The 288,358-nt window shown below is 43.1% G+C and overlaps 1 protein-coding gene across 1 annotated transcript; it reads left to right on the top strand.

The window, feature by feature from the left end:
- The first annotated feature begins 76,875 nt into the window (after window positions 1-76,875).
- COCH (cochlin) lies at window positions 76,876-224,460 on the top strand. Its single transcript, XM_044271268.1, has 14 exons — window positions 76,876-76,973; window positions 77,769-77,951; window positions 78,340-78,386; window positions 78,435-79,178; window positions 162,070-162,226; window positions 163,594-163,727; window positions 168,615-168,681; window positions 174,772-174,794; window positions 175,124-175,168; window positions 197,561-197,708; window positions 197,824-197,927; window positions 213,533-213,759; window positions 219,461-219,977; window positions 224,285-224,460. Exons 1-14 carry the CDS (start codon window positions 76,876-76,878, stop codon window positions 224,458-224,460), a joined length of 2,670 nt encoding a protein of 889 aa, XP_044127203.1.
- The last annotated feature ends 63,898 nt before the right edge of the window (window positions 224,461-288,358 follow it).

Here is a 288,358-nt window from a genome sequence, read left to right as displayed (position 1 = left end):
TCTCTGTAGCCCAGGTCAGGCACTTCTGCCGCTGTTTCTGGTTCAAAAGTGGCTTGACCTGGGGAATGCGGCACCTGTAGCCCATTTCCTGCACACGCCTGTACACGGTGGCTCTGGATGTTTCTACTCCAGACTTAGTCCACTGCTTCCGCAGGTCCCCCAAGGTCTGGAATCGGTCCTTCTCCACATTCTTCCTCAGGGTCCGGTCACCTCTTCTCGTTGTGCAGCGTTTTCTGCCACACTTTTTCCTTCCCACAGACTTCCCACTGAGGTGCCTTGATACAGCACTCTGGGAACAGCCTATTCGTTCAGAAATGTCTTTCTGTGTCTTACCCTCTTGCTTGAGGGTGTCAATGATGGCCTTCTGGACAGCAGTCAGGTCGGCAGTCTTACCCATGATTGCGGTTTTGAGTAATGAACCAGGCTGGGAGTTTTTAAAAGCCTCAGGAATCTTTTGCAGGTGTTTAGAGTTAATTAGTTGATTCAGATGATTAGGTTAATAGCTCGTTTAGAGAACCTTTTCATGATATGCTAATTTTTTTAGATAGGAATTTGGGGTTTTCATGAGCTGTATGCCAAAATCATCAATATTAAAACAATAAAAGGCTTGAATTACTTCAGTTGGTGTGTAATGAATCTAAAATATATGAAAGTCTAATGTTTATCAGTACATTACAGAAAATAATGAACTTTATCACAATATGCTAATTTTTTTAGAAGGACCTGTAAATTAAAATCAATTGCTGGAGCTTAATAAACTGCACAGTGCTATCCCTCGTACATAATATCGATGAATGCATCAATATTAACTCTTAAGATCACGCTAAGTGAATAATACTATCAATAACCATTTAAAAAAAAAACAGATATAAGGTGCTAGATACATCCTAACCGAACACTAAAAATCACAATTCATGATATAAGTGCATAATAGTGACAATGATGAATAAAGTGCATATTGCAACAACGGACCACAATAAAGACCTACAAAAAATAAGAAAAGTGCATATGTGTAAAAAAAACTCATAATAATACACAAAGTGCATATATATATATATATATATATCCATAGTATCAAATACTCAACATAAATATAAACCCTAAAAGGGGGACGAAACCCCATATTTTGCTGCCTCGAATGTGCAGTTCATACATTAGTGAGTGCTCTAGATGGATGCATTCTTGACATCACACACTTCTGCCGGTAATATATTACGGACTCTCAAGGGACAAGAAACAGAAAAATAAAAAAATGTTCATGATAATTACACCTAAAAGGCCCTAAACATAAAAAATAATAACATATGAGCCTTATCTCCATCCCCTAAAAAGAAACTACTATTCAAAGGAAAGGGGCAAAACTCATTGAGCCCATTTGGTGTCAAAGTCTTCAATCGAAAAATCCACTTACTCTCTATTTGTGCCAGTATGTTTGCATAATTACTTCCTCTTATTCCCAGATGAACTCGATTGATGCCTCTAAATCTCAGCAAATTGGGGTTACGCTGATAGTAAAGTTTAAAATGTTTGGGGATAGTTTTTAGATGAATCAGCTCTTCTTCATCTTTTGCCTTTTCAATGTCTCTGACGTACTCACAAATTGTTTTCCGGAATTCTCTTGTAGTGAGACCTATATGGATTTTATCACAGGGACAGAGTGCATAATAGACAATACCAGTCGATGTACAGGAGATATAATCCCTTATTTCAAAGGACCGTATTTTGTCAGAGTCCATAAAATATATACATTTTTCCATATTTAAACATGCTTTACAGGATCCGCATGGAAAGGACCCCTTTATGGACCTTTTACACAGAGTTTCCATCATGGGCGTGTAATGGCTATGGACGAGCAGGTCTTTGAGGTTTTTGGACCGTCTCGCAGTCATTAATAATCTCTCCGGAATGCAGTCCTTTAGTCTAGTGTCAGTCTATAAAACACTCCAATGTTTATTTAAAATCTCAGACATTTTACCCCATTGCTTATTAACCTCTTAAGGACATAGGGCGTACAGGTACGCCCTTGTGCCCTGGTACTTAAGGACACAGGGCGTACATGTACGCCCTGTGCATTTTCGATCACCGCCGCACGGCGGGCGGTGATCGGAACCCCGTGCCTGCTCAAATCATTGAGCAGGCACTTGGAGCAAATGCGCCGGGGGGTCCGGTGACCCCCCCATGTATGCGATCGCAGAAAACCGCAGGTCAATTCAGACCTGCGGTTTTCTGCGTTTCCGGGTTATTTGGGTCTCTGAAGTCCCGATAACCCGGAACAGGATGGTGATGGTGGTGTGATTTCACCCCACCAATCACCATCCAGCGATCCTGAGTGGTGATGGTGACATCACCACTCAGGATCGCTTTCTGATTGGTCTGTGGGCGGTCCGGCGGCAGATTCAAAAGAGGCAGGCGCTCCTCTCCTCCTCCTTTTGTGTTCCGGAGCCGGAGGAGAGAGTAGCTGCCTGCACGTGTCTGCCACCGCTGCCTGCACCCCGATCTGTGCCCCCCAGGACCCGATCTGTGCCCCCCAGGACCCGATCTGTGCCCCCCAGGACCCCATCAGGTACATAGGGACAGCTAGGGAAAGTTTGGTTTAGGCAGGGAAAAAAAAGGGAAAGTTAGTTTTTGAACTTTGATTGCATCACCCTAAGTTAGGGTGTCTGGGGTCCACAGCACAGCTGTGTGACCCTAGACCCCCCAGGGGTGCTGCCACTTGCCCTCCCCCCCTGCCCCCCCCCCCACCTTTTTTGGGGTGCATTTTTTTTTTTTTCGTGTACGCTGACTGTGGCCGGCACTTAGTGTCCGGCCACTGTTAGCGCATCGCACACCCCACCGCTGATCAACTTCGGACGGTTGATCAGCGGTTTTGAATTTTTTCCCCCACATTTTTTGCCCTTTTTTTTAGTTAGTTTATTTTATTTTTTTTCTGTTAGTTTTAGGGTGAGTTCGTGAACACCCGTGCCCCCACACACACGCACACAAAATAAAGAGTTACACACACGCACATATACACGCAGACACACACTCCCCTATGGCCCGCCGGACGTTCTCGGCCGAGGAGGCATACGCCCAGATTGCCTCTGACTCCGAGAGTCCCAGTGAGGATGAGGATGACCCCACATTCCTGTTGTCATCTGCATCCTCCTCATCATCTAGCGATGATGATGAGCCCCCAAGGCGGCGGAGACGCCGCCAGGCGGAGCAAGGGGACCGCCATGTTAGGGACCCTGTGGCCCACACTAGTACGAGCAGCTCTGGGACTCGTACTGGTTTCCCGGCCCACCAGTTAAATCCACCGGAGCCCCCTGCCGGTGAACTTGTCTGGTGTAGCCCAGAGCGATACGAGCCTGTGATTCCTGATTTTGTAGGCCAATCAGGAATCCAGATTTCCACAGTGGGCTACACTGAATATGACTTTTTTTGTCATTTTTTTCAGTGACCCACTGGTAAATCTGATGGTGGAGCAGACGAATCTGTACGCCCAACAGTTCGTCGCTCAACACCCGGGCTCCTTTTTGGCCAGGCCCGGTGGCTGGACGCCGGTCAGTGCAGCCAAAATGAGGACATTTTGGGGCCTCGTGCTGCATATGGGCCTGGTCAAAAAACCCAGTGTCAGGCAATACTGGAGTGGGGACGTCCTATACCAGGCCCCACTTTACAGTACAGCCATGACACGCTCCCAGTTTGAGGCCATCCGGAAATGTCTGCATTATTCCGATAATGCAGCATGTCCCCCCCGAGGTGATCCTGCCCATGACCGTCTGTACAAGATACGGCCGGTCATCGATCACTTTGGGGCCAAATTCATGGAGGCCTATGTACCTGGAAGGGAGGTCGTGGTTGATGAGTCTCTCATTGCGTTCAAGGGGAGACTCATTTTCCGCCAGTATGTGCCCTCCAAGCGGGCGAGGTATGGCGTGAAGCTATACAAAATTTGTGAGAGTACCTCAGGGTACACTTACAAATTTCGTGTGTACGAGGGGCGAGATTCCTGGATTCAACCCCCAGAATGTCCCCCCACTCTGGGTGTTACCGGGAAACTTGTGTGGGACCTTATGTACCCACTGCTGGATAAGGGTTACCACCTTTACGTGGATAACTTTTATACCAGTATCCCCTTGTTCCAGTCCCTTGCCGCCAGATCCACGTCCGCTTGTGGGACCGTGCGGAAAAATCAATGCGGCCTCCCTGCCCACCCCCTCCAGGTACCTATCCCCAGGGGTGAGACCCGTGCCCTTACCACTGGAAACCTGTTGCTGGTCAGGTATAAGGACAAGAGGGATGTCATTATGCTGTCCACAATTCATGGTAACGGCATCACCCCTGTCCCTGTGCGAGGTACCGCGGCAACGGTCCTCAAGCCCGATTGTATCGTCGCTTACAATCGGTATATGGGAGGAGTTGATCTCTCTGATCAAGTCCTCAAGCCATATAACGCCATGCGCAAAACCCGGGCATGGTACAAAAAAGTTGCGGTCTACTTGGTGCAGGTTGCCATGTACAACTCTTTTGTACTATCCCGAAGCGCTGGCAGCACAGGGACATTCCTCCAGTTCTATGAGGCAGTCCTCAAGGCCCTGATCTTTTCGGACCGGGAAAGAGCAGGCCGGAGTACCTCGGGAACTGTAGGTGCCCGGATCGTCCCTGGCCAACACTTTCCAGGACGAACCCAAAAAAAGTGCAGAGTGTGTCGCAGGAGGGGGATACGGAAGGACACAACTACTCAGTGCGACACTTGCCCCGATCATCCGGGCCTCTGCATTGACGGTTGCTTCAGGGAGTATCACACTTCCATGGAGTACTACATTTATATCCCAATTTAGCACTGACATCGGATAAAAAAAACTGGTTCTCAGACTTGAGACACCCAAAAAAACTAAAATAATTTATTAAAAGTAGACATATTAGGTATCGCCGCGTCGGTAATAATCTCCTCTAGAAAACTACCCCATGACCTAACCCCCCAGATTAACACGGTCAAGGAAAAAAAAAAAAAAAGGTGCAAAAAAATGTTTTTTTTGTCACCTTACATAATAAAAAGTTTAATAGCAAGCGATCAAAAAGTCATATAGCCCCCCAAAAAGTGCCAATAAAGCCGTCCGCTCATCCCACAAAAAATGAGCCCCCACATGAGATAATTGGATGAAAAAAAAAAAAAATGACCCTTAGACTTTAGAGATACCCAAAAAAAGATTTGTATCAAAAAAGATAATATAGTCAAAAACCTAAATAATTGTAAAAAAAAAGTAGACTTATTAGGTATTGCCGCGTCCGTAAAAATCTCCTCTATAAAAATATCCCATTACCTAACCCCCCAGATTAACACAGTAAAAAAAAAAAAAAAAAAAACTGTGCCAAAACCGCTATTTTTGGCACTTTTCCATTTCAATCAGTTTTTTCCGGTAATAAAACAAGGGTTAACAACCAAACAAAACTTAATATTTATTACCCTGATACTGCAGTTCACAGAAACACCACATTTGTGGTCGTAAACTGCTGTATCAGTAAAAGGGAGGCCGCAAAAGGAAAGGACCGACATGGTTTCTGGAAGGCCGATTTTGATGGCCTTTTTTATTGACACCATGTCCCTTTTGAAGCCCCCCTGATGTACCCTAGAGTAAAAACTCCCCAAAACTGACCCCATCTAAGAAACTACACCCCTCAAGGTATTCAAAACTGATTATACAAACTTCATTAACCCTTTAGGTGTTCCTCAACAGTTAATGGCAAATGGAGATGAAATTTCAGAATTTCAATTTTTGGTAACCTTGCGTCACAAAAATGTAATATAGAGCAACCAAAAATCATATTTACCCTAAAAATAGTCCCCAAAAAAATGCCACCTTATCCCGTAGTTTCCAAAATGGGGTCACTTTTAGGGAGTTTCTACTCTAGGGGTGCATCAGGGGGCTTCAAATGGGACATGGTGTAAATAAACCAGTCCATAAAAATCAGCCCTCCAAAAACCAAACGGCGCACCTTTCCCTCTACGCCCCGCTGTGTGGCCGTACAGTAGTTTACGGCCACATATTGGGTGTTTCTGTAAACGGCAGAGTCAGGGCAATAAAGATACAGTCTTGTTTGGCTGTTAACCCTTGATTTGTTAGTGGAAAAAATGGGTTAAAATGGAAAATTAGACAAAAAAATGAAATTTGCTAATTTCATCCCCATTTGCCAATAACTCTTGCGCAACACCTAAAGGGTTAACGACGTATGTAAAATCAGTTTTGAATACCTTGAGGGGTGTAGTTTCTTAGATGGGGTCACTTTTAGGGAGTTTCTACTCTAGGGGTGCATCAGGGGTCTTCAAATGGGACATGGTGTAAATAAACCAGTCCATAAAAATCAGCCCGCCAAAAACCAAACGGCACACCTTTCCCTCTACGCCCCGCTGTGTGGCCGTACAGTAGTTTACGGCCACATATTGGGTGTTTCTGTAAACGGCAGAGTCAGGGCACTAAAGATACAGTCTTGTTTGGCTGTTAACCCTTGATTTGTTAGTGGAAAAAATGGGTTAAAATGGAAAATTAGACAAAAAAATGAAATTTGCAAATTTCATCCCCATTTGCCAATAACTCTTGCGCAACACCTAAAGGGTTAACGACGAATGTAAAATCAGTTTTGAATACCTTGAGGGGTGTAGTTTCTTAGATGGGGTCACTTTTAGGGAGTTTCTACTCTAGGGGTGCATCAGGGGTCTTCAAATGGGACATGGTGTAAATAAACCAGTCCATAAAAATCAGCCCGCCAAAAACCAAACGGCGCACCTTTCCCTCTACGCCCCGCTGTGTGGCCGTACAGTAGTTTACGGACACATATTGGGTGTTTCTGTAAACGGCAGAGTCAGGGCAATAAAGATACAGTCTTGTTTGGCTGTTAACCCTTGATTTGTTAGTGGAAAAAATGGGTTAAAATGGAAAATTAGACAGAAAAATGAAATTTGCAAATTTCATCCCCATTTGCCAATAACTCTTGCGCAACACCTAAAGGGTTAACGACGAATGTAAAATCAGTTTTGAATACCTTGAGGGGTGTAGTTTCTTAGATGGGGTCACTTTTAGGGAGTTTCTACTCTAGGGGTGCATCAGGGGTCTTCAAATGGGACATGGTGTAAATAAACCAGTCCATAAAATTAGCCCTCCAAAAACCAAACGGCGCACCTTTCCCTCTACGCCCAGCTGTGTGGCCGTACAGTAGTTTACGGCCACATATTGGGTGTTTCTGTAAACGGCAGAGTCAGGGCAATAAAGATACAGTCTTGTTTGGCTGTTAACCCTTGATTTGTTAGTGGAAAAAATGGGTTAAAATGGAAAATTAGACAAAAAAATTAAATTTGCTAATTTCATCCCCATTTGCCAATAACTCTTGTGCAACACCTAAAGGGTTAACGACGTATGTAAAATCAGTTTTGAATACCTTGAGGGGTGTATTTTCTTAGATGGGGTCACTTTTAGGGAGTTTCTACTCTAGGGGTGCATCAGGGGTCTTCAAATGGGACATGGTGTAAATAAACCAGTCCATAAAAATCAGCCCTCCAAAAACCAAACGGCGCACCTTTCACTCTATGCCCCGCTGTGTGGCCGTACAGTAGTTTACGGCCACATATTGGGTGTTTCTGTAAACGGCAGAGTCAGGGTAATAAAGATACAGTCTTGTTTGGCTGTTAACCCTTGCTTTGTTAGTGGAAAAAATGGGTTAAAATAAAAAATTTGACAAAAAAAAGAAATTCTCAAATTTCATCCCCATTTGCCAATAACTCTTGTGCAACACCTAAAGGGTTAACAACGTATGTAAAATCAGTTTTGAATACCTTGAGGGGTGTAGTTTCTTAGATGGGGTCATTTTTGGGTGGTTTCTATTATGTAAGCCTCGCAAAGTGACTTCAGACCTGAACTGGTCCCTAAAAATGTCGTTTTTGTAAATTGCTGAAAAATTTCAAGATTTGCTTCTAAACTTCTAAGCCTTATAACATCCCCAAAAAATAAAATATCATTCCCAAAACAATTCAAACATAAAGTAGACATATGGGGAATGTAAAGTCATCACAATTTTTGGGGGTATTACTATGTATTACAGAAGTAGAGAAACTGAAACTTTGAAATTTGCTAATTTTTCCAAAAATTTGTTAAATTAGGTATTTTTTGGTGCAAAAAAAAATATTTTTTTGACTTCATTTCACCAGTGTCATGAAGTACAATATGTGACGAAAAAACAATCTCAGAACGGCCTGGATAAGTCAAAGCGTTTTAAAGTTATCAGCACTTAAAGTGACACTGGTCAGATTTGCAAAAAATGGCCTGGTCCTAAGGTGTAAAAAGGCTGTGTCCTTAAGGGGTTAAAATTAGTGATGAATCTAATTTCCTGCTTTACAGGACTTTGTATTTTTTCATTTGAGCATAATAATTTTTCCCTTTTCCGTGCCTTGGCCAGTTGGACTGCTCTTTTTATTTGTCTATTACTGTAACCTCTCTCTTTAAATCTGTCTTTTAATTTTTCAGACTCCACCGCAAACGCAGTATTGGTTGAACAGATTCTTTTAAGTATTACAAACTGACCTTTAGGGATTCCATTTAATGTCGATTTAGGATGCGCTGAACTTGCATGCAGGATAGAATTAACTGCCGTCCTCTTTCTATAGATATCTGTCTGCAGTTTCCCAGGAAGTCCAATTTATGTCCAGCCTGGAAGGTATGTTTAATATTCAGCATATTGTTGTTTAATATTCGCATGAATTCATTCAAATCTTCCATTGTACCCTCCCATATAAACAGGATATCGTCGATGTAACAAATCCAGTTATGTACTTTCTCAATAGATTTAATGGTTCCATCCTGAAAAATATGCCTTTCCCATGCACCCAAAAATAAATTAGCATACGACGGGGCATATGTGGCCCTCATCGCCACGCCTTGTATTTGCAAATAATATTTGTCCTTGAAGACAAAGAAATTATGATGCAAAAGGAACTCCAACAACTGTAAAATAAAACCATTAAATGCGGGCTCTTGGTTATTACTTTTTAAGAATTCCGCTGTTGCACATAGGCCGTCTTCATGTCGCATACTCGTGTAAAGAGACTCCACATCTGCTGTAACCAGAAGCATCTCCTCTGTCATTTGTATCCCCTCCAGTCTGTAGAAATAGGGTAAATTGGTGACCTGTTGTTGTAGGTAAAAATCTGCAAATCTGCAAATATTCTCACTTAGGCTGTCATTACCCGCCACAATAGGACGACCCAGAGGATCCTGACTGTTTTTATGAATCTTGGGAATAATGTAATAAATTATCCCTTTTTTATAGTCGCTATATCCAGAATTAGATTCAGTGTCCAGGTTCCATTCACACGTCCGTTAGTGTTCTGCGGATCCGCAAATTGCTGATCCTCAAAACACGGACACTGGCAATGTACATTCCTCAATTTGCAGACCGCACATCGCCAGCACTATAATAGAAAATGCCTAATCTTGTCCGCAATTGTGGACAAGAATAGGACATGTTTTATTTTTTTGCGGAAACGGAAGCACGGATGCAGACAGCACATTCCGGCCCGATTGAAAATGAATGGGTCTGCATCCGTTCCGCAAAATTGCGGAACGGATGCGGACCCATTTTGTGGACGTGTGAATAGACCCTTATTCTGAAAACACAAGAGAGGATTATTTGGTAAAACCCTATAACATGTTTTGTCTCTCAATAATTTGACGCTTGCCATTCGTACATCTCTGTAGGACACACCACAATATTTCCACCTTTATCAGCTTGTTTGATCACTGTCCCTTTAATTCTCTTCTATAGCTTTAAATTCTGCTTTGTTAAGATTTTTCATTTTGGTGTTTCTTTCCATGTGACTCAAATCTTCACATACTAAATTAACAAAGAAATCAGATGTTAAAAGTTGGAAATATTTGTGATTTTGGAACCATCCCTTTAGGTATGTTTTCGAATCCCTTCATTTTCTTTAATCAATTCTTCTAATATTGCCAAAGCCTCTCTTTTCTCTTGTGTTTCAATCCAATCATCATTCACTTTTTTAGTATGCAGTTTTCTTGAAAGTACTGTAATTTTCTAGCAAAGAGGTGTGTATCTTTTATTGCTGTGAAAAAATGTACATTAGATGAAGGGCAAAAACTTACCTGAGGTGTATCGTCCTTCCCTTTCTTCATTACTCTATTTTCAATTTTGTTATAATTTTTACATTTACCATTTTGATTGCGAGTTAACCAATTCCCTCTTGTCCTTACCATTTTTGGGATAGATTCCTCAATATTGAGGAAACTTGCCTCCAAGACAGATCCAATTGATGAAAATGACTGTATGCGGGACCACAAAGTGAAACAGCCGGCACTCCTTTCCTAGTCATATGCAGTGCACGTGTCCAGGGTCAGTGTCCCACAATCACATAAAGAAGAAGACCGGCACTCGCTGGATTAGATGAAAAAAGCTTCTATTTTTATTGCCACATGGAGGACAAGTGACGCGTTTCGACTGTACAAATCGAGTCTTTGTCAAACCAATGTATTTGACAAAGACTCGATTTGTAGAGTCGAAATGCGTCACTTGTCTTCCATGTGGCAATAAAAATGGAAGCTTTTTTCATCTAATCCAGCGAGTGCCAGTCTTCTTCTTTATGTGTGCGGGACCAGGCTTATATTTCACCTGTTCCCTGCTACAATCTATATACTTTTTGATTATTGTGTAACATCCCAGAGTTATGTTACGAAACGCTTTTACCCCGCTACAACCTGTTAAGTGTATCAGTGCGGTCATCTAATGTGATTTATCTTATATCCTCACAACTGTGCATTGGAATCCTTGTTGAATATACATTGCTGTAATTTCCATTTACACCAGCAGGTGGCAGCAATGTGTTTAGAAGGGACTTAGTTCAGTTTAGCATTTCTAGACTGGAATAGTACAATCCAGTTTAGCTCCCCCCTCTTTGAGCAGTGTGGAATGTTCCCACATCCTGCCTCATGGGTGGGGAAGGAAGTTAGAGTTAGTGTGCCAGCCACCCCTGCTAGGGGAAGGCTGTGTGTGTAGAAGCTCCCAGTTTTAGGGATCCAAGCTAGTATCTTGTCTCGGCTGAAACAAAACATCATCATCCCTAGCCTGAGCCTTTCAGCCTCAGCTGGTAGAAAGCAAGCAGCCACCTCCAGAACTCCAGGAAGAAGCATACCCTGTGAGCACAACTGTGAGTACCGTCCAGAGACCAGGAGAAGCCAAATTCCTCCTCAGCTAGTCAGTCCACAATACAGCAGAAGACAGCGCAGAAGATATAAATTCCTGCCACATTAAAGAGCCACAAGCAGACGACTTATCCTGCAGAGAGCGCCAGGCACATGATAGAAGCAGAACATAGATTCCTGACACACATTGCCAATACCTGCTGGGACTTCAGACTATTGCTGTATCTCATATGGATTACTACTGCATCAAGTAAAGACCAGTTTGAACTATATTCCAAGTCTGGATCTCAATTATTGCTGCAAAACCCTCAATTACTCCTACTAGCAACACACTCATTTTATTGCAAGTGAGCCAGGATCCCAGAGTCCAGCCATACCCAGGTAGGAGACACCGTTGACACTATTACTATCATACAGAGACATTATACCACTCTGGCATTCCTAACCTGGTACGTGAGTTACAACATCTTAAAGGGCCCTGCAAAAGTACCCTGTGCACGCTGCAATTGGCGTCACAAACAAAAACTATAGACTTATATACCCATATCCGGACCCACTGCATAATTTGGCATCCGTGTAACCGTAACACGGTCCTGCTCATTGCAATTGCAATCCATTACATCTTGCTGAAATCTTTTAGTTTTTTGAGTTATTTCCTTTTCCCATATCGCAAAACTGGACGTCAGCTCCTCTTCAAAATGTTGGAGACTATCCCTAGTAACTTCTCCCTTAATTTGAATCTGCAAGGCTGCACTCTCTTCCTGAATATTTGTCAGCTTTCTACTATTCGCATCCATAATGATTTCCATCAGTTCACATAAATACTTATTTGTTGTCTGTTCCCATCTCCCTTTTGGGTTCTCATCCTCTAATCCAAAGTTGGGAAATTTTTGTATTCTTTTATGTTTATAATTATCTAGAGCTTTCTTATTCCACCATATTTTGATCTTTTTATGGAATAAAGTTTTATATCTTTCTTGCAATTCTTTCACTTTGACAGTAGTATCATTAAAAACCTGCTGTGTTTCCCTGCTAAATAGATTATCCACTTGCGCCAGCCAGGCTTGCTCTCTGGCTCCTACATCCATATTACTGGGACCAGAACTCTTTTACAAAAACAGAAACAATAATATTAATCACAAAATGGTCCAAAACACTTCACATGGGGAAGTACGGCGGTACACTCCTCGGCATACTACCAAAACACTACAAACATTGGAGTGCGAAAAACACCTGATTAATTAAAAATATTTTATATACATTATAAAAAGATAATAATCATGAGATTACAATAATATAACGTGATGGCAGGGGACAACAGCCGCACGCCACCTCTGTAGCTCCCTCAGAAAACAAGTTAGGAGAGATGTATAGGCCGTTCCACAGACTGAATTAGATCAGAGCATACCCTCATCAATCAATATAGTGCAACCAGCACTTGCTAATTTGCTGGTTGCTCGTCTGGTGCCGCTCTAATGTGTGACCAAACACATGCCCAATATCCTATACAAATGATCAAACTCAAATATATGGTAAACATACCTAATCATAAGATCGCGTGTGCAGAGGTGGTGGCGCTCCTCGACACGTGTTTTGTGTATGATCGCTTCCTCAGAAGGAGTGGTTAACAAGGGGAATGTGATTGCTTAAAAACTAAGGAATCATGTGATAGTGGTTGCATTACGTCATCATGCAAGCGGCGCATGACCAACACTGAACCGCCATGTCATCATGCTTCTGCGCTCACCCTGAGGCCGACCCAAGAGAGGGCAATCGATGCATGCAAACATGGATTGGGAGAAGGGCGGAAACAAGCGGGCGGGCAGAGTGGTCATGCGCACGGATGACTGCAATATGAGCATCAAATACATATTCCAGGTCGATTTCATATTTATAAAAGCAGCCTCTTTGACATCATTAACATCACATAATAATAATAATAACAGAGCATGATAGAATGGATATTCACCTACAATTAAAATAGTGATAATATGCTAATATTTCATGATCGTATATATCAAAATCAATTGCTGAAGCTAAATAAACTGCACAGTGCTATCCCTCATACATAATATCGATGAATACATCAATATTAACTCTTAAGATCACACTAAGTGAATAATACTACCAATAACCAATTTTCATATACCAGATATAAGGTGCTAGATACATCCTAACACTAAAAATCACAATTCATGATATAAGTGCATAATAGTGACAATGATGAATAAAATGCATATTGAAACAACGGACCACAATAAAGACCTACAAAAAATGTGTAAAAAAATGAATAATAATAATAATACACAAAGTGCATATATACACTCACCTAAAGAATTATTAGGAACACCATACTAATACGGTGTTGAACCCCCTTTTGCCTTCAGTACTGCCTTAATTCTACTTGGCATTGATTCAACAAGGTGCTGATAGCATTCTTTAGAAATGTTGGCCCATATTGATAGCATAGCATCTTGCAGTTGATGGAGATTTGAGGGATGCACATCCAGGGCACGAAGCTCCCGTTCCACCACATCCCAAAGATGATCTATTGGGTTGAGATCTGGTGACTGTGGGGGCCATTTTAGTACAGTGAACTCATTGTCATGTTCAAGAAACCAATTTGAAATGATTTGAGCTTTGTGACATGGTGCATTATCCTGCTGGAAGTAGCCATCAGAGGATGGGTACATGGTGGTCATGAAGAGATGGACATGGTCAGAAACAATGCTCAGGTAGCCCGTGGCATTTAAACGATGGCCAATAGGCACTAAGGGGCCTAAAGTGTGCCCAGAAAACATCCCCTACACCATTGCACCACCACCACCAGCCTGCACAGTGGTAACAAGGCATGATGGATACATGTTCTCATTCTGTTTACTCCAAATTCGGACTCTACCATTTGAATGTCTCAACAGAAATCGAGACTCATCAGACCAGGCAACATTTTTCCAGTCTTCAATAGTCCAATTTTGGTGAGTTCGTGCAAATTATAGCCTCTTTTTCCTATTTGTAGTGGAGATGAGTGGTACCCGGTGGGGTTTTCTGCTGTTGTAGCCCATCCGCCTCAAGGTTGTGCTTGTTGTGGCTTCACAAATGCTTTGCTGCATACCTCGGTTGTAACAAGTGGTTATTTTAGTCAACGTTGCTCTTCTATCAGCTTGAATCAGTCTGCCCATTCTCCTCTGACCTCTAGCATCAACAAGGCATTTTCGCCCACAAGACTGCCGTATACTGGATGTTTTTCCCTTTTCACACCATTCTTTGTAAACCCTAGAAATGGTTGTGCGTGAAAATCCCAGTAACTGAGCAGATTGTGAAATACTCAGACCGGCCCGTCTGGCACCAACAACCATGCCACGCTCTAAATTGCTTAAATCACATTTCTTTCCCATTCTGACATTAAGTTTGGAGTTCAGGAGATTGTCTGGACCAGGACCACAACCCTACATGCATTGAAGCAACTGCCATGTGATTGGTTGACTAGATAATCGCATTAATGAGAAATAGAACAGGTGTTCCTAATAATTCTTTAGGTGAGTGTATACATATATATATATATATATATATATATATATATATAATACAACAGATGATGCAGCAGCACAGTCAGACGTTGTGCGCTGGGTGCAATATTCCTCAGAGAGGCTGGCTTGTCCTCCAACATATATATTCACCAAATGAAGAGGCAGCACTTCCAGTCATGGGTGATAGGGTGACGACCCCAAACTTTATTCCCAGCAACGTTTCGGCCTTCTCTCTGAGGCCTTTGTCAAGCTACAACAATGCTAAAATGTGGGCTCTATATACCCACAACTCATTACAAAATCAGTGCAATTAATGAAAACCAGTGTAGACAATTAAGTCACATGACCATCCAACACTATACTGTCACATGACTATACAAGTGCAAATCTTATTTATATCACATAATAAAACCATCGTACAGCGTATTTCACATAATAATCAAAGTGGGTCATACATCATATGTGTCGCATATCATAAATGTGATGTATAGACATCAGTATTCAAAATATTACATCCAGTGTTCACTATCTCCTAGGTGGTCACAAGTGTACTAACCATAAAGAGTTAAAATCATCATTACATTATACAGCTGTATCTTATTAATAAAATTGGTGAGACCAACCGTCATGGCGTAGCCAAGTGTGCCTGCTTCAGCGTCTCCCCGTCTGTCAGGCGCATGCGCCGCGACGAGCGTCATCCGTCACCCTCCCCATATGGCCGCGTCATCACGCACGCTCCCTGGAACGCAACTGATTTTGTAATGAGTTGTGGGTATATAGAGCCCACATTTTAGCATTGTTGTAGCTTGACAAAGGCCTCAGAGAGAAGGCCGAAACGTTGCTGGGAATAAAGTTTGGGGTCGTCACCCTATCACCCATGACTGGAAGTGCTGCCTCTTCATTTGGTGAATATATATATATATATATATATAATACAACAGATAGTGCAGCAGCACAGTCAGACGTTGTGCGCTGGGTGCAATATTCCTCAGAGAGGCTGGCTTGTCCTCCAATATGTATATTCACCAAATGAAGAGGCAGCACTTCCAGTCATGGGTGATAGGGTGACGACCCCAAACTTTATTCCCAGCAACGTTTCGGCCTTCTCTCTTCATTTGGTGAATATATATATATATATATATCCATAGTATCAAATACTCAACATGAATATAAACCCTAAAAGGGGGACGAAACCCCATATTTTGCTGCCTTGAATGTGTAGTTCATACATTAGTGAGTGCTCTAGATGGATGCATTCTTGACATCACACGCTTCTGCCGGTAATATATTACGGACTCTGAAGGGACAAGAAACAGAAAAATTAAACAAATGTTCATGATTATTACACCTAAAAGGCCCTAAACATAAAAAATAATAACATATGAGCCTTATCTCCATCCCTACTATTCAAAGGAAAGGGGCAAAACTGATTTTCATTGAGCCCCTTTGGTGGCTCTTACGTAAATTGGACTTCCTTGATCTGAAGATCGAAGTTGATAAGGATGGGAAACTGCAGACAGATATCTATAGAAAGAGGACGGCAGTTAATTCTATCCTGCATGCAAGTTCAGCGCATCCTAAATCGACATTAAATGGAATCCCTAAAGGTCAGTTTGTGAGACTTAAAAGAATCTGTTCAACCAATACTGCGTTCGCGGTGGATTCTGAAAAATTTAAAGACAGATTTAAAGAGAGAGGTTACAGTAATAGACAGATAAAAAGAGGAGTCCAAATGGCCAAGGCACGCAAAAGGGAAAAATTATTATGCCCAAATGAAAAAATACAACGTCTTGAAAAGCAGGAAATTAGATTCATCACTAATTTTAATAAGCATAACAAAATACGGTCATTTGAGATAAGGGATTATATCTCCTGTACATCGACTGGTATCGTCTATTATGCACTCTGTCCCTGTGATAAAATCCATATAGGTCTCACTACAAGAGCATTCCGGAAAACAATTTGTGAGCACGTCAGAGACATTGAAAAGGCAAAAAATAAAGAAGAGCTGATTAATTTAAAAACTACCCCCAAACATTTTAAACTTTACTATCAGAGTAACCCCAATTTGCTGAGATTTAGAGGCATCGATCAAATTCATCTGAGAATAAGAGACGGTAATTATGCAAACATATTAGCATAAACAGAGAGTAAGTGGATTTTTCGATTGAAGACTTTGACACCAAATGGGCTCAATGAAAATCTGAGTTTTGCCCCTTTCCTTTGAATTAGTAGTATCTTTTTAGGGGATGAGGATAAGGCTCATATGTTATTATTTTTTGTTTAGGGCCTTTTAGGTGTAATAATCGTGAACATTTTTAAAAAAAATTCTGTTTCTTGACCTTTCAGAGTCCATAATATATTACCAGCAGAAGCGTGTGATGTCAAGAATGAATCCATCTAGAGCACTCACTAATGTATAAACTATACATTAGAGGCAGCAAAATATGGGTTTTCTTTTTGTAGGTCTTTATTGTGGTCCGTTGTTGCAATATGCACTTTATTCATCATTGTCACTATTATGCACTTATATCATGAATTGTAATTTCAGTGTTAGGTTAGGATGTATCTAGCACTTTATATCGGGTTTATCAAAATTGGTTATTGATAGTATTATTCACTTAGTGTGATCTTAAAGTATAACTGTTGTATATATTTTTTTTTGGAGTATTGGATTGTGGTGATTAATATCTCCTTGGTGGCCATATTTCAACTTTTCACTGTGTACTCAATTACCCCTTAATTCCACAGTTTTGTTCCCTGTACTGCCTACTTTTACCTGTGCTTAAAATCAGATTGCTAGGCATGGTCCGTCTATCTGTTGAAGGACGGAGGACGCAGAAGCACGCACCGTGCAAGGTCACATTACTGACAGCTAGGGACTGTAAGTAAATGATTAAAGCCAGGTCCTCCCCAGCAGCTGATAACAGTGCCTGGGCTGTGTGCACTTCTTCCTGTCCCTGCACTTGGCAGACGCTCCCTCACTCAGCAGACTGGGACAATGCAGAGTTGGTGCAGCGCAGACCAGGGAAGGGAGATCTGCCGCCTGCTCAGTGTATAAATGAAAGCAACATGTGGTAAGAGGACCCCTTTGTGCTGCAGGAGATTAACCCTTTAGGGGGAGGGCTCTGGTTACTGACACTTTTGGGGGGCTATTGTTACTGGCTAGTGAGGGCAGGCGGGATTAGCCTCATGGTGAGGGCAGTGGCGGCCATCTTAACTTAATAGTGAAATTGCAGTTTTATGCAGACTGGTTGCTAAGGGCTGAATCTTATTAAATATGGGGTAAGTCAGTCTAATAGTAACTGATTCTGAAATATCATGTTATTAGTAACTACTTATATGAAAATTTAAATTAGGGTCTAAGTGTGACAGTTATCCTTTAAGAGTTAATATTGATGTATTCATCGATATTCTGTATGAGGGTTAGCACGGTGCACTTTATTTAGCTTCAGCAATTGATTTTGATATATACGATCATGAAATATATTTATATATTAGCATATTATCACTATTTGAATTGTAAGTGAATATCCATTCTATCATGCTCTGTTATTATTATTATTATGTGATGTTAATGACGTTAAAGTGGCTGCTTTTATAAATATGAAATCGACCTGGAATATGTATTTGATACTCATATTGCAGTTGTCCGTGCGCATGACCGCTCTGCCCGCCCGCCTGTTTCTGCCCTTCTCCCATTTAGCTATGATGGTGGCGACGGCAATCCATGTTCGGCCTCGGAGTGAGGGCGGAAGCGTGATGATGTGGCGGTTTAGCGTTGGTCATGTGCCGCTTGCGTGATGACTAGTGATGGACGAACATCTGCCGGGACAGTTCGCAATCAAATGTTTGCGAACCTCAAGTTCGCGGCGGGTCCCATTCATTTTAATGGCAGGCGAACCTGAAAAACCGTCAGCTCATATTTGCAGTCAAGAAATAATTACTATAAGTGCACAAATAGTCCCACAACATGGACAGTGACATATCAGATGTATTATTCGAATTTGCGATCTCCATTTATTTATTTTTTCAATGCAAAATATCGGAAATATAATTTTTGCGTATGCGCATGCGCATGCGCAAATGCACCATACAGTACCCAAATGCACTATAAAGAAAGTATATTGGTATATAACACCCCTCTTCAATCAGTTTTTTGGGGGGACGACTGGTATATCACACCAGTAGAAATGATTTGTTCCAATAACGCTTGTCCCTCTATATACCTGCAGTATCTCAGCAGAACCGCACACAACTGCCGCACAATACAAATGCACTATAATATACTTTCTAACATAGAAAGTATATTATAACATTGTACAAGGAAGGCAATTCATTAGAATATACATAAAGATAAAACTTAACCTTTAATAATGTTACTATGAGGGTCCATTCACACGTCCGTAAGTTTTTTGCGGATTCGCAAAGCACGGACACTGGAAATGTGCATTCTGCAATTTGTGGACCGCACATCGCCAGCACTATAATAGAAAATGCTTAATCTTGTCTGCATTTGCGGACAAGAATTGGACATGTTCTATTTTTTTGCGGAAATGGAAGCGCGAAAGTGCGGATCCGCAAATGCGGATGTGGAGTCGCAAATGCAGATCCGAACAACACATTTCAGCCCCATTGAAAATCGCCCAAACTGACCCATTTTGGGGACGTGTGACTGGAAAAGATATCCCTCAAAATCAAAATAAATGAAATTATTAAAGTTAACCAAAAAGCATAGATGTGGTAGGCAATAACAAGTGCTCGGAGGCACCAGATGAAAGCCTTTTCTTATGAAGAAAAACATTCAAGCCAGGCTACATTTTGCAAAAACACATCTGAAGTCTCCCAAAAGCATGTGGGAAAAGGTGTTATGGTCTGATGAAACCAAGGTTGAACTTTTTGGCCATTATTCCAAAAGATATGTTTGGCGCAAAAACAACACTGCACATCACCAAAAGAACACCATACCCACAGTGAAGCATGGTGGTGGCAGCATCATGCTTTGGGGCTGTTTTTCTTCAGATGGAACTGGGGCCTTAGTTAAGCTAGAGGGAATTATGAACAGTTCCAAATACCAGTCAATATTGGCACAAAACCTTCAGGCTTCTGCTAGAAATCTTTAAGCATGACAACGACCCAAAGAATACATCCAAATCAACAAAGGAATGGCTTCACCAGAAGAAGATAAAAGCTTTGGAATGGCCCAGCCAGAGCCCAGACCTGAATCTGATTGAAAATCTGTGGGGTGATCGGAAGAGGGCTGTGCACAGGAGATGCCCTCACAATCTGACAGATTTGGAGTGTTTTTGCAAAGAAGAGTGGGCAAATCTTGCCAAGTCAAAATGTGCCATGCTGATAGACTCATACCCAAAAAGACTGAGTGCTGTAATAAAATCAAAAGGTGCTGTAATAAAATCATATTTAATTTTTATATTTTTTCTTCCCTCTACCTAAAAGATTTCAGTTTGTTTTTCAATTGAGTGGTACAGTTTACAGTTCTGAAATGATTTATCTTTGTCTAATTTTTTTACATCACAGAAACCTGACATTTTAACAGGGGTGTGTAGACTTTTTATATCCACTGTATATGCCGTGTATGTGTGTGTACTTACTATATGTGTGTGGTGTATATGCAGCAAGCCCAAGAGAGCCAGTGCAGAGGATGAGAGTGGTAGTGGCGCTGATGAGGTTTTGTGTCATGATGTACTCCGTCAGGCTATTGCTCCTTGGGGATTGGTGCTGTGGAAAGTTAGTTTGAGGAATCAGGCCAGAAGTAAATGTATAACAGTCTCTTAGTGCAAAATATAACTTGTAGAACATCCAGAAGTATAAATTACAAAGAGCAGTTTCTGGCACCATATGAGGAGTTATGGTGGCTGGTTAGATGGCAATTAGAGTTAAGCGGACACCTGGATGTTCGGGTTCGAGACGTTCGGCCGAACTTCCCGGAAATGTTCGGGTTCGGGATCCGAACCCGATCCGAACTTCGTCCCGAACCCGAACCCCATTGAAGTCACTTTTCGGCACTAAAAAGGCTGTAAAACTAGGCTAGAGGGATGCAAAAGGCAGCAACATGTAGGTAAATCCCCTGCAAACAAATGTGGATAGGGAAATGAATTAAAATAAAAATAAAATAAATAAAAATTAACCAATATCAATTGGAGAGAGGTCCCATAGCAGAGAATCAGGCTTCACGTCAGCCACCACTGCAACAGTCCATTGTCAGATATTTAGGCCCAGCACCCAGGCAGAGGAGAGAGGTCCCGTAACAGAGAATCTGTCTTCTTGTCAGCAGAGAATTAGTCTGCATGTCATAGCAGAGAATCAGGCTTCACGTCAGCCACCACTGCAACAGTCCATTGTCAAATATTTAGGCCCAGCACCCAGGCAGAGGAGAGAGGTCCAGTAACAGAGAATCTGGCTTCATGTCAGCAGAGAATCAGTCTGCATGTCATAGCAGAGAATCAGGCTTCACGTCAGCCACCACTGCAACAGTCCATTGTCAGATATTTAGGCCCAGCACCCAGGCAGAGGAGAGAGGTCCAGTAACAGAGAATCTGGCTTCATGTCAGCAGAGAATCAGTCTGCATGTCATAGCAGAGAATCAGGCTTCACGTCAGCCACCACTGCAACAGTCCATTGTCAAATATTTAGGCCCAGCACCCAGGCAGAGGAGAGAGGTCCAGTAACAGAGAATCTGGCTTCATGTCAGCAGAGAATCAGTCTGCATGTCATAGCAGAGAATCAGGCTTCACGTCAGCCACCACTGCAACAGTCCATTGTCAGATATTTAGGCCCAGCACCCAGGCAGAGGAGAGAGGTCCCGTAACAGAGAATCTGTCTTCATGTCAGCAGAGAATTAGTCTGCATGTCATAGCAGAGAATCAGGCTTCACGTCAGCCACCACTGCAACAGTCCATTGTCAGATATTTAGGCCCAGCACCCAGGCAGAGGAGAGAGGTCCAGTAACAGAGAATCTGGCTTCATGTCAGCAGAGAATTAGTCTGCATGTCATAGCAGAGAATCAGGCTTCACGTCAGCCACCACTGCAACAGTCCATTGGCATATATTTAGGCCCAGCACACAGGCAGAGGAGAGAGGTCCCGTAACAGAGAATCTGGCTTCATGTCAGCAGAGAATTAGTCTGCATGTCATAGCAGAGAATCAGGCTTCACGTCAGCCACCACTGCAACAGTCTATTGTCAGATATTTAGGCCCAGCACCCAGGCAGAGGAGAGAGGTCCAGTAACAGAGAATCTGGCTTCATGTCAGCAGAGAATCAGTCTGCATGTCATAGCAGAGAATCAGGCTTCACGTCAGCCACCACTGCAACAGTCCATTAGCATATATCTAGGCCCAGCACCCAGGCAGAGGAGAGAGGTCCCGTAACAGAGAATCTGGCTTCATGTCAGCAGAGAATCAGTCTGCATGTCATAGCAGAGAATCAGGTTTCACGTCAGCCACCACTGCAACAGTCCATTGTCAGATATTTAGGCCCAGCACCCAGGCAGAGGAGAGAGGTCCAGTAACAGAGAATCTGGCTTCATGTCAGCAGAGAATCAGTCTGCATGTCATAGCAGAGAATCAGGCTTCACGTCAGCCACCACTGCAACAGTCCATTAGCATATATCTAGGCCCAGCACCCAGGCAGAGGAGAGAGGTCCAGTAACAGAGAATCTGGCTTCATGTCAGCAGAGAATCAGTCTGCATGTCATAGCAGAGAATCAGGCTTCACGTCAGCCACCACTGCAACAGTCCATTGTCAGATATTTAGGCCCAGCACCCAGGCAGAGGAGAGAGGTCCAGTAACAGAGAATCTGGCTTCATGTCAGCAGAGAATCAGTCTGCATGTCATAGCAGAGAATCAGGCTTCACGTCAGCCACCACTGCAACAGTCCATTGTCAAATATTTAGGCCCAGCACCCAGGCAGAGGAGAGAGGTCCAGTAACAGAGAATCTGGCTTCATGTCAGCAGAGAATCAGTCTGCATGTCATAGCAGAGAATCAGGCTTCACGTGAGCCACCACTGCAACAGTCCATTGGCATATATTTAGGCCCAGCACACAGGCAGAGGAGAGAGGTCCCGTAACAGAGAATCTGTCTTCATGTCAGCAGAGAATTAGTCTGCATGTCATAGCAGAGAATCAGGCTTCACGTCAGCCACCACTGCAACAGTCCATTGTCAGATATTTAGGCCCAGCACCCAGGCAGAGGAGAGAGGTCCCGTAACAGAGAATCTGTCTTCATGTCAGCAGAGAATTAGTCTGCATGTCATAGCAGAGAATCAGGCTTCACGTCAGCCACCACTGCAACAGTCCATTGTCAGATATTTAGGCCCAGCACCCAGGCAGAGGAGAGAGGTCCAGTAACAGAGAATCTGGCTTCATGTCAGCAGAGAATTAGTCTGCATGTCATAGCAGAGAATCAGGCTTCACGTCAGCCACCACTGCAACAGTCCATTGTCAGATATTTAGGCCCAGCACCCAGGCAGAGGAGAGAGGTCCAGTAACAGAGAATCTGGCTTCATGTCAGCAGAGAATCAGTCTGCATGTCATAGCAGAGAATCAGGCTTCACGTCAGCCACCACTGCAACAGTCCATTGGCATATATTTAGGCCCAGCACACAGGCAGAGGAGAGAGGTCCCGTAACAGAGAATCTGGCTTCATGTCAGCAGAGAATTAGTCTGCATGTCATAGCAGAGAATCAGGCTTCACGTCAGCCACCACTGCAACAGTCTATTGTCAGATATTTAGGCCCAGCACCCAGGCAGAGGAGAGAGGTCCAGTAACAGAGAATCTGTCTTCATGTCAGCAGAGAATCAGTCTGCATGTCATAGCAGAGAATCAGGCTTCAAGTCAGCCACCACTGCAACAGTCCATTGGCATATATTTAGGCCCAGCACACAGGCAGAGGAGAGAGGTCCCGTAACAGAGAATCTGGCTTCATGTCAGCAGAGAATTAGTCTGCATGTCATAGCAGAGAATCAGGCTTCACGTCAGCCACCACTGCAACAGTCTATTGTCAGATATTTAGGCCCAGCACCCAGGCAGAGGAGAGAGGTCCAGTAACAGAGAATCTGGCTTCATGTCAGCAGAGAATCAGTCTGCATGTCATAGCAGAGAATCAGGCTTCACGTCAGCCACCACTGCAACAGTCCATTAGCATATATCTAGGCCCAGCACCCAGGCAGAGGAGAGAGGTCCCGTAACAGAGAATCTGGCTTCATGTCAGCAGAGAATCAGTCTGCATGTCATAGCAGAGAATCAGGTTTCACGTCAGCCACCACTGCAACAGTCCATTGTCAGATATTTAGGCCCAGCACCCAGGCAGAGGAGAGAGGTCCAGTAACAGAGAATCTGGCTTCATGTCAGCAGAGAATCAGTCTGCATGTCATAGCAGAGAATCAGGCTTCACGTCAGCCACCACTGCAACAGTCCATTAGCATATATCTAGGCCCAGCACCCAGGCAGAGGAGAGAGGTCCCGTAACAGAGAATCTGGCTTCATGTCAGCAGAGAATCAGTCTGCATGTCATAGCAGAGAATCAGGCTTCACGTCAGCCACCACTGCAACAGTCCATTTTCAGATATTTAGGCCCAGCACCCAGGCAGAGGAGAGAGGTCCAGTAACAGAGAATCTGGCTTCATGTCAGCAGAGAATCAGTCTGCATGTCATAGCAGAGAATCAGGCTTCACGTCAGCCACCACTGCAACAGTCCATTGTCAAATATTTAGGCCCAGCACCCAGGCAGAGGAGAGAGGTCCAGTAACAGAGAATCTGGCTTCATGTCAGCAGAGAATCAGTCTGCATGTCATAGCAGAGAATCAGGCTTCACGTCAGCCACCACTGCAACAGTCCATTGGCATATATTTAGGCCCAGCACACAGGCAGAGGAGAGAGGTCCCGTAACAGAGAATCTGTCTTCATGTCAGCAGAGAATTAGTCTGCATGTCATAGCAGAGAATCAGGCTTCACGTCAGCCACCACTGCAACAGTCCATTGTCAGATATTTAGGCCCAGCACCCAGGCAGAGGAGAGAGGTCCCGTAACAGAGAATCTGTCTTCATGTCAGCAGAGAATTAGTCTGCATGTCATAGCAGAGAATCAGGCTTCACGTCAGCCACCACTGCAACAGTCCATTGTCAGATATTTAGGCCCAGCACCCAGGCAGAGGAGAGAGGTCCAGTAACAGAGAATCTGGCTTCATGTCAGCAGAGAATTAGTCTGCATGTCATAGCAGAGAATCAGGCTTCACGTCAGCCACCACTGCAACAGTCCATTGTCAGATATTTAGGCCCAGCACCCAGGCAGAGGAGAGAGGTCCAGTAACAGAGAATCTGGCTTCATGTCAGCAGAGAATCAGTCTGCATGTCATAGCAGAGAATCAGGCTTCACGTCAGCCACCACTGCAACAGTCCATTGGCATATATTTAGGCCCAGCACACAGGCAGAGGAGAGAGGTCCCGTAACAGAGAATCTGGCTTCATGTCAGCAGAGAATTAGTCTGCATGTCATAGCAGAGAATCAGGCTTCACGTCAGCCACCACTGCAACAGTCTATTGTCAGATATTTAGGCCCAGCACCCAGGCAGAGGAGAGAGGTCCAGTAACAGAGAATCTGGCTTCATGTCAGCAGAGAATCAGTCTGCATGTCATAGCAGAGAATCAGGCTTCACGTCAGCCACCACTGCAACAGTCCATTAGCATATATCTAGGCCCAGCACCCAGGCAGAGGAGAGAGGTCCCGTAACAGAGAATCTGGCTTCATGTCAGCAGAGAATCAGTCTGCATGTCATAGCAGAGAATCAGGCTTCACGTCAGCCACCACTGCAACAGTCCATTGTCAGATATTTAGGCCCAGCACCCAGGCAGAGGAGAGAGGTCCAGTAACAGAGAATCTGGCTTCATGTCAGCAGAGAATCAGTCTGCATGTCATAGCAGAGAATCAGGCTTCACGTCAGCCACCACTGCAACAGTCCATTAGCATATATCTAGGCCCAGCACCCAGGCAGAGGAGAGAGGTCCCGTAACAGAGAATCTGGCTTCATGTCAGCAGAGAATCAGTCTGCATGTCATAGCAGAGAATCAGGCTTCACGTCAGCCACCACTGCAACAGTCCATTGTCATATATTTAGGCCCAGCACCCAGGCAGAGGAGAGAGGTCCCGTAACAAGGATCTGGCTTCATGTCAGCAGAGAATCAGTCTGCATGTCATAGCAGAGAATCAGGCTTCACGTCAGCCACCACTGCAACAGTCCATTGTCATATATTTAGGCCCAGCACCCAGGCAGAGGAGAGAGGTCCCGTAACAGAGAATCTGGCTTCATGTCAGCAGAGAATCAGTCTGCATGTCATAGCAGAGAATCAGGCTTCACGTCAGCCACCACTGCAACAGTCCATTGTCAGATATTTAGGCCCAGCACCCAGGCAGAGGAGAGAGGTCCCGTAACAGAGAATCTGGCTTCATGTCAGCAGAGAATCAGTCTGCATGTCATAGCAGAGAATCAGGCTTCACGTCAGCCACCACTGCAACAGTCCATTGCATATATTTAGGCCCAGCACCCAGGCAGAGGAGAGAGGTCCCGTAACAGAGAATCTGGCTTCATGTCAGCAGAGAATCAGTCTGCATGTCATAGCAGAGAATCAGGCTTCACGTCAGCCACCACTGCAACAGTCCATTGTCATATATTTAGGCCCAGCACCCAGGCAGAGGAGAGAGGTCCCGTAACAGAGAATCTGGCTTCATGTCAGCAGAGAATCAGTCTGCATGTCATAGCAGAGAATCAGGCTTCACGTCAGCCACCACTGCAACAGTCCATTGTCATATATTTAGGCCCAGCACCCAGGCAGAGGAGAGAGGTCCCGTAACAGAGAATCTGGCTTCATGTCAGCAGAGAATCAGTCTGCATGTCATAGCAGAGAATCAGGCTTCACGTCAGCCACCACTGCAACAGTCCATTGTCATATATTTAGGCCCAGCACCCAGGCAGAGGAGAGAGGTCCCGTAACAGAGAATCTGGCTTCATGTCAGCAGAGAATCAGTCTGCATGTCATAGCAGAGAATCAGGCTTCACGTCAGCCACCACTGCAACAGTCCATTGTCATATATTTAGGCCCAGCACCCAGGCAGAGGAGAGAGGTCCAGTAACAGAGAATCTGGCTTCATGTCAGCAGAGAATCAGTCTGCATGTCATAGCAGAGAATCAGGCTTCACGTCAGCCACCACTGCAACAGTCCATTGTCATATATTTAGGCCCAGCACCCAGGCAGAGGAGAGAGGTCCCGTAACAGAGAATCTGGCTTCATGTCAGCAGAGAATCAGTCTGCATGTCATAGCAGAGAATCAGGCTTCACGTCAGCCACCACTGCAACAGTCCATTGGCATATATTTAGGCCCAGCACCCAGGCAGAGGAGAGAGGTCCCGTAACAGAGAATCTGTCTTCATGTCAGCAGAGAATTAGTCTGCATGTCATAGCAGAGAATCAGGCTTCACGTCAGCCACCACTGCAACAGTCCATTGTCAGATATTTAGGCCCAGCACCCAGGCAGAGGAGAGAGGTCCCGTAACAGAGAATCTGTCTTCATGTCAGCAGAGAATTAGTCTGCATGTCATAGCAGAGAATCAGGCTTCACGTCAGCCACCACTGCAACAGTCCATTGTCAGATATTTAGGCCCAGCACCCAGGCAGAGGAGAGAGGTCCAGTAACAGAGAATCTGGCTTCATGTCAGCAGAGAATCAGTCTGCATGTCATAGCAGAGAATCAGGCTTCACGTCAGCCACCACTGCAACAGTCCATTGTCATATATTTAGGCCCAGCACCCAGGCAGAGGAGAGAGGTCCCGTAACAGAGAATCTGGCTTCATGTCAGCAGAGAATCAGTCTGCATGTCATAGCAGAGAATCAGGCTTCACGTCAGCCACCACTGCAACAGTCCATTGGCATATATTTAGGCCCAGCACACAGGCAGAGGAGAGAGGTCCCGTAACAGAGAATCTGGCTTCATGTCAGCAGAGAATCAGTCTGCATGTCATAGCAGAGAATCAGGCTTCACGTCAGCCACCACTGCAACAGTCCATTGTCATATATTTAGGCCCAGCACCCAGGCAGAGGAGAGAGGTCCCGTAACAGAGAATCTGTCTTCATGTCAGCAGAGAATCAGTCTGCATGTCATAGCAGAGAATCAGGCTTCACGTCAGCCACCACTGCAACAGTCCATTGTCATATATTTAGGCCCAGCACCCAGGCAGAGGAGAGAGGTCCCGTAACAGAGAATCTGGCTTCATGTCAGCAGAGAATCAGTCTGCATGTCATAGCAGAGAATCAGGCTTCACGTCAGCCACCACTGCAACAGTCCATTGTCATATATTTAGGCCCAGCACCCAGGCAGAGGAGAGAGGTCCCGTAACAGAGAATCTGGCTTCATGTCAGCAGAGAATCAGTCTGCATGTCATAGCAGAGAATCAGGCTTCACGTCAGCCACCACTGCAACAGTCCATTGTCATATATTTAGGCCCAGCACCCAGGCAGAGGAGAGAGGTCCCGTAACAGAGAATCTGGCTTCATGTCAGCAGAGAATCAGTCTGCATGTCATAGCAGAGAATCAGGCTTCATGTCAGCCACCACTGCAACAGTCCATTGTCAGATATTTAGGCCCTGCACCCAGGCAGAGGAGAGAGGTCCCGTAACAGAGAATCTGGCTTCATGTCAGCAGAGAATTAGTCTGCATGTCATAGCAGAGAATCAGGCTTCACGTCACCCAACATTGGAACAGTCCATTGGCATATATTTAGGCCCCGGCACCCAGACAGAGGAGAGGTTCATTCAACTTTGGGTAGCCTCGCAATATAATGGTAAAATGAAAATAAAAATAGGATTGAATGAGGAAGTGCCCTGGAGTACAATAATATATGGTTAAGGGGAGGTAGTTAATGTTTAATCTGGACAAGGGATGGACAGGTCCTGTGGGATCCATGCCTGGTTCATTTTTATGAACGTCAGCTTGTCCACATTGGCTGTAGACAGGCGGCTGCGTTTGTCTGTAATGACGCCCCCTGCCGTGCTGTATACACGTTCAGACAAAACGCTGGCCGCCGGGCAGGCCAGCATCTCCAAGGCATAAAAGGCTAGCTCTGGCCACGTGGACAATTTAGAGACCCAGAAGTTGAATGGGGCCGAACCATCAGTCAGTACGTGGAGGGGTGTGCACACGTACTGTTCCACCATGTTAGTGAAATGTTGCCTCCTGCTAACACGTTGCGTATCAGGTGGTGGTGCAGTTAGCTGTGGCGTGTTGACAAAACTTTTCCACATCTCTGCCATGCTAACCCTGCCCTCAGAGGAGCTGGCCGTGACACAGCTGCCTTGGCGACCTCTTGCTCCTCCTCTGCCTTGGCCTTGGGCTTCTACTTGTTCACCTGTGACATTTGGGAATGCTCTCAGTAGCACGTCTACCAACATGCGCTTGTACTCGCGCATCTTTCTATCACGCTCCAGTGCAGGAAGTAAGGTGGGCACATTGTCTTTGTAGCGTGGATCCAGCAGGGTGGCAACCCAGTAGTCTGCACATGTTAAAATGTGGGCAACTCTGCTGTCGTTGCGCAGGCACTGCAGCATGTAGTCGCTCATGTGTTCCAGGCTGCCCAGGGGTAAGGACAAGCTGTCCTCTGTGGGAGGCGTATCGTCATCGTCCTGCCTTTCCCCCCAGCCACGCACCAGTGATGGGCCCGAGCTGCGTTGGGTGCCACCCCGCTGTGACCATGCTTCATCCTCATCCTCCTCCACCTCCTCCTCATCCTCGTCCTCCTCGTCCTCCAGTAGTGGGCCCTGGCTGGCCACATTTGTACCTGGCCTCTGCTGTTGCAAAAAACCTCCCTCTGAGTCACTTCGAAGAGACTGGCCTGAAAGTGCTAAAAATGACCCCTCTTCCTCCTCCTCCTCCTCCTCCTGGGCCACCTCCTCTTCCATCATCGCCCTAAGTGTTTTCTCAAGGAGACATAGAAGTGGTATTGTAACGCTGATAACGGCGTCATCACCACTGGCCATGTTGGTGGAGTACTCGAAACAGCGCAACAGGGCACACAGGTCTCGCATGGAGGCCCAGTCATTGGTGGTGAAGTGGTGCTGTTCCGCAGTGCGACTGACCCGTGTGTGCTGCAGCTGAAACTCCACTATGGCCTGCTGCTGCTCGCACAGTCTGTCCAGCATGTGCAAGGTGGAGTTCCACCTGGTGGGCACGTCGCATATGAGGCGGTGAGCGGGAAGGCCGAAGTTACGCTGTAGCGCAGACAGGCGAGCAGCGGCAGGATGTGAACACCGGAAGCGCGAACAGACGGCCCGCACTTTATGCAGCAGCTCTGACATGTCGGGGTAGTTGTGAATGAACTTCTGCACCACCAAATTCAGCACATGCGCCAGGCAAGGGATGTGCGTCAAACCGGCTAGTCCCAGAGCTGCAACGAGATTTCGCCCATTATCGCACACCACCAGGCCGGGCTTGAGGCTCACCGGCAGCAACCACTCGTCGGTCTGTTGTTCTATACCACGCCACAACTCCTGTGCGGTGTGGGACCTGTCCCCCAAACATATAAGTTTCAGAATGGCCTGCTGACGTTTACCCCGGGCTGTGCTGAAGTTGGTGGTGAAGGTGTGTGGCTGACTGGATGAGCAGGTGGAAGAAGAGGAGGAGGAAGCCGAGAAGGAGGAGGTGGCAACAGGAGGCAAAGAATGTTGCCTTGCGATCCTTGGCGGCGGAAGGACGTGCGCCAAACAGCTCTCCGCCTGGGGCCCAGCTGCCACTACATTTACCCAGTGTGCAGTTAGGGAGATATAGCGTCCCTGGCCGTGCTTACTGGTCCACGTATCTGTGGTTAGGTGGACCTTGCTACAGATGGCGTTGCGCAGTGCACACTTGATTTTATCGGATACTTGGTTGTGCAGGGAAGGCACGGCTCTCTTGGAGAAGTAGTGGCGGCTGGGAACAACATACTGTGGGGTAGCAAGCGACATGAGCTGTTTGAAGCTGTCTGTGTCCACCAGCCTAAATGACAGCATTTCATAGGCCAGTAGTTTAGAAATGCTGGCATTCAGGGCCAGGGATCGAGGGTGGCTAGGTGGGAATTTACGCTTTCTCTCAAATGTTTGTGAGATGGAGAGCTGAACGCTGCCGTGTGACATGGTTGAGATGCTTGGTGACGGAGGTGGTGGTGGTGGTGGTGCTACATCCCCTGTTTGCTGGGCGGAAGGTGCCAACGTTCCTCCAGAGGCGGAGGAAGAGGCCGAGGCGGCAGCAGCAGAAGAGGCCGAGGCGGCAGTAGCAGAAGAGGTAGCAGGGGGAGACTGAGTGACTTCCTTGTTTTTAAGGTGTTTACTCCACTGCAGTTCATGCTTTGCATGCAGGTGCCTGGTCATGCAGGTTGTGCTAAGGTTCAGAACGTTAATGCCTCGCTTCAGGCTCTGATGGCACAGCGTGCAAACCACTCGGGTCTTGTCGTCAGCACATTGTTTGAAGAAGTGTCATGCCAGGGAACTCCTTGAAGCTGCCTTTGGGGTGCTCGGTCCCAGATGGCGGCGGTCAGTAGCAGGCGGAGTCTCTTGGCGGCGGGTGTTCTGCTTTTGCCCACTGCTCCCTCTTTTGCTACGCTGTTGGCTCGGTCTCACCACTGCCTCTTCCTCCGAACTGTGAAAGTCAGTGGCACGACCTTCATTCCATGTGGGGTCTAGGACCTCATCGTCCCCTGCATCATCTTCCACCCAGTCTTGATCCCTGACCTCCTGTTCAGTCTGCACACTGCAGAAAGACGCAGCAGTTGGCACCTGTGTTTCGTCATCATCAGAGACTTGCTGAGGTGGTATTCCCATGTCCTCATCATCAGGAAACATAAGTGGTTGTGCGTCAGTGCATTCTATGTCTTCCACCGCTGGGGAAGGCTAGGTGGATGCCCTTGGGAAACCCTGCCAGCAGAGTCTTCAAACAGCATAATAGACTGCTGCATAACTTGAGGCTCAGACAGTTTCCCTGATATGCATGGGGGTGATGTGACAGACTGATGGGGTTGGTTTTCAGGCACCATCTGTGCGCTTTCTGCAGAAGACTGGGTGGGAGATAATGTGAACATGCTGGATCCACTGTCGGCCACCCAATTGACTAATCCCTGTACCTGCTCAGGCCTTACCATCCTTAGAATGGCATTGGGCCCCACCATATATCGCTGTAAATTCTGGCGGCTACTGGGACCTGAGGTAGTTGGTACACTAGGACGTGTGGATGTGGCAGAACGGCCACGTCCTCTCCCAGCACCAGAGGGTCCACTAACACCACCACGACCATGTCCACGTCCGCGTCCCTTACTAGATGTTTTCCTCATTGTTATCGTTCACCACAACAACAAAAATATTATTTGGCCCAATGTATTGTATTCAAATTCAGCTGGATATAAATTTGAGGCCTAGTATTTAGGCGCTGGGTGACAGGTATAGGTTTACTGACAGAATTAGACTTGGAAATGCACAGTAGCGTGTGTGTGAAGTTATTCAGAATGACCCTATGTGCACCTTGAATCTGATATACCCTTTTAGGGATAGATTTCAAATAGCTCTGATACAGCAGAAACCAATAAATTAGGAAATTGCTAAATTGGGAATTGTATTTCAACCCAGAACAAAAAATGTGCTTTGACGGACACTAAATAACTTGCCCATCCACAACAGTACAGCGGTAACGACAGATTTAGCTGGATATAAATTTGAGGCCTAGTATTTAGGCGCTGGGTGACAGGTATAGGTTTACTGACAGAATTAGACTTGGAAATGCACAGTAGCGGGTGTGTGAAGTTATTCAGAATGACCCTATGTGCACCTTGAATCTGATATACCCTTTTAGGGATAGATTTCAAATAGCTCTGATACAGCAGAAACCACTAAATTATGAAATTGCTAAATTGGGAATTGTATTTCAACCCAGAACAAAAAATGTGCTTTGACGGACACTAAATAACTTGCCCAGCCACAACAGTACAGCAGTAACGACAGATTTAGCTGGATATAAATTTGAGGCCTAGTATTTAGGCGCTGGGTGACAGGTATAGGTTTACTGACAGAATTAGACTTGGAAATGCACAGTAGCGTGTGTGTGAAGTTATTCAGAATGACCCTATGTGCACCTTGAATCTGATATACCCTTTTAGGGATAGATTTCAAATAGCTCTGATACAGTAGAAACCAATAAATTAGGAAATTGCTAAATTGGGAATTGTATTTCAACCCAGAACAAAAAATGTGCTTTGACGGACACTAAATAACTTGCCCAGCCACAACAGTACAGCAGTAATGACAGATTTAGCAGGATATAAATTTGAGGCCTAGTATTTAGGCGCTGGGTGACATGTATACGTTTTACGGACAGAATTAGACTGGGATATGCACAGTAGCGTGTGTGTAAAGTTATTCAGAATGACCCTATGTGCACCTTGAATCTGATATACCCTTTTAGGGATAGATTTCAAATAGCTCTGATACAGCAGAAACCAATAAATTAGGAAATTGCTAAATTGGGAATTGTATTTCAACCCAGAACAAAAAATGTGCTTTGACGGACACTAAATAACTTGCCCAGCCACAACAGTACAGCAGTAACGACAGATTTAGCAGGATATAAATTTGAGGCCTAGTATTTAGGTGCTGGGTGACAGGTATACGTTTTACGGACAGAATTAGACTGGGATATGCACAGTAGCGTGTGTGTGAAGTTATTCAGAATGACCCTATGTGCACCTTGAATCTGATCTACCCTTTTAGGGATAAATTTAAAGTAGGCCTGATACAGCAGAAACCACTAAATTAGGAAATTGCTAAATTGGGAATTGTATTTCAACCCAGAACAAAAAATGTGCTTTGACGGACACTAAATAACTTGCCCAGCCACAACAGTACAGCAGTAACGACAGATTTAGCAGGATATAAATTTGAGGCCTAGTATTTAGGTGCTGGGTGACAGGTATACGTTTTACGGACAGAATTAGACTGGGATATGCACAGTAGCGTGTGTGTGAAGTTATTCAGAATGACCCTATGTGCACCTTGAATCTGATCTACCCTTTTAGGGATAAATTTAAAGTAGGCCTGATACAGCAGAAACCACTAAATTAGGAAATTGCTAAATTGGGAATTGTATTTCAACCCAGAACAAAAAATGTGCTTTGACGGACACTAAATAACTTGCCCAGCCACAACAGTACAGCAGTAACGACAGATTTAGCTGGATATAAATTTGAGGCCTAGTATTTAGGCGCTCGGTGACAGGTATAGGTTTACTGACAGAATTAGACTTGGAAATGCACAGTAGCGTGTGTGTGAAGTTATTCTGAATGACCCTATGTGCACCTTGAATATGATATACCCTTTTAGGGATAGATTTCAAATAGCTCTGATACAGCAGAAACCACTAAATTATGAAATTGCTAAATTGGGAATTGTATGTCAACCCAGAACAAAAACTGTGCTTGGACGGACACTAAATAACTTGCCCAGCCACAGCAATAACCACAGATTTAGCTGGTTATAAATTTGAGGCCTAGTATTTAGGCGCTGGGTGACAGGTATAGGTTTACTGACAGAATTAGACTTGGAAATGCACAGTAGAGGTTGTGTGAAGTTATTCTGAATGACCCTATGTGCACCTTAAATATGATATACCCTTTTAGGGATAGATTTCAAATAGCTCTGATACAGCAGAAACCACTAAATTAGGAAATTGCTAAATTGGGAATTGTATTTCAACCCAGAACAAAAAATGTGCTTTGACGGACACTAAAATACTAAAAGACGGGGGGCACACCAATAATCATTGTTAACAGAGTGCTGGCCTGGTATATGTAAAAAACATGAAAACTACCAGACAAAGAAATACCATATAATGGCCGCACATCAAAATAGAAAATATTTTATTGAAATATCAAAGTTAAAAACAGCATGCACATGGGGCAAACCCCAAGGATGGTGCAGTAAATGGTATAACAATAATTATATCAACATTACAATAATGTCCCTCAAAGATGGCAATGAATAGGCGGGATAACCATAAAATCACTGTCAAGAAATTGTATCCCTCAATCCTATGGTGAGAACATAATCAATGGTAACACACAAGGCATACAAAACCCATCCAAGAGGAATGCACAGCAGCCTAACGCATATCGCTGGTTCCTAGACCAGCTTCCTCAGAGGTCCATGTGCATTGTGATTCTAAAACTCAACTTTTATAGTCAATATCATTAGTTGAATAAATGTTACATAAATTGTAGTCATACCTGATAAGTGTCCCGGTGCATGGTCCACGCGCACCCGCGAACGCCAGCTAAGCCGGCGTGTTGACATCGCGGGTGCGCATGCGCAAAATGGCTCCCGGAAGTGACCCCAGCCCCACGATGCGCTCCAAACAGCGGAAGTACAGCGTGGAGCCCGACGTCACATCCGTGAGTCACGTCGCAAGATACTCCCCATGTGACGCAAGGCACGAGCACGCACAGCCACAGCAAAAGATGCTAATATACAATGCTTATCCGATATTCTTAACCATGATTAAATCCTCAATATGCATGATGATGAAGCAATATGTGAGAAAAATAATAATCCATTTCGGATTAATCTCCTAAAATGGATATTATATCCCACAATAAATGTACAGTCATACAGAAATATGAAAAATACAAAGTATATACGCAGTATATATTTATTTATATGTGATCCACAAACAATCTTAGCAATAGTAATATAGTTTGTAAAGCCAAATTCATAAATTTCTAGGGGATATTACATATCATGCATGATTGAAGGAAAAATGGAGAATCATCATCATAATGTGCGATCATACAAAAATATATACATCATGAACTATAATTCATATCAGTAATGACAGTCTGAGCAATATAATTTATAAAACCAGATTTTTAGAGAATATTACATATCATGCATAATTGAAGGAAAGATAAAGAATCATCATCATAATGTGCGAGCACACAAAAATATATACCTCATAGACCATGATTATATGTAGGACCATAATTCATATCAGTAATGCCCGAACAGTCAGTCCTAAAACATCATCAATAACCATAATATCTATTAGCATATTGCAATCCACCAACAATATATTTTTATGCTGAAGCAGTGATCGCACACGTACCCCACACATCCAAGGGGTTTATGGACCATGCACCGGGACAAAAGGGACCAAGCAAACACAAGCGCATATATGAGCAAAAAAGAGCAAACCTGGAGCACTCATGGAGGGATGAATAATGCATATCTGAGTTACCAGTTATCAGTTACAAATCCCACTATTATCATACCAAAATCAAATTATCAGTGGTCCATGCAACATACAATTACCAACTACAAATTATAAATCCCACCATTTTCATACCAACACCAAATTATCAGCGGTTCATACAGCATGTGGATGGAAATATATAATGTAAAAAAGCCTGGGTAATCACCAGGATGGGTTAAAATGCGGACATTATGTGTACTAAAAAGAAATATGGCCTAGGGTCATTGGAATCGCGCGAACATCCAGCGAGTCCAAAGATCCGGGGTCAGTGAAAGTATATTAGAAGTGTCCATTTGATAAGTCATCCCTCTGTTGTAGGGTCAATGTAGACAGAAGATCCAGAGGAAGAGAATATTCGTGTTGCAGTGAGTCCATATTGCAGTGAACTTTAAACCTGTGATCCTAAACATAAAGGAATAAAAATATATTTTTAATAAAGTGAAAAAGAGACAAGAGGAAAATCAAACAAAGTAATATATAGGCCCATGAATTTAAAGGATGGGTCTACATATAAAAACCAGTGAAGGTGAGTTCCTCATTAAGCCCCCCCGGCGATTGTGAACCGAGGTTATATATCCATCTTGCTTCAGATCGGAGCAAACATCTGGAGATGTGTGTACCCCTAATGTTGCCCCGGATCAGATCCAATCCAACCACCCGTAGGTCATCATACCTACCGTTGTGGTGGTCCAAAAAATGAGCTGCCACTGATGTAAGTGGTTTCTCGCCCTTGCTACTATCTCTTGCTGCCAGTCGAATATTAGATGTATGTTGTTGCACTCTTTTCCTCAATTCTTGCATTGTCTGGCCCACATAGATCTTCTCACAGGGGCACAGAAGAGCATATACTACGTTCCTAGAACGGCAATTGATATAATGTTTTAGGTATACTCTAGAGTTGTCCCCATGGGAAAAAGTATTTGAATTCAACATGAGTTGACATGTATTACAATTCCCACAGGGATATGTACCTTTGAGGGTAATACCTCTACCCGTAGAGGTTGCCGGGCGTTGAAAATGACTGGATACTAATGTATCTTTTAAATTGGTTGCCCTCCGTGCTATGATCTTGGGTTTATCATCAACATGTGCTGCCAATTTAGCATCCGATTGGAGTAGAAACCAGTGAGTGTTCAAGATTTTATAGAGGTCCGACCATTGATTATTGTATTTGGTAATTAACCGTACCTTGCCATCCCTTGGTTTGGGTCTAGGTATGAACAGATCCTCACGTATTGAACCTTTTGCATTCTCAAATGCCCGTGATATAACTTTTTTGGGTAACCCCTCTCATAAAGTCTCATAGATAAATCTTCTGATGCCATCTTAAAATCATTCATTTCCGTACAATTGCGTCGTAAGCGTAGGAACTGGCCCCCAGGTATGCCCATTTTTAGATGTTTAGGATGGAAGCTTGAGAAGTGCAATATATTATTGGTTGCTGTATGCTTTCGAAAAAGAGAGGTTACCAATCTGCCATCATTTACCTTGATTTGAAGATCCAAGAAGTCAACCTTTGATTCCGAAATATTAGATGTCAAGGTTATATTGTATTGGTTGTCATTCAGTTGGTTGATGAAATCCTCACATTCTTGTCTTGAACCCTGCCAGAAAAATAGAATATCATCTATGAAGCGATACCAGCCCACCACACGGTCCCTAAAGCCGTCCATTGGGTAGACACGCGTGGCCTCCCACCAACCTAAAAATAAGTTGGCATAGGAGGGCGCACAACGTGCCCCCATGGCCGTGCCCGAGACCTGTCTGTAAAAAACCCGGTCAAAAACAAAATAATTGTGGGTAAGAACAAATGTCAATAAACTCACCAGGAAGGTGTGGTGGGCTGGATCGCCTGTAGTGGAACAAGACAAGAAGAATTCGACGGCCATAATCCCATGGTCATGAGCAATATTGGAGTATAGCGACTCAACGTCGCATGTGACCAATAGAATATCTGATGGCAAGGTAATCTGCTTGAGTTGTTGGATAAGGTGCATAGAGTCACGGATGTAGGATTTTAATCCCAGGACGTATGGCTGCAAAAAGAAATCTAAATAAATAGATGCTTGCTCACACAATCCCCCAATTCCTGCCACAATTGGCCGACCTGGTGGGTCCTCTAGGTTTTTGTGCACCTTAGGTAACATGTAAAAGGTTGGTGTTATAGGACAACTCACCTCCAGAAATTGGAGTTCCCGTTTCGTTATAATTCTCATGTCAAAGGTCCTTTTTAGGAGTTGGTCCAGTTTCTTTTTGAAGGTGGTTGTGGGATCTGCTGGAATGGGAGTATAAAAAATCTTATTGCCTAGTTGTCGTTTGGCCTCCTTTACATATTTACCAGTATCCCACAGAACCACATTCCCACCTTTATCGGCTTCTTTGATGACAAAGGAACTATTTTGTTGCAGCTGTTTAATGATAATCGATTCTGTTGCAGCCATGTTTCGTCCCCTGATGGTATTTTTGGGGATTTTGCGGATTTCCTGGAGAACAGCCTGAAAGAACAGATTGATATTAGGGAAGAGATTCAATGATGGTGTAATCGTAGATGGTTTTGATAAGCAGAAAGTTCTCCTACCTAGGTCACTCTCACTTTCTTTTAATAAATCCATTAGATCAAGAAAAACACCACGTTCATCCTCCATTAATTCCATCAAAAGTGTGGGTTGGGCATAAAGTAACTTGAAACATAACTGTCTGCAAAATAAATAAACATCCTTCACAAACTCAAACTTGTCTAATGTATTCATAGGGGAGAAAGACAGTCCTTTTTGTAGGACAAGTGTTTCTTGTTCTGATAATACATAAGAGGAGAGATTTATGACTTGTAGTGACCTGCTAACCTGTGATGATCTAATATCTACATCCGTTTCTTGTTTGGTACTGATTGATTGTTGCCCCTGCGTAATTGAGGTCCCCTCCTTTTGGGATTTTCGTAATCCCCTCCGAGTTCGCTGTCTTCGCTGTTTTCGGATAAAAAATCGGCATCGCTCATTGTGCTAGGTGTCGCTTGTTTTGTAATTGCTTTGTTGGTTTGATAGCCCCTAGGGGGCGCCCGTGTGTTACCACCTAAACGCCTGTCCCCTTTCAAAATCACCTTTATCACGTTGAAATTTCGTTTTTTTGCCTATCATGATTTCTTTATCAAAGCCTTCCAATGTTTCTTTCAATCTCACTTGAAATAGCGCAACTTTCTCTTTATCATGCTGACTCAATTTTGATTCTAACTCCATCAATCTTAATTTGGTCTGTTGTAACAATTCCTTATCATGTGTAATCAACATCTCAATCATTATTTTAGAGCATTGCAGGAGTCCCTGTTCCCAGGTCTCTTTAAATTCAGCAGTGACCTCCCATGCAGGAAATTTTTGCACCCTCAGGCCCCTGGGAATGATGGAGCACTTGAGATATTCCTCAAGACTTTTGATGTTCCACCATACTCGTGTGTATAACTTATGGGCATCAATAATCTCAGACGTTAATACTCTGAAGTCACCCCCTGTATCAGTGACCCCATCTTCATGGAACAAGGCAGTTGCCTGCGAAGCCCATGCCGCTTCCCTCACTTCCAAATTGAATGCCATGATATGACCACAGTGGGGTGCCACAACCCCAGAAAAGGCAAGAGGGAACGTGTCCCAAGCCAAACAACCGTAACAAAAATACTAAAAGACGGGGGGCACACCAATAATCATTGTTAACAGAGTGCTGGCCTGGTATATGTAAAAAACATGAAAACTACCAGACAAAGAAATACCATATAATGGCCGCACATCAAAGTAGAAAATAGAAAATATTTTATTGAAATATCAAAGTTAAAAACAGCATGCACATGGGGCAAACCCCAAGGATGGTGCAGTAAATGGTATAACAATAATTATATCAACATTACAATAATGTCCCACAAAGATGGCAATGAATAGGCGGGATAACCATAAAATCACTGTCAAGAAATTGTATCCCTCAATCCTATGGTGAGAACATAATCAATGGTAACACACAAGGCATACAAAACCCATCCAAGAGGAATGCACAGCAGCCTAACGCGTATCGCTGGTTCCTAGACCAGCTTCCTCAGAGGTCCATGTGCATTGTGATCCTAAAACTCAACTTTTATAGTCAATATCATTAATTGAATAAATGTTACATAAATTGTAGTCATACCTGATAAGGCAATTTAGATATTCTTAGGTGGGAGGGTCGACAGGTATCACCTGTATGTGTCCCGGTGCATGGTCCACGCGCACCCGCAAACGCCAGCTAAGCCGGCGTGTTGACATCGCGGGTGCGCTTGCGCAAAATGGCTCCCGGAAGTGACCCCAGCCCCACGATGCGCTCCAAACAGCGGAAGTACAGCGTGGAGCCCGACGTCACATGGGAATTGTATTTCAACCCAGAACAAAAAATGTGCTTTGACGGACACTAAATAACTTGCCCAGCCACAACAGTACAGCAGTAACGACAGATTTAGCTGGATATAAATTTGAGGCCTAGTATTTAGGCGCTGGGTGACAGGTATAGGTTTACTGACAGAATTAGACTTGGAAATGCACAGTAGCGGGTGTGTGAAGTTATTCTGAATGACCCTATGTGCACCTTGAATATGATATACCCTTTTAGGGATAGATTTCAAATAGCTCTGATACAGCAAAAACCACTAAATTATGAAATTGCTAAATTGGGAATTGTATTTCAACCCAGAACAAAAACTGTGCTTGGACGGACACTATATAACTTGCCCAGCCACAGCAATAACCACAGATTTAGCTGGATATAAATTTGAGGCCTAGTATTTAGGCACTGGGTGACAGGTATAGGTTTACTGACAGAATTAGACTTGGAAATGCACAGTAGCGGGTGTGTGAAGTTATTCTGAATGATCCTATGTGCACCTTGAATATGATATACCCTTTTAGGGATAGATTTCAAATAGCTCTGATACAGCAGAAACCACAAAATTATGAAATTGCTAAATTGGGAATTGTATTTTAACCCAGAACAAAAACTGTGCTTTGACGGACACTAAATAACTTGCCCAGCTACAGCAGTAACGACAGATTTAGCTGGATATAAATTTGAGGCCTAGTATTTAGGCGCTGGGTGACAGGTATAGGTTTACTGACAGAATTAGACTTGGAAATGCACAGTAGCGGGTGTGTGAAGTTATTCTGAATGACCCTATGTGCACCTTGAATATGATATACCCTTTTAGGGATAGATTTCAAATAGCTCTGATACAGCAGAAACCACTAAATTAGGAAATTGCTAAATTGGAAATTGTATTTCAACCCAGAACAAAAACTGTGCTTTGACGGACACTAAATAACTTGCCCAGCCACAACAGTACAGCAGTAACGACAGATTTAGCTGGATATAAATTTGAGGCCTAGTATTTAGGCGCTGGGTGACAGGTATAGGTTTACTGACAGAATTAGACTTGAAAATGCACAGTAGCGGGTGTGTGAAGTTATTCTGAATGACCCTATGTGCACCTTGAATATGATATACCCTTTTAGGGATAGATTTCAAATAGCTCTGATACAGCAGAAACCACTAAATTATGAAATTGCTAAATTGGGAATTGTATTTCAACCCAGAACAAAAACTGTGCTTGGACGGACACTAAATAACTTGCCCAGCCACAGCAATAACCACAGATTTAGCTGGATATTAATTTGAGGCCTGATATTTAGGCGCTGGGTGACAGGTATAGGTTTACTCACAGAATTAGACTTGGAAATGCACAGTAGCGGGTGTGTGAAGTTATTGTGAATGACCCTATGTGCACCTTGAATATGATATACCCTTTTAGGGATAGATTTCAAATAGCTCTGATACAGCAGAAACCACTAAATTATGAAATTGCTAAATTGGGAATTGTATTTTAACCCAGAACAAAAACTGTGCTTTGACGGATACTAAATAACTTGCCCAGCTACAGCAGTAACGACAGATTTAGCTGGATATAAATTTGAGGCCTAGTATTTAGGCGCTGGGTGACAGGTATAGGTTTACTGACAGAATTAGACTTGGAAATGCACAGTAGCGGGTGTGTGAAGTTATTCTGAATGACCCTATGTGCACCTTGAATATGATATACCCTTTTAGGGATAGATTTCAAATAGCTCTGATACAGCAGAAACCACTAAATTATGAAATTGCTAAATTGGGAATTGTATATCAACCCAGAACAAAAAATGTGCTTTGACGGACACTAAATAACTTGACCAGCCACACAAGTAACGACAGATTTAGCTGGATATAAACTTGAGGCCTAGTATTTAGGCACTGGGTGACAGGTATACGTTTACTGACAGAATCAGACTGGGATATGGCCAAAAAATAACCACACTATTGATGGTTAAATGCACTTGGTGTGACAGCTTGACCAACCACACTACTAAGGGTTAAATGCACTTGGTGACAGGCGCAGCTTGCCCCTATTGTAGTATATGGCCAAAAAATAAACAGACTATTGCTGGTTAAATGCACTTGGTGTGACAGCTTGACCAACCACACTACTGAGGGCAAGCTGCACTTGGTGACAGGCGCAGCTTGCCCCTGATGTAGTATATGGCCAAAAAATAAACAGACTATTGCTGGTTAAATGCACTTGGTGTGACAGCTTCACCCTGATGTAGGCTTTAGCCAAAAAACAACCACACCATTGAGGGTTAAATGCACTTGGTGACAGGCGCAGCTTGCCCCTGATGTAGTATATGGCCAAAAAAAAAACAGACTATTGCTGGTTAAATGCACTTGGTGTGACAGCTTCACCCTGATGTAGGCTTTAGCCAAAAAACAACCACACCATTGAGGGTTAAATGCACTTGGTGACAGGTGCAGCTTGCCCCTGATGTAGTATATGGCCAAAAGATAAACAGACTATTGCTGGTTAAATGCACTTGGTGTGACAGCTTCACCCTGATGTAGGCTTTAGCCAAAAAACAACCACACCATTGAGGGTTAAATGCACTTGGTGACAGGCGCAGCTTGCCCCTGATGTAGTATATGGCCAAAAAATAAACAGACTATTGCTGGTTAAATGCACTTGGTGTGACAGCTTCACCCTGATGTAGGCTTTAGCCAAAAAACAACCACACCATTGAGGGTTAAATGCACTTGGTCGCAGCTTGTGCTGGCGCACCACAAGACACAAAATGGCCGCCGATCACCCCAGAAAAAAGTGACTGACAAACGGTCTGGGCAGCCTAAAAACAGTGAGCAATTGAGGATCAGCAGCTCAATGATCCACAGCTGCAGATCGATCAATTAATCAAGTCCTTTGGAGGAGTTAATCTGCCTAATCTCGCCCTACTGTCGCAGCCGCAACCTCTCCCTATGCTGATCAGAGCAGAGTGACGGGCGGCGCTATGTGACTCCAACTTAAATAGAGGCTGGGTCACATGGTGCTCTGGCCAATCACAGCCATGCCAATAGTAGGCATGGCTGTGACGGCCTCTTGGGGCAAGTAGTATGACGCTTGTTGATTGGCTGCTTTGCAGCCTTTCAAAAAGCGCCAAGAAAGCGACGAACACCGAACCCGAACCCGGACTTTTACGAAAATGTCCGGGTTCGGGTCCGTGTCACAGACACCCCAAAATTCGGTACGAACCCGAACTATACAGTTCGGGTTCGCTCATCCCTAATGGCAATTTAAAGGCATTTACAGGCATTTATGGATATAGATGTCCACTATGATACTGGCTTGATGTTAGTCTGTACTAATGGTTGCTCTAGGTGATGTGTGTCTGATCCATAGTCCCTTACCTGTAGCAGTGTCTGTAAAGTTGCAGTTTCACTGATCACTTTCATGTCTTCAAACACAGTTGTGTTTTGAAGCAATGTTTTGGATACTGATGATCTCTTTGATGTGATGGTCTGACAGAAGAATAAGATAACATTTCTAGGAGTAGGAGCTCGGACATGTGCCTGCTCTCCCTTTGCTGTCTGAACATGATACTACCATCATTTTATAGACAATCATCTTGGCTATCTCATACATAAATTGGACTTACAACTATTTAACATATTATTAGATATGCAGATTCTTGTCATGTAACTGCATTGTTACTGTTTTGCGCCTAAAATTCTACATTTAAATTTTTATTATTTTGTAAATCTACCTTTTGCTTTCAACACTGTCTGAATCCTTCTGGGTATGCTCTCGATCAGATTCAAGCATGTCTCAACCAAAATCTGCTCCCAGGTCTTTTCCACACATTCCCAATGTTGGTGCATACTGCTCGACCCACAGTACTTGGGTACAAATACAGCTTTTTATTTTTTCTTCAACTCTAGCCACAAGTGCTCGATTGGGTTGAGGCCTGGGGACTGTGGGTGTCATTCCAACACCTCTACTTCATTGTCATTGAACCATTTCTTGGCCAATCTCAACATATGCTTCAGATCATAATCCTGCTAGAACACTATGTCATCCTTTTCATACCCATAGTATATGAGTGTGTACGAAGTAACTCGTCTTGTAAGATACCCACATATAGCTCAGCACTGAGACCACCATCGATCCTGGTCAAGTATCCAATGCCTTTGGCTGTGAAACAACCCCATATCATCCGGCTTTGTCCACAGAACTTGACAGTTCCTTCAATTTCTCTATCCGTTAGCCCCCTTTTCCCTTGTTTCTTCCAGACCCATTTTCACCCATCAGAGACCAGTCTTTTGACTTTCGACTCATCACTCCAAATCACCCATTACCAATCTTCTACTGTCCACCGTTTGTACTTTTTTGCAAACTCAAGCCCACACTTCTTCTGGTGATATTTAAGTCGAGGTTTCTTCACCTTTTTTTCGTGCCACCATTCCAGCCTTGTGTAATGTGCACCGCACGGTGCTTGCACGGAAGTCTGTGATCTCACTATTACAAAGCATATGAGCCACCCCCATTGCCGGGTTTGTCACGCCAGAACTGATAGACATTGTGATAAGCTGACTTGTTGACTCCGATATTTTGCCTGGACGTCCATCTCTTGGCTTTGGAATGGATGGACAGACTTCATTTTGTATTCTTCCAACTGTCATGGCACTCACTTTCTTGGGAAATCTTCTTCTTCATGGCTGCTCCTGGATTCGAACCAGTGACTTTTCGCTTGGGAATCAACCTAATACACACTAATAGGTTGATTAGCTATTAGGGAATTTGAAAACTGTTTGTAATTTGTAGCATACAAGAAGAAAAAGATTGTTCCATTACCAGGAGCAAAACAGTAACAATACACTTACATAAAAAGAACCTGCATAACTAATCAAATGCTAAATAGTTGCAAGTCCAATTTATGTATGAGATAGCTAAGAGGATACTGTGCTGAGAGGATACAAAGAAGGCAAGTACAATTGATGAGGGCACAAATCTCCAGTGTGCAATATAAAGTATGATATATACCTGGTAAGTTCCTGCTTTATTAGATTCAATGGTGTATCCTTTTCTTTTCTTTTCCTGTAAGTGTTTTGTAGTAAGTCCGTCCTTCTGGCTCACCTGCTAGCACGGACGCTGCCGCGGCCGGAAGCAAGCGTGGTGCGAGGGAACTTGTTGTTACGGTCGTCCTGGAAACCGCTTTGGTGACGTCACCTCTGTGGATACCATAGCCTCCGTGGGACAAAAAACCTCCTACGCGTTTCGGGGCCTGTCGGGCCTTTTAGACTGGCTATTGTTTTCAGAGACAATATTTCATGCTAGTGTGTATACCACAATGAACAAGCAAAACACTTTGAGGTAGAAGTCAATTTTCCTCAATTTAGCGGAAACATTTTTTAGTTTGTAAGGCTGAAAAAACACATAAATCCATCTAGTTCAGACTATTATCCTGCAAAGTCAATCTAGGTGAAGGCAAAAAACCTTCATGAAATAAATGCCAATTTTCCTCATTTTAGGGCAATAAATTCTTCTTGACTTCAATCAGAATAACTCACTGTATCAATGACCCTTCTCAAGAATTCTATAACATGTAATATTATTGCACTCCGGAAATACATCCAGGTCCAGCTTGAACTCCTTTAGTAAACTTACCATCACCTCCACCTCAGGCAGAGAGTTCCATAGTCTCACTGCTCTTGTGTAGAAACCTTCTTTCCTCCAGACGCAGAGGATGTCCCCTCGTCACAGTCACAGTCCTTGGGATAAATAGATGATGGGATAGATCTCTGTACTGATCCCTGATATATTTATACATAGTTATTCGATTGCCCCTAAGTCGTCTTTTTTCTAAAGTGAATAACCCTAATTTTGATAATCTTACAGGGTACTGTAGTTTCCCCATTCCAGTTATTACTTTTGTCGCCCTCCTCTGATCCCTCTCCAGCTCTGCTATGTCTGTCTTTTTCACAGGAGCCCAGAATTGTACACAGTACTCCATGTATGGTCCGACTAGAGATCTGTAAAGTGGCAGGACTACGGTATGTTCTCATCATGTGCATCTTGCTCTTTTGATGCACCTCATAAAAGTATTGGCCTTGGCAGCAGCTGCCTGACACTGGTTTCTACAGTTAAGTTTGCTGTCCACTAAAATTCCTAAGTCCTTTGTCATGTCATTGTTACCTAGTGTTTTAACATTTAGTATGTACTGGTAAATTGCATTATTCCTTCCCATGTGCATAACATTACATTTGTTAGTGTTAAACCTCATCTGCCCTTTTTTTGACAGATCTATCTGTAGCAGTATACTGTCCTCTTTTGTGTTAATTACTTGACACAGTTTGGTGTTGGCTGCAAAAATTTATATTTTACTATGCAAGCCTTATACAAGATCCATTATAAATATACTGTGGTACCCCACTAGTGACAGTGACACAATCTGAGTACTTTTAATAACCACCCTCTATTTTCTATCACTGAGCCAGTTACTTACCCACATACACACAGTTTATCCTTGCCCAAGTATTCTCATTTTATGTACTAACTTTTATGTGGCACAGTATCAAATGTTTTGAAAAAGCAAAGTAATATGACAACCGTTGACTCACCCTGGTCAAGTCTAGATCTTACTTCTTCAAAGAAACTGATTAAATTTTTTTAACAGGACTGATCCCTCAAGAAGCTGTGCTGTTATGGCTATATACGCTTATTTTCATTTAGATACTCAAGGATAACATCTCTTCGAAAACCTCCAGTTTACCTACAACAGATGTTAGCTAGACTTAGTCGCCTATAGCTTCTGGGCTCTGTTTTTGACCTCTTTTTGAATATTGGCACCACAGTTGCTAAGCGCCAATCTTTTGGAATGCTCCCTGTCATTATAGAGTCCTTAAATATCAGAAATAAGGGTCTGTTTCTTAATTATCTTAGGATACAGGAGAGTATGCCATCTGGACCTAGTGATTTTTCTATTTTAATCTTTTTAAGACACCGCTGTACTTCTTCATGGGTCAGACAGGCCACATTTAATGGGGAGTTTGCTTTTACATTCCTCCTTTCATCAGATTTCATACTGAGTTCATTTTCCTTAGTGAATACAGTGGAGAAAAAAAAAATACTTAATAGATTTGCTTTCTCCTCATTGCTCTATAACTCCTCTCCCATCACTCATTAAAGAGTCAACACTTCTAAGTTCAAACTTTTTACCATTTATATAATTGAAGAATGTTTTAGGGTTAGTTTTACTCTGTTTGGCAACAAGTCTTTCTGTCTTTTTTATGTGTTTGTCAATGCTTCCTTCCTGTTGTAGTGATGTAAATGCATCTTTTTGTTATTTATTGCTCCCTTTACATTCCTATTTATCCACATAGGTTTTTTTTTATTGTTCGTCACCCCTTTATTCTCATAAGGTATGTACCTCTCACAATTAGAATTTAGGATGCTTTTAAAAATATCCCATTTTGTGGCTGCATTTTTATTTGTGAGGGCATTTTCCCAGCTAGTGAGGCTAATGGCTTCGCTTAGATGTTATTATTTTATTTCCCAGGTGTCCCCCAAAGTAATGGGCCTACTGGGTCTGCTACTTTAAATTGTACATTTTTTAATGTCTGGTCAGTAGTATCATTTGAAAAGACAGTTCCATTGATAGATACTATAGCAGAGCTGGCTCTATTTCAAGGGTAATTAGGGCCTGAATTACCCTTGAAATAGGGTAATTCAGGCCCACATGCTCCACAGACTCCTTAGAAAGATGAAAATGGAGTGAATTACAAATGTTTAGAGTTGGTTTGACAGTATGAACCCCTACATGCAAATTGTTTGCTAACAGATCAGCTAGATTTGACTAGTGAAGTAAAAGAGTTTGCTGAACTTGCCTTAGTTAAAGGGGGCAACTTCGTTCTCAAAACTTTATAGGGATACCTATAGGTATAAACACAGAAATGGTGGCAAAACTGGGGGAGCTGCTCAACCCCTAACACTGTAGCGTGTTTTTCATTGGGGGAACAGCCCCACCGCATGTGGACCGCAGCAAACGACTATCCCCAGCAAAAAATATTTTGCATACGGTGGAGGATGTCGGCGCGGTCCACATGCACCACAAAGGCATCCTACACAAAACGGAGCATTGTGCGGATGAAAATGTAATCATAAATCACAGAAAAAATGCACCACATGGATATGCCACTGACTATACTGGCTAGTCATAAATGCAGATATTAAAAGCTGAGACTTTTGCCAATATATTCCTGTCAGGAAGATATCGGAGCCCCAAGCACCACGTCACGGTTCTCAGCATGGCAAGGGGTCCTACCACTACGCTACCTATGGTGTGAACAAGGTCTGAAGGTGATGTAATCCAGCTCACAGCCAAGCTTCCACACAACCGCCTAGCAGGACAACTAGTGCAATGTGAACAAAGCCAGACTGTAAGCCACACCCATATCAGACCATGTAATGGAGGCTACCAGGTGCAAAGAGTGTTTGAATGCCAGGTGAAGGCACATACACTACATGTAAAACAAGACAAAAACACAGAAATGGTGGCAAAACTGGGGGAGCTGCTCAACCCCTAACACTGTAGCGTGTTTTTCATTGGGGGAACAGCCCCACCGCATGTGGACCGCAGCAAACGACTATCCCCAGCAAAAAATATTTTGCATACGGTGGAGGATGTCGGCGCGGTCCACATGCACCACAAAGGCATCCTACACAAAACGGAGCATTGTGCGGATGAAAATATAATCATAAATCACAGAAAAAATGCACCACATGGATATGCCACTGACTATACTGGCTAGTCATAAATGCAGATATTAAAAGCTGAGACTTTTGCCAATATATTCCTGTCAGGAAGATATCGGAGCCCCAAGCACCACGTCACGGTTCTCAGCATGGCAAGGGGTCCTACCACTACGCTACCTATGGTGTGAACAAGGTCTGAAGGTGATGTAATCCAGCTCACAGCCAAGCTTCCACACAACCGCCTAGCAGGACAACTAGTGCAATGTGAACAAAGCCAGACTGTAAGCCACACCCATATCAGACCATGTAATGGAGGCTACCAGGTGCAAAGAGTGTTTGAATGCCAGGTGAAGGCACATACACTACATGTAAAACAAGACAAAAACACAGAAATGGTGGCAAAACTGGGGGAGCTGCTCAACCCCTAACACTGTAGCGTGTTTTTCATTGGGGCTCCGATATCTTCCTGACAGGAATATATTGGCAAAAGTCTCAGCTTTTAATATCTGCATTTATGACTAGCCAGTATAGTCAGTGGCATATCCATGTGGTGCATTTTTTCTGTGATTTATGATTATATTTTCATCCGCACAATGCTCCGTTTTGTGTAGGATGCCTTTGTGGTGCATGTGGACCGCGCCGACATCCTCCACCGTATGCAAAATATTTTTTGCTGGGGATAGTCGTTTGCTGCGGTCCACATGCGGTGGGGCTGTTCCCCCAATGAAAAACACGCTACAGTGTTAGGGGTTGAGCAGCTCCCCCAGTTTTGCCACCATTTCTGTGTTTTTGTCTTGTTTTACATGTAGTGTATGTGCCTTCACCTGGCATTCAAACACTCTTTGCACCTGGTAGCCTCCATTACATGGTCTGATATGGGTGTGGCTTACAGTCTGGCTTTGTTCACATTGCACTAGTTGTCCTGCTAGGCGGTTGTGTGGAAGCTTGGCTGTGAGCTGGATTACATCACCTTCAGACCTTGTTCACACCATAGGTAGCGTAGTGGTAGGACCCCTTGCCATGCTGAGAACCGTGACGTGGTGCTTGGGGCTCCGATATCTTCCTGACAGGAATATATTGGCAAAAGTCTCAGCTTTTAATATCTGCATTTATGACTAGCCAGTATAGTCAGTGGCATATCCATGTGGTGCATTTTTTCTGTGATTTATGATTATATTTTCATCCGCACAATGCTCCGTTTTGTGTAGGATGCCTTTGTGGTGCATGTGGACCGCGCCGACATCCTCCACCGTATGCAAAATATTTTTTGCTGGGGATAGTCGTTTGCTGCGGTCCACATGCGGTGGGGCTGTTCCCCCAATGAAAAACACGCTACAGTGTTAGGGGTTGAGCAGCTCCCCCAGTTTTGCCACCATTTCTGTGTTTTTGTCTTGTTTTACATGTAGTGTATGTGCCTTCACCTGGCATTCAAACACTCTTTGCACCTGGTAGCCTCCATTACATGGTCTGATATGGGTGTGGCTTACAGTCTGGCTTTGTTCACATTGCACTAGTTGTCCTGCTAGGCGGTTGTGTGGAAGCTTGGCTGTGAGCTGGATTACATCACCTTCAGACCTTGTTCACACCATAGGTAGCGTAGTGGTAGGACCCCTTGCCATGCTGAGAACCGTGACGTGGTGCTTGGGGCTCCGATATCTTCCTGACAGGAATATATTGGCAAAAGTCTCAGCTTTTAATATCTGCATTTATGACTAGCCAGTATAGTCAGTGGCATATCCATGTGGTGCATTTTTTCTGTGATTTATGATTATATTTTCATCCGCACAATGCTCCGTTTTGTGTAGGATGCCTTTGTGGTGCATGTGGACCGCGCCGACATCCTCCACCGTATGCAAAATATTTTTTGCTGGGGATAGTCGTTTGCTGCGGTCCACATGCGGTGGGGCTGTTCCCCCAATGAAAAACACGCTACAGTGTTAGGGGTTGAGCAGCTCCCCCAGTTTTGCCACCATTTCTGTGTTTTTGTCTTGTTTTACATGTAGTGTATGTGCCTTCACCTGGCATTCAAACACTCTTTGCACCTGGTAGCCTCCATTACATGGTCTGATATGGGTGTGGCTTACAGTCTGGCTTTGTTCACATTGCACTAGTTGTCCTGCTAGGCGGTTGTGTGGAAGCTTGGCTGTGAGCTGGATTACATCACCTTCAGACCTTGTTCACACCATAGGTAGCGTAGTGGTAGGACCCCTTGCCATGCTGAGAACCGTGACGTGGTGCTTGGGGCTCCGATATCTTCCTGACAGGAATATATTGGCAAAAGTCTCAGCTTTTAATATCTGCATTTATGACTAGCCAGTATAGTCAGTGGCATATCCATGTGGTGCATTTTTTCTGTGATTTATACCTATAGGTATCCCTATAAAGTTAGGGACTTAGTTCTCAAAAACTTTATAGGGATACCTATAGGTATCCCTATAAAGTTTTTGAGAACTAAGTTGCCCCCTTTAACTAAGGCAAGTTGAGCAAACTCTTTTACTTCACTAGTCAAATCTAGCTGATCTGTTAGCAAACAATTTGCATGTAGGGGTTCATACTGTCAAACCAACTCTAAACATTTGTAATTCACTCCATTTTCATCTTTCTAAGGAGTCTGTGGAGCATGTTACAGATTCTGAATCCCAAACCACCTCAGAATGGGATTCACAGCAGCCCAGTTAAAATATGCTTTGTGAGCCAAAGAGAGAATCTGCTCAATGAGCTTTACTTATAATAGTAGGTGTTGCATTTATTTGACCAAAAACACCTTATTTTGTCCTCTCATTGTTCCTCAAACAAGATATTGAGTTTCCCAGACTGTCACAACCAGACAGCTGAGAAGCTCTGACAGAAGCCTTTCAGAACCTCCTCCTTGAGTTTTCTTTGTTTTGAATTTCAGTTCCTCATCTTGTTAGCCTCTCTCAGCTGTCATGTAGTTGGACTGATTGCATCCCTTTAAATTCCTCCCCATAATGCATTAGTGTGCGTCTTATACAACTTCCTGGAGTGTGTGTGCATGCTGATCCTATTTTCCAGCCTTCTACAAGATAAGTGCTGTACATTTATTTGTGATTTTCTGTTTGCTGGATCCCAGGTGACCCTGACTCCCTCCGTGTCTAGTGTAGGGAGCCGGTGGTCATGTCCCCTCACTATTGTAGGGTGTTCAGGTGGTATATAGTCGAGGTACGTGGATATGCGATCATACACCATTGGGATTTTCGCATAGGCTGAGCAGACAGGGAGAGTGCCAGGTCTTATGCAGGGGTCTCCCTTTTGTTCCTTAGTTTTGGATCCAGTTAGTCATATATTCATTTTACATTGTCTTGTTTCCTGTACACCTTCCGTGACACAGACGGGATAATACCTCAGAAACCGAAGGTAAATTCTCAAACTGAATTATTCCTCTACAGGGTCCTTTTTTTTCTTTTTAAATATCTGTGTCTGTGACATCCCCACAAAGTTCTCAGGGGTCCCCTAAACATCTTAGGGAAACGTCTCCATCATCCTCAGCTTCCTCAGAAGAGGAGTTACTCCTCTTCTGAGGAAGCTGAAGATGATGGAGACGGTTCCCTAAGATGTTTAGGGTACCCCTGAGAACTTTGTGGGGATGTCACAGACATTGACACTGCCACAGAGCAGGCATCTAACTCCATTCTGAGGAAGGTACTTGCTCTTGCGAGACTTTCCTGCGTAATATCAATCAAGCGCTCAAGAGCTCTCGTTCTTTTTTCAACAGCAGACAGAGGTGCCTGCCAGCACACAATAGCTTGTGCTTGGGGGCTGGCCTCCCACCGAAAAAAATTACTAACTATTATTGAACTTTGTGGCCAGTGCAAAAACGGCAGGATTTTAGTTTTTTTTTATAGATATTGATATTGAAATGGAAAATGGAAAATAACATAATAAAAAATTATTTAAAGATATGCTTAACATAAAAAATGATTTAAATAATAGTTAATTTTCTGGTAACACATTCTTTTTAAAGAGATTTAAGATGGCCACAATATAATGCTTGTTCATCTGATATCCTGGACCTCCCACACATAGGCATGCCCGGCCGAGAATGCATATGTACTGAATGCTGAGAGGGGAGAAAGCGGCTGCCAGACTCCACTGTCACCGGCTTATCTCTCCAAGAACAAAAGGATCAGGCAGTTGATATCCAACTTGCCCAATTCTTCTCTCCTACAACATCTGCTGTAGGAAAGTATTGGGAGGCCCTATACACATTGGATGGTTGGCCAAACTCACTGATATCGGTAGGTTCAGCCCACATAGATCTAATGTGCACAGACAGTTTCAGACTGATAAACAGGCATAGATGTAGTGAATCAGCTGAATGCATGAATAAATCTAACATCAGTAGGCAATCTTGCCTTTTTATTCCCTTAAAAGCATCTGTTAGAAATAGACGGAAGGCTGTCAGATAAAACATATGGAAAGGCAATATATTTATTTATAAGGCTGAGACTGCAATAATAATGGTCGGCATGCAACAGAGGGAATTTATGATCATTTTTGTATGTAAAAATGTTCAGTACACAGATTTGCAATGACAAAAAACAAGTTGCAGAAATTTGATTTCTGAAAATTACTGAAAATTCAAGCCATCTGCTGCATTTATACAGGACCATCAAAGTGAAGTGTAGGGAAAGCACTGCTTCTAGTGAAAATGTGATAATAGTATAGGTCAGTGCTTTTAGATCTTTTCAAGCTATGTACCCCCTAGTAACGATAAGGAAGCAATCAGTTATAAATTATAACAAAATTAGACTATTTGTATTGACATCAGAAGCTCCATTCTGAGGCTCAGGGTTTGATAAGAAGACCAGTTCAGCATGCAACACTATTCTTCCCATCAAATTGGCGAACACCACAAAGGAACCCTGACAGACTCCATCTTAAGGCAATGGATCCAATGTCCATAATGTTGTGGATCCAGAACTGTGTCATGGCTCTTGGCCTACACAATTCATGGCAATGTAGATTAGAAGCTGAGAAGATAGACAGACCAAATGGGGCCAGATCCTCCCCCAAAAATATCATGTAAAAAACTAAGTTAGACCAGCACCTACCAAAAAAATTTGAAAACAGGGGTTCAGATGCACATTACCATGGTAACCATGTAAAAGCATACAAGAGCTATAAGTAGCAGCACACTGCCACCAAGTGCCACTATTAACCCCATGTAAAGCTGCTCCATGTAAAATCCATTCTAAAGACAAGGGGCACTGCCATCTGGATGCCTGTCCCCATCATGGCCTTTAATTGGCTAGCCCCCGAAGTGACGCGTGAGTGAGGTAAGTACTATCTTTGTGAGGGGCTCGAGCATATGGGGGGGGGGGCATTATAGGCTTTAGATAACACCTTTAATGATCAGACATTTTTTTTGTGATTTAGCGCACATGGTGGCTTAATGGTTGTACCTTTTTTATTTGTTTAACTTAATCCAAAGGAGCCCCAGTTACAGGATAAAACAGCCTCCTGTGGGGGCACTCATATTATTGCAGAATCCAATAGAGGAAGCGGATATTCATTGAATGGCGGTAATTGAGTAACTGTGCACCAAGCACAGGAGAAGCTAGAAGCGGTAATAAACCACTTCTGTCTTCTCCTTGGGGTCCCCAACTATGGTTTAAAGTCCACAACTAAGCACCGTACATGTATGGTGCTTGGTCATAAGGGGGTTAAATAGCATTAATGCTAATTAAATTAGTAGAATTCTGGCTTTTTACTCCCCTTCCCTTAATTCACATCCCCAGCCTACCTCTGGTTGAACTTAAAGGGAACCTGTCATGTGGATATTTGATTATAATCTAACTAATTATATACAATCATTAACTACTAAAAAGTGCCTTAGATGTATTCACTTACTGGTGTCACAGATGGTTACCTCATAATATACACACAAAGATGCCGTATGCTAATGAGCTGTTTCGAGTCCGGCGTGAGGTCATCGAGTCCAGCGTATATTTAATTCAGAGCTATAGCCACTCCCCTGCCCACCTGCTGCTGATTCCTATGGCAACAAACTGTCACTCAGCAGCAGGTGGGCGGGGAGAGTCAGGAGCTCATGAATATTCATGACTCATCATTATCAGCTGGAGCTTTTCAATACAAGATGTTGGCAGATTGACTGGGTCAATTAAAGAAAGTGACCCAGCATTTTGCTAAGCGAATCAGTCACTTATTTATGTTGCCCTTAGTTAGGACACCATAAAACTGGTGACAGGTTCCCTTTAATGGACTTATGTCTTTTTTCAACTATACTGCTATGTAACTATATATTTTGGAAGTACCAATGCTTTTATGAATGTGAACGCTTTTTTTTTTCCTTAAAACATGTGCTTTTAAGGGGTGGACCGAAGCATCGACTGAACTCCGAAGCATCTACTTGGCTGCAATGACACTGCATCCATAGTAATACCTATCTTTATCTATGCCCTACTGTCCAGTTAGCGTTGGCAGTATCATACTGTGTAGGCGACATCCTGTTGCCTTGATGAAAGTTAACCAGGGGTGCACCACCAATGAGGCCAGGTGAGGAAATCGCCTCAGGCAGCATCAGGTAGGGGCAAGAGGGAAGCAGTGGAAGGGCCATGGGCAAAGAGCGCTTTCATTGTGGCAGAGGGGTTATGTTAAAAAATTGGCATTGGGAGGTGGGCGCCATTTCAGTTTTTGCCTCAGGCAGCAGAAAGGCTAGGTGCACCCCTGATGTTAACTCTCAGTTGTTAAAACTATTTTAAAATGTTGAGGAGGAATAGCAGAGGAGGTACACAATGGAGAGCTTTAAGAAAATATACTACAGAATTGATATTTTAAAGGAAATATGGCATTTACTACAACAGAGAAGTCAGAAGGGACGACAGATCCTCTGTAAACCTCCATTACACATGAACATATGCAGTAGTTTAGTTCTGTTAAAAAAAAATTTTATCTTCTCATATAAAAAAATACAATCATTTTTATATTTTGGATATGATTGACTTTCCACCAAAACAAGATATTGTACAAAATAAGTCCTATGCCAGCAGTGTGCTTTTTGTGTTTTAATGGCAAATCTGCCAATATTTTACAGGGGAGTTTCTATGGTGTGAAGAGTCTTTATTACAGCAGAATTCACGGTATTAATCAAAACATGACTTGGTGTAACTTCTAGGCTCAGATGTCTTTCATGGAAAAAATATGTTTACAGGACATGGGAAATCTTGGCATCAACATATAGAGCAGAGACATTAAAGTCGCCCACAGCCTGGCACAAATCTAAGCAGGTTACCAGCTGCGTAAACTGACATTGTGCCATTCATTTATTACATAGACATCTGAATGGTATAGCATTACATCCCCTAAATCAGACAACATATATTTAAAACTGTTCAGTCTGTGGTTTAAGATTGACATAATTCACTGACAGAATTTCTGGGAATGTCTAAGGTTGGTCAAGGGTTTATGTTGTTTAGCAGGCTACGCTATTGTTCAATCTACACTGTATATCATTGACAACATTTTTCATAATTCTCTTCTTAATATTGTATTACCAAGAATGATAGCAGAGGAGATCATATATATTACAAAAAACTGTTGAGCCTGTATCTCAGCTTGCTCATCCATAATCATATATGTTCTCAACAATTGTGTTGTTTGGTTTTTAGGAAAAAAACATGAATGGAATATTGGAATACCTGTTTAAGAATGCCTCCCACCGTGGACTCGCATGTGGTTTTTTCTTCTTGAGATTCTTCAAGAAGGCTACAATTGTTGTTTTCATCTTTTTCTTGGATTGAGCAGTTGTGTATACAGTGCTGACTATTATTATTATTTATTTTTATGTTAATTAGTGATAATCCTCAATTATTATTTTTTTTAAGTCAAAAGTGATGTTTATTCTTCTACCTCTGGCCTGGTTTTCTGACGACTACCATAACATATGCTGGCCAATTCATTACATACAATCAGGGGCACCCCAGCTACCATAAGGCAGGGCACCCAGAATCAGGGTGTGCCCAAGGGAAGGAAGGGTGTCCCCACCTTAGGTTGCATAGTCCTGGGGAGCAGTAGCCTGAGGGAGACCATAGCAACACATCATATCATTAGAGCCACTACCACTCCCACCCTCTGCTCTGCCTTCTCCTAGTGCTGCATTAGGAACAATTTATAAAGCTGATTCACAAAAAGTATTAATGACATGAACGAGGATGATAAGGCCATATCTTACGCTGGGTTCAGACCTGAGCGTTCTGAAAGGAGCACTCTGTATGCGCGATTGTACCGGCGTTTGCAATCGCGTATACAGAGACAAGCGAACGCCCATTGTCGCGCGTTCCCAAATGTCTATGTACGGGAACGCGCGACAAGACGCCCCAAAGAAGCTCATGTACTTCCTGGGGCGTCGGGCGTTTTACAGCGCGATCGTACGTGCTGTAAAACACCCAGGTTAGAACCATTCCCATAGGGAAGCATTGGTTTCTCCTTGTTGAGCATTTTACAGCGCGTAGGAATGCGCTGTAAAACGCTCAGGTGTGAACCCAGCCTTAGGAAATTGACGGCAAGCTTGCAGCATAATTTTCACTGGTGGGTTCAATATACCCCACTTTGACACTGAAGGTTTCCTCCTAAGTAATCAAATAATACTAGAAATTTGCTACATTTTCAAAAATGTAATTTCAAAGTTTAGACTGTGAGACAAAACTTTTTGCTGAAATTCAAGGAAGTTTTTGAAGAGCATGAAACTAAGTAAAACATTAGTAAAGTAATATCTGGAATGGGTGGAACATAATCTTCGTCTAGAGGAAAGGTAGTTTCTACACAACCATAGAAGAGGATTCTTTAGTGTAAGAGCAGTGAGACTATGGAACTCTCTGCCTGAGGAGGTGGTGATGGTGAGTACAATAAAATAGTTCAAAAGGGCCCTGGACGTATTTCTGGAGTGTAATATTATTACCGGTTATAGCTACTAGAGAGGGGTCGTTGATCCAGGGAGTTATTCTGATTGCCTGACTGGAGAAATTACACCCAAAATGAGAAAAATTTGCTTCTACCTCACCTCTGGATCAACTAGCAGGATAAGAGGCTCATCTGGATGGACAGATGTATTTTTTAAGTCTTACAAACTATGTGACTATGTTACTATTAGCTTCAGGCTAGTTTCACAAATTGGAGCAGATTTTCTAATACTGTAGTCTCTAAGTGAGTGCAAACTTTAGCCACCTATTGGTTGCTTATTTCATGCCAAAGTTGCACACCTTCATTTAAGCACAGAGTAAGGCACACCCCTCCACTGCTAAGAAAGAGAAAAAAAAATAACAAAAAATAAAGAGACCTTATTGTGTCATATGCCAATTTTCAGCCCAATTGGAACACTTTTGATCTGGGTAGAATTGATTCAGACCCAATTTTAATTTTTTTAGAAGATTTGCCAAATCAGACTTGAAACTAATTTCATGAAATTCGATCATCTTTAATCTCACCTCAAAGTAAATGCAAACAACAAACAATATTCTCCTTTCTCTACTGTAATCGTTGCCTTAGAGCTTCTCTGGTTCCCTCCTGCAGATTCTTCAACACTACACAGGCCATGAACTCCATTGCACTCAATGGGGACAAAGCTCCTCCCCCTTTCCCCCATACTCCCTTTTTTGTGATATCATGCTGGTGCACACAGTTGTCTCCAGCCACAGATAGGGAAAAAAGGGATCCTCTCTGCCTGCACAATTTTGGCAAAACTGCTTGCTGTTGCAACTTGCTGACAGTCTTATAGGCATAAATGCACTCCGTGTGTGGTCCCCGAAATGTTGCAGCATGTGGGCACGCCAGGCCTTTACCTCTATGGGAACTGTCTCCTTACATCGGGCTGTTAAGTATTTGCTTTTATGGACTTTGCACCTTGACTTTTCTTGTAGGTACCTAAGAGGGAACCTTTCATATTTAGAACTATAGAGCCTTAGCCTTTCCATTCAGCAACCATTAACTCCTTAAAGAGAACTTGTCAATTGAAAATGCAGTGGAATCCAGAAAAGGAGTAGCTGAACATATATACAGTTTTGTAGGACAATATTCAATATAAATTTAAATTTATTCATTCAAATGCCTACTCATTCTGGACTTTGAAGTCAAAGAGGTGGTCATATTAGTGATTGACAGCTATCTCTGCATGAACAATCATAGAGTGAAGGCTGCCAGTCAATTATAGGACTGCTTCCTTGATTTTAAAGCTCAGAATGTGAGGGAATTTAAATTAATGAAATACAATATTTTGTAATAAAACTATATAGCAAGCTTCTCAGCTCTTCCTGATCTATAACATGCTGCTTACAGTTTAAACTGCATTTTGATGAAGGCATGTTCCCTTTAATGGACTCCTCCACTTTGAAGGTCCTAGGACCTTATTTGTGGAGGCAGGGTCTTCTCTCTCTTCTGTGGCTGCACTAGACTGGCTTAAGTACCTTACATTTTCCCTGCATCCTCTTCTTCATTCAACAGTGAGGGAAAAACCTTGTTGATAACTCTAAACTCTTCATCAAACTGAATTGCCAAAGTAGTGTAGCTGCCAGGTCTGTGGAGTAAAAATCAAAGCTAGTTTTGAGTGGAGTCAGAGTTGATAGAAATATACTAACTCTGACTCCAGTTTAACCCGTAGAGGACCCTCACCATACATGAATGGCGCTGGTGGACGTGACTTAAGGATGAGCGCCGTACATGTACAGAAGGCTGATCAAGCGGGTGCAGGAGCTGCGCCTGCTCGATCAGCGGCACGGACCCGGCAGTCACTGACAGCCGGGCCCCTGCTGCATATGCTAGCATCGGTAAAAACACTGATGCCGGCATATTAACCCCTTGTAAGCAGACCGGCATGCAGAGGGTCCGTGGCATCGGGGCTTGCCTTCTACAGAAGCCTGTGAGATCCAGCCCTTAGGCTGGGTCTCACAAGCAGGCTGTCAGCATAAAAGCTGACCGCCATTGCATTACAATACAGGTTGTATTATAATGCATTGCAGAGGGGATCAGACCCCAGTCCCCAGAGTGGGACAAAAATATAAAGTAAAAAAAAGGTGTTTTTCGTAATAATAAATATAAAATTTCAAGTAAAAAAAATAAAAATTCACAAAATAAAACACATAAAAAAATTCAAAAAAGAAAAAAAAAAAAACAGACATATTAGGTCCGTATTTGTAATACCAAGCGATCAAAAAGTCATACGCACCCCAAAATAGTACCAATCAAACCGTTATCTCATCCTGAAATAAATGAGACCCCTACATAAGACAGTAACCCAAAAAATAAAAAAAATATATGGCTTTCAGAATATGGAGACACTAAAAAATATATATTTTTTTGAATGTTTTATTATGTAAAACTGAATCAAACAACCAAAAAAGTAGACATATTTGGTATTGCTCTATAAAAATACCACATTATCTAACCTGTCAGATGAACATTGCAAATAACAAAAAATATAAACTGTGCCTCACAAAAAGTGTAATATAGAGCAAACAAAAATCATATGTACCCTAAAATAGTACCAAAAAAGCTGCCATCTTATCCCGTAGTTTCCAAAATGGGGTAACTTTTTTGCAGTTTCTACTCTAGCGGTGCATCAGGGGGTCTTCAAATGTGACATGGAAACTTCAAAACCATATGGTGTTCCTTTCCTTCTGCGTCCTGCCCTGTGCCTGTACATCAGTTAACGACCACAAATGGGTGTTTCTGTAAAATACAGAATCAGGGTAATGAATATTGAGTTTTGTTTGGCTGTTAACCCAATAAAAATGTATTAAAATGGAAAATCTGCCAAAAAAGTGACCCCCACAAACTGACTTCAGACCTGAACTGCTCCTTAAAAAGTGGGTTTTGGAAATTTTCTGAAAAATTTCAAGATTTGCTTCTAAACTTCTAAGCCTTCTAACGTCCCCAAAAAATAAAATGGCATTCACAAAATGATCCAAACATAAAGTAGACATATGGGGAATATAAAGTAATAACTATTATATGAGGTATCAATATCTGTTTTCAAGGCAGAGAAATAGAAATTTGGAAAGTTGTGAATTTTACACATTTTTGGGTAAATTTGGGATTTTTAAAAAATAAAAGTGAAAAACATTGACTGAAATTTATCACTATCGTAAAGTACAATGTGTCACGAGAAAATAATCCCAGAATGGCTTGGATAAGTAAAAAAGTTATTACCACATAAAGTGACACATGTCAAATTTCCAAAAGAACGGCTTGGTCCTTAAGGTGAAAAATGGCAGGGTCCTGAAGGGGTTAAAAATATACAGTCAGGTCCATAAATATTGGGACATCAACACAATTCTAACATTTTTGGCTCTATACACCACCACAATGTATTTGAAATGAAACTAGGTGTGCCCTAACTGCAGACTGTCAGCTTTAATTTGAGGGTATTTACATCCAAACCAGGTGAGCAGTGTAGGAATTACAACAGTTTGCATATGTGCCTCCCACTTGTTAAGGGACCAAAAGTAATGGGACAGAATAATAATCATAAATCAAACTTTCACTTTTTAATACTTGGTTGCAAATCCTTTGCAGTCAATTACAGCCTAAAGTGTGGAACGCATAGACATCACCAGACGCTGGGTTTCATCCCTGGTGATGCTCTGCCAGGCCTCTACTGCAACTGTCTGGACCTTTTATCTGCTCATTGTAATTGGGATAATGAGGGAATAACACACACCTGGCCATGGAACATCGGAGAACCCAATTGTCCCATCACTTTTGGTCCCTTAACAAGTGGGAGGCACATATGCAAACTGTTGTAATTCCTACACTGTTCACTGATTTGGATGTAAATACCCTCAAATTAAAGCTGACAGTCTGCAGTTAAAGCTCATCTTGTTTGTTTCATTTCAAATCCATTGTGGTGGTGTATAGAGCCCAAAATTTTAGAATTGTGTCGATTTCCCAATATTTATGGACCTGACTGTATATGTTATTAATATTGTATTATTGATTTATTAACTTTCATGGGAATTCAGAAAATATATTTTTTTAAATCATATATATATATATATATATATATATATATATATATTATGTTCTTTAAATCTAAGACTAGTTACACACTAGTGCTTAGAATCCAGCAGGCTGTTTCGGGGTTGTCAGAAGCTGAAGCGTCGCTGTCCGGCCCCATTATCTATAATGGGGACCGGCGGAGATGCGGCTGCAACCTGGCAAATCTGCAGAGAATCAGCTGGATGAAAACCAGTGCCCAGCAGGTTAATCATGTCCACTCTTAGACTCCTCTTCTCAAGGCTAAATACATTTAATTATTTTAATCTTTCCTCATAACCAAGACCCTCTTTGTTCTATTTTGTTACACAGCACAGCAAACTGGGTCTCAATTAAAATGTTTCTGTGACTCTTCCAGTCTCTCTGCATCGCTGTTGCAACCTACTGATGACACTCTGTGACACTCTAAGCTCAGTGGCCACTTTCTTCTGAGAACATAATGCTTGAAGGCTCGCAGTGGCAAGGTACTGTTGATCAATTGTTAGGTGTCATTTTGGTCTCATGATGTCAAAATTTTAGCAACTATTGTGAATTTTGTCGTTTAGTTCCTTGTTAGAGAACAAGTTGTGCAAAAAGTACTGAAACATTGAACAATGGGTATGAAAAGGATGACATAGTGTTCCAGCAGGACAACGACCAGAAGCATACATCTAGATTGGCAAAGAAATGGTTAAACGACAATGAACTAGAGGTGTTGGATTGGCCCCCACAGTCCCCAGACCTCAACCCAATCGAATACTTGTGGGTAGAGTTGAAGAAAAAGTTGTATTCGTACCCAAGTAGGTCGAGCAGTATGCACCACTACCTTTGGGAATGTGTAGAAAAGACTAGAGAACAGATTTTGGCTGAGACATTTTTAAATCTGATCGAGAGCATGCCCAGAAGGATTCAGACAGTGTTGAAAGCCAAAGGTGTATTTACAAAATACTGAAAATTACAATTTAGAATTTTAGGAGCAAAACAGTAACAATGAAGTTACATGACAAGAATCTCCATAACTAATCATATTCTAAATAGTTGCAAGTCCAGTTTATGTATGAGATAGCCAGGATGATTGTCTTCAAAATGATAATAATCTCTGGTTCAAGCTGTAGTGGATGGTGAGATATGGAGCCTGAAAGTCAAAAGTTCAAAACATTTCTACCCTTTTGTTCATCAGTATATATACAGTTCAAAATAATAGCAGTGTGTTTAAAAAAGTTAATAAAGCTCAAAATCCTTCTAATAGCTTCTATTTCCATACACACAAATGAATTGGGAACACTACATATTCTATTCCAAATCAAAACATGAAGAATAATATATCAAAATTTTGTTGTTCCTCCTTGTGTTTAAAAAAAATTAAGAAAAGTGAATATTAGACTGTTAAAAAAAAATAACAGTGTTTGTATTCTTCTTTACAAACTCAAACATTCACTATATAAACTGAAAAATGTTTGAAGATTTTCCTTTCCTTTGAATCATCATATTTAGTTGTATAACCACTGTTTCTGAGAACTGCTGTTACATGGAGTCAACCAACTTCTGTCACCTATGAACAGGTATTCCAGCCCAGGATGATTGGACTACATTCCACAGTTCTTTATTTCTTGTTTTTTTCTTCAGAAACTGCATTTTTTATGTCACTCCACAAGTTTTCTATTGGATTAAGATCCGGGGATTGGGCTAACCACTCAATAACATCAATCTTGTTGGTCTGGAATATGTTGTATGTTTACTGGTGTGTTTGGGGTCGTTGTCTTGTTGGAACACCCATTTCAAGGGCATTTCCTCTTCAGCATAAGGCAGCATGACCTCTACAAGTATTCTCATGTATTCAAACTGATCCATGATCCCTGGTATGTGATAGATAGGCCCAACACCATAGTATGAGAAACATCTTCACAGTGTACTGTGGCTTGAATTCAGTGTTTGGGGGTCATCTGACAAACTATCTCTGGCCACTAGACCCAAAAAGAACAATCTTACTTTCATCAGTCCACAAAATGTCTATTTAGACCAGTCAATGTGCAAATTGTAACCTCTTCAGCACATGTCTTTTTTTCAACAGTGGGACTTTGCGGGGGCTTCTTGCAGATAGCTTGGCTTCACATAGGCGTCTTCTAATTGTAACAGTACTCTTGGAACTGCCTGCTCCCGGTGACTGCATTTGATGTCAGACCGTTTCCCGTCACAAGAACAGGTTAGGGCTTACCTGTGCATCGCTGGACGGGTGAGTCTACCTTACTAAAGATGGCAGCCCGCATGAGGACTAACCATCACTGCTAACAGTTAACTTTAGACCTCCTTTGATCCTCCTAGAGCTGATTGTTGGCTGAGTCCTTGCCATTTTGGCTATTCTTCTATCCATTCAAATGGTAGTTTTTCGCTTTCTTCCACGTCTTTCAGGTTTTAGTTGCCATTTCAAAGCATTTGAGATCATTTTAGCTGAGCAGCTATCATTTTCTGCACTTCATTATATGTTTTCCCCCCTCCAATCAACTTTTTAATCAAGGTACACTGCTCTTCTGAACAATGTCTGGAACAATCAATTTTCCTCAGAATTTCAGAGAGAAATGCACTGTAACCAGCATGTAGAACATTTGCTGCCTTCCTTCCTTAAATAAGGGCAATAACTGCCACTTGTTTTTCAAATAATGAATTACCTCACTCATTGAACTCAACACTGGAGTTATTTTGAACATGCTCCTTTCAATTAGTGATTCAATTGCACAGAATCAGCAGCATGCATGTCATGACTGTTGGATCTGTTGGGTTTCTATTACTCTACTACACCTGCTAGTAAATTATTTGCCATGTAGAAATATAATTTCTACCAAAAACTGTGAATGATCAGGTTAGTGATGTCTGACTGCTATTATTTTGAACACAACTGTATATAGATAGCTTAGTATTACCACTGGTGCTTTACAGCTTTGAATTCTACTAAGGACAACATCTGCATGGAGTTTCAATGTTCTCCCTGTGTTCACACACACTTCAAAGATATACTGAGAGAGATCTTACATTGTGAGAAACTCTCCTGACAAACAGGAAGCAGAACTAATAGAGATGCTGGGGAGGTGGGGTGGGGGAGGGACAGAAGAAGGATCCAGAAGAATAAACACATCAACTCCGGTCCTGCCAAAGCATGGTGAATTCAGCAGAGAGGAAAGGGAGCACCAGCCAGTGCAGCAAACCACTGGAGAATGGTGCCTCATTCTAAACATGAAACTTCTGGACCAAAAAAAATATATGTTGGGTGTGTCAGCACGGATACTCATACTAAGAGGGGGGGAGACTATTTAACTATTCTGGGTTCATCAAAATATTCTTAGGGTTTGTAGCTGATCAGGGACAATTCACTCCAAACACACACACTATCCCCCACTATTGTGCTGCTGTGTGATGCTAGGGAATTTATCATACTTGTTTCTTGTATAATCTCCATTAGTAATTATGTGCTACATGATTAACAATGCAATGTATGCAGTTACTTGCAGGGGCATATTGCTGTGCAAAATGTGAGCAAATTGAACATTTGGAAGCCTGTATGCTGGATCTGAATGAGCTAATTGCAACAATGAGATATGTACAGTTTCTTGAAAATATGGAAAAGATGTTTGTTGCTCGCTGAGCAGACACTTGTGGGGTTATATATGGGAGAGGATGGAATATGTAGGGGTAGGAAAGTGAAGTCGCTAGCTGGATATCACTTAGAAGGCAGGGTAGAGGAAAAAGTGTTATGGCACTGATTTGACACATCCCAACAAGTTTGCCAGCTTGGCGGTTGAAGGGGATGTTAGTTCAGGAGAAGTAATGCTGCAGCAAGATTCTTCCTGTGTCAGCCAGGAAATGTCAGCTCCAAGAAGGAAGGGACTAGGCGTGCAAGGCAGTCCATACAAGTGCTGGTAGTGGGATATATTATATTATTATGGGTACATATAGGGCAATCTGTCGCAAAGACTGGGTTAATTGAACACCGTCTTATCTTCCTGCCCATTCCTGAACTTTGGCACCAATAAAAAAGTTAGAGATAGGTGAAGGTCTTTCAAAATTTTTACAAAGACTTAGGCCACAAACTCAGGGCAAGGACCTCAAATGCAGTATTTTCTGAAATAATATCTATGTTATGTGCCCCAGAAAGGCAGCGGAAGATTAGGAAGGTAAACAGATGTCTCAAGAACTGGTGAAGGAAGAAGAGGTTTGGGTTCCTGAGAACTTCTCTGTTGGCTGCAGGCTCTATGGTAGAGATGGGCTGTACCTCAATAGGCAAGGTGCATGTTGCAAAATAGATGTGGATGCACTGTGTCACCTGAACAGATTTGTCTTGCGGATACTCCTAAGGGCGTTATCTATGTGCCCCGCCCCCTCCAATCTTCACCATTATTCCTGGACAGGGATCTGGACTCCATTGCAGGGGAACCATCGGGTCACTACCTTTAGGAGTAGTCTTTGTTCAAGCTGACCCACGGGGATCAAGAGACATCAATGCGGAGATGGTACAGAGGAGGTGATCTAAAGTAATAACTGGAATTGAGGGACTACAGTACCCTGAAAGATTATCAACATTAGGGTTATTCACTTTGGAATAAAGACGACTGAGGGGAGATCTACTAACTATGTATAAATATATCAGGGATCAGTACAGAGATCTCTCCCATCATCTATTTATCCCCAGGACTGTGACTGTGACGAGGGGACATCCTCTGCGTCTGGAGGAAAGAAGGTTTGTACACAAACATAGAAGAGGATTCTTTACGGTAAGAGCAGTGAGACTATGGAACTCTCTGCCTGAGGAGGTGGTGATGGTGAGTTCACTAAAAGAGTTCAAGAGGGGCCTGGATGTATTTCTGGAGTGTAATAATATTACTGGCCATAGCTACTAGAAATGGGTCGTTGATCCAGGGAGTTATTCTGATTGCTTGATTGGAGTTGGGAAGGAATCTTTTTCCCCTTCCCCTGGGGAAAATTGGCTTCTACCTCACAGTTTTTAGTTTTTTTTTTGCCTTCTTCTGGATCAACTTGCAGGATAACAGGCCGAACTGGATAGACGATTGTCTATGTTATTATGTTGCTGTACTTCTTCCTGGGTCAGACAGGCACTTTTAATGGGGAATTTACTTTTACATTCTGCATTTTATCTGACAGTTTATTTTCCTCAGTGAATAGATGTGGAGAAAAAAGTATTTAATAGCTTTGCTTTCTCCTTATCTCTCTCTGCAACTCCCCTGTCATTACGTCATTATTGTATATAATTGAAGAACATTTTAGGGTAAGTTTTGCTCTCTTTGGCAATTAATCTCTCGGTCTCTAGTTTGGCTGCTTTTATTTCTTTGTTTTATTTTTTACATATTCAATTTTTTTCCTTATAGTTTTTCAGTGCTTCCTTGCTACCCTCCTGTTTTAGTAATTTAAATGCTTTCTTTTTGGCATTTATCCATATTGTTTTTTTTCTTGTTTCTTAACCTTTTATTCACATAAGGTATGTACCTCTCACAATTAGATTTTAGGATGCTTTTAAAAATATCCCATTTTGTGGCTCTATTTTTATTTTTGAGGACTATGTCCTAGTTAGTTAGGCCTATGGCCTCTCTTAGTTGGCTAAATTTAGCTTATTTTAAGTTTGGTATTTTTTATTCCTCCCTGAAGAAACACTGTTTTTAATGACAATTGTAAGGTTATTACTTTATGGTCACTATTTCCCAGGTCTCCCCGAACCTGCACATCTGTTATGTCAGGTCTATTTGCTAATACTAAGTCCAGTATGGCTGCCCTTCTAGTCAGGTCCTGAACCAGGTGATTACCCTCCCCCCCAGTCCCTAGTTTAAACACTCCTCCAACCTTCTAGCCATCTTCTCCCGCAACACAGCCGCCCCTTCCCCATTGAGGTGCAGCCCGTCCCTACGATAGAGCCTGTAGCCGACAGAGAAGTCAGCCCAGTTCTCGAGGAACCCAAACCCTTCCTTCCTACACCAGTTCTTGAGCCACTTGTTAATCTTCCTAATCTCCCGCTGCCTTTTTTGTGTGGCTTGTGGTACAGATAGTACAAACCGAAAAACTGAATGCAATGATGTGGAGGTGCCAACTTCTAATATTTTATTCAGAATAGAACATAAATCATGGAACAAAAGTTTAAACTGAGAAAATGTACCATTTTAAGGGAAAAATATGTTGAATCAGAATTTCATGGTGTCAACAAATCCCCCAAAAGTTGGGACAAGGCCATTTTTTACCACTGTGTGGCATCTCCCCTTTTTCTTACAACACTCAACAGACGTCTGGGGACCGAGGAGACCAGTTTCTCAAGTTTAGAAATAGGAATGCTCTCCCATTCTTGTCTAATAAAGGCCTCTAACTGTTTTATCGTCTTGGGCCTTCTTTGTTGCACCTTCCTCTTTATGATGCGCCAAATGTTCTCTATAGGTGAAAGATCTGGACTGCAGACTGGCCATTTTAGTACCCGGATCCTTCTCCTACGCAGCCATGATGTTGTGATTGATGCAGAATGTGGTCTGGCATTATCTTGTTGAAAAATGCAGGGTCTTCCCTGAAAGAGATGACGTCTGGATGGGAGCATATGTTGTTCTAGAACCTGAATATATTTTTCTGCATTGATGGTGCCTTTCCAGACATGCAAGCTGCCCATGCCACATGCACTCATGCAACCCCATACAATCAGAGATGCAGGCTTCTGAACTGAGCGTTGATAACAACTTGGGTTGTCCTTGTCCTCTTTGGTCCGGATGACATGACGTCCCAGATTTCCAAAAAGAACTTCGAATCGTGACTCGTCTGACCACAGAACAGTCTTCCATTTTGCCACACTCCATTTTAAATAATCCCTGGCCCAGTGAAAACACCTGAGCTTGTGGATCTTGCTTAGAAATGGCTTCTTCTTTGCACTGTAGAGTTTCAGCTGGCAACGGCGGATGGCACGGTGGATTGTGTTCACTAACAATGGTTTCTGGAAGTATTCCTGAGCCCATTCTGTGATTTTCTTTACAGTAGCATTCCTGTTTGTGGTGCAGTGTCGTTTAAGGGTCCGGAGATCATGGGCATCCAGTATGGTTTTACGGCCTTGACCCTTACGCACAGAGATTGTTCCAGATTCTCTGAATCTTCGGATGATGTTATGCACAGTTGATGATGATAGATGCAAAGTCTTTGCAATTTTTCAATGGGTAACACCTTTCTGATATTGCTCCACTATCTTTCTGCGCAACATTGTGGGAATTGGTGATCCTCTACCCATCTTGGCTTCTGAGAGACACTGCCACTCTGAGAAGCTCTTTTTATACCCAATCATGTTGCCAATTGACCTAATTAATGTTAATTGGTCTTCCAGCTCTTCGTTATGCTCAAATTTACTTTTTCCAGCCTCTTATTGCTATTTGTCCCAACTTTTTGGGGATTTATTGACACCGTGAAAATTTGAATCAACGTATTTTTCCTTTAAAATGATACATTTACTCGGATTAAATGTTTGATCTGTCATCTACGTTCTATTACAAATAAAATATTGACATTTGCCATCTCCACATCATTGCATTCAGTTTTTATTCACAATTTGTTTAGTGTCCCAACTTTTTTGGAATCCGGTTTGTATTTCGGAAAACACTACCTTTAAGTCCTTGCCCTAAGCTTGTGACCTAAATCCCTAAAAATCATTTTTAACCCCTTAAGGACACGGCCATATTTCACCTTAAAAACCAGGCCATTTTTTGCAAATCTACCCAGTGTCACTTTATGTGTGAATAACTTTAAAACACTTTTACTTATCCAGGCCGTTCTGACATAGTTTTTTCATCACATATTTTACTTCATGACACTGGTAAAATGGAGTAAAAAAAATTTTTGTATTAATAAAAAAATACAACATTTACCAAAAATTTTGAAAAATGTTCATATTTTCAAATTTCAATTTCTCTACTTTTATGATAGATAGTAATACCTCCAATTTTTTTTATTATTTTACATTCCCCATATGTCTACTTAATGTTTGGATCATTTTGGGAATGCCATTTTATTTTTTGGGGACGTTACAAGGCTTAGAAGTTTAGAAACAAAACCCACTTTTTCAGGACCAGTTCAGGTCTGAAGTCAGTTTGTGAGGCTTACATAATAGAAACCACCCAAAAATGACCCAATTTTACAAACCACATTCCTCAAGATATTCAAAACTGATTTTACAAACTTTGTTAACCCATTAGTTGTTCAACAAGAATTAATGGAAAATAGAGATACAATTTCCAAATTTAATTTTTTGGGCAGATTTTCCATTTGAATCCATTTGTTCCAGTAACAAAGCAAGGGTTAACAGCCAAACAAAACTCAATGTTTATGGCCCTTATTCTGTAGTTTACAGAAACACCCCATAAGTGGTCATAAACTGCTGGAAAGAAATGCCATACGGTTTTTGGGAGGCAGATTTTGCTGGACTGGTTTTTTGACACCATATCCCATTTGAAGCCCCCCTGATACACCCCTAGAGTAGAAACTCCCAAAAAGTGACCGCATTTTGGAAACTACGGGAAAGGGTGGCAGTTTTGTTGGTACTATTTTAGGGTACATATGATGTTTGGTTGCTCTATATTACACTTTTTGTGAGGCAAGGTAACAAAAATAGCTGTTTTGGCAATGTTTTTATTTTTTCTTATTTACAACATTCATCTGACAGGTTAGATCATGTGGTATTTTTATAGAGCAGGTTGTCACTGACGCGACAATACCAAATATGACTACTTTTCTTTGTTATTTGTTTCAGTTTTACATAACAAAGCATTAAAAAAAAATGATTCTTTAGTGTCTTCACACATGAAAGCCATAGTTTTATTTATTTTTTGTTTGGGCGACTGTCTTGTGTAGGAGCTCATTTTTATCGGGATGAGATGACGGTTCGATTGGCACTATTTTGGGGTGCGTATGACTTTTTAATCGCTTGCTATTACACTTTTTGTGATGTAAGGTGACAAAAAATGGCTTTTTTTACACCGTTTTTATTTTAATTTTTTTACCGTATTCACCTGAGGGATTAGGTCATGTGACATTTTTATAGAGCAGGTTATTTCGGACACGGCGATACCTAATATGTCTACTTTTTATTTTATTTATGCAAGTTTTACACAATGATTTCGGTCTGCTTTCTGAGGCATCGGGCTGCCTTCTGAGACAGCTGCTGTGGCGGGGACTCGATGCGCACCCTCAAACACAAACCCCTTCTATACCGCGTTCACCGATACGGGGGGGGTCACAGGACCCACCTCGGCATTGACCCAGGGTGCCTGTTGATTGATTTCAGCAGGCACCCAGTTCTGATCACCGCCCGCTGCGTGGCGGTGATCAGAAATACACAGGACGTACAGGTACACCCTGTGTCCTTAAGTACCGGGACATCAGGGCGTACCTGTACACCCTGTGTACATAACAGGTTAAGGACGCTCCACCTACCTCTAACTTTGTCATTGGCTCCGATATGGACCATGACTGCTGGATCTTCTGCAGCCCCTCCCAGTTATCTGTCAACCCGATCCGCGATGTGTCGAACTCACGCTAGGAAGACAACACACCATTTGATGATCCTGGTCTTTGTGACAGATCGCTCTATCTGTACCACTAATAATTGAGTCTCCCACTACCACACCTGTCTGGCCTGCCCTGCTCTCCTGGCCCCCTGCCTACTGGAGCTGACATTCCCCTGACTGGCAGAGGAAGTGTCCGGCTGCAGCAGTGCTGTCCCTGAACTGACATCTCCCTCCTCATCTGTCAACCTTGCAAACTTGTTGGGGTGTCAGATCAGGGCTAGCCTCCCTGGCACTCTTCCCTCTACCCTGCTTTCTAACTGTTATCCAGCTTGTTACCTCATTTTTCTGAGCCTCCTCGCTACCACCCTCTACCCCATAGTGAGCATGAGCAACAAACTATTTTCCAAATTGTCAACGCCTCTCAGTATTGAAACTCACCCGGTTAGATACACATTGTGCGATTCCAAATGGGCAATTTGCTCACATTTTGAACAAAGATATGCACCCTCAAACGGTTGTTCCAGGACTGCTTACATTAGACAAGATGTGCACTGGACTGCGCTCTCAGTAATGGAACACATACTAAGTGGGGATCACGCAAGAAAAGAGAAAAAATACAATATAGTGCAGTGATAAGAATCAAACTTACTGAAGTCCCTGAATCTCAAGTCGCGTAATCTAAAGTCACACACTTTATACAAACACACACTTGAAGTGAAACACGTGAACGCTCACAAACTTGTGTTCTTTGCCTGCATGTATAAATGCAGCTCTCAAACCAGCCTGCTTTTCTCCTCTGGATTCAAAGGACTGAGCTGCCCTCAGTGACTCAAACCTATGGAGCCTCATGATTGGCTGTGCAAAAGGGTGGGCTGTCTGAAAGGCATTAAAAAGGATGCCCGTTGGGCCACCAGGCAAGATCACATGATCCTTTTTCTGTATCTTCCGATCTATAAAATGCCAGCCACCATTTTGAGCTATTCACATGGCATGAATCATAAACGTTTAGGATTCACTAAAATTCAAAACTTTTGGGAAATTCGTAACAAATCCAATTGCTGAATTGATTTGCTCATCGCTAATTGAGAGACATTGGCTAAGTTGGTGCCTTCTAATTTTTTCGAAGAATAACACGAGGAGTAAAAATAAGTTATATACAGTTTTTTTCTAGTAAACTATGCCTCTCTTATACATTTACATATCTGTGCAGAACTATGAAAATCTATTTATATCTCACTGCTGATACTTCTTAATGCAACACGTTCCATATAGTATGTGTGCACTGTATTTTCGCTGAACTCTTTAGTGATTGGTAAACTGCTCACTACTGCACTAGAAACACAAGGCACATTATCTGTATCAGACATCATACCAGATGTGTGGCTTACAAACCTGTAAAATACTGCATAGCATTCATTACAGTGATATCAGCACAGTGCAATGATTATTCATCATTGCCTATAACATTATATATACAGTTGTATTTTGCCTAGTAGCACAATAAATATATCCAAGCATTAGGTTTGAAATGCTATAGAACAGTATGCTGTTCTATACCATACAAAAGTGCTCTATATAGTTAAATACAATTCTGTATGATGCTTTGGGTTAAAGTTTTCAGATTTTTAGAGGGGGTGCAATACACCTTCTTCACCTCCGCCCCATTATAGTGCCTCCCCCTGCAAGCCCTCCTCACTGTGGACCTGATGTTCTTATAAGTAGCACACGTACAGCACACATAATACACATCAGAAAGGACAGCCCAGAACACAACAGACCTTACACACCCTGCTCTAAATCATCTCACAACTGCAGCAACTACCAAAGGTGGGTACAAGCACTGAGATTGGCCCTGGTATAATGTAATACACAGAGAAGCCGCAGGTAACTGGAGTTTTACTAGCCAGGTGTGATACGTATTTGCTGGCTCTGAATATTTCTATATCTTGCTAGGCTAACAATGTTTGGAAAGTATAAAGCAACTTTAATACATATCCAATTACCTCCAAGGTATCACACGGCTTGTCTACATTTTTAAGTCTGCACAAATAAATCGTCCCAATGTCTGTGTAAGATGTCTATGTTCAGTATATTTGTAGGAGAGCTATTTTCTATAGTGTGTGCTGTGTAGTAATGTGCTGTATTTTGTGTGAGGTGTACCTGATTGCCCAATGCGCTGATCAGATGTAGCAAATTTAGGGTGAGGGTTATTTGTAAAGCAATTGACATAAAGATATGTCTTTTTTTTTACATTGATTGAAATACGAAGATTATGACAAACACTATACCTTATGTCTTCTGTTTTACAACTGTCTATGACCGAACAGATTGAACTCGATCTAAGGAGGGATAATGAAGTGTGATATATTAATTGCTTACTTCTAATGCAGCAGATTTGTGATCAGTGAACATCTGTGCATCTGAATGGTGGTGCCTCTGCAGCATGTGCCTGGATTTCTGCAGGGAGAGCGTCCGGCATTTCTGCGACAAGTCTGCTGTGTGTGAGCTACGCCTTTAGCTTATATCTTGCAGAGGTCTACTGAAAATGGGTTTGCATCATTCCCATCCATTGCGTTACACAGTCGAGTTTTCAAATCTCACACACACAAGGGCTAAAACCCCATAAATATATGTTGGAATAAACAAAATGGGTTAAATTGTCATGTAGTCTATGAAGGAACTGGTGCCTTTATGGTGACAAATTACTGAAATTCACAATTCTGTTCAGGGAAAATGGATCAGTTCTGCACAAAGTGATGTTGTCATTAAAGTGGTGTTCAACTTTTTATGTAAGTTATGACATAGTGCTAGGACATGACATAACTTGCTGATTGGCGAGATCCAACCTCCGAGATTTTGTCCACCTCAGCCTTCTTTCCTGTATAGTGTTAGTCCTGGCACTGTGCAATTACTGCAAGCACCACCAGCCAATTCGTTCTAAAAACTGCAGATGGTCCTTGTGATTGAACCTCACTGACAGCTGTATAACATGACATAACTGAATAAGATGTGTTACTAGATAACTGCTAGAAAAACGGATTGTGAAGTGCAGAGATTGGGACTGTTACAAGAATATTATTTATCAAACTGGTGTAAGGTAGAACTGGCTTAGGCTACTTTCACACTCGCATTTGGTGCGGATCCGTCATGGATCTGCACAGACGGATCCGCTCAGATAATGCAACCGTCTGCCTCCATTTGTATTATCTTTAACATAGTCAAGACGGATCCGTCTTGAACACCATTGAAAGTCAATGGAGGACGGATCCATTTTCTATTGTGCCAGATTGTGTCATAGAAAACGGATTCATCCCCATTGACTTACATTGTGTGTCAGAATGGATCCGTTTTGCTCAGTTTCATCAGACAGACACCAAAACTCTGCAGGCAGTATTTTGGTGTCCGCCTCCAAAGTGGAATGGAGAATGCATTAAGGGCAAAACTGATTTGTTTTGGACCGCTTGTGACAGCCCTGAACGGATCTCACAAGCAGAAAGCCAAAACGCCAGTGTGAAAGTAACCTTAGTTCCCCATAGCAACCAATCAGATTACACCTTTCATTTTCCAAAGGAGCTGTCAAAAATGAAAGGAGGAATCTGATTGGTTACTTTGGGCAACTAAGTCAGCAATACTTTACACCAGTTTTATAAATGACCCCATTAGTCTTTTTAATCTAACAAAAACTCAAGTCAAGTTAAGTATTTTTAATCTAACAAAAACTCAAGTCAAGTCAAGTATTTTTAATCTAACAAAAACTCAAGTCAAGTCAAGTATTTTTAATCTAACAAAAACTTCACTCCCCTTCTTAAAAATGGATGTCTCCGACCACATGCATCTTTATACTAACTGCATAATGTATGATTGTTTACAGTTGGCATACAAATTAGTTTATTGTCTATGGGGGAAAGGGGATCCTGACTTTTCCTTGATGGCAGACATCAGTAGAAAAAAAGATTCCCTTACGTCCTACCAGCAGCACAGATGGACTGTTAGGACTGGCAGAATGTTTAATGAGCCCAAGAATAACAACTCAATTTAACAATTAAGTATCCCCTTAAAAGGAGGGAATAAACCCCCAGCCCACTGTGTTTTTTTTCTGTCCTCCCGGACAGGTGGTCTAGGCAGTTGATCCCCCCCCCCCCCGTCTTTGGAAAGCCCGGGGACCCTTTTTTTCATTGGGTAACGGGGTTGCCCTTTTCTTTATGTACCTTGTTAGTTTGGCCGGCAGCCTGGCTGAGGTATGTTGGTGGCGTCCTCATTACAGGTTTCTCGGTCCCTAGGTGCCGCCATCTTCCGGAAGTGATGTGGGGATTCTCAGATTTCACTCAGAAATGTTATTATTTTTTTGCGCATGCTTCCTCCTGATGGACTATTTACTGTGACCTCTGCTTCTGTAGGGATTTTTAGTTAAATCTGTAGATTTTTCCTTTTTGGGCGGGGGAGGGGGTTGGTCTGAGCCCTCCCCTTCCCCTATTTAAGGAAGCAGTGTGCACCAGTTTGGTCTCTGGCTGCACATGCTTTTTAAGCTAGCTATCAGAGTCCTGAAGTTGGTGTTGTTCCACTTGTGGTGTTTCTTTCCTCCGGTTCTTATTCACAGCTGCCTCCGGTCTGTTTTCTACCTTTCTCGCTGAGATAGGTAATTTACAAATGTCTTATTTGTCCCTCTTTTCCCGCAGTGATGTCTTCTCTGCGGGATTCGGAAGGCAGGAAAGTGAGTTTCAAGAGGAAGCATCTATCCTGCTACAATTGTAGCGCCCTGCTGGAGGACAGCTGTCCCTACTCCAGATGTGACAGCTGACGTTTGAGGGTCCAGCCCTCTAGTGAACCTATGATGCAGGAGATGTATCAATGGGTGAAGACTTATGTGGATGGCTCTATTAAGGGAGTCATAGGCCTGCTGGATGAAAGGCTTCCTATGCCTACCCAGGTTGCTATGGAGACCTCTGTCCCGGTGGAGAGACCTTCTGTGGTCTCCTTAGGTTCTTCCTCCTCGGATGAGGAGGAGGTGACGTTGTGTTTTTTCTCCCCTTAAAAGACATAGGTCGGGGGACCATGATGTTGACCCTGGGGAGCCTTCCGATCCCGCTAGTCGGGCACCTCGTGTCTTCAAAGCTGATGAGACCCTCCTCTCTGTCATGCGTACAGAGTGGAAAGGTTCGGTTTTAACAAAGAAGTTTAAATCCATGTTCCCGATGGCTAAACCCTTGGTGGATTCATGGGGGTCCATTCCCAAGGTGGACATGGCTATTGCCAAGTTGTTCAAGCGCACTCTGGTTCCTGCAGACAATGGGTCTAGCCTGCAGGATCCCCTTGACAGGAGAGCAGAGTGCACCCTAAGACGGGGTTATACGGCAGCTGCGGCTTCCGCTTCCACAGCCATAGCGGCTTCTGAGGTCTCTAGGTTCCTCTGGTCTCGCCTTCCTCTTGTCTCGCCTATATCAAATTCAAGTTGACGTGGACCAGAGGGTTTTACACAATGACATACTGGCTGCCTTCAAGACCATCAACCTGGCTACGGACCTCTTGTGCAATACCGCACAGCTCAAGTTGAAGTTAGCGGCCAAATCAATGGCCCTGGTGTCTGCAGCCCGTAGGCCTTTATGGATTAAGCCTTGGGTCGCTGACAAATCCTCAAAGTACAGCTTATGTGGCTTCCCATTTGAGCCCAACCATTTGTTCGGAGCTGGATAAGATTATGGAGGGCCTTTCAGACAAGAAGGGGAAGAGCCTTCCCCAGCAGTCCTTTTGAGGGCGGAGCAGACAAGACCACGGAAGTAGGTCTGGCCAGCAAGCAAGGTCTCGAAGGGACTGGAGAGCGCAGTGAAGAGTTTCGAGGCGCTCTCGTGGAGGAGCCAAGGATGGAAAATCCACCTCCTAACTAAGGGCCTCTCCGAGGCTCTTGGATAAGTCCCGTTACTCCTGCCGTCCTGCCTGTAAGCTTCCCCATTCTTATGCTTCATGTACCTGTCGGGGGTCATTTCTCCCACTTCAGGGAAGAGTGGATCCAAGAGATCTTGGATCCCTTGGTCCTGAACATCATTTCCGAGGGATATTTAATCAATCTCACCTCTATTCCTCTGGACAGGTTTGTCAAAACCAACCTTCTACAAGCTACCAGGCAGGCAATCCTGGAGGCCTACATTCAGGACTACATCTGCAAGCGGGCTCTGGAGGAGGTCCCGGCAGGAGAACGGGGCCTAGGGATCTATTCACCAGTTTGTTTTGTTCCCAAAGCTTCAGGAGATCTCCGGATGATTATCGATCTGAGGTATTTTAATCGGTTCATCAGGAAGGTGAAGTTTCGTATGGAAACTATCAGGTCAGTAGTTCACATCCTCAATCCTTGGGACGTGATGGCAACCCTGAACCTCAAGGATGCATATCTGCAGATCCCGATCTATCCTGCTTCTAGGAAGTATCTCAGGATCGCGGTCCAGGTTTCAGTGTCGTCAGGCATCTTCAGTTTGTTGCCCTTCCCTTTGGCATTTCTTCTGCCACTCACACTTTTACCAAGGTGGTGGTTTCTGTGGTGGCGGCTTTGAGACTTCAAGGACTGACCATCATTCCTTATCTGGACGACTGGCTTTTAAAAGCCTCTTCTCTAGCGGTCCTAACTCAACATCTTCAGGTAGCAATCTCTTTTCTGTTCCGCCTAGGTTGGATCGTCAACTGGCAGAAGTCGAACGTGAGCCTGTTGACTTCAGTAAGATATCTAGGCTTCATAATTGATATCGCTGGGATTTCTCTCCAGTTGACCCCAGAAAGAAGATCCCAGTTTCAGAACACGGCACAGTTCCTTTCCGTTCCCCGGCGAGTCCCAATCCGGACTCTTATGAAGATGCTGGGGCTCATATCAGCATCTGCGGAAGCAGTCCCTTGGGCTCTATGGCACCTCCGTCCCTTACAATCAGAGGTCCTTTCCAAATGGACTGGCAGCCCTGCCGGGCTAAACTCCCTGTGCTCCCTGTCTTGGCGAACTCAGTATTCCCTCAGATGGTGGTGCCATCTTTTAGACGGGAGGTCTATGACCCAGCCAACCATGATCATATTGACTATGGATGCGTCCGAAGTAGGCTGGGGCGCTCACCTAGACGACACTCCAGTTCATGGAACTTGGTCTCCTCAGGAGTGGTTTCTCTTATCCAATCTCCAAGAGAGTCAAGCAAACCGGTTAGCCCTCCTTCACTTCGTCCCTCAGATCCCGGGCAAAGTGGTGAAAGTCCAGTCAGACAATATGACTGCAGTACTTTACATCAACAAGCAGAGAGGCACAAGATCACTTCCCCTCCTAGCAGAGATCGGGGTGATTCTGGATTGGGCATAGTCGAACCTTTCCCACTTATCTGCGATCCACATTCGAGGCTCCCTCAATATGATAGCGAATTGGCTGAGCTGAAGAAGGAACAGTGTTGCTCGGAAACGCGTTTGGTACACAGCAAGGGCCAACAAGGAGCCATCTCATCAAAGATATACAATAAGGATTTACCGTTTACAAGTAACATTTTGGCCGTTTTCTTCTCTCTTACTAGTACTAGCATAATTTTACAGCTGATGGACTGAGTCACGTGATTCACTTTAACACACGTGGGACACCACGTAGTGCGAGCATAACATGACTCCACGCTGAAAGATCCAGCACCAACTCATCAATCCCACAGTAAAACTCCAATTGTGCAGCCACAACACCCACCGGACCGGTAATGTACACAAAAAATATCTGTGTGTATGTGTCCGCATTCTAAAAAGTTTGGGTGTGAAAAGTGAACCACGGAGTGCTGTTAATTATCAGAAAAACAGGTGCTTTCATTTGAGATCTTGAAGAGGTGTGGATCTGCTGAGCAGGAAATTTTCTTTACAGATACGCAGCTTCATATGAACAATCTATTCATTTATAACCAAGTGCAATTATTTGACATTGACCAATTATTGAATTATCATATTTATCCTGCAGATATATGACTCTTGATTTACTATTTATTCCTTATGGTATGGATTATTGACTTTTTATCTATCTATGTATAAATAGTTTTTATATATATATATATATATATATATATATTAATAAATATTTATTGTTTAGTCCACATTGCCCCAGATATTTTGTGTGACCTCCATCTATACACAATATTACCGAACTCGAACTTCAAAAACTGAAGTTCGCTCATCCATAAATGTGATGTTGGATTTCAACATGCCCAGTTCTTTGTTTTCAGGGAAGATGAGCTGCAACCACAAATGTCTGGCAGCGGCCTCCTCCCCTTTGGCCATTCTTGTGTATGATGAGAGGGGGTCAGGAGGAATAGCTGTTGGATGAATGTGTGTTCAACCGACAGCTATCTACAGTGTATGGTCAGCTTAACATCTCATTTCTTTGCTGTATACATCTGACCTGATATAGGGCACATGTGGAGTATATTATTTTTTAGAGGTTCATCTCACCTGCAGGCCCTCACCTAAATTCTTTTACAGGGTCTGCTCAACAGCAGGCCCGCACCTAAAATCTTTTACAGGGTCCGCTCACCTGAAGGCACTTGCATATAATGTTTTAGAGGGTCAGCTCACCTGCAGGCTCTCACCTACAACCTTTTAGAGGGTCAACTCACCAGCAGGCCAGCATCTAAAATCTTTTACAGGGTCAGCTCACCAGCAGGCCCTTGCATATCATTTTTTACATGGTCAGCTCACCAGCAGGCACTCGCATATAATGTTTTAAAGGGTCACTCACCAGCAGGCCCTCGGATATAATGTTTTACAGGATCAGCTCACCAGCAGGCCTTCATCTACAATATTTTACAGTGTCAGCTCATCTGAAGGCCCACGCATATAATTTTTTAGAGGGTCAGCTCACCTGCAGGCTCTCACCTACAACCTTTTAGAGGGTCAGCTCACCAGCAGACCTGCACCTAAAGTCTTGGACAGGGTCAGCTCACCAGCAGGCCCGCACCCTAAATCTTTTACAGGGTCAGCTCACCTGAAGGCACTCGCATATAATGTTTTAAAGGCTCAGCTCAACTGCAGGCGCTCACCTAAATTCTTTTACAGGGTCTGCTCAACAGCAGGCCTGCACCTAAAATCTTTTACAGGGTCCGCTCACCAGCAGGCCCTCGCATAACATTTTTGACAGGTTCAGCTCACCAGCAGGCCCTCGCATATAATGTTTTACACGGTCAGCTCACCAGCAACCCCTCGCATATAATTTTTTAGAGTGTCAGCTCACCAGCAGGCCCTCGCATATAATGTTTTACAGGATCAGCTCACCAGCAGGCCTTCATCTACAATATTTTACAGGGTCAGCTCATCTGAAGGCCCTCGCATATCATTTTTTAGAGGGTCAGCTCACCAGCAGGCCCGCACCTTAAATCTTTTACAGGGTCAGCTCACCTGAAGGCACTCGCATATAATGTTTTAGAGGTTCATCTCACCTGCAGGCCCTCACCTAAATTCTTTTACAGGGTCTGCTCAACAGCAGGCCCGCACCTAAAATCTTTTACAGGGTCCGCTCACCTGAAGGCACTTGCATATAATGTTTTAGAGGGTCAGCTCACCTGCAGGCTCTCACCTACAACCTTTTAGAGGGTCAACTCACCAGCAGGCCAGCATCTAAAATCTTTTACAGGGTCAGCTCACCAGCAGGCCCTTGCATATCATTTTTTACATGGTCAGCTCACCAGCAGGCACTCGCATATAATGTTTTAAAGGGTCACTCACCAGCAGGCCCTCGGATATATTGTTTTACAGGATCAGCTCACCAGCAGGCCTTCATCTACAATATTTTACAGGGTCAGCTCATCTGAAGGCCCACGCATATAATTTTTTAGAGGGTCAGCTCACCTGCAGGCTCTCACCTACAACCTTTTAGAGGGTCAGCTCACCAGCAGACCTGCACCTAAAGTCTTGGACAGGGTCAGCTCACCAGCAGGCCCGCACCCTAAATCTTTTACAGGGTCAGCTCACCTGAAGGCACTCGCATATAATGTTTTAAAGGCTCAGCTCAACTGCAGGCGCTCACCTAAATTCTTTTACAGGGTCTGCTCAACAGCAGGCCTGCACCTAAAATCTTTTACAGGGTCCGCTCACCAGCAGGCCCTCGCATAACATTTTTGACAGGTTCAGCTCACCAGCAGGCCCTCGCATATAATGTTTTACACGGTCAGCTCACCAGCAACCCCTCGCATATAATTTTTTAGAGTGTCAGCTCACCAGCAGGCCCTCGCATATAATGTTTTACAGGATCAGCTCACCAGCAGGCCTTCATCTACAATATTTTACAGGGTCAGCTCATCTGAAGGCCCTCGCATATCATTTTTTAGAGGGTCAGCTCACCAGCAGGCCCGCACCTTAAATCTTTTACAGGGTCAGCTCACCTGAAGGCACTCGCATATAATGTTTTAGAGGGTCAGCTCAACTGCAGGCGCTCACCTACAACCTTTTAGAGGGTCAGCTCACCAGCATGCCCGCACTTCAAATCTTTTACAGGGTCAGCTCATTAGCAGGCCCTTGCATATAATTTTTTACATGGTCAGCTCACCAGCAGGCCCTCGCATATAATATTTTACAGGATCAGCTCACCAGCAGGCCCTCGCATATTACTTTTTTACAGGGTCAGCTCACCAGCAGGCCCTCGCATATAATGTTTTACAGGATCAGCTCACCAGCAGGCCTTCATCTACAATATTTTACAGGGTCAGCTCACCTGAAGGCCCTCACATATAATATTTTACAGGATCAGCTCACCAGCAGGCCCTTGCATATAATTTTTTACAGGGTCAGCTCACCAGCAGCCCCTCGCATATAATTTTTTAGAGGGTCAGCTCACCAGCAGGCCCTCGCATATAATGTTTTACAGGATCAGCTCACCAGCAGGGCTTCATCTACAATATTTTACAGGGTCAGCTCACCTGAAGGCCCTCACATATAATATTTTACAGGATCAGCTCACCAGCAGGCCCTCGCATATTACTTTTTTACAGGGTCAGCTCACCAGCAGGCTCGCATCTAAAATCTTTTACAGGATCAACTCACCAACAGGCCCTTGCATATAATTTTTTACAGGGTCAGCTCACCAGCAGCCCCTCGCATATAATTTTTTGGAGGGTCAGCTCACCAGCAGGCCCTCGCATATAATGTTTTACAGGATCAGCTCACCAGCAGGCCTTCATCTACAATATTTTACAGGGTCAGCTCACCTGAAGGCCCTCGCATATAATGTTTTAGAGGGTCAGCTCACCTGCAGGCCCTCACCTACAACCTTTTAGAGGGTCATCTCACCAGCAGGCCCGCACCTAAAATCTTTTACAGGGTCAGCTCACCAGCAGGCTCACACCTAAAATCTATTACACAATTCTAACATTTTTGGCTCTATGCACCACCACAATCGATTTGAAATGAAACGAACAAGATGTGCTTTAACTGCAGACTGTTAGCTTTAATTTGAGGGTATTTACATCCAAATCAGGTGAACGGTGTAGGAATTACAACAGTTTGCATATGTGCCTCCCACTTGTTAACCCCTTCCTGACCTATTACGTACTACTACGTCATGGGAACCACTGCGTTCCCGCAATTTGACTTAATAGTACGTCATAGCAGTCGAGCAGGCACCGGAGTGGTGCGCGTGTGATCACTGCAGGGGCCCGGCAGTCCGTGGTAGCCGTGCCCCTGCTGTATCCGCCGGCATTGCTGTAAAAGCCGAGCCGGTGGATTAACCCCTTCTATGCCGTGGTCCGCGCTGACCGCGACATAGAAGGGGGTTGTGTCGGGTGAGTGATCGCATCGAGTCCCCGCGCTGCTGTGGTGGGGACCTGATGCAACACAAGGCAGCCCGATCCGTGCAGTGTCTGCCCAATGCCTTGCACGGCATCGGGAACTGCCTTCTACGGGTGCCGAGGAGACCCAGCCTCAGGCTGGGTCTCCTAGGCAACCTGTTAGTGTATGACTCAGTGTCATGCACTAACAGGCAATGCAATACAATACAGATGTATTGTAATGCATTGCAAAGGGGATCAGACCCCCAAAAGTGAACATCATAAGTAAAGTAAAGGAAAAAAAAAAAAGGGTTTTTAATAAAAATTAATAAAGTAATAAAATTAATAAAGTAAAAAAGAAAAAAAAACGCCCCTTTCCCCTAATTTTTTTTATAAAAAATTTAAAACAAACCCAAAACCTACACATATTAGGTATCACCGTGTCCATAATGACCGGCTCTATAAATATATCACATGATCCACCCTGTCTGCTAAACACCATAAAAATAAAAAATAAACTGTGTAAAAAAAGCAATTTTTGTCACCTTACATCACAAAAAGTGCAACACCAAGCAATCAAAAAGGCTTATGTCCCACAAAATGGTATCAATAAAACCGTCACCTCATCCCGCAAAAAATGAGCCCCTACCTAAGACAATTGCCCAAAAAATAAAAATAAACTATAGCTCTCAGAACATGGAGACACTAAAACATAATTTTTTTTGTTTCAAAACTGCTATTATTGTGCTAAAGCGAAATACATAAAAAAATATATACAGTACAGACCAAAAGTTTGGACACACCTTCTCATTCAAAGAGTTTTCTTTATTTTCATGACTATGAAAATTGTAGATTCACACTGAAGGCATCAAAACTATGAATTAACACATGTGGAATTATATACATAACAAAAAAGTGTGAAACAACTGAAAATATGTTATATTCTAGGTTCTTCAAAGTAGCCACCTTTTGCTTTGATTACTGTTTTGCACACTCTTTGCATTCTCTTGATGAGCTTCAAGAGGTAGTCACCTGAAATGGTTTTCACTTCACAGGTGTGCCCTGTCAGGTTTAATAAGTGGGATTTCTTGCCTTATAAATGGGGTTGGGACCAGTTGCGTTGTGGAGAAGTCAGGTGGATACACAGCTGATAGTCCTACTTACTAGACGTTTAGAATTTGCATTATGGCAAGAAAAAAGCAGCTAAGTAAAGAAAACGAGTGGCCATCATTACTTTAAGAAATGAAGGTCAGTCAGTCCGAAAAATTGGGAAAACTTTGAAAGTGTCCCCAAGTGCAGTCACAAAAACCATCAAGCGCTACAAAGAAACTGGCTCACATGCGGACCACCCCAGAAAAGGAAGACCAAGAGTCACCTCTGCTGCGGAGGATAAGTTCATCCGAGTCACCAGCCTCAGAAATCGCAGGTTAACAGCAGCTCAGATTAGAGACCAGGTCAATGCCACACAGAGTTCTAGCAGCAGACACATCTCTAGAACAACTGTTAAGAGGAGACTGTGTGAATCAGGCCTTGATGGTAGAATATCTGCTAGGAAACCACTGCTAAGGACAGGCAACAAGCAGAAGAGACTTGTTTGGGCTGAAGAACACAAGGAATGGACATTAGACCAGTGGAAATCTATGCTTTGGTCTGATGAGTCCAAATTTGAGATCTTTGGTTCCAACCACCGTGTCTTTGTGCGACGCAGAAAAGGTGAACGGATGGACTCTACATGCTTGGTTCCCACCGTGAAGTATGGAGGAGGAGGTGTGATGGTGTGGGGGTGCTTTGCTGGTGACACTGTTGGGGATTTATTCAAAATTGAAGGCATACTGAACCAGTATGGCTACCACAGCATCTTGCAGCAGCATGCTATTCCATCCGGTTTGCGTTTAGTTGGACCATCATTTATTTTTCAACAGGACAATGACCCCAAACACACCTCCAGGCTGTGTAAGGGTTATTTGACCATGAAGGAGAGTGATGGGGTGCTGCGCCAGATGACCTGACCTCCACAATCACCGGACCTGAACCCAATCGAGATGGTTTGGGGTGAGCTGGACCGCAGAGTGAAGGCAAAAGGGCCAACAAGTGCTAAGCATCTATGGGAACTCCTTCAAGACTGTTCAAAGACCATTTCAGGTGACTACCTCTTGAAGCTCATGAAGAGAATGCCAAGAGTGTGCAAAGCAGTAATCAAAGCAAAAGATGGCTACTTTGAAGAACCTAGAATATGACATATTTTCAGTTGTTTCACACTTTTTTGTTATGTATATAATTCCACATGTGTTAATTCATAGTTTTGATGCCTTCATTGTGAATCTACAATTTTCATAGTCATGAAAATAAAGAAAACTCTTTGAATGAGAAGGTGTGTCCAAACTTTTGGTCTGTACTGTACATATTAGGTATTGCCACGTCCGTAACAACCAGCTCTATAAAAATATCACTCAGGTGGACACAGTAAAAAAAAAAAACTGTGTAAAAAAAAAAGCCATTTTTGTCACATTACATCACAAAAAATGATCAAAAAGGAATATGCCTCCCAAAATAGTAGCATCCTGCTAAAAATGAGACCCTACCTAAGAGAATTGTTCAAAAAATATAAAAGCTATCACTCTAAAACAGTGGAGACAGTAAAATATGATAATTTTTTGCTTCAAAACTGCTATTATTGTGCTAAAGTGAATTATTTTGAAAAAGTATACATATTAGGTATCGCCTCGTCCGTAATAACCAGCTATATAAAAATATCACATGACCTAACCACTCAAGTGAACACCGTAAAAAACAAACAAACAAAAATGTTAAAAAAGCGCAATTTTTGTCACATTATATCACAAAACTTGCAACAGCAAGTGATCAAAAAGGCATATGCCCCCTAAAATAGTACCACTAATACCTTCACCTCATCCCGCAAAAAGTGAGACCCTACCTAAGAGAATCGGTCAAAAAATAAAAAAGCTATGGCTCTCAGATTATGGATACACTAAAATATCATTATTTCGGTTTCAAAAATGTTATTTTTGTGTAAAACTTAAATAAATAAGAAAAACTAGACATATTAGATATTACCACGTCAATAACAATCTGCTCTATAAAAAAAGTCACATGACCTAATCCCTCAGGTAAACACTGTAAAAATAAAAAATAAAAACGGTGACAAAACATAAATTTTTGGGTTACCTTGCCTTAAAAAAAATTTTAATATAGAGCAATTAAAAATCATATGTACCCCAAAATAGTACCAACAAAACTGACACCTTATCCCGGAGTTTTCCAAAATGTGGTCACTTTTTTGAGTTTCTACTGTAGGGGTGCATCAGGGGGGCTTCAAATGGGACATTGCATCTAAAAACCAGTTCAGCTAAATCTGCCTCCAAAAACCATATGGCGTTCCTTTCCTACTACGCTCTACCATGTGCCCGTACAGCAATTTGCGATCACATGTGGGGTGTTTCTGTAAACCACAGAATCAGGGTAATAAATATTGAGTTTTATTTGGCTGTTAACCCTTGTTTTGCTCCTGGAAAAAAATGATTAAAATGTTAAATCTGCCCAAAAAGTGAAATTCTGAAATGTCATCTCCATTTTCCATTAATTCTTGTGGAACACCTAAAGGGTTAACAAAGTTTGTAAAATCAGTTTTGTATACCTTAAGGGGTATAGTTTCTAAAATAGGGTAATTTTTGGGTGGTTTCTATTATGTAAGCCTCACAAAGGGACTTCAGACCTGAACTGGTCCTTAAAAAGTGGGTTTTGGAAATTTTCGGAAACATTTCAAGATTTGCTTCCAAACTTCTAAGGGTACTTTCACACTAGCGTTTTTCTTTTCTGGCGCTGTGTTCCGTCACAGGGGCTTTATACCGGAAAATAACTGATCAGGCATATCCCAATGCATTCTGAATGGAGAGTAATCCGTTCAGGATGCATCAGGATGTCTTCAGTTCAGTCGTTTTGACTGATTAGGCAAAAGATAAAACCGTAGCATGCTACGGTTTTATCTCCGGCGAAAAAAACTGAAGAGTTGCCTGAATGCCGGATCCGGCATTTTATTCCATAGGGATGTATTAGTGTCGGATTCGGCATTCAAATTGCCACATTGACGGATCCGGTATTCCGGTCTGCGCATGCTCAGACCTTTAAAAACGTGAAAAAAATAAATACCGGATCCGTTTTGCCTGATGACACCGGAAAAACGGATCCGGTATTGCAATGCATTTTTCTGACTGCCTGCTTGCCGGAATTAAAGTACGCAAGTGTGAAAGTACCCTAAGCCTTCTAACGACCCTAAAAAATAAAATGTCATTTTCAAAATGATCCAAACATGAAGTAGACATATGGGGAATGTAAAGCAATTACTATTTTTTGGAGGTATTACTATCTAATATAAAAGTAGAGAAATTGACATTTGTAAATTTGCTAATTTTTCCAAATTTTTAGTAAATTTGTTATTTTTTTTATGAATAAATACTGTTCCTGAAATATTCCCAAAAAATGACCTGCATTAGCTAATGCAAGCCTGCAAGTCTTTCTCTCCATATCCCAACTGCCATACACACAGTCACATGTCCCTTATCAACCAATAGAAGCTCGCAGGCCCTTAGTCTCCACATACACAGATTTACTCCAGGTTTCCATAACAACCCAGCCATTTTTCTTCACTGCTGTAGGTCAGCTTTAGGCTAGGGCTACACGATGACAATAAGTCGCACAACACATAGGGCACAACTAAATTGCTACATGTGTCACGCGACTTTGATGTCGCACTAATGTTGCGCAACTAATTTTATAATGATAGTCTATGGTGTTGCACTGCGACATGTGACATGCTGCGACTGTGACATGACAGTTGCAGAAAAATCCATTTTGGATGGAATTTTTGCAATTGTCGTGTCACAGTTGCAGCATGTCACATGTCGCAGTGCAACACCATAGCCTATCATTATAAAAATAGCTGAGACAAAATGTTGCGTGACACATGTCGTCGTGTAGCCCTAGCATTAAAGGGGAAGAGCGCTGTGGAGGTCACTGTTAAAGGGGCAGGCACTGTGGAGGTCACTGTTAAAGAGGCGTTCACTGTGGAGGTCACTGTTAAGGGGGCAGGGGCCACTATTAAAGGGGCAACTGCTGTGGAGGTCACTGTTAAGGCAGCAGGGTACTGTGATTTCACGGTTAAGGCAGTGGGGTACTGTGAAGGTCACTGTCAATGGAGTGGGGTTCTGTGAAACTCACTGTTAAAGGGGCGGGCTGCTATGAAGGTCAAAGTTAAGAGATGGGCTGCTGTGGAGGTCCCATTTCAAAGTGGTAGGGCACTGTGTGGGGGTCAGTGTTAAGGGGTGGGGAACTGTGGAGTTCACTGTTAAAGGGGTGGGTGCTGTAGAGGTCACTATTAAGGGCACTGGCCCCTGAGGAGGTCACTGTCAAGGGAGTAGGGTGCTGTAAAACTCACTGTTAAAGGGGTGGGGTGCTGTAGAGGTCACTGTTATGGGGGATACTATTGATATATTTTGACAACACATGCAAACATTAAATGAAATAGATGAAATATACCGGTGTGAAGCCGGGTCCTTCTCCTAGTAAATTAATAAAACTGATGTGAAATAAGACTCCCTGCAGTCTCCCTATTTAATATTTTTTATTAATCATTTTCAGCAATACTGTCCCTAGCACATGAGCGCTTGCCCTATGCTCAGCTCACAGGACAATGATGGAGACCGCATGGGATGAGGGTTTTATAGGTCTGTGACAGCACATTATATTGGATGGCTGCACTGCATTATGGGTGATCTCGCATTCCCGGCCTTCTTACTTTCACTCACTGCGCAGCCTAAATTTTAGGAAAACCTGATTTATGAGGGTCAATAAAAATCTGATTAATTTCAAATTGAAGTTTTCCTAAGTTTCAGATTGCATTCCGCTTTGAATACTTCACTTCTCAATACCACTTGATATACAGTACAGACCAAAAGTTTGGACACACCTTCTCATTCAAAGAGTTTTCTTTATTTTCATGACTAAGAAATTGGAGATTCACACTGAAGGCATCAAAACTATGAATTAACACATGTGGAATTATATACATAACAAAAAAGTGTGAAACAACTGAAAATATGTCATATTCTAGGTTCTTCAAAGTAGCCACCTTTTGCTTTGATTACTGCTTTGCACACTCTTGGCATTCTCTTGATGAGCTTCAAGAGGTAGTCACCTGAAATGGTTTTCACTTCATAGGTATGCCCTGTCAGGTTTAATAAGTGGGATTTCTTGCCTTATAAATGAGGTTGGGACCATCAGTTGTGTTGTGGAGAAGTCAGGTGGATACACAGCTGATGGTCCTACTAAATAGACTGTTAGAATTTGTATTATGGCAAGAAAAAAGCAGCTAAGTAAAGAAAAACGAGTGGCCATCATTACTTTAAGAAATGAAGGTCAGTCAGTCCAAAAAATTGGGAAAACTTTGAAAGTGTCTCCAAGTGCAGTCATAAAAACCATCAAGCGCTACAAAGAAACTGGCTCACATGCGGACCGCCCCAGGAAAGGAAGACCAAGAGTCACCTCTGCTGCGGAGGATAAGTTCATCCGAGTCACCAGCATCAGAAATCGCAGGTTAACAGCAGCTCAGATTAGAGACCAGGTCAATGCCACACATAGTTCTAGCAGCAGACACATCTCTAGAACAACTGTTAAGAGGAGACTGTGTGAATCAGGCCTTCTTGGTAGAATATCTGCTAGGAAACCACTGCTAAGGACAGGCAACAAGCAGAAGAGACTTGTTTGGGCTAAAGAACACAAGGAATGGACATTAGACCCGTGGAAATCTGTGCTTTGGTCTGATGAGTCCAAATTTGAGATCTTTGGTTCCAACCACTGTGTCTTTGTGTGAAGCAGAAAAGGTGAACGGATGGACTCTACATGCCTGGTTCCCACCGTGAAGCATGGAGGAGGAGGTGTGATGGTGTGGGGGTGTTTTGCTAGTGACACTGTTGGGGATTTATTCAAAATTGAAGGCATACTAAACCAGCATGACTACCACAGCATCTTGCAGCGGCATGCTATTCGATCCGGTTTGCGTTTAGTTGGCCCATCATTTATTTTTCAACAGGACAATGACCCCAAACACACCTCCAGGCTGTGTAAGGGCTATTTGACCATGAAGGAGAGTGATGGGGTGCTGCGCCAGATGACCTGGCCTCCACAGTCACAGGACCTGAACCCAATCGAGATGGTTTGGGGTGAGCTGGACGGCAGAGTGAAGGCAAAAGGGCCAACAAGTGCTAAGCATCTCTGGGAACTCCTTCAAGACTGTTGGAAGACCATTTCAGGTGACTACCTCTTGAAGCTCATCAAGAGAATGCCAAGAGTGTGCAAAGCAGTAATCAAAGCAAAAGGTGGCTACTTTGAAGAACCTAGAATATGACATATTTTCAGTTGTTTCACACTTTTTTGTTATGCATATAATTCCACATGTGTTAATTCATAGTTTTGATGCCTTCAGTGTGAATCTACAATTTTCATAGTCATGAAAACAAAGAAAACTCTTTGAATGAGAAGGTGTGTCCAAACTTTTGGTCTGTACTGTATATCTTGCCATTCATGGAATTCATGGTAATCATGAACATGCAATGCAGATGCAGCACTGCAACTACACTGTGTAATTGATCAAAAGTTAAGAGATCCTTTTTTCTACTCTTTTCCACGTTATTCAGTTGCTTAGACATGGTCCACATCTGCAATGGAGATTCCGGACGTCTCCATTGCAGATTCCAGTAAAAAAAAAAAAAAGAAGATGAAGTACTGCTATATGCAAAGGTATTTTGTCTGCCAGAATGACAGTTTTCATAGTGGAAACTCAACAGCCCTCATATTTAGTGAATGAGATCTGCTGGGTTATTGTAGTGTCCAGTATATGGTGATATTGGTAATCCCAGAACAGAATATTGAAATTCAACTGCAGATATGAACTTAGGTCAGTTTATGTCAGCAGTGTTAAATTGATAAACAATTTAACTTTCACAAAAATACACTAGTATTTTTGTGAAAGTTAAATTGTTTGTCACATCTCAACATTTATGGCACAACTGTCAGACAGGGGTGGGTCCCACCTCTGCGACCAGTTCCTATCTTCAGAACATGGCCCCTGTTGCATGTGTGGCATTATCTCCATTTACTGCTATGGGACTTCCATAAATAGCTGAGCATTAGTCTCATAGCAGTGAATTGAGGACGGATGCACATGCGTGGCTGCTCTCTCTCATCACTTCAGACATCTGTGACATATCCTAGCAATATGCCATAAACGTTGAGATGGGACAACCCCTTTAAAAAAAATATATATCAACTCTTCCCTTGTTTCTCTAATAGCAGTATAATTTGAAGGTTGTTATAAGATTTTTATTTGCAGAAGGGATAACAGAGGAACACTAGAAGAGATAAAATGCTCCAAAATTATTTCAAGGAGAATACATGTATCTACTGAAAAAGGCAAATGAGAGCTGACAGCTCCTTTTTAAATATAGTTGCAGAACTAACAATTATTTGTATATGAGATTGCATATGCATATCTGTCTATATCATATTACATAACTATATATATATATATAAATATATATATATATATATATATATATATATATTTATACCAAGAAAAATAATGATTAGTGTAACGGAACGCCTGGCACCCCGACTGGGCACCTTTCGCTGCCGGGTGCTGCTAGCACTTCCCGAGGGCTCCAAGCACTCCACCGGACACCATAACCACCACAGACCCCATGAACCGCCGCAGCTTGGTTGGGGTCTCGCCGTCCTCCACCCACGCTGGCCCCAAGACTGAGCTCCAGCTTCCAGTAGGTGAACCTCTCCTAAATCCAGAGAGCAGGAACCAGGAACAAGTTTTTACAAACGCTTATACTCAGGGGAGTATTGTGATATAGCAATCTCCAAGAGTGTAGTTATCCCATCCCCAAAACATGAGCCAAGACTTCATGAAGGGGTAAAGCAGGCCTGTTTAATGAGCACAAAGGCATTTCTTATATACAGTTTTCCCCACAAGGTTACCACCCACGTGGACCTTGTGGAGCACAGGACACAAAGTCACAACAGCCAATCAACACAGTATTGTATAGTTAGACACTCCCAGCTAATGTACACAAACCCCCCTCTGCCTGTGATGCAATTAACAAAATACAATGGGCATTGCCTGTGACGCAATCAACTAAATACAATGGGCATTGTCTGTGATGCAATCAACAAATACAATGGGCTCTGCCTGTGATACAATTGCCAAACACAATTAACTTAATCACTCAGGCAGAAAACACAAATTTTTCCCAACCACAGAAAACACCCCAAAAACACCACATATCCCCATAAAAGTCACATCCCACGATAGCCTTGATCTGGGTGAACAAACTATCCAAAAATCACCCAGATCTGTTCAGGGTTTCAGGAATTTCCTGGAAGTCTTATTGTGCACATGGTCCCATGCCCAAAATAGTACCATACACTCGACGGCAAAACACTGCTGGACAATTTAAGATATTTGGCCGCCACATGTTTGAATCTGTTCCAGTTAAAAGTCCAAGGGGGCATAAACAGTGCCTTTAAAATCCAATATGCCCAAATAGTGTCCCAGGGGCCATAGTCACAGGGCAAGAGGCAAAGGTGCTTTCGTCACAATGAGCAGCACCATAGTATTGTTAGTAAAGATGGAGTTCCAGCTGCCGTAGAAGCAATCCACCACTATGTATGCAAAAAAAAATAAAAAATTCTGCGGCACATCCAAAGTAAAATGAGCATTTATTCACCAGAAAGTGATGTTTCAGTCCTCTCAATGGAAGATTGCTTGAGAAAGGTTCCATTGAGAGGACCAAAACGTTGCTTTCTGTTGAATACGCCACGTTTTACTTTGAATGTGCCGTGGAATTTGTTATTTTTATTTATATATATTTATATATACAGTATATATATAAGAGAGAGCGAGAGAGCATTCAGAGGTCTTCAGAGCCTTTCACTTTTTTACATTTTATGTTGCAGCCTTCTGCTAAAATAAGAAAAAGTTAAAATTTCCCCCATCATTCTGCACTCAGTACCTCATAATGACAAATTGAAAACAGAACGTTTGACATTTTTTAAGGCTGGCGGTTCAGACTCCGGTCTTAATAAAGCCCTAAGCTGGCGGTGGTTCCGCCAGAATTATGAAGAGGCGCCGCCTCCTTATAACTTTGGCGGATCCTCTGCCAGTTCTAAATGTAAGAGAGCTTCCAAGCTGTCTTACATTTAGACATTTTTGTATGCCTGAAACAGGCGTAGAAAATGGTGAATGAGACGGGTCTTCCGGACCACCCTCTTCCCCGTCCACAATTTTTGACCTGGCGTGAGAGGGAAGAAGTTGCAGATTGCAATCTGAAATATGCCAAATTAGGCGTATTTCAGGTACAGATTGATGCATCTGTACCTGAAATTATCACGGCTGAGGTTGGGGAAAACCCTCAGCCGTGCGGTATCAGCAGATGGATGGTCAGAGCATGGTCAGGACAGGAATCAGGGAGCAGGTCACCTCCTAACAATCCCTAATTCTGACCCTGTCTCCTAGCCTGTATGAGCCGACCCTGATGGTAGGAGGGCTCATAATCCGGAACCTAATATTCCTGCTAGCCCTCAGGGTGGCCCTGGACTAGAAGCTGGGTAAGACTACCTGTTCCTCCTAGATACGGACGAACAGGAGTCTCACTGGCCAAGCTATAAAGACAGGGGAAACAGAAACAGACATATGGCAATGGCAGGTAAGTGAGACTAGTACCACCTACCTGCCACCGACACAGAGCCTGGAACCCATGTATAAGTGCTGCTGTCCACAACAACACAAGAGACACAGCACACAACACACATCACACAGGAAACCAGGAAACCATATGCTGCAATAAATAAAGACCAAAGAAACATCTACTTAACACCATACATAAAGCTTATGATCACAAGGGTGGCCCCCACTGGCAGATGGTATAACAGGAGGAGGTCTCCAGCAACCATGGCTGAAGAACCCCTCAGCTAACTGAAAGCAGCAGAGGCTTTATAGCGCAAAGTAGCCACACCCACACTCAGACACACCAGGTGATCACACACACAGAAGGGAGTTAACCCTTCCAACACAAGGCAAGGGAAGATGGCCACTGAAAGGGGAAGTACACACATAAACACACACTTCACCTGTTGCCGAGGGCAACGGCATGCGTGGCAACCATGTCCTGGGGATCAGCCATAGGGCTGAGACACTGCCACTACATGCACACAACACCACACGTTGCCACGGGCAACCAAGTGAAGGAAAGTGTCACAAAACACACCATAGGCCATGACACTCTCACCCCTCAAAGCCCCCTTACCAACACAAAAAGGGAAAACCAGTGTGGGACCTAAAACAGGGAAGGGAGAAGGGAAAAGGGTAGCAGAATCAGTGTCAGCGAGTCTCCCCAGGACTGCTGCCAGCCCCTGGAACAACACACAGGGACCAGGGTGCTGACTGCCAGCCTCTGGAACAACACACAGGGACCAGAGACCAGCAAAGAAACAGCCCGGAGTGACCGCACTGAACACTGCGTTCACTCTCAGTAAACGGTTCCACAAAGTCGCTGCCAGCATGCATCCTCTCCCAGCACACACTACAGCCAGTCCAACGAGGAAAGCAGACAGCCACACCGACACAGGTGGGCGAACCTCTGAGAAGTGGACGAGGAGAGACCCAACCACAAGTGCCAGTTCACACACACTGCAGCCACAGCCACAGAGAACTGCACAATATCAGGGTTCCCCTTTCACCCTCCCTCCGGAGGATAAGCATGTGTGCCAGAAAGCGGCAGGCACCACATGCTGTGCCCTCTTCTGAAGGCGGGATACTCCCACCCCTCAAAGCCCCTCCCAACAACAAAAGGGGAAAGTTGGTGAGGCATAAAAAACAATGGGGGGGGGAGGGGAATGACAAACAAGGGGACACCAACACAGACAACGGTGAGAAAGGAATGGCGGGGAATGCCACTCACCGCGCCGTAAACGGTGAAACCCACATAATGCTCTCCCTCCGGAGAACGTGCATGCACCCCATCCGCAGATGGCGGTACATGCTGCACCCTCTTGCGAGGGAATGCCATGTGAGGAGCCATTGTGGTCATACTATCACGGCTGAGGATGGGGAAAACCCTCAGCCGTGCGATGCCAGAAGATGGATGGTCAATGCAAGGCTAGGACAGGAATCAGGGAGCAGGTCACCTCCTATCAATCCCTAATTCTGACCCTGTCTCCTAGCCGTATGAGCCGACCCTGATGGTAGGAGGGCTCATACTTCGGAACCTGATATTCCTGCTAGCCCTCAGGGTGGCCCTGGACTAGGAGCTGGGTAAGACTACCTGTTTCTCCTAGTTACGGACGAACAGGAGTCTCACTGGCCAAGCTATATAAAGAAAGGGGATCCAGGCTCTGTGTCGGTGGCAGGTAGGTGTGGTACTAGTCTCACTTACCTGCCATTGCCATATGCCTGTTTCTGTTTCCCCTTTCTTCAGGGTCGGTTCATACGGCTAGAAGACAGGGTCAGAATTAGGGATTGATAGGAGGTGACCTGCTCCCTGATTCCTGTCCTAGCCTTGCATTGACCATCCATCTTCTGGCATCGCATGGCTGAGGGTTTCCCCCATCCTCAGCCGGGACAGAAATACGCCTAATTTGGCATATTTCAGATTGATACATTACCCCAATAGTTTCTAAGGCTGCTGAAAAAATGCATCTGCCCATCCATGTCAGCCGGTGTATCCTGCAAGTTGATCCAGAGGAAGACAAAATACACCCTGAGAGGTAGAAGCCAATTTTTCCCACTTTAGGGGAAAAAAATTCAGAATAACTCACGGCCCCTCTTGAACTCTTTTAGTGAACTCACCATCACCACCTCCTCAGACAGAGAGTTCCATAGTCTCACTGCTCTTACCATAGAGAATCCTCTTCTATGCATAGAAACTACCTTTCCTCTAGATGTAGATTATGTTTCACCCATTCCAGATATTACTTTAGTAATGTTTTACATAGTTTCATGCTCTTCAAAAACTTTCTTGAATTTCAGCAAAAAGTTTTGTCTCACAGTCTAAACTTTGAAATTTAATTGTAGAAAATGTAGCAAATTTCTAGTACTATTTTATTACTTAGATGGAAACCTTCAGTGAACCCACCAGTGAAAATTATGCTGCGGGCTTGCCGTCAATTTCCTAAACTATGGTCTTATCATCCTAGTTCATGTCATTAATACTTTTTGTGAATCAGCTTTATAAATAGTTCCTAATGCAGCACTAGGAGAAGGCAGAGCAGAGGGTGGGAGTGGTAGTGGCTCTAACTACCTTGTCACAGTCATAAATAAATAAAGTACCAGGTGCTGGGATAAATAAATGATGGGATAGATCTCTGTACTGACCCCTGTTATATTTATACATAATTATTAGATCTCCCCTCAGTCGTCTTTTTTCTAAACTAAATAACCCTAATTTTTATAATCTCTTAGGGTACTGTAGTTGCCCCATTCCAGTTGTTTCTATAGTTGCCCTCCTCTGAATCCTCTCCAGCTCTGCTATGTCTGCCTTGTTCACAGGAGCCAGAACTGTACACAGTACTCCATGTGTGGTCTGACCTGTGATTGTAAAGTGGTAGGACTATGTTCTCATCACGGGCATCTATGCCCCTTTTGATGCAACCCATTATCTTATTGGCCTTGGCAGCAGCTGCCTGACACTGGTTTCTACAGCTTAGTTTGCTGTTCACTAAAATGCCTAGGTCCTTTTCCATGTCAGTGTTACCCAGTGTTTTACCATTTAGTATGTACGGGTGACTTGTACTATTCCTTCTGTGCATAACCTTACATTTGTCAGTGTTAAACCTCATCTACCACTTCTCTGCCCAAGCCTCCAGTCTATTAAAAAAAAGGAAACACTAAAACCTTGCATTGACATAAATATTCAGACCCTTTACTCAGGGCTTAGTTGAAGCACCTTTGGCAGTGACTACAGCCTCCAGTCTTCTTGGTGTATGATGTTACAAGGTTTGCAAACCTGAATTTAGGGATTTTCAGCTATTCTCTGCAGATACTCTCAAGCTCTGTCAGGTTGAATGGAGACATGTTTGATTTGGTTCAGGCCAGGTCTCTTACTGAGCCACTCAAGGACATTCACAGAGTTGTCTCTAAAGGTGGAGTTACACGTACAGATAATCGGGCAGATTATTGGGAATAAACGTTCCTCCAAACGCTCGTTCCCAACAATCTCCCTGTGTAAAGGAGCAGCCAATCACCCAATGAATGAGCGAAAAGCTAGTTCATCAGGTGAAATGATTGTTATTGCAGGCACATAAATTATCATTTCTAGGCAGCAGATCAAACGTGTCACAACCAGACAGCTGAGAAGCTCTGACAGAGGCCTTTCAGAACCTCCTCCTTGAGTTCTCTTTGTTGTGCTGTTCAGTTCCTCATCTCGTTAGCCTCTCTCAGCTGTCATGGAGTTGGACTGATTGCTTCCCTTTAAATTCCTCCCCATGGTGCATTGCTGGCCGGCTTATACTTCCTCCTGGAGTGTGTGTGCATGCTGATCTTGTTTTCCTGTCTGCTACAAAGTTAAGTGCTGAACATTTATCTGTTATTTTCTGTTTGCTGGATCCCAGGTGACCCTGACTCCCTCCGTGTCTGGAGTAGGGAGCCGGTGGTAGTGTCCCCTCACTATTGTAGGGTGTTCAGGGGTTTTATAGTCGAGGTACGTGGATATGCAAACCTCCACCTTTCGGATCTTTGCATAGGCTGAGCAGCCAGGGATAGTCTCAGGTCTTGTGCAGGGGTCTCCCTTTTGGTTCCTTAGCTTTGGATCCACTCAGTCATATATGCATGTTGCTTTGTCTTGTTTCCTGTACACCGTCCGTGACAAAACGCTTCTGTCCCGACAATGGGCTTTCACGTGGCACATGTAAATGCACCTTATGCCACTCCTGTGTTGTCTTGGCTGAGTGCTTCGGGCCATTGTCTTGTTGGAATCTAAACCTTTGGCCCAGTCTGAGGTCCAGAGCACACTGAATTGCTTAGTTTGGTGGGCAAGCCAGCTCTAGGAAGAGTCTTGGTTGTTCCAAACTTCTTCCATTTAAAGGGGGTGTCTGCTTTTTTATATTGATTACCTATCCTCATGATAGGACATCAATATCAGATTGGTGGGGGGGCTGACTCCCTGCAAGTCAGTTGTTTGAAGAGAAAGCAGCACTTGTATGAGTGCTGCCTTCTCTTCACAGTTTACTTGCTCGCTGTTGCAACCCCAGCAGGTGCAATTACAACTACTCCATCCCATTCACTTCAATAGGATGTTTCCTTCCTATTCAAGTGACTACTACAGAGCCATTCCATTAAAGTGACTGCTAAGAAGCAATTACACCTGCTCACTGCTACAGTTTGTGACGTCAAGCAGGCAAACAGTGAAGAGAAGGCAGCTCTCATATGAGCACTGCTTTCTCTTCAAACAGCTGGCCAGGGGGGTGCTGGAAGTTGCCCCCCCCCCCCTTCTTATATTAATGACCTATACTTAGGATAGGTCATCAATTTAAAAAAAGCTGACAATCCCTTTAAGAATTATGGAGGCCACTGTGCTCTTGGGAACTTTCAGTGCAGTAGAAATGGTTTGTACCCTTCTCCAGATGTGAGCCTCTACACAATCCTGTCTCTGAGCTCTACAGGAAGCTCTTCCCTCATCATGGCTGGATATTTTCTCTGATATGATTTGACAGCTGAGAGACAATATAGGCAGGGGTATGTCTTTCGGACCATATCCAATCAACTGAATTTACCACAAGTGGACTCCAATCAAGTTATGGAAGCACATCAAAGATGATCAAGTGAAATGGGAGGCCCCCAGAGCTAAATTTCAAGTGTCATAGCAAGGGGCTGAATACTTATTTCCATGCAAAATTTTAGTTTTTCCTGAAAATTAAATCTTTCTCAAGATTTCGCTGAATGCAAAAATTGATTATTTTTTTGCACAAGGCCTCAACAATGTGAAAAAATGTGAAAAAAAGTGAAATGGTCTGAAGACTTTAAGAATGCACTGAATATATGATATATTTACACTCCTCAACACTGAACTTGCCAAACCAAGAAGGAAACATTGTGGAATCATGGAAACCACAGGATCACTAGACATGTTAATAATATACAAAAAAATAAAAAATGGAAACAAAATATTCAAAACATATCAATTTATTCAGTATCGAGCATGAGCACCATGTGCAGAAATACATGCCTTGTCATGCTATCAATGAGGTTATTAAAGAGGTTCTCCACTTATCTTTTGTTTATGAACTATCTTAAGGCCCCTGACAGTCAGCTGTATGAAGAGAATGCAATGTTTGTACAAGTGATGTGTTCTTCTCACTGTTTACCTGCTCTTCGTCAACATTGTAGCAGCGAGCAGTGTAATTACAGCTCCTCCATCCCATTCACTTCAATGGGACGGCTCCCTCCTATTTGCATGGTAGCAAGTTTAGGCCATGCAGACTGCTCACTGTGGCACGAGCAACCTGTGGCCTGTTGAAAAATGGCTCCTGGGACACTTTGGAGAAATAGCCCTACCACTGGTTTCACAACAAAAGCAATGTAATGCTGAGCTCTTAGTATACCTGAAATGAGGACTAGAGGGGTCTAACTACTGTAAATTATGCCACATTCACACCACAATTGATGCCAGTGTGAAGTTCCCTTGTGAAGGCTTCATCCTGGCGTTGCCCATGTGGTTTCCCGACCAATCTCTGACTATCATTGCATCTGAAATAAAAAAAGGACTCCATTCCAGCCACATTGCCATTTTGAGAGCGGTGACATGAAGTCAATGGAACACCCATAGCTGGACATCTGGCTCATAGCCCAATGTCATGCAAACACCTTCTGATGGTCATGCAAACACCTTCTGATGGTCATGCAAACACCTTCTGATGCAAGCACCATTCTTCCACCATTCCATTTAGTCATTTTCCTCCTAACCGCCGGGGCAAACAATGCTGAACAGTGCTGAGATGTTGGCCTAGGTGCAGAATGATCCGCTGGAGTGATAAACCAAGATCTCTCAGTTCAAGGATTTTGTCCCTCTCAGTTTGTGACAAGTGAAAGTAACAGGCATGATGACTAACAAGAGACATCAACCTATCATCCCACATGACTTGATCCATTCTTTTAGATTACCAGGGGCTTTATGCCACTCCCACATGCCAGAGATTGGAGCTAAGTGCTTGAAAATTTTATGATCTGCAGATCTTAGCAGCACCTGGTACTTTCTCGATTTGTATAATTGTATGGCTTGTCCTTCTTGGTGCTGCAATTTCAACATTGAGGAGTGCGTGTATATGTATATGTACACTCACCTAAAGAATTATTAGGAACACAATACTAATACGGTGTTGGACCCCCTTTTGCCTTCAGAACTGCCTTAATTCTACGTGGCATTGATTCAACAAGGTGCTGATAGCATTCTTTAGAAATGTTGGCCCATATTGATAGGATAGCATCTTGCAGTTGATGGAGATTTGAGGGATGCACATCCAGGGCACGAAGCTCCCGTTCCACCACATCCCAAAGATGCTCTATTGGGTTGACAAAACCAGAGAGGCCGGATTTGGCGACCGGGCCTGCTTAATCCCAAATTAAATAGCGTGCGTACTGATCCAGCGGAACAGAGGGATAAAACTTAACGTTTAATGTCAGTGAAATCTAAAATAAATGGGTAGACACCAGAGGATGAGCCTCTACAACAAACAATAAATAAGGACAGCCCTATGGGCATAAACATGTACAAATACATACAAAGTGTGGCCAAGGTGGTATAGGTAAAAAGTTAGGAACGTTCTCACCCGATTAACGACCAGAGTTCCTCGCAGAGATGGCTAGTAGTGGAGAGGATCCTGGAATACTTGATGGCCACACTTGAGACGAGTAGGTATAGGTACCCCTTTGACGTAGGTGGGTAACAGGGCGATCGGCCCTAGACGACCCTGAATAGGGGGCAGGGGCTAGTACGCCCTACCTACCTATACGGGGAACTTGCCCCGCAAGGAGCGTCCCCGTCCGGATACCTGGCCCTGGGGGGACAGATTCCCTAGTAATCCCTAAAAAGATTTTGCTCCCTACGTGTCACGTTTCAATTCGTGAAGAATATCGTCAGGGGAGATCAAATGGTGGTCACAGGGCTATGGATGGGGCCTGTGCAACCATTGAGAGGAGGGAAAAAAGTACAAAAAGGGGGGAAGGTAAGGTCAAGTGTCTGTTGGTGTGTGTAGCCAGTCAGGCTAAATCACACAGGACACGACCGCATCAAGGTTCTCTATCCAAAAAGATACAGCTGCATCAGTGGGTGCCAGCTATAGAGGATAAGAGGGGCCACAGGATGGTCAATCCAGGGGCAGGCTGTCAGCAGAGTGTACTCACCACTCTGTGTCTTTTTAAGTGCGCTCCCCATCCGCCGGTTTCCACTGTAAGTTCCTACTTCCGGACACGTGACTCTGTTGACAGGAAGTCACATGTCCGGTGGAACGCAGGAAGGGAGCGTGCGTTCCAGCCGGACGCGGCCCGTGGAGCGCGGCGCCTGAGAATGACGCCGCGCATCACGTGATAGTAATCTCATGACCGAAGGCCAAGGGGCGCGCCGGGCCGGAAAGACCACGCCCACCACCCGAGAACCAGTGAGGAACCATCTGTTATGTATATACAGGGGGCGGTATGGTGCACAAGGCGAAAAAATTGAACACAATGGTGAATGCAGTTCAATTAATCGCCAAGGGGACCCATGGTAAATAGGATCCATGGTAACAATATAAATAAATAAACTTAGCCAGGCTATTAGAGGCGGGTTTAAAAACGCACCGGCCACAGGAGAGGTATAACTGGCCCAGTGAGGGAAGAGAGATATACAGAGGATAAGGCAATTAAATGTAGCAGCTAAAATTAAGCTGCTCATTTAGGCCCAGAGGGGTCATTGTTTTTAGGTAGTAGATCCAGCGTAATTCTCGCTGTAGTATAGCGCGGTCCCAATCGCCTCCACGTTTGGGGGGTAGGACGCGGTCTATACCCATTACGGAGATGCGGGCTTTACCATTATGTTGGCTATGAACATGGTTGGCGACAGGAGTGTCCTTTGCTTTAGCTATGTCGCCAATATGTTCGCCAATGCGTCTTCGTAACTCGCGGATGGTTTTTCCTACATAGCCTTTCCCGCATTCACACGATAGGAGGTAAATGACGCCGCGAGTCCTACAGTTGATGAAGTGGTGTATGCGATATTTCTTTCCTGTAACCATACTGCTGAAGTCTTTACCGGATTTCAAATAGGGACAGGCAATGCACCCACTACATCTATAACACCCCTTAATGTCGGATTTGAGCCAAGTGGAGCCTGATATAATGGGTGGGGGTGTAAATTCACTCGACACGAGTGTGTCACGGAGGCTGCGTCCTCGTCGGTACGTGACGTGAGGGTAGTCCCCCACCACTTCTCTCAGGTCTGGGTCTAATTGGAGAATGCCCCAATTTTTTTGGAAGATATGTCTAATGTCACCTGCCGCCCTATCGAAGGTCATGATGGGGCGAATAATGTTTACAGGTGGCGTTGTACAGGATTTGGGAATGAGGAGGGATATTCTATCTGCGTGTAAGGCAAACTGAAACGCTCTCCTTAAGACTTTATCGGGATAGCCGCGCTGTCTAAACCTTGTGCGCAGGTCAGCAGCTTGTCTGATGAATTCCCGTTTTGAGGAGCAGTTTCTCCTAATCCTGAGGTACTGCCCTTTGGGAATACCCCGCCTAAGTGGGAGAGGATGACTGCTCTCCCACCTAAGCAGGGTATTGGTAGACGTCGGTTTGCGATAAATCGACGTCTCCAAGTCACCAGAAGATGTTTGAGATATGAGGACATCAAGGAAAGGTAACCTGCTGCCCCCAACCTCACAGGTGAAGTGCATGCCGATCTGGTTGTTATTGAACATCTCCACCAATGAACGGAACGAGGAATCGTTCCCGTTCCAGATGATGAAGATGTCATCTATGTACCGCGCCCACATGCCTACACAGTCCATAAGTGTGGAATGTTCATCCCTGAAGACCATGGTCTCCTCCCACCAGCCCAGGAACAAATTAGCATACGACGGGGCACAGGAACACCCCATCGCGGTGCCCCTGAGCTGGTGGTAGAGTCTCCCATTGAAGGAAAAAACGTTGGTGGTCAGGGTAAACTCCAGGAGGGAAAGGACGAAGAGGCTGTGGGCGCGGTACTGACATCCACGGGTACTTAGGAAGTGCTCAACCGCTTTTATTCCAAGGGTGTGAGGAATGTTGGAATAGAGGGCCTCCACGTCGATACTCGCCAGGAGGCTCGTATTATCGACGTGGATTCCCTCCAATTGTTTGAGCAGATGTGTGGTGTCCCGAGTGTATGAAGGTAGGGAAGTAACGAAAGGGGCCAGAACGCGGTCCACATAGATCCCTACATTTTGAGATAAATTGCCTACCCCTGACACAATGGGGCGTCCTTTCAGGGGACGTGTTCCCTTGTGCAGCTTGGGTAGACAATAGAATGTCGCCAGACGTGGGTGCGTGGGCAGCATAAATTTATATTCATCATCAGAGATAATAGACGCGGTTCGAGCGTCATCTAAGATGTTTTTAAGCTGTAGTTTGAGTTTGTTCAGCGGGTTCACGGATAGAACCTCGTACGTGGATGAATCCCTCAGCAGGGCCTCGCACATATCTGTATATTGACCATGGTCCATAACCACCGTGTTGCCTCCCTTATCGGAGGGCTTGATCACTATAGAGCGATCAGTCTCCAGGCTGGATATAGCGCTGGCATGGACCTGGTCAATATTGGAGAAATGCGAGGGACGTAAATTCTCGATCTCCTGCGAGACCGTGCTGAAGAAGACATCCACACACGACAGCTCGCCCAGATTAGGTGGCATCTTATTGCTTTTCAGCTTCAGGTTGGTAAATGGTCCCTGTCCTTCTTGTTTGTCTAGTTCTCCGTCTAATCCGTATAGAAGGCGGACGTCCGCCAGAATGTCAAGAGGTATACCTAGCTCACGGCACTGTCTTTTATCCTGTAGTTTGTGGAACTTGTGCCAACGGAGTTTCCGGACAAAAAGATTTAAATCCTTAAAGGTATCAAAGTGATTGAAGGAAGGGGTCGGGACAAAGGAGAGACCTAGTTGCAGGACCTCTATCTCGGTAGAATTAAGACTGCGGGATGAGAGGTTAACTATTGGGTTGACATCTGGTGACTGTGGGGGCCATTTTAGTACAGTGAACTCATTGTCATGTTCAAGAAACCAATTTGAAATTATTCGAGCTTTGTGACATGGTGCATTATAATGCTGGAAGTAGCCATAAGAGGATGTGTACATGGTGGTCATGAACGGGTGGACATGGTCAGAAACAATGCTCAGGTAGCCCGTGGCATTTAAACGATGGCCAATTGGCACTAAGGGGCCTAAAGTGTGCCCGGAAAACATCCCCCACACCATTACACCAGCACCACCAACCTGCACAGTGGTAACAAGGCATGATGGATACATGTCCTCATTCTGTTTACGCCAAATTCGGACTCTACCATTTGAATGTCTCAACAGAAATTGATACTCATCAGACCAGGCAACATTTTTCCAGTCTTCAACAGTCCAATTTTGGTGAGCTTGTGCAAATTGTAGCCTCTTTTTCCTATTTGTAGTGGAGATGAGTGGTACCCGGTGGGGTCTTCTGCTGTTGTAGCCCATCCGCCTCAAGGTTGTGCGTGTTGTGGCTTCACAAATGCTTTGCTGCCTCCCTCGGTTGTAACGAGTGGTTATTTCAGTCAACGTTGCTCTTCTATCAGCTTGAATCAGTCGGCCCATTCTCCTCTGACCTCTAGCATCCACAAGGCATTTTCGCCCACAGGACAGCCGCATACTGGATGTTTTTCCCTTTTCACACCATTCTTTGTAAACCCTAGAAATGGTTGTGTGTGAAAATCCCAGTAACTGAGCAGATTGTGAAATACTCAGACCGGCCCATCTGGCACCAACAACCATGCCACGCTCAAAATTGCTTAAATCACCTTTCTTTCCCATTCTGACATTCAGTTTGGAGTTCAGGAGATTGTCTTGACCAGGACCACAACCCTACATGCATTGAAGCAACTGTCATGTGATTGGTTGACTAGATCATCGCATTAATGAGAAATAGAACAGGTGTTCCTAATAATTCTTTAGGTGAGTGTATATTGGCTTGAAAAAGGTTCTGAGAGAGAACCAAAACATTGCTATATGACATGTGTGAATAAATAGCAAAATTTTTTCAACTTTCAAGGAGTGCTGCGGACTTTTATTATTTGTATATATATATATATATATATATATATATATATAAAAAGGAAATGTCCAGCGGGAGCACCAGCCAGAGGATGTGTAATTGTAACATAATATATATTTAGAAACTAATACACATATTTCTCTTTGCCTTTTAGAGATTTTAATTTTCAAAAAATTGGATGTGGATCCCTGAACCTCGACCTTTTGGAAGCAATGCGGCCCAATGTGGACATCAGCGTTCTTTTACTTATGCGTTACTCCAGACATATAACTGTCCTTTAATATGATACTGCTTTAGTAATGGTAGAGGGATCACCCCTCCATGACTGCTATATTACCAGCAATTGGGCTTTGAATGTCAGTGGGGATCATGGAAATGTCCTCCTCTGACATTCGCGGCTCTCTGGTTTGGTGTCCCGCCCGAAAGGTTGGGATCCCGGTCCAGACGCTGGGGCATGTAGGAGATCCCTACAGCGGTCGTATATTTCTCTCAGTAATTACTTTGTCTAGACAGCAGTTAGGCACAGAACACGAACGGAACTATAGGGCATGTTTCCCTTAAGTAAAATGGCGGTTTCGAGTTGATCTTATAGAACGCATGCGCACGACCCTTACACTATGACGCATAAGATGATGTCAGTTTGGTCATGCGCAATGAAGTGTTGGAGACGCTCAATGAACGCGATGGTATATGTGGGCCCCATGGCTACCTAAGGTCGTATTTCTATGATCCATATTCATTATATTATCATTTATGCAATTGTGAATTCAATTGAAACAAAGTACTGTATACATTTTATTTCGCACAAAGGGGATAGTATCCCGAAGTTGTAGATCGTATGACACCTGTCACTTTATGCACATGCACTTTATTTATTCACATGTATCAGATGTATGTAATTTTAATTGATTGTAACCACACCCTGATGGGTTGGACACTTTGGAAATGCCTTTATATGTGTTCATTTTCACTGTTTCCATGCTTGAGGAAGGCTCTTGTGAGCCGAAACGTTGCAAGATTTGCCATATTATGGGTGAATAAACTACTGTTTGTTTTTTAACCACCATTCCGGAGTGCAGTCCTACTTCTTCTTTTTCTCTCTCTCTCTCTCTCTCTCTCTCTCTCTCTCTCTCTATATATATATATATATATATATATATATATATACAGTTGCAAGAAAAATTATGTGAACCCTTTGGAATGATATGGATTTCTGCACAAATTGGTCATAAAATGTGATCTGATCTTCATCTAAGTCACAACAATAGACAATCACAGTCTGCTTAAACTAATAACACACAAATAATTAAATGTTACCATATTTTTATTGAACACACCATGTAAACATTCACAGTGCAGGTGGAAAAAGTATGTGAACCCCTAGACTAATGACATCTCCAAGAGCCAATTGGAGTGAGGTGTCAGCCAACTGGAGTTCAATCAATGAGATGAGATTGGAGGTGTTGGTTACAGCTGCCCTGCCCTATAAAAAACACACACCAGTTCTGGGTTTGCTTTTCACAAGAAGCATTGCCTGATGTGAATGATGCCTCACACAAAAGAGCTCTCAGAAGACCTGCGATTAAGAATTGTTGACTTGCATAAAGCTGGGAAGGGTTATAAAGGTATCTCCAAAAGCCTTGCTGTTCATCAGTCCACGGTAAGACAAAATGTCTATAAATGGAGAAAGTTCAGCACTGCTGCTACTATCCCTAGGTGTGGCCGTCCTGTAAAGATGACTGCAAGAGCACAGTCCAGACTGCTCAATGAGGTTAAGAAGAATCCTAAAGTGTCAGCTAAAGACTTACAAAAGTCTCTGGCATATGCTAACATCCCTGTTAGCGAATCCACGATACGTAAAACACTATACAAGAATGGATTTCATGGGAGGATACCACAGAGGAAGCCACTACTGTCCAAAAAATACATTGCTGCACATTTACAGTTTGCACAAGAGCACCTGGATGTCCACATTAGTATTGGCAAAATATTCTGTGGACAAATGAAGCCAAAGTTGAGTTGTTTGGAAGAAACACACAACACTATGTGTGGAGAAAAAGAGGCACAGGACACCAACATCAAAACCTCATCCAAACTGTGAAGTATCGTGGTGGGTCCATCATGGTTTGCGGCTGCTTTGCTGTGTCAGGACCTGGACGGATTACTATCATCGAAGGAAAAATGAATTCCCAAGTTTATCAAGACATTTTGCAGGAGAACTTAAGGCCAACTGTCCACCAGCTGAAGCTCAACAGAAAATGGGTGTTGCAACAGGACAACGACCCAAAGAATAGAAGTAAATCAACAACAGAATGGCTTAACCAGAAGAAAATACGCCTTTTGGAGTGGCCCAGTCAGAGTCCTGACCTCAACCTGATTGAGATGCTGTGGCATGACCTCAAGAAAGCGATTCACACCAGACATCCCAAGAGTATTGCTGAACTGAAACAGTTCTGTAAAGAGGAATGGTCAAGAATTACCCCTGACCGTTGTGCACATCTGATCTGCAACTACAGGAAACGTTTGGTTGAAGTTATTGCTGCCAAAAGAGGTTCAACCAGTTATTAAATCCAAGGGTTCACATACTTTTTCCACCTGCACTGTGAATGTTTACATGGTGTGTTCAATAAAAACATGGTAACATTTAATTATTTGTGTGTAATTAGTTTAAGCAGACCGTGATTGTCTATTGTTGTAACTTAGATGAAGATCAGATCACATTTTATGACCGATTTGTGCAGAAATCCATATCATTCCAAAGGGTTCACATACTTTTTCTTGCAACTGTATATACACACACTGTACACACCTGTGTTTTATACCTATACAACATACCCATAGTACATTAAGTAGCCTAATCCTGTCCCCTTTTCTTTCAGGATTTTCACACCCATAAACAGGATGCATTTCATCGCTACAGTGGTGATTTTTGGTAAGTTAGTTTGAAGAGATATATTTGGAAAAATATCGGGGGAGCATTGATTTTTCAGAACATACAGCTACTTCACTTCCAGTATGGAACACTATCAGCAGGGCTCTTCATACAAATATATTACAGTGTGTGTCTGTTCAAGTAACTTTTCAGTGATATTAAAGGGGTTCTCCGGGCTCTCCTATATTGATGACCTGTCCACAGAAGGTCCACCACCCGAAACCCCCACGATCAGCTGTATGAGGAGACGGTGTCCGCAGTGAGCATGTGGCTTCTCCCTTCTCTCTTCCTGCTCACTGACGGTATCAATGGCAAAACAGCGGAGACCAGCAAGAGAAAAAGGAGACAGTACATAAGCACTGCGCTCACCGTATCCTCATACAGCTGATTGGCGGGGGTGCCGGGAGTCGGACCCGCGACGATATGATATTGATGACCTCTCCTGAGGATAGGTCAATATAGGAGAGCCCGGAGCACCCCTTTAATCTAAATAATCCTGTACTAAGGAGATTTTCAAGTGCACACACATATTCCTTTTTGACTGCTTACTCACTTTTATTGTATTATTAAAATGTTGTATATACCGTAATAATGATGATTGTGCTGGTAATTTGGATTTCTGCATCCATCTCTTTAAACTACATTTAAAGAGGACCTTTCATCAGTTTAGCCCTAGTCTAATTATGGTCTTATAAGTTATCTTATAGGGCGGTCCCTACTGATGCCATGGCATTTTTTTTTTCTAAAAACCCCCCGGTTCATGCGCTGTTGGCCCCGTTGATTTCGGCGCCTTATATTATAATGAGCCAACTCGGTTATACTAGGCGATGAACAAGCATTTTCTTCAGCGAATAATCGGCAGCTCCTTTACACTGGCAGATCATAGCTATCAAGTGTTCTTACGAACGTCTATTAGCAATGATCTGCCCAATACTCGGGCAGTGTATAGGGGTCATTAGGGTCTATATTTTCAGCTTTTGTTCTTTTGATACATACAGTGTTCTATTAGGGGCCAGCTGTTCTGTTCCACAAAATACAGAATGCACACAGACATCATTAGTATTTTTTGTGGATCTGAGTTTTTCGTACCACAAAATATATACGGTCGTGCACATGAGCCCTAAACCTGACTTTGGCTGCTGCCCCACATTCAGATTTTTTGGGTACATTTTTTGAAGCCAAAGTGGATTCAAAGAGGTGTAAACTATCTGCCCTTGATACATTCTCTTCCTTTATGATCCACACCTGATTTTAGCTTCAAAAACTGCTTGTCTGGCAACACATTTCCCTTTAAGTTTCATCTCTAGTCAGCTGCAGACAGCAAGAATTTTATAATTAAAATCAGTATTCCCATGTTATATCTGATAGAGGTGGGTCAAACCTCTGGAAGCCTCCTTTATCAGTCACTTTTGGCATTCTGAATATAATGGTGGGAATACTGCGTTCAGGGTACAGCTACACGGGGCGGTGTTTCTGCATTGGAATTTCTGTAGCGGATTTTGCTTTGAATTGTTGCAGATTTTGCTGTTGATTTACTGCAGATTGCACCCTATACCAGTTGCAAACAGTAAAATCCGAGCTGGATATCTGCAGCAAACACTGACATGTCTATTTACACTACAGATTATTTTTTCATAGCATGCAAATGAGATCTCTTAAAATCACAAGCACTCTGTTGGTATTGTAAGACAAAGGATTTGCTGTGTGAATGTACCCTTAATATTACATACAGTGCCTTGAAAAAGTATTCATACCCCTTGAACTTTTCCACATTTTTTCACATTACACCCACAAACTTAGAAGAATGTCATAGGGATTTTATATAATAGACCAACCCAAAGTAGCAAGTATGTGTAAAGTGACAACAACAAAGGAATAAAAACAAAAAGGTTCTTCTTACTACTTAATGAATTGTGTGATAGGAGTCCGTTCTGGTTCGGGGACAGGATGACGAGGAACACAACCAAATGTTGATCGGATCCCCAAATTGTGTCAATGAAAGGTTCCAAATCCCACATTTTTATCCCCCTTCGGCAGAGGGTGGAGCTGAGAGGACTCTCCCCCCCATCATTGGCCCAGCCTTCTGGGAAGGCCTTCATTATGGGTGTGTGCTCCACCTCTATCCTTTGGCTGGCAAGCATAAAATATTAATAAAACATGGCTTCCCATCCACACTAATGGATATTCGGGTACCGACATGTTTTAATAATGCGTATTCCATCAGGCCGATCGTTCTGATACCAAATATGGCCGGTGTAGGGGTCCCGGAATGAGAGATTCTCATTATGTGGGAATGCTGGCTGTCAGGGGTAGAATGTTTGGACTCCTATGATGTCCACATTATATAGAATGTAATCATTACAATAATTAATATGTGAGTTGTACTAGAGATGAGTTATCGCTTATGAGATATGTTTTTCATCTTCTTGTACTCTATTTGAAAAGCACCTAGATGTCTGCTGTGCATCGGTGTCAACATGTCTGGCATTACCACGAGGCTCTAGTGTCCTGTCCAGGAAACCTCATTACCACTCATCTGTTAGCATTCAGATGCTTATTTGATTTATATCAAAGGTGAATATGTATTCTCTCCTACTGTTCCAGACTGAATGGCATTGTACAGACAATCTTACAGAATGGCATGAAAATATAAAGAATCACACGACATAGATATAAAAACATACACACGTAATAAAAGTTATGAGAAAGGTTGTCTATTTCTCACACGTGGTTTTTCAAAAAATTTTATAAATAAAAATCTGGCAAGTGTGGAGTGCATTTGTATTCAGCCCCCCTTTCCTCTGAGTCAATACTTTGTAGGGTCACCTTTCACTGCAATTACAACTGCAAGTCTTTTGGGGTAAGTCACTACCAGCTTTGCACATCTAGAGGCTGCAATTTTTGCCCTTTCTTCTTTGCGAAGTAGCTCAAGCTCAGTCAGATTAGATGGAGAGCGTCTGTGAACAGCAATTTTTAAGCCTTGCCACAGATTCTCAATGGGATTTAGGTCTGGACTGTGACTCGGCCATTCTAACACATGAATATGCTTTTATCTAAACCATTCCATTGTAGCTCTGGATGTATGTTTAGGATCGTTGTCCTGCTGGACAGTAAACCTACCCCCCAGACTCAAGTCTTTTGTAGCCTCTACCGGGTTTTCCATAATTGCCCATAATTATTTAGCTCCATCCATCTCCCCATCAGCTCTGACCAGCTTTTCTGTCTCTGGGAAACTGAAGAAAAGCATCCCCAAATCATGCTGCCACCATCATGTATTACGGTGGGGATGGTGTGTTCAGTGTGATTTTCAGTGTTAGTTTATCACCACACATAGAGTTTTGCATTTAAGTCAAAAAGTTAAACTTTGGTATCATCTGTCCACAGCACCTTCTTCCACATGTTTTCCGTGTCCCCTACATGGCTTGTGGCAAACTCTAAACAGGACTTCTTATGGCTTACTTTCAAAAATGGCTTTCATCTTGCCACTCTTCTATAAAGGCCAAATTTGTGAAGTACACAACTAATAGGGTGGACAGATTCTTCCATCTGAGGACGGGTTCACATCAGCATTATGTATTCCGTTATGTCTTTCTGTTATAACATGTTTATAATGGAAAAAATCATGAATCCATAAGACGGAAGTCAAAACAGAAGCCTTTAAGAGGCATTCCGTTTTGATCTGTCATAATAGAAGTCTATGGGAATCATAACAGATCCGTCTGGTTCCCGTTATGCAAGACGAAAAACAAAGTTCTGTTGACAAGACATTTTTGTCTGTTCTGCATAACGGGAATCTGACAGATCCGTTATGATTCCCATAGACTTATATTATGATGGAAAGCAAAATGAAATGCTTTTTAAAGGCTTCCATTTTGCATTCTGTCATAATGCAAGTCTATGGGCATCATAGCGGATCCATCCGGGTTTCCTTTATGCAGGACGGGACTCCTGCATAATGGATCCATCATGCTGCCCATAGACTTGCATTATGACAGATCAAAAAGGAATGGATTCCGTTATTTTCCGTTATAACCATGTTATGACGTAAAGCCATAACGGCTGATGTGAACCCATACTGAGCTGTCGATCTTTGCAGCTCCTGCAGACAGAATGACCATGGGCCTCTTGGCTGCTTCTCCAAATGATGTTGTCCTTGGTCACACTGGATTTTATTTAAAGAGGACCTTTCACTAGAATAAAAAAATCTAAACTAAGCATACAGACATGGAGAGCGGCGCCCAGGGATCTCCCTACACTTACTATTATCCCTGGGCGCCGCTCCGTTCTCCCGGTATAGGCTCCGATATCTTCATATGTTCGGCTCAACTGGGTGGAGCCTGCCGGCGTCTCCTTCTCCCAGGCTGTAGCGCTGGCCAATCGCAGCGCTCAGCTCATAGCCTGAGAGTTTTTTTTTCTTTTAGGCTATGAGCTGAGCGCTGCGATTTACCAGCACTACAGCCTGGGAGAAGGAGACCCCGGCAGGCTCCACCCAGTTGAGCCGAAGATATGAAGATACGGGAGCCTGTACCGGGAGAACGGAGCGGCGCCCAGGGGTAATAATAAGTGCAGGGAGATCCCTGGGCACCGCTTTCCATGTCTGTATACTTAGTTTAGATTTTTTATTCTAGTGAAAGGTCCTCTTTAAGGGTGTCAATACAGGTGACTGAATGCAATTTCAAGCCACACTTTCCAGATTTTTATTTATTGAAAAAATGTTGAAAACCATGTATCATTTTCTTTTCACTTTGCACATACCTACTACCAGGGGCGTTGCTGGGCCCCTGATGTTTTGTCCCCTGCCTGCTAGATACAACTGTATTGCCATCCTCAGGATGGCAATACAATTGAATCTAATGCCCTGCAAGAGCTGAAGGACCTGTGATGACATCACAGGTTATGTAATCAGTGCTAAATTCAGTAGCGGAAAAGGACCTGTGATGATGTCACCATCATGTGACCAGTGCAGGAGAGGATGGCTCAGCAGTGAAGAGAAGTCCTGGGAAGAAGTGGTGAGGTCTGCTAGATGAAGAGAGGTAAGTGAAGGATAGATTACTGAGTGTGAGAGGCAGAGCAATGATGAGAGTTGTAGTTATTTAACTGGGACTGTATGTTAGGGCTGAAGAGAGGGCAGTTATTTACATGGGATAGTGAGGTGGAGTGATATTTACATGGGACTGAAAGTTGAGGGAGTGATGCTATTTACATGGGAATGCATGTTGGAGGTGGCTGGGGCAGGGTAATGATATTTACATGGGACTATATGTTGTAGGCGGCTGTGGGAGGGAGTGATATTATTTACAATGGCCTGAATGTTGAGGGGTAATGTGATTTACATGGGACTGCATGTTGAAGGTGGCTGGGGAGGAAGTTATGTTATTTACATGGGACTGAATGTTGAGGGGTTGATGTTATTTACATGGGACTGTATGTTGAAGGTGGCTGGGGAGGAAGTTATGTTATTTACATGGGACTGAATGTTGAGGGGTTGATGTTATTTACATGGGACTGTATGTTGAAGGTAGCTGGGGAGGGGGTTATGTTATTTACATGGGACTGTATTTTGAGGGGGGCAGGAGAGATGGTGTGATGTTATTTACATGGGACTGTATTTTAGAGGGGGCTGTAGATAGAAAGGAATGTTATTTACATAGGACTGTATATTGGAGGGGGTTGGAGAGATGGTGTGATGGTATTTACATGGGACTGTATTTTAGAGGGGGCTGTAGATAGAAAGGAATGTTATTTACATAGGACTGTATATTGGAGGGGGTTGGAGATATGTTGTGATGGTATTTACATGGCACTCTATGGGGGAGAAGGGAAATAATGTTATTTACATGGGACTGTATGGTGGAGGGGCTGAGGAATTATAATTTTTGAGGATAGTAAATGAAGGAATATAACTACAAGGGGCACTGCAGGGGGTATTATAAATACTGGGGGCGCTTCAAGACAAGCATTATACCAGTAGGGGGAAATATAAATACTGGGAGCACTGTGTGGGCATTATAACAGTAGGGGGCATTATAAATACTGGGAGGGCTTCAGGGCAAGCATTCTAACAGTAGGGGGCGATATTAATACTGGGACACTGCAGAGTTAGCATTAAAACAGTAGGGGACATTATAAATACTGGGGGCACTGTGTGGGCATTTTAAATCCAGGAGACATTAGGTGTTCTTATTACTACTGGGGGCTCTATAGGAGGGACTTATAGAGCTGCATTATTTCTACTGAGAGCACTGTGGGGGCCTTATTACTACAGAGGGGTCAGTTGATAGCTTTGTTACCACTGGAGGAACAATAGGGGGGGGCCATATTTCTACTAGGGGCTCTGCATTATTAATACTAGAGGGCTCTTCAACTAATGAGGGCACTCTTGGGGAGCATTATCACAGTTGGGGGCACTGTAGGGGGCAGTATTATTAATGAGGGCATTCTAGAAGAGAATTACTATTGGTGGGACTATGAGGAGCACTATTACTATGGGGGGCATTTTTCATGAGGATAGTATTTGGGGTACAGAAAAATGAGGAAGCTAAGATGTCTGTGTGTCACACTCTGTAGAGACGAGGTGCGGCTGAGAGAAGTTGTCTGGACGGAATGGAGAAGATGATGACAGAGAAGATCTCTCAGAGGAGACGTCACCTGGGAGAAACTGGATGTGAGAGGTACGTGCTGCTGTATAGCTGTATAGCTATAGCGGGCTTAAGCGTCGGTTGGTTGACTTAAAGGGACACTGACAGGCCCAATAAGCATATTTAGCTATCTATATGACTGCACAGGTCTTCTATTGTGTATTAAAAACATATAAGTATACCCCCTGTCCACCTTATAAATACAGTAAACTCATGTTTTATAACATCTTCTTTCTGCCCAATGGGCGGCGTTTCAGCTTCACTTGCGCCCAGCCAGCCTCGCCCCAACTGCCGTTTTGAAGCTCCGCCCAGCTCATCAGTATTCACTTCGCTGGGCGGCTTCTGTTGTCCCCGACGTTCCGAGATCCCACGCATGCCCAGTAAAAAGCTATGGGACAGCAAAAGCCGCCCAGCGAAGTGAATATTGATGAGCTGGGCGGCGCTTCAAAACGGCAGTTGGGGCGAGGCTGGCTGGGCGCAAGTGAAGCTGAAACGCCGCCCCTTGGGCAGAAAGAAGTCGATTCTATCAGGTTATAAAGCATGAGTTTACTGTATTTATAAGGTGGACAGGGGGTATACTTATATGTTTTTAATACACATTAGAAGACCTGTGCATGCATATATATATATATATATATATATATATAGCTAAGGCTGCTTTCACACTAGCGTTCGGGTTTCCGTTCGTGAGCTCCGTTTGAAGGAGCTCACGAGCGGACCCGAACGCAGCCGTCCAGCCCTGATGCAGTCTGAATGGAGGCGGATCCGCTCAGACTGCATCAGTCTGGCGGCGTTCAGCCTCCGCTCCGCTCGCCTCCGCACGGACAGGCGGACAGCTGAACGCTGCTTGCAGCGTTCGGGTGTCCGCCTGGCCGTGCGGAGGCGTGCGGATCCGTCCAGACTTACAATGTAAGTCAATGGGGACGGATCCGTTTGAAGATGCCACAATGTGGCTCAATCTTCAAGCGGATCCGTCCCCCATTGACTTTACATTGAAAGTCTGGACGGATCCGTCCCAGGCTATTTTCACACTTAGCTTTTTTTAGCTAACATAATGCAGACGGATCCGTTCTGAACGGAGCCTCCGTCTGCATTATTATGGGCGGATCCGTTCAGAACGGATCCGCCCGAACGCTAGTGTGAAAGTAGCCTAAATATGCTTATTGGGCCTGTCAGTGTCCCTTTAAAGAATTGGCCCATATGCGTTGGGGCTTGGGCCCCAGATCTTTTGAGACCCTAGCAATGCCCCTGCTTGCTACTTTCTGTTGGTCTATCACAAAAAATCCTAATAAAATCCATTAAAGTTTGTGAGTGTAATAAGGCACTGTATATAATATTAAGGGTACATTCACACAGGATGGACTCGGTTTGGATTTGCTGCATGGCAGCAAATTCTTAACATCTTACAATACCAACAGAGTGCTTGTGATTTTACGAGATCTCATTCGCATGCTATGAAAAATAATCTGTAGTGTAAATAGACATGTCAGTGTTTGCTGCAGATATCCAGCTCGAATTTTACTCTTTGCAACTGGTATAGGGTGCAATCTGCAGTAAATCAACAGCAAAATCTGCAACAATTCAAAGCAAAATCCGCTACAGAAATTCCAATGCAGAAACACCGCCCCGTGTAGCTGTACCCTGAACGCAGTATTCCCACCATTATATTCAGAATGCCAAAAGTGACTGATAAAGGAGGCTTCCAGAGGTTGGACCCACCTCTATCAGATATATCATGGGAATACTGATTTTAATTATAAAATTCTTGCTGTCTGCAGCTGACTAGAGATGGAACTTAAAGGGAAATAAGTTGCCAGACAAGCAGGTTTTTAAATTAGTTTTTGAAGCTAAAATCAGGTGTGGATCATAAAGGAAGAGAATGTATCAAGGGCAGATAGTTTACACCTCTTTGAATCCACTTTGGCTTAAAAAATGTACCCAAAAAATCTGAATGTGGGGCAGCAGCCAAAGTCAGATTTAGGGCTCATGTGCACGACCGTATATATTTTGTGGTACGCAAAACACAGATCCACAAAAAATACTAATGATGTCTGTGTGCATTCTGTATTTTGTGGAACAGAACAGCTGGCCCCTAATAGAACAGTCCTATCCTTGTCCGTTATGCGGACAATAATAGGACATGTTCTATTTTTTTGCTGAACAGACATACGCAAACGGAATGCATATGGAGTAATTTCCGTTTTTTTTCCCTGACCCATTGAAATGCAGTCTGCAAACAGCGAAAAAAACAGAACAGACATGGAAAGAAAATATGTTCGTGTGCATGAGCCCTTAGAGGAGAAAGTGTAAAACAAATATTTTTGTAGCATTTTTTTGTTGCAGTTTTTTTTAGCCTAAACCAGAACTGTGTTGGAAGGGAATGAGACCTATGGAGGAAGGATATCTACCTTTTCTTCTTGCTGTATCCCCTTTGCTTTGGCTCAAAAAGCTGCATCAAAAACTTCTAAAAAAAAAATCTGCCATAAAAAGCTATGTGTGACAACAACCTTTGTTTATCATTTAATATTGCTGCATTTATAGAGTTTTGGAAAACAAACAAAAATAAGCCCTTACCTTTTAAAAAAATATATGAAATGAAAAAAAAAATCATAAACATAACATTTTAAGTGATGAAAATCTGAAACATTACTATTTTAGGCATTCTGGTGCAGTCAACAGCAGCGGACCCTAACCCAGGAGAATGTGAGTGTGTCTATTTTCTAGACTAATACTGGAATTAGATAAACTACAGCAGAATTACACATGACTATATGTTTATGTTTTTAGAAATACTCCTTATAGCATATAATTTATGCACATAGCACTCAACATGATCATTTTCTACACAGCAATACATGTAATGCTAAAATGTCTCCGTTGGCTACATAAACATTCCACTTCCTAATAGCATCTTCACACAACTTTATTGTTGTATGTAAAAATTCAAAGGACAACCTGCAGCAGATATCTGAGGCAGGTCCACACAAGGATTAACCCTCTCACAAACACCCCCAGGAATTCTATTAATAAATAGTACTATTGCATGCAATAACCATCACCCCAGGGCGTAGCTAAAGGCTCATGGGCTGTGGTGCAAGAGTTTAGCTTGGGCTCCCTTCCCTCAGTGCTTTGTGGCCAGGTGCCCGTTCCACCCATGCCAATTTTTTGACCCAACCTCTTCCCTCCAGCCAGAGGTGTAACTTGAAGATTCTGGGCCCCAGTGCAAATTCTGTAACAGAGCCCTCCCAACATGCACTTTCTATAATACTAAGTCTTCTTATGTGTCACAAGGGTCTTTGGGCCTCCTCAGGGTCCTGGCCCAGTAGCAACTGCTACCTCTGCACCACCTATAGCTACGCCCCTGCCATCGCCCCCTCCATTTCCTTCTACGCTATCTACAGACATATACAGTGGGATGCGAAAGTTTGGGCAACCTTGTTAATCGTCATGATTTTCCTGTATAAATCGTTGGTTGTTACGATAAAAAATGGCAGTTAAATATATCATATAGGAGACACACACAGTGATATTTGAGAAGTGAAATGAAGTTTATTGGATTTACAGAAAGTGTGCTATAATTTTTTAAACAAAATTAGGTAGGTGCATAAATTTGGGCACCACAAAAAAGAAATGAAATCAATATTTAGTAGATCCTCCTTTTGCAGAAATCACAGCCTCTAAACGCTTCCTGTAGGTTCCAATGAGAGTCTGGATTCTGGTTGAAGGTATTTTGGACCATTCCTCTTTACAAAACATCTTTAGTTCATTCAGGTTTGATGGCTTCCGAGCATGGACAGCTCTCTCTAAGTCACACCACAGATTTACAATTATATTCAGGTCTGGGGACTGAGATGGCCATTCCAGAACGTTGTACATGTTCCTCTGCATAAATGCCTTAGTGGATTTTGAGCAGTGTTTACAGTTGTTGTCTTGTTCAAAGATCCAGCCCCGGCGCAGCTTCAGCTTTGTCACTGATTCCTGGACATTGGTCTCCAGAATCTGCTGATACTGAGTGGAATCCATGCGTCCCTCAACTTTGACAAGATTCCCAGTCCCTGCACTGGCCACACAGCCCCACAGCATGATGGAACCACCACCATATTTTACTGTAGGTAGCAGGTGTTTTTCTTGTAATGCTGTGTTCTTTTTCCTCCATGCATAACGCCCCTTGTTATGGCCAAATAACTCAAATTTAGTTTCATCAGTCCACACCACCTTATTCTAAAATGAAGCTGGCTTGTCCAAATGTGCTTTAGCCTACCTCAAGCGGCACTTTTTGTGCTGTGGGCGGAGAAAAGGCTTCCTCTGCATCACTCTCGCATACAGCATCTCCTTGTGTAAAGTGCGCCAAATGGTTGAACGATGCACAGTGACTCCATCTGCAGCAAGATGATGTTGTAGGTCTTTGGTGCTGGTCTGTGGGTTGACTCTGACTGTTCTCACCATTCGTCGCTTCTGTCTATCTGAGATTTTTCTTGGTCTGCCACTTCGAGCCTTAACTTTGTTGTGCTTTTTCATAAGTGTAAACAGTTATATCTACTTATTTTAGTTATAATGGGTATTCATTGCCTTTAAGAGCAATGTTGATTTATATTCACTGTTTTGTATGGATTTTCATGTAGGCCGAAGTAAGTCCATGAGAAGATTACTGTGCTGTTCAAAAGCTAGTGTTATAGTAACAATATATTATACATTTAGAAAGTTAGAAGATACACCGCACCTGCAGATTCTGAGGCTTCATTGTTTTTCCTATCTGAACATGAATTCCACAGTGTAAGAATGGTCTAGATGTTCCTCAAAGTATATATTCATGTATCAAAGTTTGTCCCTCAGCCCTGAGACAAGGCCTTCAGATGTCAGAGGTGTGAAGTGTTGAAAATATCAGGCATGTGTGAGTTAACCCTTAATGGTATGATGCTTATTGATTATACAACAGTGCCACCTAGATATAAGCAGTTAATACTACATCAGTAGCAAAAGTGTATTCTGGGTAGTATTATGACGTCATGCTCCTTATCAATGCACACACCCATCCAACAATGATTGGAAAGTTTCAAACTCGGAGGGCGTGTTCATCTGATAAGTTTTGGGTTTAGAAACCAGTTACCAGAAAAAAAAGGAGGAAGGAGAAAAAGAAAAAAAAAAGAGAAACAAACATTTGGATTATAGATCTCTGGTGAATCATGTGGATTATCGGGAAAAACTCTTGAGAGCTGGCTTCCCCAAGACTCTGCACATCACTTGACTATTGGGTAATGTATATTTTGTTTTATGTAGTATTGATCAAAATTAATTGGCTTGATACTTAGCCAGATACCCGCTCATTTGCGGACGTGTAACGTTAGTTGCTACATCAGTATTTTCTCTGATTTCAGTTACGATGCATATAACTGAAAAAAAGGGATAATATTGGAGAAACTCTTTGTTGGGAATCTTTGTATTCCCTAGTTTGATATCAAGCCAATAATTTATAAGTTTTGTTGCAATACTACCATTATCTGAAGATTGGTCATCATTTTTGGGCGGAGCAAGGGCTCGTATCTGTCATCTCCATTGATTGGATATCTCTCACAGATTTAAAGCTGTATTGCATAATATTCTTGTGTTGGTTGAGTAGTGTTTGTTGGTATCATATAGTGGTGAATTCTGGGTACTGCATATCATTGTATATTATTGAAATTTATGCTGATTCATTTTTGTTTGTATTTTAACCTATTGTATAATAAACCATTTATATTTTTGCATAGACGCTTGTATCCTGTTTTACTGATTGCACAAAATAATCAGGTTCTCGATTGAACTCTTTTTGAGATGTTTATGTCCATCTCACGGGTCAATATAGTTTGCATAATTTTTCTTTTGACCCGATATTTTTTTATTTATATTTATATAAAGCATTTGCTTTATATACCCGACAACTTGAACTGAGCCTGTGGTCTTCCATATCCTCAATATGTTCCTAACTGTGGAAACAGACAGCTAAAATCTCCGAGACAGCTTTCTGTATCCTTCCCCTAAACCATGATGGTGAACAATCTTTGTCTTCAGGTGATTTGAGAGTTGTTTTGAGACCCCCATGTTGCTACTCTTCAGAGAAAATTGAAAGAGGAGGGAAACTTACAATTGACCCCCTTAAATACTCATTCTCATAATTGGATTCACCTGTGTATGTAGGTCAGGGGTCACTGAGCTTACCAAGCCAATTTGAGTTCCAATAATTAGTTCTAAAGGTTTTGGAATCAATAAAATGACAACAGTGCCCAAATTTATGCACCTGCCTAATTTTGTTTAAACAATTATAGCACACTTTCTGTAAATCCAATAAACTTCATTTCACTTCTCAAATATCACTGTGTGTGTTTCCTATATGATATATTTAACTGCCATTTTTTATCGTAACAACCAACGATTTATACAGGAAAATCATGATGATTAACAAGGTTGCCCAAACTTTCGCATCCCACTGTATATAGCTATACATTTCTATGAATTTAGAAACAGGGACAAATGAATGAGATTTAGCCTCCGTACTACAGTATAATATATGGCCGATCTTGCAGCATATATCATGAGACTTGCTTTGTCTCAAGTCTGTGATGTGACACTTCTCTTATGCTGCTAAAATACAGTGTCAAAATCCAAAGCTGAACTCGCCTTTGTTAATGAGCTTCAGATTTTGGCATCGTAATTTAAGCGCATACCTGAAGTGTCAGGTCATAGATGCGAGACAAAGCAGGTATATTTGCAGCAAGATCTCAAAGACCTCCACAGTGCCCATACCTTTTGCAGTAGTATGGAGGCTATATTGTTAATGAAGTTTTCAAACTATTTGGGTTCGGATACAGCAGTCCGTACCCGATTCACCCAACACTATCTACAAGGAAAGACTGCTAAGTTTTTCTTCTTTAGAGTCTTCATGAAATACACATTCATAAGGACCTACAGTAGATATACTTTACATCAGGTGGACTATACAAAGAAACAGCAGAGAGATTTTTGTATATTACGTATATTTGTATTAAATATTTAGATTTTTCCTCCATAGAATTGTATGCCCAAGTTATATTGTAAGTGATATTTGTAGTGCCAGATACACCATATTGCATATACCACAAAAGGCAATATTTTTAAAAACAAAATATATTAGGAATAATTAGGACTAGTTTTGTACTTGTACACATTTTACAATCTCTCAATACAGTAAAAATATATAAAAGAACAAAAGTTGGTAAGATGCAGCAAAACGGTCTGCAGAAATCGTCTGGTTTCTGTTATGCAGGAGTCCTTTCCTCCATAATGCAAACCAAATGGATCTGTTATGTGGCCCATAGACTTCTATGATGTAATGCAAAACGGAATGCCTCTTAAAGGTCTCCCGTTATTCATTCCATTATAGGATTCCGTTATGGCCAGTGGTATCGGAATCCATAACGGAATTGTAATAAAACCTGAACCCCGAACTTGTAAAACCCAAGTTTTCTCATCCCTAATAGTGATAACAAGTGGTGCAGCATTTAGCAACTTTGTGTATTCTGCCGTCACATCACAATGATAGTGATGCTTGTCTCAAGCAACCAAAACTTGAATTCACACCAGTACACACCCTAGCCTTAAAGTGTGCCTAAACATATACAAAAATACTTTATCAATTGTAAATATGGTTAAATTAGTTTTTTCAATATACTTGAATATTTTTATTTTTTTACTTTTCCTAGAGATATAGGTGCCTGAAGTTCAGTTGCCTATTGTGCTTTAGGCCTCCTGCACACGACCGCATGGCTTTTTCAGTGTTTTGCGGTCCGTTTTTGATGGATCCGTTGTTGCGTGTTTTTTTTTCCGTTGTGTTCCCGTTTTGTTTTTCCGTATGGCATATACAGTATACAGTAATTACATTGAAAAAATTGGGCTTCCGCAAAAACGGAACGGATATGGAACACATACGGATGCATTTCCGTATGTGTTCCTTTTTTTTTGCGGACCCATTGACTTGAATGGAGCCACAGAACGTGATTTGCGGGCAATAATAGGACATGTCCTATCTTTCAACGGAACAGAAATGGAATGCATACGGAGTACATTCCGTTTTTTTTGTGGAACCATTGAAATGAATGGTTCCGGATACGGACCATATATGGACCGCAAAAAAATGACAAAAAAAAATGGTCGTGTGCAGGGGGCCTTAGAGATTGTACTCCCTCAGGGCTCATGCACACGACCGTATGTATTTTGCAGTCCACAAAAAACGGATCCGCAAAAAATACAGATGACATCCGTGTGCATTCCATATTTTTCAGAATGGAACAGCTGCCCCTTCATAGAACAGTACTATCCTTGTCCGTAATGCAGACAATAATAGGACATGTTCTATTTTATACGGACATCAGGAAAGGGAATGCACACAGAGTAACTTCCGTTTTTTTTGCAGACCCATTGCAGTGAATGGTTCCGCATACGGTCCAAAAAAAAAAAAAAAAGGAACGGACACAGAAAGAAAATACGTTTGTGTGCATGAGCCCTAACACTGCTGTGTATGGAGGAAGAATCCCCTGGGGCCGTATTGAGCATTGTACAGGCCCTAGCATCACTCCTTTCACCTATATAAGAGCTGCTCTGCTAAAATGTGGCATAGATGGGTTATGTCAGGCTTTAGCAGAACAGGCACAGGCAGGAGACGTGATGTGCTATGTGAGCTCCTGCCCTGCGCTTGCTCCACTCAGCTTGCACTTGTGTGCATAGCATAACGTTGCAGACTATTAGCAGAGCTGAGCGGAGCGAGTGCAGGGCAGGAGCTCACATAGCACAACAATGTCCTGCCTGTGCACGCTTTGCTGAAGCCTAACATAGGCTACTTTCACACCAGCGTTTTTGCTGGATCCTGCAGGGTTCAGCAAAAACGCATTTGTTACTGATAATACAACCATCTGCATCCGTTATGAACGGATCCGGTTGTATTATCTGTAACATCACCAAGACAGATCCGTCAAGAACTCCATTGAAGGTCAATGAGGGACAGATCCGTTTTCTATTGTATCAAAGAAAACGGATCCGCCCCATTCACTTGCATTGTGGGTCATGACGCATCCCAGGACAGAAAGCATGCTGCGGTTTGCTCTCCGGTATGGGAACGCAACCAAATGGAATGGAATACATTTTGGAGCACTCCATTCTGTTCAGTTACGTTTTGTCCCCATTGACAATGAATGGTGACAAAACAGAAGCGTTTTTTTTCCGGTATTGAGACCTTAACACCAGTGTGAAAGTAGCCATAGCCTGTCTATGCCAGGCTTAAACAGAGCAGTGCTGGTACAGGCAGGAGCAGAGATGCCTGTATAGTGCTCAGTGTGACCCAAGGAGAATCTATAGCCTCATAAACAGCGGTGTACAAGAGTACAGATTCTAAAGGGTAATACGCACTTCAGGCACCTATTTCGCTAGGAAAAGTTAAAAAAATATATATATTAGAAAAAAATCTTTTAATCACATTTACAATAGCTTTTAATAAAGTTTATTTATAAGTGTAGACGCATTTCAATTACAACAGGAAATATTGTTCAGTTGAGTATAATGTATGTTATATGAATATAGTAATCATTTAGTACAGAATAACGCACTTTATAGAAACAGCTTTAGGCACATTGCATGGCTATACCACTCATACATAAAAAATGTACACTACTCACAAAAAGTTAGGGATATTTGGCTTTTGGGTGAAATTTATGGAAACAGTTAAAAGTTCACGCTACAGTGATATTATATCATGAAAGTAGAAGCATTTTACAATATGTCAATACAGTAAAAATATATAAAAGAACAAAAGTTGGTAAGATGCAGCAAAACGGTCTGCAGAAATCGTCTGGTTTCTGTTATGCAGGAGTCCTTTCCTCCATAATGCAAACCAAATGAATCTATGATGTAATGCAAAACGGAATGCCTCTTAAAGGTCTCCCGTTATTCATTCCATCATAGGATTCCGTTATGGCCAGTGGTATCGGAATCCATAACGGAATTGTAATAAAACCCGAACCCCGAACTTGTAAAACCCACGTTTTTCTCATCCCTAATAGTGATAACAAGTGGTGCAGCATTAAGCAACTTTGTGTATTCTGCCGTCACATCAGTTTCTTCAGGGATTTGTTCACAATGAAACGGTCATCAGTGTGAGATGTGGCCAAAGGACGTCCACTTCTATGTCTTTCTGTGACTCTTCCAGTCTCTCTCTGTTGCAACCTATCTCTGAGAACATCCTGCTTGAAGCCTTACAATGGCGAAGTACTGTTGATCAATTGTTAGGTGTCGTCTTGGTCTTAGGATGTCAAAATGAACAGCATGATGAGGATGACTGTTTAACCTGTTAAGGACATGTGACGTACCGGTACGGCATGATGTCCCGTTACTTAAGGACACATGACGTACCGGTACGTCATGTGTAGTTCCGATCACCGCCCGCCGCGCGGCTGCGTTTCCGGGTCTCTGATGACCGGATAAACCGGAAAGGATGGTGATCGGTGGTGTGATAATACACCACCAATAACCGTCCTGCGTTCCTGAGAGGTGGCGGTCACGGATCGCATCTGATTGGCTGACAAGGAGGCTGGGTGGGCGGAGCTGCAAATTTGAATTGCCGGAGCTCCTCTCCCCGCTCACACCGGTCCGTGGAACGGGAGAGAGCGGAGTTCCGGCTATGCTGCCCTAAAAATAGTGAGTTTTTTGTGCCACCAATCCCCCACCTGTAGGGATAGGCGATTTGCGTAGGGATAGTGAGGGATAGATAGGCGGAAAAATAAGTTGTTTTTTTTCTAAAGAGCTTTTAGCACCTTGATCGGGTGTTTGGGATCCACAGCACTTAGCTGTGTGACCCTAGACCCCCCAGGGGTGCTGCAGCTTGCCCCCCCCCCCCCCCCCACACACACTTTTTTTTGGGAGAAAGTTTTTTTGTTTTTTGCATGCGCTGACTGTGGTCGGCACTCTTTGTGTCCGGCCACTGTTAGTACATCGCCCACCCCACAGTGCATTTGTAACTTTCTTATTTTATTTTTTTACACTTTTTAAATTTTTCTTTCTTCACTTTTTATTTTTAGCTGTAGGGCAAAGTTTGCGAACACCCGTGCCCCCACACACACTGAATAAAGATTTACATGCACGCACATGCACACACACTCCCCTATGGCCCGCCGGACGTTCTCGGCTGAGGAGGCATACGCCCTGCTTGCCTCCGAGTCCGAGAGCCCCAGTAAGGACGAGGATGACCCCAATTTTCTGTTGTCATCTGCATCCTCCTCATCATCTAGCGATGATGAGCTCCCAAGGCGGCAGAGACGCCGCCAAGTGGATCAAAGGGACCTCCGTGCCAGGGACCCTGTGGCCCTCGCTAGTACGAGCAGTTCTGGGGCTCGTACTAGTTTTCCGGCCCACCAGATCAGTCCACCTGAGCCCCCTGCCGGTGAACTTGTCTGGTGTACCCCAGAGAATTTTGAGCCCGCGATTCCTGAATTTGTAGGCCAACCAGGAATCCAGATTTCCAGAGCGGTTATTTAGTGCTGCTGGTGGCATGATACCAGATAAGCGTATCCGCCTGTCAACTGAAAATGCTAACAGGTTGACTCTTGTAAAAATGAACAAGGCCTGGATTGACCATGACTTCTCGACTCCACCAGAGCAAAGCTTATGAACATAAAGGCAGGTCCTGCGAGAAGAAAAAATAAGACGATAACGGCTACGCAATCAAGTGGATGAGGTGAGTAAATTTTTATTTTATTTTTTGACCCTCTAGGGACATTTTACTTAGCATTTTGTATTAAAGAATGCTATTATCTTCCATTTTAACCATGTTATAATGGAAAATAATAAAATCTGTAGAACACTGAACCCAAAGCCGAACCTCAGTGAAGTAGTGCGGGTTCGCGTCTGGGTACCACATTCAGTTTTTTATCACGCGCGTGCAAGACGCATTAAAACGCTTTGCAGAAAAAACTGAACAACGCAATCGCAGACAAAACTGACTGAAATTGCGTGCATCTCACGTGGGTTTCCCGCAATGCGCCTGCAACGCATCCGGAGAAAGTCTGTGACACCCGTGTGAAAGGGGCCTAAGACCTTTTGTACACCATTATGTGGGAAGCATTCTCCTCTGGACATCATGCTTCTAAGTAAAAATGCCTCTGGAATGCAATGAAGCACTGCACATTTTTTCTACGTGAATCCAATTGAAAAACTGCTGTATGTCTTTATATGAAATTGGAGACATATGGAAGTGCAGTAAAGCAATGTGTGCATCTGTGGATGCCTTATTATGGCTCCATACAAAATGGAGCCATTAAATGTGCATTGTATGAGGATTTGGAAAGCACATTTGTATTTACTTCTGATTTACAATGATCATTAGGGAAATCAAATTCTTCTTAGCTAGGAGTGTAAAATTAAAATGTCCACAAAACTAGTTAATCATTTGGATAAAGGGGTATTTACTTAGATATTTATGTCATATGTAATGGAGTAGCAATATTCACAGTACAGGAAGGGAGTTTAAGAACCCCCATTTTGGAGAAGTTGGGACCCACATCTATCAAACATTTTGAATATGCTATGAATGTCTACAATGGGAATACCCTTTGCAATAGAAATGTTTTGCTACTTGTTGTTCTGCTTCATGATGATTTTTTTGCACTTTTAAAGGATGAGAATGATTCCTTTCCCTCAGTCCACCTTTCTTAATTTTCAAGCTGTAATAGTCTGTAACTTTATCCAGGGTATTTTTTTATAGAGGGAACAGGAATGTATAAATATAGAAAACAGTGCAGGGTTTTTTCTTTGCCAGTAGCTTTCTTTAGAGAGCACACTGCAGGAGACACATTACTTAAAAATCAGCAGCACAGAGTGAAAGGGAGTAAAATAAAGGAAAACAATCTGTATCCGCTCGGAAAAAAGACCCATCAATGTAAAATGCAACAAAGCCACAGAGAGGAAGTGACAGAATGGATGCCAACAGACTGACCACACTGCGGTTCAGACAATGTATGCACTCAATACCTTGTATACTAATCTCCAGATTTAAAGCGGTTACCCATGACTAGAATAAATAATCCTATGTTCTTCCAGAAACAGCGTCACATCTGTTCATGGGCTGTGTAGAATTGCAGCTTAATTACATTCATGTGAATGCAGCTGAACTCCTATACTAGACACAGCTAAGGTCAGGTTGACACCACCGTTAATTTTTCTGTTCTTCTGATCCATTAGAACAGGCATGGCCAACCTATGGCTCTCCAGCTGTTGTAAAACTACAATTCCCACCATGCCCTGCTGTAGGCTGATAGCTGTTGGCAGTCCAGGCATGCTGGGAGTTGTAGTTTTTTGCAACATCTGGAGAGCCTTAGGTTGGCCATCCCTGCATTAGAAGAACAGAAAAATAAAGAAAAAAACGGATCCTATATTTTAAGCATTCGAATGCACATTTGGCATACATTTTAGCCATTTCTATTTGATAGCCTTTTTTGAGACAGGAAAAAAAAAGTCCTGCATGTAGGATTTTTTTTTGCTTAAAAAAATTAATCTCAGACAGAAATGGTTAGAACATTCATGGCAAAAACCATGACAAAATGCTATGTACAATAGTCCCGGACATCGCTGTATTCTGGAGCACTGAGAGACCTTTTGATCACATGTACAGTTCACATGATCAAAGGTCCTTCAGCATCTAAAACACTTATTGGAGGACAGAATAGAGAAGCAGCAGCCGCCTGTAAGTTTACACGTGTGTCTATTTATTTATTTATTTTATATAGCGCTACTATATTCCGCAGCGCTTTACAGACATGATCATCCAACTGTCCCCAATGGGGGACATCAGTATGTCTTTGGAGGGTGGGAGGAAACCAGAGTACCCGGAGGAAACCCACGCAAACACGGGGAGAACATTCAAACTCCATGCAGATGTTGCCCTTGGTCGGATTTGAACCTAGGACCCCAGCACTGCAAGGCAACAGTGCTAACCACTGAGCCACCGAGCTGCCCACACAGTATATATTGTGACACAGTGAGAGGTTTTGTCTTGGAAAACAGGTATTTTCCTCCCAGCACGTGCTGTTGGCTCATTTACAGCCAGGTGAAGTCAAATACCAGACGGGACTTTAAGTGCCGGTCCGGGTTTTGGCAGCACCTGGCTGTCCTCAAATAGGCAGATGGGCTCAGAAGCCAGGTCTCTGTGTTGGGAACTGGGAGCCTTGTGTCTGGATGAAGGCTTGCTACCTGTTTGGCGTGAAAACAGGTTGGTGCTTCTATGGTCAAGGACTCTTTGAGGCAGAATTGCCACATGGTGTGAATTAACACCAACACCGCTAGGTGACTTTTTGTTTGATTATGACTGCTTGTTTTGTCACTTGCCTAAAGTGTGAATAAAACACTGATCTGTTTGAGCCAAAGAACTTGTTCTTGCCTCTATAGTTTGTCCGCTAATCCTGTCTACCAGAGAGAAACCTCCCAATATATATAAATATATACACACACATGTGTATGTCTGTATCTACTGTTTTCCTGTGAAAATGTCTAAATATATATACTGTAGGAAGGAACAAGGGGTTGTCATTGATGGGAGGTATGTGTCACCGAGGTTCCTGGCCTTGGTGAGGTAAGAACCGTTTTTTTTCCCTGAGATGTCATTATTGCAGTCTGATATGGGACGGCTCTTACTGGGAGTAGCCAAAGTGCTGGGTGGCTGGCTACTACCCCCATTCCAGGCCGGGTCTTGGGAGGCTTAAATAAAGCAGTTAGCACTGTCAGGTGGTGTGGATTATCCTCCATCTCACAGTGAAGCTGTGGAGTCTCTGTGTTTTGGGATCTGAAAATGTGTGGCGTGCAAAAGGGCTGAGAGCCGCATGCTGGAAAACAGGCCCCTAAAACCTGCTGGGGCCCGCTGATGAAAAACTGCTAACAAGGTGAATGTTTTTGTTTGGTGGACTTTCCATGGTGTGAACGTACACGAAGACTGGCTGCTGTTACATAGACAAAGGCACCATTGCTTGCTGATACACAGTACTCACAAATATTGGGATTAGAGATAAGCGAATTCTAAAAAAATTCGATTTGCCGGTAGGCCGAATGTTTTTGGAAAAATTTGCTTCGATCCAAATTAATTTGCGGTGAATTACATTAAAAAATGGCTATTTCCAGGCTGCAGAGAGCCTTTATAGTGGTGTAGAACACTATAATAGTGTTCTACACCACTACACTCCAGCTACACTCCCACCAAAATTAACTATAATTCTATGTTCTTAATGGTGGGACTTGAACATGAATTTGAGGAATTTTCCATCAGGTTCTCAACTTCCAAGTGTCTTTATCACTCAAGTAGAACAACTAACTTCTGTATAGGACATTCCAACTTGAGTGGAGTAGTGAGATGTTTTCCTTTTTTGTTAAGTTTTGAGTCTCCTATTTGTTACAACACTCTTCTTACGAGCTTTGGCCAATTTCCATTGACTTCTAGGTAAATCTTCTTCTTTCACTAACACTATGTCACCAACTTGGACATTTCTTCTGGACGTTTGCCATTTACTTCTTAGCATAAGATATGGATAAGTACTCTTTCCTCCATCTATTCCAAAACTGTTCTGATTGATATTGAACTCTTCGCCATCTCCTTTTAGCATATAAATCCTCTTTGGTGAACTTGCCAGGTGGTGGCTGTATGTGATCCGACTTAAGGTGAAGCAGATGGTTGGGAGTTAAAGGGTCCAAACTTGTTGGATTGTTGATGTTATCACCTGTAAGTGGACAACTGTTAACAATAGACTTCTATCATAGAATAGGGTCCTAAGTGAAGCATCAAATATTCTAACGGCATTCTTTTTCAACACTGAATTTAACACATTTCTCACAGTTCTGATTTGTCTTTCCCAAACTCCTCCTGTATGGCTTGCTTGTGGAACATTCATATGAAAATCACACAGTTTCTCTAACAAATACTCAGTTACTTTTTCTTTATCAATCTTTTTTAGAGCTTTTTTCAAATCATTCTTTACTCTGACAAAATTAGATCCTTGGTCAGATCTCTGACGGTACCTCTAATGGCTATGAAACATCTCAAGGCGTTGATGAATGTGTCAGTTGATATATCTTCTAACATTTCCAGGTGAATCGCTCTGGAACTCAGACATGTAAATATTAGTCCATATCTCTTGTACTCCTTGCGATTCTGTTTGGTGATAAATGGGCCAAAACAATCCATTCTGCTATAAAGAAATGGTGGTGATGGGTTTAAACAATCTGCCGGTAAATCTGCTATTCTTTGTTCTTCTTTAGGTCTAAGTGCCTTTCTGCAGACTACACATTTACTTATATACTTTGCTATAACTTTGCTTCCTTTCACAATCCAGTAACCACCTTCTCTCAAACAGCTTTGAGTAAAGCTTCATCCTTGATGCAAGAATATGTTGTGGTAGTGAGCAATAATCAATCTAGTGAAGGTAGAGTTTTTGGGTAGAATTACTGGATGCTTCACTCTGCTAGGTAATGATGCATTTTCCAGTCTCCCTCCCACCTTCAGTATACTATCCTGCAGAACAAGATTAAGCTTGTACAATGGGTGGTTGTTTGGAAGCCTTTTATGTTCTTGACTAAGTCTCTTCAACTCTTCACTGTAGAATCTAAGTTGAATGAGTCTTATGACAACAACTCCTTCTTTCTGATTCCCTTTGCCAAACGTTGAATTCGAGCTACTACGTTTATGACTGTATTCCATTTTGAACATCTGGCTAGTCTTTCAAGTATGTCATCTTGACACTTGACAGCAGTGCTCAATGTTTGTACAACCTTTACTTCTGGATCACCCTTAGACAATTCTGTGTAACCTTTACTGGGCGTGATTTCTTTTTCCCAAAGGAACTCTGGGACTGTGAACAAATTAGAATTTTTCAATTCTGTTACATTCAGGCCTCGAAGCATGATCTGCTGAGTTATGCTTTGTGTCAATGTGATGCCAATGTTCCGGATTTGTTATTTCCCAAATTTTCTCAACCCTGTTGGCGACAGAGATATGGAATCTTCGAGCTTTGCTGTTTATGTATCCTAGGACAGCTTGTAAGTCTGTCTAAAAATATTCTTCATCTATTTCCAATTCCAATTCATCTCTCAGATACTTGCTTAATGATGCCGAAGCTATGGCTGCTGTCAGTGCAAGTCTTGGTATTGTCTGAATACTGGTAGGTGCAACTCTGGCCTTCCCCATAACCAGGGCACAGTGTATCTTTTCTTCTCCTATCACTCTGATGTAGGAGCACTGGCCATATCCATAACTACTGGCATCTGAAAAGTGATGAAGTTCTATTTTCTTGTACTTTCCAAAATCAAGATGTACAAAACATCTGGGTATTCAAACTTCTCTCAAGTTTTGCAAGTCTCTTATCCAACTCTCTCACCTTGGCCTCAAATTTCCAGGTGTGGGCTCATCTCATCCCATTTTCTGTCTGCATAATTCTTGCAGTATTTATTTTGCTCTAATGATTTCTGGGGCCAAGAATCCCAATGGATCAAATATAGAAGCCACTGTGGAAAGAATGGTTGATCTAGTTGCAACTTTCTATTCAATAGATACTTCAAAGAACTTATTGTTCTCTACATTCCATCCCAATCCAAGTGCGTTCTGAACGGGAAGATGATCATAATTGAGATCTACATTCTTCATTGTTGCTGCACAATCAGAGTTACGGATTGATTCCAGTACCTCTCTGTTTGAGATGAATTTGTGAAGGCGCAGGTTTCCTCTTGCGCATAACTCTTGGCTTTCTTTCACTAGTTTGATTGCAGATTCTGTAGACTCTAGACTTATGAGACCATCATCTCCATAAAAGTTTTTCTTCAGAAAATTTGCTGCTGATGGGCAATCCTTTTCATTCTGATTAGCCAGGTACTTCATACCATAATTGGCGCAACCTGGAGATGATGCTGCTCCAAACAAGTGTACTTTCATTCTGTATTCTGTTGGCTCTGTATCTGTATCTCCATCCTCCCACCATAAAATCCTCAGGAAGTCTCTATCTTCATTCTTCACATGAAACTGGTGGAACATCTATTCAACGTCACACATGACCGCTACGGGATACTTTCTGAATCTACAGAGTACTCCAGGCAGAGTGTTTGTAAGATCTGGTCCTTTTAGTAGATGATCATTTAATGCAACACCATTGTACTTTGCTGAGCAATCAAATACTACTCTAATCTTATCTGGTTTCTTTGAGTGGTAAACATCTTGATATGAGATGTACTACACTTCTCCTTCTTTAGGTTTGTTATTAACTTTCTCTGCATGTCCTTCTTCGAGGATGCCTCCCATGAATCTGAAATAATCCTGCTTGAATTTGGGATCTCTTCCCATCTTTTTCTTCAAACATTTCAATATTGCTAGGGCAAGGTTTCTGTTATTTGGCAGACGAGGTCGTTCTCTAAATGGTAAGGGCATTTCAAGATGACCTTGTTGATTCAGCTGAATATTTTCTTCTAGAGTGTGTACCGACTTTATGTCTTCTTGGGATACACTTTTTTTCTTTAGAACTTATATCTGCAAAGTCGGATTCAAAGATCTTGATTACTTTTGCTGGACTTACAGTTAGTAACTCTTGGACAATCCTGTCACCTGTCTTAAATTTGCGATCTGCTGTTTTCCTCCAACAACACCCCCTCCTAGATCAGTTTGAACAGCATAGGGGTCACCCTTTCCTCCTGTGATTACCTTTCGTGGTACCAAGGCTTTTGGACAATCAGCAGTCCAACACCAAACTCCTTCAGCAGGGACATTTCCTGAGATATGACATATAGGTGCTCCCATTCATTGTCTGTTTCACAGGTAGGTATGCGATCTCGATCTAGAGGTATATCGTCTTTTGTATAAGCTGGAGGTAGATCTCATGTGCAGTTTGAATGAAGTCCTCTAACGCTCAGTCCTTTGATCCTTTGACTGTTCACTAATGTGTCTCTCCCACGTCATTTTGGTGAGTTTGAGCTTCACTTGTTCTGTGGCCACTTGTAATTTCTTGCAGATTTCTTGATCAATGAAGGTGACATCACTCTGGGAATCCAGTAGCGCATAGGCGTATACTGTACCTTCTTATTCCTTCTTTTAGGATTTGAAATGCACACTAGTACAACCATTGATGTGCCATTGCTTTTTGCTTCTTTTTCTTCCTTAGTATCCTTAGGTATTGAGGATTTATCCTTCTTTGGATGTTCTTCATGTAGTGGTGTAGGATGGTGTCATTTGCAAATGCGGCATGTGGCCTTTTTCTTACACTCCTTAGTAACATGGCCTTTTCTTAGGGATCTGAAGCACAGTTGGCTATCCAGCACAAATGTTATCTTTTCTTCTTGGGACTTCTCCTTCAATTGTTGGCAGTTATGTATGGAGTGTTTCAAAACTAGTTGCTCTTGCACGTCTTATCTCTCTTGCAGGCCTTTCTTGTAAAGATTTTAAGACGTAAAATGATGTTACGGGATTAAATGCTATCCGTGCTTCCTCATTGACAAACTTAGAGAACTTTTTAAAACTTGGGAAGTTCTTTCCAGTTTAGTCACATAGCGATTCCATCTAGAAGCCACTTCTTCGGGTAGCTTAGTTAGCATCCTGTGGTTTTCTAGATAGTCGTTAAGTACTTCCAGTCCTTGAACATGTGGGATGGCATTGCTGCATGCTTGCAGGAAGTCACCATACTTTTGGAGTCTGAAGTGTTCTTTAGGACCTATTTTAGGCCAGTTATTCAGTTTCTCTCTAAAGGCTCTTTGCACTAAGAAAGGATGACTATATCTTTCATTCAATTTTCCCAAGCTTGTTTGTAGGCTTCTTTATCTTTTCTATTTACCTTCAAGAACTTCCTTGGCTTCTCCACCAACATATAACTGATGGCAGAATAACTTGTCAACTGGACTGAAGCAATGATGCTCAATGATCATTTCAAAACTTGCCTTCCACTCTATAAACTTCAGTATGTCTCCTGAAAATACAGTAGGTTCCGGAACGGGAAGTATAGCTAGGACTGTTCTCTGTGGTCTTGCTGGGACAATGGTTGTAACATTCTCCTGAGCATTGCCGTGGCATCTAGGAATAGAATCATCCAGTTCTATTTTCTCATTTAGTTCTGAATTAGGTGAGTGTTTTTCTACATCTTTTCCGGTAGAGATAGAGGGTAAATTCGCACACCTTTTTCCTAACACTGGACTAAGCCTCTCTTTGTCTTTCTGAGCAGGGATGGAAGAATAATGACTTATTTCCTCACTACAAGCTGAAGATTTCCTTCCATTCTCCTAGGCGTATGAAGGAAAGTAGGAGTCTGTTTCCTCACTTAGTACAGATTTGAACCTATGACTACTCTGACTCATATCTGAGTCTGGCTTCTATGGTCTTAACTTCCTTCTGCCTTCCCAGACTTTTCATTCAGCTTCCATATGATGGCGTTGTGCCTCCAGTTCAGCTTCCATCTGATGGCGTTGTGCCTCCATTTCAGATTCCATCTGATGGTGCTGCGCCTCCATTTCAGCTTCCATCTGATGGCGTTGTGCATCCTTTTTTTCAGCTTCCTTTTCAGCCATCAGTTGGCACTGCACCTCAATGGCAGCTTCCATTTCAATTTCTGCTATCTTGACAGCAAGTTGTTCAGCTGATTCCTTTCTTTTGGCTGAAGTATTTAAGGACTCTGATATACGGGTAGCACTTGTCCCACTTGAGACTGTGGTTCCCCCTAAGGACCTAGCATAGTCTCTCATAAAAAGCGAATTCATTCTACTTCTTGCTTTAACTTCATCATAGTTTTCTGCAGATGATAGTTCTCTCATGAGCTTTACCAAATCTTTAGTGACAGCAGTACATGTGTCCATGTTCCTTACAATATCCTGGGAAGGTGTCGTAAGTGACCGCAGGTTGACATATGCTGCCATAAGCTCCGATTCAGATTCTTCTACCGTCTCTACCATATCACTTAAGTTCCTTTTTATACTTTCTTGCTTTAGCTTTCTATGAATGTCTTTAATGCATGATTTCCACTTCTCATACATTCTGGCAAACTTTTTTCCTTTTAATGCTGCTTCTTGCTCCAATTTTTCCAGCATCTTTGGAGTCGCTTTTCTGGCATGTGATGAACGTCTTAGTTTATCTGCTTGGGCTATATTTGTTTAAGGCAAGACTACTGCTGCAAAAGAATCTTCTAACTCAGATAGGTTCCCTTGCTCTTCCCCCTCTACTCTATCTATCTTTGTATCCTATAACAGTGGCATGGTAATACTAGGCTCAGACATTTTACTTTAAATGCTACAACAATCAATATAAATATTAAGAGTCCTTTCACTTTAAATGCAATATTGAAAAATGCAGAAATAAATGACTTTCACTTTAAATGTAACAGCGATAAATACAGGCAATAAGGGACTTTCACATTAAATGCAATAGAGTTCATGTAATACAAACTGTCCTTTGTTTTACTTTAAAGTCTTTATCTGAACACAAAAATGTCTCTTTATGCCAAAGCCTATATGCAATAATAAGTAATAAAAGAAAACTCTGACCTTATTCTGAAGAGCAGGATATTGCGATCTGAAGGTTGCTGGAACAAATGTCTGTCTTAAAGGAGACTTGTCTTTTCTTGATGTGATGCGATGCTCTGCGCTGACTTGCGATGCTCTGTGCAGACTTGTGATGCTTTGCGCTGAGTTGCAATGCTATGTGTAGACTTGTGATGCTTTGTGATGACTTGCGATGATCTGTGATGACTTGCGATGCGCTGGCTTGGATACGCTGCTGCAGGCTTTGGGCCTAGTGGCGGGAAACTAGCTGACTGCAGTACGTGGTCTCTCCATGGATAGAGGTGCAGGCACTCTAGCTCTGGACTTTGGCCTCCCACCATGCGTCTCTTTCTCTCTCTAGGGATCGCAGGAGGGTTGGCGCTCTTTCTCTGACTATCTTGCCTTTGCCGTTCGGCCACTTTAAGAGTCGGCTGCAGTTTGACTAATGCGCACGTTCTATGGCCTTTTTGGTAGCTCTGCTGAAATGTCTTTGCTTGCTCACTCAGGGAACAGTTGCTGCGCGGCGGTATATGCTGGCGCTCCGCTGCTCTAATGCGCTCTTTACTGAGGGCAATAGTTCCACTGTGGCAGGCGCAGCACTATGAAGTGCTTTTTGTGCTGTGGCATTAGAAGAATTTTGATATCTCTGACTTTTAGTCTAACCAGACTGTGTATTACTCTGCAATTCTTCTAGCGCCGTTCTATGGAAACAGTAGGTTTAAAGAGCACACCAAATGCTTGAAAAAACATATTTATTCACTTCAACTTTTCTTAATATATAACACTGCCACTTCCGCAGCAGATAGTCCATGTACATAACACGTGTTGAAAATATATCACAAAATGGCGGTATGCATAAGATGGTGGTTCAACTGTTCAATCTTGTAATTCAACATAAAATGGTGGATATATTTCTGTCTTGAGTATCTGTACTCTCACTTCAAGTTATTTAAGCACTTTATGATCTTTTTGAGAGGTATATCTGAGGTTAACCATTAGTTCTTACTTGCTCAACTTGGTTTGCAGTTTGCTCTATACAATTGCTTATGATCTTGTATGAGCAGTTTGCAGTTTGTATGCAACTTGCAATTTGTATGGTTGTAATTTGTAGCTTGCAATATATGGCTTGGTGGAACTGTAAGTAAACAACCATAACTGGTTCAGTATACAGTTCTAATCACTACATTAACAATAGGAACATATCACTGTTATAAATACCTATTTTGGCCTTTCTGCTTCCATAAAACACAGCTCTTAGTGGAGTGAATGTCTGTTCAGTTCCTCTCCTCTGATGTAATGATTCTAGCAGCTCCTACTAGGGCTTCCCCCACAGGCTGTGTGAGGCTGGCTGTGATTGGTAAAAACTCCTGCTGTGTGTGAGGCTGGTTGCGATTGGTCTAGACTCCTGCTTTCTGTTGTTTCTTCTGTGTCATGAAGTTTACCTCACATCCATATAATGAATCTTAAAGGCATATTATCTTTTCTTCTTTTGTGAACACAATATATAACAGTTATATGACTTCCAAACATGAAGTCGCTGTAAATAACTCTGAAGTTGCATAGGAACTTGTAACGGACCGTTTCAGCAGACAAGGGGTTAAAATCTGTTTAGCCGGTATGCCCCTTTCTGAGAGACAGGCACAGCTACTGCAGAACACCAAACTCCCGAACTGGATACAAAATAGCACTCCAAACTGGAACCTCGCGAATAGCTGCTAGCAGATGAACAGGAAAAGCATACAATCAGCTTACACTCCTGGCAATCAGTCTCTAACAGCATACAGGGAATCCCCCCAATAACGAGACAAGGCTCCGTGTTGAGGGTCAAGCAGTGGTCTGACGTGCTGGCACACCCAGCTTGGTTTTTATTACAGTTGTTGCAAATACAGGACAGATACAACACATCCCCACAATGCATCATGGTTTCCTCCTCTCTGTCCTGGAGACAACTGAGGGCAATGCAATTATCTCTCAGGACAAAGGGGAAATCGCCAATACACATGTGGAGACAACAGGACAGACATCAACATTTAAACACACAATGGGACAATAGAAACACACCCACACAAAATCCTCCCCTCTGCCGGTGATGATTATTGAGCACAATGGCGAATATAATTATCAAAGGCAGAGAAATAAAGTTTTATAAAACATATCACAGGAACCCCAAAACATGCAATAACCCCATAACCAATTTATCCTCGGAACCGGGGGATCTGGGTGAACCACATAAACAAAATTCAGCCACACCCGTTCAGTAGTTTGGAAGATACAGTTTTATGCCAGTTACACTGAAAATGTACAAGTTATACAGAAAATAGTCACTAATAAATGTGTCCCCTGTTTGGTAGTTTCAAACTACTGAATGATGTCTCTGTGCACCAAATACAGGCAAGATAGCACCGTGTTGAAAAGTAAGAACAGTGTCTGTTAGTTAAAATGGCCGCTATCTATTGTTCTCACCATGTGCTTCATCCATTGTTCTCACCATGGGAATAGTAAAATCCAAGCAAGTAAGGCAAATGATGCAATCCAGGGACAGAGGGCTCAGTCTCAAGTGCCTTAAGACCCAATAACTTAAGGGACCATAATCCCAGGGCAGGAGGCTGGCAAACAGCCCCCTCCAAAACACCGTGGCGAGGTTGGTCTCGCCACAGAACTGTATTAAGGTTATTGGCAGGTCTAGCTGTATAAACATATAAGCTATGTTAGCAACCTTGGACAGGTCTTAGCTGGCCAGCTATAATGACAGGTTCTCTTAAAGTGAATCTCATCTCTCTTGGCCAGGGTAATCACCCTGTTGAAGAATCATGTTCTGAATTTAGAAGGTGGTTCATAGTTTCCCAATGGAATGATCCAGCTCCCTGTTGTCATCAGTCTTGTCAGAGACTTTCAAGGATCTTCTAGTTAACTATCTGAGGCCCCCTCCTTGGAGGAAGCTATGACTTTGGCCACCAGACCTGACCAACATGTTATGGAGCACATAGAAACTCAGACTATACCCAAGGCCAATCGTCTATAATCCAAGGAACCTATAGGTTGGGATCCACCATGTCTTTCCGGGATCAAATAACCTTCTGGAGTAAAGGAGCTTGTTAATTAGGCTAGGTGGGAGGAGATTGCATTTAGCTCGTGAATACACTTCAAAACTTTCAAAAGGATTATATAGCCATTTTGACATGGATTTACAGTACAACAGCTTCATCAGATCTAAGGCTGTCCGGTTTTGAGATATGGCACAGGCTCTCAAAACCACAGCACAATGCTTCAGTTTTGTCCCTATTTATTGTCAATGGGGAGAAAACTGAACAAACCAGAATGGAGTGCACCAGAATGCATTCCGTTTCGGTTTGTTGCGTTCCAAAACTGGACACATAATCGCTGCAAGCAGCATTTTTGTGTGTGACATGGGAAACTGAACAAGACGGATCTAGCACCAAAAACCACGTAAGTCAATGGTGTCGGATCCAGTTGTATTACAGGACAAAAGCGTTTTGCTGTGGTTTTGAGATCCCCTGTCAGATGTCAAAATTATGTAGCAATAACACCAATGTGGAAGTAGCCTACAATGATTATTTAACAATGTATGCAGGGCATTTAGCCTGGACCAGGTTTTACTAACTGGCAGCCTGCACAATGCCAGATCTAGTATTATGCTGTCACCCACACATATTGGTCCCATGGTGTGTGTTTTTTTTGTACCCCAGTTTCTGGACAAACGCTACACATAGCCTCATTATTATCATTCTTAATGTGAGTCTGGAGTCAGTTGGTACAGTTAATACACTGTAATTATATTTGTTTCAAAGAAGCAGTGGAGGACCCCGCTATAATTGAGGATCTGTCTAAACAGGTGTGGTGTGTGTTTCACAACACCAAATATAAGATAATTAATTCCAGGTTTGGGGGCAACACACCACAACACATATCCCATGATAGCAGGTTCCCATGTGCTGGGCTTTTGCCTAAGGTGTTTTCCCCATTTATTAATAGATTCCCCAATAAAGTAATTTTTTATTTTAATGTTTTCCTTAGGCAGTGATTCTATTTCAATAGAAAATGTATACATATTTACTTTCTGTGATCTGTTTATAGCAAAATATTACCTACACAAACCACACTGGTCCCCTCAACTCTAAATGTTGCCCTTTTAGAAATGTGTGGAATTTTCATATGTCACCAGTGGGTTACGTATTTGTTTTGCTCCATTTTGCATCCATCTGTTTTTCAATTGTTCCATTAAAGAGAACTGGAACATGAAATTGAACATTTGTCCAGAAAATCAGTAAGGAAACACTATAAAATTAATGTGATTTTAGGGACTGCTGCATCCCCTCAGGCCTCTGCTATGCCTCTGCTAAAAGCCAAATGAGTTTTAGTCCTTTCCATTCTAGATCAGCCATGACAGCAATGGAAGCTATTGGCATTAGGTGGAGAGTGGAAGTCTGACTGCACCTGTGCTTGTGGTTTTCAGCAAAGATCCCTTTATAGAAGTATCTGGTTCTTAGTTTGCAGTAAATTGGCTATTGGATAGAGTTTTTCTTTTTTTCTTGACAAATCCTCAAACCCATATTTTATAAAATATTTCCAACGTTGTGGCAAGAAATATGAAACTTGTTGACCACACCTTTGTGTGTGACATAAAAATTTAGATGAAGTACAATAAAAATCACTTGACAGTTGCATCATTGTTACCATAAAATATGACTTGTAACAATTAGTCTTTGAGTAGACTATATGGCGCAAACAATAGCATTTTCTTCATGCTTGCATTCCAATGTCCAAAATGTAAAAGGAATTGACAGAAAATGCACTAAAAAACAGGGCCAGAAATCTTAGCACATGAAAGTGCGGCTTTAAGACAAATGGAAACCTTTAAAGATGGAAAGCACAGAAGAATGAAAAATTCACTGGAAACAATTGCCAATGATGCAGATCTACGAAGAGACCCAGGCACAGTTTTCAACTTTATAGTGAACCTAACTAGCAGCACTCCAGGAACCTTATTAATATGCTATTCCACAGGAATTCTGTTCACCATTCCAGCCACAATACCCTAGTGACTCTAGAACAAATACAGACTTTAAAGAGGAGCTGTGTTCAAATGCAATGAATATGCAGGCAGCATGGAATAGAGCCAGAGGAGCTGAACAGAATGATATATAGTTTAGTGGGAAAATATTCAGTAAATTTAGGGTACTTTCACATCAGCACTTTCCCTTTCCACTATTGAGATCCATCATAGGATCTCAATAGCAGAAGAAAACACTTCTGTTTTGTCCTCATGCGTTGTCAATGGGGACAAAACAGAACTGAATTAAAAGGGAGTACACCAGAATGCATTCCATTCCATTTTGTTGCGTCCTCATAGCGGACAGAATAGCGCCGAAAGCAGCGTTTTTCTGTCTGCAATGGGGTGCAGAGCAAGAAGGATCCGTCCTGACACACAATGTAAGTCAATAGAGGCAGATCTTTTTAACTCTGACACAATAGAAAACTGATCCGCCCCATTGACTTTTAATAGTGTTCATGACATCTTGTCTATTATAAAGATAATACAACCGGATCCGTTCATAACGGATGCAGACAGTTGTATTATCATGCCAGAATTATTTTTGCTGATCCACGCTGGTGTAAAAGTAACCTTATACATTTATATCTTTGCTTTTTCTAAGAACTATCAGTACAGGGAGGAGGTGTTGACATCTAACTCTGTATGCAAACTTAAGGTGGATTTAGACGAGCAGATAATTGGACAGATTCTTGAGCATGAACGTTCCTGCAAACACTCGTTCCCTATAATCTGTCCATTTAAAGGTACTGTAGATCACTCGATTAATGAGCAAATCTTTTCCAACAAAAATATACATCTGTCTGCTCAGATTATCCTGCTCAATTACATGGTGCATTCAGATTGCATATACATGCTTCTGTCACGGATGGTGTCACAGAAAACTAGAAGACACAAATGAGATCCGACTGACTTGATCCAAAACTAAGGAACAAAAGGGAAGCCCTGTAACAGCCCTAGCTCTCTCCCTTACTGCTCAGCCTATGCAAAAATCTCAATGGTAGAAAATTGCATACCCTCGTTCCTCGACTGTATGACACCTGAACACCCTATAATAGTGAGGGGACACGACCACCGGCTCCCTACACTTAATACGGATGGAGTCAGGGTCACCTAGGATCAAGCCCACAATAAATAAAGAAACAGACTTATCTTGTGGATGTAGCAGTAACAGCTTCTAGCATCAGCACAGTCCAGGAAGTTGTATAAACCGCAAGGTGAGGCAGTATGGGGAGGAGATATATAGGGAGGCAATCACTGCTAATAGATGACAGCTGGGAGAGGGAGGAGAGATGTCAAAACGAAAGCAAAACAAAAGAAGATCATGCAGAAGGTACTGAAGAACGTCTATCAGAACTTCTCAAAGATCTGGTGGTGACAGGTGCATTCAGATTATCTAAATGAACTCCAGATACATACCGATAGGGAACTTAAATTGTGAGCCACATTGAGGATAGCTTGATGCTAAAGTCTGTAAAGCGCTGCAGAATATGTCAGCTATATAAGTGCATACAATAAATAAATGAAGTTGACTGAACGTTCCCCACAAGACTCCCACTGCTTGAATGCAAATGAGTACTTACCAAAATATCTAGACTTTTTCAACCAAGAGATTAGTATTAGTGTTGGTCAAGCACCAAAGTGCTCGGGTGCTTGAGTAGAGCACCTCGGGATCACCCGAGCAATGGAAGTCAATGGGGGAACCCGATTATTAAACCAGGCACGCCCTGCTCTGAAGAAGGGAGGGTGCCTGATTCATAGTAAAAGGTCAGAGATTGATGGAAACACCACCAAAATGGTTTGGGAACAGCATCGGGAGGATGTCTGGATGCATCTTGGACTCCCACGTAGCTGCTGTGAACGATGTTGTCTGAGTTGTACGCCACTTTTACAAACTGACAACAATACACGCCAAACCGAAGATAAAATCGATTTTAGAGGAAAAATTGTTAGGAAACATTCTTTCCTGTATATTTACTTGTTTATAAAGTGCAAGTGCTGCCAAAAATTACAAGGAAGAGGCACTCCGATACAACCTGTATATCACATAAAGGAGGGCCTCATTCACATTGTGGTACAATTGTTCATGTAGTGGGACCTATTACACTCATAAAGCCTATGCACTAAGGGAAAGGGCTGCCAAAAATTACAAGGAACCGGCACTCCAATACACCCTTTATTACACATAAAGGAGGGGATCACACACAACCTTGAAAAGTTATTATTGATCGCCTGCTGGTGACTCTCTAAAACATTAGGGGCGAGGGCCTGTTAATCTGACCATCTTAGGCTACTTTCAGAACGGATCTGTCTGGTGTCTGCACAGACGGATCCGCTCCTATAATGACGTCTGCATTATATTTTAGAAAAAATTCTAAGTGTGAAAGTTGCTCAGACGGATCCGTCCAGACTTTACATTGAAAGTCAATGGGGGACGGATCCGTTTGAAATTGAGCCATATTGTGTCAACTTCAAACGGATCCGTCCCCATTGACTTACATTGTAAGTCTGGATGGATCCGTTTGCCTCCGCACGGCCAGGCGGACACCCGAACGCTGCAAGCAGCGTTCGGGTGTCCGCCTGCTGAGCGGAGCAGAGGACAAACGTTACCAGACTGATGCATTCTGAGCGGATCCGCATCCACTCAGAATGCATTAGGGCAGTATGGATGCGTTCGGGGCCGCTTGTGAGAGCTTTCAAACGGAACTCACAAGCGGAGCCCCGAACGCTAGTGTGAAAGTAGCCTAAAACATTAGGGGTGAGAGTCTGCTGCTGAGCTGACCATCTAAAACATTAGGGGTGAGGGTCTGCTGCCGAGCTGACCATCTAAAATATTATGGTTGATGGTCTGCTGGTGACCCTCAAAAACATTATGGGTGAGGGCCTTAGGTGACCCTCTAAAATATTATGGGCGAGGGCAGCCTAACAAGCATGTTGATATGATAGAGGAGGACGAGAAAAGGAAGACCCTTTTTTGTGGTGGAAGGGGTGCATGAAAATACAGTGTATTCAATACACCATAAAAGCCACATTTAAAGTGCCTTTATGTTCAGCCGTTTTCCTCTGGTAGAGTAGAGAAGTCGGTGCAATCCAGGCCTTGTTAATTTTTATAAGAGTCAACCTATCAGCATTTTCAGTTGACAGGCAGGTGCGCTTATAAGTTATTATGCCCCCAGCAGCACTAAATATCCGCTCTGACAAAGCGCTGGCAGCAGGGCAGGCCAGCACCTCCAAGGCGTAGATCGCCAGTTCATTCTACATGTCCAGCTTGGACATCCAATAGTTGTAAGGCACAAAGGGATCATTGAGGACGCTGACACGGTCTGCTACATACTCCTTCACCATCTTCCAAAATTTTATCTTCCTTGTGACAGTAGGCCACGCATCAGGGTGAGGGTGTTGGCGGGGTGTCATGAAACTGTCCCAGGCCCCTGCTGTAGTTCCCCTCGTACAAAACTATGTACTCTGGCGGCAGCGTTGTCAGCTGGAAATTTTTGGAGCAATTTTTCCACAAGGACCTTCTGGTATTGCACCATTTTGCCAGTCCTCTCCAACACAGGAATGAGAGATGAGACGTTCTCTTTGTAGCGGGGGTCGAGAAGGGTAAACAACCAGTAATTGGTGTTGGACAAAATGCGCATAACGCGAGGGTCACGGGAAAGGCAGCATAACATAAAGTCAGCCATGTGTGCCAGAGTCCCAACAGACAAACTTCGCTGTCCTCATCAGGAGGATGACTCTCAATCTCCTTATCCTCTTCCTCCTCTTCTGCCCATCCACACTGAACAGATGGAATAAACCTGCTATGGGTACTACCCTCTGTAGCAGAGGCAACCGTCTCCTACTCCTCCTCCTCCTTATCATCATCCAATTCTCACTGATAAGACAAACTGAGGGTGGTCTGGCTATCACCCTGTGTACTGTCTTCCCCCATTTTCACCTCTTCCACATGCAAAGCGTCCATCTTAATTGTGAGCAGCGAGCGTTTGATTAGACACAGAAGTGGAATGGTTACGCTGATAATAGAGTTATCGCTGCTCACCATCTGTGTTGATTCCTCAAAGTTGCGTAAAACCTCACAGAAGTCAGATATCAATGCCCACTCGCTGCTTGTGAAGAGTGGAAGCTGACTGGAAAGTTGACGACCACGTTGCAGCTGGTATTCCACTACTGCCCTCTGCTGCTCACAAAGCCTGGCCAGCATGTGGAACGTGGAGTTCCAGCGCATGCTCACGTCACCCAACAGTCGGTGAGCTGGCAATTGCAAACGCTGCTGTAGCGTTATACAAAAGAAAGGGCTGGGCACTCACTATATCTGGTAGCCGTGGTACTTTATTGAATAAGATAAAATATTATATTAATAAAAACACATATTCAAATACATATACATACACATCAGTAATAAAAGTACCTAAAATATATAGTCACTGCAACACAATGGTAAAAAGGACCTATTATATATATATATATATATATATATATATATATAAAAAGTCGGATGTGGCCAATAATTTGCATTTATGGAGGATAAGGAATATCCGAAAATATCCAAATGTTCAGTCCAATGTCAGAGGTTCGCCATATACAAAAAAAAGACTGATGATATTCGGAATTTCAATAGAAGTAGTCGATCCAATGTCCTAGGCTCTATTGCAGAGACTAGTAGCCTGTTTAATTGTAATCGTGGATTTGAATTATATTCGCACAGTTCAAGGTAACAGCATTAACTTCCGAATGGATTATTTGTCAATTATATTTTTGTTCAGTCTACTCACATGATAGATGTACTTAGGCGGCTCAGATCAGCAATCCGCTGCGTCCTGCGTAATAGTCAGGGTATGATCTCCGCTTGCACGTGTGAGCCTCGACTTCACAATAGGATGGTATATGATAACCCCCAGTAGATTTCACAAAGGGTTTTCGACACGCTGTTTTTCAATTGAACAATCAGAGTTCCTCACTTACTGGCGCCAGCAGTATCTTTATTGTCCACAGCTCTGCAGATACACGATCAACCTTCGGTGTATTTTCTCCAAGAAGGGTCGGAACTGCAAGGATTGGTGGTCCTTAAGTCAAATCGGGGGGTCCAGTACCAGACGCGTTTTGGGGCTCTTAGTGGCCCCTTCCTCAGTGGTTGACCTCCCCTCCCTAATGTCTCTCCTTTTATAGAAGACTTCAGAAATCAGTCAAACTTGGGAATAGACCAGGTGTTCCTCAAATTCTGAAATGGATCGGGTTCTCCTCAAAATCTGTGGTGGCTCTCAATGTTGGGATCTCTTCAAATCAAACACTATTATGATTTTCAATAAAACATAATATCCTCCATAATCCTTTCCATAATTTTCTTTAGCTATGCATACTATTTGTAAATCTGGATTGTGTATGTCAAGGGTACACCAAATATGAAAACCGCATATGCGGTATTGGTGCGTCTTTGTTGCGTTTATGTTAAAAAACAATCCAGGTTTCATAACTCTATGGATCCCTCATATACATATATACAAAAATATATAAACTTCAAATAATTGGTCACCATCGTGTTGGGCTATGTTATATAGCCTTGTTATGATGTACAGAAGATTTTGCAATGAAAAAGGCATGATCTCCAAAAAAACGCATATGCGGTTTTGATGTGTTTTCATTGCGTTTCTTCTGAAAAACATTAAAACATACTATACAGTGCATAAATAACACAAAATTCACGAAAATACATGTAAACAAACCATAAAGACTGTAAAATATAGATCTATAAATATACGAAGATTGATATTTCCTTACTTATGTTTGAGGAAAAACTGGATGCTTAAAACCATTTAATATATAAAAGTCATGATAAAAATCATCATAAAGCTCTCCATATCAAATTTCTAAAAATAATCTTGAATTATATTTCATACTTATATATAAACCTCTTATAATGGCTTTCTGTTTCAAGTCAGGCCTACACTACAATAAGACCTGAACTTGAAACAGAAAGCCATTAGAGGTTTATATAGAAGTATGAAATATAATTCAAGATTATTTTTAGAAATTTGATATGGAGAGTTTTATGATGATTTTTATCATGACTTTTATATATTAAATGGTTTTAAGCATCCAGTTTTTCCTCAAACAGAAGTAAGGAAATATCAATCTTCGTATATTTATAGATCTATATTTTACAGTCTTTATGGTTTGTTTACATGTATTTTCGTGAATTTTGTGTTATTTATGCACTGTATAGTATGTTTTAATGTTTTTCAGAAGAAACGCAATGAAAACGCATCAAAACCGCATATGCGTTTTTTTGGAGATCATGCGTTTTTCATTGCAAAATCTTCTGTACATCATAACAAGGCTATATAACATAGCCCAACACGATGGTGACCAATTATTTGAAGTTTATATATTTTTGTATATATGTATATGAGGGATCCATAGAGTTATGAAACCTGGATTGTTTTTTAACATAAACGCAACAAAGACGCACCAATACCGCATATGCGGTTTTCATATTTGGTGTACCCTTGACATACACAATCCAGATTTACAAATAGTATGCATAGCTAAAGAAAATTATGGAAAGGATCATGTGAGTAGACTGAACAAAAATATAATTGACAAATAATCCATTCGGAAGTTAACGCTGTTACCTTGAACTGTGCGAATATAATCGAATCCACGATTGCAATTAAACAGGCTACTAGTCTCTGCAATAGAGCCTAGGACATTGGATCGACTACTTCTATTGAAATTCCGAATATCATCAGTCTTTTTTTGTATATGGCGCACCTCTGACATTGGACTGAACATTTGGATATTTTCGGATATTCCTTATCCTCCATATATGCGAATTATTGGCCACATCCGACTTTTTATATTTATATATATATATATATATATATATATATATATATAATAGGTCCTTTTTACCATTGTGTTGCAGTGACTATATATTTTAGGTACTTTTATTACTGATGTGTATGTATATGTATTTGAATATGTGTTTTTATTAATATAATATTTTATCTTATTCAATAAAGTACCACGGCTACCAGATATAGTGAGTGCCCAGCTCTTTCTTTTGTATAATTTTTTGCTTGTTAGATTGGGTGAATCTGCGGGCTGTGAGCACCCATCCGGGTTCCTCCATACAGTAGTGCGACCTATCACTTGTGAACCAATCCCATGCTGCTGTAGCGTTGCCAGACCGGCAGAAGCTGTCGATCACTTGAGGAAATGGGCACACACACGGCGCACCTTCACTAGTAGCTCAGGCAAATTGGGGTAGGTTTTGAGAAACCGCTGAACCACTAGGTTGAACACGTAGGATAGGCATGGTATGTGTGTGACCTTGCCGAGCTCCCAAGCCGCCACCAAGTTACGGCCATTATCAGACACAACTATGCCTGGTTGTAGGTTGAGTGGGGAGAGCCACAGCTCAGTCTAGTCCCTTAGCCCCTTCCACATCTCTGCGGCAGTGTGCTGTTTTTCACCTAAGCAGATAATTTTAAGCTAGGCCTGTTGCCGCTTCCCCACCGCAGTTCTTCACTGCTTCCAGCTACTGACTGGTGCTGCATGATGATAATTGAGAGGTGTAAGTGGAGGAGGAAGCGTAGGTGGCGGCGGAAACCCTGATGGAAGTAGGGCCCACAATCCTTGGCATCAGTAGCACCTGTGCCATCCCAGGGTACGACTCGCTCCCGGCTTTCACAATGTTCACCCATTGTGCCGTCAGGGAAATGTAGCGTCCCAGGCCAAAAGCACTTGTCCATGTGTCAGCCGTTAAGTGGACCTTCCCAATAACTGCATTGGTCAGGGCACGGGTGATGTTACGTGCTGGTGTAATGCTGGGACTGCTTGCTGTGAAAAATATTGGTGGCTGGGAACAGAGTACCGCGGGACAGCCACTGCCATCAGGCTGAGGAAAGCATCAGTCTCCACAAGCCTAAATGGCAACATTTCCAGGGCAAGCAATTTGGAAAGGTGCTATGGTATTTAGTGCTATGGTCTGTGGGTGGGTGGGTGGGTGGGTGGATGGGTATTTGCATTTTCATTCAAAGGCCTGGGGTATAGACATCTATACTCTGCACTGGGACACAGAAGTGGATGTGCTAGCTGATGGTGCTTGTGAAGGGCCACGGCCTAGCTGATGGTGCTTGTGAAGGTCCAGGTGCAGGGCAGGAGGCATCCGGGCCTGTGTCTTGGACAGGGGATTGGCCAGCACATAACACAGGGGAAGAAGAGGCAGTGGTGTGACCCGCAGACACTAGTTGTGGACCCGGGTGTTCGGCTCACCTATTTGGTTGCTTTGATGCCATGTGGCGGATCATGCTGGTGGTGGTGAGGTTGCTAGTGTTCACGCCCATGCTTATTTTGGTACAGCACAGGTTGAAAATGACAATTCTTTTATCGTCTGCACTTTCCTCAAAAAAGCGCCAGACCGTGGAACACCTACCCCTTGGCAAGGGAGATTGCCGTCAGGGAGGTGCAACAGGGAACAGTTGTGGGCCTGTTGGTGTGGCCCGCCTTCTCCCTTTTGCTACTCCACTGCTTCGTCTAGCCTGTTGCGGTGCTGCGTATCCCTCCCCCTCTGTACTGCTGTCCTCGCTCGGCTTGCCTCCTTCCCAGGTTAGGTCAGTGACTTCATCATCCAGCACCTCCTCTTCCACTTCCTCACTCTGGTCATTCTCCTGACTTGTTGACCTAACAACAACCTCAGTTATTGAAAACTGTGTCTCATCCTCATCATGAACCTCTTGAGACACTAAGGCCTCATGCACACGACAGTTTTTTTTCACGGTCCGCAAAAACGGGGTCCGTGGGTCCGTGATCCGTGACAGTTTTTTCGTCCGTGGGTCTTCCTTGATTTTTGGAGGATCCACGGACATGAAAAAAAAGTCGTTTTAGCGTCCGCCTGGCCGTGCGGAGCCAAACGGATCCGTCCTGAATTACAATGCAAGTCAATGGGGACGGATCCGTTTGACGTTGACACAATATGGTGCAATTGCAAACGGATCCGTCCCCATTGACTTTCAATGTAAAGTCAGGAGTCCCTTTACTTTCACACTTGTGTTCATAATGCAGACGGTGGCTCCGTTCAGAGCGGATCCGTCTGCATTATATTGTTAAAACATTTCTAAGTGTGAAAATAGCCTCAGACGGATCCGTCCAGACTTTACATTGAAAGTCAATGGGGGACGGATCCGTTTGAAAATTGAGCCACAGTGTGTCATCTTCAAACGGATCCGTCCCCATTGACTTACATTATAAGTCTGGACGGATCCGCTTGCCTCCGCACGGCCAGGCGGACACCCGAACATAACTTGAAGCGTCCCCATCACCATGGGAACGCCTCTACGTTAGAATATACTGTCGGATATGAGCTACATCGTGAAACTCATTTCCGACAGTATATTCTAACACAGAGGCGTTCCCATGGTGATGGGGACGCTTCAGGTTAGAATATACTGAAAAACTGTGTACATGACTGCCCCCTGCTGCCTGGCAGCACCCGATCTCTTACAGGGGGCCGTGATCAGCACAATTAACTCCTCAGGTGCCGCACCTGAAGGGGTTAATTGTACTATCATATCCCCCTGTAAGAGATCAGGGCTGCCAGGCAGCAGGGGGCAGACCCCCCCCCCCCTTCCCAGTTTGAATATCGTTGGTGGCACAGTGTGCGCCCACCATCGGGCCCCCCCCTTCCTCCCTCTATTGTTATAAATCGTTGGTGGCACAGTGTGCGCCCACCATCGCCCCCCCTTCCTCCCTCTATAGTTAAAAATCGTTGGTGGCACAGTGTGCGTCCACCATCGGCCCCCCTCTCTCTATAGTAGTAACAACCATTGGTGGCAGTGTGCGGCCTCCCATTCCCCCCCCCCCCCCATCATTGGTGGCAGCGGAGTTCCGATCGGAGTCCCAGTTTAATCGCTGGGGCTCCGATCGGTAACCATGGCAACCAGGAAGCTACTGCATCCCTGGTTGCCATGGTTACTTAGCAATAGTACAATTGTAGAAGATTCATACTTACCTGCTTGCTGCTGCGATGTCTGTGACTGGCCGGGAGCTCCTCCTACTGGTAAGTGAAAGGTCTGTGCGGCGCAATGCTAAAGAACTGTCACTTACCAGTAGGAGGAGCTCCCGGCCGGTCACAGACATCGCAGCAGCAAGCAGGTAAGTATGAATCTTCTACTGTTGTACTATTGCTAAGTAACCATGGCAACCAGGGCTGCAGTAGCTTCCTGGTTGCCATGGTTACCGATCGGAGCCCCAGCGATTAAACTGGGACTCCGATCGGAACTCCGCTGCCACCAATGATGGGGGGGGGGGAATGGGAGGCCGCACACTGCCACCAATGGTTGTTACTACTATAGAGAGAGGGGGGGCCGATGGTGGGCGCACACTGTGCCACCAACGATTTTTAACTATAGAGGGAGGAAGGGGGGGCGATGGTGGGCGCACACTGTGCCACCAACGATTTATTACAATAGAGGGAGGGAAGGGCGGGGGGGCGATGGTGGGCGCACACTGTGCCACCAACGATATTCAAACTGGGGAGGGGGGGGGTCTGCCCCCTGCTGCCTGGCAGCCCTGATCTCTTACAGGGGAATATGATAGTACAATTAACCCCTTTAGGTGCCGCACCTGAAGGGGTTAATTGTGCTATCATATCCCCCTGTAAGAGATCGGGTGGTGCCAGGCAGCAGGGGGCAGTCTTGTACAAAGTTTGCAGTGTATTCTAACTAGAAGCGTCCCCATCACCATGGGAACGCTTCTGTGTTAGAATATACTGTCGGAAATGAGTTTTCACGAAGTGAAAACTTAGATCAGAAAAAGCTTTTATGCAGACGGATCTTCAGATCTGTCTGTATGAAAGCAACCTACGGCCACGGATCACGGACACGGATGCCAATCTTGTGTGCATCCGTGTTCTTTCACGGACCCATTGACTTGAATGGGTCCGTGAACCGTTGTCCGTCAAAAAAATAGGACAGGTCATATTTTTTTGACGGACAGGATACACGGATCACAGCCTCGGCTGCAAAACGGTGCATTTTCCGATTTTTCCACTGACCCATTGAAAGTCAATGGGTCCGCGAAAAAAAACGGAAAACGGCACAACGGCCACGGATGCACACAGCGGTCGTGTGCATGAGGCCTAATTGCGGTTGACTTATTGGCAACTGTGTCTCATCATCATCATCATCATCATCATCCACCTTGTGAAACACTAATTGCCGTACCCCACAGTCATCTTCTTATGACTGTGGATGCTCCAGAGTTTGGAAATCAGGGCACAAGATCTCCTCATGTCCCTCTTCAGGCGGTGAGAGGCCCAAATTAAGGAATGGTGACGAAAACAGCTCCTCGGAATATCCGAGTGTGGTATCACTTGTTTGCCAAGACTCTCCATGGTGGGTGGAAGGAGTATCAGGGTGAGGATTTTGTTTACCAGACTCTTGGCTACCGAGACAGGACTTTGTGGAAGTCAGGGTGGTGCTTAACCAACTGGAAGCATTATCTGCTGCAATCCAACCGACCACCTGGTCGCACTGGAGTGGGGTGTCCTGCGCCGACCTGCAAACTGGGACATGAAGCTAGGTATCATGGATGAGTGTGTTTCTTGTGCTCTGGCAGAAGGCACAGGTTCACCGCGCCCAGGGCCACGGCCTTTGCGTGCACCATCAGCAGCATGGCCACTCCCTGTCCCTTACTGCTCGCCTTGCGCATATTAAATGGTATATATGCTTGCAAGCATGTCACATGTACAGTAGCACAAGTTTTGTAAGTGTATGCGCAAATAAAGTACACAGAATGTCACAGATATTTTTAGGATGCGCACACGTTAATCAGGAGGTATAGAGCAAGTAATGTCGCTGTCACCACCACCTAATAAAAAATTACACTGAATTGTTGTCACTGATATTTAGGTTGCACAAAAGTTATACAGGAGGTATAGCGCAAGTAATGCCGCTGTCACCACCGCCTAATAAAAAAATTACACTGAATAAATGTCACTAATATTTAGGATGCACAAACATTATACAGGAGGTACAGCGCAAGTAATGTTGCTGTCACCAGCGGCTAATAAAAAAAATTACACTGAATTAATTTCACTGATATTTAGGATGGGCAAACGTTATACTGGAGATGTAGCGCAGGTAATGTCGCTGCCACCAGCAGCAACAAAATTAGACTGAATGTCACTGATATTTCAGATACGCAAACGTTATACTGGAGATGTAGCGCAGGTAATGTAACTGTCCACAGCGGACACCGCCTACGGAAAAAGTACACTGGATGTCATCTAATATTTTTGGGCTGTGCACAAGTTAGACAGGAGATGTAGCGCAGATAATGTTGCTGTCTGTAGCGGCCAAACAATTGTAAGCTATTTAGCGCAGGTTGCGCTAAAAATATATATATTGCTGCCAGATTCAACCATAGTCCTTAAAAGGACTTTTGGGTCTATAACAAGTAGAAAAACTAAAATATTGCTATTTCAATCCCTACACCATTATATCTCTATTCTGCTCTCCAGCTGTCCCTGAATAATACTGAGCCGAACACAAGTAATCAGGTGCTATATACAGTGGGATGCGAAAGTTTGGGCAACCTTGTTAATCGTCATGATTTTCCTGTATAAATCGTTGGTTGTTATGATAAAACATGTCAGTTAAATCTATCATATAGGAGACACACACAGTGATATTTGAGAAGTGAAATGAAGTTTATTGGATTTACAGAAAGTGTGCTATAATTGTTTAAACAAAATTAGGCAGGTGCATAAATTTGGGCACTGTTGTCATTTTATTGATTCCAAAACCTTTAGAACTAATTATTGGAACTCAAATTGGCTTGGTAAGCTCAGCGACCCCTGACCTACATACACAGGTGAATCCAATTATGAGAAAGAGTATTTAAGGGGGTCAATTGTAAGTTTCCCTCCTCTTTTAATTTTCTCTGAAGAGTAGCAACATGGGGGTCTCAAAACAACTATCAAATGACCTGAAGACAAAGATTGTTCACCATCATGGTTTAGGGGAAGGATACAGAAAGCTGTCTCAGAGATTTCATCTGTCTGTCTCCACAGTTAGGAACATATTGAGGAAATGGAAGACCACAGGCTCAGTTCAAGTTAAGGCTCGAAGTGGCAGACCAAGACAAATCTCGGATAGACAGAAGCGTTGAATGGTGAGAACAGTCAGAGTCAACCCACAGACCAGCACCAAAGACCTACAACATCATCTTGCTACAGATGGAGTCACTGTGCATCGTTCAACCATTCGGCGCACTTTACACAAGGAGATGCTGTATGCGAGAGGGATGCAGAGGAAGCCTTTTCTCCGCCCACAGCACAAAAAGTGCCGCTTGAGGTGGGCTAAGGCACATTTGGACAAGCCAGCTTCATTTTGGAATAAGGTGCTGTGGACTGATGAAACTAAAATTGAGTTATTTGGCCATAACAAGGGGCGTTATGCATGGAGGAAAAAGAACACAGCATTCCAAGAAAAACACCTGCTACCTACAGTAAAATATGGTGGTGGTTCCATCATGCTGTGGGTCTGTGTGGCCAGTGCAGGGACTGGGAATCTTGTCAAAGTTGAGGGACGCATGGATTCCACTCAGTATCAGCAGATTCTGGCGACCAATGTCCAGGAATCAGTGACAAATCTGAAGCTGCGCTGGGGCTGGATCTTTCAACAAGACAACGACCCTAAACACTGCTCAAAATCCACTAAGGCATTTATGCAGAGGAACAAGTACAACGTTCTGGAATGGCCATCTCAGTCCCCAGACCTGAATATAATTGAAAATCTGTGGTGTGACTTAAAGAGAGCTGTCCATGCGCGGAAGCCGTCAAACCTGAATGAATTAAAGATGTTTTGTAAAGAGGAATGGTCCAAAATACCTTCAACCAGAATCCAGACTCTCATTGGAAGCTACAGGAAGCGTTTAGAGGCTGTAATTTCTGCAAAAGGAGGATCTACTAAATATTGATTTAATTTCTTTTTTATGGTGCCCAAATTTATGCACCTGCCTAATTTTGTTTAAACAATTATAGCACACTTTCTGTAAATCCAATAAACTTCATTTCACTTCTCAAATATCACTGTGTGTGTCTCCTATATGATATATTTAACTGACATTTTTTATCGTAACAACCAACGATTTATACAGGAAAATAATGACGATTAACAAGGTTGCCCAAACTTTCGCATCCCACTGTAGCACCCGATGACGCGTTCTGGCCAGCCAACCACTGTATTGCCAGCAGCCAACATTACACCACGGCAGTACAGTGAATGGCAGTACTTACCTGCATGTTTATTGGCTGTGTAGCAGCCAACAAATGTGCGGGGAGGAGACTCGAGCAAAGCGCTCGAGCACACGCGGTATTCGGCCGAACACCGCGATGTGCCAGGCATTGCGATGCTCGTTCCGAATTAGTATGGCGCACAGAAAGGTAGTTCCATCCCTTTCACCCTCTTATGAATATAGTTTATAAGGCTAAAAAAAGAGATACGTCCATCCAGTTCAGCCTGTGATCCTGTAAAGTTGATTCAGAAGAAGGCAAAAAAAAAACTGTGAGGTAGAAGCCAATTTTCCTTATTTTAGGGTGAAAATTCCTTCCGACTCCAATAAGACAATTCCACTCTCTGGATAAACGACCCCTCTCTAGTAGCTATATTCTGTAATATTATTACACTCCAGAAATACATCCAGGCCCCTCTTGAATTCCTTTATTGTACTCACCATCACCACCTCCTCAGGCAGAGAGCTCCATAGTCTCACTGCTCTTACCGTAAAGAATCCTCTTCTATGTTTGTGTACAAACCTTCTTTCCTCCAGACGCAGAGGATGTCCCCTCGTCACAGTCACAGTCCTGGGGATAAATAGCTGATGGGATAGATCTCTGTACTGATCCTTAAAGGGACTGCCTCACTTCAGCAAATACAAATACACCTTATTAATGTATTATTATTGTCCATAATGCCTTATTTGCTGGCTTGATTCATTTGCTGAAGTGAGACATCCCCTTTATTTTATTTTTACATAGAAACTCGATTTCCACTCAGTTGTCTTTTTTCCAAACTAAGGCTACTTTCACACTTGCATTCAGAGCGGATCCGTCTCAGACGGATCCGCTCATATAATGCAGACGGTGGCTCCGTTCAGAACGGATCCGTCTGCATTATATTGTAAAAAAAAATTCTAAGTGTGAAAGTAGCCTCAGACGGATCCGTCCAGACTTTACATTGAAAGTCAATGGGGGACGGATCGTTTGAAGATTGAGCCATAGTGCGTCATCTTCAAACGGATCCGTCCCCATTGACTTACATTGTAAGTCTGGACGGATCCGCACGCCTCTGCACGGCCAGGCGGACACCCGAACGCTGCAAGCAGCGTTCAGGTGTCCGCCTGCTGAGCGGAGCGGAGGACAAACGGTGCCAGACTGATGCATTCTGAGCGGATCCGCATCCACTCAGAATGCATTAGGGCTGGACGGATCCGTTCGGGGCCGCTTGTGAGCCCCTTCAAACGGAGCTCGCAAGCGGACACCCGAACGCTAGTGTGAAAGTAGCCTAAATAACCCTAATGTTGATAATCTTTCAGGGTACTGTAGTCCACCCATTCCAGTTATTACTTTAGTTGCCCTCCTCTGAACCCTCTCCAGCTCTGCCTTGTTCACAGGAGCCCAGAACTGTACACAGTACTCCATGTGTGGTCTGACTAGTGATTAGTAAGACTTTAGAATGGTGTTCTCATCACGGGCATCTATGCCACTTTTGATACAACCTATAATCCTATTGGCCTTGGCAGCCGCTGTCTGACACTGGTTACTAGAGTTATGTAAGCTTTTTATTTAGCTAAAATCCGCAAACATCTGTGGGCTTCCCTGACTTATCTGGATACTGCATGAAATAAAAATAAAATATATAAAACTATTTACCTGAATGCTATGTGGTACTGCCCATATGCACAGGCACAGTGGTCATGTGCTGCTCGGGAACACATCAATGCTGAGGCCCGTGAATTGTTGCAGCAGTACGGGACATCACACTTCTAGTCTACATGGGGCCAAACGCAGCGAGGATAGGACCCTCAATGCAGTGAAGATGTGAGTGGGTTTCTTTATTTTAAATGCAAGTTTGGATGGAGTCGGAAAACCCCTTTAATATGATATAGACATTTCAGGGTCCAGACTGCCATGATGGAGGTGTAAGCCATGCTTTCTCTTGCATTACTTGTTACCTGTGTAGTTTGTGACTATTTGTGGTTAAATACAGTACATATAAAGTGGAAGACTGAAGACTTGAGTGTTTCATTTACAGTACATTTACATTGAATAGCTTACAAATATATGGAATTATTCTCAGACAGGCATGATTCATATGATTTGCCATATCATATTCATATTCACTTTAGATGTGCATAGCCCTTTTAAGAATATGCTCACCTTTGAACATGAACAATATGGATTCTGGATAACTTTTCACTAATAGTTCAAAAACGGTTAAAAGCAGGCTCAGATTGGCCCACCGGGGAGGCGGGGGATTCCTCAGTAGGCCCCCAGTCTCCTGCCCCCAGAGATAAGACGGAGGAGTAATTATTTCTCGTTTCTCAGGAGAGATTATTATTGTAGCCACTAGGTGGCAGTATCGAACAGCGATGCAGCCTCCTACTTGTATAAATTGTACAGGAGGCCCAGCAGTATCTTCTAAACTTCCCAGCTGTAGGCAGTGAAGGAGGAGAGAACATGTCTGGCCATTCTCCTGCCCTCCCTGCTGTCAGAAAACTCTGGCTGCTGGAGAGAAGTTCTCCTCTGCGGTGCTGATTTCTCAGGTGTGTGACAGTACAGAGCTGTAGGAGACTGTAAGGGGGGAAATAGGGGGTTTGTTTATAGCATACTCAGATCTATGAATGTGTACTGCTCTCTGCAGAGTTCAGAGTGGCATTGGGGATACTCTGCCCTAGGTTCTCCCAATTCATCTGCTTTGGTACATCCTCATTAGTGCCACAGCTCCAGATACCCCCCAATGCCCCTACTCTAAATGCACCCCTAATATTGCCTCTTCTCCAGTTGCCCCCCTAATACCTCTGCTCCAGGATCACCACAATTACCTTGCCTCAGGCAACCCTAATGCCTCTGCTTAAGGTGCACCCCCATTAGTGCCACAACTCCAGATGCCTCCACTCTAAATGCACTGCTAATATTGCCTCTTCTCCAGTTACCTCTGCTCCAGGATCCCCACTATTATCCTGCCTCAGATGACCTAAGGCCCCTGTTTCAGTTATGACCCTCTGCTTGTGCCCTTTTCTCACGTTGCTCCTCTAGCACCTTTGCTTGGGCTTTGTTAAAGGTTATAACCTGCAAACAGGGTTGGACTTGTGACTGAAAAATTCTGCAGAGTGCGTCACATTCTCCAGTATTGACATGTATGGTTTACATGGCGGTAGTGATAATATTCTGTATTTACAGGCATCACTGCTGCCATGTAAAGAGATACTGGTGGTGGAGGATTTAAAGGGGTTGTCATTCTCTTTGGGACCACTGGAAATAGCCAGTGCTGTACTCCGCCATCTCTGGTGACCCCATAGAGAATGGATGGAGAGGCAGGGCATATGCTCGACCTGCCACTTAATCAAGAACAGGGATGAGTTATCATTCATCCCCGATCCTGTGGATACAGGATAACTAGAAAATTGGAAACAGGCCCGTTAACAGGCGAGCATTTCTATTTTAGTTTTACACATATTTTGGGCCAGATTTTTTTTTTTAATTTAACATTTTTTTTTACACCCAAAGAAAACCTTTAAGGATAGGGAATGTAAAAAGGTCCAACAGCTATGACACGACAGGTGATAAGTGTCTGATTGGTGGGGGTCTGACTGCTGGGACCCTCATGATCACTGGAACGTGGTCTTAAGACCCTTGTATACATAGATTGGTGGTAATTTAATTAAATGTCTCAGGACCTTTTTTTAATGATCAGTGGGTGCTCCAGCAGTCAGACCCCAGCAATCTGATATTTATCACCTATCCTGTAGAAAGGCAATAGGTCATTATGGTAGGACAACCCTTTCAAATATACTGTAGCTCATGTGCAATCTGAGGAGGTTAAGATTTTGTAAATTTCATGCCAGACATTTATGCTTCAAGGGGTTAAAGGGGTTGTCTAACTTAAGTAAATGGCATTTATCATGCAGTTAATACAAGGCACTTACTAATGTATTGTGATTGTCCATATTGCCTTCTTTCCATCACATTATACACAGCACGTATCCGTGGTTATTACCACCGTGTAATCCAGCAGTGGTGGCCGTGCTTACACACTATAGGAAAAGGCTGGAAGTGCGCATAGGGGAACACCTTTACCTATAGTGTGCAAGTGCGGCCACCGCTGCTGGATTACATGGTGGTAATAACCACGGATACGTGCTGTGTATAATGTGACGGAAAAGAGGCAATATGGACAATCACAATACATTGTAGTAAATGCCTTGTATTAACCTTCTCTACATGATAAATGCAAATTGCTGATGTGAGACAACCCCTTTAACCCCTTTAGGTGTGCTACACTTAATAGGGTTAGGCATAAATGTCTTGGTGTGTGCATTGCGTGTTTCCTATGTGTGATTGGTGTGCGCTATATGTGTTCTATGTATCAGTGGTGTATGTTCAGCATGTGACATAAGGGTTCCCATACTCAGTCCCATCTGGACAACCCTTTCTCTGAGGAACCACTTGCAATCAGCCGTCAGTTGATAACACATAGATGAAGTGTTGAGTTACATGGCGTCCATTTAAATAGTCAATTGTACACTCACCTAAAGAATTATTAGGAACACCTGTTCTATTTCTCATTAATGCGATTATCTAGTCAACCAATCACATGGCAGTTGCTTCAATGCATGTAGGGTTGTGGTCCTGGTCAAGACAATCTCCTGAACTCCAAACTGAATGTCAGAATGGGAAAGAAAGGTGGGCTACAACAGCAGAGGACCCCACCGGGTACCACTCATCTCCACTACAAATAGGAAAAAGAGGCTACAATTTGCACAAGCTCACCAAAATTGGACTGTTGAAGACTGTAAAAATGTTGCCTGGTCTGATGAGTCTCGATTTCTGTTGAGACATTCAAATGGTAGAGTCTGAATTTGGCGTAAACAGAATGAGAACATGTATCCATCATGCCTTGTTACCACTGTGCAGGCTGGTGGTGGTGGTGTTATGGTGTGGGGGATGTTTTCTGGGCACACTTTAGGCCCCTTAGTGCCAATTGGCCATCTTTTAAATGCCACGGGCTACCTGAGCATTGTTTCTGACCATGTCCATCTCTTCATGACCACCATGTACCCATCCTCTGATGGCTACTTCCAGCAGGATAATGCACCATGTCACAAAGCTCGAATCATTTCAAATTGGTTTCTTGAACATGACAATGAGTTCACTGTACTAAAATGGCCCCCACAGTCACCAGATCTCAACCCAATAAATCATCTTTGGGATGTGGTGAAACGGGAGCTTCGTGCCCTGGATGTGCATCCCTCAAATCTCCATCAACTGCAAGATGCTATCCTAGCAATATGGGCCAACATTTCTAAAGAATGCTATCAGCACCTTGTTGAATCAATGCCACGTAGAATTAAGGCAGTTCTGAAGGCAAAAGGGGGTCCAACACTATATTAGTATGGTGTTCCTAATAATTCTTCAGGAGAGTGTATAGGTCTAGTTGTGCTGGGCCCTCCTAAGTGAAAGCTGCTCTCTACAGCTGCTCCCGGCTCTGTCAATGGCTTGGTCTACATTGCAGCTTGTAGTCACATCACAAAAGAATGCAATGTCGAACTACTACTTTGTACATAAAGATAGTGATTATGGTCGCATCGTGACTTGCAAGGTGCCCCAAATGTGACAAAACAGTCTAGAAATCCAAATCGCTGGATTCTTTTGCGACTTCATTCACTATAATCAGTTGACTGGAGAGTCAGTGTGACATTTGCAATGTTAATGTCACTTGATAACATGTGAATGTAGTAAAATTATTGTACGGTGTACTTATCTATTAAGTTTATAACAATTCTATCTCCCCTGCAGCTCCGGTGCCTGTAACCTGCTCCATGAGAGGAATGGATTTGAAAAGAGAGTCCGTCCAAGTTCTCTGTCCCCCAGGGTGCACCGAGCAGCAACTCTCTGTATATGGAGATGTAAGCTATGCAGGAATATCCAGCATATGTGGTGCAGCAATTCACCGGTATGTCTGATATATCACCCATTTCATTTTAAGTCAACTGAATTTTTTTTTTTTCTGGTTTGTTTTCAATGAAGCTTCATCTGGCACTATTTCAGCATATTAGCATATTAAACAAGCTAACCTGTAACTACACAGCCCCCATTATTGTGGTGTTGTTTCAAAGGAATGGTCCAGAAACAACATGCATCATCAATCCAAAGGAAAATATATGATCACTGGGGCTCAAACTGTTGGAACCCCACTGATCACAAAAACGGGGGTCCTTGAGTCCCCTGTGTAAACAGTAGTGGGCATGCAAATAGAACTGCTGAGTTCAGCATTCTGCTATCTGCGTCAGTCCCATGGAGGTGAATGGTGCGGTCGTCATGCACTACCACTACCACTCTGATTGGTGGGAGTCCCAATGATCCGACTCCCAGCGGTGATAGATTTATCACATGTAATGTAGGCCAACCCCTAACAATGAAGAGCCAGTAGCAATTTAAACCCAGATTTTTTTGTTGTAAGATCAAGATTTAAGTAGAGAGGAGAAAGTATCCATTCCAGAGTACTCTCTAGATTCTCGGACATATTCAGTAGGTCTAAATAGCAAGTGACTTTATATGAGGCCTAATTAGAGAGGGTGCAGAGATTGCAGTCAGTGATATATATGTCAAGTGATATTTAAGGGGTCATGTTACATATTGTATTTCTAGCCCAGGAGGTTTAAGTTATTGATCCTTGGCTACTATGTGGTATATACTTCCTGATTAAAGGTCGTCTATCCTTGTTCTGGCACCCAGATTTGATACTTGACTTGTTCTTAGGCACCATATCGTCCTTTATATTCAAATTACTTAACTTGTTCAGATTTTTATCTGTCCATTCAAGCACACCTTAACTTCACTTTGTGATTATCTGTAATACTCCTACAACTCTTGTCATTAGACTTTGTCATTACCAGTGGCCAATCCAGATGCCAAATGTCCAACTTCATTGCTTCTTTCTTTCTGCAGTGATCTTTGACTGGGTATTTTCTGTCTTCAGAGAAGGAAGCAGAACTACTTTACACTGCAGGTTACTCTAGTGGGCTCTTTGAGTGTTCATAGCCTCCTCTAATAAAGCACACACGGGGGACAATAAGCACACACAGAGTTGGTGTACGTTAGAGTCCAGGTTTCTCCTTTCTCAGTGTTTTGTACATAAAGACACAAACACAAAGCCAATCAGATGCTTATGGTGTAGAGCACTGACCCAATCAGATTAGAGATAACCGTGCATGATAGCCTCATGTCAGGACAGAGCAAGCTATGGTGGAATGTGCGACAGGATTCTGCCGGATTCTGCCTAAACTGGTGCACATTTTCATTCCATTTTTCTTTTGCAAGGGGGGTAATAGCCAACAATGGCGGACCAGTGTCACTACGTAGGCTTCCTGGACGACAAAATTATCTCGCAGTCTATGCTAATGGAGTGCAGTCCCAGCCACTCAGCAAATGGTCTACCTCCTTCTCTGTATCCAGTAAGTACATTAATTTGTAACATACTTGTTATTGAATGCATCAATAAGCCACACAATTCTTTAACTCTGAAGAATGTTTAATATCTTATGACTATAATGAAAATGTATGATGAACACAAATTAAGAATATACATTAGTAAGTGTTAAAGTGTACCTGTACTTAAAAAACCCCCTCCAATCAAAGGTTTTCATTGATGGTAGTCCGAGTGCTGAAACAAGGTGTTAGAAGCGCTCTGATAGAGCCCTGTCTCTCCTCCCTGCTGAAGACGGTCTGGAGCTAGTGCTCTGCGCATTTCTTACTCCTCTGACATTTTTTTTTTAAATGCAGTTATTCTGTAAGTAATACAATGCCTTCAACTGCATTTATATACTTGCTTCAATATTTTAGTCTCAGTATACACCTTCCCACAATCTGCTCTCCTGTTGGTATTAGTAAGTATTCCACATGGCATAACAAATCTGGAGTATCTATTCTTAGAGTTCATCATTGTATCATTTCATCTGTTATTCCTCCAAGAAATGTATTCATAAACTGATAACTGGAGATCACCACTTGAAGGTGTGTCTGAGCATACTCTAACACTGTTCAATCAAGTTTTGGCAGTGACCTGTGCTTACCATCGCTCCTTTCCTGCTGGTAGGCACAGCTGCTGCCTTTCTCACCTGCTCCATAGACCCAGGACTGTGGGGGTCTGCTCCCACCAGCATCCCCCTTTCCCTGCCTGAGTAATGAAGTCCTCCCATGCAGGCTCAGGCCTGCTTTCTGCCCACAATGCCTCTCACTGTCAATAGGGCACACTCTTTATGGTTCTTAAAGCACCAACGCTTGCACAACCTAATCTTCCCCAACCAATTGGTGCCTACTACTATAGGGTGCTTAAGGCACCTTTTCCTATGGGAAGGTGCCTGAGCAATATAATCTAGTATGCTAGTTTCCTACAAAGGTGTGCTGTAAGTTTGCTTGCATTTTACATGTACTAACTTCTGCCTGACTAAATTTGACCCTCAACTGCCTGACCAGACCCCAACCTGATCTCCATACGGACCTTGGGCTGCCCACCCTGACCTTTGACTGTTTATCAAATTGCACATACTCTTCCTGCCTCTGACTACAGTTTTGCCTGATCCCTTGGTGATCAACATCAGTGGCTTGACCCTGTGGGTCAGCATTCACCTGAACAAAGTGAGCGGCCTGATAGACTCCCTGCAGCAGAGTCCAGATCCCTGTACAGAGGTTAAAGGTTGAAGACCAGGGGGTTACTTAGATAGAAACCTTAGGAGTTGCCTCAAGTCAAATCTTTTTAAGTGCCACAGCTGATCCCTGAACTTCCTGCATCAGGTCTTGGTGACCCAATGCCGCATCCCTAAGGTGCATTTGGAAATCTTTGATTGTGCCCTCGGTCAATGGACTACTGCTTCCGGAACCAATACAATATGCCACTGTGTCCATGGACCTCCAAGTAGGTATTCAATGTTCGGAGAAGATCTCCTATGTTCTTCCTGTGTCTATTAACACATTATTGCTGAGATTGCAGTGGCTCCATCTCCATTCCTACTGTCTAGCTTCTGTTCTGCTTGTCCAGGGTCCACAGGTTCCACAGAATCTGCCTCTGTCTTATGTCAGTTTTGCCAATATGTTTAACTAGAAAGAAGCCAAGACACTACCTCAAGCATTGGCCCTACAACTGTCCCATTGCCCTTCTGCTTTGTACCAGGCTATGTGAGTCTATATTAAGAAGAACCTTGAGAGAAGATACATCTGGAAGTCCTCCTCTCCAGCTGGGGCCATTTTCTTCCTCCAGACGGAGGACTGTGTATAGAATACTGTGGTCTGAACAAGATCAAGATGAAGAACAAATACCCTTTGCCCCTAATCCTTGAGCTCTTTGATTGGCTTCATAGAGTCAGGTTGTTCATTAAGTTCAATATCTGAGGGCTTACAACTTGATTGGTATATGCGAGGGTGACAAGGGGAAGTACCATGTCACGCATTTCGGCCTCTAACACTCTTGCAGTTTTTCAAGCATTTTCAAAGGATGTCTTCCATTGTCTTCCTTGCGTCTGCATTGTGGTCTATCTGGATGACATCGTAGTCTTCTCTTCTGACCTGACATTGCACTGGAGACATTGTCCTCTAGCATCTGCAGGAGAAAAAACTGTACACCAAGTTCAAAAAATGACTTCATGAAGAAAATCTCCCTACCCTTCCTGAGTTATATAATTTCAGATTAAACTGGGATTCAACTGAATTATTTAAAAAAAATAAACTAATTAAACTGTCCTGGACAAAAAAATGATGGTGTCTCTAGAAAAAAATTGAAAATAATTTGACCATAGGGACATGTTAAACTAAGGTGTGTCCTGTAATTAGCATCACTGGTGTCTTTAAACTTGTAATTAGTCAGTCTGCCCATTTAAAGTTTGAAAAGTAGTCACTGTACTGTTTGATATCATGGTGTGTACTACACTGAACATGGACCAACGAAAGCTAAGGCGAGAGTTTTCTCAGGAGATTAGATAGAAAATTATAGACAAACATGTTAAAGGTAAAGGCTATAAGATCCTCTCCAAACAGCTTGATCTTCCTGTTACTACAATAAGACAAGCGCACATCATCTCAGTGGCACCTATCCTAATCAACCAAGACATTTTTGTAGGGAAGACATATGTTCCTGTGGCCAAAAGATAGATCTAACCTAGAGACATAAATGCAGGACATCCTGACTCTCGTAAGATAGAAGTCCTAATTTCCAGATACTACCAGTTGCCTTCCCTTTCCTAAGATGTCCAAGACTTTGTTGCCTTCCTGTGTTACATGTGCCTAGAACAAATCACATAACTCCATCTTTTGCTTGCTCCAGAAGCTCTGTGGCAACATGCGGATGGATTTTATCACTGATTTACCGCCATTTTCAGAATGCACAGTCATATGGGTGGTAGTAGATCGTATTTCCAAGATGGCACATTTTGTGCCCCTATCTGAGCTTCCTTTTGCAGGCAGCTGGCCAACTTGTTCATCGAACATATCTTCCAGCCTGTCTCAACACATTGTCTCTGACGGAGGAGTACAATTCACATCAATATTTGGGATGTCTCTCTGCAGGTTATCAGACATTAAGATTGGCTACTTCTTTGCCTACCACCCCCAGTACAATGATCAGCTGGAGTAAACTAATTTGATTCTGGAAAATGATCTAAGTCACTTTATTACTTCTAGTCAAGACTACTGGGTATCTTTTCTCATGTACCAGTTGAAGATCTCTAGAGGCCACTTTCAGGGATTTCCTACAGATATTCAAGGTACAAAAACTGCCTTGGCAAAAGCATCAGTTTGTATGAAAAAGTCTGCAGACAGGAGACTCAAGGTGCCGCTGCACTTCTCTCCTGGGTAGAAGGTCTGATTGTCTAAGAATATTTGCTTGAAAGGTACACTCAATTCAATGGGCCCAGAAAGGGAGGGGTGGACATATTTAAACCAATCAATCCTGTTATAGGCTGTGACTACCACCATCTCTCTATATCCCTAACTCCTATCTAACCTCAAATCTTTAATACTTAAAGGGGTTTTCCAGGCTCCTGATATTAATAATCTATCCTCAGGAAAGGTCATTAACATCTAAACGGTGATAGCCAGACATTTCACACACCACCAATCAGATGTTCCCTGCAGCCTTCGTTGCAGGAACTAGCTCTTCAATGGAGCAGGAAGCAGACAGGTCCATTCAAAGTGTAGTGGCTATGTTGTGTTACGTCAGCTTAGCTTCCATTGAAGTGAAAGGGAGCTGCACAGCAGTAACCCAGCATGGCCACTACACTTTTCATGGAGTTGTGTTTCCTGTTACACTCATCGTGCTAGTTCCAGCAGCAGAGACTGCGGAGAACAGCTGATTGGTGGGGGTGCTGGGGTATCGGACCAACACCAATTGGATATTACTGACCTAGTTGGGTACTGTTATGGCTGGCAGTGGTCCATGCCTACTGATGCTCCTCTCCTACTTGTGGGCACGTCTGTTAACTTGCTCACCCAGTCCATAGCTCTGACAGTCCAGTCCGACCAGCATTCCTCTCTCATTACTCTATCCTCTCACACAGGCTGAGACCTGCTTCTTTCCAGCAATGCCTCTCATTATCAATAGGGTGCTAGCGCACCCTACTCTTGACCAGCCAATGGCTGGCTACCCTGGGGTTCTTAAGGCGCCTTTTCCTATGGGAAGGTGCTGAAGCAATAGATTCTAGTATGCTAGTTTCATGCAACAGTGTGACATTCACTTGTTTGCCTGTTCTGTGTACCAATTTCTGCTAGATTTGACCCAATACAGCCTTACCTGATCTCTGGGTGAAGACCAGAGAGGCTAATTAGACAATACCCTTAGGAGTAGCACCAATTCAAATCTGTTCAAGTGGCACAGCGGATTCACATTCACTTTGTTTCACAGTGCTGTGTAGGGCCATGCCTTTTTAACAACGTGAATGCTAACACCTAGATATCAATTTCTACATACATTTCTTAAATTCCTGCGTACATAGTCTTCTACTGCTGTGGATCTCTCAAAGAGAAGGGGCAATATGCATAGGATATTTTTAAAAAATGAATACATTCTGCCACCAAATAGTTTTTTGTAGAATGATCCTCTCAAAGAGATGGGGGTTGGCCTCTCAAAGAGATGTTTTGTTTTAATTTACGTGGAGGGGAAAATAAAATCATAATTTAAAAATGTTTCTCTTTTGGCATTTTCTAAAAAAAAGGTATTAAGCCTTTGGTCCACATATACAATAACAAGTTAAAATCCCAAGTAGGTTTCAATGAGTTATTCAGAAGAGGTGAGAACATCTTACCATATATGCTGTGTATGTCTATTTTTTATTTTATTTTTTCATTTTATTTAGAACATAAGACTCGAGGGATGGAGGTCTCTGGAAAACCTGTATCTACTAAGACATCTGCTGCATGTGAGTAATAAGTATCTGCACATCCACCATGCTTGACAAATCTAATGTGTATAGGTGGCCCCCAAAATATTTCCAGACTGCTGATGTCAGAAAAATGAGGACCAGACATGTAGAATTTCTACATGCCAAATTATATAATGTGCTAAGTGATACCCCACTGCCAGAGGTATCATCTAATGGGACAAATCTATTTGACGAAGGCTCAATACAAAGACCTAAAGGGGTCTTCCAAGATTTTCTTATTGCTGACTTATCCTCAATATAGGTCATCAGTATCTGATCGGTGGGGGTTCGAAACCCGAGACCCCTGTCGATCAGCTGTCAGAAGGCACTGATGCTCCTGTAACAACATGTTGATGTGATTGGGGCTGAGTGCAAAACAAGGCACAGTCGCTATACAATGTACGGCACTGTGCTTGATAAGCTGCGAGAAGGCAGCGGCGCTCACAGGATTACCACTGCCTTCTAAAAACAGCTAATCAGTGGGGGTCCCAGGTGTTGGACCCCCACCGATCAGATACTGATGATGTAATCAGAAAAATAATCCTGTAAAACCGTTTTAAGAGATGTACTTATTAGCTAGCACAACCTGCTGCAATTTTGGCACAGCAAAACAACTCACTAAAAATCCATGTGCTGCGTTTATGGTGCGTTTTCTTTAAGCAAAGGGAAAAAAGCAAATCACAAAGCTGAATTACATTAATTACAAAATAAGGTTAGATTTGACAGTTCATTGTGTGTTTTTCCTGTGTTGGATGACGCAGCAAAAACACAGATATGTTGTTGCAAAAACTGCATGCTTTTTTAAATGTTTTTTTTTTTTATGCACCTCAGGGGGACACCACACGTTCAGGTTTTTCTATTTAGTTTTTGAAGCCAGAACCAGGAGTGAATACAAAAAAAGAGAAGTAGTAATTGTCCTTAACCTCTTGCCGTCACACTAACACCGAAAGGCTTCAGGACCGCGGCGCTCTCGGGTCTCAGCAACGCCTATTGGCATCATCTCATGAGACCCGAGATTTCCTGTGAACGCGTGCTCACAGGAGCACGCGTTCACAGGATTGCGCCGTTCACATGTTGAACTACAGCCTGCCATCGCTGCTTATTGGTTATTTTAAAAATCTACAGCCTGCCAGTCAATCAAAGAGGTATATCAGACGCTATTTTGTAAATAGCATCTCATATACCTGCTACCTGCTCCTCTGGTGGTCCCTTTTGCTTGGATCGACCACCAGAGGACACAGGCAGCTCTGTAAGTAGCACCAATCACCACACATACACTACCCCCCCTGTCACTTATTAACCCCTTAATAACCCCTGATCACCCTATATAGACTCCCTGATCACCCCCCTGTCATTGATCACCCCCCTGTAAGGGTCCCTTATCACCGCCAGTAACTTAGCTACTTGTTAGGTAGTTAGCGCCCAGCCCACCGCACCGCAGTCGCTGATTAGCGTCATCACTGTCGCTAATTAGCATTAGTACTATATGGTATCTGTAAGTGATCAAGACTGATCGCAATCAGATCTATATAAGTACATTAGGGTCACCTTAGGCTCTACAAAAAACGCAGTGTTCGCCCGATCAGGCCTGATCTTGTGCGCACACTTACGTTCAGTCCGCACCACCGCAGTGACCGAAAAAAAAAATTCTGATCACTGCAAAAACACCGTAAAATCGCTGCGCCGCTATAAAGCTCACTTTTGAGCTTTCTGGATCTTTATTAGCGATTGCAGCTTTACTTCGCAAGCACTCCTTTTTACTAGGCAGGTTTGCTCTTTTTCCTGGGTAGTCTCAGAGGCATATCCCCTAAATTTAGTCAGCCCAAAATGTCAAAGGGGTATTCCGCTGAAGAGGCCTACAGGATTCTGGCAGTCATGGATGAAAGCAATGGGGACGCCTCACCTGCTGAATCCAGTGGTTTAGAATATGAACCTGTAGACAGCAGTGGCACTCTAACTGCTAGTGAAGATGACAAGGTTGAGGTCCCTGCTACGGTCAGGCGGTACCCAATCCCATGTCAGGGTATTGCATACCCCACATGATGAGCCTCATTTGCAGCAGAGTGGTACTAGCACTGATCTTGTTTATGGTGCGGCATACACCAGCAGCGCAGCACATCCTGGACCTTCTACCAGCACTGCCGTATTCCCTGGTGAAGTGGCGAGCACCAGAAGGGCAGTTCAAGCTGGTACAGTGGCACGTGCAGTAACTCCCCTGTTGCAGCCACCGCGTTCACAGGCCTGTAGAGCCCTTAGTCTCCCAGAGGTGCTGGCAAACCCAAACTCCCCTGCTTCCGCCGCACCCGTATTGTCCCCTTTCACCGCCCAGTCTGGAGTTCGTATGGAGACAGCTCATTTAGGATCAGCCCTCGAGTTTTTTTAGCTGTTCTTCACCGCGGATCTCTATGACTTAGTTGTGGCAGAAACCAAACGCTACGCTTCACAGTATATAACCTCCAATCCGGAAAGCTTCTATGCCCAGCCTTTCCGCTGGAAACCAGTCACAGTTTCCGAATTTAAAATATTTTTGGGCCTTATCTTCAGCATGGGTCTAACAAAAAAAAATGTATTGCGGTCCTATTGGTCTAAAGGACCCAATACATTACATGCCCATGTTCTCTGCTGCTATGTCCAGGGCACGTTTTGAGGTCATCATGCACTTTATGCATTTCACTGACAATAAAACCTGTCATCCAAGAGGCCACCCTGCTTATGACCGGCTCCACAAAATTCAGCCCCTTATAGACCATTTGTCATCCAGGTTTGCAGATGCGTATACCCCCAATCAGAACATCTGCATAGACGAGTCCCTTGTATATTTTACCGGGCGCCTTGGCATCAAACAGTACATCCCCAGCAAGCGCGCCCAGTATGGGGGTCAAACTGTATAAGCTCTGTGAAAGGGCCACAGGCTATACATATCGTTTTAGGGTCTATGAGGGAAAATACTCAAAACTGGAGCTGGTCGGATGCCCTGACTACCTGGGGAGCAGTGGCAAGATTGTCTGGGACTTGGTGTCACCCTTACTCCACAAGGGGTACCACTTATACATGGACAATTTTTACACAAGCGTGGCCCTCTTTCGGCACTTACATCTAGTCGGAATTCAATGCTGTGGCACCGCGCGACCTAGTTGCCGGGGCTTCCCCCAACGGCTCGTTAAGACCCGACTTGCATGGGGGAGAGGGCTGCCTTGTGTGACCAAGAACTGCTCGCGGTGAAGTGGAGGAACAAGAGGGACGTTTACCTTCTGTCCACCTTTAATGCAGACACGACAGTACAAATTGAAAGGGCAACTGGAGTCATTGAGAAACCCTCTGTGTCCATGACTAGGGAGGGGTGGACTTCAATGACCAGATGTTGGCTCCCTATTTAGTGTCCCGCCGCACCAGACGCTGGTATAAGAAGGTGTCTGTTTATTTAATTCAATTGGCTGTCTATAATAGTTTTGTTCTCTACAGTAAGGCTGGGAGAACGGGATCCTTCCTAAAATTCCAGGAAGAGATAATTTCGGAACAGGAGGGTCCATGCCCCAAGTCCCTGATGTAGTTAGCCGGCTACATTACAGACACTTCCCGATTGTCTATCCTGGTACCCCAACAGCGTTCCCCAAGAAAAAGATGTTGTGTCTGTAGCAGGGCTGGAATAAGGTGTGACACCACCGTTTTTTGTCCTGACTGTCCTGACCAGCCTGCCCTATGCATAGGGGAGTGTTTCCACAAGTACCACACACAGGTACACTATTAGTGTAGGGATCGCGTGACACAGGACAGGCACACAGGGGTCTTAGGGCCCTTTCACACAGAGCTGCTACAAACCTCTCCTTTCACCTGGGACAAAGTGCATAATGTACTTCGCCACATCTCTGGGCGATTTGCGCTTTGCACATTGTCCCATGGGGAAGGAGAGGTTTGTCCTCTAAAGGTAAAAAAAAAAAAAAAAATCACAGGTAAGCAAAAAAAGTTAATGTTCTGTTTCAAATGTTATATTAAGTTTAGAAAAGTTGACGTTAATAAATTTATTGCGTTGCTGCCTGTTTTTTTTTTTTTAGCTTCTAGGTGGACTAACCGATCGACCAGCTGCAGCACTGATGTGCATTCTGACAGAAGCATTGCGCTGCTGTCAGATTACACAAAGTTGGTGTATGCCATGCTTCAAGACGAGATTTCTCCTCTGCAGTAAAAAAGATATGTTTGCCGAGGCTTATAAGCTGAGGGGCGGTGCTCATATGCTTTGGCAAACACTTTGTATAAAAAAAAACAAAAAAAAAACACGCAATGATTTATTCATCCACATTGATTGATGTGAATGGAGAAATCAGGTTTGCCAGGGCATACGAGCTGAAGTGGGTTCGGATGTTCGGCAGAGCTCCTATGTCCTGGCAGACGCCTTTCCCGTCTTTTATTTATTTTTTGCACATTTTTTGTCAGAGATTTTTTTATCCATTTCGATCGATGCGAATGAAGAAATCTGTGCCGTTCATTTTTTCTTTCAGCCCGGAGTTTGAACGGAAAAAAAAATCTCATTACCTGTATGCTCAATATAAGGAGAATAGCAGAAACTCCTAATGCTGACCATACATGTAATGATTGTGGAGACCCTCAAATGCCAGGGCAGTACAAACACCCCAACACAAATGACCCCATTTTGGAAAGAAGACACCCCAAGGTATTCACTGAGGGGCATATTGAGTCCATGTAAGATTGAACTTTTTGTCACAAGTTAGCAGAAAGGGAGACTTTGTGAGAAAATAAATAAATAAAATTCCGCTAACTTGTGCCAAAAAAAAACTCTTCTATGAACCCGCCATGCCCCTCATGGAATACCTTGGGGTGTCTTCTTTCCAAAATGGGGTCACTTGTGGGGTATTTATACTGCCCTGGCATTTTGGGGGCCCTAAAGCGTGAGAAGGAGTTTGGAATCCAAATGCATAAAAATGCCCTGTGAAATCCTAAAAGTACTCATTGGAATTTGGGCCCCTTTGTGCACCTAGGCTGCACAAAAGTGTCACACATGTGGTATTGCTGTACTCAGGAGAAGTAGGGCAATGTGTTTTGGGGTGTATCTTTACATATACCCATACAGTGTGTGAGAAATATCTCTGTAAATGACAACTTTAAAAAAAAATTATACAAAGTTGTCAATTTACAGAGATATTACTCTCACCCCGCAAGGGTATATGTAAAAATACACCCCGATACCACGTGTGACACTTTTTTGCAGCCTAGGTGCGTAAAGGGGCCGAAAGTCCAACGAGTACCTTTAGGCTTTACAGGGTTTAGCCCCGCCCAAAATGCCAGAACAGTAAACACACCCCACAAATGACCCCATTTCGGAAAGTAGACACCCCAAGTTATTCACTGAGGGGCATAGTGAGTCTGTGGGAGATTTTTTATTTTTTTGCCAGAAGTTAGCATAAACTTTATTCTGATTTTTTTTTTCCTCAGAAAGTGTAATTTTCCGCTAACTTGTGAAAAAAAATTAAATCATACATGAACTCACCATGCCCCCTCCGCGAATACTTTGGGGTGTCTTCTTTCTAAAATGGGGTCATTTGGGGGGTATTTATACTATCCTGGCATTCTAGCACCTCAAGAAACATGACAGGTGCTCAGAAAGTCAGAGCTGCTTCAAAATGCTGAAATTCACATTTTTGTACCATAGTTTGTAAACGCTCTAACTTTTGCGCAAACCAATAAATATACACTTATTGGATTTTTTACATCAAAAACATGTAGCACAATAAATTCTGACACAAACTTATATAGAAATGTAATTATATTTGATAAAATTTACCAGAAAAAGTTAAAAATACACTTTTTGATAAAATTTCGGTCTATTTCGATTAATATCAGAAAAACGAAAAATCTCAGCAGCAATAAAATACCACCTAAAGAAAGCTGTATTTGTGAGAAGAAAAGGAGGCAAAATTAATTTGGTTGCCAAGTTGCATGACCGAGCAATAAACCGCTAAAGTTAAAGTGCCGATTTGTAAAAAAAGGGCCTGGTCACTAGGGGGGTATAAACCTGTGGTCCTTAAGTGGTTAATACTTTCTGTTTAATATGATCCACACTTAATTTTGGCTTCAGAAATAGCATAAAAAAGACTAAAAGTTTGGTGTCCCCCGCAGTCATATGGTGTTGCATACAGCTGATTGGCTCCATGTAACACAGCGGCAGATTGTTGTCCAGATTGTGCTGGGATTTCATTCAGTATGTAAGAACAGAGCTGTTCACATGGCTGCTGCAGAGAATACGAGTGAAGTAATAGTACAATAAAAGGTAGACTAGCGGATTTTGTAGTGTTGTTTTTGTTTATATATAGAATTTGACTTTTCGAATTAATAATACTAATAATGTAAATTTAATTATTAGCTTACAATATGTAGATTATAGAAAAGAAGACATGACTTTTAAGTACTATATTTTGTGGGTTTTGTAGCCCGACGCCAAAAGAAGACACCAGAGAAGTCAACTGGCAATAAAGGTACAGTGAACAACAGTGTATTAGTGGAAGCAGAAAATACTGACGCAAAGAGCTTAAGCTAGTTTCACACATGCTGCCCAGCAATCCGGCAGGCTGTTCCAGCAGAGAACAGCCTGCTGAAGTTCTCTGGATCTTGCATAGCCAGATTGTGCTACTTGCTCCCCGGCATAAATGCCAGAATTTGGTTGGTTAAAATTGCCACATATTGATTGCCATTGATATTTGATAATATTAGAATTAAAATGGATGCTCATCACCTTTAAGAGTAAAGACAGACTTAACCAGAGTTACAAAATCTTTCAGTACGATTATAACAGGCCAAGATGAGTTCAAACCAAGTTCAGTCTGGGTAAAAATTTATAGTGAATATAGTGTATCATTTCTTAAAACGTATTGCCAGCAGCCGTGATTTGTCTGTTAGTATTATAATGGGGCCTACAGACCTGTGTCTGGGAGAAATAACATTCTAATTGCAGCGTGTTAGTTTACTTCATTACAAGGTCATGAAAGAGGTCCAGTTCATATATTCATAATTATAGTCTATATATTTCTGTGGGGTATATTTAGATTTGCAACATATTTTAACCAATGATTCATCTAATGTGTTATTTATGTGTAGCAATGTATCGATTTATATGTATATTGTACCATGTATGTGTCATTTAGAATGTATCCTGTAGAAGATACAGAAACACTGAAATAAGTTTCTGATAATTGGATTTCTGAGAAGAGTTAAATGTTATTTCAGACGGTAGTTATTCATCCATGTGGACAAGTAAAGTATACAAGTCCCGATGATGAGTAAATAATTGTATTAATTCCTGGATAACCCCTTTAAATACATTACATTATAGCAAAAGCCTGTTACGTCAATAACGTCATTTTTATTTTTATATAAGTATTTTTATATAAGTAAAATTAAACACAATTTACATTATATTGGTGGGGAGGGGGTAGAATAATCACATTACAAGTTTACAGTAGAGAAAGATCTTTTCTGAAATGTTTTTAAAGCAATTTACACAGTAGTCAAATCATACACCGCCTTTCATGCATTGTTATACTGTTGGTGTATGTGTGTGGGGAACAATCGCATTACAAGTCTCCGACGTGTTTTATACAGTAGAAAAATATATTTTCTGAAACAGTTTTTAAACGCAATTTACACTGTAGTCAAATCTTACACTGGCTTTTCCTGCATCATTATATTGTGGGGAGAATAATAACATTACAAAAGTTTACAACATGTGTTTTAGAGTATAAAAAGGTATTTTCCGAAACTGTGTTTTAAATGCAAATAACACAGTAGTCAAATCTTACACCGGTCTTTCCCACCCAAAGTAAATTGTCAATAGCAGTATGTGTTTGTAGAAGGGAAAAGGCATTTAACCCTTTCAGGCCCACATTTTTGGTGGGGCGTTTTTGTTTTTCACTCCCTGCCTTCCCAGAGCCATAACTTTTTTATTTTTCTGTTCACATAGCCATATGAGGGCTTGATTTCTGCAGGACAAGTTTTAGTTTCCAACGCCACAATTTAATATTGCATATGATGTAGTGGAAAGCGGGGAAAAAAATTCTAAATGGGGTGAAAAAAAAAGCTATTCCACCACAGGTTTACATTTTTTATTTACGACGTTCGATGTACAGTCATGGCCAAAAGTTTTGAGAATGACACAAATATTAGTTTTCACAAAGTTTGCTGCTAAACTGCTTTTCGATCTTTGTTTCAGTTGTTTCTGTGATGTAGTGAAATATAATTACACGCACTTCATACGTTTCAAAGGTTTCTATCGACAATTACATGACATTTATGCAAAGAGTCCGTATTTGCAGCCCTTCTTTTTCAGGACCTCTGCAATTCGACTGTGCATGCTCTTAATTAACTTCTGGGCCAATTCCTGACTGATAGCAACCCATTCTTTCATAATCACTTCTTGGAGTTTGTCAGAATTAGTGGGTTTTTGTTTGTCCACCCGCCTCTTGAGGATTGACCACAAGTTCTCAATGGGATTAAGATCTGGGGAGTTTCCAGGCCATGGACCCAAAATGTCAACGTTTTGGTCCCCGAGCCACTTAGTTATCACTTTTACCTTATGGCACGGTGCTCCATCGTGCTGGGAAATGCATTGTTCTTCACCAAACCGTTGTTGGATTGTTGGAAGAAGTTGCTGTTGGAGGGTGTTTTGGTACCATTCTTTATTCATGGCTGTGTTTTTGGGCAAAATTGTGAGTGAGCCCACTCCCTTGGATGAGAAGTAACCCCCACACATGAATGGTCTCAGGATGCTTTACTGTTGGCATGACACAGGACTGATGGTAGCGCTCACCTTTTCTTCTCTGGACAAGCCTTTTTCCTGATGCCCCAAACAATTGGAAAGAGGCTTCATCTGAGAATATGACTTTGCCCCAGTCCTCAGCAGTCCATTCACCATATTTTCTGCAGAAGATCAATCTGTCCCTGGTGTTTTTTTTTTTTTTTGAGAGAAGTGGCTTCTTTGCTGCCCTTCTTGACACCAGGCCATCTTCCAAAAGTCTTCACTTCACTGTGCGTGCAGATGTGCTCACACCTGCCTGCTGCCATTCCTGGGCAAGCTCTGCACTGGTGGCACTCCGATCCCGCAGCTGAATCCTTTTTAGGAGACGATCCTGGCACTTGCTGGACTTTCTTGGATGCCCTGAAGCCAGCTTAACAAGAATTGAACCTCTTTCCTTGAAGTTATTGATGATCCTATAAATTGTTGATTGAGGTGCAATCTTAGTAGCCACAATATCCTTGCCTGTGAAGCCACTTTTATGCAACGCAATGATGGCTGCACGCGTTTCTTTGCAGGTCACCATGGTTAACAATGGAAGAACAATGATTTCAAGCATCACCCTCCTTTTAACAGGTCAAGTCTGCCATTTTAACCCAATCAGCCTGACATAATAATCTCCAGCCTTGTTAACAAGACGATTACTGAAATGATCTCAGCAGGTCCTTTAACCGTCTCCGGACCGCCTAACGCAGGATCGTGGTCCGGAGGCGGCAGCTCTGCGCAGAGTCACGCATATATGCGTCATCTCGCGCGAGCCGAGATTTCCTGTGAACGCACGAGCCTGGATCGGAAGATAAGCGAGTGGATCTCCAGCCAGCGGCGATCTATCACTGGCAGGCTGGAGATGCGATTTTTTAAACCCCTAACAGGTATGTTAGACGCTGTTTTGATAACAGCATCTAATATACCTGCTACCTGGTCCTCTGGTGGTCCCTTTTGTTTGGATCGACCACCAGAGGACACAGGTAGCTGTGTAAAGTAGCACCAAACACCACTACACTACACCCCCCCTGTCACTTATTAACCCCTTATGAACCCCTGATCACCCCATATAGACTCCCTGATAACCCCCCTGTCATTGATCACCCCCCTGTAAGGCTCCATTCAGACGTCCGTATGATTTTTACGGATCCAAGGATACATGGATCGGAACCTCAAAACACAAATGGACGTCTGAATGGAGCCTTACAGGGGGGTGATCAATGACAGGGGGGTTATCAGGGAGTCTATATGGGGTGATCAGGGGTTCATAAGGGGTTAATAAGTGACAGGGGGGGTGTAGTGTAGTGGTGTTTGGTGCTACTTTACACAGCTACCTGTGTCCTCTGGTGGTCGATCCAAACAAAAGGGACCACCAGAGGACCAGGTAGCAGGTATATTAGATGCTGTTATCAAAACAGCATCTAACATACCTGTTAGGGGTTTAAAAAATCGCATCTCCAGCCTGCCAGTGATAGATCGCCGCTGGCTGGAGATCCACTCGCTTATCTTCCGATCCAGGCTCGTGCGTTCACAGGAAATCTCGACAAGGGAGTGATCACCCATATAGACTCCCTGATCACCCCCCTGTCATTGATCATCCCCCTGTCATTGATCACCCCCCTGTAAGGCTCCATTCAGACATTTTTTTTGGCCCAAGTTAGCGGAAATTGTTTTTTTTTTGTTTTTTTTCTTACAAAGTCTCATATTCCACTAACTTGTGTCAAAAAATAAAATCTCACATGAACTCACCATACCCCTCACGGAATCCAAATGCGTAAATTTTTTAGACATTTATATTCCAGGCTTCTTCTCACGCTTCAGGGCCCCTAAAATGTCAGGGCAGTATAAATACCCCACATGTGACCCCATTTCGGAAAGAAGACACCCCAAGGTATTCCGTGAGGGGCATATTGAGTCCATGAAAGATTAAAATTTTTGTCCCAAGTTAGCGGAAAGGGAGACTTTGTGAGAAAATACAAAAAAAAAATAAAAATTCCGCTAACTTGTGGCAAAATTCTTTGAACTCGCCATGCCCCTCATTGAATACCTTGGGGTGTCTTCTTTTCAAAATGGGGTCACATGTGGGGTATTTATACTGCCCTGGCATTTTAGGGGCCCCGAAAGCGTGAGGAGAAGTCTAGGATCCAAATGTCTAAAAATGCCCTCCTAAAAGGAATTTGGGCCGCTTTGCACATCTAGGCTGCAAAAAAGTGTCACACATGTGGTATCGCCGTACTCAGGAGTAGTTGGGGAATGTGTTTTGGGGTGTCATTTTACATATACCCATGCTGGGTGAGAGAAATATCTTGGTCAAATGCCAACTTTGTATAAAAAAATGGGAAAAGTTGTCTTTTGCCAAGATATTTCTCTCACCCAGCATGGGTATATGTAAAATGACACCCCAAAACAGATTCCCCAACTTCTCCTGAGTACGGCGATACCACATGTGTGACACTTTTTTGCCGCCTAGGTGGGCAAAGGGGCACACATTCTAAAGAGCACCTTTCGGATTTCACAGGTCATTTTTTACACATTTTGATTTCAAACTACTTACCACACATTAGGGCCCCTAAAATGCCAGGGCAGTATAACTACCCCACAAGTGACCCCATTTTGGAAAGAAGACACCCCAAGGTATTCCGTGAGGGGCATGGCGAGTTCCTAGAATTTTTTATTTTTTGTCACAAGTTAGTGGAATATGAGACTTTGTAAGAAAAAAAAAAAAAAAATCATCATTTTCCGCTAACTTGTGACAAAAAAATAAAAAGTTCTATGAACTCACTATGCCCATCAGTGAATACCTTAGGGTGTCTACTTTCCGAAATGGGGTCATTTGTTGGGGTTTTCTACTGTCTGGGCATTGTAGAACCTCAGGAAACATGACAGGTGCTCAGAAAGTCAGAGCTGCTTCAAAAAGCGGAAATTCACATTTTTGTACCATAGTTTGTAAACGCTATAACTTTTACCCAAACCATTTTTATTTGACCCAAACATTTTTTTTTATCAAAGACATGTAGAACAATAAATTTAGCAAAAAATTTATATATGGATGTTGTTTTTTTTGCAAAATTTTACAACTGAAAGTGAAAAATGTATTTTTTTTGCAAAAAAATCGTTAAATTTTGATTAATAACAAAAAAAAGTAAACATGTCAGCAGCAATAAAATACCACCAATTGAAAGCTCTATTAGTGAGAAGAAAAGGAGGTAAAATTAATTTGGGTGGTAAGTTGCATGACCGAGCAATAAACGGTGAAAGTGGTGTAGTGCAGAAGTGTAAAAAGTGGCCTGGTCATTAAGGGGGTTTCATCTAGGGGGTTTGAAGTGGTTAATGACAGCAATGAAATGCAGTTTTTTTTGGTATTAAGTTAATTTTCATGGCAAAGAAGGACTATGCAATTCATCTGATCACTCTTTATAACATTCTGGAGTATATGCAAATTGCTATTATAAAAACTTTCCAATAATTATGTAATTCTCCAAACTTTTGGCCACGACTGTACAATAAAACTCACTGGTTACTTTTATTCTACAGGTCAGTATGAATACGGAGATACCTTATATGTATAGTTTTTCTTGCACTTTGATAGTGATAAAAAAAATAAAAAGTGGGTAAAAATCTGTTTTATTTTTTTGACGCCATATTTTGACCCCCTATAACTTTTTGAAATTATGTGTACAGAGCTGTATGGGGGCTCATTTTTTGCAGGGTGATCTGGACTTTTTAGTGATACCATTCTGGGGTGTGTATGACTTTTTGATCACTTTTTATTACATTTTTTTGTAGAAAATGAAGCAACCTAAAACGGCAAATGGGCCATTTGGCCGCTTTTTTCTGTTTTGTTGTTTAATGTATGGGGAATATATTTTTATACTATGGGAGTTTTCGCGCATTCGGACACCAATGATGTTTTTTTTTTATTTTTTTAGTTCTTTTATTTTTATTTTGGGAAAAGGGGGTAATTAAAAATTTTGTTTTTTATTTATTTTTTTAAACTTTTTCCCCCCCATAGGGAACTATAACATGCAATCATTAGATTGCTATTATCATAGACTCCAATGCACTTGCATTGGAATCTATGATGATTTTACTACAATACTTTCCTATGGAGCCCTATTACAGGCAAGGGCTCCATAGGAAATACTATGCAGCAGCATCCTGTCATTCACAAAGACAGGGGCTGTTGCAAACACATTCCGGCTCCTCTGATCGCCGCACGGGGAAGCCTGAGCATAACCGGAAGCGCGCACTTTCGATTTTCAGCACACTCAAATGCAATGGTCAGGATTGACCACGGCATCTGAGGGTTTAAATGTCCGTGAACTGTTCCATAATTTGTGTTACTGTGTACCAAACCTGTGACTTTTCATTTAGGAAAATCGTGAGTTTATATTGAGCCAGAATGTGGGTAGTAACAGCACCAGCTATCCAGCCAGAAGTAGTAGTAGGCTAGACTCCTCCCTAGCTTCAGAAAGGCAAAACATAATTGAAGAGAAAGAGGATGAGATTGTGTATTGGATGGCTCACTCCTCCTCTCAAAAAAACTGCAGCACTCCCCAGTCTTGATCTTTCAGAGTTTTATTCACCAATATAATGCGACGTTTTGATCTGTGCGATCTTTCTCAAGCATCATATTGCTTGAGAAAGATCGCACAGATCAAAATGTCGCATTATATTGGTGAATAAAACTCTGAAAGATCAAGGCTGGAGAGTGCTGCAGTTTTTTTTATTGCATCTGAAGTTGGGGAAGTTCAAGACTGGCTTCCGACACAGCGGGCACCACCACAGTAAGGAACTGTAAACATACTTTTTTTGTTGTGCTGCTACAATTTTTCCTTTTTTCACTCCTCCTCTCAGTCACAGCAGGTTGACATTAAGGTCACTTTTGAGTCTGACACCTTGGAGCCAGGGGTCAAAGCATTCCTCCTGCTACTCCCCTTGCAGCCACAGAGAAGCCTTTCAGTGGTGTTCTCTCTGGTCTTCACTACCCCCTCCTAGTGGGGGCTCCCTTATTTTTTTTTCTAAGAGGCCACAAAACCCTACCATGCCCTACAGCAGATAGTAACATAGTAACATAGTACATAAGGCCGAAAAAAGACATTTGTCCATCCAGTTCGGCCTGTCATCCTGCAAGTTGATCCAGAGGAAGGCAAAAAAACCCTGTGAGGTAGAAGCCAATTTTCCTCACTTTAGGGGAATAAAAATTCCTTCCCGACTCCAATCAGGCAATCAGAATAAATCCCTGGATCAACGATATCTCTCTAGTAGCTATAGCCTGTAATATTATTACTCTCCAGAAATACATCCAGGCCCCTCTTGAATTCCTTTATTGTACTCACCATCACCACCTCCTCAGGCAGAGAGTTCCATAGTCTCACTGCTCTTACAGTAAAGAATCCTCTTCTATGTTTGTGTACAAACCTACTTTCCTCCAGACGCAGAGGATGTCCCCTCGTCACAGTCACCGTCCTGGGAATAAATAGATGACGGGATAGATCTCTGTACTGACCCCTGATATATTTATACATATTAATTAGATCTCCTCTCAGTCGTCTTTTTTCTAAAGTGAATAACCCTAATTTTGATAATCTTTCAGGGTAGTGTACTTGCCCCATTCCAGTTATTACTTTAGTTGCCCTCCTCTGGACCCTCTCCAGCTCTGCTATGTCTGCTTTGTTCACTGGAGCCCAGAACTGTACACAGTACTCCATGTGTGGTCTGACTAATGATTTGTAAAGTGGTAGGACTATGTTCTCATCACGGGCATCTATGCCCCTTTTGATGCAACCCATTATCTTATTGGCCTTGGCAGCAGCTGCCTGACACTGTTTTTTGCAGCTTAGTTTGCGGTTTATTAAAATTCCTAGATCTTTTTCCATGTCAGTGTTACCGAGTGTTTTAGCATTTAATAAGTACGGGTGACTTGCATTATTCCTTCCCATGTGCATAACTTTACATTTGTCAGTGTTAAACCTCATCTGCCACTTATCTGCCCAAGCCTCCAATCTATCCAGATCCCTCTGTAGTAGTATACTGTCCTCTTCAGTGTTAATTACTTTACACAGTTTAGTGTCATCTGCAAAAATTGATATTTTACTATGCAAGCCTTCTACAAGATCATTAATAAATATATTGAAGAGAATAGGGCCTAATACTGATCCCTGAGGTACCCCACTAGTGACAGTGACCCAATCTGAGTATGTACCATTAATAACCACCCTCTGTTTTCTATCATTGAGCCAGTTACTTACCCACATACAGACGTTTTCTCCCAGTCCGAGCATTCTCATTTTATATACTAACCTTTTATGTGGTACAGTGTCAAATGCCTTGGAGAAGTCCAGATACACCACATCCATTGATTCGCCGCTGTCAAGTCTAGAACTTAACTCCTCATAGAAACTGATTAAATTTGTTTGACATGATCGATCCCTCACAAAGCCATGCTGATATGGCGTTATTTGCTTATTTCCGTTAAGATGCTCTAACATAGCATCTCTCAGAAAACCTTCAAACAGTTTACCCACAACAGATGTTAAACTTACCGGCCTATAGTTTCCAGGCTCTGTTTTTGGACCCTTTTTAAATATTGGCACCACATTTGCCATGCGCCAATCCTGTGGGACATTCCCTGTCAATATAGAATCTGCAAATATCAGAAATAAGGGTCTGGCTATGACATTACTTAATTCCCTTAGGATACGGGGGTGTATGCCATCCGGTCCTGGCGATTTGTCTATTTTAATCTTTCTAAGTCGCTGTTGCACTTCTTCCTGGGTCAGACAGGACACTTTTAATGGGGAATTTATTTCAACATTCGGCATGTCATCTGACAGTTTATTTTCCTCAGTGAATACATTGGAGAAAAAAAATATTTAACAGCTTTGCTTTCTCCTCGTCGCTCTCTGCGACTCCCCCCTCATTACTCTTTAACGGGCCGACACCTTCAGATTTATACTTTTTAACATTTATATAATTGAAGAACATTTTAGGGTTAGTTTTACTCTCTTTGGCAATTAATCTCTCAGTCTCTAGTTTGGCCGCTTTTATTTGTTTTTTGCATGTTCTATTTTTTTCCTTAAAGTTTTTCAGTGCTTCCGTGCTACCCTCCTGTTTTAGTGTTTTATATGCTTTCTTTTTGTCATTTATTGCTTTCTTTACAGTTCTGTTTATCCACATTGGTTTCTTTTTGTTCCTTAACCTTTTATTCCCATACGGTATGTACCTCTCACAATGAGATTTTAGGATGCTTTTAAAGATATCCCATTTTGTGGCTGTATTTTTATTTGTGAGGACTTTGTCCCAGTTAGTTCGGCCTATGGCCTCTCTTAGTTGGCTAAATTTAGCTTTTTTGAAGTTTGGTATTTTTGTTCCTCCCTGTAGAAACACTCTTTTGAATGATAATTGGAAGGTTATTACTTTGTGGTCACTATTTCCCAGGTGTCCCCCAACCTGCACGTCTGTTGTTCTGTCAGGCCTATTGGTTAATACTAAGTCCAGTATGGCCGTCCCTCTAGTCGGGTCCTGAACCAGTTGGGAGAGGTAATTGTCTTTAGTTATTGCCAAGAACCGGTTTCCTTTATGAGATATACAAGTTTCAGTTTCCCAGTCTATATCTGGGTAGTTGAAGTCCCCCATAATAACCACCTCATTATGATTTGCCGCCTCGTCTATCTCGTTTAGTAGTAGATTTTCTGTGGACTCTGGTATGTTAGGTGGTTTATAGTAAACTCCTATTAGTAATTTATTATTGTTTTTAGCGCCATGTATCTCTATAGTCAAGAGTTTCCTTGTTGATGACTGGTGTGAGAGCAGTCGGCGCTTGGACCGCCTTGAGGAGGAGGAGACCACATGCATAGCTGTGTTGGTGGTAATAGCGGCACACATAGCCACTCTATTGGCGGTGGGGGCAGTGGTAGTGACAGTGGCACTCTAGGCAAGTACAGGAAGTTGAAAGGAGGGCCAAGGAGCCCACCATGATATATCACAGTGTGCTGAGGTGGAGGAGGTGGCAATGTAGGGCTAGAACCTCCCAAAGAACTGCCAGGGCCAAATCTGCTTTAGGAACTGGTAATGAAGCCGATACTGTGGGTTCATTAGGCCCATAAATGTGCCAGTCCTAAGCCAAACTCAGCTACCACCAGGTCTGTGCGAGTATCTCCCATCTAGTAGTTTCAGTAGTAAAACACAAATATAGGCACCAGAGCTCTATTGAACCACATGAAGCGACATCACCCAATCCAGTGTGAAAACAGCCAAGTCTGCCAGCTAGGGTAACAGGAGTTTCCTCCTTCTCTTTTGCAGCAGTCAGGTAGCGTCCATGGGCAGTATGATGTTTTTCTCATCGTCTTCATCATTTACTGCTTCTCCTGCTCAGTCTACTCCTGTCCATGGTCAGCCATCGATAATTAAATTTGTGGCCAGGAAATAACTACATGAGCCTAGCAATCCGATGGTGCACAAGCTTAACTACCACCTGGCAGTGTAGTTGCTGCCATACCATTTAGTCTGCAATTACTCCTTGCAATTGTCGCAGTGAGGCTGTCTGTCTGTGATTGGCTGACAGGATTAGGTACAAACATCAGTCACAAGAACATAGAGAAGCAGTTCAGCCAGTGTTATCTATTTGTCGGAGCCAGGAGGGCTTGCTGCAGCAGCACCAACTGCTGTGCCCGAACTGCTGGAGCCCAACACAAGCTTTCTCTCTTCATTGTCCTCCCAAGCCCATACAAAGGCGCCGTACTGACGCTAGCAACAAACGTCTGCATGGCAGATGGAGGGGGACTCCCGCCACCTATGAAAGTGGTTTATGATGCTGCATGCTGGACAAAGCGGGCCACCTCCCTCCTCTTGTGCTAGCAGAAGGACAGTGTAAGGAATTGAGGCAGTTGCCAGCAGGGGTAGATTATATGCATCATAGGCCTGGGGCTGTTTACCCATCTTGGGCCCCCTCCCTCCATTTGCCCCAACCATTCTCTATTTCGCGTTGTGCCCCATGTTTATTTTTTCTGGTACATATTAAAGAAAACTATGCCATGTATATATTTTATCATTTCCATATACCCCCGAGGATGCTAGTGATCTGGCAAAACATTTTGGGGGCAGAGTATGAAGCGATTTTAGAAGACAGCTATCGTCAGTAAACTGTACAATGAATGCAATGCATCATTGATAAGGAAGCAGTAAAGGGATGAGTGGTGACAGTGCACAAAACCATATCTCTTGTGCAGGAGGGAACACACAGAATAATACACTAGGATAGCTCGCTGGGTGTTTAGTGGTCAGAGGACTACTGGTGACAGTGCACAGAACCATATCCCTCGTGCAGGAGTGAACACAGGATAATACACTAGGATAGCTCACTTGGTGTTTAGTGGTCAGAGGACTAGTGGTGACAGTGCAAAGAACCATATCCCCTGTGCAGGAGTGAACACATAGAATAATACACTACAATAGCTCGCTGGGTGTTTAGTGGTCAGAGGACTAGTGGTGACAGCGCACAGAACCATATCCCTCGTGCAGGAGTGAACACACAGAATAATACACTACGATAGCCCGCTGGGTGTTTAGTGGTCAGAGGACTAGTGGTCACAGAGCACAGAACCATATCCCTTGTGCAGGAGGGAACACACAGAATAATACACTACCATAGCTCGCTGGGTGTTTAGTGGTCAGAGGACTAGTGGTGACAGCGCACAGAACCACATCCCTCATGCAGGAGGGAACACACAGAATAATACACTACCATAGCTCGCTGGGTGTTTAGTGGCCAGAGGACTAGTGGTGACAGCGCACAGAACCACATCCCTCATGCAGGAGGGAACACACAGAATAATACACTACCATAGCTCGCTGGGTGTTTAGTGGCCAGAGGACTAGTGGTGACAGCGCACAGAACCACATCCCTCATGCAGGAGGGAACACACAGAATAATACACTACCATAGCTCGCTGGGTGTTTAGTGGCCAGAGGACTAGTGGTGACAGCGCACAGAACCATATCCCTCGTGCAGGAGGGAACACACAGAATAATACACTACGAAAGCCCTCTGGGTGTTTAGTGGTCAGAAGACTTTTAATGAAATAAAGAACTGATTTATTATTACAGGTTATGGGATAAATGTAAATTGGGGACAGTTTTTGTCCTAATAGTCTTCAATTATCTTGGTTAGGTTTGTTGTATTGACTTATATAGCATATAACACCCCACAATATACAGCACCCAACAGGATTCAGTATTGCACTCCCCCATATACAGAACTCCAATGGTATGGAGTATAGCACCCCACAGTATTCAGCATAGCACCCCAAAGTATACAGTCAGCACCCCCACAGTATATAGTACCCTGACAGTATACAGCACTCCACAGTATACAGTCAGCAGCCACAGTATGCTATATAGCACTCCACAGTATAAAGCACCCCACAATATACAGTCAGCACCCCACAGTGTATAACCCTCCATAGTATGCAGTAGCCCACAGTATAATAGGATAACAGACTGTCACCTTTTCTGAATGTAATCTTCACAAAAACTCAAATTGTGGAAAACTTCTTCTGAAGCACTTCTGGCAGAGAGAAAGGACCTTTGATGATGTCATCGCCATGTGACCAGTAACATTGATATATTACTGGTCACATTGCAATGATGTCATCAAAGGCCCTTTCTCCTAAGAGAATTACAGCTTTATTTTCTTGTCATGGGTGCTGTGGGCGGCGGTGGAACTCCTCCAACACTGGGCCCCTGGGGTATGTCCACCCCTGTCAGGGAGCATGTGTTGTTTCGATGTCAGGACAGGCAGTGATAGCTCATTCAAGACGCCTGTCACATAGTAAAGCCCTTAGAAGATGCCACAAAATTTGTCAGTAGGGACAACTGTGACATAAACAGGGGACAACTGCCGAAGAACAGCTAACGCATCTTGCTGCCCGTCCTGTAGCTGTTGGAGATCAACATGGAGCAAGTCCCATGGAGGAGGAGTCAGTGAAGGAGGAGCAGGAGGATGATGATGACACAGGACACAACATCCAATCATCTCAGGGGTGGGCAGAGCCAGAAAGAACTGGCTCCTCAGGCACACTGGCCAGAATGGCAAAACACTATGGTTGCTTGCTTACTCACTGACAGGCATATAATTCCCATGAAGCAGACTGATCATTAATGGGTAGCCATGCTATCAAAGCAAAATGGGAAAATGTTTTCCTCCTGCCAAAAGGGAGGCCACATTACTTTATTACCAGGAAATACTGTGTACAGAGCTTGCCACAGCTTTTGGTGATCAGACACCTGGCACCAGCTAAGGACTCATGATAGCAGATTGGATGATTGCAGTTCTGCACTTAGATGTTGCTGGCCTAGTGGTATTCTGATGATAAGTGTCTTTAGCTATAGTAGCTCACTTCACAGCAGTGTCTGTAAATGCGATATCTCAGTTCACTCTGCTGTCTGGGATCTCAAGGCTTCACTTGGGTTTTTCCTTCAGTTCTTGAAAGTGGGTGGCCTACGAGCTACTTCCCAAGTGCAGGAGAGGGATAATTTGAATCCTGCACTTCACTTAGAGGGGAAATAATATAGTTCTTGGGAATGGGTGCTGTATGAGCTGCTTTCTCACTCCTTCACTATTTGGACAGGACCTCTCTCACCCCCTCTCCACCTAATTACACTAGAGTTCCCCCCTCCTGGCAGAAAGTCAGACCAGCCAACTCTACCAGGAGGGGTGGAACAGGGTGGTTAAACCCTGTTACAGCTATCCACTACCAACTAATATCTCCCCCTGCTGGATAAAATGACATAGGATTTGGGAAAAACATAACATTACATAGAATTGCATATGACATATAAGAATGCAGCAATTAAAGAACATGATAGTAATACCCCCATATCTGGGGTAATACAAATACAGCCAAGCATTCTGCCCCTGTTAATAATTTTTGAAGGCTTTGTCCCAACAAGCCACATTTTCTTGTGACAAGTAACACTTATGCATGTCATATGGGCAGGCATTCTGCCCCCATTAAGGCATGATTTTTGGACACTTGGTTCCCCTATTAAACCACTATTTTTGTCCCACAAAACTGTGTTTAAACACCAACTGTCCCCAATAAGGTACAATTTTGGTAGCTTTGAAATATGAAAAAGCATAACACATGCAATGACGCAGTGTTTTTAAAGAGGACCTTTCACTCGTATACAAACTAAAAACTAACTCTATCTGTAGGCAGAGCGGCGCCCAGGGGCCCCCCTGCACTTACTAGTATGCCTGGGCGCCGCTCCGTTCGCCCGGTATAGGCTCCGGTGTCTCAGCTCCGTCTGTTGTATTGGACTGTTTTTTGTAGGAGGCGTGTCCCTTGCTGCAGCACTGGCAAATCGCAGCGCACAGCTCATAGCCAGTCTATGAGCTGCGTGCTGCGATTGGCCAGCACTGCAGCAAGGGACACGCCTCCTACAAAAAATCAGTCCAATACAACAGACGGAGCTGAGATACCGGAGCCTATACCGGGCGAACGGAGTGGCGCCCAGGCATACTAGTAAGTGCAGGGGGACCCCTGGGCGCCGCTCTGCCCACAGGTATAGTTAGTTCTTAGTTTGTATACGAGTGAAAGGTCCTCTTTAAACACGCTGATTGTTAACTCCATCACACAGGTGTTTACCCATAGCTTTATATGTCAGTGTTTTTACTCTGATATTACTTGCTATTGCGGTCATTGCGTTCAAGAGTTTAGCAAGGAAGGAGGGGAGAGAGAAAATCTTTTACAAAAAATTGGGACCCCAAGCATCTCTGATTTAAAGCACCTGCCTCCCTGGTAGCACACCACCCGTCTAAAAAAGGGGATCGAAGTAACCCCTGATGAGCTTTCACTAGAGTCCTGCCTAAGTATAGCACAACCATACAAGTGAGCCTCCTCATTCGAGACATTTTTAATCTGCACGTACGCTATTACTCTATGGTGCGCCATTTTGTGTTTTCTTAGCTGAACACTGCCTGCTTCACTGTTTGATCTACTCCTGGCACCTGACACCTAACTGTATTGGCACCCCTTGAAGGAAGAAATGTCCATACACAGGAACCTGGAAGCCCTAGAGACCCTGAGGAGCTCTGGAGACCCTGAAGAGCCCTAAAGATATTGGCAGGGCTGAGACAAACCGTTCCTTCCAAGATGAAGAAAAAAGCATCTCCCTGAGGCCTAGTAACCACAACCAAGTGGAAAAGACAAAATACAAACAAGCAAGACACTTCTGTTGTAGAAGGATGAGCAGGAACTCAGGGAGAACTACACTCCAGCTCTTACCAAAATCAAATGAAGCAATTTATCCCATAGTCAGAAGGGTGGGGTCAGACAATAAAGGGTAGAAGTGATGACCACTGAGCAACAGCTGAGACAAGGGAAGTGGCTATTTGCCCTATCAACACTGAATCAAGAGAAATCAAGGAGGCTGTTAGATTCCTCCATGCTCAGCCAGTCTCCTTGATCTCCTGACATCAGTCCCCTGAGAGACCGTGACAGTATCCCCCCTTCTACGGGTTACCTCCGGGCACCCAGGACCGACCTTATCAGGGTAGGCTCTGTGAAAGGCTATCAGTAGATGATTTGCATTAACATCGGCCGCTGGAACCCACATCCTCTCCTCTGGTCTGTAACCCTTCCAGTGGACGAGATATTGGAGGGATCTACGAAGAACTCGGGAGTCGACAATCCTGCTGATTTGAAATTCTAAATTACCGTCCGCCATGACAGCAGCGGGAGGCAAGGAGGACTGCTCAACAGGATCTACACATTTCTTCAACAACGACTTATGAAATACGTTATGAATTTTCAAAACCTGAGGAAGTTCAAGACCAGGGTTAACAATGGCAGTGATCTTATATGGATCAATAAATCTTGGGCCCAACTTCCCAGAAGGTAACTTAAGCTTAATGTTTCTTGTGGACAGCCACACAGAATTACCCATTCATACGTCTCATGTCAGCAACACGCTTATACCTGTTGCCCATCTTTTTCAGGTTATTTTGAATTTTCCGCCAAATCGAAGAGAAAGAAGAGGAAAATTGTTCCTCCTCAGGAATACCGGAAGTTTGAGAATCAGAAAATGTTCCAAACTGCGGATGGAATCCATATGCCCCAAAAAACGGCGACTTATCAGTGGACTCCTGTCTACGGTTATTAATGGCAAAGTCAGCTAACGACAAAAATAAAGACCACTCCTTCTGGTTCTCTAGTGCTATAAAATGCACCATTTTGCTAAACCGATCAACTACCACCAGGATCACAGTTTTTCCCTATGAATTCGGTAAATCTGTGATAAAGTCATGGACAAATGTGTCCAAGGTCTTGACGGGGTGGGTAACGGAAGAAGAAATCCAGAAGGCCGAGTATGTGTCACCTTAACATGAGCACAGGTACAACAGGCTGACACATAGTCCTCAACACACTTACGCAACCCCGGTCAACAAAATCTGCGTGAGAGGAGATCGACAGTGGATCTACTCCCAGGGTGTCCAGCCAAGGCAGTACAGTGATGTTCCTCAAATACCTTGTGATGTAAGTCTGAGGGAACAAACAATTTCCCTGGAGGACAAGAGTCCGGTGCATCCTCTTGGGCCTCCAACACCTTAGCCACAAGATCAGGATATAGGGAAGATTTGACTACCCCTTCAGACAAAATAAGACTAGGATCTTTAGAATCACCCCCACCCCAGGAAAGCTGCACGAAAAAGCATCTCCCTTGACGTTCTTAACAGCGACTATCTGGCCTGCCTTGGATTCAGTCATTTAGCCGACTTAAGGTAAGCCAGATTTTAGTGATCAGCAATTCCTGTAATAGGATGAATTGCTCCTTCCAACCAATGGCGCCATTCTTCAAAAGCCAACTTAATGGCCAGCAATTCCCTATTACCCACGTTATAATTTCTTTCAGCAGTCTGCTCCCACCCCTACCTCTGATGCGTCAACCTCTACAATGAATGGCTGAGACACGTCCGGTTGCACCAAAATAGGGGCTGAAGCAAAACATTCCTTCACAGCAGAAAAGGCTTGTAATGCCGCCTCAGACAAAACAGAGAAATCTTCCCCCTTCCTAGTCATGTCTGTTAAAGGTTTAACCACAGTCGAATAGTTCAAGAGGAATTTACGGTAGTAGTTGGTGAATCCCAAAAACCGCAAAAGCGCTTTCAGATTTTCAGGTCGATCCCAATCCAACACCGCACAGACTTTCTCGGGATCCATACAAAAACCTGAGGATGAGAGCAGGTAACCCAGGAATTACATTTCCTGAACAGCAAAAAACACATTTTTCCATCTTCACATACAATTTATTCTCACTTAGGATCTGTAATACCTGTCTCACATGATCCTGATGAGTCTCCATGTCTGGAGAATAAATTAGTATTTCATCCAGATATACAACAACAAATCTCCCCACCAGATGATGTCATTGACAAAGTGTTGAAAAACCGCTGGGGCATTGGTTAATCCAAAAGGCATGACCAGATTCTCAAAATGACCCTCAGGGGTATTAAAGGTTGTCTTCCATTCATCGCCCTCTTTGATGTTACCAAATGATATACCCCCCCCCCCCCCTCAGATCCAATTTAGAGAACACCTCGGCACCGACAATTTGATTAAATAAATCCTGAATCAAAGGAAGGGGGTAAGGATCACAGATGGTAATACAGTTGAGCTCACGGAAGTCCAGACATGGACTAAGGGTACCATCTTTTTTTTTTTTTACAAAGAAAAACCCAGCAGCCACTGATTTGAATGGTCTGATATGACCCTTCGCCAAGCTCTCAGTGGTATACTCTCGCATAGCCTTTCTTTAATTGACGGGACAATCATACTCCCGATGCGGGGGTAACTCCTGGTTACCACTCTCAGAAAACACATCAGAAAATTTGGAAATTAACGAGGGTACAGTTTTAGTGGTGACCACAGAGAAAAACATATTAAGACAGTTGTCCATGCAAAAATCACTCCAATCGAGAATCTGTCTCGCTTGTCAGTTGATAGTAGGGTTATGTTTGCTTAACCATAGTAAGCCCAAAACCATCAGAGCAGGCTCCAACACATAACATTAGATAGATTCCTGATGGAAATCACCCACTCTTAAATGGATGTCATTTACCACCTGCGACAGGCATTTTTTGGGTAAGAGGTGCAGAATCAATAGCAAATACAGAAATGCTTTTCTCTAGTGCACTAGTAGTCAACCCATGAAAGTGAACGAACTGTCCATTGATCAGGTTAACCCCAGCCCCACTATCGATAGATATCTCGATTTCCACCGTTTTGGACTCTAGCGCCACCTCGGCAGAGAAATCGGGTACTACCAGTAAATTACAAAGGTACGTTTCTTTGCTCCCCAGCCACACCACCAATAGTTATTTGGGGATTAAATGTTTTTATTTTGTTTTCACCTTGACACTGAATGTAAAATATTTACAAAATGTCCCTTCTTTCCTCAACAAAAACAGATTCCCTTCATATGACCAAAGCTCTTGCCAGCAGTCTCAGGAGTAGCTTCCCCCTAACTGCACAGGCACATCACAAGGCACAACCACAGGTGTTTCTTTACCATAAGTGTCAAAGAAAGCCGCCACCTTTTTTGACAGTACGTCTTGAGGGTGAGGACCTCTAGATCTCTCCCTCAGGCGTCTATCAAGACAGCAGCAAGGAACATAGCTGCTTCCAATGACTTAGCATTTTCATGAAAGGCCAACAACGCCAACAGCCTCTCAGATAAACCCTGACAGAATTGGCTACGGAGAGCAAGATCATTCCACTGCGCATCCGTAGCCAATCTCCTAAATTCAGAGCAATAGTTCTCCACGGAGCGCTCTCCCTGCCGTAAACCACGTAACTTGGTTTTGGCCTGAGAGATCCGATCTGGGTCATTGTAACTAAGACCCAAGGCTCTAAAAAAATTAATCTACCGACTGGAGGGACGGTGATCCGGTCGGCAGAGAAAAAGCCCACGACTGGACATCATCTTTAAGCTAAGAAATGATCATACCCACGGGTTGACTCTCGTTCCAATAAGAGTATGGACGCAGCTTAAAGTATAAATTACATGACTCCCTGAACCGGATGAAATTGTCACTACCTCCAGAAAATCTGTCCGGGAGAGCCACCTTCGGTTCAGGGCAGGCCTGGTACCCACCACCGGAACCAGCCGCCTGTGGTTTCTGAATCTGTAAGACTGTCGCGCGGCGGTCTGCTACCTCCAAAGACTGTTCGACCAGTGCAGACATAAAATCCATAGCTAACAAAAAATGGCGGTTATGGCGGTAGATAATGTCACGTATGAGGTAAAGCAGTAAACACCACACTGACAACCAGGGGGGAAGGGAAAAGCCACTAGGCAGGCCTCAAAGCTAGGGAAGGGAAAGGGTCACCACCTAAAGAACCCTACTCCTGGCCCTGACTCCTAACCGTATGGGCACCACTTGAAGGTAGAAATGCCCATACACAGGAACCTGGAGACCCTGAGGATCCCTAAAGATATTGGCAGGGCTGAGACAACCCGTTCCTTCCAAGATGAAGGAACAAGCATCTCCCTGAGGCACAGTAACCACAACCAAGGGGAAAAGACAAAATACAAACAAGCAAGACACTTAGCTTCTGTTGTAGAAGTATGAGCAGGAACTCAGGGAGAACCACACTCCAGCTCTTTCCAAAACCAAATGAAGCAATCTACCACATAGTCAGAAGGGTGGGGTCAGACTATAAGGGTAGAAGTGACGACCACTGAGCAACAGCTGAGACAAGGGAAGTGGTCATTAACCCTATCAACACTGAATCAAGGAGGCTGTTAGATTCCTCCATGCTCAGCCAGTCTCCTTGATCTTCTGACATCAGTTCCCTGAGGGACCGTGACACTATCAGAAGATATGCACAGTGTCATTGACATCATCTCCAGGCAGAACTGATGGCAGAGTTTGACAAGGAAGTTTTGAATAGGGGAACAACATGACAAATTTTTATCCTGTGGCAGATAATATGTTCAAACCACCAGTGTCAACTCTGGGTCTATGCACGTAGCTTTAAAGGGCATCTGTCAGCAGATTTGTACCTATGAAACTGGCTGATCTGTTGCAAGTGCATTTGGCAACTGAAGGCATCTCTGTTGGTCCCATGGTCATATGTGCCCACATTGCTGAGAAAAGTCATGTTTTAATTTATGCAAATGAGCTTCTATGAGCAACAGGGTAGTTTCCATTACGTGTAGATGCTCTACTCTCTTTGCCTCACCATCTCTACTTTGATTAACAGTACCAGGTATGAGGAGAGGCAGAGAGAGCTGAGCCTCTAAAAGTAACAGCAACGCCCTCATGTCTCCTAGAGGCTCATTTGCATATATTAAATCATCATTTTTCCAGTAATGTAGGCACATATGAACATTGGACCAACACAGAGCCCAGCCCTTTTTTTGTTTTGCATTTTAGGTTTTTTTCCCCCACATTCCAGTAGCCATAACTTTTTAAAAATGTCTGTTAATATAGTCATACGAGGGCTTATGTTTTGCGGGATAAGTTATACTTTTAAAGGGCACCATTTAATTTACCATGTCTCTTTTTGGGGTTAAGTTGGAAAAAAAACACACAATTCCACTAAGGTTTTGGGGGTTTTCTTCACATTACAGTGTTCACTGTGTGCTAAAATTGATATGATGTCCTTATTCTGCAGCTCAATATGGATACGGCGATACCAAACTTGAATAGATTGTTTGTTTTAGTACTTTAAAAAAATAAATTTTTCTTTACTTTGCCATTTTCTTACAGCCATAACTTAATTTTAATAGTTCAGACATTTTTGGACACAGCAATACCTGATATGTTTATTTTTTATTGTTATTATATTTTTATATGTAAAATTGTGAAAGGTGTGTGATTTAAACTGTGATATTTTAATGGTTATTTCTTTCTTTCTTTTTTAACTTTTTATTTAATAAATATTATCCCCCCTTATGGGGATACAACCTGGGATCTTTTGGTCCCTTTTCCTATTCATCCTAATGCCTCATTCACATGTCAGTGATTTGGTCAATGATTTCTATCAGTGATTTTGAGACAAAACCAGGTGCGGCTCTAAACACAAAAGAGGTGCAGATCAATCCTGGTTTTGGCTCACAATCACTGATGGAAATCAGTGACCAAAACACTGACGTGTGAATGAGGCTTAATAGAGGATTTTTACACTGTCCCTGCTGCACTGTACCTTGTGCAAAGAGTAGCAGGGAACTTACCATGGCAGGCCTGGAAGGTAGCTCCACAATTAAACTGCGGGGTCTCCGATCAGAAAGCAGAGTGAGGTGCCCTCATAGGTGCCCTCATCAGTGCTGATCGTGGCACCCGAGGGGTTAAATGACGTGGTTTAGTGGGATCGCCATTCCCCATCAGTGCTGCAGGTGCCTGATGTATGATACAGCCGGAGCGGCTCACGGCAGCAGCCTGGTCCATAAATTCACTGAACCACTGTGATGTACAGTTAAGTCACAGTGGTTGAAGGGGTTAAAGGGGTTTTCTGGTTTGCATTCACATTTTTTAAAATAATCGTTTATGAAGGTTTTTTTAATTTTGTAATGTATTTCTTTTACCATTATTGCTGATATCTTTCTTTCTGGGCTGTGGTCCCATGACCATGTCTATGTAGCTCTTTCCTATTTCCTGTGATGTTATGTTCATGGGCATGTCAAAGCAGCAACAGAGCCAGTGATTGGGAAGTGTGAGTATGTAACTAGCTGGTTGGGAGGAGCTATAAACTAGCCAAGTGTTGTTAAGGGCGGTGCTGGAAATGTGACGGACAAAGGAGAAGTGCATCATGCATTTGGTTGGATACAGCAACTGGAAGTGCTACATACAGGATGGAAATAAACCAAGGTTATTTGCTTACAAGTTGAAAATGGGCCAGAGGAATCCACAGTAAAAAAAAAAGCATGGGAGAGATGTACATGAGGTAAGTAACGACGTGAGTATATCTGTTAAAACCATAGTTAAAACCATAGGTCATATGAAATATATGTGTATTAGTTTTTGTAAACCACATTTAATACGTAAAGAACTACTATTGTTGTTGCTTCTTGTCTATTTTACATACAGACTGCAAAGCAGAAATCGCCTTTCTCTTAGATGGCAGCAATAACATTGGACAGCGTCGCTTCAACCTACAAAAGAATTTTGTGGCTAAAGTTGCCCTAACGCTAGGCATTGGCACAGATGGTCCTCATGTAGGAGTTGTACAAGCCAGGTAATATGCCATGCTGTCATAGATGATAAAATAAATGGGATGCACCATTCACAGAGAACATTTAGACGTCTTGTTCACTACATAACCCTGTTTTGCCTAAATTCTTCTATTTAAGTGAGCTACCAAAGACAGAGTTCTTTTTGAAAAATTTCACCTCATCAAAGGATGTTGTGTTTGCAGTAAAGGAAATCAGCTTCAGAGGAGGAAACTCCAACATAGGTCAGTAGTAATAATAAATGAAATGGGAGGGAAATAGATTAAAGTAATTTGATTTGTGTATTACGGGGTTGCCCATCTTTTTCAAACCTCACAGAGGGTCCAGATTCATGGTGGTAATCATACTTACTTGGTCTACGCCTCTGGGCTCCGGCTTCACCACTCAACTGCCTCCTAAGCAGGTCTCTGGTTTCCCCAACATCAACATCCTTTTGATGACGAGCACATGAGCACTGCAGCCAATCTCTGGCTGCTGGGACCCACGGAGTAGGCAATGGAGTTGGAACCCAGAAGTAGTGACCAGGCTAGATTGGCAGGTGACTCATTGTATGTTTAACAAGGGAGCCTGTTAATTTTGTCCATGGTTTAGGCAATATGAATCTTCTGATAGGTTCCCTCTAAGAGGACCCAGCCTTTCTGCTGCTTGAAGTAAAATTTTAAATGGCGCCCCTTCCCGTGCCAAATTCTCAATCCAACCACTCCCCCCAGCCTTACTGCTAAAGACATATTTGGATGGACATTATATACGGGAGAATACAGCACTACAAACCTGTGACCTCCAAAGATGTTTCTCCTGTGATGTAGACAGACATTCTCTTTCTTCATCTGGACCAGACCGCCTTGATGACATTTTTTAGCTGTCTCACATCTCTGCATAGTTTGCCACACAGACATCTTAGGTTCCTAAATTTTTAATCATCCACCTCTCCTGGTACTCCTGAGATTGTTATTTTGCTGCTACCCCCAAATTCTGTGCCTACTGTGCTCTCCAATACCCACGAACACTATACTGCAAAAATAATAGTGCCATACAGATAGTTCCCCCCATAGTAATAGAGCTCCTAGACTGCCCTTAATAGTAACAATGTCCCCACAATACCCACAATAGTGGTAATGCGCCCCAAGACGGGCCCTCATAAGTAGCAATGCCCTCCATACTATGCCCAATAATAATAGCGTCCCCAAAAGGCCCCCTTATAGAGCACACAGTAGTAATAAGGCACCCTATAGTGTTCCCAGTAGTTATAATGCCTCTATAGTGGCCACAGTATTTATAAAGACCCCCCTGTAGTGTCCCTAGTATTTAAAATGTTTCCTGTAGTATCCTCAGAATTTATAAAGCACACTGCAGTGCCCACTGTAGTTATAATACACCACTGCAGTGCTTCTTGTATTCATAATGCCCCTTCTAGTAGCCCCAGCATTTATAAATGCCTGCTGTAGTGCACCTGGAAATTAAAATGATCCCTTGTAGTCCCCCCCCTGCACCATTCTACAGCCTCATAGGCTTCAGGCCTAGTGGCCTGTGACCTATGAGGTTGAATAGAGGGGTCCTCTGTTCGAGGTGAGATGCTCATTTTGCCTCATGGTAGATGCAGCCCTGAAAGGACTTGTCACTATAAAATGAACTGCAATCTGCAGAAGGTTATAAAGCAGGAGGAGATGAGCAGATTGATATATAGTTTTGTGCAAAAAGATTCAGTAAAGCTTGTAATTTTCTATTACAGCAGTGAGTGTGGAGCTGCTGTGTCAACCAACAGCTTTGGCTTTGTGCTATTCCTAAAGGCAGTCCCTCTGGTTTTTACCAGTAGCTCCTGTACAGGGATTTAGACTTCACTGCAGGGGAACCACCATTCTGCTACCTCCTGAAGTGGTCTCTGTATGATTGACACCTGATCGCACAGGAGTTGCAGACATTGATACAGACCACAAAGGGTTGAAGCAAAACCATATTCAGGGACAGGCCAAGGTCAGGGCAGGCAGAGTAAACATTCTGATAAACAATCTGATAAACATTCTGATTTCAGGACTAGTAGTGAAGGGCCAATAGAGAGGTCAGGTAGAAAAGGGTTAGAGTCCAGTAAACTGGTTGAAGTCGTTACAAAGGCAGACAGACTATCCAGCAAGGAACCTATTGCTCAGGCACCTTGCCACAGGAGAGGGTGCCATAAGTACAACAGGGTCACCAGCTATTGGCTAATAAAAATTAGGAACATGTTTCCTTCCTCTCTATACAGTCCCTAGATCTGATAAAGAAAAGACTGTCTTCACAGAGTCACCAAAAAAGGCTGCATAGGAGTCAAGGGAGGAGACTCTAAAAGAAATGAGTGAGATGAAGGGTCTAGGGACTGATATCCAGGTGAAGAGCAAAGGCGCCAAATAAATACAGAAAACTGCGGTAGACACACCGATAAAGTGCTTAAAGGGACTCTGGGTGGAGCCCCCACAGGGTCTCCAAAAAAGATTGGGTGATGCTCCTATATCTGCTTCAGCAGAACACAGCGTGGAGCAGTTGAACCAGAAGGCCGAAGAGCGGGCCCTTCCAACAAACTGGTGCAAAAAACTAAGAAAAAAACTTAAAAAGTTTGACCAGCCCCAGGCTGAAGAGAAATACATCTTGGCCCGATATGCCGAAGAACATGACCAAGCGAAGGAGGGTGCTCGGGAAAAAGAGACCAAGGCCCTCTCCTTGGCTAAAGCAATTGAAGAAGCACAAGAGGAGTGAGATGAGTTTGAAAGGCTGAACAAGCAACTCAGAGCAGAGATGGAGGATCTTGTGAGCTCAAAGGATGACAGAAAGAACATCTATGAGTTGGAGAAGTCTAAGCCAGAGCCTGTTAAGAAGGGATCTGGAGATGGTGGCGCTGCAGTGCCAACCGAGGCAGAGAAGATCTTTCTGCTGAACCTGTGGATGGGGCTAATGTGGATGCAAATGCCAGAAGTCGACGAGTCTGGTGAAGACCTCGGTGTCCCCGGTACCTCCTACCTTGACGTGAAAGAGGAAAAGGACTTAAGAGGACAAGTATATGATGTCAGGCCTAAGAAAACCAAGGCTGAAGACGTTAAGGCCAAGGTGTTGGAGAACATGAGGTCCTCAGGTGCCCCAGTGATCGATGGAGAAACTACCGAAGTGGAAAAAACCACTAAAGAAGCTGAGGTCTCTGAACTGCCGCCAAAGTCGGAGAAACCACTGCTGGAAAGAAGGTAGAAGTGAACCGGAGGCATGTAAAAGAAGCGAGCGGGGATAAGCCTGCACTGCTGAAGGAGCCCCTCAAGGCAAAGGAGAAAGGGTCGGGACACGACCATGACTGGGATAAGTTCGGTCAAGAGCTGCAACAGTCCAAGAAAGGACATGAGGAGTGTGTGCAGAAGCCAGAAAATCTAAAAAGAGAGCCTGCTAGTCATATAAAAAAATCTTCTGAGAGAAGTCCCAGAAACCGAATGCCAAATATGGAAAGGAACAGAAAAAAAGAGAGAGACCACGGGTGCATCACCCTCGCTCGGGAAAGAGAGTACCTGCTTATGAGATGGGCAAGAAAATCCCGTAGGTCTTATCGCCTCTGGAGTAAACTCATGAGGGTGACAAACCAAGCACTGTTGTCCTGGGTCTTGCAGAATAAGGGGAAGACTGTAGGTCGATGCCCGTTCACGAGCATCTGGATTTTTCCCTCTTACGGGCTTGAACAAAGGGGGGGTATGTGAGGCAGCGATAGGCCTCATAGCTGCTAGGGGAGATTCATGGCAGGAGTTTCTGTGTCTTCCCCATCAGTCATCAGGTCTGAGGCAGCACCAGGTGACACAATCAGTCTTGGATAAGAGCCCAGCCCAAACTGTCAGTCGAAGAGAAAGAGAGTCTTTGTGAAACAGAGTCCTGCTGGAGGCTAAGTGCGAGTAGTGGGGAGGACTACTGGGCCACACTTCCCCATAAAGGTACTAGACTTGAGACCATTTGTGAACGGTGCTCTGTAACAGTGCTCTGTACAGCCAGGAGGCTGATAGACATTGGGCTGGGAAAGCCCCATGTTTTAACCGTGTTATGTTTAGGTAGAGCCCAGCCAGGCGAGTGTTTATTATTTTGTATAACTGTTTATGTTTACGCAGATGTGCCGCAATAAACCACAGTGTTTGGACCTTAAACTTGGTGCCTGGCGAAGATATTTGTGAGAATGACTCCTGAAAGAGAGCTAATCCCCCACACTAATTAAAAAACAGCCTCTAGCAGGAGAGAATGACTTCAAGGTAAATCCCCCATAAGGTTCTCTCTATCTTTAATCGAACATAGCCTAAGTCTCAGGCAGAGATAGTGTGTAGACCAGGAAATGTGGTGGAGTAATTCCAGGCAACAGGTCATTAGGGAAGTTTTAGGAATGATGCAGTGGAAGAGTCTCAGCCTCCTCCTTGTTAAAATCATCTGTATAGCAAGCATGAGAGAGAGGCAAGTCCTGCAGGCCTGTGATTGCCAGACTCGGAACACAGTAAGGCATCGTGAGCCCCAATAAAGAAACTTCCCATTTGACCAGGGGCATAAAGGCAGAGCTAGGGTAACCCCAACAGCAGTGGGCTCACAGATCTAGGCAGGACATACAAGGAGATCTTCTCAGAATGCAGAATTCCTACCTGGAGATCCAAGGACACAGTGGCATACTGTATATGTTCTGGGTGAGGTACTCTGTGGACAGATGTCACCACTAAGGACTTCTTCAGTTACATGTTGAATATGTGGTGCCGGATCACTAGGCCTGGTCCAGGAAGTTACCTGCCAAACTGGAATCCAGGAAGGCCTGTTCAGTAAATTGCCCATTGCCAGACAAAAGGATGATTGGAATTGTTAGTTGTGGAGAGTGGACATTCTTGCCCAGGGTTCTCCTAGGTACTCGAGTTTCCTTGTGGGGATGTAATGTCCTGATGTAATGTCTAGTGTTGGTCGAGCACCAAAGTGCTTGAGTGCTCGAGTAGAACACCTCAAGATGCTCGGGTGCTCTACCGAGCACCTGTTACGACCGCTATCCCAGCAGCAGTCGTGTCGCACCAGATGGAGGGGAAGGGGGGACTCTTATCTACGGATATGAAATAGAACGGCCACCCCTGACTAACCCTAAGCTGGCACCTGTCTGCCCTGATACCCTAGACGGGGTGTGAACCCGTGCGGCGAGCAGGAAGCCTAAACCCTCAGTCACCCTAGCAAGACTAGACTGGGGAAAGGCAGATGGGAGCACTAGTCACCATCACTCATGTCTAGGAGAACAACAGGGGAAGACAGCAACAAACAAACAATCTATAGCAGAGATAGACTTATCCAGTCACGAGCAGAGAAGGTGATCCCAATAGCGACAGTCCACGCCAGACAAGAGCTCCACAGCAATACCGTCAAATGATCTCCTTCAAAGGTCAGAATAGCACTGGAAGTAAGAACTATATCTGGCAATGACTGCAAGTGAAACTGAAACTAATATAGTAGCTGGGAGTGGCAGACACGACTCACCTGAGAAGGATGCCTACAAACTCCCAGTCAGGACAAAAAGGCAAAACCCGGATGACATACCCTGAACCACGGAGCAAACTCATAAGCTATCGCGAGTAGCAAGTCGCTGCGACCTTCTCCTCCCAGAACTGTCTGGATCAGTCACAGTCGTGACAGCACCCGAGCACAATGGAAGTCAATGGGAGAACCTGAGCAATAAACCAGGCACCCCTTGCTCTGAAGAGGAAAGGGTGTCTGGTTCATAGTAAAAGGACAGAAATTGATGGAAACACCACTGAAATGGTCCTGGAACAGCATGGGGAGGATGTCTGGATGTATCTTGGACTCCCAGGTCGCTGCTGGGAACAATGTTGTCCGAGTAGTATGCCAATTTTACAGACTGACAATAATATGCACCAAAACGAAGATAAAATCGATTTTAGGGGAAACATTATTAGGAAACATACTTTCCTGCATATTTACTTGTATATAAAGTGCAAGTGCTGCCAAAAATTTCAAGGAAGAGGCACTCCGATACAACCTGTATATCACATAACGAAGGGCCTCATTCACATTTCCGTACAATTGTTCAGGTAGTGGGACTCCTAAACTCGTGAAGCCTATGCACTAAGGGAAAGGGCTGCCAAAAATTACAAGGAACCGGCACTCCAATACACCCTTCATTACACATAAAGGAGGGCATCATACACACCCTTGAAAAATTATGATTGCTGGCCTGCTGGTGACCCTCAAAAACATTAGGAGCAAGGGCCTGCTGGTGACCCCCTAAAACATTAGGGGTAAGGGCCTGCTGCTGATCTGACTATCTAAAACATTAGGGGTGAGGGTCTGTTGCTGAGCTGACCATTTAAAACATTAGGGGGGTGGGCCTGCTGCTGAGCTGACCATCTAAAAAATGTTGGGGTGAGGGCCTTCTGCCGAGCTGACCATCTAAAAAAAATTGTGGGCGAGGGCCTGCTGCCGAGCTGACCATCTAAAAAATGTTGTGGGCGAGGGCCTGCTGCCAAGCTGACCCTCTAAAACATTAGGAGCGATGGTAGCCTAATAAGCATGTTGATATGATGGAGGAAGAGGAACAGAAACGGGAGATTGAACCGTATACCCTTTTTAATGGTGGAAGCAGTGCATGGGAATATAATGTATTCAATACACCATAAAAGACACATTTAAAGTGCCTTTATGTTCAGCCTCTTTCTTCTGGTGGAGTAGAGAAGTCAGGGGAAATCCAGGCCTTCTTCATTTTTATAAGAGTCAACCAGTCAGCATTTTCAGTTGATGGATGTGCTTATCAGTTATTATGCACCCCAGCAGCACTAAATACACGCTCTGACAAAATGCTGGCGGCGGGGCAGGCAAGCACCTCCAAGGTGTAGAGTGCCAGTTCGTGCCATGTGTCCAGCTTGGACACCTAATAGTTGTAAGGCACACAGGGATCACTGAGGACACTGACACGGTCTGCTACGTACTCCTTCACTATCTTCCAAAATGTTTGCCTTCTTGTGACACTAGGCCGTGCATCAGGTTGAGGGTGCTGGCGGGGTGTCAAAAAATTGTTGCAGGCCTTGGAGAGTGTTGCCCTGCTTCTGTTAGAACTGCTGTGTGTTCCACTCGTCTCCCCTCCTTGGTTCGCCAAGGAACTACAGACTCTGCAGCCAGCGTTGTCAGCTGGAAATTTTTGGAGCAATTTTTCCACAATGACCTTCTGGTATTGCACCATTTTGCTTGTCCTCTCCACCACAGGAATGAGAGATGAGAAGTTATCTTTGTAGCGGGGGTTGAGAAAGGTAAACAACCAGTAATCAGTGTTGGCCAAAATGCGTACAACACAAGGGTCATAGGAAAGGTAGCCTAACATAAAGTCAGCCATGTGGGACAGAGTCCCAACAGACAAGACGTTGCTGTCCTCATCAGGAGGATGACTCTCAATCTCCTCATCCTCTTCCTCCTCTTCTGCCCATCCACGCTGAACAGATGGAATAAAACTTCCATGGGTACTACCCTCTGTAGCGGAGGCAACCATCTCCTGCTCCTCCTCATCATCATCCAATTTGGGCTGAGAAGACGAACTGAGGGTGGTCTATCACCCTGTGTTCTTTCTTCCCCCCCATTTCCACCTCTTCCACATGCAAAGCATCCGCCTTAATTGTGACCAGCGAGTGTTTGAGTAGACACAGAAGTGGGATGGTTACGCTGATAATAGAGTTATCACCGCTCACCATCTGTGTGAATTCCTCAAAGTTGTGTAAAACCTCACAGAGGTCAGACATCAATGCCCACTCGTTGCTTGTGAAGAGTGGAAGCTGACTGGAAAGGCGACGACCATGTTGCAGCTGGTATTCCACTACTGCCCTCTGCTACTCACACAGCCTGGCCAACATGTGAAACGTGGAGTACCAACGCGCGCTCACATCGCACAACAGTCAGTGAGCTGGCAATTGCAAGCGCTGCTGCAACGTTGCCAGACCGGCGGAAACTGTCGATGACTTGCAGAAATGGGCACACACACGGCGCAACTTCACCAGTAGCTCAGGCATATTGGGGTAGGTTTTGAGAAACCGCTGAACCACTTGGTTGAACACGTGGGCTAGGCATGGTATATGTGTGATCTTGCCAAGCTCCAAAGCCGACACCAAGTTATCGTTATCAGCCATTAGCAGACACAACCGTGCCTGGTTGCAGGTTGAGTGGCAAGAGCCACAGCTCAGTCTGGTCCCTTATCCCCTTCCACAGCTCTGCTGCGGTGTGCTGTTTGTCACCTAAGCACGGCCTGTTGGCGCTTCCTCACTGCAGTGCTACACTGCTTCCAGCTACTGACTAATGTCTGAATGGTGCTGCAAGATAATTCATAGGTGGAAGTGTAAGAGGAGGCAGAGGAGGAGAAGGGGCGGTTGCAGCCACTAACGTAGGTGGTGGCGGAAACCCTGATGGAAGTAGTGCCCGCAATCCTTGGCATCAGTAGCACCTGTGCCATCCCAGGGTATGACTCGCTCCCGGCCTCCACAACATTCACCCAGTGTGCAGTCAGGGAAATGTAGTGTCCCTGGCCAAAAGCACTTGTCGATGTGTCAGTCATTAAGTGGACCTTCCCAATAACTGTGTTGGTCAGGGCACTGGTGATGTTACGGGACACATGCTGGTGTAAGGCTGGGACTGCACACCGCGAAAAATATTGGCGGCTTGGGACAGAGTACCGCAGGACAGCTGCCGCCATCAGGCTGCGGAAAGCCTTAGTGTCCACAAGCCAAAATGGCAACATTTCCAGGGCCAGCAATTTGGAAAGGTGCGCATTTAGTGTTATGGTCTGTGGGTGGGTGGCTCGGTATTTGCGCTTTTGTTCAAAGGCAGCACAGTGGCTCAGTGGTTAGCACTGGTGCCTTGCAGCACTGGGGTCCTAGGTTTGAATCTGACCAAGGGCAACATCTGCATGGAGTGTGTATAGTCTCCCCGTGTTTGCGTGGGTTTCCTCCGGGTGCTCCAGTTTCCTACCACAGTCCAAAGAGATACTGATAGGGACCTTAGATTATGACCTTAGACCTTAGACAGTTGGATGCTAATATCTGTAAAGCGCTATGGAATATAGTAGCACTATGTAAGTGCATAAAATAAATAAATAAAATAAATTATAGGCCTGGGGTATAGACATCTGTACGCTGCACTGGGACACAGAAATGGATGTGTGAGCTGATGGTGCTTGTAAAGGTCTAGGTGCATTGCAGGAGGCATCCGGGCCTGCGTCTTCGACAGGGGATTGGCCATCACGTAACACAGGGGAAGAAGAAGCAGTAGTGTGACTTGCAGACACTGGTTGTGGACCCGGGCATTCAGCCCACCTATTACGGTGCTTTGATGCCATGTGGCGGATCATGCTGATGGTGGTGAGGTTGCTAGTGTTCACACCCCTGCTCATTTTGGTACGGCACAGGTTGCAACTGGCAATTATCGTCCGCACTTTCCTCAAAAAAGCGCCAGAACACCTATCCCTTGGCAAGGGATATTGCCGCAAGGTGGAGGTCTGGGGAACAGTTGCAGGCCTGTTTAGTGTGGCCCACCTTCTCCCTTTTGCCACCCTACTGCCTCTTTCAGCCTGTTGCAGTGCTGTGGATTCCTCCCCCTCTCTACTGCTGTCCTCTCCTGTCTTGCCACCTTCCCAGGTTGTGTCAGTGACTTCATTATCCAGCACCTCCTCTTCCACTTCTTCACTCTGGTCATCCTCCTGACTTGTTGACCTAACAACCTCAGTTATTGACAACTGTGTCTCATTCTCATCATGAACCTCTTGAGACACTAATTGCGGTTGACTTATTGGCAACTGTGTCTCATCATCATCATCCACCTTGTGAAACACTAATTGCTGTTGCCTGCCGTTATCTTCTTCTGACTGTGGATGCTCCAAAGTTTTGGAATCAGGGCACATTCCATGTCCCTCCTCATGTCCCTCCTCATGTCCCTCTTGAAGCGGGCTTGGCGAGAGGCCCAAATTAAGGATTGGCGATGAAAACAGCTCCTCGGCATATCCGAGTGTGGGATCACTTGTTTGCCAAGACTTTCTATGGTGGGTGCAATGAGTATCAGGGTAAGGATTCTGTTGACGGGACTTTTGGCTACCGAGACTGGACTTTGTGGAAGACAGGGTGGTGCTTAACCGACTGGAAGCATTAATTGCTGCAATCCAACCAACCACCTGGTCGCACTGGTCTGACTTTGAGAGTGGTGTTTTGCACTGCCCTGCAAACTGGGACATGAAGCTAGGTATCGTGAATAAGTGTGTTTCTTGTGCTCTGGCAGCAGGCACAGTTTCACCTCGCCCAGGGTAAACTCTAAGAGGGTGACAGGTAAATTTATAAGATTAGGCAGAGAGAGGCCAAACAAGTTATAAGAGCTTCTAAAGCATAGGCAGAAGAGAAATTAGCTCAGTCAGTGAAAAAAGGCGATAAGACATTCTTCAGATACATAAATGGAAAAAGAAAACTAAAAAAAAGGAATTACCAAATTAAAACCAAAAGAAGGAAGGTATATGGAATAAGATAAAGAACTAGCTGACTGCCTCAATAAATACTTCTGTTCAGTTTTTACAAAGGAAAATTAAGGAAAAGGACCTCAGTTAGAAAGGAAGACTAATGCATCTTTTGATGCATGTGTCTTTACAGAGGAAGAGGTTCTAAGTCAGCTGTCTAAAATGAATACAAATAAGTCACAGGGGCCTATTAAAAGACCTTAGAGGTGAACTAGCAAAACCATTAACAGATTTATTTAACCAATCACTGGTAACAGGAGTCGTCCCAGAAGATTGGAAATTAGCAAATGTTGTGCCCATTCGCAAGAAAGGTAGTAGGGAGAAATCGGGCAACTATAGGCCAGTAAGCCTGACATCAATAGTGGGGAAATTAATGGAAACCATACTTAAGGAGAGGATTGTGGAACATCTAAAATCCCATGGATTGAAAGATGAAAAACAGCATGGGTTTACTTCAGGGAGATCATGTCAAACTAATCTTATTGATTTTTTTGATTGGGTGACTAAAATAATAGATGGCAAAGGTGCAGTAGACATCGCTTATCTGGACTTTAGTAGGGCTTTTGATACTGTCCCACATAGAAGGCTTATAAATAAATTGCAGTCTTTGTGCTTGGACTCCCATATGGATTGAATGGATTAGGCAGTGGCTGAGGGACAGACAACAGAGGGTTGTAGTCAATGGAGTATATTCAGACCATGGTCTTGTTACCAGTGGGGTACCTCAGGGATCTGTTCTGGTACCCATATTGTTTAATATCTTTATCAGCGAAATTGCAGAAGGCCTCGATGGTAAGGTGTGTCTTTTTGCTGATGACACAAAGATTTGTAACAGGGTTGATGCTCCTGGAGGGATACACCAAATGGAAAAGGATTTAGGAAAACTAGAGGAATGGTCAAAAATCTGGCAACTAAAATTTAATGTTGATAAGTGCAAGATAATGCACCTGGGGCGTAAAACACAAGAGCAGAATACAACCCGGATTCCAAAAAAGTTGGGACACTATACAAATCGTGAATAAAAACTGAATGCAATGATGTGGAGGTGCCAACTTCTAATATTTTATTCAGAATAGAACATAAATCACGGAACAAAAGTTTAAACTGAGAAAATGTACCATTTTAAGGGAAAAATATGTTTAATCAGAATTTCATGGTGTCAACAAATCTCCCCTTCTTCTTACAACACTCAACAGACGTCTGGGGACCGAGGAGACCAGTTTCTCAGGTTTAGAAATAGGAATGCTTTCCTATTCTTGTCTAATACAGGCCTCTAACTGTTCAATCGTCTTGGGCCTTCTTTGTTGCACCTTCCTCTTTAAGATGCGCCAAATGTTCTCTATAGGTGAAAGATCCAGACTGCAGACTGGCCATTTCAGTACCCGGATCCTTCTCCTACGCAGCCATGATGTTGTGTGCAGAATGTGGTCTGGCATTATCTTGTTGAAATATGCAGGGTCTTCCCTGAAAAGAGATGACGTCTGGATGGGAGCATATGTTGTTCTAGAACCTGAATATATTTTTCTGCATTGATGGTGCCTTTCCAGACATGCAAGCTGCCCATGCCACACACATTCATGCAACCCCATACCATCAGAGATGCAGGCTTCTGAACTGAGCGTTGATAACAACTTGGGTTGAACTTGTCCTCTTTGGTCCGGATGACATGGCGTCCCAGATTTCCAAAAAGAACTTTGAATCGTGACTCGTCTGACCATAGAACAGTCTTCCATTTTGCCACACTCCATTTTAAATGATCCCTGGCCCAGTGAAAAAGCCTGAGCTTGTGGATCTTGCTTAGAAATGGCTTCTTCTTTGCACTGTAGAGTTTCAGCTGGCAACGGCGGATGGCACAGTGGATTGTGTTCACTGACAATGGTTTCTGGAAGTATTCCTGAGCCCACTCTGTGATTTCCTTTACAGTAGCATTCCTGTTTGTAATGCAGTGTCGTTTAAGGGCCCGGAGATTACGGGCATCCAGTATGGTTTTACGGCCTTGACCCTTACGCACAGAGATTGTTCTGGATTCTCTGAATCTTCGGATGATGTTATGCACAGTTGATGATGATAGATGCAAAGTGTTTGCAATTTTTTCGCTGGGTAACACCTTTCTGATATTGCTCCACTATCTTTCTGCGCAACATTGTGGGAATTGGTGATCCTCTACCCATCTTGGCTTCTGAGAGACACTGCCACTCTGAGAAGCTCTTTTTTATTTCCCAATCATGTTGCCAATTGACCTAATTAGTGTTAATTGGTCTTCCAGCTCTTCGTTATGCTCAAATTTACTTTTTCCAGCCTCTTATTGCTACTTGTCCCAACTTTTTGGGGATTTGTTGACACCGTGAAAATTTGAATCAACGTATTTTTCCTTTAAAATGGTACATTTACTCAGATTAAATGTTTATTGGCTGCGTAGCAGGCAATAAACGTGCGGAGAGGCGACTCGAACATTGCGCTTGAGCACACGCGGTATTCAGCCGAACAATGCTATGTGACGAGCATCGCGATGCTCGAGCCGAACTAGTGTTCGGCCGCGCATGCTCGCCCAACACTAGGAATGTCTCTTTCTTCCACAGTCCACAGTACATACACAGGTCATTACTGCTTCTGCGCTCCTCTTCTGACAGTCTGACTCTGTCCACCTGAATGGATTCTCGGGCAGGTTTTGAAGCAGGGCCTCTGAAATTATGGTGCTCGTCTGGGAGTTCTTTTCTCACGCACAGACTCCTTGCGAGGTCAACATGGGTGGCAAGGGTGATCAAGTAGTTCAATGTGGATGAAAAGTTGTAACCAGAAAACTCATCTTTTCTGTGTGCAGACAGCCACTCCTTGAAATCTACCAAGGCCTCATTGTTCCATGACAGCTGTGAAGCAAGAGCGAAAGGCCAAGGTCAGGGCAGGCAGAGTTTAATAAACATTCCAAAGTCAGAGCAGGCAGTAAAGGTTCAATAGAGAGGTTAGGCGCAAGTCAGATCAAGAAGGGTTAGAGTCCAGTAAACAGGCAGAAATTGGTACACAGGCAGGGGAGCATGCACCCTATGGGCAGAGGATGAAAGGCTGTGCCAGGAAGCAGGCTGCAGCCACTGTGGAGGGACAGAGCAAGCCCGGCGAGAGGAGACAGTGGAAGGGGGTCCAAAATGCTGAGAAAGGTAAGCAGAACAGACAGCCACAGGCTGCCACTATAACATGTATGTATTTAAATTTCCGATTTTTCTGAGCTGTATACGGTGGAAAAGTTATCAGTGATTGATAGCATTCTCTGTGTATACAGAGGTAGTTGTCAGTCACTCGTAGCTGTGCACAGGGTTGGTCTTAAGTTCAGAAAAAGAAGAGATATAAATATATAAATTACAAGTTTTACTTAATACACAAAACTATATAATATTCTGCTCAGCTTCTCCTGCTCTATAACATGCGGTCTGCAGATTGCATTGCATTTTGTGTCGACAGGTAAAGTTGCCCTAAAGCTGAAATGATGTCTGTTTGCATAATCCAAAGAGGATGTTAGGATTTTTACCTGTTAGAGATATGTGAACGTCATTTGCACTTACATACACTTATATGTAAGGAGACTTTATGATTTTGAGAGTCGTCATCATGCACATAAGATAGCAGTTGACCTAACACTCATATGAATCACCAAACAGTCTCATTAAACGGTACACTCCCGAAATATAAATTAATCACAACAGAGAAGAGTGCAAAAACACACCATCAATAGATAATAAATTGTAATATTTATTAATATCAATATTAAAAATGTAATCCACAATGCATACTTGTGAACAAGCAGGGACAAAAACACAATAGCACACCACCTTGCTAATAACCTCTGGACTGTAGCAATTAGCAGCAATGAAAAATGATTATGTGAAGATGTGAATAACATATCCCATAAAGGGTAAAGACGGTCATATATATATATTTATATATATATATAAAGTGCATGTACATAGGTAAGTATGCCAGAAAGTGACCTGTGTGTAACAAGAGTAGCAAAATAACTAACAAGTTTACTTGCTAAATTACACATGCAGCATGAATGGCAACATACCAATAAAACAAGAGATGGAAGCCAGGTGGTTGCGCTCCTCGACGCGCGTTTCGCGTGTGATAGCTTCCTTCATGCTGCATGTGTAATTTAGCAAGTAAACTTGTTAGTTATTTTGCTACTCTTGTTACGCACAGGTCACTTTCTGGCATACTTACCTATGTACATGCACTTTATATATATAATATATATGACCATCTTCACCCTTTATGCGATATGTTATTCACATCTTCAGAGATCATTGCTGCTAATTGTTACAGTCCCAGAGGTTATTAGCAAGGTGGTGTGCTATTGTGTTTTTGTCCCTGCTTGTTCACAAGTATGTATTGTGGATTACATTTTTTATATTGATATTAATAAATATTACATTTTATTATCTATTGGTGGTGTGTTTTTGCACTCTTCTGTTGTGATTAACTAACACTCATCTGGCCAATGATTATTACTCCTGATGCCATCATACACATGCAACCTCGTCTTGGCCAAGCATGTATGTGTTCTTAATAGTCGAGAGGATAAAGCCACTGCCAGGGTCCTCTGACAGCAGCTCTTCTCCCTGGGAACAAAAGGATTAGACTGTTGATATCTGACATTTCAATCCTTGCAGATGCTGGGGAGAGTCAGGAGGCCTTACATACATAATATTTTCACCTGGTTAATGGGCTATAGGGGAACTCTGTATAGAACAGTGCTGCAGTCATACTCTCTTCTGTTCCTTACATCCTACTAACATATTTGGTAGGTTAGTAAAAACAATAATAGAAAGTGAGTGTGATGGCAGTATCCTATAGAATCACAAAGGTAGACATTGGAGGGTGGACATAGTCCTCAGAAGATGCAACATTGATAATTACAATTGACACAATATTCTTCATTCAGTTACAATGTTTAACTAAACATTACACTTAATGGATTTATTTTTGATGAGAGATTAAATATCCAAAAACAGAATGGAAGAGTTTCTTCAGTTGGTAATTAGAGATGAGACTTCATCTCTCCCTTTGTTGCAGCATGCTCTTTGGTATCTACATTCTTGCAGTAACTTGTCACGTCGTGCCTCCAATTGCAGCCAAATTTTGGCAAAAACTAGGCATGTGTGTTTTCATTTTAAATAAGAAAGCTGCAACCTGATTGGTGTCTACAGGCAACTAATGATCAGCACATGCATGTACATGTTCTCTGTATTTTCAGACTGGCTTGATTTCTGAAAGGATTTTAATGTAAGACTAAAATGTTTAATTTACTGATGAATATTAATTTCTACCTTCTTTGGAAAGGAAAGGCCGTGAAACACACTGCCCAAAGCTTCTTCTCTAACGCAAATGGAGTGCGAAAAGGAATCCCAAAAGTAATGGTGGTGTTTATAGATGGTTGGCCCTCTGATAACATCGAAGAGGCGGGTATAATAGCCCGTGAATATGGCATCAATGTCTTCATTGTGTCTGTGGCTCCTCCATCTCCAGAAGAGCTTGGAATGGTTCAGGATGTGGCATTTATAGACAAGGTGATAACGGACAAACATAGCAATTAGCAAAGCTATACTCCTGCCATAGCAATGCATCATGGATACCGTGTTACTTAAAGAGAACCTTTCACTACAAAGTGCAGTACAATCTGAAAGCACCATGGTATAAAGCAGGAGGAGCTGAGTGGATTGATATATAGTTTTGTGGGAAAAGATCCGTAAAACCTGTATTTTATATATTTATATCTTTACTTTTTACACCTCCTGTGAACAGCATTGTGTATATAACTATACATACAAAGATAGCTGCCAGTCACTGATAACACCTCCTCCCTGTACCAATAGATGTTAGAAAAAGTAAAGATATCAATAAATAAATTACACATTTTACTGAATCTTTCCCCACAAAAATATATATGAATCTGCTCAGCTTTTCCTGCTCTATACCATGCTGCTTGAAGATTGCATAGCATTTTATGGTGACAGGTCCTCTTTAAAGGCAATATATCACGGGTTTTATGTGACCTAAAGGCAGAATAAACTAGTGACAGATCCGCTTAGCAAAACACTGGGTCACTTCTGTCAACGACCCTGCTGTTTTGTGAAAATCTTATACTGAACAACCCTAGCGCATGCTAATGAGTCCTGATTTTTTTTAGCTCCAGGCTCTCCTGGCCCACTTTCCCCTGTTGCAAAAGGATAAAAGCTGTCAATTAGTCGGCCGAGAGAGCTAGGGATGAAGTTACAGGACTAGACAAAGCCAATAAACAGGCATGGCACTTACCTTGTTCACATCACCGTTTATGGCTTTCCATTATGGCTTCCCATTATAACATGGTTATAACGGAAAACAATGGAATCCATAAGACATCCGTCCATAATAGAAGCCTATGGGAAAGCCTAAAGGATCCATCTGGTTTCTGTTATGCTGGACAGAAGACACAGTCCTGTCGACAGGCCATCAGGCTTGCTTCATGGTTTACTTCATTCTGCTGTCACTGATGTACTTAGATGTGCCATACTTTTACAGTTCTTGAATAACTATGTTGCTACACAATGTGACTTACATTTTTGTTCTTCTGTTCTATCTTTTTGCTGTATCACCGTCAGGGGTGTACAGGAAGCTTAACATGACCCAGGAAAAAACTTAAAGTGGCCCTATTTTGTAGCAGAAGACTGGGCAACACAAGTAGGCAGGGACAACACAAATAGGGAAACCCAAAGTCGTAAGGCCAGCAATATCACATTGCAGCACAATATACTGCCCCCCCAACCCCCTCCCCCACTGAAGTATTCAATTGTATTACCTTCCTGGGGACAGCTTCACAGTTCAATTCAGGAAGGCATCTGCAGCCATCAGCCAGGCACCTAAGTATCTAATACTCCTGACATTAATTACTACTGAGACTGCACTTTCTCAGATCTGAATCCCTTTGTAAACCTATGGGATCAGCTGAGTTGCCGTGTAGAGGCTCGGAACTCTGTATCCCAGAACCTCAATGACCTGAGGGCAGTCCTTCAAGAAGAGTGGGATGTCTTTGTCAAGCTGTAGTTGATGCTCATTGACATTTTTGTGGAGGTATACCCACCACTGTTGTTGGCCTTTGTTTCAATAAATTGTTTGAGATGAGGAAATCACCATTACATGCTTCTACTTAAATGCCCTACATTCATAATATGGAACACGTAAAAAGTTCAGAATACAATGTTCAAAAAGTTCAGAATACAGAATATTATAAATTTCACCCAACACTTTTTGTGTATATATATATATATATATATATATATATAGGCTGTAAACAAGGTCTGGGACAGGCCAAAACATTAGCCTTTATCTATCGTTTTAATGCTGGATAGATGCATAAAGAAATATACCAAAAATAATACAAAATGCGGTTATTAATATATTGGTTAGATTTTATAACCAGATGGTGTCAGGTTATTTTAGTCGCATAAAGTTCTCAATGGAGAATAAATTAGAAGCATATTGTATTTGTTTCACTTTATCTACCAGCTTACTTCGGTTTATGTTGTTAGATAGTCTTTAACACATTAGTGTAACAATGGATTTGACAACTTTATTGCACTGTTATAACAGTTGTACTGTTGGTTAGTACTTAAGGTGTTAATAACACACTTATTTAGTCTGCTTGCTGTCGTAACAGATTTTAGTTATGTTGTTAGTCAATAGTTAATATGTGAGCGACATGTATTCGGTCACGTATAAATCAATTCAGCCACATACAGTGGATATAAAAAGTCTACACACCCCTGTTAAAATGTCAGGTTTCTGTGATGTAAAAAAAATGAGACAAAGATAAATCATTTAAGAACTTTTTCCACCTTTAATGTGACCTATAAACTGTACCACTCAATTGAAAAACAAACTGACATATTTTAGGTAAAGGGAAGAAAAAATATAATTTTGACTTGGCAAGATTTGCCCACTCTTCTTTGCAAAAACACTCCAAATCTGTCAGATTGTGAGGGCATCTCCTGTGCACAGCCCTCTTCAGATCACCCCACAGATTTTCAATCGTATTCAGGTCTGGGCTCTGGCTGGGCAATTCCAAAACTTTAATCTTCTTCTGGTGAAGCCATTCCTTTGTTGATTTGGATGTATGCTTTGGGTCGTTGTCATGCTGAAAGATGAAGTTCCTCTTCATGTTTCTAGCAGAAGCCTGAAGGTTTTGTGCCAATATTGACTGGTATTTGGAACTGTTCATAATTCCCTCTAGCTTAACTAAGGCCCCAGTTCCAGCTTAAGAAAAACAGCCCCAAAGCATGATGCTGCCACCACCATGCTTCACTGTGGGGATGGTGTTCTTTTGCTGATGTGCAGTGTTGTTTTTGCGCCAAACATATATTTTGGAATTATGGCCAAAAAGTTCAACCTTGGTTTCATCAGACCATAACACCTTTTTCCCACATGCTTTTGGGAGACTTCAGATGTGTTTTTGCAAAATGTAGCCTGGCTTGGATGTTTTTCTTCATAAGAAAAGGCTTTCGTCTTGCCACTCTACCCCATAGCCCAGACATATGAAGACTACAGGAGATTGTGGTCACATGTACCACACAGCCAGTACCTGCCAGATATTCCTGCAGCTCCTTTAATGTTGCTGTAGGCCTCTTGGCAGCCTCCCAGACCAGTTCTCTTCTTTTCATCAATTTTGGAGGGACGTCCAGTTCTTGGTAATGTCACTGTTGTGCCATATTTTCTCCACTTGATGACGACTGTCTTCACTGTGTTCCATGGTATATCATCTAATGCTTTGGAAATTATTTTGTACCCTTCTCCTAACTGATACCTTTTAACAATGAGATCCCTCTGATGCTTTGGAAGCTCTCTGTGGACCATGGCTTTTGCTGTGGGATGCGACTAAGAAAATTTCTGGAAAGACCAACTAGAGCAGCTGAACTTTATTTGGGGCACTTTAAATGATGGCAGGTGTCTGCTGACTCCTGTTTAACATGATTTTGAATGTGATTGCTTAATTCTGAACACAGCTACATCCCCACACTTATGCAACCACATTGTTTTATTTTTTTTTATTTCTTCCCTCCACCTAAAATATTTCAGTTTGTTTTTCAATTGAGTGGTACAGTTTATAGGTCACATTAAAGGTGGAAAAAGTTCTGAAATTATTTATCTTTGTCAAATTTTTTTACAGCATAGAAACCTGACATTTTAACAGGGGTGTGTAGACTTTTTATATCCACTGTATATCTAGATGTATTAGGGTACTCAATATGTTCTGCACAACACGACAACTCTGTATCTCTGCTACCTTGGGCAGAGTTCTCCTATAATAACCACACCAGTGAATCCACTGGATCCTCCCCATTCTTTGTCGTCTATGTGCAGCGTCCCACTACGTGTGTGTGGGCACTGCTTAAAAGCACATTTTTTTTACCTTATCAAAAGCACTAGGTTGTAATGTATGATTTTGTATGTACTGTATGTATCTGCAAAATCCCTGTTACCAGGCAGATTAGGTGAAATTCATACATCTCACCACTAGATGGGGATAAAGTTCAGGTCCTATAAATATATATATATATATATATATATATACATACCTAGGTCAGGCCTAGTGGGACAGATTAGTCAGATAAGAAAATGTAGTTCAGAAGAGAGGAGTTCAGATCAGATTAGTGGGAGGAAAATGTAGAGTGAAGACTACATGACAGATTAGTGAGTTGAGCCAACTTCGCTAGTAGGTGATACTCAGATGTGAGGCGCAGAAGAGCATTTTCCTTCTGTAGCCGGACTATAGACTTGCATCCCTGACCAGTAGAAGAAGAGTTTGCCTCCCTGGAAAAGAAACAAGCATTCCTAAGGAATCATCGGTGATAAGAGCCATTATTGAGGGCCACAGACACCTTTGCATGGTTGAGGTTTTATAGCTTCAGGCAGCCACACCAAACTTCTGAGAGACAGTTGAGTTTTCCTGTCTAAATATTCAGCTTGTAATGAAAGACAAGGAATAGGATCCCACACATCTAAAAGGAACCAGGTACACCTAACCCACTGCTCCAAAACTAGAAGCCTGAAAAGCCTAGAAACAGTGCATTTGCAGAATTAGCTCAGTACCATCAATAAACTGCATATTTGTACTGCTGCAACCAAAGACACCCAAAGTAAAAGTTGCGAGTTGCATCTTACCACTGTCTACCTAATTATTACCACTACTGGTTATACCACCATTAACGGTACTGGCGTCACGACAAAAACCATCAAGGGACTCAGCCGCAACAAGCACCCTAAGCACCCCTAACATCAAGGGCATCTCAACCTCCATCTTGGCTGATGCTTCCTACCACAGAGTGTGCCCTGGAGGATTTCGTGCTGTCCACCTCAACACTGTGCTGCCAGCCCAGGGAGGCTATCTACTAACCGTGAGTAAACTGATGAACTGTGTGTTATATTAATTGGCCCCTCATCGGTCAACCGTACACCTCACGTGTTGCCCCTGCGACTGGCTGGCAGCATATGGTCAACATCCTATTGACTAACAACATGACTAAAATCTGTTACAACAGCAAGCAGACTAAATAAGTGTGCTATTAACACCTTAAGTACTAACCAACAGTACAACTGAAGTTATAACAGTGCAATAAAGTGGTCAAATCCATTGTTACACTAATGTGTTAAAGACTATCTAACAACATAAACCGAAGAAAGCTGGTAGATAAAGTGAAACAAATACAACAATGTGCTTCTAATTTATTCTCCATTGAGAACCTTGTGTGACAAAAATAACCCGACAACATCTGGTTGCAAAATCTAACCAATATATTAATAACCGCATTTTGTATTATTTTTGGTATATTTTTAATTTTATATGCGTGAGCTCCGCATTTAAAGGACTGGGATCACTAAATTGAAAGCATTTATTTTTATGTGTATTAAATGCTTTTATGTATTGTATGAAAAGTAAATGTGTTTATGTATTTTATGAATTGTTATAAGTAAAGACACGTGCAAATGAATGTGAGCCGGCCAATTTGTCTTTTCATATAAAACCACTGTTTTCGCTGAGAGGTGGCCAGCAGGCCAGGCTCCAGTCAGCTGGTGAGCATCCCCCAATCTGAAAAAATAAAAATGGTTTTTGTTATAAGTGGTTTCCACTTATAACAAAAACCATTACGCAAATGTTAACTTAACCATAGTATTGTAAGCTATAGTTGTATAGTTTGAGAGTTTTACAACAAAATCACTCTACGTTGTATTCTCCAGGCTGTCTGCAAGAACAACAGTTTTTTCTCCTTCCATATGCAAAACTGGTTTGGCACAGCAAAGTATGCAAAGCCACTGGTCCAGAAGTTGTGTACACATGAACAGCTTCTCTGCAGCAAGACCTGTTACAACTCTGTCAACATTGCTTTCCTGATTGATGGCTCCAGTAGCGTAGGTGACCAAAATTTCCGCCTTATGTTGGAATTTATGAGTAACATTGTACGTGCATTTGAGGTCTCCGATGTGGGGGCAAAAGTGGCTGCAGTACAGTTTACCTACGATCAACGCCTAGAGTTTGGCCTGAATGATTACACCAACAAGGATGATGTGTTACGAGCCCTTTACAACATCCGATACATGAGTGGAGGAACTGCTACTGGGGATGCCATCAGTTTTACTGTACGCAATGTGTTCGAGCCAACCAAGGATGGACACAACAAAAATTTTCTGGTTATTATAACTGATGGGCAGTCATATGATGATGTCAGGGGTCCGGCCATCACAGCACACAGAGCAGGTAAATGAAACTGAAGTATTCTTAAAATTGCTGCAACTACAAAATGTCAGATGAGGATTTCAAACCACTTTAATATTTTTTCCTGGCATTGCTGTATTTTCAGGCTTTTGTTGTGACCGATTAGCCACAGTTTTCATATTGACAATATCAAACAATGACTGTTTAGTTTTTTACTTGTGGTACAGCAATGTGGCTTTCTAAACACAGTTCTAGGTAGATAAATGCATTCATATTTACATTACTATAATTGGTATTGAAACGTATCCAACAAAAATGAGTGAAATTGATTTCATTTAACCATAAAAATACTCTTTATTAGACATGATTAAATAATGATATCATCATGATTCATGTAACATAATATCAGTGGGGAATGCACACAGACTTCACCACCGTATCAACCCCTATCTTATTCATACTATAATATGACTAGTGCCGTCTACACAGCTTATACTGAAGGAGCTGCCTATTCCCAGATGGTGACCAGTTACCAGTAGCAATAGTATTAATCTAAATAGATATAGAGCATATTACACCTCAAACCTATACAGAGCTCTACTAGTCTCTATAACTGTCAGTAGTGAAGACATAGCAATGCACCGTAAAATGCGATAATATCATACCTAAGAGTGACGGGGATGGTGGTGAAACTCTACTAGACGCGCGTTTTGCAGCCCCGCAAAAAAAGAAGAGAACATGTCCTATTCTTGTCCGCAGATATACAGTATTGTAGTGGTCTGTGCCAGAGGAAAGTAAGCCAGCTGCGCATTACTCACCCTGCCATGATCCTGTCTCATTCTGGTGCTGGCGGTGCTTCCAGCAGCTGCCATTCTTGACCGTGTACTCAGGCTGCAGCCTATGCAGCCTCTGCTAGATCTCCCAGCAGGGCACGTATGCACGCTATTGGCCAGCACATGCACATTGAAATGTTTCACTAGCCAATGGCTGGATGTCCCTGAGTATTTGATGCACCCTACTCAGTAGAAAGGTGCTTGAGTTTTATATTTCTAGCGTGCTAGTGTTTCAGTGAAGATGTGCTTTCTGTTTTCCTGCCTGTGTACCGTGCCTCTGCCTGTTCTTTGACTCTGTCCACTGTCTGCTCCAACCTTAGCCTGTCTACTGTAGTAAACCATTGCTGCCTGCCCACGAACTTAGACCAGTTTAACGGATATGCACAAACTTAGCCTGTCCTGATTTCTGCCTGTGTCTAATTAGGTATATTTTGCCTGATCACTTGGTGCTCTGCACTGGTGTCTCTGACTCCCTTGGTTCAGCTGCCAACTACACTGGGACTATTCTAAGAGGTAACCTGCAACAAAGTCCAGATCCCTGTATGGAGTAAAAATCAGGGAAATACCAACGTAATGCCCTTAGTTATAGCCGTAAGCCAAAGCAGTTAGTTGGCACAGTGAGTGCACTGTCTGTAAGAGTAAGCTCAGGCCATAGATCCCGCTGGCCCACCAGTATAGGTCTGCCAAATCTAGTTCTAGAAATGGCTTAGGAGTGTGAACAGCAAGAGAAAATATTGTCATCCCTGTATAATGTTGATGCCCACCTTAATACCCTTATAATTACCGCAGCCACCAGCAGCAGCCATTGCCTCATTACACCATCTGAAGCCTGGATAAACTTGCTCTGGGAGAGGAATGATCACGTCACTAATAACATTTCCTGGAGAACTTCTGCAGGATTTTTTTTTAGGAACTTGGCCGTACTACCCTACACTGTTGGCCAATATGCGATCCAGTTCCAAACCCTGGTCTCAGTCTAATTCTATGTTGGGGACATTCCCGTCATTCCAACTACCCAGCTTCTGTTCAGCCTGCTCAACCTCAGCTTTTACCCCCAACTCTACCAGTAGCATACCATAGTTTTCTTGATGATTTTGACAAGAAACAGTCCCTGCCACCCCATTATCCTCATCATTGTCCAATTGACTTGATACCTTGGTCCACACCTCCTCATCGCTGTGTATATCAAGGACTAAGCAAAATAATATTACAGAATAAGTCAGTAGTGTAAAGAAAAGTCATGCACTTTAGGGCGGGAATTTCTATAAAAAAAAATACAAAATACCTTAATAAAGTATATTACAAAAACTGTTATTAGGGCATTAGGGACATGTTCACAAAAATGTATTAAAAAGTTTAGTTACTCTTTAAACTGAAACAACAACTACATTTCCAATCTCTTTTCTTGTACAGTAGAGTTACATTTAACATAGCGGTCATTAGAGCCTCCAAAAAAAAAAAAGAGGTTCCTGAATAGCAAATTATATTAGTTAAAGGGGTTATCCAAGACTATAAAATGCCCCCCCCCCCCCCCCCCCCATGCTGGGCCCCTCACAATGAATATACTTATCTGGCTCCCCGCGTCTCTTGTGGTCCTTGCACTTCCACTGCTGCTTCTCCCTGTGCACGGATGAAAACATCCGGTTTCAAGGGGAAGCAGCCAGGAGTGACGCGGGGAGCCAGGTAAGGATATTCAATGTGAGGGGCCCAGCATATGGGGGGGGGGTATCTTATAGTCTTGAAATAACTCCTATAAGTTGTAAGGTGAGAGAGTAGGCAGATTTGCTCCTCAGAAATAGACTATCAGCTAGAAAATGTATTCTGAAAGACATTTGACAGTGGAGCTTTGGTTGATTTGAATGTACAGTCGTGGCCAAAAGTTTTGAGAATGACAAATATTAGTTTTCACAAAGTTTGCTGCTAAACTGCTTTTAGATCTTTGTTTCAGTTGTTTCTGTGATGTAGTGAAATATATTTACACGCACTTCATACGTTTCAAAGGTTTTTATCGACACTGACATGACATTTATGCAAAGAGTCAGTATTTGCAGTGTTGGCCCTTCTTTTTCAGGACCTCTGCGATTCGACTGGGCATGCTCTCAATCAACTTCTGGGCCAATTCCTGACTGTCAGCAACCCATTCTTTCATAATCACTTCTTGGAGTTTGTCAGAATTAGTGGGTTTGTTTGTCCACCCGCCTCTTGAGGATTGACCACAAGTTCTCAATGGGATTAAGATCTGGGGAGTTTCCAGGCCATGGACCCAAAATGTCAACTTTTGGTCCTCAAGCCACTTATTTATCACTTTTGCCTTATGGCACGGTGCTCCATCGTGCTGGAAAATGCATTGTTCTTCACCAAACTGTTGTTGGATTGTTGGAAGAAGTTGCTGTTGGAGGGTTTTTTGGTACCATTCTTTATTCATGGCTGTGTTTTTGGGCAAAATTGTGAGTGAGCCCACTCCCTTGGATGAGAAGCAACCCCACACATGAATGGTCTCAGGATGCTTTACTGTTGGCATGACACAGGACTGATGGTAGCGCTCACCTTTTCTTCTCCGGACAAGCCTTTTTCCTGATGCCCCAAACAATCGGAAAGAGGCTTTATCGGAGAATATGACTTTTCCCCAGTCCTCAGCAGTCCATTCACCATATTTTCTGCAGAAGATCAATCTGTCCCTGATGGGTCTTTTGGAGAGAAATGGCTTCTTTGCTGCCCTTCTTGACACTAGGCCATCTTCCAAAAGTTTTCGCCTCACTGTGCGTGCAGATGCGCTCACACCTGCTTGCTGCCATTCCTGAGCAATCTCTGCACTGGTGGCACTCCGATCCCGCAACTGAATCCTCTTTAGGAGACTATCCTGGCTCTTGCTGGACTTTCTTGGACACCCTGAAGCCTTCTTAACAAGAATTGAACCTCTTTCCTTGAAGTTCTTGATGATCCTATAAATTGTTGATTGAGGTGCAATCTTAATAGCCACAATATCTTTGCCTGTGAAGCCATTTTTATGCAACGCAATGATGGCTGCACGCGTTTCTTTGAAGATCCCATGGTTAACAATGGAAGGACAATGATTTCAAGCATCACCCTCCTTTTAACAGGTCAAGTCTGCCATTTTAACCCAATCAGCCTGACATAATGATCTCCAGCCTTATGCTCGTCAACATTCTCACCTGGGTTAACAAGACGATTACTGAAATGATCTCAGCAGGTCCTTTAATGACAGCAATGAAATGCAGCGAAAAGGTTTTTTGGGGATTAAGTTAATTTTCATGGCAAAGAAGGACTATGCAATTCATCTGATCACTCTTCATAACATTCTGGAGTATATGCAAATTGCTATTATAAAAACTTAAAGCAGCAACTTTTCCAATTTCTAATATTTATTTAATTCTCAAAACTTTTGGCCACGACTGTATAATTACCCCTTATAAAAAAAAGGTAATTGTTACTGAATGTCCTTAATATTATAAACCAGTGTTTGTTATAACCTTTTCTTTCTTCATATACCTTTAGGAGTAACAGTGTATACTGTTGGTGTCGCATGGGCTCCTTTAGAAGACCTAAAGGATATGGCATCTGAACCCAAGAATTCCCACACATTCTTCACCAGAGAATTCCCAGGGCTGGAGCAAATTGTTCCCAGCATTATTCGTGGCATCTGTAGAGATTATCTGGATTCACAGAAGTGAAATTATGAGGCAGAACATCTCCCTAGAAAGGATTGTTAAAAAGGAAGCTTGCAAATTTAGCCTCTTTATCTAGGGAAAAGGTGATATGTTATGCACGTTACCTGTACAGATATCAGATGAGCTGATATCATTTGTCAAAAAGTTTGATCATTTTGTAAAATGTAAACAATCCATCTTTATAGGCTTTTATTAAGACCTTTGCATATATGCATATCACATCAGTTACAATCCACCCACTGCTTTTTGCTTAAGGCTGCATTCACACAGCAATTTATGGTGTATGTAAGAAACAGGAAAACGATTCCTCAGGAAATGTTTACTGCACCTGTTCTAATGGGATCCAATCTTGGTCCTGACACAAAGTATACTGACCATAAATATGGCCCTGTGAATTTATTGCTAAAAGCACATGGTATATGCACAGCCTACCTGTAGTGCAGCAATGTATGTCTGCACATTGACATTATAGAGTATGTTTAGGAAATGCATTATTTGTGGTATACAATTTTTCTGTTCCCAGAGTATGACGCAGCAATTATACTGAAAGAGTGATTCAATCAGAAGGATTGTCCCTGATTGACATGGTTCTTAATTTTCTACAGTGTATGTCTATACAAATGTACGGAGACACACAAGATGGAGTCCCTAATAACCAACTTTATTCAGGCAAACAGTATAAGATAAGAACTGTGTTATATTTAAGACAATGAGAAGAAAAGGACTGAGAATAGCACACGGTTTCCCAGTAATCCAACTCACCAACATCTGTCTTGTAAAGTAGTCAGACAGGATTTTTATTTAAAAAAAAATATTTAAATAAAATTAGCTCACCATGGGAATTTGAAAAATACCATTCACCAATGAACTGTTCCATCATCTGCAAGTAATCTGTGCAATACAGAAAGCAACACCAGGAGCAATAATATCATAGAATAGCTTCAATGTAAGTACAGAAGTGAATGTAGACAGGTAGTGTTCAAAAACAGATTGAAATTATTTCCTGTAGAACCTGTATGCAACAAAACAAAAGTGGAAAAACTCATTTTAAATCTTTGTAATCTTTCTAAAATTTCTTTCATTGAAATTCTGCATAAACAAGCAAAATAAAAATAAAACAAAATATTAACCAGGATTACAATAAACCATTATCCCACCCTGAGTTTTTTTTGCACAGATGACTACAATTATCTACCGTGTTTGGTATTTATACGAAGATGTACCTGTATAGTACATTTACCTGTATATATATTTATACATTTCATAACTGAAGATTGACACATTAGCACAAGTATGTAATGTTACATCAAATAAATGCATTGGCTAAACATTCTTTTCAAAATTATTCCTAAAACCTACGGTGGACAATCATTTGGTTTTACTGATGTGTATCATTTTACAAAGAACTGTATAGGAAGCCATTAATGTGGTTGTCTGGGTTCAGAGCTGAACCCGGACATACCGAGAATTTCACCCAGGCAGCCCCCTTGACAAGAGCATCGGAGCATTTCATGCTCTTCCACCCATCAGAGCCGGTGACGTCACTGAACACACTGCTAGGCGGAAGCTTCCACCCGGCAGTGTGTTATAGTAAATAAAAGAGCCCTTGCTCTGCATGATCCTGCTCCGATGCTCAAGTTAGGACGGGCTGCCTGGGTAAAATTATGGGTTCAGCTCTGAACCCAGACAACCCCTTTAAGGAAGAACCCAAAAGCATAGAATGGTGCAGAAATAGGAATCAAAAACCAAATACGTTTTGCTACCTCATGGTGATCGTACGTGAATCTTTGCCCATGATCTTGGATATTAAAGGGGTTGTCCGGGATTGGTGACATATGTTTAATAGCACCAAAGTCACCTTAAATGCATATATATCTGTGTGTTATCTTTATTTTTCTATTGTGATCCCCGATTCATCAGATCCAAATTGCGAGCCGGAAGTGAGGATATTCTAAATGTTAGTGACGTACCAGGCTCCTATGTGGAGAGTGAAGCCTATTCTGCCGCTTCGCAAGGGGCCCGCTGACGTCACACACAGGTTAGTAGGAGGTAACTGGCGGTGCTAGGTAACGCCCCTCTGGGACGGTGACGTCACCGGTCATTCAGGAGCGTTATCCTCTAAAGAAGGAGGCAGAAAACTGTGCAATTTAGCATAGTCCACACCTCCCATCTACATTACATATGAGTGGCAGGAGGCGGAGTAGCAATGAGGTGAGGCATACACGGAGGAGTGGAGACTGCTGTGACATATAGCCTGGCAGCGGCGATGGGACCCACAAGGCAGTGCGACCAGAAATGATATAAATGATATATCTAATAAGTTTCAGAAATGTAAACATTCTGTGGGGGACCGAAGCAGCACTGGAGAAGTGCAGAAAATTTTGAAAACCAACAGGGGGACATTGAAACTGCTAGACATGGTGATATTGCATGTTTAAAAAAAAATTGTTCCTAGACAACCCCTTTAATCAATTACTTCCAGTCTCTGCTATTTTCTAACCCCTAGACATATGGATTACAGTTTGGGAATGCTTCATCAGGCCTAACCACTTAAGAACCGGGCCAATTTTAGTTTTTTTACTCTTTGGGGGGTCGCCATCACAGATTACTTCACCAGACAAGGGTAGAATGTCCAAACTCGTGCTTTATTCCGCACAATCCAGCAAAACAGGTAATGAAGTCCAGCTTCAACTCATCACGTGTGACAGCCACACAAAATAATAAACACTTGCCTGTCTAGGCTCTAACTAAAACATATGACATGTCTCTCTGACTCACCTATACATCACAGTTCACACACTGTCTCAGGTGCGGTTTTCTCAGCCCAATAGACCAGTAGCCTCCAGGCTGTAGCAAATACAAGTCCCTTTGGAACTGGATTGTGGTCCAGCAGTTGTCACAGAAGGTGTACAGAAAACTAGAAGACATAAATGAAGATCCGACTGACTTGATACAAAGCTAAGGAACTGGAGGGTAAGCCCTGTAAGAGCCCTCTCTCCCTTACTGCTCAGCCTATGAAAAAATCTCAATGGTAGAAAATTGCATATCCTCGTTCCTCGACTGTATGCACCTGAACACCCTATAATAGTAACATAGTAACATAGTACATAAGGCCGAAAAAAGACATTTGTCCATCCAGTTCGGCCTGTTATCCCACAAGTTGATCCAGAGGAAGACCCCTCTCTAGTAGCTATAGCCTGTAATATTATTAAGCTCCAGAAATACGTCCAGGCCCCTCTTGAATTCCTTTATTGTACTCACCATCACCACCTCCTCAGGCAGAGAGTTCCATATTCTCACTGCTCTTACCGTAAAGAATCCTTTTCTATGTTTGTGTACAAACCTTCTTTCCTCCAGGCGCAGAGGATGTCCCCTCGTCACAGTCACAGTCCTGGGGATAAATAGCTGATGGGATAGATCTCTGTACTGACCCTTGATATATTTATACATATTAATTAGATCTCCCCTCAGTCGTCTTTTTTCTAAAGTGAATAACTCTAATTTTGATAATCTTTCAGGGTACTGTAGTTGCCCCATTCCAGTTATTACTTTAGTTGCCCTCCTCTGGACCTTCTCCAGCTCTGCTATGTCTGCCTTGTTTACAGGAGCCCAGAACTGTACACAGTACTCCATGTGTGGTCTGACTAGCGATTTGTAAAGTGGTAGGACTATGTTCTTATCACGGGAATCTATGCCCCTTCTGATGCAACCCATTATCTTGTTGGCCTTGGCAGCAGCTGCCTGACACTGGTTTTTGCAGCTTAGTTTGCTGTTTATTAAAATTCCTAGATCCTTTTCCATGTCAGTGTTACCGAGTGTTTTACCATTTAGTATGTACGGTTGACTTGCATTTTTCCTTCCCATGTGCATAACTTTACATTTATCAGTGTTAAACCCCATCTGCCACTTATCTGCCCAAGCCTCCAGTCTATCCAGATCCCTCTGTAGTAGTATACTGTCCTCATCAGTGTAAATTACTTTACACAGTTTAGTGTCATCTGCGAAAATTGATACTTTACTATGCAAGCCTTCTACAAGATCATTAATAAATATATTGAAGAGAATAGGGCCCAATACTGACCCCTGAGGTACCCCACTAGTGACAGTGACCCAATCTGAGTGTGTACCGTTAATAACCACCCTCTGTTTTCTATCACTGAGCCAGTTACTTACCCACATACAGATGTTTTCTCCCAGTCCGAGCATTCTCATTTTATATACTAACCTTTTATGTGGTACAGTGTCAAATGCTTTGGAGAAGTCCAGATATACGACATCCATTGATTCGCCGCTGTCAAGTCTAGAACTTACCTCCTCATAGAAACTGATTAAATTAGTCTGACATGACCGATCCCTCACGAAGCCATGCTGATATGGCGTTATTTGCTTATTTCTGTTGAGATGCTCTAATATAGCATCTCTCAGAAAACCTTCAAACAGTTTACCCACAACAGATGTTAAACTTACCGGCCTATAGTTTCCAGGGTCTGTTTTTGGCCCCTTTTTGAATATTGGCACCACATATGCCATGCGCCAATCCTGTGGGACATTCCCTGTCAGTATAGAGTCTGCAAATATCAGAAATAAGGGTCTGGCTATGACATTACTTAATTCCTTTAGGATACGGGGGTGTATGTCATCCGGTCCTGGCGAGGGGACATGACCACCGGCTCCCTACACTTAATACGGAGGGAGTCAGGGTCACCTAGGATCAAGCCCACAGGCAAACAGAAATAAAGAAAACAGACTTATCTTGTGGATGCAGTAGTAACAGCTTCTAGCATCAGCACACTCCAGGAAGTTGTATAAACCGCAAAGTGATGCAGTATGGGGAGGGATTTAAAGGGATGCAATCAGAGCAACTACATGACAACTGAGAGAGGCTAATGAGATGAGAAAACTAAAGCAAAACAAAAAGGAACCTCAAGCAGGAGGTTCTGAAGAACATCTGTCAGAGCTTCTCAGATGTCTAGTGGTGACAGTACCCCAACTTCTACAAGTGGACTCCGGACACTCAGAGCCCACCTTCTCAGGATGGGACCTATGGAAAGCCCGGATGAGACGAGTGGCCTTAATGTCCGTCACTGGGACCCACATCCTCTCCTCAGGACCATAACCCTCCCAATGAACGAGGTACTGGAGAGAACCGCGGACAACACGAGAATCCACAATCCTAGAGACCTGAAATTCAAGATTACCATCAACCACAATCAGAGGAGGAGGCAAAGACGAGGGTACAATGGGTTGGACATAAGGTTTTAATAAGGACTTATAAAAAACATTATGGATCTTCCAAGTCTGAGGAAGATCAAGACGGTAGGCAACAGGATTTATGACGGACAAGATTTTGTAAGGCCCAATAAACTTAGGACTCAACTTCCAGGAGGGAACCTTCAATTTGATATTCTTAGTAGACAACCACACCAGATTACCAACATTCAGGTCCGGACCAGGCACACGTCTCTTATCCGCCACACGCTTATATCTCTCACTCGTGCTCTTTAGATTATCCTGAATCTTTTGCCAAATAGATGACAAAGACGAGGAGAATCTGTCCTCATCAGGTAACCCAGAAGACCCCTCTCCAGAGAATGTCCCAAACTGCGGATGAAACCCATATGCACCAAAAAATGGTGACTTATCAGAGGACTCCTGACGATGGTTTTTTAAAGCAAACTCAGCAAGGGACAAAAAAGAACACCAATCCTCCTGATTCTTCTCCGCAAAACAGCGCAGATATGTCTCCAGATTCTGATTGACGCGCTCTGTCTGGTCATTCGACTGCGGGTGGAAAGCAGAAGAGAATGACAACCGAACCCCCAAGCGAGAACAGAAAGCCTTCCAGAATCTGGAAACAAACTGCGTGCCCCTATCAGAGACTATGTCTGAAGGAATACCATGCAATTTGACAATGTGATCAATAAATGCCTGCGCCAGCGTCTTAGCATTGGGCAAGCCAGGAAAAGGAATGAAATGCACCATTTTGCTAAAACGGTCCACCACCACCAGAATCACAGTCTTCCCCGAGGAACGAGGCAGGTCCGTAATGAAGTACATGGACAGATGTGTCCAAGGACAGGAAGGAATGGGTAACGGAAGGGGAGGACCTGATGGCCGTGAATGAGAGACTTTGGCACGAGCGCAGGTCTCGCAGGCTGCCACAAAACCCTCAACCGACTTACGAAGCGCCGGCCACCAGAATCTCCGAGCGATGAGATCCACTGTGGCTCTTGCCCCCGAGTGTCCAGCAAGGACAGTATCGTGGTGCTCCTTAAAAATCTTGTGTCTTAAAGCGAGAGGCACAAACAACCTCCCAGGAGGACAAAAATCAGGAGCCTCTGACTGGGCTACCTGAACCTCTGCCTCCAATTCAGGATAAAGAGCAGAGACCACCACACCTTCAGCCAAAATGGGACCCGGGTCTTCAAAATTCCCACCTCCCGGAAAACAACGTGACAGGGCTTCCGCCTTCACATTCTTAACCCCAGGGCGGAACGTGACAACAAAATTAAACCTTGAAAAGAACAAAGACCATCTGGCCTGTCTCGGGTTCAGACGCTTGGCTGACTCCAAGTAGGCCAGATTCTTATGGTCAGTAAACACGGTAATAGTGTGTTTGGCTCCCTCTAGCCAATGGTGCCATTCCTCAAAAGCTAACTTGATGGCCAACAACTCCCTATCTCCCACATCGTAATTTCTCTCTGCGGAGGAGAGTCTCTTTGAAAAAAAAAAAAAGACACACGGTTGCCATTTGGCAGGAGAGGGACCCTGAGATAAGACCGCACCCACACCCACCTCAGAAGCGTCCACCTCAACTATGAAGGGCAGAGAGATATCAGGTTGTACCAAGATGGGAGCGGAAGCAAAACTCTCCTTGATACTAGAAAAGGCCTTACGCACCTCTACCGACCAGGAGGAAAAATCTACCCCCTTTCTAGTCATATCAGTGAGTGGTTTAACAACAGAGGAATAATTCAAAATAAACTTCCTGTAATAATTGGCAAAACCCCAAAAACGCATCAGCGCCTTCTGATTCTCAGGAAGCTCCCACTCAAGCACAGCGCGGACCTTCTCGGGGTCCATGCGAAAACCAGAAGCGGAGAGAAGAAACCCCAGAAATTGAATTTCTGGAACCGCAAACACACATTTTTCCAGTTTAGCGTACAATTTATTCTCCTGCAGGATGAGCAAGACCTGACATAGGTGGTCCTTATGAGTTTTGAAATCAGGAGAAAAAAATCAAAATGTCATCTAGATACACTAATACAAATTTCCCCATTAAATGATAAAAAATGCTGTTCACAAAATGCTGAAAGACGGCTGGAGCATTCATCAAACCAAAAGGCATAACCAAATTCTCAAAATGGCCCTCAGGGGTGAGATTAATAGGGCAATCGTACTCCCTGTGAGGGGGCAAGTCCTGAACACCACTCTCAGAAAACACATCCGAAAATTCAGAGAGAAAAGATGGTACAGTCTTAGTAGAAACCTCAGAAACCGATGTCGTGAGGCAATTCTCTCTGCAAAAGTCACTCCAACCATTTATTTGCCTCTCTTGCCAATCAATGATGGGGTTATGTTTAGTGAGCCAGGGTAGCCCCAACACTAGAGGAGTAGGCAACCCGCTTAGGACGAAACATGACACATCCTCAACATGAGTATCACTCACAATCAAATGGATATTGTGAACTATGCCGTTTAACGATTTCTGAGAAAGTGGAACGGAATCAATAGCAAAAATAGGTATATCCTTTCCCAAAGTGCATACCTGGAAACCATGAGTTATAGCAAATTGATTATCAATGAGATTGACAGCTGCTCCACTATCTACAAAAATCTCACAAAAAATGTTCTTGCTCTCTAGCGCCACCCTGGCAGGTAGGAAAAAACGGGAACTACAAGCAAACGGAAAAGCTTCAATTTCCACATCAACCTTGCCAATAGTAACAGATGGAATGTTTTTAGAGGATTTTTTACTTTTTGTTTCTTTATTACTGTCAAAAAACTGCCTGAATCTCCTAGAGGGACAAACATTTGCCAAATGATTTATACCTCCACAACAGAAACAAACCTTCCTATGAGAGCTGAATCGTCTATTGTCAGAGGCAAGCAAACCCAGCTGCATGGGATCCTGCTCAGAGGGGATTGAGAGCGACTGAGACCCCTGTGCACTGAATGACACCACCGCACTGTCCTTGGACTGAGTATGACAGGAAGGAGTTATCTCTCCTCTCTCTCTAAGACGCCTGTCAATACGAACGGCCCGAGACATGGCAGAGTCCAAGGAGGTAGATCTCTCATGAAAGGCAAATGCATCTTTCAATCCCTCTGAAAGACCATGGCAAAATTGACTTCGGAGTGCAGCATCATTCCAACCAGTATCAGCTGCCCATCTCTGAAATTCTGAACAGTAAATCTCTGCGGACTGTTTACCCTGGCATAAAAGACGTAGTCTAGACTCAGCCAGAGCAATACGATCCGGATCATCATATATCTGACCCAGGGCTAAAAAAAATTCATCCACTGAATAGAAGGGCCGAGCCCCCACCGGCAGCGAAAAGGCCCCGGACTGAGCGTTATCCCTGAGCAGCGAGATGATGATCCCCACCCTCTGCTCCTCATCACCAGAGGAATGGGGAAGTAGGCGAAAATGGAGTTTGCAAGCCTCTCTAAAACTAACAAAATTCTCACTACCCCCGGAGAACGTATCCGGGAGCGAGATCTTAGGCTCAGAACAAACTCCATGAACGCAAGCTGAACCGGTCACCTGAAACTGAGAAACAGTTTTACGGAGATCTGCTACCTCCAATGAAAGACCCTGCATGTGTTAAAAGGGAAACCGGATCCATGCTTGAGACGGTTTTGGCGGTTTATAATGTCGCGGAAGGTGTACAGAAAACTAGAAGACACAAATGAAGATCCGACTGACTTGATCCAAAACTAAGGAACTGGAGGGTAAGCCCTGTAAGAGCCCTAGCTCTCTCCCTTACTGCTCAGCCTATGCAAAAATCTCAATGGTAGAAAATTGCATATCCTCGTTCCTCGACTGTATGCACCTAAACACCCTATAATAGTGAGGGGACATGACCACCGGCTCCCTACACTTAATACGGAGGGAGTCAGGGTCACCTAGGATCAAGCCCACAGGCAAACAGAAATAAAGAAAACAGACTTAACTTGTGGATGCAATAGTAACAGCTTCTGGCATCAGCACACTCCAGGAAGTTGTATAAACCGCAAAGTGATGCAGTATGGGAAGGGATTTAAAGGGATGCAATCAGTGCAACTACATGACAGCTGAGAGAGGACAACAAGATGAGAAAACGAAAGCAAAACAAAAGGAACCTCAAGCAGGAGGTTCTGAAGAACATCTGTCAGAGCTTCTCAGATGTCTGGTGGTGACAGCAGTCCTCCCAACTCTGGCCTTGTGACCCTTGTGCTGCAGGCATCACTGCGTCCCACATATTCCAGGCTATCTCCCAGCCTCGTGGCCCCTCAGCCTAGCTCAGCTGAGACCACACACACAGAGCCTCAGCAGGCCTGTGTTTCTGGATAACACACTCAATTAACTGACACCCTGGGAGGTGATTTATCCCAGTCTGATGACTTCACATGCGATCCTCTCTGAACCGAGGGGGAACACCCGTCCTGGAAGGGTGTGGATTGGTAGATCTCACTTTCAGTCCTATCTGCCAATCCAACTAATATACCAAAAACAACCTTGTCTCAGAAACCTACATGCTGCTGAGATTATTGTATCCCGGATTTCAGCTATCACACCCAGCTGGGGTATCTGAGTGGGATATACACACCTTCCTACACTGTCCACCTTATTACACTTCCTAGAACCATAACTTTTTTATTTCTCCATTCACATAGTTGTAGGGAGACTAGTGTTTTGCGAGACAAGTTGTACTGACTAATGGCACCATTTTATATTGCATACGATGTAGAGCGAAGCTGAAATAAAAGTCCAAATGTGGTGGGATTGGGAAAAAACTGTTTTTATGGTGTTTCCCATGTGTTAAAACTGACATTTTACCTTTATTCTCCAGGTCAGTATGATTACAGCAATACCACATTTATATAGTTTTTCTTGGTTTTAATGCACAAGAAGAAAACATTTTCTTTGCATGGCCATAGTCTAACCCCCACAACTTTCTTATATTTCATCTACAGAGCTTTGTGTGGGTTTAATTTTTTTGCAAGATGATCTATATATTTTATTGGAACCATTTAGAAGCGTGTAAGACTTTTTGACCACTTTTTACTTAATTTTTTGGGAGGTGAGATAAAAAAGCGGGCATTTTTATTTTGCTATGGCTAGAGATGAGCGAATTAGTCAAAAATTCGATTCGGCCGCTTCACTGAATTTTTTTAAATTGCGTTAAAAAAAAAGGCTATTTCCTTGCTGCAGAGAGCCTTTATAGTGGTGTAGAACACTGTGCCTTGCAGTAACATGCATAGGGAGTCTGCTGTGGTAGTGAAACAATACTGTGAGTCAGTGTCGCTCTTAGAATCACTGCACACTTCACTTATTTGGGCTGTCACGGGCCCAAAACTGACCAAATAACTCAAGTGTGAACTCAGCCTTACAGGTTTATGTTAGTGTGAAAAAGAAGTTCAGTAAGCCAGACCAAACAGGGGATTATACGTGAGCAATAGGTGGGCCGAGGTAAATACAGTTCTGGTTACTCATGGTTATGCTGTCCCTGGGCAGGCTCACATATGTGAAAAGGAGAACAGCACAAGAATTCTCTGGCGCATACTCTGGTGTAGGGGACACAGGCCAGATGGTGGTTCAGGGTGCCCTTGATGGTCTGTAATAATGTGCCTATGGCTATGTCCCTTGTAGTCGTGACGCCAGTACCTTTTGTGGTGGTGCAACCATTTACTGTAGTGTTAATTGAGGAACTGAAGACTGAGACAAGGATGGTGCAATCTAACTTAGAACTTTTACTGAACATTGCTCCTAGTAACAATTCCATCTAATTTATAAAACAGTCTTTGGTACATCCCAGAATGAAATACAGTCTCATGCATACAGGGGTAGGGAAATGTAAGTCCTCAGAAGAAACAGGCTCTTAGTCCTATATATATATAAGTGATCCCTTTGCACCAGTCCACATGCGGCGCTGGACGGTGGCCGTCGCTGCTTCTGTGCCATGCTGGTGGAGTGATGGGATCCGAGGTCTAAGTGGCTCTGCCTCACGGTAGGGCCGTGGTGTGGCTGCCGGATCCCGTTGCCTGCTGGAGCGGTGTGGAGGCGTGGTGGTCGCCGCACGGCGCCACGCTATGGTTAGAGTAGGTCCCCACTTAACAAGAGGCAACCTTGCCGCGGTAAGTGGGCCTATGCTCTTTGATCAAACTGTTTACTAATGCCTCTTCATAGTGCACAGCAAATGATTGATACTAGTGCTGTATAGCCATGTTTTATCAAACGAAATGCTGCAAATTTCATACAGTTGATATATTAGAAGTATAGGAATGAGGATGTGTGATCCAGATTCTCTCTACATTATACAAATCAATAAGCACTATGGATCAGAACAATATTCAAATTATTGGCACTTTTGACAGTGGACATCAGGCAATAAAACGAGTCCTATCTAGACACTGGGATATCCTGAAAGCGGATCCAGATCTAGATAAGGTTCTAGGATCATACCCACAGATCACCTTCAGAAAGGGGCGCAGTCTGAGAGACAGACTGGTTAACAGCCATTTTCAACCACCTGAGAGACCAGGAAACTGGCTCTCTAGAAAGCCTATGGGAACTTTTAAATGTGGCAGCTGCACAGCATGTGGACATATCAAAAAAACAAAAACATTAACATGCTCACATAATAATAAAGAATATTCCATCGGAGACTTTATAAACTATCTCACTACTGGTGTGGTGTACCTGGCCCAATGCACTTTCCCACTAGATTATGTGGGTAAGACAAAACGGGAATTCAGGAGACGCATAAGAGACCTTGTGAATTATGTACTGAATGAAAAAGACATCAGTGGCACGCCACATCTTACAATACCATGGAGGCAACACAAACTGCCTTAAATTTATTGGAATACAACAGGTTCCCATACCAAAGAGAGGTGGCGACTGGGATAAGATGATCCTACGAGCTGAAACAATTCTGTGACATCGCAAGGCTTGAATGAATTTATGTCTTATAAGCCCTTTCTATAAATATCAGCCATAATCCCTTATTTGTTTCTGCCAGGATGCGCCTGGATCTTTTAAAATACTCCTTTCTGCTATACTAGGGTATATTGTTGGTAGAAACGTGATCTAAGTTTGCCCCCGTAAGGGCTATAACCTACATGCGCTATCTAAGTTGTGGCATCATACTGCCCACTTGACAGTGTACTTCATCCCTCAAATACCCCAGTTCACTGCAAATGTAGAAAGTAACCTGCATATAAAAGGAATTTATGACCTGCAAGGACCTTAAATCTCATATGGTCCAAACACTCTGAAGCCTAGGGTGTCCCTTCTGGAACTCTTTGAATGAAGGCTCTGCGAGTAAGTGCTTGCATGCACCCTGCAGACCCCACATAATGTAAAGTTTTCGACTGTTGATCGCTATGATCGCTTCTGTGAACGCATGTATCTAGTGTGTGTACATTTACCCTGCAAGGACCTGCCGGGGACGCGGTGTTAGATCCCCATAGTAACTGAACCCCCCCCCACCAACGTCACTTCCGGTTTGAGACAGAGCACTGCTGACTGGGCGAGATACAAGGTAACGGCCCACTGAATGCATGCGTCTGCCCTGGATGACATAACGCATGAGTGGGAGGTGCTTTAAATGCGCTCACCCAGCAACCATTGGTTAATTAACCAAGTGGGCAGGGTTGAGACGCGATAAATAGAGACATTTTGAATCAGTTTGTTGCCACTGCCTCTATATACGTTCGAAGAAACGAGACGGTGAACTTTACGTCCAACGTATGGACCTTAAAGGGCGCACTGACACAACCGGTTGTAGACAGTATTGGGGTTTCAGCTATTTTTTTGCTTTATTCATAGACAACGCGTTTCGGGGTACTAGGGACCCCTTTATCAAGTCTGAATCGAATCAGCAGAGCGGTGCCGCTGCTGGATCCGAGAAGCACGAGGGGGACGCTGACCTCTATATACGTTCGGGAGCGCTGCCACTGCACCAGGCGCCCCGGCGTTTCATTCTGTGTCCCTGAAGAACCACTACTCTTTGCGGGGAAACGCGTCAGACATCTTTGAGGAAAAATTCTATTGTCAGGGTTTAGCAGCAATAGATCCAAGGTTCCAGCGGCTGTGGGTCGCCCTTTTAAGGGCGGGTGCCCGGAATACAGCCTGTTAGGGTTCTCCCAGCTCACCACGACTAGCTTATATAGGGATAGAACTTAGGCCAAGCAACTTGCCAAAAATATCGTTTTGAAGGGGACCCCCTTGAGAATTTGCCACTTTAATAAAGAGACCAGAGCTGCTAGCCATACCTGAAACACTTCCAAGAAAGCAGTGCAACACCAGTATTGTTTTTATATAAGTGTCACAATATCCTAAATATAAATAGAATAAAAGTTGTGTTTTAAATAACTATAATAAGGCACACTCAGTTCAACTCAGTTTATATTTAAAGACACCTCTGAGTAACTATACACTGGGCCACGACTATTGACCTTCCTGACCCTGAGCATTCTTTTCACAAGTTTCCCTGGTATACCCGATTCTGAAAAATATTTTTGTCTCTTAACAAAGAGCCTCTGCTGGGCATTTTACAAAAGAAAGTCAGAATACGCCTGACATGCATTCTGCATACTGTAGTTTCCCATTTCCTGCTGTTTCATTCCTAGAGAACTTATTCATACCAATTAACGCTGCTTCTTTTAACTCCTTCTCTTTCTTAAATTAGAAATATTACTAACAAAAACTCCCCTCATGAAGGCTTTGAATGCATCCCATACCAGTTGGATTTTCACTGAATGATAATAACTATCCCAGAAGCACACCATCTCCTGTTTCATAAATTCTTTATTGTCCATTATAGAAATCCAATGGGGGTTCAGTCTAACTGGAGGCCTTACTCTATAGTTATAGTCCCCCATGGGTAATTCCAAAAAAGGGGTACATGATCCGATATCGACCTAGCCTCATATTTCATCTGTTTTATACCGTATATCTCAGATAGTTTTTATTTATCAGGGCCAAGTCTATTCTAGACATGGAATTTCCAGATTTGCCTATACAGGAATAGGCCCTTTTCCCCTTTCCAACACATCCCTATATATCCTCAAAACCTTATTCCCTACAGAAATGTGCTAAAGGGGACCCTTGGGCCGGGGTATGGGTAGCTCCCCCAAAAGAGATCCTATCTGTTTCTGGATTGATAACACAGTTAAAATCCCCAATAGCTAACGAGGGGCATTCAGGCCACTAATGCATAAAGGTTAATAAACAATTAAGTATGTATAAAGAGAAAGGGGGAGGGATATAAACAAAAGCCAAAATAAACATTCTTCCAGAAAGTTCCCTATAGAGAAAAACAAACTCCTGCTTATCGATAGAGGATGCCTCGCAGACAAAAATCAATCCACCTATTAAAACTGTAACTCCTCTACAGTAACTAGTAAAGGTAGAATGATAAGTCTGCGCAGCCCATCTCCCATCAAGCTGCAAACCGCCTCCTTGGTAGAGTGAGTCACAAACAAGCAAACAATCGCTGAGAAATGTCATCACTGCCGCAGATCTCTAAACTAAGACCATTCCTCCCCCTCTCCCCTTCCCACTATCACAAGAAGAAGAGAAAAAACACATAGGAACTGCTTAAATATTATTCTGATCTATTAATCTATTGCAGATTCCGGAGTATCAAAAAAAAATTGTTCCACCATTGAATATTATTTGCAGTTTCGCTGGATAGATAAATGAGTGTTTAATGTCTTTTTCTTGCAAGCGTTTTTCAGACTCTCCAGCATCTGAAAGGCAGAATTCACGCGAGTTGGAACATTGCAGATCAATCTGTGTACTGGCAGACCATCTGTTACTGCAAGTCCAGGAGGGCGTTCCTTGCCACATAAGAATGGCTGAATGTGAGGGTAGTCTCCTGGATATGGCCAGCACCTTCTGCAAGCCAGTGTACTTTTTGAAAAAGCATTGCACAACTAGGTTTATCACATGCACCATGCAGGGAGCATGTGTTATTTCCCCCAAATGCAGCACAGCCACAATGCTCTTGCCATTGCGGCTTACCACTTTGCCCAGTTGGAGTTGGTAGGAAGACAGACAAGCAGGATATTCGCTGTCTGATGCAGTTTAAAATGTGATAGGCTGCATGGCTACTCTCGCCCAGGCCAATCAACTCTAACACCGCATAGCAACACTTCACTTTACATATATGATAGGAAGGAGGGGGAGTGGGAGCAATGCTCTGCTCTGTTGCTGTTGGGGTGTCCATGGAGGAGGAGGCGGATAAGTGGCTAGTGTGGGAACCAGAGCAACACAAACATGGAGCTACCATTAGGATCTAGCCTTCTTGCTGCAGTCACCGTGAAAAACATTGATGCAGTAGGCTGTGAAAGACTTACTCATTTTTCCCGCAACAGCTGCTCCAGGTGTCCATCTTGATGCACAGCGAGAACTGTAGGGAGCGGCCCATGTTCTCTGCCACATGGCAATGTAAGTCAGGGATAACCTTTGGGGAGAAATAATGCTGGCTAGTTATCTTCCAGAGAGAAGATTAAGGCAGAAGAATCCCCTAAGTGGTATGGCACAGACTGCACCACCTGGAACTTGTAAAGCTTGCTGGATGCCTAGAATTGTTTCTTGGCAACACATTCCATTATCGATGCCTGATGACAGAACAGGATAGTAGTAGTAGAAGTAGCAGACTGAGTGGGAGATGGATTAAGCAATGATTGCAATGACAAGGACACTGTACTGCACGTGGGTGTAGCCTGGCTGATGTAAAGGAGACCGGGAGAAGGAGGAAACTCTTATTGCGCTAGCTGGCAGCCACATATATTTTCTCACTGGATAAGGTGATGTCACTTAATGTGCTGTAATAGGGCCATGGTGCCTACATTTTTGTTTGACCACCCATGGCCTACTTTAATCCTGCTGATCATGCACATGGCAATGCTTGTCTTCTGGCACTATGGAGAAAAACGCTGAGACAGGAGATACTTGCACACTTCTCACAAAGCTAGCGGCAGCTGAGCTTGGATTAGGTCTGGCATGTTTTGAGCCTGCGCCCACAGTATCAGTGGATCACTAGTTCCCAAGCTAACAATAATAGAAGCAGTAGGCTCTGGTTCTATATTGCCTCTGCCGTACTCCTCCTCTGATGTTTCATCCTCCTCAGAACCCTAATCTGGCTCTCACATCCTGTCCAACAGAAAATCATCGTCATAGTCCTCACCTTTGCCACTTTTATCAGACTGTGTTATGTCATTGCAATTCCCTGCTCTGTATTTGCCCCAAGTGACACTTTAACCTCCACTAGCCCTACAGTGGCTACAAATTCCACTACTTCTACCACCACAACCACAGCTATGCCTCCACCTCATGGAAATCCAAATGCTGATTCTTCTCAATGAAATCAACAGGAGGTCTCTCTTGAGTATCCTCCATAGTGCACAGATTTTAGCTTCCATTATCTAGGGAAAAAGAAAGCACCCCACTAGGAGGCAGTGAAGACAGAGATGATGTAATTGAAAGGCTTTTCTGGGGCTGAAAAGAGGAGGGATGCTGTGACCCCTGGCTCCAAGGCATGGTGTCAGACTCAGAAGTGACTAACATCATCCTGCTGTAACCGAGAGGAGTGAGCCATCCAGTCCACAAGGTCATAATGGGGTAGGAAGGAAAAGGATGAACGGGGGGGGGGGGGTGTCATCCTCTTCCTTCCTTTCCTATGATGGGCGTTGCCAGCACCTCCTAAGGGTGTTTCCCCTAGCTTGCTCCTAACCCTGATAAAATGGGTAATGGAGCTGGTGGTTAATGGTGATCGAACCCAGGCCGACAGAAAACTTACCACAGGGCTCCAACACTTCCAGGTGGGTTACAGGCTGCCAAGGGACCTCTGCACAGAAAAGTGTTAGCAATGCTATTCAGGGACTGGGTGGAGAGGCCAAAATTATTATCCATTAAATTATTAGCCATTAAAGTAGCATGGTTGTGTATGGTCCATGATATGCGGTAACCATGATGCTTAGTTTGACTTACACGAGCCACAGGTTGGTCACACAGATCACATTTCATGGACCAACACAGCTGTGTGAAAGCAGCTTTGTAAGTGAATGACTACATACACTACTCACAAAAAGTTAGGTATATTTGGATTTTGGGTGAAATTTATTGAAAATTTAAAAAGTTCATGCTACAGTGATATTATATAATGAAAGTAGGGCATTTAAAAAGAAGCATGCGATGATCATTTCCTCATCTCAATTTATTGAAACACAAGCCAACAGTGCTAGGTATACCCCCCACATAAAATGTCAGTCTCAATAACTTGTCATGTGGTCTTGAGCATCAATTACAGCTTGGCAACGATATCTCATTCTGTTCACAAGTCAACCTATTGTCTGCTGAGGCATGGCATCCCACTCTTCTTGAAGGGCTGCCCTTGGGTCATTGAGGTTCTAGGGTACAGTTATAAGCCTCTAAATGGTGATTCAGCTGATCCCATATGTTTTTAATTGGATTCAGGTCTGGAGAAAGTGCAGGCCACTCCATTTGAGGTATCCCAGTCTCCAGCAGCCTTTCCTTAATGATGCAACCTTGATGAGCTGGCAAATTGTCGTCCATAAGAATTAAATTAGTCCTGTGTTGTTCATGCCAAGGCAAAATGACTGGATTAATGATATTATTCAAGCAGTATGGGTAGGGCAGTTCTGTATGGACTAGACATGTGGCAGGCGCAGCACTATGAAGTGCCTTTTGCGCTGTGGCATTTTGGTATCTCTTACTTTTAGTCTAACTAGACTGTCTGTTACTCTGTAATTTCTCTAGCGCCTCTATGGAAACAGTAGGTTTAAAGAGCACACCAAATGCTTGAAATAACTTCTTTATTAACTTCAACTTTTCTTCATATAACACTGCCGCCTCCACAGCAGATAGTACATGTACAAAACACGTGTTGAAAAGATATCACAAAATGGTGTATGATTAAGATGGTGGTTCAACTGTTCAATCTTGTCAAATCAACATAAAATGGTGGATATATTTCTCTCTTCAGTATCTGTACTGTCACTAAGTTATTTAAGCACTTTATGATATCTCTGAGAGGTATATCTGAGGTCTAATAGTTCACTTGCAGTATGCAGTTAGCAGTGACTATTTGCAGATTGGTTGAGTATGATCTGGTATGGTTGTATGCAATTTGTATTGCAACGTGGAATCTGAATGCTTGCAATTGGTAGCTTGCAATTGTATGGTTGCAACTGTAGTTTGGTGAAACTAAGTAAACACACATAACTGGTTCAGGATACAGTTCTAATCACAATACCAACAATATGAACAGTATATAACTGTTCTAAATACCTATCTTGGCCACTGTTCCCATAAAACTGAATTCTGACTGGAACTGTGTGTCTGTTCAGCTGCTCTCTCTGGTGAGTAATGATTCCAGCTAGGGGAATTCCCCACACAGGCTGTGTGTAAGACTGGCTGTGATTGGTGAAAACTCTTGCTGTGTGAGAAGCTGGCTGTGATTGGTCTAGACTACTGCCTAGCAACAACAGATTAACACTATGCTTTCTGTTGTTTCTGCTATGTCACTGAGCTTACCTTACATTACAAAATGAATCTTAAAGGCATATTATCTTTTTCTGCTTCTGTGAGCACAATATATAACCATTATATGACATCCAAAACATGATGTCACAGTAAATAACTCTGCTTTTGTCTTTAACACAAACATAGGAACTGTATTAAGGTTATTAGCAGGATTAGCTGTATACACATATAAGCTATACTAGCAAACTAGGACAGGTCTTAGCTACATTTCCACCAAAACTACCTATAATTCTATGTTCTTAGTGGTAGGACTTGAACTTTAGCCAATTTCCATTGACTTCTAGGTAAATCTTATTTTACTAACACTATGTCACCAACTTGGACATTTCTTCTGGGTGTTTGCCATTTACTTCTTAGCACAAGATTGGCTAAGTCAGTGTTTCCCAACCAGTGTGCCTCCAGCTGTTGCAAAACTACAACTCCCAACATACCTGGACAGCCTTTGGCTGTGCGGGCATGCTGGGAGTTGTAGTTTTGCAACAGCTGGAGGCACACTGGTTGGGAAACACTGGGCTAAGTAATCTTTCCTCCATCTATTCCAAAACTGTTTTGATAGATTTTGAACTCTTCACCATCTCCTTCTGGCATATAAATCCTCTTTGGTGAACTTGCAAGGCGGTGGTTGTATGTAATCAGACTTGGTTGGGAGTTAAAGGGTTTAAACTTGTTGGGTAGTTGATATTATCAACTGTAAGTGGACGACTGTTGACAATAGACATTACTTCATAGAATATGGTCCTAAGTGAAGCATCATCTATTCTTCTGGAGTTCTTTTTCAATACTGAATTTAACACATTTCTCACAGTTCTAATTTGTCTTTCCCAAACTCCTCCTGTATGGCTTTCATGTGGCGCATTCATATAAAAATCACACAGTTTCTCTAACAAATACTCAATTTTTCTTTATCGATCTCTTTTAGAGCTTTCTTCAATTCATTCATTGCTCCGACAAAATTAGATCCTTGGTCAGAACTAAGGTCTCTGACGGTACCTCTAATGGCTATGAAACATCTCAAGGCGTTAATGAATGTATCAGTAGACATGTCTTCTAACATTTCCAGGTGAATCGCTCTGGAACTCAGACATGTAAATATTAGTCCATATCTCTTGTACTCCTTGCGGCTCTGTTTGGTGATGAATGGGCCAAAAGAATCCATTCCGCTATAAAGAAATGCTGGTGATGGGTTTACACGATCTGCAGGTAAATCTGCAATTCTTTGTTCTTCTGTAGGTCTTTGTGCCTTTCTGCAGACTACAAATTGACATACTTTACTATAACTTTGCTTCCTTTCACAATCCATTAACCACCTTCTCTCAAACAGCTTTGGGTAAAGCTTCTTCCTTGATGCAAGGATATGTTGTGGTAGTGATCAATAATCAATCTTGTGAAGGTAGAATTGCTGGATGCTTCACTCTGCTATGTAACGATGCATTTTCCAGTCTCCCTCCCACCTTCAGTATGCCATCCTGCAGAACAAGATAAGGATTGTAGAATGGGTGGTTGTTTGGAAGCCTTTTAGGTTCTTGTCTAAGTCTCTTCAACTGTTCACTGTAGAATCTCTGTTGAATGAGTCTTGTGACTGTTTCTTCAGCTTTCATTCTTTCTTCTACATTCAACAATTCCTTCTTTCTGATTCCCTTTCCCAAACGTTGAATTAGAGCTACTACGTTTATGACTGTATTCCATTTTAAACATCTGGCTAGTCTTTCAAGTAGGTCATCTTGACACAGGCCCTTTGAAGCATGATCTGCTGGGCTATGCTTTGTGTCACTGTGATGCCAATGTTCCGGATTTGTTATTTCCCAAATGTTATCAACTCTGTTGGCGACAAAGATATGGAATCTTCAAGCTTCGTACAACTTGAGTCTGTCCAAAAATATTCTTCATCTATTTTCAATTCCAATTCTTCTCTCAGAAACTTGCTTACTGATGCTAAAACTATGGCTGTTGTCAGTTCAAGTCTTGGTATTGTCTGAATACTGGTAGGTGTAACTGTGGCCTTTCCCATAACCAGGGCACAGTGTATCTTTTCTTCTCCTATTACTTTGATCTAGGAGCACTGACCATAACCATAACTACTGGCATCTGAAAAATGATGACGTTCTATTTTCTTGTACTTTCCGAAATCATGAGATACAAAACATCTGGGTATCCGAAATTCTCTCAAGTTTTGCAAGTCTCTTATCCAACTCTCCCACCTTGGCCTCAAATTTTCAGGTATAGGCTCATCCCATCCGAACTTCTGTCTGCATAAATCTTGCAGTATTTATTTTGCTCTGAGGATTACTGGGGCCAAGAATCCCAATGGATCAAATATAGAAGCCACAGCGGAAAGAATGGTTCGTCTAGTTGCAACTTTCTCTTCAATGGATACTTTATAGAAGAACTTGTCGTTCTCTACATTCCATCCCAATCCAAGTATGTTCTGAACTGGAAGATGATCATAATTGAGATCTACATTCTTCATTGTTGCTGCACGTTCAGAGTCACTGATGGATTCCAGTACCTCTCGGTTGTTTGAGATTAATTTGTGACGGCGCAGGTTTCCTCTTACGCATAACTCTTGGCTTTCTTTCACTAGTTTGATTGCAGATTCTGTAGACTCTAGATTTATGAGACCATCATCTCCATAAAAGTTTTTCCTTCAGAAAATTTGCTGCTGATGGGCAATCCTTTTTATTCTGATTAGCCAGGTACTTCATACCATAATTGGCGCAACCTGGAGATGATGCTGCTCCAAAACAAGTGTACTTTCATTCTGTATTCTGTTGGCTCTGTATCTCCATCCTCCCACCATAGAAACCTCAGAAAGTCTCTATATTCATTTTTCACATGAAACTGGTTAAACATCTACTCTAATCTTATGTGGTTTCTTTTAGTGGTAAACACCTTCATGTGGGATGTACCATACTTCTTCTTTAGGTTGGTTATTAACTTTCTCTGCATGTCCTTCTTCCAGGATGCCTTCCATGAATTTCAAATAATCCTGCTTGAATTTGGGATCTCTTCCCATCTTTTTCTTCAAACATTTTAATCTTGCTAGGGCAAGACTTCTGTTATTGAACAGACAAGGTTGTTCTTTAAAAGGTAAGGGCATTTCAACCCTTGTTGACCTTGTTAATTCTGCTGAATACTTTCTTCTAGAGTGTATACGAACTTTACGTCTTCTTGAGATACACTCTTTTCTTTAGAACTTATGTCTGCAAAGTCGGATTCAAGGATCTTGATTACTTTTACTGGACTTACAGTTGATAACTCCTGGACTGATATTCAATGACACAATCCTGTCACCTGTCTTGAGTTTGCGATCTGCTGTTTTTCTCCAACACCACCCCATCCTAGTTCAGTTTGAACAGCGTAGGGTTCACCCTTTCCTCCTGTGATTACCTTTTGTGGTACCAAGGCTTCGGGACAATTGTAGCCTATCAACAGTCCAACACCAAAATTCTTCAGGGGGACATTTCATGAGATATGACAGATAGGTGCTCCTATTCATTGGCTGTTTCACAGGTAGGTATGCAATCTCGATCTAGAGGTATACCATCTTTTGTATAAGTTGGAGGTAGATCTAATGTGCAGTTTGAATGAAGTTCTCTAACTCTCAGTCCTTTGACCCTTTGACTGTTCACTAATGTGTCTCTCCCCGTCATTGTGGCGAGTTTGAGCTTTACTGGTTCTGTAGCCACTTGTAATTTCTTGATCAATGAAGGTGACATCACTCTGGGCATCCAGTAGCGCATAGGCGTATATACCTTCTTGCTCCTCCTTTTTGGATTTGAAATGCACACTGGTACAACCATTGATGTGCCGTTGCTTTCTCCTTCCTTCACTCTGCAAGAGAATACTGATACTTTCTTTTCTTCCTCTATCTTTAGGTATTGAGGATTTATCTTTCTTTGGACGTTCTTCATGTAGGATGGCGTCCTTTGCAACTGCTGCATGTGGCCTTTTTCTTACACTCCTTAGTAACATGACCTTTTCTTAGACATCCGAAACACAGTTGGTTATCCCGCACAAATGTGTTCTTTTCTTCTGGGGGCTTCGCCTTCAATTGTTGGCACTTACTTATGGAGTGGTTCTCTCCACAGAACATACACTTGAAGTTAGTCTGAAGATTTGCCGGTTCTGTCTCTCTACTGATCCCAGTAATGACTTTCGACTTGCTCTCATAGGTATCTGGACCTTTAGCTTGTCTCTTTTGCAGGCCTTTCTTTTAAGGATTTTAAGACGTAAGATGATGTTACTGGATTACATGCTATCCGTGCTTCCTCATTGACGAACTCAGAAAACTCTTTAAAACTTGCGAAGTTCTTACCTAGATCTGTTTAGTCACATAGCAATTCCATCTAGAAGCCACTTCTTCAGGTAGCTTAGCTAGCATCCTGTGATTTTCTAGATAGTTGTTCATTACTTCCAGTCCTTGAACATGTGGGATGGCATTGCTGCATGTTTGCAGGAAGTCACCATACTTTTGGAGTCTGAAGTGTTCTTTAGGATCTATTTTCGGCCAGTTAGTCAGTTTCTCTCTAAAGGCTCTTTGTACTAAAAAGGATGACCATAGACTGCTTTTCATTTTTCCCAAGCTTGTTTGTAGGCTTCTTCATCTTTTCTATAGAAGTTACCTTCAAGAACTTACTTCTCCACCAACATATCTCTGAAGGTAGAATAACTTGACAACTGGACTGAAACAATAATGCTCAATGATCATTTCAAAACTTGCCTTACACTCCATGAACTTCAGTATGTCCCCAGAAAATACAGTAGCTTCCGGAACGGGAAGTCTAGCTAGGACTGTTCTCTAGGACTGTGGTCTTGCTGGGACAATGGTTGTAACATTCTCCTGAGCACTGCCCTGGCATCCAGGAAGAGAATAATCCGGTTCTATTTTCTCAGTTCTAAATTAGGTGAGTCCTTTTTCCTCACTTAGTACAGAGTTGAACCTATGACTACTCTGACTCCTATCCTCATGTACTCTGAGTCTGGCTTCTATGATCTTAACTTATGCGTTTCCAGACTTTTCAATTCAGCTTCCATTTAATGGCGCTGTGCCTCCATTTCAGCTTCCATCTGATGGTGTTGTGCATCCATTTCAGCCATCAGTTGACGCTGAGCCTTAATAGCAGCTTCCATCTCAATTTCTGCTTTCATGAAAGCAAGTTGTTCAGCTAATTCCTTTCTTTTGGCTGAAGTATTTGAGGACTCTGATATGTGGGTGGCACTTCTGCTAGCGAAGAAAGTCTCACTTGAGATTGTGGTACCACCTAAAGACCTAGCAAAGTCTCTCATAAAAATCTAAGTAGAATCTTCTTGCTTTAACTTCATCATAGTTTTCTGTAGATGATAGTTCTCTCATGAACTTCACCAAATCTTTACTGACCGCAGTACATGTGTCCATGTTCCTTACAATATCTTGGGAAGATGTCGTAAGTGACTGCAGGTTGACATATGCTGCCATAAGCTCTGATTCAGATTCTTCTACCGTCTCTCTACCATATAACTCAAGTTCCTTTTTATACTTTCTTGCTTTGGTTTTCTACGAATGTCTTTAATGTATGATTCCAACTTTTTTCATTTTAATGCTGCTTCTTGCTCCAAATTTTCCAGCATCTTTGCAGTCGGTTTTCTGGCATGTGATGAACGGCTTAGTTCATCTGCTTAGGCTATATTTGTTTGAGGCAAGACTAATGCTGCAAATGAATCTTCTACCTCAGACAGGTTCCCTTGCTCTTCAACTTCTACTCTATCTATCTTTGTATCCTTTAACAGTGGCAGTTTACTAGGCGTAGACATTTTACTTTAAATGCTATAACAATCAATACAAATATTAAGAGTCCTTTCCCTTTAAATGCAATATTGACAAATGCAGAAATAAATTACTTTCACTTTAAATGTAACAGCGATAAAAGCAGGCAATAAAGGTCTTTCACTTTAAATACATTAGAGTCCGTGTAATACAAACTATCCTTTGCTTTACTTTAAAGTCTTTAAAGACTTTAAAGTCTTTATCTGAACACAAAAATATATCTTTATGCCAAAGCCTATATGCAATGATAAGTAATAAAAGGAAAGCTCTGACCTTATTCTGAACAGCAGAATACTGCGATCTGAAGGTTGCTGGAACAAATGTCTGTCTTTTTTTTTTTTTTTTTGTCAACTTTGTTTTTATTAATCATAGAGACAAATTGACATCCACAGCACATACATTAGACACGACAATGTCCCAGCAAGGGACGCATGACAGAAATGGATGAATTACAAGAATCAGAAAATAACTCAATACCAGTATTACATCATACTAGGAATTACAATTTCCTGATGCATAGCTGTAATCTCTAACCTATGGTAAAATTCTACCATTAAATAAGATTAGTGGAAGTCAGAGAAGGTAAGAATCAATAAACAATAAAGAATATAAGAATATAAAGGAAAGAAAAGAAAAGACAGAAGGAAGGAAAGCATAAAGAAAGAAGAGAAAAAAAAAATGTCTGTCTTTTTTTGATGTGATCCTCTGCGCTTACTTGCAATGCTCTGTGCAGAGTTGAAATTCTTTGTGATGACTTGCGATGATCTATGATGACTTGCAATGCGCTGGCTTGGATACGCTGAGGCAGGCTTTGGGTCTAGTGATGGGAAACTAGCTGGCTGCAGTAAGTGGCCTCTTCGTGAATAGCAGTGCGGGCACTCTAGCTCTGGATTTTGGCCTCACACCATGCATCTCTTTCTCTCTAAGGATCACAAGAGGGTTGGCACTCTTTCTCTGACTTTTTTGCCTTTGCCGTTCTGCCATTTTAAGAGTTGGCTGCAGTTTGACTAATGCACGTGTTCTATGGCCTCTACGGTAGCTCCACTGAAGTGTCTTTGCTTGCTCACTCAGGGAACAGTTGCTGCGCGGCGGTATATGCTGGCACTCCACTGATCTAATGCGCTCTTTTCTGTGCAAGTTGGAGCGCTATTACTTCGACCTCTGAGGGTAATCGTTCCATTGTGGCAGGCGCAGCACTATGAAGGGGCCTTTTGCACTGTGGCATTAGAAGAATTTTGGTATCTCTAACCATGACTAACTTGGTATGACTAACCAGACTGTCTAATTCCTCTAGCGCCGTTCTATGGAAACAGTAGATTTAAAGAGCACAGCAGTTGCTTGAAATAACTTCTTTATTAACTTCAACTTTTCTTCATATAACTCTGCAGCAGATAGTTCATGTGCAAAACACATGTTGAAAAGATATCACAAAATGGCGGTATGATTAAGATGGTGGTTCAACTGTTCAATCTTGACATTTAACATAAAATGATGGATACATTTCTCTCTTCAGTATCTGTACTATCACTTGAAGTTATTTAAGCACTTTATGATCTCTCTGAGAGGTATATCTGAGGTCTAACTAATAGTTAACTTGCAGTATACAGTTAGCAGTGACTATTGGCAGATTGGTTGAGTATGATCTGATATGGTTGTATGCAATTTGTATTGCAATATGGAATCTGAATGCTTGCAATTTGTAATCGTATGGTTGCAATTGTAGTTTGGTGAAACCGTAAGTAAACACACATATAACTGGTTCAGTATACAGTTCTAATCACAATACCAACAATATGAACATTAAATAACTGTTCTAAATACCTATCTTGGCCTCTTATTCCCATTAAACTGGACTCTGACTGGAACTGTGTCTGTTCAGCTCCTCTGGTGAGTAATGATTCCAGCTAGGGGAATTCCCCACACAGGCTGTGTGTGAGGCTGGCTGTGATTGGTGAAAACTCTTGCTATGCGAGAAGCTGGCTGTGATTGGTCTTGACTTCTGCCCAGCAACAACAGATTAACACTATGCTTTCTGTTTCTGCTGTGTCATTGAGCTTACCTTACATTTCAAAATGAATCTTAAAGGCATATTATATTTTTCTGCTTCTGTGAACACATTATATATATATATATATATATATATATATATATATTCCAAAACATGAAGTCACAGTAAATAACTCTGCTTTTATCTTTAACACATAAACATAGGAACTTTATTAAGGTTATTAGCAGGTTTAGGGCTCTTTCACACCTGCGTTCTTTTCTTCCGGCATAGAGTTCCGTCGTAGGGGCTCTATGCCGGAAGAACCCTGATCAGTTTTATCCTAATGCATTCTGAATGGAGAGAAATCCGTTCAGGATGCATCAGGATGTCTTCAGTTCCGGACCGAAACGTTTTTTGGCCTGAGAAAAAACCGCAGCATGCTGCGCTTTTTGCTCCGGCCAAAAATCCTGAAGACTTGCCGCAAGGCCGGATCCGGGATTAATGCCCATTGAAAGGCATTAATCCGGATCCGGCCATAAGCTAAACATCGTTTCGGCGCATTGCCGGATCCGACGTTTAGCTTTTTCTGAATGGTTACCATGGCTGCCGGGACGCTAAAGTCCTTGCAGCCATGGTAAAGTGTAGTGGGGAGCGGGGGAGCAGTATAATTACCATCCGTGCGGCTCCCGGGGCGGTCCAGAGTGACGCCAGGGCGCCCCACGCGCATGGTTGACGTGATTGCATGGCACGTCATCCATGCGTATGGGGCACTCTGACGTCATTCTGGAGCGCCCCGGGAGCCGCACAGACTAAGTATACCGCTCCCCACTACTACTATGGCAACCAGGACTTTAATAGCGTCCTGAGTGCCATAGTAACACTGAAAGCATTTTGAAGACGGATCCGTCTTCAAATGCTTTCAGTTCACTTGCGTTTTTCCGGATCCGGCGTGTAATTCCGGCAAGTGGAGTACACGCCAGATCCGGACAACGCAAGTGTGAAAGAGGCCTTAGCTGTATACACATATAAGCTATACTAGCAAACTAGGACAGGTCTTAGCTGGCCAGCTACAACACACCTGCCCACACTAACGGCAAACAGTGGCTGATGCATAACGCTGTCCTTGACGTCTCAAACATTGTTGGTGGCCATCATTTCTGCTCAGTGTGAAATGACTTTCATCAGTGAGCAGCACTTGTCCCTTGCCCTGTGTAGTTGCTCCCTGGCCCATGCAAAACGATAAAGCCTGTAGCCATGTACCCTTGCAGGTCATCGAGCACACAGACCATGCTGATGTAAACAGTTTTGAATTGTCTGATGCGATACTTGGATGCCTCCCTTAAATGTGCCTTGAGTTGTATGGCATTCATCATCCCGTTCCACAGGTCATTGTTCACAATAAAGCAGTCATCAGTGTGAGATGAGGCCAAAGGACATCCACTTCTATGCCTTTCTATGACTCTTTGTTTCTCTATTGCAACCTGCTGATGACACTCCCATCTGAGAATATCTTGCTTGAAGCCTCTTAATGGTGAGGTACTGTTGATCAATTGTTCAGTGTCGTCTTGGTCTCATGATGTCAAAATGTGAACAGCATGATGAGGAGGGCTGTTTAATTATCAATTCTAATTGAACCAGGAAATGTATTGGGTGATTCATGGATCAAACACCTATTGTGAATTTTGCCATTAAGCTCCTTGTTAGAGAACAACAAGATGTGCAAAAAGTACTGAAGCATTGAACAGTTGGACATGTGCATTCAAAAGTTTAGAGGTCATGTTATGTTCACCTATAAAGGTTAGAGTGCATTTTAGGTTCATCCTGAAATTTCACCAACAAGCCAAATATCCCAAACTTTTTGAGAGTAGTGTATGTATTTTTGCATTTAGCTCTTTCACAATCTCTGTTGTACATGCACAGCAGAAGTCCGATTTCATTATACATGGTGTCTGCACAGAAGATGAGCAGGTGCCACAGCTACCCAGTTTCTACTGTTTTGATATTGTAACCAAGCTTGTGACCACGACATCTGAAACAACCCAATAGGCTCCCTGTGCTGAGATCTGGGGATCCGGTAATTCGTTGTGGTAACCTCAAACCTTTTGAAAGTTACCACAGCGATCATTCCTATACAATGGCAGGGCTCTACAGGAAGATAATGAAACTCCCATAGGCTGCAATGATTATTCATTGCAGTCTTTGGGACCAGCAAACAACAGTATGTTTAAGTCCCTTCGGAGGACTTAAAAAAAAAAATGAGTGTCCAGTAAAAAAAATATATATATATTTTTATATAAAAGATATATATTTTTAAAACTATTCAAAATCACCCACTTTCCCTCATGATAAAAAATAAAGATCATTTGCACCGTGCTGTATCCCACCCAAACTATTAATATATGATGTTGTGTATCTCGTATAGTAGACATTGTGACTTTTTTTTGTTGCATCGCCTGCCAAAAAATGCAATTAAAAAGTGATTAAAGTCACACACTTTAAAATGGTATCACTAAAACCTACAGATCACCCTGCAAAAAATTATAAAAAAAAAATTAAAAAAGTTATTGGGGTCAGAAGATGGTGTTGCAAAAATCTGTTTAGTTTTTACTTTCTTTTTTTAAATATATTAAAACACAAGAAAGCTATAAAAATTTAGTATTGCTATATTTGTACTGACCTGGAGAATGAAGGGTAACAGGTCACTTTCACTGCATAGGGAATGCCATAAAAAAAATCCATAGAACTATGGCAGAATTGATCTTTCTTTTTTTTCCCCAATTCCACCTCATTTGGAATATTTTTTACAGCTGCCCATTACACTGTATGCAATATTAAATGGTGCCCTTAGAAGGTATAACTTGTCCATCAAAAAGACAAGCTGTAAAATGGCTATGCGAACAGAAAAATAAAAAGAGCAGAGAGTAAAAATGAAAATGCTAAGATAGAAAATCATCCAGTCCCAAGTGTTGACATCCTATTTTTTTTTCTTTCATAAACCTTACTGCCTGCCATAAATATTTGGGTACATTTAACAACCACTTAAGCTTCTTTTGTGAAACAATCTGCTTTTATGCACGCTGTTATTTCAGCAATGAAAAAAAGCAGGTACCGCCTCTAATTGATAAATTCAAGGTTATGCACATGGGAAGGAATAGTGCAAGTCACCCGTACATACTAAATGGTAAAACACTGGGTAACACTGACATAGAAAAGGAATTTTAGTGGGCGCAAACTGGAGAAACCAGCTTCAGGCAGCTGCTGCCAAGGCCAGTAAGATCATGGGTTGCATTAAAAGGGGCATAGATGCCCTTGATGAGAACATAGTCTTGCCACTTCGCAAATCACTAGTCAGACCACACGGAGTACTGTGTGCAGTTCTGGGCTTCTGTGAACAAGGCAGACATAGCAGAGCTGGAGAGGGTTCAGAGGAGGACGACTAAAGTATTAGCTGGAATGGGTGGACTACAGTACCCAGAAAGATTATCAAAATTAGGGCTATTCACTTTAGAAAAAAGACTGAGGGAGATCTAATAACTATGTATAAATATATCAGTTTTTTTTTTGCCTTCGTCTGGATCAACTTGCAGGATAACAGGCTGAACTGGATGGACAGATGTCTTTTTTCAGCCTAACCAACTATTTTACTATATTTATAGAGGTGCTTTTTGGTGTGGAAAACTGAAAAAAAAGAGCTGGAAAAAAAAAAGTGTGAAAAACAAGCAATATGCTCTAGGAGAGGAATACATACTGATTCTCCCATTGAAATGAATGGGAAGCTGAAAAAATATGCCAAAACCATGAAGAAAATCAGCAAGTTCTGTGCAGATATTTTTAAGCATATTTTCAAAATCAGACGTGCAAGCATGTCCTTAGGGTCTATTCACTGTATTATGGCCTGGATTTATCTAACTGAACACTATACAGTTGGATATGTCACAGATTGCCTCACATTGCAATAGATGTATACCATGCTGCATACTTTTTTTCCCCGCTCTGGTTTACTTAAGTGTAGTCAAGCAACCAGGCGCATGACAATCATCTGAGATAACTTTGGAATACTTTTGCTTAGAACTCTTTGTGACATTTCTTTAGTATTCCTCCAGGTAATTAATAAATAAAGGCTGTATTAAGGCTCATGCACACAAACGTATTTTCTTTCAGAGACCATTTTTGTTTTTGCAGACCATATGCGGAACCATTCATTTCAATAGATCCGCAACCCCCCCCCCCCCCCAAAAAAAACACAGAAGTTTCCATATGCCTGTTCCGCAAAACAATAGAATATGTCCTATTATTGTCCGCATTACAGACAAGAATAGGACTGTTCTATTAGGGGCCAGCTGTTCCTTTCTGGAAAATGCACATGGACATCATCCATATTTTTTGCGGATCCATTTTTTGGGGACCGCAAAATACATACAGTCGTGTGCATGAGCCCTTAGACGGGAAGATTGTCTGCCAGATGATCGCAACAAGCATTCGTAGTAATGCTAGTTAGTGATGATCTGTCACTGTAAGGCCTCATGCACACGACCGTTGTGTGCATCCGTGTCCGTTGTTCCGTTTTCCGTGATTTTCTGCGGACCCATTGACTTTCAATGGGTCCTTTGAAAACTCGGAAAATGCACCGTTGTTCATCCATGTCCGTGATACGCGTTTCCTGTCCGTCAAAAAAATAAGACCTGTCCTATTTTTTTGACGGACAACGGTTCACGGATCCATTCAAGTCAATGGGTTCGTGAAAAAACACGGATGCACACAAGATTGACATCCACGTCCGTGATCCGTGGCCGTAGGCTACTTTCACACAGACGGATCCACAGATCCGTCTGCATAAAAGCTTTTTCAGAGCTGAGTTTTCACTTCGTGAAAACTCAGATCCGACAGTATATTCTAACACAGAGGCGTTCCCATAGTGATGGGGACGCTTCAAGTTAGAATATACTACGAACTGTGTACATGACTGCCCCCTGCTGCCTGGCAGCACCCGATCTCTTACAGGGGGCTGTGATCAGCACAATTAACCCCTCAGGTGCGACACCTGAGGGGTTAATTGTGCGTATCATAGCCCCCTGTAAGAGATCAGGTGCTGCCAGGCAGCAGGGGGGCAGACCCCCCTCCCGCCCCTGTATTACATCCATTGGTGGCCAGTGCGGCTCCCCCTCCCTCCCCTGTATTTAACTCATTGGTGGCCATTGCGGCCCCCCTCCCTCCCCTGTATTTAACTCATTGGTGGCCAGTGCTGCGGCCTCCCCCCCCCCCCCCAATTCAAATACCCCCCATTCATTGATGACAGCGGAGAGTTCCGATCGGAGTCCCAGTTTAAGGTCTGTGCTATAGGCAATGCGCTGCACAGACCTTTCACTTACCAGTAGGAGGAGCGCCCGGCCGGTCACAGACAGCGCAGGTAAGTACAATGCTTCTAAAATTGCCAAGTAACCATAGAAGCCAGGACTGCAGTAGCATCCTGGTTTCCATGGTAACCGATCGGAGCCCCAGCGATTAAACTGGGACTCCGATCGGAACTCTCTGCTGCCACCAATGATGGGGGGGGATTTTAACCGCCTCCGGACCGCCTAACGCAGATCCGCGGTCCGGAGGCGGGAGCTCTGCGCAGAGTGACGCATATACGCGTCATCTCGCGAGAGCCGTGACTTCCTGTGAACGCGCGCGCGTTCACAGGAACTGAAGGTAAGAGACAGGATCTCCAGCCTGCCAGCGGCGATCGTTCGCTGGCAGGCTGGAGATGCGATTTTTTTAAACCCCTAACAGGTATATTAGACGCTGTTTTGATAACAGCGTCTAATATACCTGCTACCTGGTACTCTGGTGGTCCCTTTTGTTTGGATCGACCACCAGAGGACACAGGTAGCTGTGTAAAGTACCACAAAACACCACTACACCCCCCCTGTCACTTATTAACCCCTTATGAACCCCTGATCACCCCATATAGATTCCCTGATCACCCCCCTGTCATTGATCAGCCCCCTGTAAGGCTCCATTCAGACGTCCGTATGATTTTTACGGAACTACGGATACATGGATCGGATCCGCAAAACACATACAGACGTCTGAATGGAGCCTTACAGGGGGGTGATCACCCATATAGACTCCCTGATCGCCCCCTGTAAGGCTCCATTTAGACATTTTTTTTTAGCACAAGTTAGCGGAAATAGATATTTTATTTGTATTAAATTTTTCTTACAAAGTCTCATATTCCACTAACTTGTGTCAAAAAATAAAATCTCACATGAACTCACCATACCCCTCACGGAATCCAAATGTATAACATTTTTTAGACATTTATATTCCAGACTTCTTCTCACGCTTTAGGACCCCTAAAATGCCAGAGCAGTATAACTACCCCACAAGTGACACAATTTTGGAAAGAAGACACCCCAAGGTATTCCGTGAGGGGCAAGGCGAGTTGCTAGAATTTTTTATTTTTTGTCACAAGTTAGCGGAAAATGATGATTTTTTTTTTTTTTTTTCTTACAAAGTCTCATATTCCACTAACTTGTGACAAAAAATAAAAACTTCCATGAACTCACTATGCCCATCACAAAATACCTTGGGGTGTCTTCTTTCCAAAATGGGGTCACTTGTGGGGTAGTTATACTACCCTGGCATTTTAGGGGCCCAGATGCGTGAGAAGTAGTTTGAAATTAAAATCTGTAAAAAATGACCGGTGAAATCCGAAAGGTGCTCTTTGGAATGTGGGTCCCTTTGCCCACCTAGGCTGCAAAAAAGTGTCACACATGTGGTATCGCCGTACTCAGGAGAAGTTGGGGAATGTGTTTTGGGGTGTCATTTTACATATACCCATGCTGGGTGAGAGAAATATCTTGGCAAAAGACAACCTTTCCCATTTTTTTTATACAAAGTTGGCATTTGACCAAGATATTTATCTCACCCAACATGGGTATATGTAAAATGACACCTCAAAACACATTCCCCAACTTCTCCTGAGTACGGTGATACCATATGTGTGACACTTTTTTGCAGCCTAGGTGGGCAAAGGGGCACACATTCCAAAGAACACCTTTAGGATTTCACCAGCCATTTTTTACAGATTTTGATTTGATTTGAAACTACTTCGCACACATTAGGGCCCCTAAATTGCCAGGGCAGTATAACTACCCCACAAGTGACCCCATTTTGGAAAGAAGACACCCCAAGGTATTTTGTGATGGGCATAGTGAGTTCATGGAAGTTTTTATTTTTTGTCACAAGTTAGTGGAATATGAGACTTTGTAAGAAAAAAAAATCATCATTTTCCGCTAACTTGTGACAAAAAATAAAAAGTTCTATGAACTCACTATGCCCATCAGTGAATACCTTAGGGTGTCTACTTTCCAAAATGGGGTCATTTGTGGTGTTTTTCTACTGTCTGTGCATTGTAGAACCTCAGGAATCATGACAGGTGCTCAGAAAGTCAGAGCTGCTTCAAAAAGCGGAAATTCACATTTTTGTACCATAGTTTGTAAACGCTATAACCTTTACCCAAACCATTTTTTTTTTTACCCATGTAAACATTTTCAAAGACATGTAGAACAATAAATTTAGCAAAAAATTTATATATGGATGTCGTTTTTTTTGCAAAATTGTACAACTGAAAGTGAAAAATGTCATTTTTTGGGAAAAAAAAATCGTTAAATTTCGATTAATAACAAAAAAAGTTAAAATGTCAGCAGCAATGAAATACCACCAAATGAAAGCTCTATTAGTGAGAAGAAAAGGAGGTAAAATTCTTTTGGGTGGTAAGTTGCATGACTGAGCAATAAACGGTGAAAGTAGTGTAGTGCAGAAGTGTAAAAAGTGGCCTGGTCATTAAGGGTGTTTCAGCTAGGGGGGTTGAAGTGGTTAATTGGGGGGGGGGGGTGAGGCCACACTGGCCACCAATGTGTTAAATACAGGGGAGGGAGGGAGGGGGGCCGCACTGGCCACCAATGAGTTAAATACAGGGGAGGGAGGTGGGCCGCAATGGCCACCAATGAGTTAAATACAGGGGAGAGAGGGGGGGTCTGCCCCCTGCTGCCTGGCTGCACCTGAGGGGTTAATTGTGCGTATCACGGCCCCCTGTAAGAGATCGGGTGCTGCCAGGCAGCAGGGGGCAGTCATGTACACAGTTCTTAGTATATTCTAACTTGAAGCGTCCCCATTACTATGGGAACGCCTCTGTGTTAGAATATACTGTCGGATCTGAGTTTTGACGATCTAACTTAAATCCGATGGTATATTCTAACATAGAGGCGTTCCCATGGTGATGGGGACGCTTTAAGTTAAAATATACCATCGGATTGGAGAAAACTCTGATCCTATAGTATATTAATAGGGACTCCTGACTTTACATTGAAAGTCAATGGGGGACGGATCCGTTTGAAATTGCACCATACTGTGTCAACGTCAAACGGATCCGTCCCCATTGACTTGCATTGTAAGTCAGGATGGATCCGTTTGGCTCCGCACGGCCAGGCGGACACCAAAACGACTTTTTCCTTTATGTCTGTGGATCCTCCAAAAATCAAGGAAGACCCACGGAAGAAAAAACGGACACTGATCACGGAACTACTGGACCCGTTTTTACGGACCGCAAAAAAAAATGGTCGTGTGCATGAGGCCTAATGTAAAATCTTTTGACAGGTTTAAAACATAAGATCAGTTGCAGGAAGTAAATTGTTCTGTGTAATCACGGTCTGCTGCCAGCAAGTAATGGGTGCGTGCGATGGCATTAGCGATCGGTCCTCTCTAAACTGAGATCACTGCATGCAATAGCAGCGGTCTCCTCTGCTGACAAGCAGACAATTGCTGGGAAGGAACGCTTCCCTCCTAACTAGAGAAGAGCGAAGTGAGCCTCGGATCCAAGATCCGAAGTTGCTTCACTCCAAACTTCGTTTTAATGCTGAACGGTGATCCGTCTCCATACAGCATTAAAATGTATGCACTCTGGCAAGGCGAAGTGAGTTATCACCTAAGTCTCGCAGGACTTTGGTGAATAACTTTGTGATTTGATTTTTCAACTTTAAAAAACATTTTATTGTAAAACTTGTTTCCGAATTCAGCTTCGTTACCGAGGTACCAATCTGTACCAAAGCAGACTTCGGATGTTTGTTTTAAAACTGTTTTTAAGTTTAATAATCAAATGCCGAAGATATTCACTGAAGATAACTCACTTTGCCTCGCCAGAGTGCATACATTTTAATGTTGTACGGTGACTATAAATGAAGTTTAGAGGAATGAGGTTTCGGATCTTGGACCCAAAGCTCGATTCGCTCATCCCTACCCCTGACAATTGCCTGCCTAATCTGGCTGCCTAAGGCTACTTTCACACTTGCAGCAGAGTGATTCGGCAGAACTGCCTGCCGGATCCATCAATGTGCATGCAAACAGACAGCATGTGTAGACAGATCCAGATGCGGATCGTTCTTACAAATGCATTGCAGAACAGATCCGTCTCTCAGCGTGTCATCTGGAGAAACGGATCTGTCATATATTTTTTCACATTTTTACCAGTCTGCGCATGCAGATCCGGCATTGCAGTATTTTTAATGCCGGATACGGGAATAATAGATTTCTATGTAAATTAATGCTAGATATGGCATTCCGGAATTCTGGATGGAGATAATACCGCAGCATGCTGTAGTATATGCTCCGTCCGAAACACCGTTCAGTGACTGAAATGAAGACATCCTGAATGGATTTCTCTCCATTCAGAATGCATTGGGATGAAACTGATCAGTTCTTTTCCGGTATTGAGCCCCTGTGACAGAACTCAGTGCTGGAAAAGAAAAACGCTAGTGTGAAAGTACCCTAATACAGCCCTACGACTTGGTCTCCAAGGAGACTTTTTGTGATGCAGCTAAAATCAGTCAACAGCACCACAGAAAGTATCCATATATCCTAGGCCTAATGTGATTCCACTTGTCTACAGGATTTTTTACTACATGGCGTGATGCTCACTGTCAGTGTTTAGGCATACAGTCCTCTGAAAAAACAAAAAAGGGTATTTCTAGGAAGAATAACAGAGGAACACCATGAAAGAATAGTCAATACAGGTTCATTATTTCATGAGAAATAAGCGTTTAAGAAAATTAACATTACATAAAATTACATTTTAATAGAGCAGTGTAACGGTCACATACACACACACACGGGGGGAGGATAGTGACCACTGCGCTGCACCCTCACCCATGGCCCTGCCTACTTTCCTCACGAGTCCTGATGATAGGGGACAACTGGACGGCAGTCCCTAACTTAGGATAAGTGCAGGAAGGACAGACAAGACAAATAACGAATAGTGAACGGACCGGGTCAAAACCAAGACGACAACGCAGTACAGAGGGATAAGCAAAGAATGGTCAGGAGAAGCCGGGATCACAAATACCAGGAGAGTCGAGAAGTACCAAAGGAGTCCGCAAAGAATAGTCAGGTGGAAGCCGAGGTCAAAATACCAAGAGGGATATGCAGTACAGGAGGAGCAGGCAAAGGATCGTCCGGGAACAGGATCAGGAAAGTATACAGGTATCCAACAAACGCCAGGAACCTAAATTAACAGGCATGAAAACCGACCAGGAGTGGGTCAATAGAGTACAAAAAACACTTATAGTACCGAGGTAATCCAAAAATAACAATTTTATTAGAAAATCACAACAAGACATGATTGACACAAGTCACAAAAAGACATTTTACACAGGTCACAATACATGAACGTATTAAAAACCAAGAGGACCGATGGTGGACTGCTGGTATATATTAATAAAGTGCAAGTGCAATAATCTTGATTGGTCATCAGTAAAAAGGTGTATTACACCTAACCACTATGGCTCCAAACTACATAATACGACCCATATGCATATATTGTACAACAGATACCGGAATTTGGGGGGTGAAAATACACACCACAAAGGCTAGCTGAGGCAATATGGTGACTAGAATTATAATAGGCGCATAGAAAATACTGACCAACCAGCTTTAGTATACCACACAGGATAAAGCTGGTTGGTCAGTATTTTCTATGCGCTTATTATAATTTTAGTCACCATATTGCCTCAGTTAGCCTTTGTGGTGTGTATTTTCACCCCCAAATTCTGGTATCTGTTGTACAATATATGCATATGGGTCGTATTATGTAGTCTGGAGCCATAGTGGTTAGGTGTAATACACCTTTTTACTGATGAGCAATCAAGATTATTACACATGCACTTTATTAATATATACCAGCAGTCCACCATCGGTCCTCTTGGTTTTTAATACGTTCATGTATTGTGACCTGTGTTAAATGTCTTTTTGTGACTTGTGTCAATCATGTCTTGTTGTGATTTTCTAATAAAATTATGTTATTTTTGGATTACCTCAGTACTATAAGTGTTTTTTGTACTCTATTGACCCACTCCTTCTGGTCGGTTTTCATGCTATAATCAGGGGTGTTTTGGGCTATATATACGTTCCTAAATTAACAGGCAACCTGTGGCCAGCAGGCTGCCTGTATTTATAGTGGGGAGTGAGGGTCATGTGACGTGGCCAGCATCACATGACCGACAGACCGACCAGTCGAGCACCGAGTGATCAGCTTGGCGCTCAAGGCAGGCCTAGGGGCAGGGAGCCTCCCAGCTAGCAAAGCAACCCTGGGAACGAGGTCAAACACAGAGCCTCGCTCCCGAAGATAAGCAGCAGGTCTGCGGCTGATGGGAGACCGAGTGCGCCTTCGGCACCCTGTTACAAGCAGACAGTTCCTCCAATTGATGTGTAGTCTTCCTGTGGTCAGAGCTGTATTCTATTTTACAGACTGCAGCATAATACCACTTGGTATCTGACCACAATATGGTCACTGTATGACAGTATTTAGGCCTCTTTCACACTTGCGTTGTCCGGATCTGGCGTGTACTCCACTTGCAGGAATTACACGCCGGATCCGGAAAAACGCAAGTGTACTGAATGCATTTGAAGACGGATCCGTCTTCAAAATGCTTTCAGTGTTACTATGGCACCCAGGACGCTATTAAAGTCCTGGTTGCCATAGTAGGAGCGGGGAGCGGGGGAGCGGTATACTTACCATCCGTGCGGCTCCCGGGGCGCTCTAGAATACCGTCAGAGCGCCCCATGCGCATGGATGACGTGCCATGCGATCACATCATCCATGCGCCTGGGGCACCCTGACGTCACTCTGGAGCGCCCCGGGAGCCGCACGGATGGTAAGTATACTGCTCCCCCGCTCCCCGCTACACTTTACCATGGCTGCCAGGACTTTAGCGTCCCGGCAGCCATGGTAACCATTGAGAAAAAGCTAAACGTCGGATCCGGCAATGCGCCGAAACGACGTTTAGCTTAAGGCCGGATCCGGATCAATGCCTTTCAATTGGCATTCATTCCGGATCCGGCCTTGCGGCAAGTCTTCAGTTTTTTTGGCCGGAGCAAAAAGCGCAGCATGCTGCGGTATTTTCTCCGGCCAAAAAACGTTCCGTTCCGGAACTGAAGACATCCTGATGCATCCTGAATGGATTTCTCTCCATTCAGAATGCATTCGGATAAAACTGATCAGGATTCTTCCGGCATAGAGCCCCGACGACGGAACTCTATGCCGGAAGAAAAGAACGCAGGTGTGAAAGAGCCCTAATTTTATTAGTGCTTATACAGTGCTACCATACATTCATCCCTGACTGATAAAGTGATTCATGTTCCTAACTATGGAAATAGTTTTTTACTTTATGCCTTTATTTTCATTTTTGTGTTGGCATTGCAGTTCACATATTTAAGGGTGTGATGAGGACTATTGCTAGAATTGAGCAAAGAGAGCTTCGGACGCTTAATCCGAAGTAGCTTAAAACTTGAAACTCTGATTCGGTTCCAAGGTACTAGTCAGAACCGAAGCAGAGTTTGGTTTCAAGTTTAAAAGTGGTTTTCCACTTTCAAAATCAACTACCGAAGTTATTCAACGAAGTCTCGCACAACTTCATGAATAACTTACTTTGGCTCATTGGTGTCTAATACTGTAAGGAGACAAATCTCCATACAGTATTAGTCTGAGGTTTGGAACGAAGCGACTTCGGATTAAACATCCGAAGCTCGCGTCGCTCAACTCTAGTTATTGCATAACTATTTCTCCAATTCAGGTGGTACTAGATCTCCCTATGGAGAGCCCCTAAAAAGCATTAGAGGCAGAGCTTGCCAAGGACTCATTTGCATAACCTCTTCTCATATTTCTCAGATGTGACAATTATCTATGTTAAGGTTTCATTTCGCCCACCTTTGATGGAACATTGTCCAGCTCCAAACCAACCCCACTCAGCAGAGGCCAAAGCTCAGAGGGAACACTGGTTATGATTTGTAGTGCCCTGGAGCATGTTCTGGAGGGGGAAAGCCAGATGTTGCTTACCACTAAAACCAGACAGACTGACCTTATGGTTTTCTGGTTTAGCATTGTGTCTGGAAAAACTGCTGTACCATTGCAATTCAGTATCATTTGAGCTCTAATGTAAGTCTGAAAGAGATGGAAATGGTAACTTTGAAAAACTGTTTGTGCGGAGCTTCTCCACTCCACCCCTCCCACTAGAAGGTTCTAGTTCAGCTGGAAACTGTATATAAAAGGGGAACAGTCAGAGCCCCTAATGTTCTGCAGTTAGGGACCAATGCTTGGAGGGGAAGACTCTGCCAGTCTGCATGAGTGTTTATAGACAACAAAAAGAGAAGGCGCTCATAGGGTGAGTATGTAAATTACTATTTTCCCTTTCTTGCAGGAGGTAATATGCTCACCTGTCAGAGTTGCACCAAATTAAGTGCAACTACAATGAAGGCTGAATACTCGTTAGGATTGGTTGGTGCCGCCGGCTTTGTCCAAACACCCTTCGGTCGGAGCCAAACCGTCGATCGGGTGAGTGTAAGAGCTGTGGGTTTGGTGGACCAAGGAAGTCCAAGAAGAGCAGACAAAGTGAAGGGCCAATGGTCAGAAACAATTCGGTTTAATCATAGACAACGCGTTTCGGGGTGCATGACCCCTTTATCAAGTCTACAGAAAGAAATATATCAAATATATACATGAACGTCGATGAAAATAAAATAAAAATAAAAATGATAATAGAAATAGATAATATATCTGAGGAGTCGTAACATGAGTGCATAAGAGTATATATGTATATACATGTGTGTACAAACACACACACAAAATAATAAATACATAAATATATACGCACATAATATATTATAGGGAGAATTAAAAGTTATAAATATATGCAGACATACATATAATATATTCTAGGAAGACTAAATATTCATGATAGATACATAGTAAAAGGTCAATTGATAAAAATACAATAATATCCAAAAATTCATTATAAGCATCTTTAGCATTGATATATGCGCCTGTCACTAGCTTTATACTAGAATCACTACAATTGGGTGTCACGGCAATGTAGCAATAAGTAAATAATTTGGCCATGTATTTAGGTAATTAGTTCATGGAGATAAAGAGGAAAAAAAATGGAAAAAAGGAAAAGCATGGTATAAAAAAGAGATGTAAATAAATGAAAAAAAAATGCATAGTTATGTTTAATATGTGTTCATTCATTTTTTATTATGCAATCATTTGACAAGTAATTCTCATTACCATTATTATACCTATTTTTTATCTATATTTATTTTCATTTATTTACATCTATTTTTATTACCATGCTTTTCCTTTTTCCCATTTTTTCCTCTTTATCTCCATGAACTAATTACCTAAATACATGGCCAAATTATTTACTTATTGCTACATTGCCGTGACACCCAATTATAGCGATTCTAGTATAAAGCTAGTGACAGGCGCATATATCAATGCTAAAGATGCTTATAATGAATTTTTGGATATTATTGTATTTTTATCAATTATGAATATTTAGTGTTCCTAGAATATATTATATGTATGTCTGCATATATTTATACCTTTTAATTCTCCCTATAATATATTATGTGCGTATGTATTTATTATTTTATGTATGTGTGTACACACATGTATATACATATATACTCTTATGTACCCATGTTACGACTCCTCGGATATATTATCTATTTCTATTATCATTTTTATTTTAATTTTATTTTCATTGACGTTCATGTATATATTTGATATATTTCTTTCTGTAGACTTGATAAGGCTCCTTTCACACCTGCGTTCAGGTGTCGGCTCATGAGCTCCGTTTGAAGGGGTTCACAAGCGGCCCTGAACGCAGCCGTCTGGCCCTAATGCATTCTCAGTGGAGGCGGATCCACTGAGAATGCATCCGCCTGCCAGCGCTCAGCCTCCGCTCCGCTCAGTGAGCGGACACCTGAACACTGCAAGCAGCGTTCGGGTGTCCGCCTGGCCATGCGGAGGCGAGCAGATCCGTTCCGACTTACAATGTAAGTCAATGGGGACGGATCCGCTTGAAGATGACACCATATGGCTCAATCTTCAAGCGGATCCGTCCTCCATTGACTTTCAATGTAAAGTCTGAACGGATCCGCTCAGGCTACTTTCACACTTAGAAAATTTTTCTAAGTTATAATGCAGACGGATCCGTTCTGAACGGAGCCACCGTCTGCATTAATATGAGCGGATCCGTTCAGAACGGATCCGATCGAACACAGGTGTGAAAGTAGCCTAAAGGGGTCATGCACCCGGAAACGCGTTGTCTATGATTAAACCGAATTGTTTCTGACCATTGGTTGTGGATTTGCTCCCTTCACTTTGTCCGCTCTTCTTGGACTTCCTTGGTCCACCAAACTCACAGTCTGCATGAGTGACCAGAAGACTAAGCTGAGCCTCAGACGATGGGTCACCACCAGCCCTGTGACCAAGGAGCCACCTGGACTACTGAGCTGCAGACCGTGGGCCTTTGACCAGGGTACCAGCCTTCTGAGAGAGAGGGACAGCTAGCTCAGGCCTTTCCTCAGCATCAAACCCTTCTTCTGCCAAGGAGGAGACTGGAGAAGCCAGCCCTATGCCTCGTCTGGTATTGTTTTGCACCTGAATTCCTCCAGTAAAAAAGCACACTGGTTTACTGCAGACCCTGACTCTCTGCACTTATTTCCCATTGGGGTGCACCACGCCTTACCATTCCTTCCAGAGAGCAGCAACACATGGTGACACCACAACAGTGGTCGGGGATCCAGTGCAGCGCTGGAGCCACCCCAAACCCAGCCACTGCAGATTCATTGGAACTTAGGCACTTGAGGCAGAGGCACTGAAAAGGTTTCAATGTTATTGTATGTGATCGTTTCTTTGGCTATAAGGCCTACTTGTGTCAGGCTCACTTTGTTGCAACAATAAGTCAGCTGGCACTTCAGTATTTGGCTATGACCATACAAAGCCCTTTACCAAGACCACATCATCTCCGCTTGAAGGTGGTCTAGCAGAAAAGTTTTCCAGCATGCAATCTCAGACAGAAAAGTTCACTTTCAGAAGGAAGGCATTACATCTAAAATCAAGTTGGATCAATTTAACAATAAAGAAACAAACAAGCCAAACAAAGATAGGACTTAGTGTAACATACTGATATGGCCACAAGATGGCAGCAATGTACCACATTAGAAGCTGTACTTGGAAATGAGCTTATAGGGAATCTGTCATCAACTTTCTGCTGACCTCACTGAGGACAGCATAAAATAGTGACAGAAATGCGGATTTCAGCAGTGTGTCACTCATGAGCTAAAAGTAAGGATACTTTCCCACCTGCGTTAGGTGCGGATCTGTCTTGTATCTGCACAGACGGATCCTCACCTATAAATGCAAACGCTGGTATCCGTTCATAACGGATCCGTATTATTATTTTTTTTTTAAATAAATAATGCAAAGTCTAAGTCAAAACCGATCCGTCTTGACTTACCTTTTAAGTCAATGGGGGACGGATCCGTTTTTAATTGCACCATATTGTGTCAGTGAAAAACTGATCAGTCCCCATTGACTTACATTGTAAGTCAGGATGGATCCATTTGGCTCTGTATCCTCAGATGGACACCAAAACGCTGCAAGCTGTGTTTTAGTGACCGTCTAAAAAACACAACGGAGACCAAACGCAGCCGAATTGATGCATTCTAAACAGATCCTTATCCATTCAGAATGCATTGGGGCTGAACTGATCCGTTTTGGGAATCTTGTGAGAGCCCTGAAACAGATCTCGCAGGCGGACCTAGAAACGCCAGTGTGAAAGTAGCCTAAGTGGCTGCCGATAGCCAGCATCATAATCATTGCAGCCCAGGCCTTGAAAAGAGTCAAATCTACCTGAGAAGAGTCCTGGTTATTCCTAATCTCCGGCTCTCACCCGTCTGCTGATGATTGTCAGTTCTCTCCTAGAGAGAAAGGGAGAAAACTAGGGAGAAGCCTGTCAGCCATCAGCAGGTGGGCAGGAGAGCAGGATCCATGAATAACCAGGACTCTTCTCAGGTGGCCAGGACTCTTTTCCAGGCCCAGTCTGCCATGATTGTCAGTTCTCGGCAACCACTTACTTTTAACTTTCAAATGACAGATGCTGAAATCTACTCACCTGTCTCTGCTTTGTGCTGCTGTTAGTATGGGCAGCGTAAAGGCGATGACAGGTCAAATTTAAGACAACTCTAGCACTAGGAAACAATCATACCTCTGGTACACCAGAGAAGTGCAAGAACTAGCACACGCACCAGAATCCATTGGCACCCTGGGGGCTCATATGGTGCGACAGAGGGAGCCTCCGCTGTCGAATAGTACAGCCACACAGTGAGGTTTCTGCATGCAGTTTTTGGAAGTCAATACCAGGCGAGAATTCAAAAAAGGGGAGAAGTCATATCTATCTTTTATCCTCTCTTATGATCCACTACTGATTTTGGCCTCCAAAATGGCATCAAGAAAACGTACCACGTGGCCGTACTCCAACAGCATCAACTTTCAGAGTTAGTATTTTGAATCAGGATTGGAATCTACAGAAAACAGTATAATAGAAAGATTGCCTCTTCTGCGTTTTGTACCCATTCCTGATATTGGCTTACAAATACGGCTGCAAAATACTGACCATAGAGAGGAGCCTTATAATATTGTGCTAAGCTCAAATATGTCATTAGACAGGCACCACAAAAAAGGGGAAGATCTGGTCCGTTTTGCTTGTCCGTGACTTAAAGAGGACCTTTCATTACAATAAAAAAATCGAAACTAAGTATGCTGACATGGAGAGCGGCGCCCAGGGACCTCCCTGCACTTACTATTATCCCTGGCCGCCGCTCCGTTCTCCCAGTATAGGCTCCGGTATCTTAAAGGGACACTGACAGGGCCAATAAGCATATTGAGGTATATATATGGCAGTACAGGTCTTATAATGGGTATTACAATCATATAAGTATCCCCCCTGTCCACATTATACATACAGTAAACTTAAGTTTTATAACCTGCTCCAACGGTCTTCAATCTGCCCAAGGGGCGGCGTTTCACCTCTCTTGCGCCCAGCCAGCCTCCCCCAACTGCCGCTTTGAAGCGCCGCCCAGCTCATGAATATTCAGTTTGCTGGGCGGCTTCTGCGGTCCCTGCTCTGAAGCGCTGCGCTTAACAGTGCCCGGCGCATGCGCCGGATCTTGTGAAGTCGGGGACAGTAAGCGCCGCCCAGCGAAGTGAATATTGATGAGCTGGGCGGCGCTTACTGTACCGGACTTCACAAGATCCGGCGCATGCGCAGGGCACTGTTCAGCGCAGCGCTTCAGAGCGGGGACCGCAGAAGCCGCCCAGCAAACGGAATATTCATGAGCTGGGCGGCGCTTCAAAGCGGCAGTTGGGGGAGGCTGGCTGGGCGCAAGAGAGGTGAAACGCCGCCCCTTGGGCAGATTGAAGACCGTTGGAGCAGGTTATAAAACTTAAGTTTACTGTATGTATAATGTGGACAGGGGGGATACTTATATGATTGTAATACCCATTATAAGACCTGTACTGCCATATATATACCTCAATATGCTTATTGGCCCTGTCAGTGTCCCTTTAAGATTTTCGGCTAAACTGGGAGGAGCCTGCTACAGCCTGAGAGAAGGAGACGCCCAGGAAAACAAGAGCAGGCTCCTCTCAGTCAAGCCAAAAATCTGAAGATACCGGAGCCTATACCGGGAGCACAGAACGGCGGCCAGGGATAATAGTAAGTGCAGGGAGGTCCCTGGGGGCCGCTCTCCATGTCAGCATACTTAGTTTAGATTTTTTATTGTAATGAAAGGTCCTCTTTAAGGGCCAGCGCCATACATGTACCTGCCCGATCCACGGCAGGGGTCCAGCAGTCACCGATAGCCGGACCCCTGCTGCATGCACAGACAGAAATCTGTGAAATCACAGATGTCGGCGCATTAACCCTTGATGTGTCGTGGTCATCGCTGAAGACGGCACGTGCGATGTGTGAAGGGAGGGAGAGAGCTTCCATTATGTCCCCGTGCTGCTGTGACGGGAACTCGATTGCAGGAAAGGCAGCCCGATGCCTTCCATAGGCATCATGGCTGCCTTCCGTGACCGCTTGTAAGATACAGCCCCCTGGATCTCACAGGCAAACAGGCTGTAAGTGTATTAAACTTACAGCTAATGCATCACAATACAGAAGTATTGTGATGCATTGTAAAGGGGATCAGACCCCCAAAAGTTGGAGTCCCAGAGTAGGAGAAAAAAAAAAATGTGGAAAAAAAAAAAAAGGGAAATAACAGTAAAAAAATAAATTTTATTAAGTTTTAAGTAAAAAAAAAAGAAAAAAAAAGGGAAAAAAAAATGAAAAGTAGACATATTAGGTATAGTCACGTCTGTATTGGCCAGCTCTGAAAAATTTCACATGACCTAACCCCTCAAATGAACACAAAAAAAAATGGCTCAGAATATGGAGACACTAAAACATACATACACAGTATATTTTTTTTATGCTGTGATTGTGTAAAACTTAAGTAAATTAAAAAAAAAAGTATACATATTAGGTATCTCCGCATTCGTAAGAACCTTCTCTATAAAAATATCACATGACCCAACCCTTCAAGGGAACACCGTAATTTAAAAAAAATTAAAACGGTGTAAAAAAAAAGCCATTTTTTGTCAACTTACATCGCAAAAAGTAGAATAGCAAGCGATCAAAATGTCATATGCACCCCAAAATAGTGCCAAACAGCCATCTCATCCTGTAAAAATGGTACCCTACCTAAGATAATCACCCAAAAACTGAAAAAACTATGGCTCTCAGAATATGGAGTCACTGAACCGTGATATTATTGTGTAAAACTTAACCCCTCAGGTGAACACCGTAAAAAAATAAAAATAAAAACTGGTGTAAAAAAAAGCCATTTTGTGTCACCTTACATCATAAAAAGTGTAATGGCAAGCGATCAAAAAGTCATACACACCCCAAAATAGTGCCAAACAGTCATCTCATCCTGATAAAATTGAGCCCCTACACAAGACAGTCGCCAAAAAAAAAAAAAAAAAATACACCTTTCAGAATGTGTCAGATGAACGTTGTAAATAACAAAAATAAAAATGGTGCCAGAACAAATCCTTGCTTTGTTACTGGAAAAGAAATTAAAATATGCCAAGAGTGAAATCTGGATATTTGATCTTCATTTTCCATTAATTCTTGTGGAACACCTAAAGGGTTAACAAAGTTTGTAAAATCTGTTTGGGATACCTTGGTGTGGTTTCTAAAATGGGGTCTTTTTGGTGGTTTCTGTGACGGACTTAACCGTCACTGGGGCTGCTGGAGGGCCAGCCTTCTTCCTACGGACTATAGACCCAGAAGTATGGAGACCCCCCCTCAGACCTTTTGGGGTTACAAGGAACTATAAACCCTGATTTATGTGTGGAGTTTATATGCCACATATTTACTATTGACCACTAAAAGATGCAGGGTGTGAATCCAGTAACGCAAAAAGACTCCCACTGATTGTGTTAGTGAAGGGATTAAGATAGCTGACTCTAGGAGTAAAATCGATGAAATGAGGACAGCACTCCGGTCTTGTGGTGAAAAAAGGTGAATTTGTAAAAAGGTGAATTTTATCGACCAACTCAAAAGCTGGTGGATTAATGACACAGCGAAGAAATGGGTACAAATGGAAACTAGCTTAACTCGTGCACCCTCATTGCAGCACTTACTTTGGCAGGGATTACTTTCCAAAACGCCCCCTCGATCTCCATCTATCACTAGTCAAGCTGGAATGTCCTTGTGGACCAAGTGTCCCCTTATCCCGAAAATCCTTCCACTCAGGATTTTGGATGCTCCGTTGTCAGCTTTCAGTGCCTGCTTACCGGATACTGATTTCTCACAATGGGAATCTAAAGGAATCCTTTCAGTGTCCCGAATTTTAACCAATGAGGCCCTTATATCATTCACTGACTTAAGAGAGCGGTATCAAGTCCAGTGGTCAGATTTTTATAAATACCTTCAATTACGCCACCTCCTAGCATCCAAGAACATTACACACTCTACACACTCCTCTATGTATGCTGCATATTTCCAGAACCCCAAAATACGGAAGGGAGGTATTTCTGAGGCCTATAGGGGGTTGCAGCTCTCAGTTGCTATATCAAAATTCCCGTTCCAGATTAAATGGGAGACAGATTTAAATAAATCTTTTGTGCCAGCGCGTTGGGCCTTTGTTTTCTCCCTGAGCTCTAGAACCTCAAAGTGTGTCGACCACCTGGAGGCCTCAAGAAAACTCCTTTATAGGTGGTATTATACCCCTTATCGCCTATCCATTATATATCCAACCACCTCAAATGTTTGCTGGCGATGCCTATCAGCAGTTGGCAACTTAATGCATATCTGGTGGACCTGCCCTGCTGTCCACCGTTTCTGGTCCACAATATTGTTACTTTTATAAGTGCTGTAATAGGGAAGGCGCTCCCCATGTCCCCGGAACTAGCATTGCTCTCCTTTGAGCTGGAATGTTTAGAGTTAGCGGACCTCACTATTGCTTTTCATATACTAACAGCAACGAGAGTTGCAATAGCTAAAAGGTGGAAGAGTAGGGACATCCCAACCATACCAGAAATCATTGCTAAAGTCCACTATAATTATGGCATGGAGCTACTGATTGCAAAACAGCTTTGCCGATTATCATGTGTCAGTGCAAGGTGGCGAAAATGGGCGTCTTATATATCCAAACACTATCCATCTTTGCCAGATCTACAAGTATAGAAGATACATACCTCAATTTTACTGCTTGATTTTAAATGTGGCGCAGTGTTAAAAAAAAAAAAAAAGGTGAATTTTATTACACCCAACAGCAATGCAGCATTTCAGCTCTCTCAATGGAGCCAATGTAACGGGGTGCCAGGAGATCCGTTACATTGGTGGCAGCAGCTTGGAGACACTGGTAATGTGTGGAGTATGCTGAGGGCAACGGTAGTATCCGTACAGCACCCCTGGATACAGCAGGATTGAATCGGCTAGTTTTTGGACAGCATTCCATGTCGAGGAGTTGGAGGCAGCCGCGGACTACAGGGATGCAGACAGAAAGAAAGTCTGGTATGATGCCCTGGAAAATGCCCAACGGCAGCGAGGTGAAAGTCTCCCCAGTTATGAGCAGCAGCTACAGAAGCGTGTGGCGATGCGGATAGATCTCTTAGGAGAGCAGCCCCTGGACGAGTGGGTAACAGAGCTCAGGAGCCTGGTATGTAAACAGCTTTGGCTAGAGGACGCTTATCGGGCACTAAAAGGTGGCATGTCATTCAACATACCCCCTGGACGGCCGAGCACAACTTACCCGAAGGGAAGTATTATGATGTACCTGGGTTACTATACATTGATCTCGGCAGCACAGAGAAGTCTAGGTTTTGGGACATCTATGACTACCAGATGGGAATGCATGTTTATGCTGACGGATGGGAGGTGAGCAAATGCATGACCCACCTGGTAACAAGGGAGTGGGAGTTGGAGCAAACCTACCAACACCTGCTCAGCTCCGTTCAGCCCCAACCTACCCGACAAGCAGAGCCAGATCTGCCATCTTACAACTGGAAAAACTGGGTGGCGATACCCCCTGCTTCCCTATTAGCTCCAGAAGTAGGGAACTTCATCAACTGGCTCTGGGAAGATCTCCTGACGGCATGTAGAGATTCGACCGAAGTCTCTCCACCGGCCCTACAGGAATGCTGGGAAGCCAGCCCAGATCCCCAACTACAGCCAGCGTTACCCGGAGTCCAGACAGTCGGTCTGACTCCCCCGTGGCAGCTTACCTTACAGGGAAAGCTGACAACCAGTCTCTCTCTCCCCAGTGGCAGACAGGTTTTCAGCGAGAGGAGATGGTCCGTCCCTCGTTCCAACAGCAGCAGGTGGTTAATCCCCAAGCAGTGTTACCAGCAGTCGAGACAGTCGGTCTTACTCCCCAGCAGCAGTGTTTTGTAAAGGGAGTCGAGACAATCTGTCTCTTCCCAGCGGCAGCCAGCATTACAGGGAGAGGAGGCAGTTGGTCTCTCTCCCCAGCGGCAGCCAGCATCACAGGGAGAAGAGGCAGTCGGTCTCTCTCCCCAGCGGCAGCCAGCATCACAGGGAGAAGAGGCAGTCGGTCTCTCTCCCCAGCGGCAGCCAGCATCACAGGGAGAAGAGGCAGTCGGTCTCTCTCCCCAGCAGCAGTGTGTCCTACAGGGAGTGGAGACTCCTGGTCCCATGCCCTAGCGACCGTGTACGTTATAGAGAAAGGGGACAACCTGTCCCCTCTCCAGCAGCTGCTCAACTGAGTCCTGGTGGTAGTGGAGTAGATGTTAATACTCACTGACCCCCTTCCAGAAGATCTGCCCTACCCTTTCCCTTGATTCAGAGCCTGACTGCTTACAGGTTGTCCTAGCAGAAGCACTGGCACCAGGGAAGAGTGCAGTCAGCCTCTGCCCTCCACTATCCTCTTGTACAGAGCCCGACTCCCAACAGGCTACCCCAGCGGAAGAGCTGGCATCTGGGCAGAGCGCAGTCAGCCTCTGCCCACCAAGTACCCACAGCTCCAAGCTAGAGAGCAACAATGCAGCAAGAAGTAACAGACGCACACTCAACAGCTGGGGACAAACAGAACAGAGCCAGGGCCCAGAATTCAACAGGACCAGTGTTTATGGTTGGGCTACTCGACTAATTCAGGCACCGACCAACAGGAGGTCAGGTACGTGGTAAATCTACTGTTGGAAGGGAAGAAATGTGCTGGAGAAGCCTGAGGGCCAGGCTGTAAAATAGGGAGTTCCTGTTTTACCTTCAACAGAGAGCCTCGTCTCATGTGTGTGGGGATTGATAGACGCTGTATACTCCCCTGGATATAATCCCTAGCTCTTGTAAGAGCTGTTCCTGTATCGCTCTCTGAAGGAAGAGAGGGGTTCAACCACTGAAGCACGGAGCCTTGTCGTAGGTCCAGGGTGGGTAGGAGACAGTGAGACACCAACCGAGCTGCGGCAGTTCGTGGGGTCTGCAGTGCTTACGGTGTCAAGTGGAGTGCTTGGAGCCCTCGGGAAGCACTAGAAGGTACCCATCAACTGAGGTACCCAGTCGGGGTGCCAGGAGATCAGTTACAGTTTCTATTATGTAAGCCTCACAAAAGTGACTTCAGACCTGAACTGGTAATTAAAAAGTGGGTTTTGGAAATTTTCAGAAAACATTTCAAGAGTTGCTACTAAACTTCTAAGCTTTCTAACGTCCCCAAAAAATAAAATGGCATTTCACAAAATGATCCAAACATGAAGTAGACATATGGGGAATGTAAAGTAATAGCTATTTTTGGAGGTATTACTATCTATTATAAAAGTAGAGAAATTTAAATTTGCACATTTTTCAAAATATTGGGTAAATGTGTTTTTTTTTTTATAAATAAAAATTTTACCAGTGTCAAGAAGTATACAATATGTGATGAGAAATATAGGATTACACTCACCGGTAATTAATTACTTTTCCATGAGCCCATGACAGCACCCTTGAGAGAGCCCACTATCCAGGAAGGAAACAGGAACTTCCGTGGAGAGCTTCTTAAGGAGGGACCAGGCCTCTATCCACCAGTTATTTGTGAAAACCTGTCCCAAAACATAAAACTCAAATTTTTTTTTTTGGTCCCTTTTTTTTGGGGGGGGGGGGGGGGGGGGTGTAATCTTATAATTCCCTTATGCCCATGACAGCACCCTTGAGCTTTCCTACCAAAGGATAGCTGATCCTTGGAGTCTAGATCTAGCTTGTAATGGCGGAGGAAAATACAAGGGGATTTCCAAGTAGCGGCCCTACAGATCTGCTCTAGGGAAGCTTCAGCTCTTTCTGCCCAGGAGGTAGAAATGGACCTGGTTGAATGTGCCCCGAATCCCAAGGGGCAAAGCTCCCCTGCCGAGAAATAGGCCAAAGAAATGGCTGCGACAATGCATCTAAATAGTGTTCTGGATGTGACTATCACCTTTTTTCTTCCCGGCAAACTGCACAAAAAGTATAGAGGATCTCCTCCAGGGTTCAGTCCTCTCCAGATACTTCAGGAGACATCTCCTGACATCCAAACAGTGTAATTTCTCCATTTTTTTTTCATAATTTGGAGCTTGGCATAATGAAGGTAGGACGAAGTCCTGAGATCTGTGAAAAAAGGAAACTACGTTGGGGAGAAAAGAAGGGTCTGGCTTGATTATTACTCTGTCCTCCAGGATCTTAGGTGAAAAGGGCAGAAATTTCACTTACACATCTGGCCAAGGCGATAGCCACCAGGAAATCAGTCTTAAAGGAAAGTAATTTAATTGACATATCTTGTATAGGTACAATCGGAGGCTCCATCATACTGGAAAATACTAATTTGAGGTCCCACGGAGGGGCAGACAGACATTCTGGAAATTGGTCTGGTACTACTGACAGCTTTTTAAAAAAAAACCTTCTCACCCAAGGATGGTTGGCTAAGGATAAGTCAAAAAAACGCACTAAGAGCTGAAACATGCACTTTAAAAAAAAAAATCGAGGATGATCAGCATAGGAGGGGGACCTAAAGGGTCTATTGGAACCGCAGAAAAAGTTTATACGTTTTTCCATATTCTTAGGTATATAGAAGAAGGGATGTCATCACATCACTGGAAAGGCCCTTCTTCTCTAGTATAGACCTCTCAGATACCATGCTGCTAGGTGTAGGCTGGTTACCTCTGGATGGTGAACCGGTCCTTGATATAACAGGTTTTGTCTGTCTGGCAGAATCCATGGTTCTGTTATTGATAGTTTGCTTAGCCATGTGAACCATGACCTCCTGGGCCAAAAGAGGGCGATCAGAATTAGTCTTGTCGTGTATTGCCTCAGCTTCTGTAGAACCCTTGGAATTAGGAACGGATGGAAAGGCGTATAGAAGATCGTTCGGCCAAGGTAGGGAGAAGGCGTCTATGCCAGTTGGAGAATCTTCTGGATTTAGAGAAAAAAATAATACATTTTCGGTTTTGCCTGTTTGCAAACGAGTCTACTAGAGGACTGCCCCAGAGGTGGACAATCTGCTTGAACACCGATTTAAACACCATTTCCCCCTGATCTAGACGATTGCTGCTTAAAAAAAATAAATCAGTTTTTGTTTTCTGAACCTTTCAAATGCACCGCTTTTATGAAGGAGACTGAGGGAATGATTGTGGAAAAGATTTTCTTCTGCCAGACACATAAGGTCTTGTCTGCTCAAATAAGACACCACTGTGGTGTAGTCTGAAAAAACCTTCACTATTTTCCTTTTAATTTTGGAAGGAAAGCCATTAGAGCGAGGAGTACTGCCCTTAATTTTCTTACAATCTGCAAATCTCTTCTTTCTAGAAGAGGCCATCTTCCCTGAACATCTTCCTGACAGTATGCCACCCAACCTGTCGGACTTGCATCGGTGGTGATTGAAATCTGCTCTTGCATATTCCAGGGGAGTCCCTGAGACAGGTTTACTGGGTCTAACCACCACTGCATGGACTGAATGACCTGGGATGGAAGAGAAAGTGGGGCATCCAAAGGGGATAGAGACCCCTGCCACTCTCAGAATCTGCCATTAGCGCTTCCGAGAACATAAGAACACCCATTTGACTGCAGGAATTGTGGATGATCTCCTGCCAATACCGCCATCCCCTGTCTGATGGTTCTGTGTTTTGATGAAATTAAATATTGCACTTCTTTCAGAATTTTGGAGATCTTGTTCTGAGGAAGAAATCAGCATTGTTTTACGGAGTCTAGAATTAGGCCCAAAAACGGACAGCTCTTTGATGGGATTAAGTTTGATTTCTCCCAATTTATCCACCATCCGAACTCCCCCATCATCCTGATTATTTCTGAGAGGTGGGAGGACAGAGTGCTTTCTGATTCTGCCACTACCAGTATGTCATCCAGATAGGATATCCTAACGATACCCTTTTCTCTCACATGAGACATCACCTCTGCCATTAGCTTGGTGAAAAGCCTGGGATACTCCGAATGGGAGCGCTCTGTATTGAAAGTGGTGGGTCTGCCCATCCATGGATACTGCAACCCTTAGGAACTTCTGGAAGTCTGCATGGATTGGGATGTGATAATATGAGTCTCTCATGTCTAGGGTTGACATTACGCATTCTGGAAAAAGCCGATTTACTGCTGATTATACCGATTCCATTTTAAACTTTTGGAACTCTCTCAGGTTTATCATCATCCTGAAAGTCCCATCTGGTTTGGGGACCAGAAAAAGGGAAGAATAAAATCCTCTCCCTCTTTCTGACTTCGGAACCTCTACTTTCTTGTTTAAGAGGGAAAGTAACATTTATTTATTTTTTGAGTTTTTGATCTAGACGGAACCCGTCTCTTGTGACGCCCAGAATCCAAGGACTTGCGGAGATCCTCTCCCAAGCCTGAAGAAAGAGACAACATTCCGTCATTGCTGACTGTTTTTAGAACGGTTACTGGACTGGGAGCTGAAAAGGAAACCTTTATCTTTCTTACCCTTGTTACTCCTCCAGTATTTTTGTCTCATCTTGATTATATTCCCTCTTGTTTAACCTCCTCCCGTCACACTAACGCCGAAAGGCGTCAATGCTGCGGCGCTCCCAGGTCACACTAACGCCGATTGGCGTCATCTCGCGTGAGCCGAGATTTCCTGTGAACGCGCGCTCACAAGTTCATCTGCAGCCTGCCGGCCGCGATCATTGGCTGGCAGGCTGTGGATTTTTGAATCGTCCAATGAAATGGTTATGTCAGACGCTATTTTGAAAATAGCGTCTGATATAACTCCTGCCTGGTCCTCTGGTGGTCCCTTTTGCTTGGATCGACCACCAGAGGACACAGGCAGCTCTGTAAGTAGCATCAAATCACCACACTACACATTAGATATTACCCTGTCATTTATTTAACCCCTTATTTAGCACCTGATCACCCATATTAGACTCCCTGATCACCCCTTTATCCACCCCCATGTCATTGATCACCCCCCCCCCCCCCCCCGTTAGGGTCCCTCATCCCTGCCAGGTAGTTAGCTACTTGCTAGGTAGTTTAGCGCCCAGCCCACCGCACCACAGTCACTGATTTGTCGCTGATCAGCGTCATCGCTGTCGCTAATCAGCACTAGTACTATATAGTATCTGTAAGTGATCAATACTGATCGCAATCAGATCTATATAAGTACATTAGGGTCACCTTAGGTTCTACAAAAAACGAAGTGTTCGCCCGATCAGGCCTGATCTTGTGTGCACACTTGCGTTCAGTCCGCCCCACCGCAGTGACAGAATTTTTTTTTTTCTGATCACTGCAAAAACCGTAAAATCGCTGCGCCGCTATAAAAGATCACTTTTGAGCTTTTTGGATCTTTATTAGCGATCGTAGCTTTACTTCGCAAGCACTCCTTTTTACTAGGTAGGTTTGCTCTTTTTCCTGGGTAGTCTCAGAGGAATACCCCCTAAATTTAGTGAACTCAAAAAAATGTCAAACAAGGGGTATTCCGCTGAAGAGGCCTACAGGATTCTGACCGTGATGGATGAAAGCGATGGGGACGCCTTATCCGCTGAATCCAGTGGTTCAGAATATGAACCTGTAGACAGCAGTGGCACTCTAACGGCTAGTGAGGATGACGAGGTAGAGGTCCCTGCTACGGCCAGACGTACCCGATCCCATGTAAGAGTTCTGCATACCCTGCATGATGATCCTCATTTGCAGCAGAGTGGTGCTAGCGCTGATCTTGTTTATGGTGCGGCATACACCAGCAGTGCAGCACAGCCTGGACCTTCTACCAGCACTGCCGTAGTCCCTGGTGAAGTGGCGAGCACCAGAAGGGCAGTTCAAGCTGGTACGGTGGCACGTGCAGTAACTCCCCTGTCGCAGCCACCGCGTTCACAGGCCTGTAGAACCCTTAGTCTCCCAGAGGTGCTGGCAAATCCTAATTGGCAATCCCCTGATTCCGCCGCACCCGTATTGCCCCCTTTCACCGCCCAGTCTGGAGTTCGCGTGGAGACGGCTCATTTAGGATCGGCCCTTCAGTTTTTTGAGCTGTTCTTCACCACGGATCTCTTTGACCTAGTTGTGGCTGAAACCAACCGCTACGCAACACACAGTTTATTACCGCCAATCCGGAAAGCTACTATGCCCAGCCTTTCCGGTGGAAACCAGTCACTGTTTCCGAGTTTAATTTTTTTTTGGGCCTTATCCTCAGCATGGGTCTAACAAAAAAAAATGTATTGCGGTCATATTGGTCTAAAGACCCAATACATTTCATGCCCATGTTCTCTGCTGCAATGTCCAGGGCACGTTTTGAGGTCATCATGTGCTTTATGCATTTTGCGGACAATAGCACCTGTCATCCAAGAGGCCACCCTGCTTATGACCGGCTCCACAAAATTCGGCCCCTCATAGACCATTTGTCATCCAGATTTGCAGATGCGTATACCCCTAATCAAAACATCTGCATAGACGAGTCCCTAGTACATTTTACCGGGCGCCTTGGCATAAAACAGTACATCCCCAGCAAGCGCGCACGGTATGGGGTCAAACTGTATAAGCTCTGTGAAAGGGCCACAGGCTATACATATCGTTTTAGGGTCTATGAGGGAAAAGACTCAAAACTGGAGCCAGTCGGATGTCCTGACTACCTGGGGAGCAGTGGCAAGATTGTCTGGGACTTGGTGTCACCCTTATTCCACAAGGGGTACCACTTATACGTGGACAATTTTTACTCAAGCGTGGCCCTCTTTCGGCACTTACATATAGTCGGAATTCAATGCTGTGGTACCGCGCGACCTAGTCGCCGGGGCTTCCCCCAACAGCTCGTTAGTACCCGACTTGCACGGGGGGAGAGGGCTGCCTTGTGTGACCAAGAACTGCTCGCGGTGAAGTGGAGGGACAAGAGGGACGTTTACCTTCTGTCCACCATTCACGCAGACACGACTGTACAAATTGAAAGGGCAACTGGTGTCATTGTGAAACCCCTCTCTGTCCACGACTATAACCTTCACATGGGAGGGGTGGACTTCAATGACCAGATGTTGGCTCCCTATTTAGTTTCCCGCAGAACCAGACGCTGGTATAAGAAGGTGTCTGTTTATTTGATCCAATTGGCGATGTACAATAGTTTTGTTCTCTACAGTAAGGCTGGGAGAACAGGATCCTTCCTAAAATTCCAGGAAGAGATCATTTCGGAAATCCTGTATCCAGGAGGGTCCGTGCCCCAAGGCCCTGGCACATGTAGTGAGCCGGCTACATGGCAGACACTTCCCGTCTGTCTATCCTGGTACCCCAACTCAACGTTCCACAAGAAAAAGATGTCGTGGCTGTAGCAGGGGTGGAATAAGGCGTGACACCACCTTTTTTTTTGTCCTGACTGTCCTGACAAGCCTGCCCTATGCATAGGGGAGTGTTTCCGCAAGTTCCACACTCAGGTACGCTATTAGCATAGGGATTGCGTACACAGGACAGGCACACAGGGGTCTTAGGGCCCTTTCACACAGAGCTGCCACAAACCTCTCCTTTCACCTGGGACAAAGTGCATAATGTACTTCGCCGCATCTCTGGGCGATTTGCGCTTTGCACATTGTCCCATGGGGAAGGAGAGGTTTGTCCAATAAAGGTAAAAAAAACAAAACAAAAAAGAAAAAATCACCGGTAAGCAAAAAAGTTATTGTTCTGTTTCAAAAGTTTAGAAAAGTTAATGTTCTCTAAAGTTAATGTTAATAAAATTATTGCGTTGCGGCCTGGTTTTTTCTTTTTTGTTTTCTTGTTTTTTTACCTTCCAGGTGGACCAAGCGATCAAGCAGCTGCAGCACTGATGTGCATTCTGACAGAAGCATTGCGCTGCTGTCAGATTACACGCAAGTCGGTGTATGCGGCGCTGCAAGACGAGATTTCTACTCTGCAGTAACAGATACGTTTGCCGAAGCATACGAGCTGAGGAGGAGGCGGCGTTCCTATGCTTTGGCAAACACTTTGTATGTAAAAAAAATAAAATCCCGGCAATGATTTATTCATCCACATCGATTGATGTGAATGGAGAAATCTGGTTTGCCAGGGCATACGAGCTAAGTGGGTATGGATGTAGGGCGGAGCTCCTATGTCCTGGCAGACGCCTTTCCCCTCCTTTTTGGGCAGAGATTTTTTCATCCACATTGATCGATGCGAATGAAGAAATCTGTGCCGTTCATTTATTTCTTTCAGCCCAGAGGCTGAACGAAAAAAAAAAATCTCATTACCTGTATGCTCAATATAAGGAGAATAGCAGAAACTCCTAATGCTGGCCATACATACAGGTCCTTCTCAAAAAATTAGCATATTGTGATAAAGTTCATTATTTTCTGTAATGTACTGATAAACATTAGACATTCATATATTTTAGATTCATTACACACCAACTGAAGTAGTTCAAGCCTTTTATTGTTTTAATATTGATGATTTTGGCATGCAGCTCATGAAAACCCCAAATTCCTATCTCAAAATATTAGCATATCATGAAAAGGTTCTCTAAACGAGCTATTAACCTAATCATCTGAATCAACTAATTAACTCTAAACACCTGCAAAAGATTCGAGGCTTTTAAAAACTCCCAGCCTGGTTCATTACCCAAAACCGCAATCATGGGTAAGACTGCCGACCTGACTGCTGTCCAGAAGGCCATCATTGACACCCTCAAGCAAGAGGGTAAGACACAAAGAGATTTCTGAACGAATAGGCTGTTCCCAGAGTGCTGTATCAAGGCACCTCAGTGGGAAGGAAAAAGTGTGGCAGAAAACGCTGCACAACGAGAAGAGGTGACCGGACCCTGAGGAAGATTGTGAGAAGGACCGATTCCAGACCTTGGGGGACCTGCGGAAGCAGTGGACTGAGTCTAGAGTAGAAACATCCAGAGCCACCGTGTACAGGCGTGTGCAGGAAATGGGCTACAGGTGCCGCATTCCCCAGGTCAAGCCACTTTTGAACCAGAAACAGCAGCAGAAGCGCCTGACCTGGGCTACAGAGAAGCAGCACTGGACTGTTGCTCAGTGGTCCAAAGTACTTTTTCGGATGAAAGCAAATTTTGCAAGTCATTCGGAAATCAAGGTGCCAGAGTCTGGAGGAAGACTGGGGAGAGGGAACTGCCAAAATGCCTGAAGTCCAGTGTCAAGTCCCCACAGTCAGTGATGGTCTGGGGTGCCATGTCAGCTGCTTGTGTTGGTCCACTGTGTTTTATCAAGGGCAGGGTCAATGCAGCTAGCTATCAGGAGATTTTGGAGCACTTCATGCTTCCATCTACTGAAAAGCTTTATGGAGATGAAGATTTCATTTTTCAGCACGACCTGGCACCTGCTCACAGTGCCAAAACCACTGGTAAATGGTTTACTGACCATGGTATTACTGTGCTCAATTGGCCTGCCAACTCTCCTGACCTGAACCCCATAGAGAATCTGTGGGATATTGGGAAGAGAAAGTTGAGAGACGCAAGACCCAACACTCTGGATGAGCTTAAGGCCGCTATCGAAGCATCCTGGGCCTCCATAACACCTCAGCAGTGCCACAGGCTGATTGCCTCCATGCCACGCCACAGTGAAGCAGTCATTTCTGCAAAAGGATTCCCGACCAAGTATTGAGTGCATAACTGAACATAATTATTTGAAGGTTGACTTTTTTTGTATTAAAAACACTTTTCTTTTATTGGTCGGATGAAATATGCTAATTTTTTGAGATAGGAAATTTGGGTTTTCATGAGCTGTATGCCAAAATCATCAATATTAAAACAATAAAAGGCTTGAACTACTTCAGTTGGTGTGTAATGAATCTAAAATATATGAAAGTCTAATGTTTATCAGTACATTACAGAAAATAATGAACTTTATCACAATATGCTAATTTTCTGAGAAGGACCTGTATAATGATTGCGGAGACCCTCAAATGCCAGGGCAGTACAAACACCCCTCAACTGACCCCATTTTGGAAAGAAAAAACCCCAAGGTATTCGCTGAGGAGCATATTGAGTCCATGAAAGATTTACATTTTTGTCCCAAGTTAGCGGAAAGTGAGACTTTGTGAGAAAAAAACAAAAAAATTAATAAATTTTTGCTAAATTATGCCCAAAAAAATAATTTCTATGAACTCGCCAGGCCCCTCATTGAATACCTTGGGGTGTCTTCTTTCTAAAGTGGGGTCACATGTGGGGTATTTATACTGCCCTGGCTTTTTAGGGGCCCTAAAGAGCCAGAAGAAGTCTGGGATCCAAATGTCTAAAAATGCCCTCCTAAAAGGAATTTGGGCCGCTTTGCGCATCTAGGCTGCAAAAAAGTGTCACACATCTGGTATCGCCGTACTCAGGAGAAGTTGGGGAATGTGTTTTGGGGTGTCATTTTACATATACCCATGCTGGGTGAGAAAAATATCTTGGTCAAATGCCAACTTTGTATAAAAAAAAAAAAAATGGGAAAAGTTGTCTTTTGCCAAGATATTTCTCTCACCCAGCATGGGTATATGTAAAATGACACCCCAAAACACATTCCCCAACTTCTCCTGAGTACGTTGATACCAGATGTGTGACACTTTTTTGCAGCCTAGGCGGGCAAAGGGACCCACATTCCAAAGTGCACCTTTCAGATTTCACAGGTCATTTTTTACAGATTTTGATTGCAAACTACTTCTCACACATTTGGGCCCCTAAATTGCCAGGGCAGTATAACTACGCCACAAGTGACCCCATTTTGGAAAGAAGACACCCCAAGGTATTCCGTGAAGGGCATGGCGAGTTCCTAGAATGTTTTATTTTTTGTCGCAAGTTAGTGGAATATGAGACTTTGAAAGAAAAAAATAAAATAAAAAAAAATCATCATTTTCCGCTAACTTGTGACAAAAAATAAAAAATTCTAGGAACTCGCCGTGCCCCTCACGGAATACCTTGGGGTGTCTTCTTTCCAAAATGGGGTCACTTGTGGCGTAGTTATACTGCCCTGGCAATTTAGGGGCCCAAATGTGTAAGAAGTACCTTGCAATCAAAATGTGTAAAAAATGGCCTGTGAAATCTGAAAGATGCACTTTGGAATATGTGCCCCTTTGGCCACCTTGGCTGCAAAAAAGTGTCACATCTGGTATCGCCGTACTCCGGAGAAGTTGGGGAATGTGTTTTGGGGTGTCATTTTACATATACCCATGCTGGGTATTTCTCTCACCCAGCATGGGTATATGTAAAATGACACCCCAAAACACATTCCCCAACTTCTCCTGAGTACGGCGATACCAGATGTGTGACACTTTTTTGCAGCCTAGGTGGGCAAAGGGACCCACATTCCAAAGTGCACCTTTCGGATTTCACCGGTCATTTTTTACAGATTTTGATTGCAAAGTACTTCTCACACATTTGGGCCCCTAAATTGCCAGGGCAGTATAACTATGCCACAAGTGACCCCATTTTGGAAAGAAGACACCCCAAGGTATTCCGTGAGGGGCATGGAGAGTTCCTAGAATTTTTTATTTTTTGTCGCAAGTTAGTGGAATATGAGACATAGTAAGAAAAAAAAAAAGAAAAAAAAAAAAGAAAAAAAAAATTCATCATTTTCTGCTAACTTGTGACAAAAAATAAAAAGTTCTATGAACTCACTATGCCCATCAGTGAATACCTTACGGTGTCTACTTTCCGAAATGGGGTCATTTGTGGGGTTTTTCTACTGTCTGGCCATTGTAGAACCTCAGGAATCATGACAGGTGCTCAGAAAGTCAGAGCTGCTTCAAAAAGCGGAAATTCACATTTTTGTACCATAGTTTGTAAACGCTATAACTTTGACCCAAACCATTTTTTTTTTTACCCAAACATTTTTTTTTATCAAAGACATGTAGAACAATAAATTTAGTGAAAAATGTATATATGGATGTTGTTTTTTTTGCAAAATTTTACAACTGAAAGTGAAAAATGTCATTTTTTTGCAAAAAAATCGTTAAATTTCGATTAATAACAAAAAAAAGTAAAAATGTCAGCAGCAATGAAATACCACCAAATGAAAGCTCTATTAGTGAGAAGAAAAGGAGGTAAAATTAATTTGGGTGGTAAGTTGCATGACCGAGCAATAAACCGCTAAAGTTGTGGAGTGCCGATTTGTAAAAAAGGGCCTGGTCACTAGGGGGGTATAAACCTGTGGTCCTTAAGTGGTTAAAAAAAAAAAAAAAAAAAAATCTTAGAAGGCCTATCCCAGGAAGAGCATTCCCCCCGCATCAAAAGGATACTTCCTTTTAAAAAAATTGGGATGAAAAAATTTTTGTCTGATCTTTTCCATTCTTTTTGAATTAGGGATTTTATGTTCTCATTTATAGGAAAAAAAATAATTTTAATGATCCAGATCACCGAACATAATCTGCTGGACTGTCTTTTGCTCTTTGGATTCGTCCACCTTCATTGTGGCTTTAAGCAAGGAGTCTGTGTCCTCATGGGAAAATAGTGGTTTACCCACTGATTCCTCTTCTGATGATGAATCCAAACTACCGCAGATCTCTCCGTGTTCTACCTCAGAAGAATCTGAATCTGAGTAGCGACTAGAATGAGCCTGTTTGCCCGGGGGTGAAGATGGAAGGAATTTCTTAAATTCTTTCATAGAATCCGCTATTTCGGATTTCACCATGTTCTTGATACTTTGCATAAATGATGGGGACTCCTCTTCTACCATCTTATTAATACAGTGCTGGCATATAAAAGGATGTAAGTTTGAAACAACCTAGAGAGCTCTGCATATATAAGGAAGATCCAGGAGGAGAGTCCCTAAGAGGACAGACCCAACAAGAAAAAAAACTAAGTTGTCTCAGACCAAATGCACGGCCTGTCCACATGTAAAGGCCAGGGTAGAGAGGAAACAAAGAAGCACTGGAGGCTAAACGCTTGAGAGAAATGATACAAATACTCACAAGGAAAGGGAGCGAAAGACACCCTATGAGAAAGAAACCTCTTCCTGCCAAGGAAAAACAGCCAACAACCGAAAGCCATGGGTAGCTTCCCCAGAAGCAAGCGGCCAGCTAGATGGTCTAAGAAAGAGTGGGGTCAGGGACTCCAAGCAGGATTACCTGGACAGAGGCTCAAGAAGGGTCCAAAGAACCGGACCGCCTAAGGGCAATAGCCAGAAAATCAAGGAAACAACATCGGCCATGGGTGACCAACCATCCCAAGTGTAGTGACCAGCAAACTGTAACATGGTCCCAGAAGAAGCAAGTACAGCAGCCTGGATTTGGTAAAAGAATCGCCAAACATCCATATATCAGAAAGGATGCAGAAGTCAGCAGGGGAAGCCGGGAGAGACTACACTGACATGTAGAAACCAGCTGAGCACAATGAAACCCCCAGGGAAGGGAGAAGGAACGGCCAGGTGCAGACAACAGCCAGGTGCAGACAACGGCCAGGCCCAAGGGAATGGCCCCTTCTGTCATGTAGCACAACTAATCATAGAACATAAGGGAGTACCAAGAACACCCGGACCATGGAAGAGGTACGGGACCATGTCCGATACCAGAGCAAGCAGCGGAAGTCCATCCACCGGTAGGTGTGTGGCACTCACTAGTCCTGTCACAGCCATATCAGAGGACATCCAGCGAAGATGCTTGGGATTCTGTATGGTGGCAGACATCCAGCGATGACCCAAAACTGCAGTAGCGGCTGGTGCTCATAACGCTGTGTACTCTTGCAGGATAGAACATCCAGTGGTGACCCCTGTACTCTGCAAGGACTGTGCCATGTATCTCTGAATAGAAAGTAGAGAAGCAGTAATATCAACGTGAGTACTCATCATGAAATGGGGTAACGCGGCTGTGCAGCATGCAGTAGTACTTTACAGGGTTGACAAAGAACAAACCTAGCATGCCAGCCAACAACTTGCCCACGGCAGAGGGAGAGTAGTTGTCTGGTGCATAACAGGATTGGGAAGTCTTGTTAAATAGTGTGTCATTGCCAATACAGAGGAAGAGAGAAGACTAGAGGGCCTGGTTCAGGGGGAACTGCACCCGGTGGCAGATCTGAACAGGCCAGCAAT

The sequence above is a fragment of the Bufo gargarizans genome, chromosome 11, assembly GCF_014858855.1.
Source record: "Bufo gargarizans isolate SCDJY-AF-19 chromosome 11, ASM1485885v1, whole genome shotgun sequence".
NCBI lineage: Eukaryota > Metazoa > Chordata > Amphibia > Anura > Bufonidae > Bufo > Bufo gargarizans.
This window is presented reverse-complemented; position numbering and strand designations above follow the sequence as displayed.

What these genes read in the sequence shown, in the direction of transcription:
- COCH (XM_044271268.1), top strand. Translation starts at nt 76,876, where the DNA reads ATGGCTAAACCCTTGGTGGATTCATGGGGGTCCATTCCCAAGGTGGAC. An exon ending in CGGATGATTATCGATCTGAG is followed by an intron (nt 77,952 to 78,339) that starts GTATTTTAATCG and finishes TGTTCCGCCTAG; the next exon opens with GTTGGATCGTCAACTGGCAG. An exon ending in CATCACAGCACACAGAGCAG is followed by an intron (nt 219,978 to 224,284) that starts GTAAATGAAACT and finishes ATATACCTTTAG; the next exon opens with GAGTAACAGTGTATACTGTT.